At 37.1% G+C, this 288,358-nt stretch overlaps 1 long non-coding RNA gene across 1 annotated transcript; it reads left to right on the top strand.

Moving 5' to 3' along the window:
• The first annotated feature begins 60,412 nt into the window (after nucleotides 1–60,412).
• Nucleotides 60,413–239,236, top strand: LOC128081479 (uncharacterized). The gene is made up of 6 exons (XR_008207203.1): nucleotides 60,413–60,533; nucleotides 60,633–60,741; nucleotides 136,859–136,895; nucleotides 151,070–151,163; nucleotides 154,057–154,220; nucleotides 235,368–239,236. It is a non-coding gene; the product is annotated as an uncharacterized LOC128081479 (long non-coding RNA).
• Nucleotides 239,237–288,358: the final 49,122 nt, after the last annotated feature.

The following is a 288,358-nucleotide window of genomic DNA, read 5'->3' as shown; positions in this document are numbered from 1 at the left end:
TTTCTACAATTTCAGGAAATGGTCAGGTTTCAGAGCAAGGGAACTTTTTACTTAAGGACGGTTTTCCATACAGAATTGAACCGCTTCGTCCAGAACCCATTGAGCCTATTTGTTCGTACTTAAGCAGTATACTTGTGAGCATTGCACCCTGGTGTGACTGCTTTGCAGAAGAGCTGTGGAAGTATATGGAAAGAATAATTATTCCCCCCCCATCCCCCAGGCCTTAGTGTGAAACCTGCCGTGTTTCCTTAATTGGCTTTTGTAATGAGTGGGGTTAGATTTGTGAGAGATCAATATATGTTGGTGTGGGTGTATTAATGAGTACCATTTTCTGGAGCCTAGTGCTGCCAACTAAGGACCCCTTCATGTTGTATTTAATGACTTGATTTTTGCAACTGTTACTGCAGTGGTGAAGATGAGATCATAACTAGGCAGGTATCTTGCACAGATGTTAGAAGGATTAGCTTAGTGGAATGAATAATTGAATTACAGAATTAAATATGTGATAGGATTTTGTGCTTTTATGAATCCTGATAGTATGTGCAATCTGTTTTTGTTTCTTCTCTATTACTATCTATCCAGTTTTAGTGAAACTTGTGTTTATGCTCTGCCAAGTCTGGAAACTCTCCCATTGGAAAACAAGCTGTACAGGACAGTGAATTCTTGTCTTTCTACAAAAGACTTTGTAGATATGTTGAGTGAAGTGGAAAGGGTAACTTGGAAGCAATTACAGCTCTTGCACAGTTGTCACTGGTGTACTTGTTTCTGTGTGCCTGCAAGCCATGTGGAAGTTATCTGATCCTTGGATGCTGAGAAGTGGTACTAAGAGTTAGTGGCTTTGGTGTGCCAGAGTGCACAGTCTGCAGCTCTATTTGGAGTATTGACTGTTAGGCAGTGCTTTTAGCCTGTGTTGATGGAACAAGTGTATTATGTTGCTTGCCAATTAAGGAAAATTAGCTTTAAAAAATTCCTTTGTTGGATTTATCTGCCAATGTGATAAAGAAGACTTGGCATATTATGGAATAGTATTTCCTGCTTTCTGCATGTTGTAAGCAATGAAATGGAAGGATCTTAGAGTTAGGAATCAAAATGACATCTGCATAAAAACAGATTGACAACTGTAACAGTATGTTTTCTAGTGCCTGTAGACAGGGAACATGTGATGGGATGAGGAAAATGGGAAGGTGTGTGTAAGCTGTGAGGGCTTTGTGCAGGCTGCATGTTGCACTGCAGTGCCTTTAAAATGAGCGACGGGAGAAAGTAACTTATTTAAATTGCACTTGGTGCTGCTGTGTGGGAATTTATTCTCAGTAGAAATACGTGGTGTGCTTTGAAGCTACTGTTCTGACACCTGCATGTCTGTAGACCTGTGTGGACCTTGCCTTTATAAGGAATGTGTGGGTTATAGCAGCCTTGCCGCTTGTTTCCTGTAGTGCCTCCAGCAGTGTGTGCAGCAGGCTGCTGTGCGTGCTGGAACCAGGGGACTAGCTTGGTCCTTTGTGGCTATTCTGTACATAAATGGTTAGTACAGAGGAATAGGGACTGGGATATGGGAATCTCTTCTTGGAATGTAGTGGATGGGGAAAGCTGCCCTTTTCCTCTGTTGTCTTACTGAGCTTTCTTGCTTCCCCTGTGGGTTTGTTTGCTGTAGTAGCTGTGATTTGTAAAGGCAGCTGAAGCAGCAGAACAATATTGATTATCTAAATATTTGCTTATGCCTGACTGAGGGCTTGTTACATTGTAGCATTTGTGGTTTTAGCCTAACGCTTTGTTATATATTTTACCCTTATCTGTGGGAAGCAGATCCCAGTAGGCATTTACAACCAGCTAGTGACTGACACATCTAGTATGAGTGCAGGTCCAAGGAACTGCCATGGTCCTTGTTGCATATTTGAGTGTTTGTCATTTGTTTTTCTTTTGATTTGTCATAAGAAATGGTTGATCACCATGCTGGAAGTTTGTCTAGGCTTTGCTTATGTATTATGAGGATAAGGGTTGCGCTTTGCTTCTAGGCCTTCTATTACCATTAAATAGAGGCTTGTGAATGTCTGGTCAGGAAGCCCTGTGCCATGTTCCGTGTGCTGCTGGGGCTTGTGGGAGGAGAGTCTGCACTTGAGAGGTGTGAGACGTTGTCTGTGTGCTGTGGGCTCAGAAATGGGGGGCAATGCTGTTTAGGTCCTTTTGATCAGTCTTGATCTCTGGGAAGAACAACCTTCAAACTGTAAGGTGTTTATTAAATTCTTACTCTAAAAAACTTTTGCAGAAGATGAAACTGGAAAGCAGTTGTATTTGTGTTCCCAGATAACTTGGAAGGTTGGCTCAGAGGTGATAGCATTTATGATAAAGGGTTGTGCAGAAAATTAATAGGAAAGAAATGTTGTTTGAAAAAGTTATTTGAAACTAATGTCAGATTGCAGCATATATGAATAATTCTTCTTATACTGGCTCGTGGCAGTAGAATATATTTGTTCACTCAATCTGTGCTTTCTCTCAGAAAAGTGGGCACCTCTGGGCTTCTGCATTCCTAGCCTTGGTATTCTTCCATCTGATTTCATTTAATTGAAGCATGGAGCTTCTTTCAGTTTCTAGGAGGAAAGTTTGTAGAATCTGTTTTCATAACCATTGCTTTAATAAAAGGCTCAAGTTTGCAGCGGGTTGGAAGGAATTTGTGCTTTTTTTCTGTGCTACTCCCCTGTGTGTCTAAGTTTCTACTGTGTAAACAGAATATAGGGAAAATATGAGTAAGAATTAAAAATAATTATTAATTTTTAAACTAGTAGGTAAGCAGATACAGTTTGTTTCCAGTGTGTTTTGCAGAAGAGAGAATTAGTTTTCTTAAGCATTACTTTGAAACTCTTAAAGAGAATCATGGAGATATTGATTTTTCCTTCTTGATTTGCTAGCAGCTAAACTTAAGTCAGGGAATGCCTTCCCTATGTCACAGGAATTTCGTGTTCTAGATCATCCCCCACATAATTATATGTTAATAGTTATTTAATAAAAACAATGCAGATAAATAACCTGACGCAGTTGTCACTCTGTTGTGGATGTGTGCAAAGTAAGTCGCTTTTAAAAAGTAAAAGCTTTTTTTCTTTTCTGTGTGGATCTTAATGGAAATACGGATGGCAACAAAAGGCAGCCATCTTTGAAAGTAGAAAAAACAGAGTTACTTTCTATGTATGCCAGCAAAAAACAGTTTTTGCAATCCGAACTACCTTGGCTTTTAAAGTCAACGTAGTGAAAACACCTGCCTACCTATCAATAATGTGCAAAATAATTTTCAGAAAACAGCTGACGTGAACTTTCATTCTGTATTCCAGGTTGATTTTATTTTTTCCAGACTGTTTTGTTGAAGTTGTCACCTACAGGCCACGTGTCTCGGGCCTCTCTTATTGAAGTAGCTCAGTGTTCCTGTGAATTCTTTGAGGCCGTTATGTGACCTGTACAGGATCACCTGGCATGCTAAGACTTTTTCTTCAAGCTGTGTTTTTAGCATTGACATTTAGTGCAGCTCAAGTCAATGCATATCCAGCACATCTGAGTCTGAAGCTGTGAGGTCCAATCTATCTTATACTGAAATCAGTAAAAGGAGGGCAACGGTGGTGCGAGTTGGACTAAGGAGTAAAAGGTTTTTGAGGCAGAAGTCAGAAAGTAGGAACATCATGAAATGCTGGGTTCCTGCCCAGCTCTGCTGCTGGCTCTTGCCCAGAGCTGGACTGTGCCTGCCTGTCCTCTGTGCCTCTGCTTCTTTGCTTTGTTTCTGTGAACAATCGTTTCAGTGCTTTCAAATACAGCTTCTGAGAGCTCTCTCTGGCTCAAGCTCTGTGAAGTGTGTGAGCAGCAATGTTCTGTTTGTGCGTTTTGAAGGTCTGTAAAAAAAAATGATAGAACTTGTGTGCTGTTCATTGGTTTAAAAACAGTTTGTAGACATTGTAGGATTTTTACTGAAAGACAGAAGCAGACCAACCCTTGCTATCAAGTAGGTCAATAACTGAGAACATGGGAACGTTTACAAGTCAGTCTCCCTCTGCAGTTATTCCAGGTTTCTTTTCAACATCCTGCTCAACGTTTGAGGGAGGGTATTTTTAGTATTCAAAAGTATTAATTACTGAAGGTGATCCTTAATGACCTCTCCTCAGTACTCTTCGACAGAGCTCTGAGCAGGTGAATCCTTTTAGCCCTCTTTGGAATACAAAGCAGTAGAGTAAGGATTTTCAGAGCAGTCAGTAAATGTTCACGTGTAGCTTCAAAGAAAATATATCCTTGTTCTCTACTCATGGAACAGAAATGCATTGGGACCCCAATTATTTGTAATTGCTAACCCATTGGAGTTCTGTTGAGTTGATTTGGCTGTTTTGTGAGCCAGTGAATTACTGCAATTATCTGATCTGGGTACTTCCTGAGCCACAAACCATAACAGCTGTGTAACTCTGAACCACAAATGGGGGGATATTTGGCCTGCCTAATTGTCAGTTTCAGTTTCTTCTGCTTATTCTCTGAATTTTAAGTTTTTAAATCTGTGTTTCTTATATCTTGTGATCAATAAAAAATATACCTTCTCCCCTGTGTATTCAAACAGCAACTGCCTGATTCTTGTTTTTCATCCTTGAAAGTGAAAATACATTATGCTCAAGTGTGTGGGCTGAATTACTAGGCATTTGTGCAAAGCCATGCTACTATGCGAGTCTGCAGCTCCTTGAATGAAATAGAGGCGTTCTTACTGAAGCTTTATGGAGTAGCAACATAGAGGAGGAAAAAAACCATCTTGTTGAGACAATATGCATAAGCTTTGAGTAAGAGACAGTTAAGAAACATGATGAATTAACTCTTGCTAGGAAATGTTGGTCTAAATGGAGCTTAATTTGAAAAACTTTGAGACCCTTGGGATCAGAAATTCACATGCTCCATTTCTGTATTTGCATGGCCTTCTTAGCTGTTCTCCTATTCTGGTCCATAGAATGGTATATACTGAATAAAAACTGAAAGAGTTGCTCCGTTAGCTGTGGTAATTCTGTATTGCTGTATGGCTGCATATATGCCATCAGGGTTTATTCTGATTAAGAAGCCCTTGGGGAAAATTGCCAGATACTCAAAGGGAGTAAGAAAACACTTTACTGTCTGACTTCAGTTTAAATGAGTAATTTCTTCTTACCTGCTTCTAGGCTGGAATTATTTTATAACTATTAACAAACTTATAAGTTCAGTAATAATGTTTTTAACTCAGACTTCTTTCCCTCTCTGCTCTGCTGATCAGACACAATGATCATGTCCACCTTGGTTCTGTGACGGAAGGGACTTGTGTAATAATTCCTAGTTGAAAGAATGCAGAAAAGTTATTGAAACAGTAGGTACAATCATTGACACTTAGCCTGTCTGTTTCTTCTATAGAAGCTCTGTAGCTGGTGTTGAACAGCAGAAACTTCAGGCGGTCAGGTCAGTTGGCTTTGCAGTTCTTGGTTAAACTCTGAGATTTGGAGTGGTTGCAATCATCTTCATTTACAAAAATTAAAATTCTCCTTGCTTCTAGTTGGTTCTTACAGTCCATCTGATGTTACTTGGATGCAACTTCAGGTGAAACTTCGACATTTTTAACCGAAGTATACATGGTGGAATGTGTTTACTTGAATTCTGATTTAGGATTGGTTTCTGGTTGAAATGAAAGGTCAGGTGTTTTTTGCATTTTGACTTTATCTGCTTCATTTTACCTGCCTATGTATCAGATTAATTGTAATCAAAGCTCTTTGAGTCTTTTAGACAGCTTTAAAGCTCTTTGACGCATTCTAACATGTGCTTTCCTGAAGCAGTTAATCATTCTGCTCAGCCTGTGGAAGTTTTCTTGGTTCTTCCAATAGCATGAATTATGACCTACTGTCACTTAAGTTGTATTGTGTTCTGTGTTAACAGACTTGTATTGAGTCCTCTTGAGTGATGGATTGAATAGCAGCGATAACTGCTCTTGGTCATAGTTTTGGATTTTACATCTTCTTCTTTACAATGAAATAATCTGTTCTTGTGAAAAGTTTTCTATGCAAGTGAGTAGATGTACTTGCCAATATAACAACAAATATTACAGTTTGCAGGGGATGTGTTAGTATAGGTGATACCTTTTCTAGTGTATTTTTTCAGCCATTCAAGTGTGTGGAGAACTGATATTTTAGCTAGGTGCTATATGGAAGCACTGATATTGATGAGGAAATGTTAAGCTTTGCGTGGCTATCTTTCTCAATCCAAGTGAAAGGCATATGAAGTAGTCTACCCTGTAGAACAGTCATCTGAGAGCACTGTCTCCAGACGTATAATTGTCATGTGAATATTCAGTTGGAAAGTAGCTTTTCTGAGCTAGGCATTAATACCAAGCAGTGCACTTTTTGTACTCTGACTTGAGCAATGTGTAGATAGTACTAATGATAAAACCATGAAGAAGCGTTTCGGAGTGCTGTGCTCTGTCTTCAGCTGCTCACTTGAACAGCAGCTCTGTATAATTTCCAGGCATAATTGCTTTGAGATTCAGGCAGAAGGAAAATGGGGCACTGTAAGGGATTCATGGCTCACCTTTTATCTAGATATTAGGTTTTGTAAGATCTCAGAAGGAATGCTGTAAAAATCTATCATTTGGAAAGAGGGAATTAATGATAGAACTTTAATTAGATTTGAATCTTGCCACAGAAAGCTGGAAAAATATACCAATGCTGTTTCCTTCTATATTTTCAGAGCCAGATTGCATTTTAAATGGCTTTAGCCTTCATGATGTGATGTCTGTTGGGACAAATGTAAGCGTGAAATCTCTATCCTGGAACTGCTTTGTGTGGATATCAGAGGTGTTAGTAGTGCCTGCTGGCACATGGTGTTAGATCCTTCTCTGGGTTCCTAAAGGAAATTTGGGAGCCACGTTGCTTTATTCTTTTCTTGTTTCTTCTTGATAAGCTTCTTGATTGAAGCAAACAAAAATAAGTACTAGCCATGCCTTAAGGCATTAAATGCTACTGGGTTCTTCCCTAGTTCAAGTTCTGCACTCTCAACTAAATGAGGGATCTTCTGAGAGAAAGTTCTCCATGTGGGCACTTCAATTATGGGCATTACTTCTGGATCTTCTGAAAGTCAGTGACCTTAGGTATAACATCTGCAAAATAAACATTGTTCAGAAGCTTAGATCAGTCATTGTGTAGTTCTTCAAATATTATTCTAAGTGCCTAAATTACTTGTTCTGCTTTGCTCAGCCTTTTGCTTTGGGGTGAGAGCAGAACTGATGAAATAATGGGAGGCTGGGGAAAGCCTGAAAATAGCACCCATAATACTTAGTGGTACTGCAGATCGGTTGAGATAGGGTTACTGTTTATGTGGCCTAGATAAAACAAAGTAAAATGCGCTGATCGGTTCATGGTATAACTCTAGGTTAATCAAATATTGCTTTGAGATTGCAGTGGTCTGTAAGAATGTATGAAGTTACTAAACTCATTATCAACAGTTAATGAACTGCATTAACTCTACTTGCCTGCACCTTTTCTTGACCGTGCAAGGGATCTTAAAACTCAGATGTATTACTCTGCAATCTTTTGATCTTTGCCCAAATTCATGTAATCAATGTTATTCTAATCTACAGAAAATGAAGTTTTAATATGCTGGCTTCCCCTTCTCAGTACTTGGAGTAGTTAACAAATTTGAGCTGTATTTCAGAAACCATCGGGTAAGGCAAGGAGTTACTTGAACACTTCCAGTGGTTTCTGCTTAAAATTGGAATATGATGCCAAGGATTTCTTTGCTATTTGCTGCCAAATAACATTTTTGCCTTGTAGAACTTGAATGTGGTGTGAAGTCAAAATTCAAAATCAGCTTACCACTATTGTTTAGAAGCTTTCGAACTTACTTGGAAGTCTGATTTCAATGGAAACCATTACCAAAATATCACATGAAAAATGGGCGTTATTTTTCTAACTTAAAAGAAACCATCTGCAGCAGGGATTCATCTTCTGCAGTGGAATTGATAATTTGAGTTTCTGTTGTTTCTGGTGAAATTCTTGATTGGTTTTTGAAACATGAGTATGATTATGGAATAACTCTTTTTTTTATATAAATACAAAAATATACATTGGAGAGGTAGGGAGAATTGCAACTTGTTTTGTTTCATTACAGCTATCCAGGTGAGGATATTAAAACTCATCAACCAGTCATCCTGGTTGCAGGGAAGTATTGGTGTTTCCAGAGATCTGGCCATTAAAAGTAGTGTGAAATGGTGTGTGAAAACTTAAAGCCTGGGGATTCTGAATGCTTCCATGTCTGTGTCAGAGCTGCTTCTATTTGTTGCAGATGTGCTTAGGTAGGACTTGGGGTCAACATTACTGATAGACATTGCCTGGGGAGTTCTCCTGGCCCATCTGTATGGATACAGAAAGGAGCTCTAGCCTTGAAGGCCAAGTGAGGTCACTCTGGCATCTTTTCAACTGAAAACCCAAGTGAGAAGTGGGCACTGTGTAATACTGCCTTTGGCAACTGCTGCTGGCTAGCTATGTGTAGAAGCCCTTGTCTCACTTTGGGATAGAGTCATGTAGCAGCGATGTATTCCAAAGGAATGTTTTTTACCCATTTTGGAGGACAGGGGACAGAAGGCTGCAGTAACTTCACGTTCAGTTGAAATTTGTCTTCTCCTGTGTGGGAAGTACAGCACTTGGCACTTGTGCTCTTTGATCAATGAAGCGTCTCTTGTACTGACATACGGAGTTACCAGACTTCAGTGCTAAGCACAGAGGAGCTCCTACAGAAGCCAAAACTGATGGTGTGTTGTTTGTGTTGAAAAATAAGTTGGTTTCCAAAAAGACAGAATTCCTTGTGGAAGATGACTATCTTTTCAAGAACTATAATAATTATAATAATAATCATATATATATAATTATATATATATATAAAATATATAATTATATATTATATATAATTTATATTGTATTATTATATATTATATATAATAATTATGTACTGAGTTTTTAAAAAGCATGGCAGTTGAAAATGTAATTTACTTCATCAACTCTGCTCAATAGAAAATAAAAAGATCTTACAACTACTTCCCGCAGAATTACCAGGTAGTGGTTGTAGTTGTGTTGAGTGGAGAAAGACCACTGGCTTCTCTGTTTCATATTGTGAAAGGCTGTGGATGGGAAATGTGTTCAGGAGAAACTGGACGGGACATTGTCTGGATGAGGAGCTGCGAGATCTGGGTTAGTGCTTGTAGCAGTGGTAATGAGAAGGCGGTTGGACTAGATGATCTTATAGATTGTTTCCAACCTTGTGATTCTATGATTTCTATGACTTTCTGTAAGGTAAAATATTCTGGGTCCTTTACGTTCCTATGCAGCTTTCTATTTTGGTCTAGCTTCATTAAACCATGAAGGCTTTACAGTCCTTGAAATAAGAAAAAAACGTTCTGTTGTTATTGCTATTAACAATCAGAGCCAAACAATCCCAATCAGGATCTCGTCTCAAATATGAGATTCTTGCACTGAGATCATGCTTGGATTTTATTTGCCACCTTCTTTTTTCCTCAAACTTCATCTAGTCTGAACAGCCTAAGAATACCTTAAAGTGTAGCTAAAGCTCAGATAAAACGGGGCTATTTAACATCTGATGTTGAAATTGGATATTTGTTTTTGCTACATACCTCCCAACAGTACACAGTTCAAGAGCCTCTCAGCTTTTCTTAAAAAAAAAATTGTAGGCCTTATGTGCAAGCAATTTAGAAAACAGCTTCCAATACTGGGTCAAACCAGAACTGTGTTATTCAAGAATGGTCTCTTTGCCAGTTCATACATAGTTTTGATCAATGCAAAAGGAGTTCTTTAACATTTTGGGTACTCATCACAATCATATCACTCAAAAGCCCAGGAGAGTTGGGATTTCTTTGGCTTCCCTGGATATGTAGATACAAAGTGAAAATGTAAGATATACGAATGTATTTGCAGTGGAATGGCCTGCTGAGTTCTGGTTTGTTTTCAAATTGATATCTCAATTGCTTTCCTAACACTGCATTTTTCTTTGTATTTGTACGGCTACTTCATTTGCACAGCATCTGTTCCCCTCCAAAAAAAAAAAAGCCCCTCTTTCCTAAGTGGAGCATTAGGAGTGCGTTGATTAAATACCACTGAAAAATGAGCATGTGAGATGTTTTATTTTCTTTTTGAAGAGGACTGATAATTCAATTTCAGGCCAAGTTTCATTTGCTAATCAAGCTACGTATACCAGTGTTATGTGGTTTCATTCTTCATCGCATCCTCCTCCTGGACGTCGGGGAAGTTTTTTACAGAGAGTGCTGAGGTGCTGCCACAGGCTGCCCAAAGAGGCTGTGGATGCCTCGTCCCTGGAGGTGTTCAAGGCCAGATTGGATGGGGCCCTGGGCAGCCTGGTCTGGTATTAAATGGGGAGGTTGGTGGCCCTGCATGTGGCAGGGGGTTGGAGATTCATGATCCTTGAGGTTCCTTCCAATCTGAGTTGTTCTGTGATTATTTCTTCGCTTTCTGTTTAGAAAGTAGTAGTTTTTTGGAAGACACTTTACCTTAACACAAATTACCTGTCAAGCGAGAAAATCAGCCAACTGCACTTAATCTCGCTCCCCATACAGGAGTATATCATCTTGCTGCTTCTGCTGCATTCCACAGTCATAATGTTGGGAAAAATTGATTCTTTTTAATGATCGATTTTGACTGACAAAGGCAGAATGAGACAGATTTCTGGTCCTTAAATGGCAATATTAGAACCAACTGAACAGACAACTAACAGGTTGGAGAGCTTTTGGGAGAAATGTGCTGCACACTGGCACTTCTCATAGCATTAGCAGTCTGTGACTGTCGCAGAGACTCTTTAAAATCTCATTTCCATTGATAATGGTATAAGTGACATGGCTCCCCAAGGAGCTTTAGGGATTGTAGAAAGCTCAAATCTCAAGAAAATTCATTCATTCTTGGGGCATCTGAGATGGTGTTGGAAATAAGAATTGCATTGTTATACGATATCATCCTATTAATAAAGGACCATCAGTATTATGACTCTTTCCAAGTTCCCAGCAGTGTTTTTGTGAAATCTCATTGAACATTAACTTGCTAATTAGTGTGCATGCTTCGTTCTGTTGGATAATTAGAGTTTTATTTTGACCAGCTTTTCTCGAAGAGGTAGTAGTTGTCTTATACATCAAGTTTTACAATGAAATTACCAACTTAATACTTCTACTACTGAAATCCTTAAGATGTGTGGTAGCAGTTATTTGCTTTCTAAAGCTCTGAAGAACAGGTGGTAAGGCAAGTGTACAAACCTATGCCTGGTAACTACAGAAATAAGTAATTTATAATGTTACAGGAGATTTGAGAAGGAGTTAGAAGTAAGAAGACTCTTGGGACCATTGCATTCTCACAGGAATCTGCATATTAGAATGTGGTTAGGAGGAAAATTCTTGCAACTTTGCTGGCAAGTACAGCAGGAGATATAAAACTGCTTTGTCTATAGAACTTAATGCCTGACACTGTATCAGTAAGCACTTCTTTTTTAGGTTTCTCTGTCTCTTATTCAGAAGATAGCTGAGGGAGCAAAAGTTGATTGCTTAAGTAAGGCTAAAAGTATGTTTGTGTACATATGTGTTTGTGGAAGTATGCTTTTTTAAAAAAAAATCATTGTAATGAAAGCAACACTAACAATAACAGCAGGGGGAAAAGAATTATGAATGGTTGTCTTTTGGGAACTTAAGCTTTCATTTTAGTTCAGTAGAAGATAATAAAATTTTGTTCTTATGCCTAAATGCAAATTTGCAGTAATTTGGTTGAAGGCTTAGCTTCATCAGCACCATAAGTTACCCTATACGTTGCCAATTCAGCTGCTGTTTAGGTGAATTCCATTGCTCTGAAAGGAGGTACTGTGTGTTAAAAGAAGTTTTCTGGGAGAACTATTGAGCCTACAGGTAATCTTAGGGACTCAAATGGAAAATGTGGCAGTAAAAGGTATGTACGTTTTGTTATTACAAAGTTGAAATTCACTTCCCAAGCAGAGAAGTATTGCTGTGTAATTTTTCAGATTTAAGACTCTTAACAGGTAAAGAAAGTTAAGTCAGCTGCTAATGATGTTTAGGAAGTGTTTATCTTAAGCGTGCTTACAGACACAAACCAATCCCTTACAGTTTGAATTGTGTAAGGGGAAAAAGCGTTAAGGAAGTCGCTTCAAGAACTCAAGTTTTCTTGTAATTTAACGTATTGAATTCCAGGCATTTTAGGCTAATGTGATCAGGTAATAAAGGCTTGGAAGTGGCAGACAGCAGCATCTGATGTTTTTTTTCTTGAAAGCATGAATGTATGTGTAAGTAGGAAGACAACGTTAGAGGAAGATGGGAGCAAAACAGTAAAATTCGGACTAAATTGTGCTAAGGTGGATGCTGTTTAAGACACCGAAGACGCAAAGAATTCACTCTTGTAGGACTTTTAAATTGAACAACAAACCCGCTTGTGCCTTTTAAGTTTTAATAGTGATTGATGTGCTGTTAGAAAAGAAAATTAAGAAGCATAGATGCATGACATAAACTGTCAAAGCTTTATGCGAAGACTGTATCATCACATACACCTGACACAAATCTAAGTGGGCTACAAAGGTAAGCCACCTCACCATTAATTTCCCTTTCTCTTTCATACATTTTTGGTCGTACCATTATCTGTCTTTAGATTTAATTAACTTTGTCTGTTCCCATCAGATGAAAGACAGCAGAGTGGTATATATAAAATGATTTAATGTTGGTGTCTCCCATTTAAATAGTTTTTGCCATTTAAATGATCTGACAGCATAGGTGAGATGCTTGAGTTTGGAAAATTTGGTTCTGCTTGGTTGTACATAAGATGTGCAGATGCCAAAAGGGGACGTCTGCTTATATTCTTTCATCTTCTGAGTTGCATACTGAGTATAAACAGTCACAATATCCCAATGTGTTTGTTTTTTCCCCATTTAACTGCCAGCATTTGCAATGGCAATTCTATTCTCTCATCTTGCACTGCATTTTTAAGCTGCTGCTGCTGAGAAAGATGAACCTCAGACAACTGTTAATCGTGTGACATTTACCAATAGCAGCATCTTTGTTCCTTGATCAAATCTAAGCTCTGGTAATTTCTTTCTCCTTGCCTCAGGTATCTGTATCATTTCCAGAGTTATTATTTTTCATGTCTCTTCTTGTTGCCTGTTGGACAGTTGCTGTGTTGCATCCTACCTGTATAAGTATTCCTAACAGTGTTCACGGTAATATGAATAGTTCTAAGAATGTTCAGAATTTATGTTCTGTAAGTGCAAAAGAAATTATTATTCAGAGCTAGCCTTCTTCCAAAGGGGGAAAAAAAAATAAGAGAAAAACCTGATGCATCTTAAGTGAACAAATAGCTCACCTATTTGCATTGTGCAAAACAGCCCTATGGTATTGAAATTCTGTTTAGTATTCCTGCATGCTAGCATGAGAGAACAAATAAAAACCTTTTTCCTATGCAACACTGGAAAGAACTTCTCTGCTCTTTTTTCCTTTGTGTGCTTTGTGTGAATAGCTATTTAAAATTATCCTTGATCTTCAGAGCCTTGTTACAGCAACTGCCCTATGGCAGGGAGAGAGGAGGTGGATGTGAGAGCGAAATCCTCAACCAAAGTAACCAATTGTTTTCTCTGCTTCCCTTGGCTGTGTGGTCAGATCCTGCATGCTACTGATATAGAGGAATAACTTTCTCTGACTATGTGATGCTAGTTCTGTTGTTTTTTGTGTTTTGTTTATTTTTCCCTGTAAGAGGATATTCTGAAAGCACTCAAGGGAATATTTTCAGGCTTTTTTAATAGCCTGACTTGTTTCCAGGCCAGAAATATTTTCTCCATAATGATATTCGCCTGCGAAGTGGAATATTTGGATTTCTTGAAGTAATACTGTGTTAAAATGTAGTTAATGTGGGGATGTGTTGCATGCGGAATTGATGAGAGAGCTGTCAAAGACTTCATTTGAATACTGTGGAAGCTGGGAGAAGCTTGGGTGATTTTTGCCCCTACCATGTAAGTTTTTGTATGCTTAGTATAGTGTTTGCCTAGGAGTTAGTGCTGGGGGAATCTTCTCTGGCAATACTAGACAGAACACAGAAATTATTCTTGTTGCAATAGAAGAAAAAATCAAGTCTTACATAAAAATAAACGGTGTAGAGCATCCACAGTTACAGTGTTTTTTTATTTTATTAATCCACACTTTATTCTATGTAAGGATCAGGGAATGTGAATTCTCAAATCATGGCTTTATTATTGATCATGACAGGATGTTGTCGTGCACTTGAAGGAACAAGTCGATCTCATCTCAGTAAATGAGGATCAGAGCTCCTAGCTGAACAGCTTACTGATTTACTTCAGCTGAGGTAACTTACTGTTACAGCAAATGTGAGAAAATTGTGTTGTTTCTACACTGTGGTTACTCCTGCACATCTTAATAGGAATGAGTTCTTCATGCTTTCCTGATAGGATCCTGTTTCTTTTTTGCTCTCCCTCTCCCCTCCCCCACCACCATGATATGCAAGCCTATGCAAGTTAACTTTCAGGTTGGTTTGCAAGAACCAGCAGATGAAAAATCCAGTTTCTTTTTTTTTTTTTTTTTTTTTTTTAGACTGCTGCAGTAAAACAGTGGCTTAGATCCAGAAGTGACAAGTTACTTGCTGCTACCCGTACTGCAAAATCGAGCGTTAAGTCCCCTTGCTCTCAGTAGCCATCATTTTGGCAGTGCAGGGCCAGTTCCTGTTCTCTCTGCCTTCACACTAGGTGTCCTGGGCTGTGGCAGTGTGAGGTGTGGAAGATCAGTGGGTTTGCTGAGCTTTGGTTTCTTGCTCATGTTAAGTCCTCTGCTCCATCTCACCTCTGTGATCATCTCAGCTCTGAGCTTTTCAAAACCTCAAATTTTCAGTATATTAGTGAAAGCAGCACAACTGGAGCATGATCAACTGAAGGTCACTTGCGGAGAACTTCCTCAGTTAGGACATGAATAACGCCTCCCCTCCTGCCTAATGCAGGCTGATTATTTGCTGTTGCATCCCCTACGAGGCTGTTAATTCCCTGCACACCAGCCATAAGTTGCAGCTACTTCTGGCAATGCAGGCTATAAAATGCTGTGCTGCTGAGTGGCAGTGTCAGTGTAGGTGCCATTTGAACATGCCAAGAGCACACAGCTTGCTCTGAAAGCTGTGCTGCATCTCTGTGATGGAGTAGGTGCTTCTCATGGAACAGAAGGTGCTGTGGGCTGATCTGAAATCAGCAGATTGACTTAGGGGTTTTCTGAATGCTTTCTGTAAACTGAAGGTTGACACCTGGTAGCTACTTCTGGCACTGGCCCTGTGACAGGAATGTCACTTCTCAGGGAGACAAACATCTGCTGTACTACACTGGTAAATGGACACGGTTAAAAAAAAAAAAAAAAGTGGGCCCAGGTTTTTCCTTGAAACTTCACTTTGTTTCAGTTTATAAAAAAAAAAAAAAGCAAGCACAGAATACTGGCAGAAATGCAGATGTTTTGACACTGAAGTGCATGTCAGTCCAGAGATAAAGTGTGTCCTTTGCTGCCAAGTTGCTAATTATCAATGGAAAAGATTAAAGCAGAGCATGGCTTTCCCAAATGATTTTGCTCTGAATTAAAAATACATTGAATAGAAATGCTGATGTGGTAGAAAGGATGTATCAGTGCAATGCTGTAAGATTATCATGGTATTTAGATGAGTAGAATCTGGGAAATTAAGCAGAATAGTTTTAAGATAATATACTATAGTCAAGCAGTGATCTTGTAATGTCCATCACCTGTGCTGTGTCACAGAAGGCGCAATTTATTGCTACTAACTGACTCCTCTTCCTTGGAGGGTGTAGCCAAGTTTGCTCTCTGATCCTTTGGAGTAATTTGTAATTATAGCCAGGGTTACTCTGCAGTTCCAACTGTGTAGCTGAGGTCGGTTTGATCTGGAGCTAGTTAATATCACTTGGATTTCTCAGACTGCAATGCCAGAAAGCATTCATTATGAACAGAAGTTTTGGTTGAGTATGATTTTAGAAAGACATTGGCAATTTTGGGGCCTTGTTACAAATTATGCAGGTTTTTTACAAGATGTCACTGTAGAAATGCCTCAAATAGTATGAATACTTTGCTGAATATGACAGGTTGCAGTTTCTTTAACATAGCAGAAATTGGTGCATCTTGTTCCTGCCTAAACAGCCTCTTCTGTCATTTTATTTACCTCTGCTTGTTATTTCCAGCTGTGGCTCTTGATACAAGGATGAAGCTCTAAAATAAATCTAGAAGTAGAACTGTGTGTGCATTGTGTAGCTTAGGGAGACTTTTCTTTCCGCCCCAACTATAGGAGACAAGTTGAAGAAACAAACTTAGATGTTATTTCTTAAGGTAATGCACAAAGATATTCTATAAAACTATTGTGTGTTACAAGTACTGAGTGAATGAAGGTGGTACTTCTGTTAAGGTATTAACTGTTATGTAGTCTGTCTCACCCTGTGCTTGTGTCATCACAGGATGTCTCCAAGAGATTTTCTGATTAATATCAGGAAATGTGGTAAGTCTGTGTTGCTGTAGTGGTTTCCATTAACCAGAAACTTTAAAGGTTAACTAGAGATTGTTAGCTATCATGAGTTGGGTGGGACATGGGTGCATGATTGCTGTTAACTGGAGGCTGTGCTGGAAGGCTACAGATGACGTATACAAAATCTTCGGCTCGTCTGCTACATGTTCTCATATACTCTAGTGAAATAATTCCCCTTGAACTTAGAGAGTCTTCTGTTCATTCTAAGATGAAGGTTAGTCTAGTTGCAGGAAATATTTAAGTATAAGCAGAGTTAATTCATCCCAACCTACTTGTGATATCACTCATTTGTTTTTCATACTCTTGCATACTTTGTCCCCTATACTACTGAAGGCACAACTAATGTTTGCTTCCCCTGTCTTCCTAAGATATTTTGCTATTGAAAACTCCCGGCATCTAGAAGGATGAGTTGGTTAGAGGCATAGGGACTGTTGATCAGGGAATTGTGTACAAGGATCGTCCGTTATTTTTACTATTCAGTCAATAAAAAACAAGTGATGTTTCTTGCATCTTATTATTTTGCCTCTTACTCATTCCCTCTGAACATCATGTTACTTCTCAAAAGTAAAGATAATATCTCATTAATTTGAGAGATGAAGCAGTCTTATGACTTCTTCCTTTTCCTAGTTCAGGGCTTTGTGCTGTCACTAGTTTGGTCCATCTGCTTTAACATCAATAGGATGGATTTTCTGCCTACCACTATTTCATTCCATTTGTTGTGCATCTCTGACTCTGATCTGGTTTGTCTTATAATCATTTGTTTCGTGATCTCTGTTTGCTATAGCTAGCAGCAGTCACTCAATACTTTTTCACCTTATTTCTGCTTAGTCCATTTGTTTAGCAACTACGTTTGCTGCTTCATGCTGTAGATGATGGCTAGAGAAGGAAAAAAGAAAATACAGAAGAAGAATGGCAGATAACAATGCGTTCAGCAACGTAAATTTCTTGCAGCTTACTTTGGCTGCAGGAATTTCTCTTGATAATGCCGTTGTGCAGCTCATGATTATCTGTCTTTAAGAAAGGTTATGATTCAGTTGATAAGTCCATTCTTTTTCCATTGCTTTCCAAGATGGATCTTCTGAAATGCACATTTTAAGAAATGATCTTAAAGGGCTCAGCATCCCCTTTTATTTCAAGTGAAGATTCATATATTCAGGAAGTCCTCTCTTGAATGTTGTCAACAGCACTTCTTCAATTGAAAATGAGCAAGTTATCAGAATAAGTGTGGTGAAGGCTGAGATTCACTCAGGTTGACTGAGCTTTTCACCACTTTTTGATTAGCCACAAGTAGGCAGGCAGTCTATCTACCAGTATCCAGAAAAAATGGTTCAAATTCACCAAATGAAAACAGTCTGAACTTCTCCCAGAAAGTTACATTTGCATGTCATTATCACTCCTTAAGATGGCTTTATCTAAACTGGTTGAGGCATTAGCAGAAATGCATTTGAATTAGTGCTGTTTCAAGATTCTGGATTTTTAATGAGGTATCTGGATTTATTTATTGCTATTATTGTTTTTTTACTTTTGTCTATGAAGGTGAGAAATGCAGAAAATACAGTTTTCCAGAAAATCAGTCTATCATTGTAATCTAGAAATACTGGGTATTGACTTGGTTTTGCTTCAGCCCGAGTCTGAAGTTCCTTGATGCTTCTTATTTGTATTTGTACCTTCATATGTTAAACATCGTTAGCTTAGTTGAAAAATCTCACACTTGTAGTGCTTGGTTTGGAGATGACACTGGTGTACCTAATGTTTATCTTCCTTAAGCCCCAACATATGCTCAGAGCCCTGACTTAAGGTAGTAGCTCTTTGTCTTAATGATCAGAGCTAAGGTGTTTCTGTCCAGGGCTTTTCCTCCAGCTTGCTTGGTCCATGAAGCAGAAAAGTGTTCAACATTTCACTAATCCTTATGTATGTTGTGGGTACAAATGACTATTCAATCCTATGTATCTCATTGCCTGCTAGTAATCTGTAAACTCTTTCTGCAGCATTTTACTGATAAAGTATAGTGATAAAAAGATTTTCTAAGTGCGTATCTACTTGAGGTAAATATGAAAATCTCTGGTGCATTGTTCCCTTTTGGTCAATAATATCATGTGGATTTGCTGCAGGAGCACTGAGGTGGGCATGCTTGATGAGTTTGCAGCACTTACTGCAGTGTCAGTTTAGTGTAGCAGTGATAATAATGAAATGTTGAAACTATCTGTAAACCATTGTGTATCCTGCTGATTTTATGGTAGTTCTGTCTGTTGCATTATCAGAATCTTGGATATATTTTTAGCTTTTGTTTTATTGCCAAAATGTGAACAGGAAAAGCAAAACAGAAGAAATGAAAGGCAGATGCGTGTCAGAATCTCATAGAGCTATAAGAAAATAAGAGATGAAGCATGAATATGCACAAGAATTTACTGAAAATAGAAATTTTTATCATGTTATTTAAATTTTTGTGCCACAGCACATAACTTAAGGGTTATTCTACCTGTGGACTGAAGATTAATGTTCTGAGTTGAAGTGTTATAAAAAGATAAATGAAGTCTGTGGCCCAAGTTCATATAGAGAATACAATCTACTTTATATTTGCTTTTTCTTCAGTCTTCAGCAGTTGTCTGAATTGCCATTCAGACTTGCCATTCAACTGTCTTGTTTTCCAAGGCCTGTAGATGGCAATCCTGTGCTGTGATGCTGGTGAAGCAGCTTCTAGCATCCTGCAAAACTCGGAATACGAGTGTGTGGGCTGGGGAAAGGACAAGGGATGGCGGCAGAGGAAAAGATTTCCATTCTCTCTTCCCTCCCCCCCCACTTCTGTTCTTCAGCCTAAGACTGACTTCTCTCAGAATATTTCCTCACTATTTCTTAACCCCCAGGACTTAGTGCAGTGATTACCTTGTAAGGATGCAAGGTGGTGGCTGTGCAGCAGTTGCAGCACCATGTCCTTAGTGAGCTCAAGAGAGCAGAGGTGCAATGGTGATGCTCTGTCCCTCCAGCAGCTTCTCAGGACTGAGTGGAGTCTTCTCTTTATTTCATTGTAGAGCAAGGCCCTGAAGTCCAAGAAATTTGGAAACCAGTTTGGCACCATACAAGCAACTTCCTGTAGAACAGCTCTGCCAATTACTTAAATGCATGCACAAGAAGAGGGTTAGGGACAAAGTGGGCCATTTCAGTTCTTGGCTTCCATGATGCTTCATCTTGCAGCCTTGATCAGCAAGACTTAACAGTGATCCTATGGTATTTTTAAGTGCATTTTGGATAATGTAATAATAATTTCTGGGTGATGATGAGAAATTAAGTTCTGGTGATGAGTTTTTAAGGGCAGGTGCCAAAGGAGAAGGAAGACTGAACTGGTCTATATTGCATGCACAGGTTTTTTCCTTCTTATATTAGCTTATTATAAAATAGATTTTGTGAGCTTTTCTGAACCACTGAAATGATTTGAGGAATTTTCCTTTTCGATGTTAAAAGGTTATAAAAGCATTAAAATCCTAGCAAGTGATTGCTGAAGTCTATAAAGGTATCAGTGAATCTCAGATCTTGTTAATTCAGGATGTTTTTTGCCTTCCAGTCACTCAGAAGGGTGGAAGGGAACCCCTCAGGACCCCATAGTGTCTGTCTTTTTTAAAATTGGTCTCAAGAAAGATGCACATGGGCTGCATGCTGCATATTTAAGCAGAAGACTCAGAAATACATTAGGGCAAATAGGAAGAGAAAAGCCATGTCTGGGAAGTGTGGAAAAGTAACTGTTCAGTTCAGTTCAGTACACAGAATGCAATTTATGTGGCTCCAGGGAAATGGGTGGGTTCACATCTCAGGTTAAGAAAGTTTTGTCTTGAGGTAAATCATACAGTAAATTAATATCAGCCATGCTCTCTTAACAGTATCTCATTTAAAGAATTTAAAACTGGAATGGCATAAGTAGGAGTCTGACTTCCTTTTGAGATAAAATGGAGCTATAATTCTGGGGTGAAATGGGTATCTAATCATCCAATCATTCACACAATTAATCTTTAGTTGATCTGTATAGGTAAAGTGAAGGCAGTCTGATAGTGTGACCCTGCTGTGGTTTAATACCGTTTTAATAATGTGTGGCTGCAGCTCCACTCTCCCTGGCAAATGTTCTTATTGGCTTTGATGTGTGTGCTACTCTAGGGTGAGCTGGCTTAGCTGATGTATATCAAGACTTGTGGTTTTTCCATTAGAGGCAAGTTTTAGCCGATCAGCTTGGAGCTGCTTATTGCTCAGTCTCACCGATGTCACTTCCAGTCCGAGTTTTGTTAACTTGACTGTTATGAAAATGCACCCTCCTGTTTCCTCTCATGTATTACGGAATAAGTAATGATAACCTGCAGTCGCTTGTTTTCAAGTTGCAGATAATTTCCTTGAATGTGAGTATGGAAGGAACTGATGTAACAGCAAAGATCAGCAGTGTGCTGAATTGAGTCAGGAGGCTGACATTATTCTTGCTTGTGTTTTTTTTTTTTCTTTGACTAGCCATAGATTTGGGATTCAGATCTAACCCTCATCTAGCTTTTAGTCCAAGTTAAAGAGAACATCTCCACATGAGAAGAAATCCAACCCAATTTGAAAGCTCTGTGGGAGATGAAAGCAGGAGGTTTTTCTTACCCTTAGGCAGTCAGAAGTGCTGCTGACTGAGAGCTTTTCTGGAAACCATGCAATGAATTATCCCAATGCGCAGCTCAATGGAAGGGAAAAAGATCTAACAAGTCCAACCAGGTAGTTTTTCATTAAAGAGTTAGTGAGGCTTGACGTTCTTAATCTTATTGTTACTTCCGCAACAGAACTTCTACATCTGACATAAAGTACCTTTTACAAGGGGGCTCAGCAGCCAAGTCCAAATAAACCCACTAGGAAAATTGCTTTTCTCTCAGCCCAAATCTGCAATTATCTTTTGTATAAGTTTGGTTTTCCCTTCTTAAGAACTGAGGAAAAGAAAATATTGAATTGGGAAGTCAGGCTTTACTTTTTCTGCTGCAGTGCTCAATTTGTGTTATACAACATAAAACTAAAATAATTTGTAATTCAATTTTTCTTCCCGTCTGCGTTTTATTGAATAATTATTCTGCTTCTCTTATGTACTAATTCTGAGCCTTAAAAACCGTTCCTTGTAAGGATGTTTTTACTAGAAACTTAGTTCTAAATAGTTGTGTTTCATTTTTATGTACTAGTTAACTGTGATGGTGTCTGCCCAGAAGTTAAGAGGGGGTGGGACTGGAACTTGTTAGATTAAGAGAAGAGCAGATTACCAGGTTGATTGCTCAGACCATGATGATCTCTAGTCAGGATCTCACTGCCAGCTGTAGTCACTGCATGTTAATAACAGTGAATGCTGCAGTGCCATAGTAGGTCCTTCAAATGTCTTAATGCAGCTGAGCTCCTTAGGAGATGACAGGGCTTCTTTTAACCAAATCCTACCTACAAATCAGTAATAGCTCGACTCTTGGACAAATTTAAGCACCTGACAGTGATACAAAAGTATTAATGAGTTCAGTTGGCACTGTGTGAGTGAAGTAAGTTCTTAGTAGGATCTGGTCTTACAAAAGGGCATATGCAAAATAAAGCAAGAGAAAATGTTTGTTTGTTTTTTTCAAGTATAAGAGTTAATGGAAATGTGGATTATTAATTAGTTCAAAATATACTGGGTAACTTTTACACTTGGAATCTCTGTAGATCCAAGGCTATAATCTCATGTCTGTAATTGTACCTTGCCTTATTGGGGAGATGCTACGTTATTTTTATCTCTTAAGAAAAAAAAAAAGGTTTCTGTGCTTGTGGACTGCAGGGTGGTTTTCTGTGCATGTATATTACTGCAGTGTTGTTATTCTCTCTCTCGAATAAGGTAGGCTAAAAGTCAGTTTTTCTGTGATGTAGATTGCCACTAAGGGAATGCAAGCTATCATTTTTGCTCAATGCTACTACTTGTAGTGCTGTAGTGTTACTACCAGCACTAAAGAGAAGACAGAACTCTGAGCTGAGGAAGCAATGAACCTGCAAACCCTAGTCGACTAGCAGAGAAGGATAAAGGTCTGCTCTCAGCCTTTATTCTCTTCAGTAAATCCCAACTTACGCATGACAGAAGTGAGGTTATTTCCTCTGCTCATCCTCTGATGGAGAGCAAGTGCAAGAACGTACGTATCTTACCTCATCCTTGAAACATGAGCCTTCCTGAACTCACCTGGAGTGGCTCAGGATTAAAAGGTCAAATGAGGTTCAGTCTATTTGTTGTTTTTTTATAGAGAGCAGAAAGGCAGGCTGTGACAGGTGCTGGGGTAGTCATTGTCACTGCCAAGTAAGGGATGCTTGTGCACCAGGAAGTCTTGTTCTCTTTGAAGCAGTTTAAAAATGTGGACAGCTGTGAAAGAAACATTTGGAACAGTATTTTATTTCTATTTAATGTTATTCAATGTACTTGTGCTTAAAGTAGGATTTCCTTTCATTAAGGAACTTAACTTTAAGTCTGTAAGTAAATATAAGTATATACTGTAAGTATGTAAGTATATATGAAACCATACTATAATTAAATGAAGTGTAGATTCTTCAAAATATCTTGTTTCTTAGTGATCATGCATGAGCACTGCAGCTCTCAGGAAGGTACGAAGTGTCTGGCATTGTTTCAGATGGCTTTCTTTTAATTATTGCTTTTGGAAAATCAGTGGTTTTACTGAAAGCTGCTGTCAGTTTTTTTTTCTTTTTTTTTTTCCAAAGATGTTGCCTTAGATGTAGAAGCTTGTTTCTGTAGAGCTGGTCAAGCAACTTCAGATTTACTAAGCTGATTTACTTAAAAGATACAGAGACTTCTCCTGCAGCTGAGCTTCTGGCATAACTTTCCTTTGCTTTGTTGGAATTTCTAAATGCTTAATCTATTTCTAAGAACTACTTGATTGTATCTTCTGGTCATCCTGAATGTAGGATGCACAATACCACACACCTGACCTTTTACCAAGTAGAGGAGTGTTTGATCTTCAACTGGCTACTTTTGAGGGGAGGAATCAACTCTTGCTGGAATGCTAATTTAGTATGATTTGGATTTTGGATTATAGTCCTATTTGGCATGTCCCCATGGTCCTATCACTTCTGTCTTGTGAGGATGTTGGCAGTTAACTGGGAATTAATACCCCTTTATCTGCTTTTCCACCTCCTGTGTAGTTCTACTGCTTGTATGTTCTTCTATACAAACAGGAGAAGCTCCTGCAGAATTCTGTAAGTCATGTTACCCTGTTGTAGTTTTTCTGCATGGCTGTTTTTGTGCAGAATCAAATGAAATGTTGAAATTATTGCCTTGTGTGTTTGACAGCTGTGCAAACGTTAAAAACAACTAAAACTTTGTGGGACACTTTTCTGCAATAATCTGTTGCGCTATTTGTGGACAATCAAACCACTTGCTACATTGCTTTTTGCCTTTTACCGATTGATTGATTGATTGATTTACGCCTTTAACTTCACTCCTTTTAGATGTTTCTATGGAACTGTTTATAATATTTCTACCACTTTGCTGTCATTTATTTCTGTTCTCTACTTTGATTTTTGGCTAGGTTGTCACATCTTGTTTTAAGCCAAGTATCATCATTTAAATACAGACTTGAACCACAAGTGTTAAAAGCCTTGAGGTAAGAACCTGATAAATTGTAAGTTGAAGTTCAGAAGTACTCATGCTTCAGTGTGTTAAAGAAGGAAAAAAAATAGCTGAAGGCAGAAACATTACGTTTTCATAAGAACTCTTTATAGGACTAAACACCTTGTACATCATGAGTTTGGTGTGACCATGGGCAAAGTTCTGGACTGAAGTGTTAAATTGGCTCCAAAGTATTTGCTGAGGTTAGCAAACTGAAGTTCTGCATTTTTGCCTAATTGTAGATGCTTTTTATCTTCGCCATGAAGGAGCTGGTTTTCAGCTCCCTTATGGGTTTTTCTAACTCAGGATGCTTCACCCTGGCAGTGCCTTTCCTTGAGCACTTGCTGCACGGTCTTATAATGGTACCTTCTGCCAAATAGCTGATGTTTATTGTAAGGTATTGGAAGGCATGCTAAGACCTTCTATAAATAGAAATGTTTGTGGGGTGGATGATCTGGGTGCTTGTAGTAGGTAAATCTTACTCCTTATTTTGTTATCTTTGCCAAATATAGTGTATTTAATAGCAGATTGTTGGAGGGTTCAAATTGTTGCTATTGGTCAGTTGAAAGAAAAAGAAAGCATTTTACTTTTATTTCCAAGGAACTGGAAGACTATCTCCCATACTCATTATTTCTTGTAAACTATATGCAATAGGTAGTGCAATAAATGTAGGGGGTACTTTTGGGGAAAGTAAAATGGGAAATATTATCTTTTGGGAAGCCTGAGCAAAAGAGAGGGCGAGTGAAAAGCATTTTAATTGCTGGAAATTTGAAACGTTTATCTTGTACTAAACAGTGTAGGTGCACTTGCTTAGAGTTTTTAATTAACTTTAGGTCTACTGACTTTGTAATCTCCTTGATGGAAGCTGAAGATTTCTTTGTTCTTTTTTCATCCCCAATTAGACTTTTCTCACTCCTGATAACATGTAGACAATACTGTTTGCTATTTTCCTTAATATTTTTCTTTATAAATTGTCAAAATGATGTACTGCTGGGTTGCAATTAGATGCCCAGCAGTCTTCTGACCGAGTCACAAATGCAACATGGTTTGATGTGATTGAGCAAATTGTTGGGCTCTTCCCTGGAGGTGCCTGGGAACAGAAAGCAGAGACAGCCAAGCATGCACTGAAAGTGTTTTGGCACAGCTGTGCAGGTGGAACAAGTCCAACACGAGGAGCTTTTCTTCTTTTTATCTTAGGAAAGTTGTTATAATGATAAAGAAAGTCTAGTGTAAGGTTGAGAAGTAAAACATGGTTTGACTGGTTCTGTGTGTTTTAGTAGGAAACCTCTATTTAAAATGAATAAGGCTGCACTGGGTTTTGTCCTGAGTGACAGAAGATAGAATTTGTGCAGTTCTCAAGTTGTCTGAAAGCATGCAGTGAAAATTTCCCTGCTTCCTTCTTGTGTCAAGGAGTTTGTGTGACTTCTGGACTTATTTCTGTGGCAGTTAAGACGACAGCTGGAAGGATCTATTGCGACTTCTTTGTATTTGGCTATTTTAACAACATCCAGCAGTCCGCCTCCTTCTCTTTTTTTTTTTTTTTTTTTTTTTATTATTTTGATAGCCTTATATTGAAGACTGTAATCATTATCAAGATTCTGTTGATGGTGGAAAGACTACTGAAGACCAGCAAATAGTTGTTGCAAATTCTATTTGTATATTTGTAGGTGGTAGAGAAATGTTAACTGAGTTCTCAAATGACTGTTCATCCTTTAAGCCTACTGCTTTTGGGCCTACAGATGTTGATCAAATCCAAGTCTCTTGTGCCTTGTAGCACTACAGTTTTCCTATTCGTTATTTTGTCCCTCCATTGGCATCATCAAGGGTATGTGTGGACCAGGTAGCCATTAGACTTTTATTTGCAAGAAATAGCTATGTGATGCAGAGTAAATAGCATTTAATCATGGCACAACAAAAAAAACCAACAACAGAAACGAATAATTAAAGCATGGGCAGTACAATTGATAGTCCAGTACATTGCTTTTATGATGTTTACATAACTTCAGTTATACAGCTATCATAGCAAAGTTTTCCTAATTTCATTAGAGACGATACTTCATTCTCTTGTAATGTAGCTATAATGAAGTTAGACAGACGTAAAACTGCTGATTTATTAAACAGGGGCAAAATGTGTACATCAATTCAATCTGCTAAGTGGGGAAATGTTCTTTGGTGTTCAAATTCTTAACCTCTTACAATACCAAAAAAATCCATTAATATGATGGTTATATTTGAGTTCCTACCAGTTAATGTATTTTTGTCCTGTAAGAGAAGTCTTTCTCATATGTGATGTATAGTCAGTCGTGTGTGCTCATCTGAATCAGCTCAGCCTGTCTGAGAAGCTTCAGGACGTGCTGCAGAATATTCCCCCCAAGTACCTTAGAAAAAGTGGGGAAAACTTTTTGCTTTTTTCCTTTTTCTTTTGTTTTTCAAGACTTGATCACTGAGGGCCAAAAGGTGGTTTGTAACAATCTCTCTTAAAATGAACTAGCAGAGTTATCTTCATCTTGAGTTGATTCATATCAAGGTACGTGAGAATATTTATTTCTGCAAGTATGTTGGGTGCACATTTGTATAGAGCCACTACCCTGAGAACATTTCAAGTCCAGAAGAATCCAGATTTTTGATCTAGTTGTGAATTAGTACTGTAAGTTGAATCAAATATAAGAACTAGCTCAAAATTGATCAAACTTCATAGGCATTACTGTTCCCTTTTTTTCTGGCATACCTGATTCTGCTTGGAAATTTCTCTGTTTGGAAGAAGTTAAATGAATCATCAAAGACTGATTCTCAAAGAGCAAGAGAATTTTTGAAGGAAGACATGAGCACAAGCTCATTTCTCTTCACATTTATATTGAACTGAAAAGCAAGCCTTTGCTGTGAATTGCAGTTATACCACTTCATGCCCTTCCTTGGGATTCTTCAAGTAAATAAAATGCTAAATAGATACAATTTTGTCATTGGGAGCAAGTTGTTTCTTAATTCAGCTGATGGCTATAGGTTATTTTTGTGTGGTTTTGGTATCATTGTTTTGTTAGCTTTTTTTTTTTTTTTTTTTTTTAATGAAAGCAGGGCTTTCCTTAAAGACCAAATGTCCTTCTGGTTTTCCTTTTAGCTGATGAATGTCTGAGATGTCTGAGTTGGCGAATGAAATTTTGTCATAAAGCTAAATAAAAGTGGGCTGGAACAGCTAATTTTGGATGCAGTGTTGTTTTATCCTCTAAAATGAGCTGCAGTAAATGGGAATGATGGAAGTGAAGATTATTTTGTGGTCACCTGAAATGTGTTTTTCCTCTAAAATGTAGGGGACAAGAGGAATACTTAATTTTTCCCTTCTGGGAGATGAAAGAGCTTTTCAAAGGGTTTAGCTTAGATTTTCAAATGCAAATTTTCTCTTTCTGGTGGGGAAAAAAAAATATCAAAATTGAAGATCCAATCAGTCTGAAAAAAATCGCTTTGTAATGTTGAATTATTTCTTACCTGATGCTTTACTTAACATCTTGAAAAATGCTTATTTTTGCTTTGTGGAAACAACATTGGCAAGTTAGCTGCTTACTGATTGATTATTGCTGTGACGTCCCTTCTTCTCCTCAGAAGATGATCTAGTAAAAGACAAAAATTAATTATGAAGAAAACAGTTGTCAGACATGACTGGCTGGAGGTAAACGTTGCTCTTGGCTGGCAAGGAAGGTAAGTATAAAAGACACTACAAGGCATGACATGCAAGTATGCTTCAACTCTGTGTGTATGTTAGTGGTATGCTATGAATCTTCCTTAGCAGCCTTGGCTTACTTCCTTCTGTGTTGTTTTTTCTTTTGTTGTTATTGGTTTATTTGCGTGTTCTCAGGAAAGGTAGTTGACTCTGCTTGATGCGTGTCTCCCTTTGCTTAAGCAGTGATTTGGGTGGACTAAAAGTTTTTGGGGTATGTTAGCTTATGAATGGGAGTTGTGTAGGCCCTCCACCTCTGCCAGTATGAAACATCAGTCAATTATCAGGCCTGTTTCTCAGGAATGAACCACGATAGAAGATGCTGCTATGAACTGTGAGGGCTTATGTCTCATGGCATTCTAAGAAAAACTTGGGTGAACCTCTGGAAAATGAACTTGTAGGGTTTACAACATACACACTTAAACATAGCATTTTGCATATACTTTGATTATTTCTCTGGCTGTCTTTGGGACCTGTTCTCCAGTAGCTTTCCCAGTCAGGTGTTACACCTGGAAGTGTTTGACATTGGCTTTCAGACAGGCTTCTTCTTGTAGGTAGTGTTTTCTGATGTCTCATTCTGGGATCTGAGATAATTACCTGAAGACTTGATTTTAGGACTTGGTGCGACATATAGTGCTAGGTTTGCAGTAACTGCCTGCAACGTTTCTCACTCTAGTTTCATAAAACTTTATAGACTTGTAAGCTGGCTGTGAAAATACCTTCACAGTGAGCAGAGGGCAATCAGGTGACCTAAAGGTTGCCCTGTGCGCATTGAGAGGGGCTATTTGTGACCACAGATATCAAGTGGAAAGATTTAAATGGTTGTTGTCATAATATGTCTGTCTTCTCTGTGGGCATGGCTTCAGGGACAAGATACAGGGCTTTGTTCAGCAGTAGTTTAATTTTATATAAGCATTCAGTGTTAGGAAAAGTGCCATACCCAAATAAACTGTCACAAATGGGACGCTTATGTGTATGTGGGTGTTACTGAGGGTCTTCACTTTGAAGTTCTTCAGGCATAAATCTTATTAATATATTAATGGCTATTGTGTAGGCAGTGATAATATGGATGTAACGTGGGACTGGAGTCAGAGCAGAGATTTCTAGGTGATTACAAAGGGGTGCCCATAGCCAGGAATCATTTGAGGATGCTGAAGAGAACAGAGGAATGGAAGTGCTAATTTTCTCCTGCAGTTTATCCGTGTTAAAGGGGAACTTAATCAAAGTGTCATTACTTTAATGAAATTCTCATATAAAATGCAGGACACTTGATATAATTTATCTATATTAATTACTGCGCCTCTAAAAGGAAGTTGTATGACAAATTATTTGTTCTGCCTATTCATCCATTCTTTATCAGACCTTTTCCTACTATGATGCAACATAATGAGCAGAAGCAGCCTTTTCATGGTGCTGAGGGGATTAATTTGCATTGATCCCAAGCTAATAGATGAGTTATTCACCCCAGACAGCACTCAATATTTTAATAACAGTATTTTCTGTTCTGAAATTAATGGTCATTTTACAAGTAAGCAAAACAAAGTGAATTGGTTTTGTAGACTGTAGAATCTAGAGCTACTCTCAATTAAAAAGTAAAGATTTTTTGTTTGCATAACGAATGCACATAAATCTGAAGCAGCATTCTACACTTTTTAATTTATGAATAAGTAATATTCTAATGTTTCAGATTATTAATTGTTTAATTGTGCTGCAAATTCATAAAAATAAGATGCATCAGATGTGCTTCTGTATCCAGCTGGAGCAAATGAAAATAAATGCTACAGAGACAAGATGAATCAGGTTTAAATACATTAAGTTATTGCCATATCAGGGTGTGTGAATCCTGGGTAAAAGCTGTATCTTAAACTTCATTGCATGTAAATCTGCTTTAAGGAGCTGTGGGTCATAAACAGAAATAACAAAAGCTGCGTGGTTTATATCAGAGCTAACTGATAAGTTTTAATGTGGGGCTTTAGTTATGGCAACAGCGGACTGAAGCCTGCTGCTTTTCTGAATGAGAGTCAAAACATATCTAGGTTACTTATGCTTTGCCTTCTAGTTCAGATTAGTACCTAATTTGGAGATTCTTTACTCTGCAATCTGTTTTCGTTCTGATCCTGTCTAAAATCAGTGTAAATGCAGACAATACTTCTGATTTGAAACTGTGAGGTACCCAAATTCCCCAATTACGGGGATAAGGTAGGATGACTGCTGGGCTATACAGCATGCACAAGGGCTGTGTGCTGTGAGGCAGGGCACATAGCAGTGCCCTTGTGCAAGTCTGCTCTGTGGGATTGCCCCAGGCATGTGTGGCTGCTTTTGAGGACAGCAGTGGCTTAGGTGCCAGAACTGGACTCAGTTGCCTGTATGTTCTCTTTCTCTTTTTGTTTTACTCTTATGAAGATACTCAAGTTTATGTTGGCTGCAGGGCTGTAAGGGTGTACAGTGATTTACTTGTATTGTCCCTATGGAAATAGATGTGAGGGTCTTGGATTCTGCTGTCCGAGAGCTTGCTCAGAAAGCAGAGCTGGCAGAAAGGGTTGTAGAATTGTCTTAATCTTGTCAATGCAAAAAGGTTCAGTTTCCTTAGTGGGAAGTGATTAAACCATGAAAAAAAAAATTCACTTTGAGGCATACTGAGAAGCGAGCATTCACGCAATCTGCTCTGCTGGTTCATCTGTAGTTGTAGCAGAGTTGTGATAGGTATTACAGTTCTCCCACAGCTGTTACCTAAAGCTGGCACAGCTGTCTGGCACTGAAAGCCCCATCATTGTCTTTGTTAAAATATATATCATATAGATCACTGCTGGACAGAGAATTTGTTGGCAGAGATGATCTAATCCAGATGTTATGCTGCTGAGATAAGCATATTGCATAAGCAAAATAATTTAGACCTAGCTTAAGTGTCTTGAACTGTGTCTCTATGTACTTAAACCTCCACAATGCAAGAAACAGGAGGAGGGTTTGCCATGATTTTTTATATAGGCCAGATGTGTCCATCAGAACAGTCTCAATTTTTTTTTTCCACAATATAGATTTTGTTATTTAGATAACTAAGGGAAGTATTTTCAGTATTATCTCCTGAGCTGTTTCAATATTTACATAGGAATTAATTGTTTTGCAGGTTATTTTTTCTAGCATGTGCACTTTACCTGAAAAGCTTGAAGTAGTCTAAAAGATAGCTTTCAAAGTAGGAACTAGTGAGAGGAGCACAGAGCTAGTGGGATGAGCACATAAGCTCATCGGGATTTCTGTTCTTGTTCATCATGTGTTTGTGAACCTACCAGGCTTTGCCTTCTTTAGGTTTCATGAGTTCTTGTGTGTATCTGCAATACACTGGAGCGTGCTCCCAGAACAGGGAGGTCAGGGCAGCACTTCTGGGACAGGGCAGCCTGGCGTCTAATCTATAGGCATGCGGTTGGCAAAACAGGATTGTTCTTGTGTTCTGTTGAGTAAATGTATCTTTGTGAATAAGAACTATTAAGGAAACAAGTCTTTGATAATAATTTCTGTTCTTCATGTTGTGTGATTACCACCTATGCAGCCTGGAGGTAAATCCAGTGGGTTTCCTCTCTGGTTTGGTGAACAAGGAGGTAGTGAGCAGTGAACTAGCATAGGTAAACTTCACCAAGTCAGCCTGATTTCTGCTCCAGATTTACATTTGAGGATATCTGAAAGAGGTTAGATAAGCATCAGAACTTTCCTGTGCTGTTTTGGACAGTCTGAACTTAACTTGCTGGTAGCTGGAAATTGCTATCTTATTTCTCCTTTATCTGTGTGAGACTTGAATTTTTTCCATGCAATTGCCTTTGCTTGCTTTTTAATCTTGGCAGTAGCAGCTTGCTGACTGACTGTTCCGAACATGCTCTAAATAAGGCAGAGAAGGCCATCTGAAGTATACAAGTGAAAACAAAGGTCAGACTGGAGTTATTCTATATGCTAGAAGACTACGACAAGCACAAATGATTTCATCTCTGCATAACCAACCTTCCAGGCAGACATTGTTAGCAGCTGTCAGTCTCCCTAGTTATTACTGCTCACTCTTTTTTATTTATTTATTTTAACAAACATGAATTAAAGTGGACACTGCAGCATCCTGAAATCACCCTTTGGCTTACTTCAGAGACTTGAATGGAGCCAAAGATATGCAGGTGGCTCTGACAGCTGCACTCAGCAATAGTTTCTAGTTTTGTGCCCGCAGAAACTAGGTTAATCCACTGCTTCTGGCATCATGGGCTGCAAGAAGCTCTATGAATATACAATTGTGCACTGAAATGCTGTTTCATTTCCCACTGTTAGATAGTTTGTAGAATTTCCTTTCTTAGCAATTATTAATGCTAATACTTTTATTTTTGCTCTGCTCTTCACTTCAAAGCTTGAGTTTGCTGAAGTAAAATCTATTTTGAGTGTTTTTGTTTATTTTGGCGAATTGAATCAATGTGCATTTGTAAAAAATGGTTATGTAGGAACTTCCATCATTCAGCTCTATTAAAAAGAAGATAATCAGTAAAATCAATCTTCTAATTTGTCATTTTCTGATGTTTCATTTTCTTTGTTAACATTTATAAATGTCTAACACAGTTATTGTGCAGTATGTTCTTCTAGGCCTAGCTGTCTTTGGTATCTTGCTAATTTTGTTTACAAAAACAAAATAACAACAAAGAAAACAGCCTTGTTGAAATGGAAAAATCTTCTAATCCATACATTGTCATATACTTGAGAAAATGTTTTAGTTGTGTTCCTGTGAAGCTGGAAACATTTGCAGTGTGTACCACAGACTGTAAACTGCTCACATAATGGCTGGGTTTCTATTACCTGCTGTCTAGACATCAATGGGAGTTGATTGTGACTACAGACGACTTGTGCTCAATGTATATCGCAGAACTGTAGGGTTTGGAAGGGATATCTAGAGGTCATCTGGTCCAATCGCCTGATAAGCAGGCTCCTTACAGCAGGCTGCACTGGTAGGTTTCCAGGTGGGTTTTGAATATCTCCAGAGGAGTACATGCTGGAAACTTGGAAACTGAAAGTGATGAAAACTTGTATGTAATGCACTGAACAAAAGATTTGTCATCTTCATACTTCAGTGTCAAAGCTGATAATCTTACAACCTGGAAACATCAGATCCCATTCTGTGGGGCTTCTTAAAATCAACTGGGCCATCATCGTTACTTCATGTGGCTTCAACATGCTGCCTGTTCTTTTTTTTGGAGGGGCGTGAGGGGGAATTTTTTGCTAGCTTATAGTTTTCTGGAAGTGAGGTGTCCTCTTACTTATACATTATAAATCAGCATCTCATGTTGTACTGAAGGTTGCATTTATAAATGTATTAAATGACTTCATTCAAAGTAGTCAAAATACTTTTGTGAAAGTAATTCTTGTTCAGACAAAATAAACTGTAGGCATGAAAAATTTGTGGCCCAATCCTTTTTTCCTTCTGTTCCAATATCATGCCACGGTAATGGCACATTTTAGATCAAGGTAGAAGTTATCCATTGAGTGTTTTATTTATTTATAGTTGTTAGGACAGTGAGACTCATAAATCGTATCAATATATGTGCAACAGCCTTGATCTCCTTTCACTCTTTTTATTGAAGTGTTGCTTTGTACTTCTGTGAAGAAAAATGCAAAGGAAAAGTGGAATTTGCTCACTAGTAAAGTGAGTGAAGTGTTTGCTGCTTAGGTTAGGTATCTGCTAGGAGATCTGGTGAGTCTGATAAGTTTGGATTTTGTGTTAAGGGACATGGTTTAGTGAGTACTACTGGTGATAGGATGGTTGGACTGGATGATCTTGAAGGTCTTTTCTAACCTTGGTGATCCTGTGAAACGTTTGTTTTAATTCAAATTAAAATGCATGAATTAAAAAGGAAAAAAAAACTAAACCAAAAACCTTGCACATTAATGAGCTCTGATTATGCTCACTGAGAGATACGTGCGTTATTTCTATGTTGTTAACTTTCTGGCACAGTCTAAATTGCTTTAAGTTAAATCTACATGAATGGTTGACCCTCTATAGAACAAAATATTTGGTTATGATGACAAGGTAGAAGGAAATTTAAGTCAAAGATGAAGACTTAAATGGAGACAAGTTGATGAAATTCCCTTTGTATTTGGGTCACCTTTGTGGGGCCAGGTGTCATGAAGTAATTAAATCAGTTTCCATACCCTCTCATTATTAAATTGAGACCTTGGTCTGTTTGGGTTTATCCTTTTCTTTCTGCATCTATGGGCCCCTCAGGAAGAAGAAACCACTGAAAGGCAAGCAGGGGGATGGGAATTTGGTGAGGTGGAAAGAACGCTACATTTATCTGTTAATATACATATGCATGTGCTGCTGGTTTCTCTTCAAATGTGATCTGAGTGCTTTAATGATGCTTCATCTAACAAGATGTTCTCATGCTTTGTGCAATTAGAGGAAAAAAAAATGGTAACTGTATATGACTTTCAGATGCAAAACTTGAGCAATTATTTAACCATTTAGCCGTTTTCAGTCTGAGTGGCTTTGGAGACTGAATAAAAAATGGTCAGAGTAGCCTACTTGGCTTATAATACATAGAGTGCTCTGAAAGTAGTGTCTCCTATTTATTCTTTATTTCCATGGAAACTAAAAAGGAGACAAAAAGTACAGCAAACATTTTTTTAATAGAGCAAACTCTCAGCCAGAAAACACTATTTTCCAACATAGTCACTACCATTAGCTATGCATTTTTTTCCAGTCATAGACAAGAACCTTGATGCTGTGCTTGAAAAATCTGCAACAGTGGAGAGATGACATCCTGTCACTGTTGCCACAGCTGAAGCACAATGCGTACTGCCACATGGTACCCACACAGAATGTTTGGTCTCCATAAATGCTCAGCAAGTGCTGGTGCATGTCAGAGGGTGCCATTTTTTCTGCATGGAAGAATTCAGTTCCATGCTTTTTCTTCATCTGCATTTCTATATCAGACATTGATTTGTTATATTGCCCCTTCTCTGCCATCTGTCACATGGTAACTAAATGTAAGGAGGTATTAGTGGGAAGGACCCTCTACTACCATCCCACCAACATCCACCTCTGATGTTGTGGAATGACATAAAAAGTAAAAATAGGAGGCATTGCTTTTGGAACAGCCCTCACATTAAGAAATCTGTATGCTGTAAGTGTCTGATATAACAGTGACTAGCACTGCTGGATTCTTGAGCAGAGACTTAGTAACCTTATTGTTGAAATTCTGGTCACTGAGATGTGTATCTCTTTCAGTGTTTAGACACACACGTCACAATACTGTAATTAAAGGCTCATGGAAAGCTTTCTATTAGAGTTAAAACAGAGTATGTGTCAATTGTAGACATGATAGATTACTTCAGTGCAGGGTGTTGAATGGCTTTCCTCTTCTGAAGCACGGTTTAAAGCACATTGTAAAGGTTATTTAAAGTTATTTACGATTATTGTTATTTATGCTACAAAATAAAGCCTACATCTTCCTTTGGCATTTCAGGAAGGGTAAGGCATATTGAGAGTTTGTACCTGGAACTTGAATAGTAGTAGAGTAGCTAATTGTTCTGCAATGTATTTTAAAAAGTTAATTGAATACAGTTACAGAAATGTTTGTTTTGCCCTTCTCTTTTGTTTTTACTGTTGCCCTAAGGGAGTATGGGGTGATATACTTCTTCCTTTGTCTTTTTTTTTTCCCCATGGATTGGGAGTTCTAAATAACTAAAGGTGAAAGAACCTCAGTACTGCTTTAATATTTGCTGTCTTGTGACAGTACAGTCTGTACCCATGCAAAGCATCAGTCTGAGGTACAGGAATTGTGGGTGGACCACAAGTTGTGCAAGCCCTTCCTTTCTGTTCCATTACAGAGCAGATGGATGAATGAGGTGATCTATCTACCTGGTCTCCAGTAACAGCCATCATGCTGGCCTAGATTTCAAAAAGTTCCAAGCTGCTGTGACAACAGGATAGTCATTTTGTCATTGTTCTGTTGTTTTTTAATCTGCCAGGTGAAGTGATGAGGGAATGAATGTACGTAGAGTGCTTAAAGAACCTCTGTAGCAAATTGAAATATATGAAGTGAAATAAATTAAGCAACTGTTTGGTAACAGGTGTTATAATCAATGTGAACTCTTATTGCACATCTAGTGCTGTTTTCTAATATTTGAGATGGAGTACTCTTACATAAGGAAATAAGAATGCATGAGAATGTCACTGTGTTTCAGATGTCCTTAAACCATCTTTCAGATCTTTTGACTTTGCAAAGTTTCAGTATTCAAATTAAATGCCTTAAAATGTATGTTCTAACAGCTGTGTAGTACTACTTTGGCAATTCAGCCAATAGATGAATCATACGTGAAACAGTTTATTGTTTTTCTAAATAGAAAAAATAGTGCACTTAGATGTTTTCTTCAGATGTTTTCAGTCTTCTGAACAGTTCACTTAAGTACCTGTATATTATTTGTTAGAAGGACATACCTATTGGGACTAGGAGGTTTGATTTTTCTTTTGATTCTCTTCCAACTATCTTCAGCTTTTTTATATCCTGAATATATGGTGTATATATTTTTGAAATAATTATATCCAATTTGTGCTATACAAGCTGTTTTTTAGACTGATTTAAAGTATACCAAATGTATTTTGCAGAAGTATTTTTTATCTGCCATTGTGGAAATATTTTTCTCTTGATAATTAGCTTTGGGATAAATGTTCTCATGTTCTGCTGTTGTTGCCTCCATCTGTTCTTGCGTAACCAGCCCCAGTCACTGACATTGTTGTATAAAACTGTGATGTTGTATCATTATAGACTGTGAACCCATAAGAATTCAACAGAATGCTCTTTCTCATATGGTCCAGAATGCTGCTTTTATAGTAAGAGCTGTCTTGTTGCCTTATGTGTAAATGTATATATGGTGTCTGGTAGTCTGAGTTCTGGGTGTTACTGCACATGTTATCATAGAACCATTTGGGTTGGAAGGGACCTTTAAGATCATCTTGTTCCAACCCACCTGCTATAGGCAGGGACACCTCCCCCTAGACCAGGTTGCTAAACTTCCAGTCCAGCCTGGCCTTTGAATGCCCCCAGGGAAGGGGCATCCACAGCCTCTCTGGGCAACTTGTTCCAGTGTGTCACTACCATTATATACTGCACGTAACAAATACAGTACAGAGCAGAGATTTCTGTAAAGTAGAAGAGATATGAGTGTATTGTACTTATTTGCTTGCAACGCTTGTCACCCAGTTTGTTTTGGAAGCTGCGTGATGTATTGGGGGCTTTTTGGTTGTATTAAACTGATCTTTTCCTATGATGTGCAATGCTAATTGTTTGTGTAAGTTCATTTTTATAACAGGTCTGTATGTGAACAATGGTTTGCTGTTATCAAGCCTTTCTGGTTGAAGCTCTAGGAAAACATGTTTTTTACTGATTGTTCCTTTCAGAATTTTATAACATTAGCTAGTTTGAGTGTCCTGTATGTGAAAGTAATATAGAATATGAAATGTAGGAGTGCAGCTGTGTAACAGCTCTGCTGAAACTCTTGTTCTGAGAGGGAATGAATTGTTTCTTTCTAATATGTCTTATCGCGTATCCATTTATGCTGTTATTGTAATAAAAGGCTGTTAAGAACTATATGGAGATCTCAGAAGCTTTTGCTGTTTTTAACACAGAAACTAAAACAAGCAAACAGATTTTGCAACTTGCTCAGGCTGACCTTCATTTGAGCATTTCTTTTTCAGTGTTGTTCTGCTATAAAGTATTGATTGGAAAAGAATACATATTGAAGAGCAAGAGGGGAAATTGCAACTAGTTCTGCTTTGGTCCAAATCATTACACGTGAAATCTATACTAACTTGAAATAGTCATTTATTTTTATTTTTTATTTTTTTAAAAAAGTTTTCCTTGTCTTTTTCATTGCTTAGACCTCAGACTGTAAGTCAGATCAGTTGATGCAGGCTGACTCAGTGGGTTGTAGCTGATGGCACACAAACTATATTTCCCTTAAAGAACATGTGCAGTAATTATATTCAAGTGTTTCTATATTTAAATGGGGTTCCTTGAGTTTATAGCAGCTGCTGCTTTTTTTTGTAACTTTTTTGCTTTCCCCTCCTCTTGATACTTCTGACAATTTGTCAAGTCAATGAAAGTGCTGGAGTAAATTTGGTATGTTCTGTGATAAGCCATAGAGACCAAAGATATGTTTTCAAGACATGTTTTTCTAGCCAAGTGCTAGAATGAGTAAATGTAAGGGATTAGTGTGGGAGAAAGGATGTAAAATAAGTTTTTCTTCTTGAAGAAATAAAAATCAATCTTATGAACAAGTGTATAGATACCCAGTATTTATCTGGTGGAAAGATTGCTTCTTTGTGTCTAGAATGTTAGTTAGTGTAGATTTGGAATTATTCTCATTTCTAACTCGCAGAGAGTCAGGTTCTTGAAGACCTTATTTCCTGTCAGATATGTCCCAGCTCATTAGTAATAGATATAATGTATAGGAATCTTCTTATACTAAACTGTTACAGAATTAGAGCATTTTTGTTACAGTTCTCCTGTTTTGTTCCAGTAGGTGTTGATAACTGGAGATGCTTTCAAGAAATACATGTAGGAGTCAAGATACAGCAAAGCAGAACTGTGGTGTTTAAGATAGGGTTTAATGAAATGTAAATGGCTTTTATACTTCTGAGTACAAAATGTCATTTTTTGACAATGTCTGCTTTTGAACTGTAATTTTCACTTTCTGATCATTGCAGCAAAGACATGCAGTCTGTGTAAAGCCACCAGTCAGAGAAAGGGAACCTAGGATGAACCTGCCTGGTTACGAATACCGTTATTAAATAACTAATTAGCACTGCTGTCTGCACACATAACAAAGAAGGGTTGAGTGTCAGTTTTCCCTGAATAATGAGCTAAATAATGTCATGATGTTGTGACTGATCTTCCTGCTAAGTTGCAGTGTAACAAAACAAGAATTTTGCCACATGTTTTGATGTAGAGTGAAAATGTTAACGTAAAACGGAATATTGAGAGCGTTGTGCTGCGGCTCTGGTTGATTTGCAATTGAGAGGAAGTAACACTACTTTTTAACCTCTTAATTGAGATGAACTAGAGTAAAAGTGTAACACTAGTGGGTTTTATTTCATAGGTAAATGAAAAGTGCTCTATAGTTTAAAAAAAAAAATAGAGAAGAAAAGACATGAGAGTATCACACCTTTTGTTTCTCAAGGCTGATAACGTTCTGCCCTTCACTGTTGTACATTCATTTAATACTTAATGACAGTACATGAAATTGTTTCTGCTGTGTAAGCTACATATCAGCTTCTATCCCCTTTGCTGTGTAGTTGTTCTTTGAACTATTAGCACCACAAGTTGCTGTATTTGTATCTTTTGTAAATCTGATAAACCTGAAGACTGCATGGTGTTTACAGTTCAGTATTTTCAGATTTCTCTGTGCAGTTTAAGTATTTCAGTTGATTTTGTTTGGGAGATTTCTATATCATGAATGCATCAACCAATTCTGCCAAAGTACTTGAAGGTGAAAGTCTCAATTTTTAAATCTTGCAGGAGACTTAAGGTAAAAGGGCTTTAACTGAGTAGTAGCATTTTACTCATGTTGAAAAAAGAAAGAGTTGGAGGTAATGCAATGTCATCAAAAAAACAGTTTAACATTTCTCTGTAGCACTTCAGTCTTCCTTGGGAAAGAATACTAATATGCACAGAGTTCTGTGGGCAATAGTTGAGTGGTGTGTGGTTTTGGTTTTTTTTTTTAATCATGTATTTTGGGTGCATGACTAGTTTCCTACCTATGAAAGGCAAAGAACATCCTCTGTTTTATCACAGATGGAGACTGAAGAGTTTCTAAGAAAATAAGGGATTTATTGAGAAGGTGTTCTCAAATTTTCTTTTAGCATCTTTGCAAGTTTTGTAGTAATCTTTAAACTGCTGTGCTTTACCTGCTTTGAAGTGAGCTTCCTAAATGTTTGAGCTGTAAGTACCTGGGGTGACAATATGGGAAAAACTGGAGAGGAAGTGAACCAAAACCAGATATGCTTTTAGAGACAATCTGACAATGTTTCTTGCATATTGTATGCTAGCAGAGGATAACAGTAACTTTTGTAGCGGGTTATGACAAGCTTATCCTAGCTTCTGAAAGGCTAGGAGCCCACTCGGAGAGCTCTTCCTTTCCTAGAGGACCATATAAATGATTACAGAACCAATTTCTCTTTGTATCAGATTATTTGGACAGAAAATCTCTAGGTATGTTCATTTATTAAAATTATTCTCTTTTTCAGAAAATGGAAATGTTTATTTTTTACTCTGTGCATCATTGATCCATGTGCAAATGGCTTCTTGTTTTAAAATTGAAGCATTTTGTTAAGGGTTTGCATGTGTATGAGGTGCTGCGTCTCACAGAAGATGAAGTGGCTGTATGCTGTGCTGGGGCCTTGTGCACGCAGCAAGCCTACCTCACACTGCACTCTCCAAATGAACTTGAGGTAGCAAATAATTATGAACTGTTGGGAATGAGAACATTCTGTGTCAGTTACTGCATAGAGTCATTCATTCAGTTGAAGAATGACTCTCTCAGAGACTTGCATAAGTAACCCAGGTCACTAAATCCTGTTCATATTGGTACCTGAAATCCCTTCGGTTTTCCATTTTGTGTTCTTGTTTTTTGTTTTTTGTTTTTTTCTTGTAGAAGTAATCCAAGAAAGTTCACTGTGTTTTCATTTGTTATGTGGATGATTCAAAATAGCAGTGAGAATGCTATTACTCACTACAGCAATGCTGAAACACTAGATAGTATTAACTATGTTCAAGAAAAGATTGAACTCAGTTTTTATTTTGTAGTGCAACTTAAAATTGAAGATACTTTATGGGGGAAGAAGTCCTCTTGGTCTTTCTGATAATGCCCTGAGGTAAGAAAAGTCATTATGTTGAATAAGAGAACAAAAGGGAAGTGGGGAAGAGGATTATATTGTCTCAGCCTTGATCTCACAATGAAGTGGAAAAGACAGTCTTTTTTTCTACAAGCTTTTCTAGGAGTACGTGGAAATGCAGTCATTGCCATTAATATGTATGTATTCAAGTTATGCTGGGTGCAGGAATGTGCCTCAAGGTTTGCATAAAGGGTTTAGAACCTTGGCACTTCAGTCATGATGCTGAAGTTTGGGAGAAATGGCAAAGATAACAGGAAGTAGGAATTACTTTTCCCTTGTTGAGATATAACATCAATTATTAAATAACTCAATAAAAATTTCACAGTTGCTTGAAGGTACTCTAATTACAGGATTTGTTTCAGTGCACTGTCCTGTTGTGCTGGGACGAAAATTATTTTTTTTGACAGCTTGTGATTGACTGTAATAATAACACAAACATCTGAACGATAAACTGGTTCTGATGTGCAAAATAATGAACAACCAACTAATTTGATGTTATAAGAAATATGGCATCAATGGGAGTTCACTGCTTATTTCAGATTTCTACTGATTTTGAGAAGTTCTTCTGAAACTTTGCCGTGTTCATAGTTTGGACTTAATTTCTAGATTTATTTTTATCACAGCTAGTTAATGCATTAATCTTGCCATGTTTTGTATGCTAAGATGATCTTACATATATTTTGTTCCCATTTTGTTTTTATCTTTTATGGAGAACTGTTAGTACTGCTTCTTAGAGCTGGTAAAGCTGCAATAGTAACAGATCCATAGAGAGAATGGATATTGTTTGACAGAAGTCCAACTACTGATCTTGTAGACATTAGCTGGTAACTAGCAGATATAGAAGGTAGGTTTAAGAATCTAATATGAGATGAACTGCTTTGTAAATACTTGATTGTAGCTTAGTAGTCATCTGATGCATTGAAATGCTTCATTTAAAAAAAAAAAAAAGACAATCATTGCTGTATAGAAAGATGAATAAACCATTTATTAATACTTAATGTTTAGAACTGGTTAATCATACGTACAGGTTAAACCCAGTAGCCAGCTGAGCCCTACAAAGTCGCTTGCTCACTTCCTTCTCAGTGAGTTACGGAGGAGGATTGGAAGGGTAAAAGAGTGGAAGCTAGTGGTCTGAGATCAAGACAGTTTAGGCAAAGCATAATCTGTGTACGTGAGCAATGCAAACTAAAGTTCATTGAGTACTTCTCATTAGCAGGCAGATGTTCAATCATTTTCAGGAAATCAGGGTTTTATCATGTGGAATCTTTACTTGGAAAGACAAATACCACAATTCATTCTTTCTCCTAGTTTTTGTAGCTGAACATGCTGTCTCGGGATATCATTTTGGTCAGTCTGGGTCTGGTGTCCTTGCTGTTCCCATTCCTCTCAGCTGCTCGTGTACCTCATCCTGAGCTGAAGGGACAGCATGAGGAAGAGAGGCCTTGACATTCTGCAAGTGCTGGTCAGCAACAGCGAAGACATGGCTACATTCTCGGTACCGTTTGCATCATGGATCCAATACTCTGAAAAAAAAAACCTCAATTCCTGAAAAAAAAAATAAGTACAACCTTCTGCTATCCTGTTGTTCGGAAAGTAAATTTAGCTGGAGATTTGAAAGATCTCTATTTTTTTTCCCCTACTGTTTTATGTTTACATAACTTCATTATTTTGTATGAAAGCTGCAGTGTTTCAGCACTCTTGAAGTCTTTTCTAAGAGTTATGTTTCCATTCAACATACCCTTTTCACTGGCTTTAAAGCTTTGTAAGTAATGATAGGCTGTTCTTTGCCAGTTGTTGTATGTGTGCCATCAGCTACATTTCTTGAGGATTCAGTGAAAAGGAACAGAAAAGCTTGTGGTGCTGTTGTCTGTGTCTTATATAATGTACAAATGATCTCCATCACTCTGTACAACTTGTGACTTCAGTGCTGATTACAGAGAAAAAACTTGATTTGTTGTTGCCATAATTTTTTTCAAATCACTGATTTTAGTAAGTCTCACCTTAAAGGATTTTCACCTTTAAAACTCACTAGTTTTAGTGTTCCTCATCTTGTCCTTAATTACTTTTTAGACTAAAATACAGTCTTGTTCTTTTTATTTTGCAAGTCAGCCCTTTTATTAGTACTTCTGATGAGTCGGTATTGCACCAAGATATCTTACCTCAAGCAATCTCTGCTGCGTGTCTGTCTGTAAGAAAACATTATTGCTTTGAAGTCCTGAAAACTGTGTATCCAGCTTCTTTTCTTGTTATCCCTCTTTTAAAGTATTTTATGTTGAGTTTTTTCATACTTGGAAAAAAAAAAAGCCAAAACCTATGCAAGTTAAACACTAAAAAGTGAATAGGTGAATACACTGGGAATCAAGAGCTGAAGTTTGTATTCTGTGATTAAACTAGAAATAAATTAGTACAAGGGATTGTTTTAGTTCTGGCTACCTCCTTCTCTCCCTTTCCCTACTTCTTCCCCCATGCAGTAGTCACGTGTTGGCTGCTTTCAGTAGTAGTGATCTGGTGGAGTCTTTGGTGGTAGAACATGTTCTTGGCACTACTTTCAGACAAGTAATCAATATCTATCTTGCTACTAAGGAGACAAGAAGCATTCTTATTTCCCTTCTCTCCAGAAATGGCTGGTGATCAATGGTAACAGTGCGGAGTTCACAATGTGGTGAAAAAGATGGTCAGTTCTGGAAACTCCTTTCTATGACTAAAATTAAAAGTCCAAATCATTATTCTATCGTAAGTTTTCCTAACAGTGAAATGTTAATAATTTGCAATAGGGTTTTGCTCATGGAGTCTTTTAAGTTAGAGAAGGAATATGGTGTCTGATTTTTCAGAAGCCAGAGGCTTAGTATTTACTGCTTGCTTTCTCTTTTTTAGGACGCAGATTGTCACTTGGTTTGCTTGTGCTTTTATCTGTCTAAATGCGTTTTCCTGCATTTGTTACAGAGATGAATGGAGGCATTGGATCTTTGGAACTCTGCAATGATTTTTAGAATTTGAACTTAAAAGTTCAAAAAACTTGCAAAGTCATGAGGGAGGTGGGGGAATGTGACTCTTCTTACTACCTTTATAGACAACTTACTTCAACTTAGTATTCCTGCTGTGCTTTTTTTAATCTCTAAAATGATTCTTCATTAGGTACGAGCTCCCGTGGCTATGCTGATTTCTATGGTTTTTTTTAGCCATTTATTTTAAAAAAGAAAATGTTCCATCTTTTTATAGAGGACATAATGTATTTTCGCTCAGGTTTTCTGGGATGGTCAAGATGTCTTAACAATATTTGTGTTAGTATGAATGCACGCAAACACACATATTTTAATCAACTGAAGTGGGAAGGAGAAAATATTCACAAGCTTGAGCGAAAGAGGTAAATCCAGAGAGTGATGGTCAGTGGCTCTGTGCCTGGATAGAGTTCAGTGATGAGTAGTGTTCCCTGGGGAACAATTCTGGGACCAATACTGTCTAGTATCTTTATCAGTTATATTGATGGTGAGGTCGAGTGCACCCTCAGCAAGTTTGCAGATGATGCCAAGCTGTGGGGCGCAGTCAACATGCTCGAGGGATGAGATGCCATCCAGAGGGAACTAGATAGGCTTGAGCAGTGGGCCCAGCAGAATCTCATGGGGTATGAAAATACAAATACAGGGTCTTGCACCTGTGTTGAAGTAATGCCCACAAACAAGAAAAGCTGGGGAATTAAAGGATTGAGTGCAGCCCTGCTGAAAAAGACTGGGAGTACTAGAGGATGAGAAGCTAGACATGAGCCAGCAGCTTGCCCTTCCAGCCCAGAAAGCCAATTGTATCCTGGGCTGCATCAAAAGAAGTATGGCCAGCAAGTCATGGGGGGTGATTCTGCCCTTCTGCTCTGTGCTGGTGAGGCCTCACCTGGAGGTAAGGCATCCAGATGTGGAGTCCTCAGTGCAGGAAGGATGTAGATCTGTTGCAGCGTTCCAGAGAAAGGCCACAAAAAATGATCCCCGGGATGGAACACCTCTCCTGCAAGGACAGGCTGAAAGAGCTGGAGTTTTTCAGCCTGAACAAGAGAAGATTCCGAGATGACCTAATAACAGCCTTTCAGTATCTAAATGGCAGCTACAGGAAAGAAAGGATCTGTGGTGATAGGACAAGGGGAAATGGCTCCAAGCTCAAAGAGGGTAGATTTAGGTTGGAAAAAGTCTTTTGTGGTAAGGCACTGGAGACGTCATTGATGCCCCATTCCTGAAGACTTAAAAGGTGAGAATAGACCAGACTTTGAACAATCTGATCGAGCTGTGGATATCCATGTTCACTGCAGAGGAATTGGACTAGATTATCTTTGAGTCCCTTCCAATTCTGAGGATTCTATGATTTAAAAAAAAAACAAACAACAATACCCAAGTACTTGAGAGTGGGTAGACTATGCTTGTACAGACTACTTTCATGTAAAAGAATGCTAGCTGTAATTGAATTGGAATTTATTATTTATATTAAGTCTCAGCCGCACTTCAAACTGTAGGCTGAAAACATTTTCATCCTTTCTCAGGATGACAGCATGTTCTTCAATGATTCTGTAATCATGTGTTTTGTTGGGTTTTTTTCTTCCTTTTCTCTCTCTCCTGGTACTCATGTAAGAAAAAAAATCTGGTAATACAGAGCTCATTTGTTAGGGAGTCGGTTTCTCCTTCACTCTCCTCTGCTTTTGGAAATGTAGATAAAGATTTTAATGCAAATGAACCCTTCAGTGGCTCTAGGGCCAATTCAATGCAAATGAAGCACTTGCATTATCGGATGTGGAAAAATTCAACAGTGTTTTTGATGCTTTATGAATTAATGCTTTATAAATTATACATCAAAGAAAATACACGCACTCAATTTATCAAACATTGTCTGAAGTTCACTTAAGCTTCTCGTAAGCTGAGTTTACATCACAAGATAGATGTGTTTGCCTGACAACCTTACTTTCCAGACAGTCTACAGCTTACTGAAATATTACATAGCCTCCTCCCTGCCTGTGTACCAGATTTCCTCTTGTTCACAGGAAACCCAAATGCGTGGTGCTGATGGTGCATATCTGATCCGATTTCAACAGTTAGCAGGAACTCAACCAACATATACACCTGGTCTGATATTTGTACCCTAGTGTGTATAAATGCATGTAGGTGATGTCACGATGGCTGTACCTGACAGAGTACCTGGTAATGAAATAGTTACTAATGGTGTTTTTTCTGTAGTGTTCCTCCTTCTATTTTCCATCCCTTCTTTAGAGAACTTAGGGGAGCTGAATTGATGGGGAAGAATACATCATGGGGAATCATGATACAAGGTAGGTTCAGTGGAATTGTTTTTCATGGGAATCTTTTGTTTTTTTTTAAAATAGCCTTGAAACTCTTCAGGATTGGTAAGGGATATTAGGGCTCTGAAACACCTTCTTTCTGTGGCTTTGGGTGAAAAAAAGAAAGATGGAATTTTGCCTTCAACCTTCCACTTTTTCTTAGCCAATCAACCAAGACAACCAGTGTTGCACTTGATGTCAGCCTGTCCACTAAAGAAAATTGACACTTTTTGGCCCATTGTGCAAAGTATGAGATACAACAGGGAGAATTGGGAAAGTGACGAGAAGCTTGGATTGATTTGTAAACCTGTTGGTGGCCTTGGTTTTCTTATCCACAGGGAATGTAGAATCATACTGATGCTTCTTTTGTCACAATAATTATTTTTCAAATGAAGGAAATTAGCTTTTATATCCCATAATTAGCCTTCCTAGCACTCAATATAGTTCCTGGATTAGGGGAATGTGTCGATGACCCAGCTGAGATGTATGTATGTGCAGCAGTCTTTTCCAATCTGAATTATTCTGTTTCTATGAAGCAAGACTTTGACTTGTAACTCATTTGTCAAGTAAAAAACTTAATGTAAATTATCTTCCAGAAATGGGAACAGAAGGGTCTAGAATCATCTGAACTTCTTAATTTCACTGGAATTTTGAGCAGCTGGTTGCTGCTCTGCGTGCTGAGTTGCTTCTGGAATATCTTGAACCTCGTCTCAAACTCATAGCACATTTGTGTACACAGGATCATGTTTTCTTAACAACAGTCCTAATCCAACTGTGTTGATGCACCATTAGTGTTTACTCTTTAGACTGCTTCAGTTACAGCTGAGTGTAATTGAACCAAGATCCTGTACAGGAAAACATACACTTGAGAAAAGAGAGTTCAGCTACTACTTCAGAAGATAACAATAAAATACTAAAGCCTGTGTCTTCACTCAGTGAATCATAACATGTACATGTAAGTGCACTGACTGCATTTTTCATGCTTTTCTTTTAGAAGATATTCTATTCAGAAATACAGTTTGAGATCACTCTCAGATTTTCTCTTTCTAATATTCTATTTCAAGACTCTGGGAAACTACTGGAAAGCTTAGCAGTAATTTCAATCGCTTAAAAATAATAATAAGACAAAAAATAATTAGTTCTGTCATTAATTAAATGTGAATGAAAATTCCAACTATGTTAATTCACTAATGCTTGGTTTTTAAGGGTTTGTTCTAGAAATTGTGTGCTATTGACAATAACTGCTATTTTTATTTTTTCATATGGACTTGTTATGCAAGTTGTGTAATTTATGCTGGTGGAAAAGTTTCTGTTAGTCTGAAACACTTTTTTTTTACTAAAAGCAGAAGAGGAGAGAGAGGGAGCAAGGGATTAGCCTGCATATGAAAACTGAAATTAGAGAAGGAAGCTTTTACAATTCATTCTGAGATGGCTGCACTTCAGTCATTTCAGATTTGTAGTAATGTGTTTTAGCATGAGGGTGGAATTGAGTGGCTCTGCTAAGTCTCTTAGGCAGACGCAGCATCCTCAGATCTCTTGGTAGGATTTGAACAGATGAGTTGTTGCATTTTTATTTTTAACTTACTTCTTCCTTTCATACAGAGAAATGAAGAATAGCTTAGCTTTGAAGTATTTTCTTTATTTTATTTTTAACAGCAAATGTAAAAATTTAAAACTTATCATGAACTTTTGATCTGAAACTTTCTAATGAAAGTAATTTTACGTTTGGGGTGTTTTTTCTTTTTATGCTTTCTTGGCTTTTTTTTTTTTTTTTTTTTCTCTCCCCCACCCCATTTTTTTTCTAATTGTATTTTATTTTAGAATGAATTAAGTATTTAACTGAAAGGGGGAGATGGGGGGCTTTCATTTTATACCTTTCTTAACTCTTGTAACTAAAGGATGAGAAGTTCTTTTGTTTTTATCTGTCCTGGTATAGATCCTAGTAGTTGAGTTTTAGATGAGTTTGGTCTGGTTTCTGTGGCTGTTTGAATAAAAGACTGTGCATCTTAGAAGAATGGCTATAAGTGAAGGATGCTCTGAAGCAGTGCACTCTCTATCCTATTCAAGATTTTTTTTTAAGCCTAAAATAAATATTTATTAAGTTGAAGAAAACAGTAAAAGCAACTGCAATGTAGTTCTCAGTCATTTACCAGTCTTGCTGCAAAAAATATAACAGTATGACCAGAAGAAATGACACACTTCTCTTTATTACAAGAGTAGATGAGCAGTTGTTTACATTTGTTTCCAGTTTGTAAACGACATCAGTCAATTATCAGTGGCGGCTAAAGAGATTCTAAATACTGGTGTCCCTGAATACTTTGCCCCTGAACTTGGCAATTGAAATAAAGGAGTGCAGGTGCAGAATTGAAAGAAAGTTAACATGGAAAAAAGTGAAAACCCATAGTGTTTGTTTCATGCAGCCGTGTATCTGTACCTACAACATATGCGCTCCCATGTAGAAGTGTGTCTATATAGCTATAGCAGCAAACAAGTGAAGTGAAGTCGTGAGAAATAACAGTTGCCACTTTGGATATCTCATGTATCTTACACATTCAGAAGTCCACCTGAATGTCAGTGGCCTCTTAGTGGGGAAGTGAAAATATTGGTGCAGAGTAAAGCAGAGAAGCTCTTTTTGTGGTAGTAAAATAAAGATGACCTAAGGAATTTGTTGAAAATGTCCAGTGCATCTTCAGTGCATCACCTCAGTTGATAGAAGAACTTAAAATATCAAAGTAGCGTAGTGATGTATCTGGTGCACTAATTTAAATATGAAATCAGACAAAAGAAATTCCACCCTCATGCTTTACAGTCTTTGTTTATGCTAAAACAGAGTTGGCAATAGTCTGTTTCTTAACCAGTTGATAAGCAATAGATCAGAGATTTAAGCAGAATTGCCTAATGGTTTGTTAGTGTGCTCTTTCCTGGCTGCATCACTGGCTAGGATTCTGGAAGCTGGTACCAGCAGTTCTGTGCACACATGCTCTGTATCCTCTGGCAAACTGCCACATCTTTCTGAGCTTATGGTCTGTTATTAATTTCAACTCAATTCTGAGGACAGAGTCTGGTTATTGCTTGTCTATGAAGACAACGATACCATTATAGTGCTTCCTAATTCCACTTGGGGCCTAGAACAATTTAGATAGGTGTTGGTCAAACTGCAGTAGAAAGTCAGCTGTATCATAGCAAGATTTCCACCTAGCAGGGCAGTGGTTTGTGGTGATAATCATGAGATAAAAGTCTGGGTCTTGGAATCAAGACAATTCTAATCTAGCTGTACAGATTTTTATATCTGTAGTACATTTGAACCTTGTTAGGCTCCTCCTCCATCTGTCCAGACATACCACATGTTTGCCGTTCCTTCTCCTAAAACAAAGATGTGAGTACTGTTGGCATATTATGCCTGAATATTTACATAGGAGAATGTGGTTAATGGTTTGCAACAGGGAAATAAGCAATAATTAATTTCACACTATTGGGTATAAAGACAACTTGTGTAGTGAATGCAGGTCAGGACTGTCAAAAATCAGTGCCAGCCTTCACTACTGCTGTGGTTTTGAAAACCATAATGCAATCTGAGATACGTGTAAGTTTTGAGCTTGAAAAATTCTAATTCGACTTCAGATTTCCTATTCACCAGTATGCACCATGGATAGCCGTGTACAGTCGACATTTTTTCTGGATAAATTTGATTGCAGTGTGACCATATTATTTTACACAGTGTATTGTGCCTGACAAACAGATGTTGTGGACCTTGAACCAGAAGTGATATTCCATAGCTACAAAGCTTCTTTTCTCTTAGCTCATTATGTATATCCAGAGGGGGAAAAAATGCATCCATTATTTTATGGACTGCTTTCACTAGCCTTTTTTTTTTTTTTTTTTACTCTTAAGTACATTTTAAGTCCCAGTAGAGTTGTTTTTTTAATATTCTTTTTGAAGCTTGAATATATTTTCTTCTAGTCTTTTTTCTTTTTTTCTTATCCATCTGATAGTTCTCGCTTCTGTGTTTTCTGCTTTTTTGGAGCTGGAATAATTTTCAAACGTTTCCTTTACAATTTTTTGGTAATACTTAATTGTGTTTTCATTTCATAGACAAAATTAATACTGTTAAAGTAGCTTTGAATGCAGGACCTGGTATCTATCTGCTTCAGGAACAGTAGTGGCCATTGGGCCCTTGAGCACAAAAAAGAAAATCCTTAAATTAAAGTCTAGAGTCTTTTCTTTTACTTTTATGAAACTTTGGTACTGTGTAGCTGAGGAAAGCACAAGCTGTTACAGCTTTATACACATGCATATGCACTTAGACATACACACATGATGTATATTTAGAATTCTTTAATAAAACATTGGATGTAACAAACAGTTGCAATGAAAATTACATGCTCTTATAAACATTTTTATTTTAAAGAGATCTTATGCTGTGATGCTGCAGACCAGCTACAACGTAATCAGCTTGGTAATGGAAGAAAGTCATCTCTTACAATGATCCTAGAGCCCTTTGTTAATGTCAAGGATAATTTGGGCTGACTGATTTGATTGCTGCTCTTTTCCGGCAAGAGGTCTCAATAAATGAAACTGCTTGCCTGGATAATTTAGGCTTATATGATTGCCAGCAAGCTAATGATGCAAACACAGCTGAAATAAAAAATTCCACTGTATATTGGAGGCTTAAAAAAAAGAAAAAGTGTGGGGGGAGGAACTACTTAAACACCTGCTATATGAGCTCTGTCAGAACAGGGAAGAGCTATATGCCAGTATCAGGATTGAAAGTGGCTTGTGCATATTATATTGAACTATTTCAGCCAGTTGGCCTTAATGGATCACTAGAACAGTCCTTTGTGGGTTGCAGAAGATTATTGACAGGTTATCTGTTTTGTATAATCATAGAATCCTTACAGTTGGAAGGGGCATTTAAAGGTCACCTAGTCCAACTCCTCTGCATCGAAAAAGGACGCCATAGTGTCAGGTTGTCCAGCCTTGCCTTGAAAGTCTTCAGGGATGAGGCATCAATCACAACTCTGGGCAGTCCACTTCTATTGCCTTTTACTTCTTGCTTCGACTTGTTAAAATGTGCAGGTTTTAAGTTAAGGATTTCTGGGTGGAAAGACAGCATGAAGCCCCACAAATGTTTACATATAATTTTATGTTCTAATAGTGTTTTATTGTGGATTAAAGCCTCACCTTCATTAACAAGATTTAAGTATGAAGTGCAGTGATTTGCTCAAATCAGGTTTTTTTTTCTGTGATTTATTTATAAGAAGTGGTTATGAATGCATTCTTTGATTCTGTGTTGTATGCAGTTCTGACCAGGAGAAACTAGGGAGAAAGTATATCAAGAAACAGCTAAGTCTGTTCCTCAGCTACATTACTTAATCAAGAAGCATTACAGGCTTTGAGAGGTGGGTAGAAGGAACTCAAATTGTGTTGTTGTACTTAGAATGCTTTAGAGGCTCATTTGTCACTGAACTCTAAGCCAGGCTGTTCTTTACTACTTGCCTTTTTTTTCCCTTTTTTTTTGTTTTTTTTACATTTTTGCATGAGGCTGTCAGAACCTGCCAACCATAAGAAAGCTTTCCAATTACTAGGATTCAAAGCAGAATCATTTATAGCAAATTCTTTGCACAAATTATTTCAGAGCTGTCTTCTAGTGTTCTTCGCTTCTTCAGGAGCCTCTAATTGAAGACTTGTGACTTTGGGGAAGGAGTTGTCTCATTATGAACAAAAATCTTATATAATTAGGATTTAGGCCAGTGAGAGGTGTGTCATCTAGTGGCTATGTTATTAAATAATGAAGTTCTGTCTTTACCTAATTAAGTGAATATAGAGTGGTAACCTTCTGAGCTGATTAGTCCATGTCATTTATACTCTTCACTGTCATTCATTTTTATCTAACAAAGCTTCTAGTTATGTTCAAATCTTGCTTTTCCTTAGTTTTGTTATGTTGCTTGCAAGCTTCTATAAAGGCTTAATTCAATTCTTCATGGGATTTAAGGGAATAGCTTCAAAATAAACTAAAATCAGCATGCATGTGAGTGATTTATGCATGTGTGCATGGTAGATGCTGTTTAGGACTGCATAAGGTATCTCTATGTATGTGATGAGTACCGTACTGCTTATATCTTTCCACAGGGTAGAACATGTCTGCTTTTTTGGTAATGGCATGTGAGGGATTTAGGACTGAGGATTTTCTCGGAGAAAAGGAAAATTACTACTTACATCTTTATGAGTTCATAGTATTCTTAGTTCTCTTTATCTTTGACCATTAAATTAAAACGTTTCAAAGAACATAGAGCCAAAAGTCCAATCTCACAGATAAGCATCACAGTGAGAACTGTAGTAAATAAAGCATTCAGTAGTTATGCGGGTAAAGATGGTACAGTAAGTCACCATTAATCATCTGTGCAAGTTCACAAACAAATGGGTCAAGGTGATGTGGTTGATGTGGATAAGGGCGCTATTACTAAATAAAATAGGCCTGTCCAAGTGACTGGCAATTCAGTTTATTTCCTTGGAAATAAATCTTCTTAGCCACCAGAAATGGCTTTCTACTTACAAGTGTGCCACTTAAAATGTAAAGAATGATGAATTGTGATGCCAGGTATTATATGTGCTAGAGAATGTACTGCTGTTGTGTAGATGTGTGTCTGAGAAACAAGCAGAGAACTGTCAAAACTGCATGCAATACTGAAGGAGTCAAAACAAAAACTGAAGAACAAATATAGAAGGAGCTATAGGAAGATCAGGCAATAAGTTAGCAGAGAGTACTAAGTATTAGAAAGCACTCTATGACCTAGAATGTCCTACAGGGGGGTTTATTACTCATTTGAACTACAGGTACATTTTCAGCTACAAGCATATCTTCAGACATGAACTTAAGACAAATCTTTACATTTATCCTCTACAATCAGAATGTAAATCTGATGTCTGCTCTTGGTTTTCATCACAAATTTAATAGCTGCCTTGCAATCAAAATATGGCTGTGTGGCTTTTACCTTTAAAGTGCAAGCTAGAGTGTAGAGCTACATATTTTTTTTTCCAGGAATACGCTGAGTTTAGAAGTGTAATACCATCTGAAAAATGTAGATTATCAGTTGGCAACCAGAATACCCTTGAAAGAAATAATTTCTTTGAATGAACAATTTGGATGAGACAGCCTCAGTGCAATAACAAAATTGGGCCAGCTCCTACACCATTTGCTTTTCCATAGAGATTGCATGTTTAGATAGATATAAAAACATTGTGATCTGTACTGAAGAATGAATTAACCCGAGTTGCTCTCAGAAGCATGAGTATTTTTTAATTGGATCAACTAATTTAACAGAAGTTATAGTTCCTTAGAAACCTCACCTTGTTTGACACACAATTAATCTGCAGACGGCTCTGACACAAAATGCAACAGCTTAATGAGGCCATTTCCTGATTATGCTGATTAGTGGCAAGTCAAAAACTAGGGTTTCTAAGCAGCAGGCTTGAATTGGATTGTGTGTAAGCAAAACTGCATGGAGGGCAATGGAGCAAGAGCGAGACCCTCATCTTCTCCCAAATGCCTGGTTGCCTATTAGGGAAGATTGCTACCACACGATCCAAGCAAACTTAGTGAGCGCTAAGCCATTTTAAATGGACAGTGTGCTGCCAGAATTTTTGTACTGGTTAGGTGGAGACAGTCTTATGTGTATTTCATCTTTATATGTCAGCTTTACTGAAGTTTTTGATCAGTTTTTTGCAATAATTAGTCTTAGGCATCTCACAATTCCGTTTTCTCCAAAGCAGTTTGCTGGATGCTGCTTCACACCTGATTGCCTTGGAGACCTGAGGCTCATGCCGAAGCCTTCCTAGCTCCAGCCTACTTTGGCTTAAGGATGAAGCTCATGCCCTTGTCTGTCGAGGTAGCTTATTTTGAGCAAACCTGTGGAACTTGAGAAATTTTTGCTGATCTCAAAAAAGTCCTCCCATGAAATTTCCAAATTCACATCAGCTTGACCTTTACATCAGCTGTCTAGAATCAAGATCAGAGTTTACTTAAAATTGCTCTCACTGTTTTAGGACAGGTGGTGAAAATGAATTGCTGTAAGGGAAATTCTGGTGTGAGAGCATAATTACCCAACTTGGATTTTGGCCAGGACATTAGAGTTAACAGCTCCACTTCTGTGGAAAATGCTGTGGGATTTCTGAAGGCAATTTGATTTTACCTCTTATTACAAATATTGCCAGCTTTTATGGTTGTGTTACTTAAAGCTTGTTTTTGAGCCTAAAGAGTGTTTGTTGGAGAACTCAAGGCTGGGATATAGCATATTAAAAGCATGGTAGTTGCGCTATTGAAGTTCATGAATGAAGCTGATTTTTTTTGAACCTCAACTGTAATTTAAAATTTTTGTGGAGTGCTTTGTGGCTAATTGTATGTTATGGAGCAAGTTTTCAAGAATTTCAATATAGAATAATTAATTAAATTACTGTAAATTTAATGTGGAGTGGTATATGTGTATTTCAACCAAATGTATGAAATACGCATTAATATATGACAATATATATTAAACTGTTTGCTATGCTACTAACGTAGCCAACAACTTTTCCTGCAAAGTGCTTCTTGGGTGGTGTGACTGTTTTTTGAGCACACTTATTTTTATTAACTGACCTCCATATGACCCAACGTGAGTTCCCTATAGTACCATGGAACTACTGGGTAATAATACATTCAGACTTAAATATTTGTGAGCAAGGGATATTTGCCTAGCCTCAGCTTACAGCATAGAATGTTAACAAACAACTGATGCTTGAAAGGTCACAAATAAAATGATTGAATCTAGCTTTTATATTTTATTTACTATTCTGTTGGAAATATTTTTTTTCTGATTGCAGTGTTTGCTGTTTGATGGGACATACGATGATATTCCATAAACTCTCTTCTTCATTTGTAAATACTAGTGATATTTAAGCTCTCGTAATGCTTTCCATCAGTAAACACATCAGTGAGCATTTCAGTCAATACTTAACTCTGCTTCTTACTTGTGTTCTGTGTTATTTAAACTTGCTTCTGTAGACAGGTAGAATGCCATACAGATTAATCTCTTAAAACAAAATACCGAAGCCTTTTTACTGGGCATATTTTATGCTTATAAGGCAGCAGAACATCCAATTACTTTTATTCTCTGTGGCAGATCTAAGGTTGAAGAGAGTCTGCAGTGAAGAGTGGCAGTCAACAATTTTTTTTTTTTTTTTTTTAACATTTGGAGAATTAAGTTGTAGTCTTCATCTTTAGAAGTTCCAGATTTATTCTCCAATTCATAGGAGGGAGATGAGGTTCTTTTAAGATCTGTATACCTGGCGTGAGATTAAGAAACAACGGTTCATATGTTGTTCCATCCAGTTTATTACCAAACCTAATCAGGGAGACGGGGAAGGGAAGGAGGGCGATAGAAAAGATGGAAAAGAAGCAGGAGTTGCGTAAAGCGGGGAGAGTCACCAGCAGGATCCAGCAGCGTCCCGTTGCACGGCGTTTGAAGGTCCGAGGCAGACGCAGCAGAAGACGGGGAGCAGCAGCGTGGCCGCCTTGGACAGCAAGCAGGTAGACGAGGAAGTCAAGGAGCCAATTCTTGAAGCAGCAACAGCGGTCAGGCAGCAGGCTCAGGAGAGTTCGACAGTATGCAGGAATCACCTCAATCGTCAGGAATCCCTCTTGTTCTTCAGGAGGAATCTGCTGCCAGAAAACCTCCGTTCTTCTTGAGGAATCTGTTGTCAGAAACCTGTCCTCGTGGTTTCAGTTCCTCTTTTATCCTCCTTGTTCTCCTGCCTACGTGACAAGGACGGGCCTTGAGCAAGAGTCATTGAGTACCCCCTGAGATGGCCATCATCCTGAGGTAAGTCCACACAAAGGAGCACTTCACAGCTATTTAGCTGCAGCTCATCTCGCTCCTTGCCCCTGGCCTTGTCCATCTGCGTCCCCCAGACAAAAGATCTCACAACCTTTGCCCAGGACTTGCCTGCACTTGTTCATCTGTGTCCTTCAGACAAAGGATTTCACAATCCTTGCTCGGGACTTGAACAAGTCCACCTGTGTCCCCAGCCAGCTTTGGGACACAGACGTTAACAGAATAATATCTTACACGGGTATCAACTGAAATGTTAACACGAGATTGAATTTGGCAATCATAAATGTTTTTGTTTTTGTTTTCAGTTGGGGGCAGAAATGTTGATTTTGAACACAAATTTTTTATTTGTTATTTTTCAAGACTGCAATTTTATGTGACTTAAGCAAATATTAATGATGAATAATGTTCTTTTTAATTACGTTACAACTGAAATGCAACTTCTACTCTGAACATTTTGAAATCTACTAAAGCATCCAGGATAGTTTCCAAAGAGAGAAGTGTAAGAATTTGAGTGGTTGTTTTTCTCTTCATTGACCATGCAGTTCTCATTTCATCCATCAGTTGCAGTAAGACACCAAACTTCATTATGCTTCTTTGGGAAGTCTCTAGTGTCTTTTTTGAGTATTTCTGTTTCATTCCTTTCTGTTATGAGAGCAAGTCTAATACTGAATATAAATCTGACTTATTTTTCAAGTACCGAAGTAAGAGTTCACATCTTCTGGTAATGCTATGTCATTTTGGTAACCCTCAGCATATGTTTCTTTTTGACCAAAGCGGAGGAAAGCTTGATCCAGCTTTTTTTTTTTCTTTAGTCTGGTTGTTTAACCTGAAGCATATCTCGGTATGTCACAGCTAGTCATTTCTTTTACACCTGGGAAGCAAGTTGCTTTCTTAATTTACAAGTACAGTTAACATTTTAATGAGTAAAAAAGTTTCATCCCAAATTAGGAAGAAAATTTGAAAGCCTTTCTCAATTGACTGGGGGTGTGGGGGGGGAAGAAGAAAGCAAACTGGTGAAAACCATCCCTTTATCTGTGTTTGCAGTGGGTTTTGATTACATTTTAGAGAAAAATTTATCTTTCTTATGGTATTTATTTTCTGTGTTTATTTGCTGTGTGTTGATTTATATACTCAGCTGTATCTGCTACTTGAGTGGAATGTTGCAGTTAGTTAATAATTTACGTGGGTTTTTTTTTCCCTTTTTCCCTCTAATTGGATTGCAAGGGATTATTTATTGTTCCTGAGCTTTCCATCTGCATTTGACCTTCGCCTGTGAGTTGTGCTGTCAGAGAAGATATACAGGTGACCTCAGTGCTAGCTGGAACAGGGGTGCTCTACTTGTCCTAATGTGAAAATGGAAAACTTTTTACAAACAGGAAGCATACAGAAAGGGGAGAAAAAAAAAAAGTGATGCATTAACATTTCTGCTTTAGAAAGTGACTGATTAAGAGAAGAATTTATTTATTTGTGGCATTAGGGAGTTTGAAACTGAATTGTTAATTCTAAGCAGAAATCACTGAGGGGCAAACTACTCTGGTTCAGTTCTCTGATGAGTGCATTTACTCCAGAAAGGCACTGTGGCCGTTTGTCTACCGAATTGTATTGATGTATTTCTCCTCAAAGGCATTCTCTTCCTAATTTAAATTCAAATAGGTCAGTTAAGCTGAGGTTTGACATATGTCAATGCCTGAATTTTATTTTGCACAAGGTCACAAGTATTGACAACACAAAAATGAGTTGGAACCAGGAATGTCTGGAGGTTTTAGGGAGTATCACAATACCGACTTTATGTAATATTGTGTCCCAATTTGGCTTTAATTTTCTGGAGGATATGCTAACTATATGCTAACTATAAAAATGCTAACTATAAATTAATGAAGTGTTACCAGTGTTAACAGCAAAATTTACCATAAAACAGAGGAAACGAAGTTAAGATGGCTTTCCATCATTCTTAAAAGAACCTTGATAGTCAGCTATTGTGCTAGGGAGGGGCCCATGAAGTATTTTTCGTGCTCTTCCCTCAGTATTTTAATGGGAAAGTTGGGAGTGATGCAATTCCTTTACTGGGAGAAAAGAAACATACTGGGGAACTTCAAAAGAAAAAGCCAAAGACGAATCCCCTCAGCTTTCACTATTTCAATATCATGGGGAGTTTTAAAATTTTAAGCTTCGAAAAAGGATTAGGGTGTGAAGTAAAATGCACAGGAACCACATCAGCAAGTTTCTACAGGTAAAATGTGATAAAGATCAATTCTTGCCTTTTAATTATTGAGCAACAACTGTCAGACAGTGGATAAAGCCTCAATGCACTACCCAAAAACTCCTCGTTAAATTCTCCCCTTTAGTGTTGTGAGCAACATGCACGAGCACCTTGGAGGTGGAATGCACAGAAGCTTTCTGCTGATCTCTGTTTTTTTTTACAGCAGAGCTGCTGAAAACTGGTAGTAATTTAAAACTGCGGCATGGAGCATTGAATCCCTCTGTTGTTTTGGGTGATACTGATCAGCTCAGCTACCCATCAGGTTGCATAACGGTCTAGGAGAATTTTTCTTTTTTCATTTTAAAACAAAAGACTAAAAATGCTCAGTGTTTGACCTAACTGCAGAAGTAAATGGTAAAATAAGTTGGTCATATGAATGCAATAGAGGGGCTTAGAAAAATCAGTTCTGTGTGTAGTTGAATCCTTGGGCCTCTAAGATCATCTGAAGTTCCAGATGCTTGGAGAACAAAAGTGAATGTCTTGTGGAAATAGAGAGAAAACAGAGCTCATAGTTTTAAATATGTGAATCTATCAAAAAGCTGATTTGTTTTACAATTTGGCTTGTTGTGAGACCAAGCAGAGAGGTTCCTGTCATTGCTGAGTGCTGGCCCCATTTTGCTGCAGCTTACAGCCTTTTGGTAGAACTGAATCATGTGCTTATTTGGCTCAGCTGCAGGTTAAATCACTGTAATGGTCTTTGTTTTTTTTAAAGTTCAAATCTGTCATAACTCCACCTACATTCATACAATCATCCAGTAAGAACTAGTCTATATGTTGATATATAGATGCTTCCTTTGGGCAACATGTGTTCAAAATATTTAAAAAGCCTTGCAGATTTTTAGAGAATGCAGTGGTCTTGAGCTGCATCTGGTTTTAATTAAACAGCTGCACTGTCAGACTGCAAAACATTGCAACTACTTGAAAATGGACATGCATTTAAAAACAACAGCTGAATGGGTTTCTCAGTTCATACTTCAGCTTTAGAGCTGTGCTGAAGAAGGAAAGTAAACCACAACTGCAGTTAATAGACATCTAATTGCCAAGTATCTGAAATGGGCACAAAAGTGACAAAACATGTTGGTAAGATAGTAAATGATAGATGATCACTGTTACTGAAGGAGAGGCAGAGAATTTCCTCTAAAAACTCAGGCTCGAATGGAGAGAACTGCAGTGAATGTTTTAAGTAGTACTTAACGAAAGGGATGGGAAAATATTCTAAGGTTGTTAGTTAGAATTTAATAAGAATGCATTAGAATTCAGCCTTCACTTTCATCTCAATTTTTCAGTCTTTTAGCTCTAATGAGATTGCATGCTTAAATTGGTATACTGGTTCAAAAATATGCTGCTTGATTTCTTTCGTCATTAATAACAATAAGCATTAGCATAATGTTGTTAGGGTCCCTTGAAAATTCAGTTCTGTAATTTAAGTACTTTTTTTTCCTTTATTTGTTTTAACGGGAAAGAGGGTTTCGTTGTTGTTGCTTGCAAAAGGAAGAGTTTGCCAAAGTTAAGGAAGATAACAAAGCTGTCTAAAGAATTCGTGAGTATAGGTGCTCAAAAACAAATCTAGATTTTAAAAACAAAGCCAAACCAAGTAATGTTCACCCCACACAGAATCGCAGAATCGTAGGGGTTGGAAGGGACCTCCAGAGATCATCGAGTCCAACCCCCCTGCCAAAGCAGGTTCCCTATAGCAGGTCGCACAGGTAGGCATCCAGGCAGGTCTTGAACATCTCCAGAGAAGGAGACTCCACCACCTCCCTGAGCAGCCTGTTGCAGTGCTCTGTCACCTCACTGTAAAGAAGAACTGTCACATCAGTGACAATCTATCAGTAAGTTAAAGCAGGCTGGAGAAACGTTTCTGACAAGACTCCCCAGAAATACTAGGGAATAAATAATAACAAAGTTCTCAATCGAAATTTCAGCGTCTATAGAAAACCTTTAACCACTTGAAGGAAGAAAACATTTGATTTCCTTTCTGTGGTCCAAGTTGTAACTGGTAGATGTAAAAGAATACATCTGTGTTGGTGACTTTCTGTTCTGCCTTGATGTGTATTGAGCAGGTGTTGTTCATTTCCTCTAATTTACAAGAGCTAAAAGGTGATCGATTAAGCTTTAGCTGCTTGCCCATTACCTTCAGTTGTGCCCAGCTACACCGTGGCTTGTAACTGACATTGAATCACTTCAATAACAAAAAGGAAATGACCTCAAGTGATTGTTACACTGAGAATGACAGATATGCTGCAGCATGGAGGAATCTGCACGTAATGAATTCAAACTCCGTTTTGCGTCTCTCATTTTTCAAATCCAATATACTCTTCACAGTACTTTAACTAAAGTACTTCTCTGGGGTTCTGTTGCAGGATCTGCTGGCCTTCAAGATTAGTCATGCTTTGTGCTAGATGAATAAGGATGCTGGAAATTTGCTTGCATTACCATCAAGTCCCTCTTTGTTTTTAGCCACTGTTGTTGGTAAGCCTCATTTTCTTACGTTTAAGCCAGTTTGTTTTAAATGATAATATTTTAATCCATGTCTCTTTTATGTCAGCTTGAAGAATTCCAACTTTTTTCGTGTTTTGCACCATGAATGACTGCTTTATTGCACTTTTTGTGTGAATATTTGTATGTGATCAGTTTAAGACTGTAAAACTTAATCTACAAGATATCTTATCTAGAGCAGTATATATTTAATTTTAGTCAATTATACTACAGAGACTTAGACCCAGGTTTCTTATCATAGACAGCCTTTCATAGCAAACTGAGATCCTGTTCATCCTTAATAGAGAAATGGATAAATGAATGCAGAGAGGTGGTATTTCAGTCAGCCTTATCAAGGTAATATGCAGAAGCACTTAAATGCTAAAGTGAGTATTAAATTGAAAATGTTTTAAAATTTTATATTTACCTGTTGAAATCTTTACTGAGTAGACAAGGCAGTGTGAATGGCCTTCTCAAATCCTCATCTGATATGGTTATGATCTTCAGAGGATTTCAGTTGCTGTTGGTTTTAAAGGTGTGTTTTATCTAAAGTTTGAAACAGTAATTTGTGTGCCAGCTCACCGGATTTTGCATCTTACTTTGATTCCTTATGTGGAAAAGAACTTCTGTAAAAACAGTTGTTGGAACGTAGCCTAATTTTTACTCTTCTAAAGAGGGCAGTATTATAACTATCTTTGAAATTGTGGCATTGACTTCAGGAGATAGAAGGTGATGCTCTAAATTAAAAATTGCTGTATGTCTGTTAGAAGTACAACAGCATGAAACAAATGTGATAACAGAGAGTCAATGGCCCTACAAATCGAAATATGAATCAATGATGTCAAAGTAAATTGAAATCAAGGTAGGTGAGATGTGTTGTACCCAGTATCCCCAAAGCAGCGTTGTTAGGAGAGGCACCAGGCAATTAATGGTTTAGTCTCTTCTAAGCTGCGTAATCTTTGCCTGTAGAATGTCCTACTGATTCTCAGGCTTCAAGTTCAGTAAAGCGTAATACTTGATTGGGATGGAAAGCATCATAATTTCATGATGCCTTTAAACTTCAGAGAGTGTGGACAGTGTGCCATGACACTGTGTACCAAGTGAACTACTATAACGTGAAATACTGTTGAGTGATGTTAACCCTCCTTCTTGTCTGGTCACTTTTGGTGACTTTAGAAATAAATGTTTCTATTTCAAACCCTGTAACAACATCTGTGATAGTTCTAGTGCTTGCATAGCTGCAAACTGACCTAAAGGAAAAAGGTTTAACGCAGATACCAGCTCAGGGATTACATGCTCATGAAAATTCATGTGACAGTGAGGTGGGAGTGAACAGAACTACTTCTTTCAAGAAAGCAGGGAGAATATTTCCTGTTACACTAACATCAGCTTTCCTTTTTTTGAACCAGAGAATGGTAGGTGCGAGCTGAGTAGCACCTCGTTTTGAATATAAAGGATAACGTATTTGGAATGTGATACTGCCAGTAAATACTTTTGTCTTTGTTCTTACTACTTTCCTTAGGCAAATAGTTTAAGTGATTTCTTTTTCTACTTTCAGCACCCAAATCCTTTTCCTAATCACTGTGCTGAATAATTGTCCCACTTAGTACACTTTCTTTGTCTTTGTTGCTTGCTTCCAGGCAAATTATTTTGCAATTGTGTGTGCTGAAGTGCTTTTGCCATCTGTTGGAGCAATCACTTAAATGATTGAAGTTCTGTTAAAGATGCTTGTACTGTCATTTATTTTCACTGCTTCAAATTCTTGTATTATCCACAAACCTTGAAAGATTGTTCTTAATATTGGGGGTATGTATAATTTGTTGTGAGAACATCCTTGGAAAATCAATGAGCAATTTCAGTGGTTATTTTTGAGGGGTTTCAGCATTTAAAAAGTTCAGAATAGCTTAAAAGTCATTTGACTTGTTTTCTTTTTTCTTTTTCTGAGATGGAAATGGTATGAGTAATCTAAAGTGGTAGATGTTTACTGAGGAGTCTTTAATCTGACACAGCGATGGATAAAAATAAATAGTCTTTGGTTTTTCATGTAACCTGTCTATCAAGCTACTTTTCTTTATGCTTGCACTCAGTCTTACAGATGGCCAAAATTATAACAGCTAACTTAGAACTGACACAGGTTTTACGAACACTTTTTTCAAGGGTAGCTGTAAACCCGGTGGATTTATGCCTACATTATTTTCTGTATTAATACAACTATTTAATCTCTTCAAGCCTGAGAGATTGAATTGCCCATTAATAAGAGTATAGGATTTATCTATAGATTAAGTTACTTCTGTACATTGGCCTGGACTGAGAGAAGCTTCACTGTACGTTTAACTGGCCTTTAAATGTAGGTGTTCATTTTTCTTGTGATGCTGCAAAGACTACTTGCACTTCTAACATATTTGTGAAGAATGTTGGAGGAAGTCTAATGAGGAAGAGTGTAATGAGGAAGGCAGTGCTCAGTGTTCTCATTGTTAGCCTTGGCTCACTGCGAACCGACTCTTGCTGAATTTCAAGAATTCTTGACAGTCTGAATCTAAGATTAATTAGTGAAATAAAGGGCATAGCCAGTTGTTATTTAAGCCACATGGGAACTTCATAGAATGGTATTATTACTAGTGATCGAATGCTGTATTTACAGGGTACTATCATCTATATTGTTAAGTGTATGTAAATTGAAGTGTAGTTTCATACAAATATAAACCTGGAAATAATTGCATGACTAAGACATAAAGGAGTGGGATACTGTCCAGTGCTGTTTTATGCAGCTCAGTATGGAACTAAGTTCAGCAAGAGCAGCATTTCTGAAGTATGGAGGCTCAGGCATGTAACCTGCCAAAATGTAGCATACCTGTGCTAGCTCACAGCTAGCCTGTGAGCAGCCTGTAAAATACTGAAAGCACTGCCCTGCTCTCAAAGCCTATTTTGCTTTCCCTCTGGCATTGCAACTTCTGCTCTGCTAAGGAATAATTAATATTATGCGCTCTTGAAAGGGAGACAGGAGCAACTTAGCTGCTGGGAAGATTACTCTGACCTGAGGCTGGAGGAACTACCCATTGCAACACAAATTATAGAATAAGAGTTTAAAGCAAAAACCAGCAACAAAAATGTGACTGAGAAATCACATCTTGATAGTTAAACCCTGTAATTACTCTGTGCATGAAGTAGTTGTTAGTTGCAGTACACATCTATGTATATACTGTGTTTTCATGATCTAGATAGCTCTTAAGAAGAGGTGCACAGTTATCTTGATGTGGAATTGGAGCAATGCAAGGAGTTGAGATGAGGTGCATATTCAGAAAAGCTGAAGGAAGCTTTCTTGCTCCTTTGAAAAATGTATTTTTCAAGAACTGTGTTACCATATGGCTGCACTTGATCAGGATTACTAATTTTTTAAAAAATCTATAAGCCTCTGAAGCTGCAGGAAAGCCACTGATGTAATTAAAAAGAAGGTGACCTAAGTTTTATTTCTTCCATTAGTCCTCACCTGAACTTTGTGTGCGCTCACACATAGATATGTATCTCATTTAAGTTGCAGGATACATTTGTTTGGAAATATGCTTTTATAGTCATCTTGAAAAGCAAGAGATATATAGGAATTTGAATGAAACAAATACATTTATTTTTCTACAATGCAAGAAAAAGAACAGCTTGTTTCAGGAGAAGAGAGATTATATAAAAAGGAACATCTCACCACTCCTTGATTTTTCAGAAAGAAAAACATCTGATGCCCACTGTGTGCCTGCACTTGGTGTGATAGTACAGTAAGATATTTTAAGATACTGCAGGATTAAGAGAATTACATAATAGTCTGTTTCAGTAGACCTAAATTCTTGTAACTAACATTTCTAAGGGAAGAAAAGAGTTTGCGAATTTTAACTTTGTTTCACTTATTAAAAAAAAAGTTCAATTTGGCTTAGGATGTTGGGTGCAGCACTGTGCATTTTTATGCATGTAAACTTGTCTTTTTTTTTTTTTTAAATACTAATCAAGCATTTGTTGTCTTGAATCATATAAATAGGTCTGAAGAGGTTAGCTGCGACCATGCTTTAAATGCAAGAGTAGCATCTGCTAATAGTAATAACATCACCTGCTGAGAGTAGCTCTGTAGTGGCCCAGAGGTAGGATGGGTGTTGTCACTGGGACTGTAGGCTTCACTCCAGCTGCAAGGCAGAGGGAAATATGAGGCATGGGAGAACTGGACTTCATTTTATGTCTAGAACAACAGGAATTTGCACATAGTTGTCAAGGATGAAGTGATGTTATGAGACAGTATTTCTAATAACAAAGAAGGTCTCTTTATTAGCAGCTGAATAAAGGAATGATGGGTAAGTACGAAATATTGAGGTGTCTGTTATGGTAAGATTGCAAAGACTCAGCTGTCAAAGTGAAAGTCACGTGAATGTGCTGGGGAAGACTGGGCTGTGGGTAAGTGCCAGTCTGAAGCCCCCAATATTTCCAAAATAATAAGGTGACCATGAACTTCTGAAAAGAGCAGATATCTGCCCCAAGAGTAACAAACAAACAAACAAAAAAACCTTGTTTTTAAGATGGTCTTGTTTTCAGTGAAGTCTATAATTGTCTAACTGAGCATGCCTAGCTTAGAAACTGTGGTCTGTGTAAGTAAAATTGAAGGCTTTTCTTGTAACTGGCTCTTTTTTCTTTTGACAAGACGGATGCGAGCTTAGGCCTCTGGTAAAATATGCTCTTAAATTATGGCCTTTTGTTTTTATCTGCCAGTAAAGCAATTTTGTGTACCACATGGATAGAGTGGAACAAGATGCTTATTGAATGGAGTTTTAAGAAAATGTTATCTGACCCAAGCCAGTGTTTTGTGTTGAATATTGTGTTTAGGGAAATCTCTGTTGTCTCACTGGATATTCTGTTGTGGAGGAGAGCAAAATGATCTACCTCCCCCTCTTAAAACTGTGTTGAAAGCTGAACTTGAGGATCAAGGCAGTGTTTCTGGTCTGTGTGCTATTTATGAGTGCAAACCTACCGTACCAAGCTATAAATGTTACTGCCTTCCCCCCTATTGTGTTGAAACAAGACCTTATTGGAGACACGGAGTGTGATTTAGTTTAGTTCTTTCCTCTGTAATTTGGCTTTGCTTGTTGTGGGTGCTTAAGCTCTCTGGCCCTTCTGAAGGTGGGGGTTGGTGTGAAGCATAGGAGGCAGTCTGGCTGAGGACTCTGATTACTAGACTGGCCCTTTGAATTTGGCATGGACCTGAAACTGACATTATTGCAGCTTGAGGGCGTCATTTGAGGTAATTGAGCTTTGGGTATGAAGCCTGTAGAAGAAATTGTCTCCTTGTCTAGTCCACTTGTCCTCATTTGTGTGCAGCAGCATGCTGACTGCTTATTGTGCCAATGCAACTATCTTGGGGGCTGTGCTGTAAAAATAACTCCTGTACAGTCAGTCTTGCTGTGTCTCCCAGCAGGAGTGTCTGCTGGGTCACGCCAGAGCTGGAGAAACCCTTCTGCTGCCTTTGGCTGCTTCAGCAGCCGTTTCTTATTCCTTGTTGCAGAAACAGAAGAACACATGTAAGTGTTTTGTAGGGCAAGTTTAGTTGGTGTGCTTCCAGATCTGATCTTGCTATCCAGTCACAGGAAGACCACTGTGGTCTTAGTGCTGGGTGCTTATTTGTCACGCTGAAATATACTGTTGACTGAAGAGAGGCATCCAGTAAATGCAGGAGTGTGAGCCATGCTACTGGTGTTCTGTTTGGATAGGGAAAAACTGCTGTTAAGGTCTGAAGATGAGATATGTTTCTGTGACTGTTCAGTTTGTCCATTTGGAATCCAAGCCCAGATATTAGGATAGTCTGCTGTAGTTAGGTAGCATAAATACTAACTCACTTTTTGTTCAGGATAGTATTTTATTTCAGCTGTAGTCTTCATGCTTTGAACATCTTGTGCTGTGTGGTGCCAGGCATCCAAAACAGTCATTGATGTCTTTCTGGCAAGGTTCATTAAACAGCCCCGTAATTATCTTAGATCTGTCAACCTGAAAAAAAACACCCAGGAGAAGGACTGGATTATGGGACGCTCATATGAAGCCTGGATGAAATTGGGAAGAAATGTTGTGCTTATGGCCACTGTTTGCATGGAGGAAGGCCAACCCCAGATGATATCATCCCTGGTGGCAGGCCAGGATCCTTCTGCTGCCAAGACCTGCAGATAGAATGCTAGGCAGGTTGACTCAGCTGTGTCATGAGAGATTTCTGTGGGAAAGCTTTTGTGATCCTCAGAAAGTGTTCATTCTCTCTTCCCTTTTAAATATGGGAAGAGTAGGACGCAACTTGCAATGGTGTGTGGTGAAGCTGGTGATTTGTAAAGGCTCTGAAAACTAAAATACGTAGATAACGTGCACTTATCCAAATACCATTTAAAATTAATATTACAGATGGACTTATGCAGACTAGCTACTAGAAGCAGAGAGCTACTAAGTGAATTTTAGTACCTGCTAGCATTGTCATTAAACGATTAATGGGAATCTTGTTGTTCTTGAGATCCCTCAGAGAACAGCAGATAGGTTTGGCGTTGTGTGTGAAATGAGCAGAACAACCTGAATTTCCTCAAGCAGATCTTGATTGCAAACCTCCCTGGGCAGTAACTTGATGGCTTGCCTCTTGTTGCAGCAGTTCAGAACAAGACAGTGAGTTATTTAGAGTAAAGTAGGCAGTACGCATCTCTGAAGAGCACACAGCTATTTTGCCAGTCTGGTATCCAGATGTGTGGTTTTAGAAGAGTCAAAATAGAAGTATCTTGCTTGATCTGTTCTTGAATTGTTTAATTTTGGATTTGGAATAATTTTGTAAAATTAATTAGTTTTCATGGATCTTTGGTTTTGTATAGTGATGTATGCCTGTGAATAAAACTGTCTAAAGTTCCTGACAAATTCTGTCTAATAGTTATCACTATTGGAGTGGAGAAAATATGGGCAAGTATAAATTACATGATGTGTGCATAGCAGCATTAAAATCTGTGATTTCAGAAATTAAGATTTCAGAATTAAGGTGTATATTCTGTTTGAAATCTCCTGTGTATGATACATTTTCAAGCTGTTTGTGTGCTGTCTCATGCTTAAAGAGTGTAGCTGAGTAAGGGCACTAGAGAGCAGTTATTTTTTTTTCTTTCTAAAACGGTAATTAAATTGAAATTGCAATTGAATTCAATGGGAGAGAAAGCTGTCTGAATAATTCTTTAGAAGCTTGGTTTGGTGTTTTAAGATCTGCAAAGAAAAAGGGTGCAGTTGAAGTACGTTGTGCATAATTGGCTTGACTTTAAATGCTCTGTAACTCGACTTTCCAGGAAAATTTGGTCTCTCCAGTAGCATCTCCCATGAGAGTGTGAATGGAAAAAGTGATTGTGACATAACAGTGCATTTCTGTGAAATGTGGTCCAGGCTGGACTTGCAATTAGCTCTTTTCTTCTTCCTTGTCAGTCATGCCATTCTGGTACTGTAAAGGTGTACCCTCCTTGCTTGTCCTTACAGCTTCTCTATGTGGTTAAGATTACTATCTTCATTTTACATTGATCTAAGAAATGAAGAGACTGAGGAAAAAATGCAAATGTTTTACTAGCAGAGAAATGCATGGTGATTGAAGTGTGGACCAATGCTGAAGGTTCTTCACACATCCAAATTGAAGAGTCACAGCTGTATTTGGTAGCAACTCATAAGTGAACTGCTCTACTAAGCTCTCCTAAGCTCTATAGAGCTTAGGAATTGGGCATGTTTAAGCAGATAGATGTGTTTCTTTGTGAATTCCCAAAGACACAGTGTTGAGAGCTTTAGCTGATTTCTTTGTAAGGTACCTAAAGCTGCACCTGAACTCTGTAGTGGAACTCTGGAAGAGAGTTCCAACACCATGCTCTGGATAGCCCTCTGATTCGTAGGAAGACCTGTGAACACTCAAGATGAGCACAGCTTTGCTATGCTTAGCACAATCTCTTAATGCTAGAGGCGTTCTCCAAATGATTTTACAATATGAATGTTCAAATGTGCAGTAATTTTTGTATAATAATGATAAAATAAAGCATTTACGGGAACTGCCAACACAGAAGTAGCTGGACAGTTTTTCTTCATCTTCACATAATTGTAGAGTAGCTTGGGTTGGAGGGGACCATAGAGCTTATGTAGTTCTAATTCCCCTGCTGGGAATCAGGTTGTCACCCAGCAGATCATGCTGCCCAAGGCCCCATCCAACCTGGCCTTGAATACTTCCAGAGGTAGGGAATCCATAACTTCTCTGGGCAGCCTGTTCCAGAGCTTCATCACCCTTTCTATAACTAAAACACTTTCTCCTAATATTTAATCTACATGACCCCTCTTTTAGTTTAAAACCATTCTCCCTTGTCCTATCAATATCAGTCCATGCAGAAAGTTGGTTTCCCTCTTGATTTATAAGAGAACTGGAAGGCCACAGTGGAAGTTTCACAGAATCAGAGGGGTTGAAAGCATAGGGGACAGCTGCCTCCCTTGCCCTGCTGCCACCCCTCATTTGATGCAGCCTGGAATACTGTTGGCTTTGCAGGCTGCAAGTGTACATTGCTGGCTCATGTCAGGTTCTTCACATGTTAGTGGTGGCTCATTCAGGTTTTTTTTTTTTAAATAAGCTTTTCTGAGTTTATTTCTTATGTAGTCAGCATGAGAACTAGTATTGTTCTATCATGAAAAACCTTATTCCTAGATTTTTTTCTCTCTCATTTTGTTATAGGCTACTAGGTGTATGAAGGATTGACTATTATGCTGACTTATTATTTAGTCTGAAATCAGCTTCTATTAAGTAGCTTCTACTCAGCACAGGAGAAGGTAAAGTGTAATGTACCAGAACTTAATTACTATGCTGTTTTGTTGGTTGTGTATCATCGATGATTGTATATAGTAATTCTGAGACAAATTACAGAAGAGATGCATTCAGAATGCAGGAAAGGAGCAGGAAATAAAGTAGAAATGTAAGCTGAGTTCACCTATGACAGCAAAAAAGCTTTTATTCTTTTTTCTTCTCCTTAGCCTCTTAAATGTTGCCCACTGCGTTTGCTTTCAGGGACGTTCAAGGGAATCAATTAACCCTTCCTATTGCCTCACTTTTTTCTTTCTTTGTCAACAATACCACCCAGTTAAAAATGATAGTGATATCAATTTCTCTATGAAAATTACCAGACATGATTAGTTCAAGCAAGTCATAGAGCTAAACACAAAAGTCTTCTCCATTTCCTCGCAACTGATTGTATTGATTTATGAAGATGAAAAGTTCCAAGGACCTGACGATGTACTGAAAGCTATAGTAGCATATTTTCAGTTCACATGGGCAAAAATATTGTGGAGGTTTCAGGCCGAAGGTTCGTTCTTTTCATCTAGGTTAACAACAGGAGAATTATCAGAGGAAAACAAGAGATGATGACAACAAACAAACAACAAACCTGCTGGGAATTAGTATGTTTAGAGATCTGTCTCTTTTGAAAGTGATAGGAAGTGGTTGTTGTTAGAAAAATGTTTCTCCTATGTTACAGGTTAGTTTGGAAAAAATCAGATCGGTACAGTCTAAAATTATTGTTCTTGTAGAGTACTGTAGCAGCTTAGAGGTCCCACATGGATTTCTTTAAGTTTTTATAAATGTATAGAAATTGTTCCTGATGTAGAGCTTGTTTTTTTTTAAAAAAAAAAAAACAAAAAAACAAAACATTGATTTATAGCAGGAGATTGTAAATGTAAATGTTTGTGAATGACTTTGTAAGTAAGTCTTAAGGATTTCCCAGACTGTGATTTCTCCTGCGCCTCATCTTTCTTCATAAGTTCACCAGTTTCCTCAGAGCCATTTCTGTAAATGAGGATTTCCAAGCCTGATTCTTAGCATGTCTCTTGTCCTAATTCAGCTTTAACCGAATGTGGTTTGTTGGTGGTTTAATTTTAACAGAAGGCCTTTTATTCAATCCTAGTGATATTTTGCAAAGTAAATTTGCTGTCAGAGCTGGAATATAAAGAAGAAATCAGAAGTAAAATCAACTTTACCCAAAATATAAATACAGCTGGACTAATCACTTCAGTGATTGTAAGACTGTAAGTAACAGATGTAGAGCTTAATTACATAAAATACTAGTCTAACAAGATGAAAAACAGATAATGAAGCCCTTTCTAACTCAGCTGCAGAGGTCTTGTTCAGACTTCTGCCATGAATTTCTTCCTTTGATGTGGAAATGAAATGTTTCCTCCAGTTAAACACCCTATTGTTTAAAAACCCAATTGTTCTCTAAGTCAAAGCCCGGTTTATTTATTTGGGTAGTCTTTGGGAGATTGCACAGGTGTTTCTTATGCTTTTTTTATTGTTTATGTTCTCTTTACTCTGCTTACATATACTCCAACTTGAATGGATTGGAAGTTGTGTTTGCACGCTTCTCCCAGCAATTGTTTGACTATCAGGTGCACACAGGGAAAATCATCAGCAGACTTTCTCCTGTATCTCAGGAACGAATGTCTTGTTATATACAGATGGAGATAAAGGAGCTCTCTAGGAGATTAACTGTTATTCAGTCTGTGTTTTGAAAATCACAGCGGAACTTGAAATGGTGTCAACGTTTTACGGGCTGGTTCGGCCCAGTTCCGTGACTATTGGGGTGGAAGGATTTCGCAAAATTGCCTCTGGAAAAGGAAAACAGGAGACTCCAAAATAATTAAAAACAGCAGCAGCGATCTGAGGACAAACAAACTAATTTATTAAATATATCTGAATGTAAGATAACACACCATAATGCAATATAATTAGAATTGAAGCTAATAAATATAATGAGAGAGAGAGAGAGAGAATGTCTGAAAGGTGGATAGGCCTCACCATAACACAGAGGTGAGATGCACAGTCTGGTTGAGCAGCAGGGTGATGAAGAAGAGCCGATGAAGAAGAGCGGATGACAAAGAGCGCATCAGGTGACCTTGCCAGGAGTTACGTCTCCTCTCTGACTGCAAAGCCCCCTGGGGAATGTAGTTGTTCTTCTCTTCTGGACAAGTACCTGGAACTGGAACATTAACACCTTAACTCCCAGTGCCCTACATGATGTTATAACATGCAATACCGATAACCAAAAATTATAGAACCACGACAAATGGTATTTTAAGTGCTTTTATTCTTAGTGGGCTCTGAATCAAGTGCTGAAAGTAGAAATGTGGCATTCGTTCATTTAAAACTATCTTAAAGGCATGGGTTGGAGGATCTCTGAAGTACCACAAGGAGTGCATCCATTTCTTCTCTTTTCCCTATGGCTTTTGCTTCAAATTTTTCCTCAAAAGGAATATGAGAGCTATGTAGGCCATTCCAAAAGTAATGCCTCTGGTTTATTTCCATGGAAACTACAACAGATAGAAAGAGAACAAGAGCACCATTTGATGAAGAGCAAATTCTCAGCTTCAAGGTAGTCACCACCATTAGCTATGCATTTAGGACAGCCATGAAGGGTCTGCATATCACGCTTGTAGAACAAGATAAATTAAAAAATGTCTGTAGCAGTGGAGGTGACCTGCTGTTTCCCAGCTGCTGTGATGGTGCTTTCGCTAGGAAAATGTTGCCCACACAGTCCATCTTTCATTGGTCCAAACAGATGGAATGATAGGAAAAATGACATGATAAAGGAACTAATTTATTAAAAGGAACGTGAGATAATACAGAATACTTAAGAATAATAAATCAAATGAACCAAAAATGTGAGGGGAGATATAGAGAGAATCCTTATCAGCAGGCATTCACAGCTGGCCTCTGGGAAGGGCGGAGATTTCTGGCTCATCATTCAGAATTGGAAATAACGTGAAGAGTACTGGAGACTTCTGGACATTGTTCATTTCTTTTCAGAGCATCTTCGTCTCCAGGAGCTGGAACTTGCATGAGAATAGCTGAGACTGGCAGAGCTAAGACCCAGGAAGTGCAAATAGACAGGAACTCATCCAGAAGGAGCAGCTCCTCAGCACTGTGTTCCAGCACCAGGCAGCTTGTTGCATGATAGAATAAGTCCGGTTCTATAGTAGAACAGCCAAGATTGGCAGGGCTCATCATGGTCTTCTAATTTGTATGAGGCTTGATTTAACATGTTGCAACAGAAACATCCTTTTCTTTGGCTGGACTCCGAAAGTTTGAGCCTTCAACTTAGTCAGCTTCATGTTGTAGCAGTCAGAGTTGATGGTTTGTTGGAAATCCTGAGGATTATTCTTTCCCAAAAGGTAGTGCACATCACTATACCTGCTGAAGGCTGTGTTTTGAACTTTTTTCAGAAAAATTCACATTTTGCTAGTCTGTGGATTCCAGATTGTAGTGGTAACTACACATCAGGTAATTATTCTATCCAGGAAACTGTCACCTTCAGCCCTGTATTGGTTCAGTAGATCCTGACAAACTTGCATATGGTATTCTTTCAGTTCCTAAGTGAGCTTCTGTGGGACTTACCTGGTGTGAGTTTTGCAATATTTCAACATTGCCACTTTTGTTTCCAGTGCATTGAAGCTGATATTTAGCTCCATACACAGTTCCCTGGTCAAATTCACATAATCCACATAATTCCATGTGAATGGGTGACCAAGATGTTCTTCATTTTGTTGTGTAACAACTGTGCATGGCATAGCTCTCTGTAATGTGACTTGTCCTTCATGTAGCTTTTGCCACTGCTGTAGTGCCTCATTGCGCTCATATCTACTGTTTGACACTAAATATTTATGGAGACCAATGAATGTCAATCTGTGCATTTTTTTTTTTCCGTGTGAAGGAATTCTGCACCTCTACTTCATACACACTTCCATGTCAGATGCTATTTTGTCAAACTGCCTCTCTGCTGCCATATATCACATGGCAACAAAACATGACAACATATTAACAGGAAGGTTTGATCTCTACTGCTGTATCACCACCATCTGCTTCTGACCTTGTGAGCCAGCATGATAGAATAGGAGGCATTCCTTTCAGACCAGCCCTTTTATATGGGAATATGAAATGTAGCCTGTTCAACCTGGAAGTAAAAACAATGTAAATGAGGATGACAGACTGTGTTAGATTCTGAGCTCATATAATCCTAAATACTTGCAAACTGAAGCTGTTTAAAATCTAGGTGCCCTTAAAGAAGGGATATGAATTTGGGATTTTGAGTATTGATCCTAATGAGGGCATATGATGCCCTCTTTGAGACCTTCGTATTATTATTGGATAGTTAAGCATATTTGGTCTGGGAGAAGAGAAAAAAAAAAAAATAGAGGAGAATGCAGAGAAGTACATAGTTACAAATATGTATTTCGAGACACAGTGTGCCTTAGAGCAATGTGATTTCTAAATGAAAGGGACCAGGGTGGGGGACAACTGCTTCTGCTGAAAGCAGATATATGCATCTTCAAGGATAGTAAAAATTAGTGTGTAAGTTCATGTGTTATGATGATTTCATCAGCAAGCTAGTGATCGTGTTTACAAGGGAACCAAACCATAGCCTCACCAGCTGTTTTCGGGTGACTTTTTGGAACCCAGCACATTGTTTTAATTTAATATACTAGCATTATGTTAATAGCTGTTAAGAACTACTGGTAATATCTGTTCTGATGTAGCTGAAAACCATTAGTTCTTTTGGCCAAATACAGTTTTCTATTTAACTGAACAATTACATGGAATCATGTTATTCATATTAATACGTTTTTAACAACTGGTTAAAAACTGGTTTTCATTCTAGACGAATGAAAAATGTTGGTAATCTTGTATTAATCAGGATTTATCATTTGAATAAGGAATGTATATATTTAAATGTGAATAAAATATTATTTACTAGTATAGGTATGTAGTTTGTTAAATTACTTTAGTGATTTTTCTTTGCACATCAATAAAGAAGCCTTCAGTGCAGCAACATAACTAAATTGCTTTCTTGTGATTCACTACGCTGGAAGTCAGCTGTATTATTAACTCCATCTTTATTCCTGCTCACCCGCACTTGCATGAATAATTCTGAAAATATCACATTGAAATATTTTTATCCTTTTATGCTAAGAATTTGTGTTTCCATCTCAGTTCAAAATTAATTTTGCATTTTGTAAGTTAGTATAGGATTTGCTCTTTTCAACTCGTAATTCTGATAACCAAGGCTGTCTTCTACTGAAATTACTCAGAAGTGATATATGTTAAGTTCTTACAGTGTACAATTTGAGCTTCAAGTCAGAACTTCTTTCAATCAGTGTCCTTAGGTACTGTTTGCTTTTTTAATATGAGATTGTTGAATAACATTTTCAAATATGTTGCAAGATCCTATGTCTGTCTTCTACTATGAATGGCAAAGGTGAGGCTTAGAGAAGTGTTCTCTGGAGTTAATGATAGTTGGTGATAAGGTCAAATAAACCCAGAAGTTTTTTTATTCTTTTTCTCATAAATTAAACTCGATACCAGTTTAAACTGCAGCCTGCATGTAGAATTATAAATCTATATTTGAGGGAGAGAAGATGTTTATTCTATAAACTTGTAATTTGTGTAGGCTATGTGCTTCATAGCCTACAATTGGCTGACAGCCTGAATAAATGAGTGGGAAGGACAATGCACCTTCCAATTTACCAAAAGGATGAAAACACATGAATTTTTCATTGTAAGATAAAAAGCATCAGCTGTTTTTTGTTATGATTGGTTTCTGCTCTTTAAGGGAAAAAAAAATCATTATGTTAAAAAAGGTATTATTTTTCAGAGACCTTGTTTACGAGTTTATCTTGATCTAGTTAGTCTACTAAGTAAAAGGTAAAATACAGTGACATCATCTGTGTAGTTCTGCTCTGTTTGAAGTTGATTTGTTTTCCAGTATAGTCATTCTGATTGCTTTCATCCAAACTTGTTATGCACTTCATTCATTTGGTCTAAAGCAGGGCCTGATGGTTCTGTGAAATACTGGAGCAGAATAGTTGTTCAAGAGCAGCTGTGCATTTTACTTTGCAAAATGTCCATAGGGCTTACTGGAAAGAAAACATCAAGTTTTATCATAAAATCATAGTATTGGTGAGTTGGAAGGGACCTTTATAGGTCATCTGGGCCAACTCCCCTGCAGTCAACAGGGAGACCATCAGGTGCTCAGAGCCCTATCTAGCCTCACCTTGAACGTTTTTAGGGATGAGGCAGCTCTCTGGGCAACATGTGCCAGTGCTTAATTACCCTTATTTTTTAAAGCAGACAAACAAAATATCAACCTGTTTTCTTATATCCTATCTAACTCTCCCTTCTTTTAGTTTAAAACCATTTTCCCTTTTCCTATCATAACAGATTCTGCTACAGAATCTGTTGAATTATCTTTTGTACTATTTTCCTGTATAGTAGTAAATAAGATGAATTTATGTTGGAGTATTAAATTGATGGGGAAAAAAATAACATCTACACTATCCAACAACTGAATAGTGACAAGAAAACTGAAGGAGATCTTACAGCTTCTGCTTTTCTTGTGCTTTATTCTCCTTTTCTTGTGCTTTATTCTCTCTTCCTGGCTGGAAGTCGGTGCTGGAAGTGTAAAGACAGCACTTAGAGCCTTGAGCCTATGTTAAAAGGAGAGGTACCTATGAAAGGCTGTAGCAAGACTAAAACACTCCTGATTTCTCTACATGTACAAAAACATGTTGAAAACAGAAGATTTTTCAGTATCTCTGCTCATCTGAAACTTCTGTTCTTAGAAAACTGATATTGAGGTCAGTAAGAGCGTCTTATCTTTTGGAATGATGAGATAGTATCAGTATAGATGTGTATGAATAGTGCTTGCACTGTAATTTCATTAAGAGTTTGGGTCTTGTTTTCAAAAATAAAATGAATACCTGCCCTCGTAAGACCTCATCTGGAGTACTGTGCCCAGTTCTGAGCTCCCCAGTACAAAAAAGGGCCACAAAGTGGTGAAGGGCCTGGAGCATCTCCCCTATGAAGAAAGGCTGAGTGAACTGGGTCTGTTTAGCCTTGAGAAAATAAGACTGAGAGGGGACCTGATCCAGGTCTATAAAATATCTCAGGTGTGGGGGGCAGAGTGGTGAGGCCAGACTGTTTTCAGGAGTGTGTGAAGATAGGACAAGGGGAAACGGCCGGAAACTGCAGCATAGGAAGTTCTGCACAAATGTGCACAGGAACTTCTTTATGGTGAGGTGACGGAGCGCTGGAACAGGCTGCCCAGGGAGGTGGTGGAGTCTCCTTCTCTGAGGATATTCAAGAGCCACCTGGATGCCTACTTGTGTGACCTGGTGTAGGGAACCTGCTTTGGCAGGTTGGACTCGATGGTCTCTGGAGGTCCCTTCCAACCGCTACGATTCTGTGATTCTGTGAATGGTTTACTTTTGGGTACAGAATATCTCATGGGACAGAAAGAAAGTATGAAAAGCTACTACAGTGATGTCAAAATTCAGTTATAGTATTAAATGTGCAGGGGAAACATGCTGCGGAGGGTTAGCATTCTGTGTTTTTTTTGGACTTCAAACTGATAGTTTGTTCCATATGAAAATTTTAAAAAAAGTTCTGCCAACTTTTAGTAAATCATAGGCCATGAGATCATCTCACTCCACCCTTCTGTTGTGTGCCAAAAGCCCAAATTCAGCCAGATTCATGAAATGAGAGCTTTTCAGAGCTGAGATGAGAAATTTTCAGTGAGCGTTGGTTTGGTTTTGCTGGTACTTGATTTACATGGCATGAACAGTGTGGTTCTTTCAATAAGGTGAATCAGTGCTGTAACTTCCCTTACTTTAAGGAGCTCACTTTTCTAAGTACCTCATGAAGGTACATAAGTAACCCAGTTTTCGGACTTGGAAAAAGCTTTGTTGATATTTAGTCTGAAAGTTAATTTTCAGTTCTCCTGCATCCCAGTTCATGATTCTGTTATCTTATGAGAAAATTAAGAAGTAGATCACACAATTTTAACTCAACACATTTAATTTGAATATAAATAGTTTTAAGTGTGCCCTAAACTATACATAATCTTTTCTACTGAAGAAGACCAAATGTATTCGCACTGCTATTTAGTGACAGTATGTGGAGACAATCATAAAAAGGTATTATAAATCAGATTGTAAGACTTTTGGGAGATCATCTACTTCATTCTCCTGGTCAGAGTAGGGCTCACTTTTGACATGACACTGAATTCTTCTGTTCTATTTTAAATAGTGCATTGAGATATTTGATTAGTTGTCTTATGTTCATATTTTCTCACCGTGCTGCATGAATAACAGTGATTTCTGTCATAGTGGTGGAGACATTGTCATATAGTAGCAGGCAGTTTTGTGTGTCAGTCAACTCACGCTTACTACTTTACAAAGTGGGCTAAAAGCTGTTTTCCAAGTGCAAGTATTTTGTAGGGGCAGATTCTACTAACCTTTTATTGAATTATAGTTCGCTTGAAGGAGAATTTCAGATCCTTGGCCTCAAAGCATAGCTTATTGCTTAGTTTTAAAAAAAAATCTGCAGTACGATCATTTAGCATTAGCAATGTTCCCATGCCAGATTTTAAAGGCATGGCCAACAAGGCTCCCTCATGAAAAGCTGCAGGCACTTTACAACACCTATATTGTTACTGTTGTTACAAAATGCATTGTGATTTTATTTCCTATAATAAAAGTGCTGTGCTGGAGATTTGCTTGTAGCTTCCTATACTGTCATTTCCTTATGAAGTTGAAACTGTATCAGAGCAGTTCTGTTCACATCTAACATAAGCAGAGAGAGTACCTAATCTGCTGGCGTTCTCTGCAGCGTCCTCTGAAAGCGGTGGTACAACCTCCAAGTCCCTCTGGATAGTAGGATGAGCTGTACAACACATTTGGTGCTTTCTTGACTGTATTAAACTGCTTTGCCGCTAGAAAATTACATCCTTCAACAGCCTCTGATAACGGTGATCAACAGTAATTTATTTTCGCTCAGCATAACTGAAGTGATGCTTTTCCTCATAGGGAAGGAAAATGAAACAGGGAACGGTGGCTGCCCAGGGCTTTTTTCTTCATAAAAATTATTTTGACTTTATTATTCATGTTTTTTCATTATTATTTGCCCTCAGTTCTGTGTGTCATACTTCTGTCAGATTTTTGAGGAAGCTTATAAGCTTAAGAAGATGCTGGAAGAATAACAGTAGATACTAATTACTTGCCTGGTAAAGGTTGCCTCTCTTTTTTCAACTTCGAAACTTCTACTTGCTAACCTGTCAGACTGGTGGTGGTGGTGAGTGTGTGCGCGTGTGCTGACTGCATCTAATTTTATTTTTTAAGATGAACGATATGACAGTCTGTACTTGAGAAGAACGTTGCTAGGATCTGTGAGATGGAAGGACCCTTTTTCACTGACCCCGAGATTTCTTTTCAGTTGAGATCTGTGTATGGGCTTAGATTCTTTCTTGTTTCTTGGCAGCTCAGAAGCAAATCCGAGTGCTGCAATGCAGTTGACCGCTAGTAGCAAACTCCTGGTTTGCACAGCCCAGCCTGGTATGCTTCCTCAGCAGACCTTCTATGGGAGAAACTGGTTGTCATCATGGTTGGTTGTAGTCACAAACTCCATATACTGCTTAGTGCTTTTTTTTTTTGAGAGTGGGAGTTTAGGTCCTTTCCCCTCAGAGATGGCCATTTCCTTGCCTGGTGGGCAGAGGTCTGTGATATCTCTAACTGGCATTGCTTTTCAAGGAGTTCAAAGTCCTTGAGTTCAGCCATAATGGAGTAGGGCAAGTGTACTGCTATTTCCTGTTTTTGAAACCAAGTTTTTGCTTTTAAGTATATCAGCATACATATCAGTATATATAGTATAGTATAGCACTGTATGGGTATACTATTTGTATGTATTTACATTTTTTGGTTTAATATGGTGTAACTGCTGTGCAGTAACAGTCAACAGAATACTTCATGGAAGTAGACAGGATTTCCTTAGTCAGAAGTCTAATCAACGTTTACGTGAGTTCAGCATTTTCCAAATCAGATGCTATGCATAGTTAAGTTATTTAAATGTATTCCGCTTTATCGGTTTCAAGGTCACATCAAGATGTAGCCATTGCCTTTCACTTGATACCATGTAAGCGGTCAGTAGAAATCTTCTATTAGAACAAATGAATAAATAACCAAGCAAGCTTCACCAGTAGTCTTCTGAAATAATTGCAAAGTAATTCAGAGCTAAAGATGACAAGCAATTATTCTTTGTTTCAAGATAAAGTGTTTTTAGTGCATTATTTGTGCCATATCCTTATGTTGTTAATTGTGAATTTACTTTTATAAATCTCATTTGGAACAGTGACACATTTTATTCAAGGAAAAATATTCAAGTGAAACCAAATGTCACCTTGACTAAGCCTGTTCAATGCAGCATGTAAATGAAACATTCGTCTTATTCTCATTCTGACTACCAATGGTGTTTTTTTTGTCTGAAAAAGGGACAAAATTCACACTGCCTTATGACTGCAATGCTGAAAAGAGCAAAGTCACAACACTCTGCAGGATCTTTCACTCAGCTGTGGGTGTGTTTATTGAGGTCATGTCTTTCAGGGTAGGTCTGTACCATACTCTGACAAGTTCGATGTAATCTTTTCTAAAAATCCAATCACCCTCTTGAGTTACAGGGCTCTCTGCTTTCTGCTGTGTTAAAAATGTCTCCAAGTTTGGTAAATTTGACCATCTGTAAAATATCTTATGGTGTGTGGTATTCAGAGACAGATATGTTTATAGAGATTAGAAATAATAATAGTGGTAGAGACTTAGAACTATGAATCAGAAATTGAAATTGCTGTCATTGCTTACGTACTCACAAGAGATGACATACAGTGTGATGCTTTCTGGAAAATGTGCGTAAGTGTGTGCTGTGATAATTAACGATTGAAGATGTTTATTTCTTTACTGGCTCCCGTTGTATTGTGTCTGGATGCTAACTGTATGAGCTACTTACAGGATGCAACTGTGAAGTATTTAGAGAGAAAGAGAAAAGGTTTTACAATAAAGTATACAGTCTCTGCCAAAAAAAAAACAACCGTGAAGGTGAATGTTTCTCTGTCAAAAATACACGGTGTTGTAATGTGTATTTATATTCTGAACTGTAAAGAGGACTAGTGCTTACTTCATACCCACAGTGTTTGCTTTAATTTTTGATCAGCTAAGTAGTGCTGCTCAAATACTCAGTATGTAGCTACTCTTTAGTTTTATTAACATAATGTCAAGTCAAAGATCAGGACTCGGATGAATGAGATACAGAGAAAAGGGAAATTTTTTATATGTCCCAAATCTTACAATCCAAGTAAAGGAATACATCTTCTCTGCACTTCATGCTTTTTATTTTTTTGTGGAGCCTGATAAAGCCACAGCTGTTTGGTTTTTTAATGCTCAGGTTAATTCATTTAAATCTATTAATATTAATTTAAATCTCTTAATATTTTTTCTGTAGTACTCTGTGGTTGTAGTCACCTGTAAGAAAGTGATTATGACAGAGAGAGACTGAGAGGTGTCAGTGAACTGAACCAGAACGGGAAGCAATGAGCTGACAAAACTGCAGAGCTTTTCTTGTAACATCCAAAGCAGAAGGAGGTTATAAGTAGGTTGTAGTAGAAGACAGTGAAATTGCTCCTTGGGGAGGACCATCCAAAATGAGAGCAAGAAAGAGTTTGTTCAACAGCTATGTAAGAAGTGGGGTTCATATTTTGATACTAGGGCCAACCTGAATTGAGTTTATTTTTAAAGGAAAAAAATAAAAAATAAAGGAAAAATAAACTGAGAAGAAGGTCTGTGCACCTGAAGTGAGGTAGCTTGTGTTAGAGAAGAACTGCTACTGAATGACTGCTGTGACACTAAAATAGGAAAATAAGAACTAGTGAGAAAGTGCATAAGCAACTTTGGTGCAACAAAGCTTGGATTATGGTCAGAAAGTTTGGGGCAGTAATGAGAGAATTTTCAAGTGTTCTGAGAGTCAATAAATAAAAGGAAATAAAGTTTTCTGCACTTTTTAATAGAGTTCTCCAAATGCTTGAAATTAGTATCAATTTCATTCGTGCAGAAGGTCTTCAGGTGTAAAGGCAAGATGTGGCATTAAATGAAGGTTTTATTAATAGCAGGTACAGGAGTAAGAGAACTGACTTGTGAAACAGGAAAATGAACTTTCAAATTGCATTGTAGAAAGTCAGGACTGGAGCATTTTCAAAGAACCTCCCATTTTCTGTTTGTGTGCAGAAGTTTGCTTTCATATGTTGTTGTACCTGCTTATAGTAAAGCCGTGCCTCAGCCTTCTTAAGCTTTAGTAGTTCTCCAGTGGCATCAGATGGGAGATGATTAAAAAAATGCCGTGTTGCCATCCCATGGGAATATCAGATAATTAATTCTTTTCGAGGCAGAGAATATGTGTAAATGCCACCATTTTAGTACTTTACTTTCAATATAACATTTCTATCTACAGGGGATTCTATTTGTGTCTGTAACATTGCTTCTTACTGCTAAGCCATAAAAGTGCTAGATAAGGCTAATACAATTATATGCCATAGCCTGATTTAAACTGCTGTGATTTATGGAAGATATTACTGAGTTGTCATATGAATTTCTTGTGGAAGTACTATCCAAGCAGAATTGTTTTGTAATACTTTTAGCCATAGAATACTGATATTTTGCAAATAGTGTTATACAACTGAATGTAAGAATTCAATTTTTGAATGAATGTATGTATATGTTCATGAGTGCAGAAACATAATGTCCATCGGGACGTTTGCAAAATAATAGATCAAGCAACTCTAATACATTTAAAGCAGGGCAGCAGCCTACGACAGACTTTGGTGGTGCAAATTGTCATAACTTCAATGGTTTTGACTGAATTTATCCTGTCTGGATCAGTCTATTTTTCTGCATGAGCCAATATTCACAGGTAAGTATCTCATATGGCAATTTTGAGCTTGCATGTGAGTTGCTGAGAGCTTCTTTGAATTTCAAAGGTGCATAGATAGGTATGAGAAAACAAGATTTTTTTCACTCTCATCTTTACCACATTTCTGCTGAAATCAATGGTCAAGGAAACTTTGGTTTCCTTGGGTTGGTTGTCCTGTTTATTAGAGAGTCTCTTGACTTTCAATAGTGTTTTAGATGGTGCTGTTAATTTATAGCTTCTGCTCTATTCTATGACAGTTTCCTTGAATTCAGCTTGTTGGAAATTAATTTCTTTTATAGTGAGTATGTGTTTCCAACATTCGTTTTGAAAATGGGGAATTTGTAAATCTAATATGAAGTAAATCCTATAAAGAGAGCCATTAAGATGCAGAATAAGTCCCAAGCTGTTGAATTTATAAATGTTAAATACAAGAAATGTGACATTTACTGTGTTTTGATTTTAAATGTGAAAAAAAGTGAATACAGTTGTACTTGCAGCACGTTTGTAAGTGGTCAGCAGTACAACTTGTCTGATGACAGCAGCTTGTTGCTAGTTCTGGTGGGGTGGTTGTGTAGGATGGGGTTTGCAGACCACCAAGAGCTGCAGGCAGATACAGAGTGAGAAATCTCCATGAACGCAGCGCGGAAATAGCAAAACTGTGTAACAAAAGCTAGGGTGGCAGGGTGGTTTCATGCAGGTTTAGTTATCATCTGAGTAAATGCCTTGATCTGATTAAGCTTACGTGCTAGGCAGGTATTTTTTCCCTTGTGTTCTGAAATGTGACATTCAGCATAATGTAGCTCTGCCTTACAAAAATGTTCCAGCTGTACTCTTAATGTTATGTGAGTGGGGTTAAGGTGGCATGGGCCAGGTGGTAACAATGCCAGCATCAGAACTTCTCTCTTGAAGCATTCTTCATTTTGCATCTGCAAGCACCAAGATTGATTTTTGTCTGAAACACAGCTATGTGCTTGTAATACATGCACTGACCGTGTAACCGTCATCAACAAGAAGAGTGCTTCAAAACTTTAACCTCAAGTTAACTGACTGCCATGCTGCTGAGATCTATAAGGCAATCTTCAGCCAAACCTTCTCAGCACACAGGCAGTTTTTGGCTCTTGGTTTCTGCCTCTCATGTAATGTAACATTTCTGTGGGGAAACCTACAGAAGTCCTACCTGTGCTGGATGCAAAGGAAATTAACTTGTATCTCAAAAAAGTGGTTTAACATTTCTCAGTTGAAGAAAAAAAAAATGGGTGTGAAAAGTAATCTTGTTTCTGAGCATAAGAAAAAGGGCAAGTGTCTGTTATGGTACATTTTCCTGCTTAGCAAAAAGAGACTTTTAGACCAAGGACTTTGTACTTTCACACTACAGTATGTGAAATAATCTACTTACATGACGCTATTTTTTTTTGTACTTATGCTTATCATTTGTTTGCTGTCTGTTTAAATGCTTAAGTGAAAAAGCATCTGATTGGAAAATGAGGGCACATTGCCCAATAAAATTATCACGCTGTACACTTTATGATAAGTTATTCCAATACAGACAGCTTCTAAATGTAATCTTGAGTCATTTGGTGTTAAGGAGGGGAAGAATATTGTTTCTAATGAGAAGACCTTACAACCTGGCCTCTATACATGTGGGAAAGGAACACAGGAATGGAGTTTTTAAAAAAGATGACAACAGCACAAATGGCTGTAATTTATCTGCAGATATGCATAGATTAGAGGTTAGAGATTTGCAGAAGAGAAAGGCTCTTCAGCATCCCAGAAAAAAGGGTCCACTGAGCCACAGGTTATCTAAGATACTATATGGTAAGACTGAAACTCACGCTAAGTTTAACATGCCTCCTTAATTTTTATTAGTGCTTTGTGCTTATTTTCAGGATCTCACTTGTAAGATCCTATTGTTGGGTTTTCCCTAACACAAAATGAATTATGGTTTTTGTTTGCCCACTGAAAACTCACCTTTTTGTAAACCTCTCAAGTGCTCCCAGATCCTGCTTACCAAGGTTTGGCTCAGTTACTGTCCAGAATAGTTACTTATTTTAATCTTTTTTAATTTACCATAATGTCTGAAAACATGTTTAATAATGAGGGTGAACACGTTTCATTGTTTGTTTTTTAACATATAAAATATTTTAATTGCTCACTGTCTGCAAGATGAAAATACGGTGAAATTTCAGTTTTCTTTCCTAGAATAAATAGTCTGCAAATCCTTATGCAGTACTTAGTGTTTTATGTCACTGTGTTCTATAGAATTGAATTAACCTTTACCTGATATTTAAGTGTAATCATTTTCACTCTTTCTTAGTACATCATTTAATAATATGCAAATAAAATGGCTTGCTGGAAAAAGATATCACTAAGTATATTTCATATGCACTTTCTTCAGTGCATCACAGGACAATTTCAAAAGTGATTGTCACTGTATATTTGTGCTATGTACATCTTGAGTATACAGTTAAAAAATTGAGTGAAATTTCTCCACCATAGTTGCACTTTAATGCCAGGATATTTTATCATGGTTTTTTTCAACTAGTTTATTTACGAGAACTCTAAAATACTTTTAGAATCACCTTCTATCAGATGCTGGAGCTGAGAACTTGAAACTCAATTTAATATGGAATACTAGTTCTGATAACTGATGTGTTTTTTTCCTTAACCAGATTGTACTGAAAGCACTGGATATGTACTTTCTATTGCAAGGCACTATTATAGACAAGTAATTTTTATTTTGCTAAGAAGGGGTAGTAAATGATTTGGAACACGGTCAAGTTTTGCTTTTGTTTCTAATGCAAGTAGTCTAGTGTAATAAATATTTGTTTATTACCAGAAAGCAGAAATGGAAAATCAAGTAGTTTGATTCTAACTGTGACAATGAAAATTTGTCATTTAGAAGTCAGTAATGTTGCTACAGAAGTAGAATTAGATTCTCTCAGTCAGAATTGATGGAAAAGCACTCACAAGCAGCAGCAGATGCAGTAATGCTATTGGGCCATCGTACCGGATATTACAGAAATAGGCAGAATTGGGTAGATAGAGCTTTTTGCTGGATAATTCAACTGGAATTTAAACTTACGCAGCTGCTGCTTTAAACTGTTGCTTCACTCAGTGCTCTTTAAAGTTGCTGATGCTCTGGTCGTGCAATCAAGCATCTTCTTGATTGTGTATGAGAAGAGGGAAAGATAACAGAACTGTACTGAGTCATATGGGATTTATACTTTCTATGACCCAAAGATGACTTAAACCAGTTCCTTCAGTAAATGAAGGAGACTGTCAGAGCCGCTCTAAGATGTTCCTATTGGAAGATGCTGGATGGTCAGTGTCATTAAAAAAAGTTGCATTTTATTATATAGGTTTGTCCTCTCCCTTTGGAACCTTAACACCCTTTTTTTCCTGCCCTCAGATGCGTAATTAGCTGTCAACAGCACTACAGTCTAATAGCAAATTGGCTGTTATTTTCTATTTAACAAACTTCAGTGCTGACCTGCTGCTAAAATGCTCTTTAATTAGGTGCCAAAAGACATCAAGTCTTGTTATTTTCACACTCTTTTAATATTCTCACTCTGCAATAAAAAACCCTCAAACCCTGTTCTTTCTGTCTGAGGACCTCCTCACCAAGATCTGTAGTTTGAAAGAAACTTTCTTGGAGTGTGTGTCAGTGTCACATGAGCAGTAGCCAGGTTAGATCATCACTACAGTGATAGACCTGTGCTGACAGCTGACTTCAGGTTCTAATCAGAATGTTAAACAACCTCTTCTCCTTTTCCCTTCTTGGTGACTTCCTGCTGCCACATGTTGGAAGAAGACTCAAACAAAATAAAGCAAAAACACTACAAAAGAAACCGAGCAGCTTAAGCATCTGCTTAACTGTACATTTGGTTGTGTTTTGTTGTTTGTTTGTTTTCTCCATTAAGATGTACAGTATTCCTGTAGCCTTTTGCCAGCAATGTAATGTGAAGAAGCTGTTTTACTCTAAACTTGGATCAGAACCCACTCCATAGTAGCTGTGAGCTACTTTTGAAAAATGAGTAAGTGGGAGCTGCTGTAAGGCTCAGTTCTCCAGTGATGGGACGGCTCAGGGACCAAAGGAAGCTGTAAGGTGTGTTTTCTCCTTGCTTGAGCATTCTCCCTTTCACACTGAGTAGCTTCAAGTGATGTCCTTTAGAATAACATGGTCTGTCTCTTTCTGAAGAAGTCTGAATGATAAAAAACTTCTGCCCACAGAGAAAAGGAATGCTGAATGATTTTCCTATTTAACACATCTTCATGAACATTCATCAAACTGTTCATTTAGTCTGGAGCCTGAAGCAATGAGTTTGTGAATGAAGCTCCCAGCCCCTGGTGCAGAGCTCTCCCTTACCATATGCCATCATTTCCCTGAAGGGAGATGAAGATTGATACATTAAGAGCTCTTTAAAAACCCAACCATCCCTTGGAAAATTGTGGGTTTGGTCCAGAAATAGCACAGGCAGGAGAAGTAATTGAAAATTTTTGCTATTCGAGTAAGATCCTTCAGATACGCACATATAGAAATGAGTACCTGTGGCAGAGAGACGTGTGTTTGTTATTTATTCTGAAACAAGAATTTTTTCTATTAAGAACTAAAAGAAAAGCAGAAGGAGACATGGCTTATCTCTATTGTTACCTGTTCATATTTTTTCTCATCTTGATTTGTTAGTTTTCTTTTTGTACTGCTGAAGTGCTTTTTGGTGGTCTTGTAGGCAGAACAGTCACGGTAGTTTCTGTCAGTGGTAAAGATAAATTTTTAAATGACAGAAAAATGTGGTTATGTGAGAAAAGATTCAGACTTTAGCAGTTTGGCTGAAGACTGTCAGTTGTGATATGCTGGGGGTATGCATGAGTTGTTACAGAATTTGTTAAAAGATCTGGACAGATTTATTATACGATTTGAAAAAAAAGTATGGGTATTCATGGCTATGGGAGATTTAAAAAGGCACTTTTTTTTTTTTTTTCTTTTTTCAGTTTTGTAGGCCAAAAGCAGTATGTGGTACACTTGAGAGCTTTAATTTTCCCAGTATATCAACAATTAAATTATGCTGAATACTCCAGGTTAGGACAGGGAGAAAAAATTCCAAATGAAATTATCTTGCAGGTATTCTCTAAGAATTAACTTAACATCATATTCATTTTTGACCAAATAAAATCAATGAGAGACATGACTTATTTTGGACTAATTGTCAATAAGGTATTTTCTATTTTTTTACACACGTTCCCAAACACACTTCCATATCCTTCCATGTTCTTAGGGAAAGAAACTGGAAGAAGTTAGAACAAGCCCAGAGCAATGGTGTGCTAATCTCCTTGACCTATTTAGGTTTGGAATATAATTGTGCTCAGGTATTGACTGGTACAGAATCAAATTGTATGTTGACTGGCTATCCAACAATACAGTAGCGTGAAAAGAAGGTTATCCTGCACTGCTATTTCACCTGAGATTATTCTTTTTTACTTGGTTTTAGGATGTTTTTTCCTCAGATCTTCACTAAATTCATTCTAGCTATAAAAGATGAGAAATTGATTAGAGAATGGGTGGTATTGAGACATTTCTCTTGTACCATTGGCGTTGCAGTAATGGACAGAAGCACAGCTCCAATTTGTGCATTAGCAGCTGCTCTGCTAACAAAGAATACATAAGGCTAAATACATAGAATACAAAGAATACATAAGGCTAAAGCCATAGGCATGATGAATGGAAATAGATGAGCAGAAAAATTTTATAATCAGTTTATAATCAGTTATTTTTGATTTAGAGATGTATGTAGAGATTAGCAGAAATTTTCCTTCTGCAAAACTACTTTGAATGGGACTGGACGAGACCAGTCTGTTGTGCTTTGCTCTGTAGATGTATCAGCAATTCCCTTCAGATCAGCCTCTCTATGTAAAGTAATTTTCTTTATTCAACAGGATAACCTCATTCATACAGACTTGTTCTCAGTGAAGTTAATAACGATTCAAAACCTAGCTGCTGTGTGCTTTTAGAACTTCTGTCTTGATCAATTGCCCATAGCAGGAAGTTAGCAGCAGAGTAATGGAAGGAAACCGAGCTCATCTAAAATTGACCACAAACCCTCAAGACTTGGTGTATGTGGACTCGTGTGAAGTACAAATGGTCTGAAGTAACCTGAACAGATCTTTCAAGCACTATTAACTGAGCAGAAAATAGAAATTTTGGCAGTGCTAGGCAGGGGACATAACAAAATGTGTAGTAGACCTAGCAGCATGGAATTTTCAAATGGTCTTTGATTAGGAGGTTAATAGGATTTATGAACTGTACTAACTTAAACTCTTGTAACAATTTCCACTGTAATTACTGCAGACGTACCTCAAAAGCTTCAGGTGTTGATTTTGCTTGTGTGAGTATCCGAAAGTTTCCAGGCTTATCCCCACACATCTTTTGAAATTGGACATTCAGAATGAAAATTTTCAGAAGGGTTTCTCTGGAAGTTTCTGGCACTTCTAGTTTGAGTCCGTATTTCTCTCTCTTACCTGAGTACAGCTCTCCTGCTGCTGTCTGGGATTTGAAAGCTCAAGAGAAGCTGTGTTTGTACAAAACAAAACCCCCACAGAATCAGAAAAATCCCGCCCACAAACATTCAGAAGAGCTGAATAAATCTTCAGTATCCTAAGTGTGAGTCGGGATTTTAAATAGAACTTGTGCACTGCTATGCACAGGCACTTCTCTTTTATTTTCATAAGTCAGCGCATTAAATTGTATTCTCATAATTTGTGCATTAAAAATACACTAAAGTTGAATTCTACAACTTCCTCTGTGCGGTGCTGTAATAATGTGGAGCGGTTTATACTCCTGTGTAGCCATATACTCCCATGCAGCCATGGTCCTAAATAGATGAGTTCCAGGCAAAATATTTATATTCTGTCTTCTTGATGGAAATATGCAAATATTAGATAGAAGATTGCTGTGCGTAAGTTTTGTATCCACTAAAGCGTCAGACTGCATCATTTTATTAAATGCAAATAGATAAAGTAGAAAGTGCAAATTGATTTGCTTTAGTGTGCTTTGAGGGGGTGGAAGGGAAGATTGCTTAACTGATAGGGGGAAAAAAAAGCTAACTTGTATTCAGGGAAGATTCTCTATATTGATCAGCGGCTAGTTATACTGCAGAAGAAATGAGTGGTTTGATCTGGGGCCAGTAGATCAAGGCAGTCAGCCAGACCTCTAATAAATAGCATTCATAAATGGTGCTGGGTAAATGACTTTAAATCTCTGCAAATGATACCTTTCGTATCCAGGAAAATATGCTAGTACATTTTCAGCTATTGGTTGCTGCTCTTGGCTGTGATGTATACATTTGCTACAAATACTCTTTGTGTGTTTTTCCTATGTTTTCTCCATAATTCATTTGCAATCAGGATGCTTAGAACTTGAATTCTTTCTGCCAGAACATACTTCAAAGCACACAGGCAAACCAAGTGTGTAAGTCATGTTTTGTGATAGATGTGCCTTAAAATGGTGTAGTTATTCTTTATGTGGATATTATAAGAAGTTGAAACGCGATAGTAGCTTCACTGCAGTACCTCAGAAAAAATAGTGCTTGGGGAAATGTGGGAGAGGATGCTGGTGTTGTGTCACTAGAGCTCAGAGAGAAGTATTCCAGAATGTTTGTCCAAAGCCCCCTTTTCTGACCCTATGAGGTGAGCTGCAAATTCTGGAGACAGCATGGAAATGAGCTGGAAATGAACACCAGAGGAACAAGCCTTTATACTTTAGTTTTCAGTGCAAGCTGCTATAGGATTGCCTGTTCCTGAAGTGAAAAACTATCTGTTCTGCAACAGTGGTTTCCTGTAACATTCATATCTTGCTCAGGGCTAATCAGGGGAGGTTTATAAATTGGTGAAATCACTTTATAGCACATTTAGAGCTCATTTCACAGCAGCTTAAAGGGTTGCAATGATGCTAATAGCCTTCTGCATTTCTTAAGTATTCGCGATTTAAAAATGATATTACATTTGTAACACTTCAGAGTTATATTCAAAAATAACATGGTAAATCTAATCATTATATAGCCAGGGATAAAAATCCCAGCCCCATAAAGACCCATTTTCAACTTTTGTCAGTGCTGTCCAATGTTTCACATATTTGGCAGAATAGTTCATGCAAAATACATATGAGAAATATGGCGGGCCAAAATATTTGAGGCCTAAAATCCTGATCAGGGGAAGAAGAACTTTACAGATTTGTGAGTGTAGCTCATCTATTTTGCTAAGCTGATAGGTTGTAATAGATGATAGATTCTTTGGTTTCTTCAGCCACCTAAAATTTACAGCAGTTAACTGGAAGAGACTGCTGCTTACTTTGTGCCCGTGTTTAGTATAACTTATTGTAACTCTATATTGAGCTATCAAAATCATTTAGAAACGAGCAGTGCTGAATGCTATCGTGATCAAGCCACTTATAAAGCACTTATGGTGTAGGAGGAGATAAAGTTGGCTGGGATCCTTCTTCAGATAATTTAGTTGCAAATTCCTATTGGCGAAACAGAGGAAAATCTCATTTACTGATGTAAAACATTGTTATTGAATGAGTTGCAGTTGCATCTGTGAAGATATTAATGTACTTTCAAGCACTGATTGTTATCCATTGAGGCAACTGTCAAATGACACAAACTGTGAGTGTAAGTGATGACCTCAATAACAGTAGCAGTAGTGAACCAGTCCTTGCTGTTCCTGCTGTACAGGCGCAGACCAAAACCAGGAGGCTGTAAATTCAGTGATGCTACAAAAAATCACATTGAGTTTGTATTGACTGTTCTAATTATTTTTTTCCTTATTTGACCTGTCTGTGCTTAAGAGCCAGCCTTAGTTCATACTTGCTGAGTTATGCCTTTTTGTTACAGACTCGCAGTTCAAGGCCTCAGATGCATTTAGTTCTTGATAAAATAACTGTATCTGCAACATTTCCCCAAATTACCAAGTCAATCATTGCAGTTACACATTTCCTAGCTATCACAAAGTGTATAGAGGTAAGGAATGTAAGTAGGGACCCTTTTAATAACAAGATCCAATGGTGTAATGTCCAGAATATCTGTTGAGTTTTTTCAGACACCTTAAAAATTTAAGAGATGCTGATTTCTGGACTGTGATCGATTCATTTCTTCCTACCTTGTGCATACGTTTGCGCCCTTTCTCTTGATGGTAGACAATTAGCAGTTGTTTATTATATATTTTGTTTGTTCCGCACAAATGTGCGCAAGAACTTCTTTACGGTGAGGGTGACGGAGCACTGGGACAGGCTGCCCAGGGAGGTTGTGGAGTCTCCTTCTCTGGAGATGTTCAAGTCTCACCTGGATGCCTACCTGTGCAACCTGGTGTAGGGAACCTGCTTTGGCACGGGGGTTGGTCTCGATGATCTCTAGAGGTCCCTTCCAACCCTTATAATTCTATGATTCTGTGATTAAACTTTATTTCTATATCTAATTCTATATTGAAATCTTTTATATCTGGAAAACACTGAATTTTCTGCATTCCTCTGGTACTGCTTAGTCATTAATCCTTGGACACTTAGTTTGGAACTAGACAATAGGAACCACGAGTCTATCTGGGATTTAAGGTAAAAGTGGTTCTTAATGGCCACTCAGTCATGTAAGCATGGACGTAGAATGTTTGTAGTTGCATTTCTCATTTTTCAAATGTTTGACTTGATGTGGGAATTGGGGTCTGTTTGCAGCCTCAGTGGCAGTGTGCCTAATAGGGCAGTGCTGAGTTTTACTGAATAAATCTACAGAATTATACTGGGATGGCAAATAATGCAGTTCTTCATTGCTGCAGTTGTTTCAGCTGCGGTGACTATTAGGATTCCTAGTTGTATGTATGTCATGAGTTACAGGAATTGAACATCCTATCAGAGTAGTTAAGATGGAGAGTATTCAGAACTCCTTTTGTCTACATCATGACATCTCAGCTGCTTGCTACTTCAGTAGGTCCTATATAGTTAATTGTGTCATACAATTACTAAATATCCAGGAAATTCTGGTAAATTATTCTATGTACAGGACATCTGTTAATTCACTGCTTGTTTATAGTTTATTAGACTATTATATGTAAACTGCTTTGAGCAATAAATTACAAGACTAGGGCTTTTAACGTTTAGGGATATCATTAGGCATTGTATGCTGGAAGTAGATTTGACAAATACTCTTTGCTAATGGAGTATATTTAAAGGGAAATCTGCATGAATTAATTATAATTACTGTCATATTAAAGAGTATAAAAACAACTGATGTCATCACTGTTGATTCAGTGTTTTGGTATGTATGATTATAGAACTATGTTTACATAAATATTTCTTCAAGTAAATAAGCAAGCAGACTTTCCTTTGAAACTGCAACTATGGCATGACCTGAATTTTTCATCTGTTTGAGTTCGGTAGTGAAGTTTATGTATTTAAATAAGTAAAATGCACAAGAGAAAAGTTGGTATCACTGAAGGTGCTGTATGCTAAGTAGCGCCATGTGAACTCACAGGCTCAAAGCATGACAAATGCAGCCATTGCCTGTGTCTGGGAGAAGACATTCTGTGCTGCTGCTTTGGAGTTTGTCACTTGTTCTGGTCAGCAAGTGTTCAGGACAGGTATTGTCCTGCCATACATTTGTGGTAGGGGCTGGAGTAGGTGGCAGGATCTCTCTCTGTGCTTTGACAAGTGCCTGAATTATTTGGGAAGAAACAGAATAGCATTTGATGTCTGCTCTGTGTTTATCCTTTGAAATGGATGAATGATGTGGCTGTATGGAGAACTCCTAAAACCACGCTCAGAAATTCCTGGAAATGCTTGAAATCAGATGCATACAAATAGGCATTAGCAAGTATCTGGCTCTGAAAACTGCAGCATCTACTGAAGTGGGGAAAAGCTGCAACTCTCCTGTATTAACTGTTATACATGAATAGTCCCATCACAGTGCAGCAGGGAATAGTGACAGATACACAAAAACTATTACAGCCTGTCATTCATTTTCCAGTAGAATAATTCATAAACATTCATAAAAGCTTAGCTATGCTAAATGGCAAACTTCCCACCCTGCTTCCTTGAAAGCTGTAAGATCTTTTATTTTAAAATGTAAACATTTTATTATGACACTTTTTGGTTAGAAGCATGTAAATCTCTCAGCACTGAATTCAATGCATATATTTCTTGCTGAGAATGTAACTGCAAGTAAGCATCCAATTATATTCTTGATATGTGATTTACTTAGGTAAGGTAGCAGAACAGCAACAGCAACACAGAAATATTGGGTCAAAAATTATACAGAAGAGGGAATGAGAGCATAACAAAAAGGGAGCAAAGAAAGACTGAATTGCAGTGTGTTGTTTCCAGAATGTTTTGAACATTTGAGTGAATATTTCTTACATGTGAATTATACATACGCTTTGGAAAGATGCAAAGCATTATATATGATGAATGGAATACATGACTTTCTGATGGTATAAAAGATCTTGTTTTAAATTGAAAAGCAAACTATGTCACATCTAGCAGAGATTACTTTATTTCCTTTCAACTCAGGTAAGCAAGAATATTGCATTTAAAGGAAGATTTCTTTGTGTATTTTCTCACTGGAGCCTGCTGTGCAGTATTGCAAGAAGGTAATGCATTTTGGTGCAGTGAAATTGAGTTTTCCTGGGTTAGAAAATTCTCTTTACAGTAGGTTGCAACTGAAAGCAAAGCACACTGTAATTGATATAGGCAGATATCAACTGATACCCAAAGAAGCGTCTTAATAGCACTAAGGTAGAAGCTGAGACAACACTTTATTTATGTAATGATAGAAGAATCTAGCAATTGAACCCCACTTTTCATATCCAGATGTTTGTGATAACTTTCTTGTTCATTACGTAGACTTGCATATTCTCAAAAATTATATGAGGAAACACTTTCAACTTTGTGTGCTGTTTTAAGTTTCTTGGTTAATATGTTAAGGTTATGTTAATGTTATGTTAAACTGCATATGTTAATATGCAGTTTAACCCAGCACTGCATGGTCTTTCGCTCACTCTGTGCCCCCACGCTAGGTTGAAGGAGAAAACTGGGGAAAACAGCATGGAACTCCTAGTTGAGATAAAAACTATTTACTAATACAGAAAAGGAAAAGAGAAATAATAGTAATGACGATATATGTATTTACATATTTAAGAAACAAGTGATTTACAAACTGTTGCTCACTACCCACTCTCTGATGCCCAGCCAGTCTCTGAGCAGTTGCTGTCCCCATCCAACTCCCCAGTTTTATAGTTTTTGCATGATGCCATGTGGTACAGAATATCCCCTTGCTCAGTTTTGTTTGGCTGTCCTTGTTCCATCCCCTCCCAGCTCCTTGTGCCCCCTCACTGTCAAGGCAGTACAAGAAACTGAAGCATCTTTGTTTCTATGCAGTGCTACTCAGCAACAACTAAAACACCAGTGTGCTATCAACATTGTTTTTCTCCTAAAGCAAAAGCATAGCATCATACCAGACACCATGAAGAAGATCAACGCTGTCCCAGCTGTATGTAGGGCAGGAACATGGGGAGGTTTCAATGGAATGCTTAGAAAAATTGTTCTGAGAGTTGCTTTCTCAAAGCTGTTTGCATAAATGTTGTTCTTTCTCACTAAGATTGAAGCTAAAATCATATGCAAAATATAAAGATCCAGAAAATTGTGTCTTGCAAGTCTTCTTCAATACATACCATCTTGGATAGAAACACAGATTGCTTTCAGCTCCTCAGAGACATAAGAATGGTAGAACAAGCAGAAGTGAAGGATCTAAAAAGCATTTGGCTTTTGTTCAAGAATAACCATGCATCAAAGTAATTGAGTTTTCCTGTCGGTATTTTTAATAATGCTGCCAAAGGGACAGGGGAGATGCAGGAGACTTCTTAAATCTTTTGCTGCCACATTCAAATGTTTTCAGAAATATAGTGAGTTTCACCCTAAAAACCAGTTTGCTTTATTTTCTCCAGTGCAATGATTAGAATACTGATTTTAAACGTTGCTGTTCCGTCCTTTTGCTGTTCTTCAGCCTGGAAATCCATGGGCAATTTACATTGTTAACTTAGCCTACTCTATATTATATTGTAGGAAACTTTTCTGGTATTATTCTGTAATTTATGTGATATCTATTAACAGCAACCAAATTCTTTCCTAGTCTGTTCTAAACCAACCAAGGCAAATTTAATTTACTGTTATATATGATTATTTAGCTGGCCTGGATTTTACATTTGACCTCTTTGACTTACTATTAGGCTAGAAGTATAATATTAAAAATTTAAATTTAAACACTAAAATTCTATTCTGTATGGAGAAGTAGAAGTACTTCTTTTAAACCCTCTTCAGACTTTGTTCTATCTTCAGATTTGTTCTATCTTTATATTACACCTTACAGCTATATGGCATCATACTTATAAGCACATAAAATCAAATTGTTCCTTCCCCAGTCTTGTTCAACCAGCAAACTCCCAGAGTAAGGCAGAATTTGTTTCCAATTGGCCTCTAACTAATTGAGTTGTGCTGCTGCATGCTACTTCTGTTAAACAAAATAGCCCATTCTGTTCTGTATTGCAGTACAGCCTAATGTTGTATCCCTGGCAATTGTCATTGAGGGTTACTTATGGGATACTAGTTTTGAAAGTTCTTTAATCAATTTTTTTTCACTGCCTTTGCATATCTACAGAAATAAATGAGGGCATAAGTATTTTTACATGCTGCACGTTTTTTTCTTTTTGCAGTGCAGTTGTAAGAGAGGTGTTTTTCTGCTGTACTGTTAGGAACAGACTTACAGGGATGAAAAAAGCCCAATATGCCAGTGAATACTGATGAATTTAGTTTCTGATAGAGAAAGTAGTAATTATTCTACCAATAGTGAAGCATCTTAGTACTTCTTTTGTGGTTCCTGAAGAAGGAATTGAGATGTATTCATCTTTCAGACGCAGATGGCATGATATACTGAAAAGGTCATCCTTAGTAAGCAATGGAATGTGTGAAATTCTTGTATAAACTTTGATAAGTAGTACTTGATTTTACTTCTCTTAGCTTTAATGGCTCAGGCTTTGCCTTTTGCAGAGTGTTTTATTGTCGAACTATGTTAATTTTCTTTTGCTACTATGTTACGCTTATCTTCTCTTATACTATAAATAATTCCTTAATTTTTCTGTTATTATTAAGTGTTGGATAACAGTTTGGCAATGTTTTACTAAAGAATTTTTTTTCCTCCTGCGTAAGTTTTCACCCCTCAAGCTCTTTTTATTTGATAATGTTTTGCCTTACTTTTGTGTGTTCTCCTTTATTTGTAGGTATAATTTTTGATGTTAGATAGGATAAATCTACTTGTGATGATGACAAAGATGACATGCTTGCTGTACTGAGGTCTACCAAGGGAATGTTCTTACTCCTTCTAGTGGCTGGGATTTTATCTTAATTGAATAAGATCCTATGGATGTGAATCACTATTAAATTTCCCTTGATGTAATCTCTTGCCATTGTTATTTTTCTGCCAGTGTAATATTATATCATTTGGGCCTCTATAAATACACAATTCTAACTCACATTCAAAATGAAAAGCTTTTCTCCTGTTTTCAAGAATATTTCTGTTGAATGCTCTTGCTTTTTCTGATGATATTATCTCTTTTCAGTCTTGGTATTGTGGTATTTTACAGTCAATCAAAACCAAAAAATAAAAGCAAAATCAAAACATTCTGATACTTTCTGTTCTGTTTCTCTAACATCTGGAAAAGCAAATAAATCTATGGTCCATGTAGGCAAAGTAATTTCCTATCTTGAAGCAAGATGAAAGCAATGCTAGTAGATTTAAACATATATGTAACACTTTGGAGACTGCTGCCATGCTTTAACATGTGGGACAGTTTTTAAGAGACCAAAGTTCTGTTTTAAATGTGTCAGCTTTAACTTGGTCCCTTTAAATAGCCCATTAAAGTCCCCTAATAGGAAAAATTTGCAGCTTGCAGCTACTTCTGTGCATGCATAATGCAGAAAGAAATGAGATATCTCGTGTGCCCTGTGGCTCAGAGACTTCTCCTTGCAATTAATAAGCACTGAAGTAGATGACAAGAAGATTATTACACACTTTTTTTAATAGATGAAAGGTTTTGTAGACTTATGTGGATTGTCAACAAAGCTAAACATTATTCTGAAATAATGAAACTTTGGTATTTTTTTTGAGGAGGACAAATAGCTGATCTCCCCCATGCAGGACTGTATATTTGTTCTTATATCTAAGAATGCGTGCATACCTTGCTTTTTACTAGATTGCACTACTAACTGACACAGTGATTTTAATCCTCCATCACCAGGAGGACTACAGTTCAGATTTGACCAAAGCTCTTCGTTTTGTGCTCTCCAGAGGAGTTAATAACTCAAAGCAGGGAGTCTATAAGGACATAACTTCAGAGTGCAGTTCTGATATGACCAAAATGTGAATCAGCTGTTCAGTCACATTAAATGATTCTTTCTCTAATGCAATATTTGTTGTTAATGTAAGAGAAATTTAAGTAGTCATACTTCATGGAGATACAAGTTATTTTCTGTTTACGTTGTAAGCTCAATTATTCAGGAATGTAATTTGTTTTTTGATATTTTATATGTAAGGCTAAAGGTCAAATAATCGATACATAGCCTTAACTCAGGAAGTTAAGGAAGCAGTGTTATAAGGTGTGTGAGGACACTTGAAAGCTAGAAGTCTTGAGAGGTGCTTTTTCTCATTGCTATCATAATGGTGACTGGAGTAAGAAGGAAGGGGGGATGATATAGAATAGATAAAAAAGAAAGAGACGGAAAACTGAAGCAAGCATGGAAAATGAACTGGGAGAACACAGAAAGTAAAATAAGGTTTGATGCATCCTATGGGAAGGCTGGTTTGCTGCTGTGGGGTTATTTCAGTGATTGAAATAGATGTACAGGAATATATTGTGCTGTCTCTGAGGAAGGCAGTCATCTCTTCACCATGCTCAGGGCATCTGCAGTTATCTTAATTTGATCTACATTACATTGAGATGGAGTGAAATTACTTAAACACTTCCATTTGTGCTCCCTAAAATTGTTTTGTTGCATTCCATAAGTATTTTTTTTTATTATTTTTCTTCTCATTTCAAGTAGATAGGGAACTCGGTGTGAGAAATTCTTAAGCCATTCTTACTTGAGAAACATACTTTGGTCAATGTGGCAGGATTTTAGAAGTTCGGGAATGGGTGTGAAACTTTTACTGAAGCTCTAAATAACCTTTAGTAAAATATAATCTCTAGTTTTCTATTATTATTCTTTAGGACTCTGTAATGGAAGTAAGAGATTTACTTTCTTGTAATGTTTTTTCCTGTATGTCAGGAATATTCTAAGGAATATTTTTGTGCTGATGGCTTTCAATCCATTAACTGCATATTGAAGGAAGGAAGATTTAGGTTAGATATCAGGGAAAAGTTCTTTACAGAGAAAGTGGTGAGGTGCTGGCACAGGCTGCCCAGAGAGGTTGTGGATGCCCCGTCCCTGGAGGTGTTCAAGGCCAGATTGGATGGGGCCCTGGGCAGCCTGGTCTGGTATTAAATGGGGAGGTTGGTGTCTCTGCATGTGGCAGGGGGTTGGAGATTCATGATCCTTGAGGTCCCTTCCAACCTGGGCCATTCTGTGATTCTGTGAAGGCGTAAGATGAATCTAGAGCAGAGAAAGTTGGCATGTAAAGTCTGATTAAGCAAATACAAGAGGAGGAAGTTCAGCTCATTACAATTTGGTTCTCCTGCTGTTCTATAGCATCTCAGAGCTTAGTAAAAATCTTTATTACACTGGTTATTTATATGTGTGTGTGTGTATGTATGTATATGTGTGTGTGTATATGTATGTATACATGTATATATATGTGTGTGTGTGTATGTATATATATATATATAAAAGAAACTAACATATTTTTCTCTTACTGCTTGGATCCATTATTCCACCTTTTTACTTAAAGTACTGTTCCATTACAAAGAACTGACATTTACTGGAATTTTTTAACTCAAGAATGTTGTCAGTTGGATTAATTTATCTTGAGCAGCAAAATAAAAACCAATCAATACAAAAAGTTAAAATAAATGACTTATAATGGGTGTATCTGATTGTTTAAATGAAGCATAAAATATACATGATTATGCTTAGCATCATATGTAATGTACTTTAGAAAAAACACTGTAATGCAGTTTAGATAATTTAGTAAATTATAAAGCATAGCAGAATCATTACTGGCAATACTGGCCAACATTTAATCTTTTATATAGACATGTGTGTTGGTTTTTTTTTTTTTAATGACTGGGACTTGCATTTGTTGCATTGTGGTAATTGTGATGGTAGACAACATCATTTTAAAAAGTATTTTCTTTCTCATCCATCAGAGGACTTGTTCAGCTGCTGCTGAGCTCAGCTATGTTCTAAAAGAACTGTTCACTCTGAATTCTAGTGTACTAGCCTGGAGATAGTCTGAAAGTCACATGAATATTAGTATTTTGTAGGTGTTGGATGTGGATTTTTGATTGCGAAGTGCATTTCAAGAAAATCAGCTAAATCAGAGTGAAAATTAAATCTGAAAATTAGTATTCTTCAAAAAGCTTTGAAACATTTGTTCACCAGTATTTATTGAGGATATGGCTATAATTGGGGAATTTGCTCCCTAGAAGAAATACTTAATGTTTTTTAATTGAGTTTTTCCAATAATAGTATTGTACTACTGTAGGTGGCTGCAGATTAATCTTGTAGACATCTAAACTGAATTCAGTGCATAGCTTGTATCAGAAGTAGTGCAGGTAGCAGGAGCAGGGAAGCGATCGTCCCACTGTACTCAGCACTGGTGAGGCTGCACCTTGAGTACTGTCTTCACTTTTGAGTCCCTCGCTATGAGAAAGACATAAAGGCCATAGAGTGTGTCTGGAGATGGGCAATGAAGCTAGTGAGGGTCCTGGAGCACAAGTCTGTTGAGGAGTTTTTCAAAGACTCATATTAGGCATGTTAGGCTACCACTTTGCAGGCAGCTCTTGGTGGACGGCAGATTGGATATGAACTGGAAGTGTGCCCTGGTGGCCAAGAGGGTGGGATGCTGGGGTGCAATAAACAGGAATGTGGCCAGCAAGTCAAGGGAGATCTTCCCCTTCTATTCTGCCCTGGTCAGGCCTTGCCTGGGGTACTGTGTTCAGTTCTGGGCTCCCAAGTACAAAAAAGACAGGGATTTCCTGGAGAGAGTCCAGCAGAGGGCCACAAAGATGATAAAGGACCCGGAGCATCTCTCTTATGAGGAAAGGCTGGGTGACCTGGGTCTGTTCAGCACTGAGAAAAGAAGAATCAGAGGTGATCTTATTAATGTTTATAAATACCTTAAAAGTGGAAGTCAGAGGGACATGACCAACACCTATTCAGCAGTCTATGGGGACAGACAAGGGGAAACAGCCATAAACAGGAGCATAGGAAGTTCTTCACCAGTATGCAAAGGAAATTCTACACAGTGAGGGTGATGGATGCCCAGGGAGCTTGTGGATTCTCCTTCTCTGGAGATATTCAAGACTCAACTAGATTCCTACCTGTGCAACCTGCTATAGGGAGCCTGCTTTGCAGGGGGTTTGGACTCGATCTCTAGAGGTCCCTCCCAGCCCCTGCAATTCTGTGATTCTGCGATTCTTTAAGCGTGAAATACGTGAAAAAAAAACATTCCGTTTGAAATAATTTCATCTACAGATTTAATAAGGAGGAAGTGGGCGCTGATGTCATTGTTTGTTTTGAGGCTGTCTCACTGTGAGTTATTTAATTAACCTCTTCCAGTTGAACAGAAAATCTGTTTGACTTTTCTGTAGAGATGATGCTTTGTTCCATTGGCAGAGATTTCAGTTACAACAGAAGATTGAACGTATTCTACTGAATACATGAATTAACTTGAGAGCAGAGTAACAATACAATCAGGCAGTTTCTGACACCAAGTGCATAATCTAAGCACATGGACTTTGATGTGAAGGCCTTACAAGCACAGGTGAATTCCTCTAATTGCATATAAGAGACCATGATTTTATGTCAAATAAATTTGTCAGATTTGTACTGTTTGTAGATTTGGAAGACAGTGTATGTCTCAATATTATCAGTATTTAATTACTTCAGCAAGCATGATGTTTAGTGGCATTTCTGGTTAAAGTCCTAATTAGTCTTCTCTATCTAATGAGTGTATGAAGGTTTGGCTTGTGGCTTATTATCCTACTCATTATTATGAACGATAGGGCAACTGTTAAAAACCTCCAGTTTTTCACTGAGACTTAATTGTTTATGAAAAGGCCTTGCCCTAGAAATGGAAATAATGATAATTACATTTAATCTTTTCATGGTTTGTGCATTTTTTGCAGTGAAACAGATGCCTATAGGATGCTAATTACCAAGAGGGGAACTGCAGTACACTACCAGACAGGCTTATTTTGCAAGTGCAAGGTCACATTTCTGTATATCCTTGCTATCATTAATTTTCTTCTTCATGTATGTGCTTTTCATGTGCTTGACTTCATGCCAAGCACATTTAGTGCTCAGTTTTAGTAGCTTACAAAAGTTGACAGGAGGATCGCATAAAGCTGCTTGTTTAGCACTCTAATTGCATCCCCTCTTGCTGTTTTTCTTTTTTTTCCCCACTGATAGAGGTACAAAGTCTGCTCAGTACCAGGTGTGGCACAGAAGCACGTATTCAAAGTGAGCACAGAGGCATCTTTTGGGTTTACACCAGTAGGGGAGTTGGCAACATTGTGATGCTTTCCATGTACTGCCTGATAATTTCTCTGTTTGCTACTTGACTTTGCTCTCCTCATACATTCTGCCAATATATATCTTCAGTAGGAGTCTGAATGTGAATTTTATTTTGTAATTTCATGATCAGTCAATTTATTTATTGCTGAAATGGACTTAAAAAAATTAAAACTCTGTAATGGGACACAGTTGTCTTTTTGGAAAAGACTGTAGATGACTTTGTAGTTTTCTGAAATTTAAATAAAGTTTTGACTCATGATGAACACATCTTTGTGTTCTCAGAAGGAAGGATTGTGAAACGGCCACATTAAAGGCCATGGCTAAGCTGGGGAGATGTTTAGGTTTACCACATTTCTGTTTTCACTGTTTAAAAATGAATAGCGTCTGGAGCTGTCTTTTATCAGAGCTGTTGCTAATGGCAACTTTCTAGTCCATAGGCAACTAACTGTCTTGTGCTTGGAGTTCAGGGACCAGGTTGCCAGGTACAGCAAAATAGAAACCATCAGTTTGCAAAGAAAATCAGTGTTTCTATTCTGTTCCCTTATCCTGTGAGCGTCACCTCTGTTTGTGATGAAGAATTTCAAGTTTCATTGTAGTAGTATTTGAATGATAGCTGGGTACATATTAGGAAACTGATGAATAATACAGCAGAGATAGCATTTAATAACATCTCTTGTCAGCTGCCATCCCATAATTCAAATCTTGAAAAGTGATTTTTATTTTGATTTCAGTATAAATCTTTATGTCTGTCTATCTCCATTGTTGGCAAGACAAGAAGGTAACAAACGAGTGAAGAGATGTTCTGATTTAATCTTAGGTAACTGCAGGTGTCATTTTGTAAGTCTACGACACTGCTGATGGATCACTTTGCTCACTGAGTACATGTGGATAATAAAATGTAAAGCAAGAGGCCAAGAGCAGAGAACAAGAATGCACAGATAAAAACTCTGTTACCATATGCCACTGTTTTTGTTGTTAGCATTTACTTTTCTAAGCAAATACAGCATAACTCAATGAAAGGAAACTTCCTAACAATTACTCCAGATCCTCAGAAAAAAAACAGGACCTTGACAGTGCAAGAGACTTTGATTCTCCCTTACGTGAAATGCATTTGAACATATTAAATTAAATCTTGTATATATTCTACCATGTTAATATAATTTTAGCACGGATGCCATGAGGAATCCCATCATTCCCTAACAGTGATGTTCTGATCCGCTCTCTTTAGGGTAAGATTTTGCACCTTAATACTGATTACAAATGCCCTGATGTACAGATACACATATCTTCAGCATATTTTCAGCAGTTACCCCAAGCTACACAAATAGCAAGTTCATTCTTTTTACTGCTCTACTATTTAGAAACTTGGACAATGTCTTTCTTCAGTTGCTGAGCCGTAGCACAATGTGACTTTGGCCACCATAGTTACAGTTCTTGCTTTCAATAGTATTTAATAAACTGATAAAGAAAAGAGAGAATGGGAGACATGATTAGAATTTTTATTTCTCTGTAAGGCTAAGTCACAGTAAAAGGCGTGCTTTGGGGACAGCATTTTTATCCTTAACCATCAATAGGATCTGTAGTTATGTATTAAATCCCACTTTTATGAGAGGAGTGTTAGGAAGGAGAATGAATTCTTAGGGAGAGAAATATACTTAAGTATTTAAATTATGATCTTGTTTTTCTTTGTGGTTTGCTTTCATTGTCTTTTTTATACATTTAAGATGTACGCAGCTTAATTTAGCAGTTCTTTATAGCAAGGCAGGAAACTAAGGAAGATGCTGAATGGGACACAATTGTCATGGAAAAAAAACAAATGCTCTCAACAAACTGGAGCATTGCTTGGCAGTATTAAAAGGTTAAGCCAGTAGTTATAAATGTGGATACCACGTATTCAGTATTTGGATGGAAAATAAACTTTTAATTCATAGGTTTAGGGTTTTATTTGCTGTTAATTAAATAACCTTGGGTTTGTTACTGTCACTGAAAAGAAGATTTAATGGAAAAGAAAATGGTATTGTTTTTAAGCTTTAGCTACTTTAAAGCATTTTCACTGTTGATTTCTGGAGTTATATCTGAGGTTACATCGAAGCTGAATCAAATATTTATTAGCATGCTCACAGTACACCTGTGATCCTCAGCTTCTGAGAGCTACCTTAACCAGAGAAGAGAGGAAAAGTAGGTGTCATAGAAACAGACGTTGGTCCTGCTACAGTGAGATGCACGATGTTAAGGGCTGTGCAGAATTCAGCTGCTCTCCTTTTAGATGATTACAGTGGTTACATGTGCCTGCTGAAACACGTCCTTGAACTAAAAGCTGTGGAATATTCCAGTAAAAATGTTTATGAATTTATAGGAGCTTCTTTGAATGCTGATAAGTAATTTTCTGCTTCAAAATACATAAACTGAAGTAAGCATTATATGCTATTATATTTTTTCCAACTTTGTGTGAATTGGTGAAGATGGTAACATATACCTTCTATTGCAGGATTTTCACAATTAATTTCTTTTAAAAGTAATATACTTTTTATATGCACTTAATAGGGGCAACGCGGTTTATAAGGCAATGTTTTTAAATCTTAGAGTGAATTCAGATCAGTATAACCAACTCACCTTGTTCCAGTCAAAATGTGGGTGAAATCACTGGAAATACCATGTGTTCAGGAGAGGTCTAAAGGTGTTACTCAGAATACAGTCAAAGGCTATGTTTTCACAGGGGCAACATGGTGTAGGTTTTAAGGAATTATACTGAATGAAGGATATCTGTAAAGCAATATACAGAACTGCTGTGAAAGCGATGAGTGTTTCCAGGAAAGTAGACTGTATTTCTGTGTTTATTTTTATGAGCACCTTCCCTGTTAATTATGTCTTCATTTCAAACTTAACTAGCTTGCTTTCAGCCTTACTTGCAATGATTATCTACCACCCTTAGCAAGTGCCAATAATACACTGTGCAGATAGGATCAGATCTAATGTCTTTGTGGGGACAGTGCCTCGAAGAATGCTTTTCACAGCCTTTCAACTTCTCTAGTGGTTTCCAGCCATCATGTGAGAACTGCTGGTTATGAATTATGGACAAAACAGCTGAAAGCTTGTGTTCTATAAATGATACATGAAGAATTTCCTCTTCTGGAAACCAGGAATGTCACAAAAACAAATTCTAGATGTTCCAGCAATACAACAGAAACAGATACTGCTAGAGTTAGAACAATTGTACTGTAATTTTCAAAACTAAAAGAAAGCATTAATGAAAATAAATGGTCCATAAGCCTGAATGAACGATTTGATTTCCCACAGTTTTATGTTTTGCAAGCTCTCCCAAAAAGCTCAGTCTAGTCTTCCACTAGGCTCCTACCTGCTTTTCTTTGTGATTTTGTCTGGCAAACTGCAGCACATGCCATGGTTACTTTGGAGCTCTCATGATTGACTGATCGTCTTATTGCTGCCCTTTAGCTGATGAGTGAAATGAGCAGAACAGCTAAATCCTGAATTCTCCCTGCTCTCTTCTGTCAGGACACTAATTAGTTGCAGTTCTCTGTTCAGTCATTAGAGTTCACAAAATTAAAGTTAAATTTGTGAAACCTTAAGCACATTAAATTTGGTTGAAATGGTCCAGTTAATTGAAAAGCTATTGCAGGGAGAGTGAAGGCCTGACAAGTGATGGACAAACAGGGTGTGTGATGTGTGTTTTTGCTGCTTTAGTAAAGCTGGAGAAAGCTAAGAGAAAACAAAAGTGCTATTCACTCTATCACACAGTCTCTAAAATAGCATAGCCATAATGAAAATAGTTATCCTAAAATCGGATGGTGTTTGAGGTATTCAAATCTTTATATCTTCTAAGTGTACAGTTACAATTAGTTCTCTTGAGGGACTTTTTTAGAGCTCATTAAACTAGATGTTTTGTTTAGAGTAATGTTGGTAAGAAGAATAGATTTCAACAGTTTAACATTTATCTTCTCATAGTTCTGTGCCTTAAACAACAATGGTCATTTTAGAAATATAATCCATCTGGATTTCTCCTGAGTATTTTATAGCTGAATGGAACTCACTGGATTATTTTTTATTTTTTTATTTTTTTATTTTTTTTGCTAGAGATAAATTTTAAGGAGAGCCTCATAAATATAGAGCAGATTAATATTATATTTCAGTATGCTATCTAACATGTAAAATCACACACATTGCTTAGTGAATGCTTTGGGGTTTTGGTGGTACCTCAGCTGTGGCATCTTAGATTTCTCTTAGTTCGGAGCAGTCAAATCTGACTGATGAATTCTTCTGATGCACCTGAACAAATATCACTAATATCCAATGCATTAGACAGCTATTGGGTACTCCTGATTTACAAGATGTTACCTCAGAAGTTACTTTTAAAACAGTGATGTTAATCTTAGTGATGAGTGGATGTTAGTGGCTAATCACAGGCATGTGGGGGAAATAGCACAGACCTGGCTGTTGGATTTTACAGCTGGAAGTAAATGGAAAATAATACCCTACAAATCTCCCAGTAGGTAAACATAGAGAATTTCGAGACAAATATCTGGTAGGTTTGTTCTGCTTTACATTTCTGTGGTGTAAATAAGGCTGTGTTCTGCTGAAATTAGACTTAGATCAGGAGTATGTGGAAGTGAATTGGGTTCATTTAATGAAATTTTGATGATTGTACAATCCCCACATGAAGTACAGCAGGGCCTCCATGTTAGAGATTTCATGATGGTTTGTGTTTGTCTTTTGTTGTAGCATAACCAAACAAATTTTTCAACCCAGGCACTCGGGTAGAGCTTTAGTTTTTATAAATAAGTTAAGTGCTATTAATACTATAAAAAGTACTGCTTTTAAAGTTTCACTTATGCAAAAGATATTGTCAATGATGTGACATACACATAGTTACATTCTTTAAGAAATATGATCACAAGATAGTGTTCTGATATATCTAATATTTCTTGCAGATTGAAAATACAAATATTAAATATTACAGGAACATACAATGTAGGTATTTTCACTTTGATTTTTATTAAATTGCCTCAGAGAGGACCAAATATGGCATGCAATATGCAGTAGCCTAAGCACGGCTAAGCTGAATTTCTTCCTCTGCTGGAAATTGAATTGAGCAAGTGGTTGAACCAGATGACCTCTAATGGTGCAGTCAAATCTAAATTACCTTCTGATTTTAAGATTTAATGAAACTTGTTTTCTGTTATTGAAGTTTATTAGTAGAAGTAAAAGGACTCTGTGTTGTAAGAAAGGATAGCGTCCCTTGAAGTGATGAAATGGAAGTTATCTGCAGGTATACTAAGCCCTGCGCGCCAACAGGACTCGTAATAAAGGCAGTTGGGAAGACTGCCTAAGAGAGTAAAAGCTGACCTGACATTAACAAAAAACATTATTGCGTCTAAAGTTATTTTTGTAAACATCACAAAATGTGTGGACAGTTCTACAGCCAGCAGTTTTCTAATATAACCATGGAATATTGTAGGTCAGATTAAGCCAGCATTTTGGAAGCGCAACAGCCATGCGTGGCTGGGTGATGCAGTGTGAGGATTTAAGAGAACCAGTTATCCTGGCTTTTGGTCACAAATGCCAAAGGCAGTGCGTATTCAAACCGTAAAATTTTCAAAGGTCAAATATCTGCAAAAACAAAGCACTTGTCATTTGTTAAATTACTTTAGCGAGCGCAGATTAATACTGTCAGTAAAACTGAAGTGATGGTAATTGCACAATTGGAGAGTGTTTATTTTAGTGTTCAGGCTGCCAAACACCAAAGTACTTGATTTACATCATCAGCATATAGAATATTTTATGAAGTACCTAATGAAGTGCATATAAATTTTGCAAATTGTGTGTAGGGAAGTTAGGAAAGTAGAAGGCTATGTAGAATGTTGCCTAGACATTTTCAGGTAGTCATTCTGTGATAAAAAGCAGATGAACTTGAACTCATATGTAATATTGGAAGGACATAGGTGAAGATATTACCCAGGAATAGTGATGTAAGGACATTTGACTGTTTCTAGAAACATGGGGGAATTTCAAACTAAAATCAGTTCAACATTGCAAGAAGACAACTGAAGGCAGGAGAATGGAGGGCATGGATCCATCATACTGGATCCATGGAGTACTGGAGGACACTGAGCTGGGTTTCATAATCAACTGTCAACACAGCAAATATATACTTAGCATTTTTGTGTTAAGATAAATACTAACTGAATCACCAGCTTTGCACTTAACTGTTATGTATTAACTAGACTGATGATTCATCATTAACATATTTAGTGAATTGCTGATTTAATATTTTGAAGGATGTTGAATAGACAGTGCAATAATGGTGCAGTTAAGGGGAAGTGAGGGTGAAGTGACTGGTTACCTCTGGCTCAGCTTTAGGAGGCATCTCTCCATGAAGATAGCTACAGGGCAAGGACGGCATCACTGCTTACTTTAGGGCTGGTTTTGTATAGGCTGTCAGCAGGGATAATAAGCAAGTATCTCTACACAAAATGGAAGTACAGAAAGGGTACTATTCATAAAAACTCAAACAAATATAAAAGTAACTTAAAGAATAAGAATTAGGATCTGCAAAAGATGCAGGCGACCCTAGTACTTGAGAATCCTCTGCTATGGAGATGTCCATTGTTCTTTGGGCCACCTGGGTATGCCAGAAAGATTTGCTGAACCGCTACACTGTGAGCATGGACTCCAGAGACCAATGGAGTAATCTTACAGTCTTTGGTGTGGGAGAAGTCAAGGGCTGGAAGCATTTATCACAGTAGGACAAAAATTGGGCATCTAGCAAAGGAGTCTGTGATCTTTGTATATTGTGTAGGTACTACTTTACCTCATCCTTACAACTGCATTGCTGAAGCAGAACAAATAAGATGTACAATATTACATAAAAAATATGAATCTTATTTTCCCGTATCTTTATGCTATTTCCAGTTATCACTTCCTCTGTGTTTGTTTTTGTTAATCAAAGATGTTAGAGCTCATGTCATTTAGGCTTTCATCCTTTTAGATACATCACCCTTTTCTGAAATATACAAAATCAATGCTAGGTATGTGAAAAATTCATTTGTGCTAAAAGATGAATTTTTTTTTCCATCTGTTGTAATGAATATTTTAAGGTGAAATATTTTCAATGTATTTTGTGTTGCATTTGAAGTCACCTTGTATGATATAATAAAGACGAGGATGATGACCATCTCATTGTTCAGGTATCAGTGTCTATGAAAATTATTAATAAATCTTCTGTTAGCTACACAGCTGTGGTTAGCTGTGGTTACAAAACAGAGTATTTTATCTGTGACAGCATTTTCTGTTTCAATCTGAAATTGTAAGACTGCAAGCGTTTTTTAAAGTAGCCAAATACATAATACATTTTTTTCTGACTGATAAGACTCACTGCAAAAAAAAAGTAATTTGTAAATTTTTCTCCAAGCAAAAAATCATCTCATAGATAAGTTATTTTTACTTCACTTCATGAGAAAGCTTGTGTCAGGTGTTCACCATGTTTGAAAAACTTCAGTTATCTGAATATTGTGATCTTTGAGATAGATGCTTATTAATTGAGGAATAAGTCATTGAATAGGTCACTGAAGTGTAGAGAGCACAAGTCGGTTTCAAAAAACATAAAGGCTTTAAAGAAGTGTTGTTAGGTGAATGTAGTGACAATGTGTTTCCATTTGTGACCATGTATTTCTATTTGTGGAGAGACAGAAATTTTGCAAAACACTTTATGATGCCAAGAAACTCTTCAAAAACCTTTTTTTTTTTTTAATGTAATGGCTATTACTTTAATTTATTTGTAGATTTGCATGCACTTTACAAACTGGAAATTAAAATAAGTTCATTTAAGTTGATTGCATGAGTGCATTTTGAATACTGTAGGAAGCTTTATGTTGCTCTAAATTGCAGGGGTTAATATGAAACCGTTAGTCTGGCATTGGCTGTTACAAACAATAATGGTGTGGCTGTTGGTCTCATAACAGAAGAAGTACAAGTGCAGAATTGAACTGATACTGGCTTTTTATTATGAATTGCATAATGAAAAATTACTAACAATACAGGTTTCTCAGTGGTCCATTTAGTTCTTCATAATATTTTGAGCTTTGTAGTATAATTTCATTTCATGTTTTGTTGTTTTTTTTGTTTGTTTTTTTTTTTTTAAGAAGCCATCTCTGTAACACAATTTAACTTCACAAACCGTGCAAGGTAGTTGTCTGTGGACTACGCTGATTAAATTGGAAATGCAATTTCCACTTTGTTTTATCCTGTGTTTGCTTTTAAGTGTCTGTTACCTACACCTGAAATTTACTATTCCCTTCAGCTAAATCAGAAGCAAAGATATTAAATAACTTACGAAATTCTGCCTAAGTTATTTTGGTTTGTAAACCAGGAATCATTAAAGCACTTTGCAAGGATAATGTGCTACCTACGTCGTTAAAAATGAATGTATCTTATTCTACTCTGTTTTGTAGATTTTTTTCTGAAAAACAAAGTTGAGATCCAGATTCAGGGTGCTGTCTGTGGGTGATGACACTGAGGATTGAAATAAGCTTTGGAAACCCACTTAGGATTTATTGGCTGTAGAAGTGATTTTTTTAGGCTTACCTGGTGCAAAACTATAAAGGCACAGTTGTGTAAAGACATTACACTCCATGGGAGAGGGGTATTAAAGCTTTGCTGGGATAATTTACAGAGGCTTTTAGTTGGTACAACCAAATGTTGTGGAGCATTTGGTCTTAGTTCAAGGAATAACAATTTGTACTTTAAATTCTGAATATGTGCATAGATCCCAGAAAGCACCCAGCTGTAATGCAGTGATTTTGTTTGTTTGTGTCTTAAGCTGACGGGCAAAATCTATTTTTCCCTTGAGGCTGAAATAAGACTTGAACCTGTATTAGTAAAGCTTATAGAAGGTTTCATATATTCATTGAAATAGTTAGCATTTTTATGAGACTGTTATGAGAGAATTATGAGATAAAGTGATAGGCAGGCTGGAGGAGATGGTTTTGTGAAATATCTTTAGCATAAGGTTACTTTTCAATAAATATGTACATTATGGTTAGTGTATTTCTATAATAGTACTTGAAATCTGTATTTGGAACAGAAAATTACTCTGTCAAAATGACTTTAATTCATTGAAAATAAAAGGAGCACTGTATTATGTCACTGTTGTAAACCTACTGCACTATACCTTCATGTTTTATATCTGCATATCAAAACGCTAGCTAAAAGAATGTTATTTGGTGGTAGCAAAAGTTGATCATTGTGATGTGTGGTCAGGCATGGTTTCAGCCTTCCTCATTTTCAGTCAATGACACTGTTCTGTTACTAAAAGAAATAAAATAATTATGTTTTATTTTTTGGGAAAAAAAAAAAAGACACTGTCAGAACGAAAACTCTCAGGAGGACGTTTTCCTTGCAAAAATTTCATAAAATGTTAATGAATCCAGGATTGGATTCTGGCCAACACAGAAGAGCTTTCAGCATTTTAAGTCAGAACTAGATTATCAGTTATGGATTAAATTGCTTTTTCCTATTCTGATACATTGGGTATATGAAGAGCTCAAAAAAACAAAAAAAAGAAAAAAAAATCATGTGCCAAAAATATGTCCTTCTCTGTTTTAATACATAATAATTTGGAAATTGTCTGTAGATGCAAGTACCAAATCTGGATAATTGAGTGGCCGTGCAATGGAAAGACTAACACAAGACCTAAGCAATTTGGTCTCTAACAGTGGATACTCAGGTCTGATATAAACTGCCTGACTCTTGTTTTAACTTGTGCTGAAGGTCAGCTTGCTCTGTGCACCTCCTGTATCGGCACTTCACACCTGAAGCCTCGACTGCATCTGTCAGCAGAGACTGAATGGCCACTGTCTGCAGTAGGGACACTTCAGCAGAGGTCAGATGGTGTGGTTGAAAGGAAGTGCTCCAGCCTCTCAGAGTGAGATAACAGACTGAAATTCAGCCCTGAATAGTGCCAGGAGATTGAATGCAAGAATATTGTTTCTTATCTATAGGCTGAGATTCCACCTTGTATAACTTTAGACTTCTGCCTGTATCTTATATGGATTTCTTTTCAACTTCCTGAAGAGAAATCGGCACTTATAGGGGATGATTCATCAGACCAATTTTAGGTTTTTTTTTCTTTAGGAAGAGATTTAGTCACTCTATTGTATTGCTTTGAACTGGGTGAATTGACATTTTGCCCCCTAGGAAGTAAAGATATTTCAAGCTGTGTTCTTCTGTTGGAATTTTTTTTTTTGATGAATAATTTGAGTTTAAGCAACCTACTGCTCTTTTGCAGCTTGAACTAGAACTTTCAAAGTAGACTAACCATTTGAATCTCTAATGGTAGAATAGGAATATCTCGTCCTTGAGAATTTTGTAGTTATAGTCTATGAACAAAAAGCAGTACAGCTTGCCATCTTATTAAAACTCCTCTACTTCACCAGCAGACTATGAATTCTGATGGAGTAAGAAGATGATCAGAAATTACGTTGGAATTTAAGCCAAAGCATGCTACTTATTAGCAGCTAGGATAAAATTGCATGTGATCAGTTTCCTGGAATTTGTAGATCTGAAGGCTGCTGTTAGAAAACCAAAGTGGTATCTCATGCTTTTCTTTTTCCTCAGTACTGATTTTACAGGAGTAGTTACATTATCTCAAGCCTTCCTTTAAGTAGATTTGATGTCCAGAGTATTGTTGTGTGAAATAGTTTTCCACCTTTTTCATCTTTGTCATAATTATCTAACACATCTTTGCTTCTGGCAGAAATTCCTTTGAGTAATGATGAATGCTTTACTCTCAGCTTTGTATTTTGACAAAATTATGTTCTTGTTCAACAATTTGGAATGAAATCTGTCAGATAAAATTACAAAACAACTCAAACTTTTAATAGAATGCTACATGACGTTCAGATTAATTTTTGTTTTACCAATCATTGGACAATCCAAATTTTGTGTTTTGAATTCCTTAAAGCTAGGTGTTACACCACCTCTAGGGATACATTGGAGCATGTGATGTCTTTTTTACGAGGGTGGATAGTGATTGGACAAGGGGGAATGGTTTTAAACTGAGATAGGGGAGGGTTAGGTTAGATATTAGGAGGAAGTGATAAAATAAAATGTATAAAATACACTACATGAAATAATAAATAAAATGGCGTGTGAGTGATGAAAGCTCATCTGTAGTGTTCCATTTTGCTGTGGAACTGGCAGTGTGCACAGTCATGCAGCACTATGGCATCCCTCCCAGTCTGTGGTTCTGCACGCTGGAGTAAAGAGCGTCAGGGGATGCCTGTGTCTTTTCACAGCTGTGGCTTGGCACTGTGACCACCTATCCGAGTCCAAGTGCATCGCACTGGAGAAAAGAGAGCACTTCTCCATGCAGCTGCACAGGTGTGCTGTTTCTACCATATCCACTCTGTGGAGAGTTTAAGCAAACATGTACCTGAATCTTCTGGTCTGCTTTTGCAGCTGTTAACTCTAAGATATATTTTTGTCCATCCTTAACTTTTTTCCCACCTGCAAACTTATTTTCTACAGTTACCAGTTTTGGTGGAGGAGTCTTTGAGACTCGTTTCTCTGCAATATGGCAATTATGCTTATTAATTTTCTTTTGCCAACAGGAATGGTGTTGTGACTCCTTAGCATTTTGCTCTTTCTGAGCTTAATTTATTAGGAAAGAATGATCAGATGCTCATGTCTATATCACAGTAATTTCTGATTACTAGGGGCGTGAGAGCTGGAGAGGTGTTTCCTGCTGAGCAGACATGAGAGCTGAGAGGAGTTTAATTAAGCAGCAGGCGAAAACTGCGAGAGGAGAAAATATATATTGTGGCAGATAGAAAGTGAGCAAGATCAATTTGTTTGTACTGGCAGTATCACCCACAGAGTATCTGCTAACAGGGAAAAGGGCTACATTCATATTAAGCAGATCAATAAATGGAGGAACCAAGAACACGTGTGTAGCACAGAGATGAATGGCCACGTAAGAGTAAGATGTGACCTTTATCAAAATCTCAATACTCACTGAGATTGTTGTATCACTGATGGTAATTTTAGGTTGTTATAAGCCAAAGAAGCAGTAGCAGCAGAGAAACTGTGGGAAACGAATACCTTATTTATATGGAAAAATACAGAAACATTAAAAAAGGGATGTTGAGATCTTAAGTAAAGAAAATGAACAGTAACGCACTAAATTTATCTTGGAAAAATGATAATTATGCTTTTACAAAGCAAGGCAGGACTGTGAAAATTAGATACTTAAGTATCTTTTTAGATAAGGGGTAGAGTTATTGTTTTGTTGGTGGTGTTTGTTCTGGCAAAGCATACTATGAAATCCTTCATCCAGTGCAAAATTGCACTGTTTCTTTTAGGGTTTCTGGTAGCTCTAAGCAGAGTCTATTTATTCACCGGCATTAATATTAAAGATCTGAAATATGTTAAGCTATTTACGTAAGTATTTTTATTTGTATAGCTAATCAGTTAAAAATTAACCAGAAAATGCTTCTATTTGGGGAACTTACTGATCTGTTCTTTATTCATTCTCCAATAGGCAAACTCTAATGACTAATAATGGGAATCTCAAATGAGATATTTTGAGGAAAGGGAGAGAAGAATGTTTTCAGCAGTGAAACAAGCCAGTTCCTGACAGCCAGTAGATGTCATTCTCTCTCTACTTTAATACCATTTTCTTCTGTTCTCATGATATTTTTCCAAACTACAAATTGCAGATGGAGAGTGGGGGGAAGCATTTACGTTTCACTTTCTTCTGATCAGTGCACAAGTTTATATCTTTCTCTTCAGTAATGTAAGGTGTCAGAGTGTGAAATTGGAACTTCTTGATTCAACTGAGGCTTATAAGCTATTGTCTTTCAGTCATTCATCTATTAGCTCTATTTTATTTATTTGTAGAAGAGATTTGTAAGCTTTGTACTGTACATGGTTTTCCTTTTTTTTCCATGTTAGTTTTTATTCTTTGCAGCTTCAATTTTCTTTCTAAGTAGGTTTTCATGATGCTGTTCCTGTAGATCTCCTCCTACTGCTTCTCAAGATGTCGAGGCTAAGTGCAAGAAAGGGTTGTAACCCTGGGGAAACGCATGTACTTCCATGCAGAGGCATAAGAGAACTGTCTGTTCCCCACGTGGGAATAGAGGTTTATCTGTGTTTTTCCCTAAATATCCATGTTAGCTGGAACCCAGACACAGAGCCCTCCTGGCAAATACAAAGAATTTCATTTACAATAAGGATTCTGCAGTCTTGCTAAGCTAAGCAATTTGAAGTTAGTCATTTCATTTCTGTCTGCAAAAGTTTCCTCTTGTCTTGAGGATATTGTGGGCAGAAGGACAAAACACTGATTCTAAGACGAGACTGAATTGCACTACTTCTTTTAATCCTTGCAGTGCCATGTTGTGAAAGCAGGAGGAAAGCAGCTGTGAAATTAATTCTGGAGCTGGAGGACGTCCATTGCTAGAACTATCAAGACAACAGCTTTATAGATACTGAACTGTAATTTTTGCTCTTTGGCACTCACTGTTTCACCCGAACCTCTTCTATCACACATGAACCTCATGTGTTTTATTAGCCACTGAGCTGAAGCAGATGCTTTCCAAAGCGTGCTGACTTTGCTTCAGCACAGGACTCAGAATCTATGCTCCCAGAAGAGCAGTGAGCTTAGCCCTAAATGTGTCAAAGCAAAAATACCTGATTTTCTGCAGAATAGATAGCATAGACAGTGAACTTTGAGATGGAAGAGTGTTAACTGAGTTTCCAGCAGAATGTTTTAAATGATGGTGAAAGAATACATATATAAAATATATTTTAAAAAAATATAAAATCCTACAAAATCCACAGAAAGATGTGAAGCATTTCTGGCTCACGTATTCTCAGGGGTCTTAAAGTGTATATAATTTTTGAGCCTGAAATTTTAGATTAAAAGTTAAACTAGGTGGCAATCTTAGTGTGTTGCTGGGGACTTAATGCTGCTGCTTTTTCCCCTATGGCAGTCATCGCAGTGCTATCAGATTTGTTCTTGGCATGAACTCAGGGTAATACATGCAGAGAATAACAGTTATAAAGTACTGATATGGATCTGGCTGTTCCTGTTGCATTTGAAGCTCTGTGGCAACCTATTTTAGTTTCCCACATACATTAATGCCACACTAGTATCGCACCGGTTTCACACCATTATCAGAAAGATTTAAACACATCAGAGTTGCATTTCCTCTGGATCTTGCAGTTGTGATCTCAGATAATCTTTCATCGTTGTTAAATATCATTTCTAGCAAAGCAAGAATTCAGGCTGATAGGGACACTGACTGCAGTAAAACACAAGAGGTCTTGCTACCATGTGCCTTATTAGGACATTAATTATATTAATGGCAAAAAAATACTGTTACAGTTTTCCCATCACGGTAAAGTGCTAATGTTTTGCAGAAGGAAAAAGAGTAATAAATCCATAGCCAATAAGAGATACAAAAGCAAGGAAAAGAGTGACTGATAATGTTTTTATGGCTATTGACTAGCAAAATAGCTGTCTACAGGATATCATCATCTTGGTACTGTTTGCATAGCTGAGAAAATCAGTTACATAAGCAAGTAAAGTAAACAGCCTACTCAGTTCTGCCTATCTAAAGGAGAGCAAACAGATAAATGAGCTAAGTGTGATGGAGGAGTTAAAACAAACCAAGGAAAATAAAGGTAATGTTAATAGAAGGAATAAAGTGCAAATGAAAAATAAAGTGCAGGTGAAATCTATTTTGTACAGTAAGAAACAAGGAATATGCAAACAAATCACTCGCAACCTGACAAATAAATAAGAAAAATCTTAGAAAATAGAAATTGTAGCAAAGGGTCTAAAGGACAAAAGTTGTTAAAGCTCAGCTGGATGGACACGGGGTAAAGCCTTTGCTATTTTGTGTTAAACATCTGGACACCTTTTGCTGAATTTTGCGCATTTTACTCAGAGCACAAAAAATAATGAAATTGCATTTTGCCTTCTAAGCTGTGACTCACTTCACTTAAAGGTCATTGCCCAGAGTGTCTGAATGTGCCCAACAGACAGAACACCAAAGGGTGTTAGAAATCTACATGTCTGTGTCATGACAAAGGAGAATGTAAAGATCTCAGCTTCTCAAGGGGATGATAATGGGGACCTTCCAATTTACACCAGTGGAACATTATTCAGTATTCATACTGAGATATGACTTGTGACTGTGATTTGTGCTTTAGTACTTACTTTGTCTACTCTTGAACTACCCCATATTCTGTCACTGAATGGATTTTAAAAATGACTTGAGAAATACTAGGAGGCTGAGAAGAGCAAGGACAGGTATTTAAATTGCAAAGCAAAGGACAAGATCCTCCAATAAATTCCTAATTCCTCTTCTTTTCAAGTACATGAATCATGCTATGCAACACTAAGTTTGTGCACAGCCTCAGGGATAAGCGAAGGGAAGACATGAAGGTACTTTTGCTTTAATCTATCACCTAATCCCACAAAAAAGGCAGGGGAAATTGGATTCACAGAAATTGGCACAATCTGACTGTAGTGGTATCAAAGCAATCTTTATTGAAAAATGTAAGAACTAGGTGCTTAGAGAGAGGATGACTTTGCAGCTGCTTTTTCACAAAACATTGGACTTCTCAGCACAGCAGGGCCCATCCTGTGCACACTGTACCTCTTGCATTCCCCCATTCCTGTAAGGACAGTCAGGATATCGGTGTTAAAGATTTGCCTGCTCCATATACCCATGGGTCAGCTCAGTCTGTAACAGCTTAAAGGGGAAGAAAAGAAACCCTGCAGTAGGCTTCTGCAGATGTCCTGCAGAGTCTGCTGCACGTGGTTTATTTTTTTTATTATTATTATTTATTTTTATTTTTACCTCTGAGGATGAGTGGCAGGAAAGGAATGGGCTGTGGTGGGAGGGACTGCTGGCTTCTGTTAGCACTTTCTCTCTTTGAGGTTTGAATTTACACTGAAGGGAGTTCTTAGGTTTTCAGATATTCCCAATTTGTTATCTTATGTTTGTGTAGGAGTATCTGCAATAAATCTAGAAGAAAACAACCTATTAATGCCTCCCACTGTGTACTTTAATATTAAGGAAATACTGAGTTAATGCCTTTGTTTGTGCTGGAAGTATGACCCATCTTTCCCTTGTCTTTGTGGTTTGCAGATCTTTCTCTTACAAAGCTAGTAGCTTCTGAAAGCACAGAGAATTACCCTTTACTCATCTTTCTTCCCTTCTCTGGCTGTCCTGTAGACTGCTTGTGATTTTTATAGAAGATATACCTTGATATATGAGCTTCATTGTTTTATCTTTCAAAAATCCAAGCAAGTTTTTGTTCATTTTCTTCCTCCCTTTTTCCCCTCGATCTCCTCTTTTTAAAATGTGTTTGATCTGATTTGAATTGCTATGGAAAAATTAAAGCAAACAGCTAAAACATTGTTACATCAGCTGAAGATCTTGTGCTTTTTAGCATTTTTATTTGGTTAGGCAACAATGCGATATGTTCTGGTTTTCACATGAAGATTTCTTCGTATCTGTGAGCAGTGAGATTGAATCACTATTGTCTCTGTCCAGTGGATTGCTGTGAGTGCTGTTTTCCTCATTCCGGTTTACGCAGTGAAAGTCTGAACCATGCACTGTAAGAGCAACTCTCTTTTATCTGGCTGGTTTTCTATTCAGAGAAGATGCCTTTTGGAACAAGTAGTCTCTTTAGAAGATGATACTTGTTGTGCTGCTTAGCTCTGCTCTGTCTTATATAACTCTGTACCAAATCAGAATCACCAAAATAAGCAACTACTTACATTTTTTGCATTTTTCTATTTACACTTTTATTAATTATTAGTAGGTGAGGAAATATTATACATTTTTGTGTTGATTTTCTAAGCTTTTCATGACCTACTGAAATTGCAGTTTCAGTAGGCAAAAGATGTCTGTTTTGGGGGATAAATTAACTACCACTGTTTTAGAGAGATTTTAAACGCTGCAAAATGAATAATTTTGGAATACTCCTTAGATCTGCTGTCCTTCAGTTATTGGGAAAATAGGAAGAAGAAAAACTCTAGGTCCTGTTTTTTTTTCCACAATTGACCTGTTATCTATTAGCATTTTGGTTTTAGTTGTGCAGGATTTATACCTAAAATTTAAATTCAAATGAATAGGTTTTGTTTTGTCCATTTGCATGCTAGAAAGTACAGTAACTTTTTGAGGCTTTTTTCATTTATTTATTTATTTATTTATTTAAGCTAATTTCTTAATATCAGTAATCTGAAGAAATGATATCTTTTGCACGTTCAGGTAAAAATAAGTAAAGGCTAGGTGTTGATGTAAGAGTATTTTGAATTTAAGAAAATACCTGAAAAGGAAAGCAGCTACACCAGTAGCTGTTCAAAATAACTATGCTTGTAATAAGCAATAGAGAGGTCATACTTGAAATAATAAATATTCATGTAATTAGTTTATATGTAGCTACTCAGCATACAGTAATACCAATCACCATAAGTGATTGGAGTTTATTTATCAGATTCAATAATGAATGTGAGACAAAGGATATTGCCAGAAAAATATGTTCCTTGGATAACCTATGGCAGTAGTTAAGGGTGGCTCTTGAGACTGTTGGGATCATTCAGAGCTGCTTGCCAAAACCTTGCTCTTCCCTTGCCCAGTGTAATGCTCCTTGGGAAAGCACGTGTAGAGCTTCCCACCTTTCAGAAGTGTTTTGTTTCCTTTTGATATTTAAAATGTACACGACACAAAACAGTGGAATAATAATCTACTTGTACAATTTTCTTTATAGAAACAAGCCAGATAAATTAGTCACACATTTTCCCTATGAATGGTGCTGCTCCCTGAATTCTTCTCCTTCCTTTTTGGAACAATTAAGGCGTTAGTGCTAGTATTTTATCTAAGTTCCATTTTAAACTATTACTTTCTGCTTTTTAAGTTCCTTCTGAAATTTCATCAGGATTCAGCATTCATTCTCATCTCCATACCCAGCAGCTGTGTCACATGCAGCAGTGCACAGCAGCATCACAGAGTCATAGAATCATTAAGGTTGGAAAAGAGCTCTATGATCATTCAGTGAAACCGTCCACCTACCACCAATGTTTCCCTACTTAAACCATGTTCCTTGGTACCACATCTGCGCATTTCTTGAACACCTCCAGGAGCAGTGACTCAGCCATGGGCAGCCCATTGCAGTACCTGACCACTCCTTTGGAGGATTTTTTCCTAATATCCAACCTGAACCTCCCCTGGTACAACTTGAGGCCATTTTTTCTCCTTCTAGAATACCTGTCCAAGAGATCTCTCTGATTTGTAGTGATGCTGGTTGCTAGTGTAGAATGCAGCATTATTATTCACCGTGTATTCAGTTATCTTACACTGCATTACAGTAGTTTAAGCTGCAAGCTTAGCACAGCAGGCAAGGTACTATGCATGGAGGTGGACAGTCCCATGGGGCTTTCCCTGCAGTGTTGTTGTCTGAGGAAAAGCCTGATGTTCAGCACTTGGAGTGACAGGAACTTTTGCCTAAAGTAGCTAATTTGCTTATCAGCTTTGCAATGCAAAATTGCAAGCATTTTTCAAGTGGAAAAATCCTGAGCAAGGAGATTTGGTAAACATGTTCAAATATGCCTAAAAATATGGCAAAAAAATGAAATACTTTGCTTATATTCAGTCTTTCTGTCTTGGGGAGAAAAGAGAAGTGTTAGGGTACCTGCTTTAGCCGGGGGGTTGGGCTGATGATTTCTTGAGGTCCCTTCAAACCCCTGTGTGATCAATTCTGTGATTCTGTGATTCAGACTGCTGCAAGTGAACATTACCTCAGGAGTTATTACGTTGTTCTTTATGTTATGCTTGTTAAACTCTGAACTACTGACTGTGTGAAATAGGCACCTGTGAAATCTAGAACCTGGATTTTATCATCTCTTTTGATAACTGTTTTCTAGATAATTGTGTTGCCTTGTGAAAAGCTGCGTATGAGATCTTTGTTACATGTCTGCAGACAGGGATCATGATAAGGGAAGAAGGAATCAGGCCTTCAGTGCTACTATACTGCACAACCTTTGTTGTCATGTTACCTAGAAGCAGCCTAACTCTGGCAGCTGAGGACTATTTATGGTGCCTTAACAGATTAAATCCTCCAGAATCAGGAGCGTAGTGTTTCATATACATTTTGACGTCAACTTTACCTGTAAAGCACATGAGGATGAAGGTTGTGTTCCAGATGGAAAAATCACAGAATCATAGAATGGTTTGGGTTAGAAGGGGCTTTAGATATCACCTAGTTCCAACCCCTCTGCCATGGGTTGATTGCCCCCACCAGATCAGGTGGCCCAGGGTCCCATCCAGCCTGGCCTTGGGCACCTCCAGGGATTGGGCATCCACAGCTCCTCCGGGCATCTTGTGCCAGTGCCTCACCGCCCTCTGAGTAAAAGATGTCCTGTTTGAAAAAAAAGAAATAAAGAAAGAAGGAATTGGTAACAGAATTACAAAAGATTTCTTGAACTTCTCAGGCAACAGACATCCGTGCCTGTCCAATCCGTGCCACAGTTGATGCAGAGAGTAGGATAATCAGATGGCTCACTTCTGAGTGGTATGAAGGAGGAAGATACGTGATTTGTTGTGATTGCCTTCTGCCCATATGGCATTTACAAAAGCTGCCAAAGAATTTATAGTTTGGCATACTGTGGAAATGAGTAAGATCAATTAAAAATTTTTCTCTTCGGCAACCATGCACAATGTGAAATGAAATGAAATTTTTGTTTGTATTCACCTCTCTAGAGGCTGAAATACCTTTTTTTCAATTTCATCTTGTGCCACAGTGTGGGGGTATGAAGAAATTCTAGTTCCTTTTGAAAGGTAAGAGGCTGTTGATTTGGATGAAATCTTTTAGCTGTGTTTATAGAGAAATTTCCATCTGTAACTGTGTTAATTTCCAATTAGAATCAGATTATAGCTTCTCTCATTGTTTTCTGCTCTCAGAATTGTGAATGAATTTTAAATCTCCAGTAATTATTTCTTCTCATCTAGTGTTTGTTTATTTTCTTAAAACAGAGCAGAATGAGAAACCACGCAATACATCAGCATGCATATGTAATTCAAAGACCATGTGCTCCTATTTGACTAAAACTAACAAAGCATGGAACACACTAAGAAAACATGCCTTTCTTCATTGTTCTGCTGAATTTTCACTAGTATTTCAGCTAGAATCTGCTCCCTTGCCTCTGTCTCATCCTCCAGAGCTGCTACAGTAACTATTCATCCAAGTGCCCAGAAAGTCTGCCATTTGTTCATAAGATCAGATGCAATCTCCTAAGAAAGATTTTACCATTGTATTTACTTTTTTTTTTTCTTTTTCTTGAAGGATCTGTATGTTGGTACTCAATGATAGAATCCAGTTCATAGGAAAACTGATATAAATTAGTATCCTAGAATTTTGGAATGTTTTTTTATACAGAAACCTTTACAGTACTTATGGAAAAGCCAGCAAAATTTCTGCAGTGAGAGTACTATAAAATTTGATTGGATGATAATGAATAAGTCATAAATAAATATATCTAGAGAGTATTTCTGTCTCTATAACAAGTATGTAATAAAAGTCTTTGCAAAGCAGACAAAAGTAGTTTTTCAGAACAGAGAATATAGTGTAGCTGAAATTGTAGGTTCTTCATCATGTCTGTACTATGGTATTTCAAGGTTCAGGTCAGAGAAATAGGAGTGAAGAATTCGGACCTGTAAAGCAAGTAAGTGTGACTGTAAAATAAGTGTGGCTGACCTTAAGAGCTTTTGATCATCTCTAAGGTCTTTTTTAAAGCTATGCTCTGGGTGCTGGTTTACAAATCAGCACACCCTATGCACTCATCTAACTTTTCACAATATGTCTGTATACCAAGAGTTTAGAACTAAAATTAGTGGATGAAAGAAGTGCATAAGTAAATACAGATTTGACTATTTGCTAAGGAAGGTAAGATGATATCAAACGGAAAGAAGTTATTTGACCATGAATGATAAAATAGTTCAGCACTATTTCAGGGAACGTAAATTAGCTACATGTGGGCATAGCCTTATGGATATCTCTTCCAAAAGGAATTAAATAAGAATAATCTCCATTTGTAATATTTGGTTTGTTTTCAAAAGAAAACATAGAGAATACAAACACATCTACAAAAGAGAAGAAAGTACTTAAAATGTACTAGAAGAGGAAGAGAAGACATTTCATGTTTCCCGTGTCTTCAAATAAGAATATTTTTAAAGATATCTTCTAATACTTATGTTCTTCTGTTTCTCCTTCCTCGCCATTAGCAACTGTGCTAACAACTGTTAGAAACTGTGACTTCCATTCTCTACTCTGTCCAAAAACTAGAAGTCTAAAAAATAAGAGGCTATGTCCTGTCTCTTAAAAAGCACTCGGAATTTTTAGTTTGCCAGTCGAATGTGATCATTCCAAGTAATTCCCATGCCCCACAGCTGCATGAAAAAACTCCTTCCTCCTTTTCTTCTGTTGTGGATGAACTTGACTGATTACTCACCTGTACTTCTAAGCACTTTTTTGAATACTTGAACACAGAACATGCGTGTCTAAAGTGGTTAATGAATAATTGATGACTACAGAAAGATCTTGCTAGAAGAAAGAATCTGGAGAAAAGTAATAATAAAAGCATCTTGTCCTCAGCTAGGTTTAAGGCTAATATTTTGGGAGAGGATGATTGTTTACCATCGTCTCAAGAGTTCTTATCTCAAACTCAGGACACCAGCTAATACAAGTAATACTTAAGAACATTCTCTTGTAGGTGTTCGTTTTTTACAATGTATTTAGATGACTTTCTATTTAAATAATGTGTTTTGCTGGTAGTGTAGTTACAGCTGCTACTTTTTGATAATGGTGATATGCTAGTAAGAGTTAACTGCAGTGAAGTATTGAGGGGTGGAAGGAGACAAGAGATAATGGGGAACGTTCTTTTTATCATGTAGGTAGGTTTTTTTGTTTTTTGTTTGTTTGTTTTACAATACTTAAGTCCAGAAATTAAAGGTGAAAAAGAATTCTCCAGTCCTTTAAAAATTGCTGTCAAAGCTTCAAGGGATGCATGAGAAAGGAGGCTCCTCCTATTGTACGTAAAGGCTTCAAAACAGTTATTGGGATTTTGAGCTCACTGGGTAGCCATGAAGTCAGAAAAGAATGCTTTTAGTGCGGAGGAGATAAACAGTATTGAGGAAGCTATTAATATCCTGTGACTGACATGTTAAATGGGTTGTGATTCTGGCATACTTGGATATGGCAGACATTTAAGAAATAAGCATTGTCAGAGTCTAATTATTGCAAAGTGTTTACAGCTGTTGCAGTTGGAACTCAGGAAGAATTAAGTGCATTCAAGAAATGCAGTTCCTTGGAGATATGATTAGCTCACAGTCACCATCCTTATACTTGTGCTAGGAGATTTTTGTGTGTGTAAAAAGAGAAGATAGGACTGACAGATAAACACTGATTTCATCTGAGTTACAGATGTTCACAGACGGATTGACGGATTGAGTGGAAAACTGGCCAACCAATCAAAAAATGAGGTATTTTTACATAAAAAAAATTATACAGAAATATTAGCTATTTACCTGGAAAATGGGACACAGTGCCCTGCAGTGCAGTACACAGAAAAGTGCATGAGTGATTGTCTTCACTTCTTGGTTCATAAAACGCAAGAGCCTAAGCCTGTTTATGCAAACCTGTCTTTCTGCCTGCATGAATTTGATGTTGACCTCCACCTCTTTGTGCATAATACTCTTGTGTAGAAGCTTGTTATTCCTGTGTACTGCCATTTGCAAGCTCTCACTTTGGTGGTTGTTTTTTTTTTTCTTTTTTTTTTAAAGTTACAGTCTTTTAGCACATGTTAGAAGAATATTTATAGTGAGGATAGCAGTATGCTTTATAGCCTGTCAGACCCACTTATGTCCTTACAGCTGCAGCAGGAAGTCTTGGAGGTGAAGGGCCCCTCATGTGGGCATGGTCTGGGTGCTGGTATGTTTGAAACACTGATGACAAAACCTAATATACTGATTACCCCTGCGCAGTTTTTAGGAACATGTATATACTTTCCCCAGATCTATCTAGGAGAGGGAGACGTGCAGCCAAGCAAATATTGAGTACTCTGTGGAAGAGGAGAAAAAAGAAGTAGCAAGGAGAGAAAGGATTTAAGAGATGAAGGAGTAGAACTGTAACTTAGTATGCTTAAGGAGAATACTGCTGCCTTTCTGGAAGTTAGAGTACCTTCAGGTGGTAGAACAGGTTGGGTTAGGCAAAATAACCTGGGTTAGAATTCTCAGCTTTTCAAGATGTTTACTGCTGGCTGAGTAAGCCAGTCTTTCAGCCTTTAGGGCTGTTTTGGCTTGCTGCATGGTACTAATGTGCTTTAGCACCGTTAAGCACGTTAATTGTTATACTGGGTCTCTTGGAGTAGCCTATACATCCTAAAATGTTGGAGCACACAAGGAGGTAAATAAATGCTTGTGCAAATAAAAAAAGACTTTATAAATGGGATGATTTGGGATTAAATTATACACTAAGCTTCTTCCTGTTCGGCATGAATTTTAGCACTAAGCATCCCATGAAGATCCATGCACTTCAGGCTAACTCTGTGCTATGACCTATCAGATGCTTAAAGAGAGAAGTATGCACTTCATAAATTTTAAAAGAATGTAAATTATACGGGGCATATGTGTGAAAGGATTGAAATTTTTGCATATAAAACCATGATACGCCAAGCCTATCCTTACACATACCTTCCCTACCTCATCTCTCTTCTGGATTGTTAAAAGCACAAAGCCCAGCAGAAAGAGCTATCTGTCAATCTAGCTGAATACTGAAAGAAAGATACAGGGGGTTTACATTAAGACAAAGGGTTGAACTGAAGTTCGGTCAGTCCTTTGGCTATGCGTAAAGGTAAAAATAAGACTGGTATCTGGAAACAGTTTGCTAACTCAAATTCAGACCTTCTTTTGAATTTACAGAGGCAGCATCTTATTCTCAGTGCTCAGGAAATAATTCTCTCTATAACTTGTGAACATCTGCTACAGGCTTGTCATAATCTGATTTAAAAGGGACACTTGGGATTGTATGATCTCAGTAAAAGATGTACTAAACAAAAATGTTAATTGTAATCTAAAATTAGGCTATGAATCTCCCCTTTACTTTTTCCTTGTTTGATGAGGTGATGAATATACAAACACAGCACTGATACATTTCTACTGACAGCATAGTATTTTTTACACGAAGGATGTTGCTCTCCTCTCAAGGGAGCAGCTGTCACCAGAGCCTGTGTATGTGATGTAGTGCAGACATGTTACACCTTGATGCCTGGTTTACTAGCTGGTTTACAGCTTTTTGTGGCTGCCTCACACTGGTGGCTCAGCCTGTGACTGGTTGCTACTGTGCCTGAGTTTCTCTTCTCTGTGACATCTGCAATTGATGAACTCCTAGCAAAAGTTCCTATTATTAGTTCTCAGGAGCCAAGAGGTATCAAGATCTAAATGTGCAAGAGCTGACTTACTTCATTTTAGTGACCTAGATATGTTCCTAGTTTTGCTTGTAGCAGCTTTGTAGAACTTCTGTTACTTTATAAATCTGAGAGAAAGAGAAGGATTATAGTTGTCCGCTTTCTTAGCAAGGATGAAGGTAGTAAATTGCATCAAGAAGGACTAAAGCAAGACATCAGGACCTTCAGAGTAGTTAGAATTACTGAAGCTCGTGTCACACTACCATAGGGATGTTCATTTGTATGAGTGCTTGGATGTTGTCAGAGATGCTAAAAAGGAGGAAAAAAAGGCACAGGAGGCATCCAACAGAGGTGGGCACTTGGATTGCGTTTTACAAATGGGTGAACCATAAATCTCTGAGCTTCTGCTAAGCTTAAAGGAAATTTTAGAGTTTAATCACAGCAGTTTATAAAAGTTTGATTTAGGACAAGATAGTTACTGTTTGTGCTGTCCTCCAGTGAAACACACAAAGATAAATAGGGGTATTAGTTTCGGGGCAGAGCCCTTGGTTGTTTGTTACAGTATCCTTTGAACTTTGGTAGAGTGGAAGTAAAGCAGAACTGATGAATATTAATGCTTTTGGCTTCTGCTCCTCTTGCATACTGGGAGACACAGTCAGTTGGGTAACAGAAGAGGCAGCTGGAGGAAAGGAAAAATGATAAAGGCAAAGCAAGAGTAAGATCTATGCAACCGTTGTGTCCTGCCATATGTAAGTTTCCAGGAATGTATCAGCAGGTACTTACACCAACATCGCCTGCAGCTGGCACATCAGTGCAAACTGAGTCACGCAGCTCCAAACTTCAGCTGAGGTCTTTGTGAACTATTTATTTGTTGAGAACTCCCTGTGCTGTGCTGCACTAATGAATGTTTTTGCCCTATAACTCACAAATACAAGAGAGAGTAATGATTGAGCAGTGTTCATTTAATTTATTGTTGGTAGCTAGCATAATTCCCCAGAATGTTATATCATGCTACTTAGTAGGCATTTGTACAGCGCTGTATATTTAAAAGTCCTTCAGGTTACAATTTCAAAAATAAAGTATACAGCCTGAGGAGGAAAAAGGAAAAATAAGATTGACAACCAGAGTATGAGCTGAGTGGTTTATTGCTGTTGTTCTGTTGTTGTTTTTTGTTTTGTTTTGGTTTTTAATTGACATTTTCAAGGTTAGAGCCATTTTATTTTTTCAAAATGTAACTGAGTACCCAAAGGTTGTATGTCTTATGTGGAAACAGGTGTAGAAAATGGGGGGCAGGTAATTTCGGATACTGAACCTGGCAAATGATGCTCTAAGGTATGATATATATTTATAGTTAGTGGAAACATTCTGAAGGATTGTTATTTTAATTCTGAAGCTCGTCACCGTATTAGCACTAAGATACATGCTTTTCAAGAAAGAGCTTAGTACATATTTTCCTACAGATGTGACAGCTTTCCAATGATGAAACCAGATAACTGTGCTTTTATTGACATTTCCTCTCTACACAGGAACGAATAGCCTCCTCATTTTCACATTAGTATATGAAGTGTAGGCAAAAGGCTCATTGCAAAGTAATTATAACAACGTAGTATTAAAATGCTATTGTCAGTTTAATGTTTGACTGGATAGAGGCCTCAAAAACTTCATCTGCCCTAAGATTGTGATTGTCATCTTTCTCTTTGGTCTATTGATGCTTCTTCTTCATATCATTTACTACCTTCAGAATTATTCTTTCCATTGTTTTTACAGCTGATTTAGAATTTCTCTTCATAAATTTGAGACAGATGATTGACTCTAATTTTGGTTCTGTGTTCTCAGAGGTTTTTCAGATGAACCCACAGAGACATAACTCACAAACATTGCACAATTTTGACATAAGAATCACTTTAGAAATTCTCATTTCTTCTCGCTCTTCTTTTTTCCTTTCATTTTTTTGTAACCTCAGTGGTACCTTAGAAAAAATGAAGAAAACTGTAGTTTATAATCAGTGCAATTAGCACTGCCCTTGCACATACATACTTCTCAGATGACAGTTATTTTTAATAGATAGAAAAAAACATTCTGGGCACTTTACACTGATAGACCTTGTGTCATTCAGTAGCATTCAATAGCATTGCAGCAGACAAGCTCCATTTCCATTTGAAAGTCTGTGTTCTAGCGCACTAGAAATCTTTGTGGAGTCAGATTCCGCTCTCCTATTCTTATTTCCTTCTGTCCAGTTGGTTTCCCAAGATTCATCTCTGAGAAATCTTGGACTTGTTTAAGAAATATGGGGCAGACTGATAGCACATCCTTTTCTTCACTCTTCTTTTCCCTTTTCTTCTTAGTGTCCCAATACAGTTTTTATAGGCAACTGCCATTGCCCTTCTACCAGAAAATTTCAAGAACAAAAGGTTTGCTAAAACCTATATGGTAATCTGAATTGTTTCTGCTGAAACAAAATGAAATTGTTCTGGACTTGATGCAACTTTCTTGATGCTGTCACTATATATATCCCTGGGCAAACTGCTAAATAGCACAGCATCTTTTATCCTGGAGGGCCTTTTTCCTTATATCTCTTGCACATACTTTGGAAAATCTTTGTCTTCTTTCTGCAGTGTAGCCATTCCTCGAGTGCAATGAAACCTCTATTAAAAGTTAGAATACTTAAAGTTTAAAAGCTGGAAGATTGAAAATAATCTTTCAGTCAAGCAGGATCCTATAATCAAGGTTATTTAGCACAATTAAACACGCTAACAAAACTTCCAGCACCCTTTTGTTAGCCTTCAGTATTTTACATTTAAAACAGCAACCAGTTGTTATCAGCTAAGCCATTGTCTCATATGGCTAGTTTGAAATTTATACAGGGATGGGAGTCAAACAACATAATTGCCTATTGCCTTGCCGTGTTCAGAGCAATACCTTGAAGAAATACCTGACCTTAAAATTGGACTGTTTCCACCTTTCTGTGGAAGTTGGGCACAAGTATTTAGGAAAGTCCATTTTTTTAGAGTAGTGGATTGGATGGGTAGTTTTGGACTCTCTTGAGTCACCTAAGTAATTCTGAAACAAATTACTAAAGCACTAAGCCATGGTATATCAATTAATACTTGAAGAGCTGCTCAAGAAAATCCTTAATACTGAATGTTCTTTTGCTTGTTTAGTGAAAGGATAATTTTTCTTCCCTTTAATTAATTTGAATTACCACATTACTTAGAAATAATGCTAAGTATTCATTTATTTTCCTTTCTAATTTTAATTATTGCATGTACAGAAGATTTTAATAATAAAGTATTAACCTAATACGTGCTTTTTCTCTTTCTCTGCTTTCACCTTGTAAGAATGTATGTAAATATGTAAATATTTCAGGTGACAAGGGGCAGATTCTCATCATCATTACACCAGTGAAATTAACAGGTATGTCAGATTCTACTGAGATTCTTCTGAATTTTCTTTCACACAAGATTTTAGACCTTGTAGAGTTGCTTCCTTTGGAATAAAGGCATGTTGTAGAGTGCTTTGCAAAACATAATGACTTTTTGATTTAGAGTTTTGATTGTTCTAAATTAAGTATTGGAGTAAGTCCAGTAAGTTATATTCTGTCACTCATGTGACACAGTTGAGCCACGGGAAGTTTAGGTTGAATATTACAAAAAAATTCTTTACTGAAGCTGAATATTCTGAAGCATTGGAACAGGCTGCTCAGGGAAGTCACCATACTGGAGGTATTTAAAAGAACGTGTAAACGTAGTAGACTTGGCAGTGCTCAGTTGACTGTTGGACTTGACGATCTTAGAGGTTTCTTTCAGTGTAAATTACGAGGTGCTCCATGATGTTGTTTGCTGTTGTGGATGATCATCCTGATGCCTCCTGACTTCAGGGAAGTCATGCTATAGTTCTGGTCTCCTATTTGCTTCTCACCTGCCTCTCAGTACTCACACCTGGGCTGGGTGGCCAGCAAAGAAGCAACTCATGGGGTTTTGCTTTCCTCTTTATGTGGGAGCAGAGCTGTAAGGTGCATTGAAGACTCAGCCCTCATTGCAGACAGAATGTTGTTACAGACTAAATATTAAATTAAGGCCATTAGTAAAATCAGTCTGATTGGGTCAGACTTAACAAATTTAAGAAAATTTAGTCATCTCTATCACTTGCAAAATCATGTACCCACTGATAGCATTTCCAAATCTTCAGATTTTTCATTTTTAATTGGCAAAATGTAAGTTTCCTGAGGAGAATTTTAATAACAAAAAGAATAGCTAAGTGATGATGATGCACATATCCAATTCTGAGAAATTTTGAACACTGATAATGAAGTTTATTTGAACAATATCATTGTTGAATGATCAAGATGTCTGTATTGTGATATCAGATTGTTTAAAAGACCTGTTCAAGTAAGGTTCTTCATAACCACACTTTGCTTCTTGATATGTCTACAGTGTGACAGGGGTGCTTTGCTTTAGCTTCAAACTTGGATAAGTGCATGCACATCCCAGAAGGGAAGCTGGGATGATCCATCTGCTGAACTATCTCTGTCCCCTATGCTGTAATTTTTCATCTAGTTTGCAGCCACTTTGTGTTTATAGTACATTGTAATCAAAGCAATAATAATCATTTTTCTACCCTGAATCATTTTATAGCTTCTTTATCTTTGCTAAACTTCTTTTGCTTCCTTGTTCCAAGTGTAAAGCGTTTGAACTGATGGAATGGCAGGCACTTTAGGATGTTGTTACTGGAATAGAAAATGGATTGTAAAACTCAAATCATTTTTATTTTATGAGAGAGTACATGACATCTTTGGGAAGGAAGCTGCTTCTATTCAGTGTCAGTCACTGATACTTCAGCAGTGTTTTCTTTGGGGGGAAGTAAAGACAGCAACAAAAAAGGCAATGAACAGGACATGTATCTTCTGCAAGTCTGAAGTCTGCACCTGTCTATCAGAACAGGGAGAACACTGGATATATTCAACATCCTGATGGTTCTGTGTTACAGATTGTCTTGCACTGTAAGTTCCTACAGAAATGTCTTGAACCTATTCACACCATCAGTTATTTTATTAGTCAATAGGTTTACATTAATTCTGCACAAGAGGAGCAGATTCTAATGTCTGTGAGGTGGGTTTTGTGAATGATATGAGGAAGTCACAATACCAGACTTCTATTATTTGAATAATCTGTGGACTTTTAGGTATTTTCATGCTGGTGGTTTTTTGTTTGTTTGTTTGTTTCTTTGTTTTGTTTTTGTTTTTTGGGTGTAGTTTTGTTTTCCTTTTTTATTTTTTTCTTTCCCCTTACTCTAAACATATAGATAGTTTTCCCAGTTCTGGAACAGAATGACTCAGCTGGAGCTTATACTGAAACTGCACACCAGCTAAAAGCTTTTCAACATATAGGAAATGGACTGTCAGCATATGATGATGATGGAACATGCACACTAAGGGCTCTGCTTCTCATCTATACCAAAGGTAGTTTGTTCCTCTTTGCCTGCCTAATTACAGTATGCACTCACAAAACAAAACAAAACAAAACAAAGCAAAAACAAACAAACAAAAAAAAACCAACAAGAGTATCTTTTTGTTTTGGATGTAGAATATGGTGTTTGTGCAAATCAGAATTAGGCTTTGGAGGTTTGACTCAGTCCTATCTGAATACTATGGGAGGTAGAATGATCTGTTGTGAGCAGGAAAAAGCCTCAATAGCAGTAAAACCATCTCCTACATTTCATTTTAAAGCTGTTGCTTTTCATGTTGACTATGCCAAGTCTGCCTCTAGTTTTCTTGGTCTTATTTTATTTATTTTGAGTGGGTTAATTTATATAGTCAAAAGGTTTGATAATGCTATATATCAGTTTCCCTGTTCTTGAAAACATGGTATATACTTCCAATGCATGCAGAGTCTGTCCAGTTCCAGAGAACACCATGCAAAGAATTTTGATTTCCTTTTTGACAAGATTGTATTGGAAGGATGCCACAGTGTGTTTCTGCACTGTAATGCTTAAATGAGACAGATACAAAAAATAAATAATCGTTGCTATTTATAAGGAAATAAAATAGTAAAAACTGTTCAACACAACATAGCTGCTGTGAGTGCTTTTGCTCTATAAATCACCAACAGCAAATTCCTCTAAATGACAGTGAAATAGTGAAGAAGTTAAAAATGTCACATCGTTTATGTAAATCTTTCAAATGCTTGCAATTTATTAGGCACTATAAGATTTCTGATGGGATCTATAAAGAGGAAATTTTATTACGTAAGGTTGTAATGTGAAATGATGGTAAGAAAGCAGACCTTTCGACCTGCTGATTGCTTTGTGGAGAAGTGTGGGAGATACAGAAAGCAAGAAATGCTATGTGCTTATTGGATGTGTGTGCATCCTCTTGCAGACTGAACTACAGGATCTTGCTATAGATTATTTCTTCTTGCTCAGTGATCCCTGTAGTTAACTCCACAGCAGTGCAATCTCTGTAGTTCTGTTACCTGATACATTTGCAATGATGCTTTATGTATGGGCTGAGACTTTTCATTTGATCAACAAGATGCCTCTGCACAGTACCACAGTGGAACGATTTAAATTGGAAAAGACATCTGGAGGTCTGTATTCCAGCCTTTGTTCACAGTTTTTCAGACTAGATCAGGTTTCTTAGGGCCTTGTTCATTGGCATTTTGAGTCTCTCCAAGCATGAAGTGTTTACAGTGTCTTTGGAGTCTTGTTCCAGTGCTTGAATATTCTAATGGTTGATTGTTTTTTCCAGACCTGTAATCAGACTTCTGCTTGTATATATTTTTGTGGATATGCAATATAGATGTCAATAGCTTCTATAGCACTGTCAATGTCAATATCTATAGCACTGCAGCATACCTGCATGCACATCCCTGGTGCCACAGGCCTTTGTTATCAGAAAGCCATTGCAACTCTGTGGATCCCATCACTTTTTTGACCAGTGTGAGGAAGTTTGTTCTGTGACATGAACTTTGACTGTTCCTTAGCAGAAATGGGCATTCTTGTAAACCTAATATGAAAATTATTTAATGTGTCATCTCATAAAAATGAAACAGAATTCACTTAGTGTGCATTAGACCCATGGAGGCAGTGTATGCTCTGGCAGTACCTCATTTTGTAGCCTTTTTGGAAAGCACTTTTTGTGTCAGGTAAGTGTTAAGTGGCTATCGAAATTTCAGCAGTGTTATTATGCAAACTGTATTCCAAAGCCCACTGATGATTCTGGTGAAAGAGGAAAAGTGAGATCAAATCCAGTTTTGCAATCCCTGAACCCAAGCTCAATAGCAGTTAAAAAGTTATAATCACTTAGAGCCAGACTACAAGGTATGCTCCTTTCAGATATCTTTTAATTTTTTCATGTCCTGATATACATCTCGGTAGCAGTTTATATCCACTTTACCCACAAGCATATCGACTCTATCTGTTTGATTTAAGAGTTATATCCTTTCTTTAAACCTCTGGTGTAAAATGTTAAAAAAAAATCTGGTGTTTCAAGAGAGGAGTTAACATAATGCCCTTTTTCCTGTAGGTTGTGTAGGACTGGATTAATGGTGCTTGCATGTAACTAGTGAAATTACTAAATTACTGAAAATCCAAACCGGATTTCATTTCTGTGTGAATTCAAATAGAGTAGGGAATATTAAACACTAGACATGAATGGAGATGGTGATAGTAATAGCTTCTGGAGCCTGTTCTTAACAAGTTTTATTTTCAGTACTTCTTAAAAAAGTAACATTAGTCTTCAATGACTCAAAATCTCACTGTAAGAATACCATCAACCAAGTCGACCTAGATTAGAGGTTTCAAGCTATTTCAGAACAACAGAAATGCAGGTCCTTCCCCAAAGCAACTTTTCTATCACCACCACCATAGGCTGAATTGATTGGTGTTATTCTACAGGTAAAGTTCTGCAGTAAACAGGCGAACTACAGAGACTACCCTTTGTTGATTTTGCTATATAAAGCCAAACTAAAAAACTTTTGGTTTTTTTTCTGCTTAATGCAATTGAATATAACTAGTGTGAAATCCCTGGTATCTCAATTTGTTTAACTATGTTTTAAAACCATAGATATTTGGTTCTGCTGCCAGAATTTAAATGATGAAGCTTTTTAAAATAATACATTAAAGCTGAAATCCAGAAACAGAGAAAGATAAAAGATATCTGCAGAGAGGATAGGTTCTAAATATTTATTTATTTTTAATTTTGAACCATGGTAATTCCACATGCAGTTCACACTGCACTCTTCCATTTCATTAGTATTCTGGGTGGTCAGGATGTGCCAGCTAAATACAGCCATCCTACGGGATCTTGCTGTAGTCATAGCAACTGGTTTGCAATTTCAGAAACCTGCATAGTGGAGGTCTGGCATATCTGAGAGCACAAGGTAGAGTCAAGATACTCACTAATTAGTCTATGTGTTTTTTGAATGACTGTACATTCAGCAAATAGACTAAGAGAACTCTGACTATTTTTTTCGGTTTTACACAAACTATCAGTGAATTGCTGATAGTTTCAAGAGTTACAAGTCTGGCTTCCTGCAATTCCTTCCAAACACTCAGCATTAGAGGCCAGCTGGATAGCAGTAGCTATGGGTAGAATCATCAATAACTCCTGTAAGTTGTGAGAGCACTGTTAATGAGAGTTACTGTGCTGCAGTATGAGATGTGACAGTCTCTCAAGCCTGTGATAGTTGAGTAGAAGCTCACTGAAATCAATGAAAATCTTACAAAGTCATCAGAATGAGAGCTGAGTTAGGCAAAAAGAAGGATGAAATAATGAAGGTGAAGAAGGGATTTCATTATCATAGAATAATTAAGGTTGATCATCTAATCCAGCCATCCACCTCCCACCAGTATTGCCCACTAAACTATGTCCTTCAGTCCTCCAGGGACTGTGGCTCCACCACTTCCTGGGGCAATCTGTGCCAATGCCTCATCATTCTTATAACATTCTCCAAGATGTAAGTACCTAATGCCTCTGAATTTATTTGAAAGTTCCAGCTGAAATGCAGTTCATTTTCATTTCATTGTTTATGGTGAAGTCCAAAATAAACTCATAAATAAATCACTTGGATTAATTGTGTAGATTTTTTACTCAGAGATAGATCTCAAGAGCAGAAAATGAAGTAGGCATCATGAAGAAGGCAAAGTGCTACGGCCTAACAGAGACTGATAGATAAAGAATCCTGAATATCTTCACCTTCTAGTAAAAATTTAGGTGGTAAAATACTGTGACATGAATAAGAGAGACAGTGAACATATGAAATCCGTACTGATTCAGATGACAAAGCCGTAAAAATCATTGATCATACATGGAAAGATGTGTACAAAATATTCAGGATGCTGGAGATTAATTTCAGAACAGATCTGAGTTACCATTTTTAAGAAAAATTAAAAGTCAGTGTAGTCATTTCTTTCAGGTTCCAAATAATATTGACAAATATATCAAGAGATATGTAAGAGAAAATATGAGTCAAAAAGGAAGGATAACTGTTAGCTCAGTGAACTGTGGACAAATGCACAATTTTTCAAGGTTTTAAGGAAAGCATGCAATATATGTGAAATCCAGGAACATTTATTTTCGTATGAAAATCATGTATATGACAAAAAATTTCACCAAGGGAGTGTAAAACTTAAATTGTTTGCTTTTCAAAGCCAAATGTCCATTTTTTAAAACCAAATCATTGAAAAAAGTAACTATACGTATGTTAAATATATGTTACACGTACCTATATGTATGATAACAGGGGCTGTGCATGTGATGGTGGTTAACTCTTTGAGTCTAAGAGAGGTACTGTAAATTTTACTGTAGCCATGACTGAGAACTGTAGTCTACAGGAAGGACTGAAGTATGAAATGCAGTTGGAAATACACCGCCACAGAGTGGTTTGCTCACCTCCTGCTCACACTGGGAAGGGGGAGAGAACTGGGGAGAGTAATAAAGGGTTGAGATAAGAACTGTTTACTGAAACAGCGAAGAACAAGAAGTGTAATAGTAGTAATAATAGCATTTAAAGGAAGTCATTTTTAAGAAAACGAAATTTGTTTGTTTATTATACAGGATTCTGAGAAGTCCAAAGTGCCATTGCTCAAGACTTGTATGTGACTTCTTTAATTAACTCTAAGACACCCACCTTTTTTGTGAAAACACAATAAAGTGCAGGGCATTGAAATTGAAGTCATGTTTTTATTTGACTTTGATTAGATAAAGAAAGGCGTAAGGTTTGAGTTCTGCTTCAGTATGGTTATTTCAGTGCATGAGACAGGTGGTGTGTAGGTGCAGAAGGCTACACTAGCTGTTCCAATGTCTGCATGATTATTCTCCACCAGTGCATTGTAATTCTTTTAAAATTATCTGAATGAGCCTGAAAGAAGCTACAGAACTTTCCCCATTGTTCAGATTCATGAAAGTAATCTTCCTTAAAAAATAAATCTCTGTGCTTTTCTTTCTTCAGATAAGTAGTCCTTCTAATTTTTAGAGAGGTCTCCTTTTCCAGTGTGAGGTATAATGAGATGAGCAGTTTTCAGTTCTCTCTTAGAACTTTTTGAGTTATTGTATGCCTGAAACTTATGCAGTGTTGCTTTCAAACTGTCAAGGAGCAGAATTCCAGACATGAAATTGAGTCTAGTTAATACTGCACTGAAGCTAGCAAGCACTGAAAAATATGAGGGATCATGTTTATTTGTATGAATAGTGTGTCAAAATATAATCTCTGAAAACAATGTGGTGATGTGGAGGTCCAAGACATTCACAAAAATGGTCTGGAGACCTTGAGGCAATAAAGCTTTGAGTATGTGCTTAACTTAAGTATACCTCAGTGACACCTATCACTTCCTCTGTGCTCCGAAAGAGAAACAAATATTTTGTATTTATACTAAAAAATATTAACAGTGCTTAGTTTTATACAGTGTTTGATCTCTTTGATGTGCTTTGCCAGTTTTTGGTCCATCTCCTTGTTGTGTAAGGAACAATGTGACTGCTTCTTCATCCTTCTAACGTGTTTCCACAGTAGATGATTAGTTGAATTTGCACTGTGTGAATTTTATCTGTCTAATTTATGCATTAAGGTTGTTTCTGAGGATAGCAAACAAATGAGGGCAGACATTGTTGGAAGGGTCATCACCAGCCAGATGCCTTGGAATTAAATCTAAATTTTCAGTATTTTTGCATCCCAGCTGTAACTCCCCAGCACTCCTGATGACACACTTTCATGCTAGTCACTTTTCCCATGAGATGTGTCCTGGCAACCCCATTTCTCTCTCACACTTCTCTCTATGTGCATGTGTTAATGAAAATAATTAAATATGTTTATTACATGCATTTTATATGCAATTCCATATTTTAATGTTTGCATATCTATACCCATATGAATTTAATATATTTAATTACATATTACATATGTAAGGGCTGCTCTGAAGTAACACCTCCTGTTTTGTTATGTTGGCCCACGACATCTGAGGCAGATGTTGGTGGGATGGCAGTCGATGTTGAACCTTCCCACCAATTTCCATCACATGTTGTTGCTGTGCAACAGATGGCAGCAGAGGGACAGTCTGATAAAATGGTGTCTGACACAGAAGTGCGTATGAAGCAAAGGGGTTTAACTGAATTCCTACAGATAGAAAAACTAGCATCTGTTGACATTCACTGACACTTGCTGAATGTTTATGGAAACCAAACTGAAGATGTGAGTACAGTGAGAAGGTGAGAGGAGCATTTCAGTGGTGGTGAAGTGATGTGAAAGGCAAGGTGCATTCTGGATAGCCATGCCGATTTTTTGAGTGCAGCATGTAGGCTCTTGTTGCTGGCAAAAATGCAGACTAATGGTGTGACTGCCTTGAAAAACTGTGTTTTGTAGCTGCGAGTTTGCTTCAAGTACTGTTACTGCAATCTATATGTTGTACCTTCAACAGCAATAAGCAGGGGACATTACTATTGGAATGTATTTATGTATAATACAATATTATTTTTATTAGACAAAAATTTATTTTCTGAACATAATAAATGTAAAAAAAAAAACAAACACCTCTGCATGCAGTCTGGAACTTATAGATTATTATATGAACTTCTAAACAATGTTAAATTAAAGATGTAAGCACATAAAGAAAGAAAATATGCTGTGTGTTGACCTGTATTTTAAGAGTATTATGCCTGCTATTTCATTATTGCAGTTATCAAATTAAAACAAATGGAAGATCGTTTCTACCGTTTGTAACTCCCATAGATAATAGAATACTTCCAGAGGTGAGAGTCAACACATTGAATTACCATAGAAATCATTAAAAGAACCACCAAATAATGCTCTGATCTCTCAATTAGATTCATCTTTCTGAATTTCTTTTGTGATTATGCTTACTGTTGCTTATTTAGATTTTTTTGCTTTTAAGAAGTCGTAATCTAACCCTGAAATTTATCATCTTTTCACTAACAGAAATGTTTGTTCTACAACTGTTGTCTAATGAAATCTAGAGCAAAATAAGAAGAAAGTTAATTATCCACTAAAGTGAACTATCTGCTGCTAATTCAAATTGCCTCCTTTCATCAGATCCAAGGCACTCCAAAGAACAAATATTAATATTTCTAGAATAGAGGTATCTAACACAAAAGATTTGCTAATTAATTAGTCTTTTCTCTTATGTTTACATCTGAGATAATTAATGCCATGAAGAAATATTCATCTAAGATGAAGAATTTTATGAAGTACTATTTTGCACAGTGACATAAAACAAAGTGTTCTGCACTTACTTGCACGTGAAGGAATTAACAGCCATTAGGTATTAAACTACTGATTATAGGTGTATCATTCTATTACTTTGTTCTATGATTCTGAGATCATAGCAAACAAAACCTTGTTCTTTTTGCTAATTTGTTAAGATATATTCAGATTCATTTAAACATAGCATAACAAACCTTTTTCTGTAAGTCATATAATACTACCTGTCAGGAACAAAAACCTTCATTAGTTCCTTTAGCCCCCAGTGCTGCCTCCCTTTAAAGGCCAGCAAGCAAAAATCCAGTCCTACAGTCCCAGTCCTCCAAGTCTTGCTTACATTCTCTTTTCTTCTGTGTAGATTCTAGTAGATTCTCTATTCTTCTGTGTTGTTCTGTGTAATAGAATACAAACTGTCTGAGCAGAGGGAAGCTGGAACTTCAGCATATTTCCACAAGCAAGATGTGTGAAAAACGAGGCCAGAACCTTCAGAAAATCTGAACCGTTAGAGAGCTGCTTTAGTTTCAGATTAATTGCTTAAGTTCCCACTGTCAGAATTAGCTGGAGTTCAGCAGTACTCATGGTACATTCACCTTTTCCAATAATTGATTTCTGTGCAGTAAGGTGACCAATAGCATCTATATGATGAGCATAGCACCCTTACAGAGTTATATATGGCCATGACTCCTGTCTTCGGCTCCTTTTCATAGGTCGTAGCATAATTTATGTTACTGATGGTAAAAGTTGTTAATTGTGTCAGTGACCATATATTTGGAGGGCAAAAATAGCATAAATGAGGAAATACAATGTTTAAGACCAGGTGTTCAAAAGAGTAAAAAAAAAAAACTCTGCTTAAGGAAAATTTATTCTTAAAATAGTCATCTAAAAATCATAATCAATTCCAGAAAGAAATTAAGCAAAAATATACCATGCAAAATCAAACCAGGATGTTTCTCCCTGTATGTAGTATATGCCTGCATAACTTAAAGGTTTCCCATGTTGTATTATTTATTTTTACCAGAACTTTAGGAAAGATATATGCATATGCATGTATATGTACCTTTCAAAATGCTGATCATCTATATGGCAGAAAGAGAGAACATATCAAGACATATTAACTTTATTAGTTGATTTTATTTTTAAATACCTTTTTTTTTGCTAGTTGTAATGAATTACATGATATATAGATGCAAAAAATTGTACAACTCAGTAAGGAGTTACTTTGACATGGTACATTAAGAAACAAAGTGATATAATGCTTGAGCTACATAATGGAAACCGCATCATTTTTCTTCAGTATTTTTCCTTAAAGTATGAAATAAGAAATATGATCTTTCAGTATTTCCATAATTTTTATAGTTTTACAGGGGAAAAAAAAAATACTTTGAGCTACTTTGCTCAGTATTTTCGAGGAAGATGGTTCTGTGTCTCAGTTACAGTTGGAGAGGATCATTCCAGGGCTGGTCAAACTACTGCTAAGACTGCTATTGATTAGACTGCCAAACAAAATAAAATTAAATGTTTGTTTTCGTATTTGAATCTGTCCAAATCTTCTTCCAGAAAAAACTGTTTTCAAGAATCAGTTTTCTATGTATTTACTTGGTTATTATCTCATGTAGAGTAACTGCAGAATTACTTCCATAATATAGGATTCACAGGCTTTTTGGAGGATGATGCATTTGTGTCTCCCATATTACAACTGATCTAGCAATACCACAAGCTATTCCTCCCCTCATTCTTTAATAAAACCTCCCTAAGTGGTGATTACATTTTAGTGGTTTCATTAGCATCACTCAGTTTTTATGCTAGGTTTGCCTTTCCTCATCACTTAAGAAAAATCTTGCTCTTGTTGCTTTCTCAGTCCCCATATGCTGCTCCTCAACACACAGCACTTTCAATTTGCAGCAGGAAAAAGGAGCAGGAGGAGTATTATAGTATTTGAACTTAAGCTTCTAGTTCGGATTCTGTAAACTGTTTTTGAAGAATCAAAAGCAATGAGACATGTCTGTCTGCCTAAATACTGCAGATTTTATCCTGCTTGCAATGGTGTTGTTAATGGCAGTCTCCAAACTACTCTATTCAGAGCCATGTCACATTCCTAGATAAAGGGTGGAAGGGTGGAACTGGTAAATATGCTGAGAATATGGTGATCAGGGAAGAATTTTACATCACTGTAATAATAGAAGAGGCTTGTCAAACTTAAGCTATGACTTTATTTTGCCTTCTTGTCTGCCTTGAGAACACAAAGAGAAATGGCAATATTTTGGAGGTTAGATTGAAATCATGCTACTTGAGAAAGCTTGAATTAAACCTCAGAGGAGCTTCTACTTTTAAACACATTGCTGTACTTTGCAATTTGGAAAAATAAGCCTACCTCTGCACTGCAGTTAAAAAAGATAAGTAAAAATAATTTAAAAAAATCTGAATATACATAAAATAACTTCAAGATGTCAAGCCATCATCTCTGTTGGGTGAGAACTGTAAGCAGATGTTGTATGCTGGATTATGATACCTTTGTTTGTTTTTTCAAAGGTATGTAGGTGAGTGATTTCTCAGCTTTGGGATTCACCCCACCTCTGTGTAACAATATAGAAGTCAGTCCAAGGGAATTGGCTGTTCTCTGTGTATACCAATGGAGATGTTTGTTCCTTTGCAAGAGATTCACCAGATTGAGTGAAAGCAGGAAACCTCACGTGAGGTGGAAGAAACACAACATAAATACATTTTTGTGTAGGTTGTCAAGTCATTAATCAAAAAATGTGCACAAAAGTTATGTTGGTTCCAATGAAAAGGCTATTGCAAAGGCTTTCAGGTGCAGAAATTTCTTACACACCGGATTCCCAGTGGGATAACAGTTCAGGAGCTGGAGAATCTGTATGAGATGCGAATGATCATTTGTCCTCCTTTATCCTACCTTGGATAATTGTATTATTTGTTCACAAAACTTCTTTCCACTGTATTTTTGTGGTTTAGCCTTCTGCAGTGAACTCAAACTTGTTGAAACGACTGGGTGTACTTACAGAGGTCAGAACACTTGGAATATTCACATTGGAGAATGACTGAGGTTGGCAGTTTCTTTAATCCAGCTTCCCTGCTGAAAGCAAGATCAACAAAGTGGCCTGGTCCAGCCAGGTTGTGAATATCTCCATGCACAAAGATGTCATAGCCTCTCTAGGCAACCTGTTCTAGTATTTGATAATCCTTGTGGTAAAACATTTATTTCTCATGTTTAAATAGAATTCATTGTATTTCCACTTTTAATTATTTCCTCCTATGCTATCATTGGATACCATTGGATATCAGCCTTTTTTACACCATCACGTGAGGGATTTTTATACATTCGCAAGAAACCCCTGAGCCTTCTCTTCTCCATCTTCTCTAAGCTGGCCTGTCCCAGCTCTCTTAATATCTCCCTGTATATCACATGCTCCAAGTCCTTCATAATCCTATGGCCTCCCTTTTTTTTTAATGCTGGCTTTTAGAGAACTTATCTGCTAGTTACACAGACCTTTTTCATATATTTGGGAAAGCAAAGGTAGATTGAGGAAGCCTTTAGATTACAGTTTCTAGAAAGAAACTCTAATTCAGATGAATAGCAAAGAAAATGGCAAGAGAATGTTCAAAGAGAACTAGGTAGAACAATGCTGCATAGTTAGGTTAATTGGTATGGATGAGAACTCTCTCAGGTTTAAGCACTGAGTGTATCTAAATACTAAGAAAATTGTGTTAGAGTGTACATTTTTTTTATTGTGTACATAAAATAGGTACCATGGTGATGGCAAAAATGCAGAGCTAATGGTGGTAGAAAAATAGTATTTTGTAGCTGAGAAATTGCTCTGTCAAATAATGTTATTGTTCTTTTTGTGTCTTTTCACTATGCATGGAAATAAATAGGAGGCATTACTTTTGGAGTGACCTGTACTTGCTCTGTAACTCTGTAGTCTAGATTGCTCCTGTATATTGTTATACTTATTAAGATTTCAAGTTCTAACTGGGTTTTAATTGGCATAGTTCTACTAAATTCAATTGTTTCTTTGGGGTTTAGGATTAATAAATGCGCAGGTCTCCATCACGGTTGTTTTCCTTTAGCTAACTAATTATACAGAAACTTCTGTCACTTGACCAAATTGTATGGAAAGCTCAGTCCTGTAATTTTTAAGTTTTTGGAATTTCTCTACTGCTCAATGAAGATCAGACCCTTGCAGAGGGATCTTCTCTGGAACTTGGATGAATTAATCATCTAAATCCCACTGACTGTAAGTGCACAAATTTCACATTTCTGGAACCTTTCTTGAATAGTTTCTAAAAATCTGAGTGCTAAGAAAGCTGTAGTGCACCCACAGATCCCATTCGTGCTGTTTCTTTCCAGTTCTCAAATTTCACTGTTCCAAACAGGTGAGTATAAAATACATGTAGATATATGTTGGCCTGCAGGCTTGTGTATGTGTGTATTCATGTACGTCTGTGTAGACACACACATTGCCTGCATACCTAATGCCCATCTTACTGCTCCTAGACAACAAACAGGAGTTTTTCCTGTAGTTTTCAGTAAAAAGATCCTTTGTTAATGATCTATTTATAAATAGATTAGGGAAATACATCAGGCATGCAAAGAGAGCAATGTAATTACACAGGACTGTGTTATTCAGAATTCTTTTAAAAGCTATTTCTGGAGTGCTCTAGAAAATCTTGAATGGTCAGTTCCTCCAAAAGTCTGCAATAAAAACAAATCAGTGCTCATATCTTTTTACAAGTGTTGGTTATTTATGTGACCTGATAAGAACATGTTATGCAATGCAAACAGACAGAATGCATCAAAACTGGAGGCATCCTAGTGACTATCCATATGTTTTCCACCCACTTAAAGAGACTGTATATAAAAAGAAATAAGCTAAGTAAATGAATAGTGGTTATGAATAGATACACTTTCTCTAAAACAAGTTGTGCAAAATTTCTCACGGAGCAAACATAAAAAACAAATTGGCTTCACACTACATTGTACTCTACAGAACAGGATGAACTCTGCATTAAATAGAATCTGTAACTGGTTATCCAAAATTTTAAATACAGGTACTTATTAAAACTTCTTTAATGTTCAGTATTGTGGATATTGGAATGAAATGTGTATACATTCAAAATCTATTTTACGTTTACTAAATTAGATTTAAGCTCTTATTATACCATCTACTGGCAAAATTGATTGTAGCTCACTATGTGTGTGTATGTGTGTGTTTTGCTTTCATGGATAGTAAAATTTATTTAATGGAGGTAAATGAAATTTATCACTTGGAAACAGGAAGAGTAATATACTTGAACAGCATTACTGATCAGACATATATCATTGCACATTTTTGTTTTGTTCTGGTGCCAGTGTGAACTCTTTGCCAAGGGGTAGCATATGTCTGGTATTTTGGAGGTTGGCTTCTACATGGATAGGAAAGCAATATGAAACATCAGTCTGAGCACCGATTTTAATTTACTGTCTCTTGGGAGTGCAGCCTCAAAAATTGTATCCAGAAAATTTAGCTCTATGGGCATCACACAGAATGATTGAAGTGGGAAAGAACCTCTGGAGGTCCCAGGGAGAGATTCTTTATTAAACTGTATATGAGAGCACTGCAAAGTAGTAATTACAAGGCAAAGTATTTGGCGACAAATGAAAAAATTATGTGTAAAGAAATATTCAGCAGCATTATGCTGTGACACAGGGGTAACAGTAATATATTGTACAAAGAAATGTCTACAACATATGAATTTGAATGAAGGTATCATAAAGAGAAAAATCCCACACAGTTCTCACTCTCTAATGCAGTCCTTTGAGAACCAGCAGAGACTTAAGGACTGCTTAGTTCTTTTATACCGTATATTTCAGTTGTACCTTCTATCTTGGATTTTTAAGAACCATAGAACCAGAGAATCACAGAATGGTAGAACTGTAGAATAATAAGGGCATGGTTTTAAACTGAGGGGAGGTTTAGGGTAGATATTAGGAGGAAGGTTTTCACACAGAGGGGGGTGATGCACTGGCACAGGTTGCCCAAGGAAGCTGTGGATGCCTCATCCCTGGAGGCATTCAAGGCCAGGCTGGATGTGGCTCTGGGCAGCCTGGTCTGCTGGTTGATGATCTGCACACAGCAGAGGGGCTGAAACTAGATGAGCATTGTGGTCCTTTTCAATCCAGCCCATTCTATGATTCTATGATCATCTAGTTCCAGCTCCTGCTGTGGGCAGGGTTACCACCCACTCAATCAGGCTGCCCAGCATCCCTTCCAACCTGATCTTGAGAACCTCCAGGGGTGATATATTCACAGCTTCTTTGGACACCATCTGTTCAGCATGAACAATTGTCTATGTTTTTCTACACAGACAATTCAGCATACCTATAGAAATCTGTCATTTGCAGCAGATTTTAAACAGAGAATGGGGCTGACACAATTCTGAGTGTTATGAGTATGGAAATCAGTTGTAATGGGATTTTGAAAATTTCAGGGAGCATAAAAATCAAGTATGTAACCTGAAAGTGTTCCTAACATACTGAAGTTCTCTTAAGATTTAGTTCTTTTGTGGGATATATTATGGATTGACTCGTACATGTCCTGAATGTAGCACTGGTGGTGAGAACCGTCCAGTTTATAAACTCAAATACTACCACCCCTGGAAATCACTGTCAGTGAAATATTTGGATGAATGTTGATGAGGATCCCACAGAATAATACTAAACATCTGATGTTAATGCCTTAGAGAAATTGAAAGGTTTAACCCTGTTGTGATCAGTGGGATCTTCCTTTAACTTGTTCTCTGTCAGATCTCTTTCTCACTTTGAGAGGATTCTGACTCCAGCTCTGGATTATTATTCTGTGTTGCTGTTCTTCCTTTGGATGCTTATTATATGGTAGAAATTGTACGCAATAATTCTGCTCAAGTTAAGGCATTAGTTTGTGAACACATATCTTGAAATTGTGAACGATTCCCTCATAACGTGGGTCAAGAAAACAAAGAATTCTTCAAAGGACATATTTATGATATCAGTCATTGAGAATGCACTGAATTGCAAAGTCATGGTGCCTTGGAAGTCAGATTTCCCAAATTCATATTTCATAATTAGAGAACAAGACCCTTCTTCCATTATTATTATCAGACATCATTTCTAATTTCACTAGATCTTTTCATAGCACTTACATTACCTGAGGAATGCACAAAACTCACACTGGATTAGCATTGCCAACTGATTTATTAAGTTCAGCCTTTTTTATTCATAGCTTTTATCTCAGTAGGATAGTGGAGAACCAAAATAATTAGTTCATACATTCAACTTTGCCAGTAAAAACAGTACATCTGTCCCATCACAAAGAATATGTGTCAAAATGAATAAAATTTACTTAATGGGATGAAAGATAGGCAGCAGCCTGGTGTGGCCATTTCTCCTGGCCATACAAATTGGAAACTGAAATCTTGTGTGCTTGGGAACCAAAGTACATGAATTCCTTTAGAGATGGGGGTTTTGGGGATGGTTCACTGATGAAATGATTGTTGCTCCCCAGCCTTCCAGTGCAGGAGGTCTGCCTGAAGGCACAGCTGAGACCCAGGCTGACAGTGATGCTGATCTCAGTACTCTTTGCCTGGGGATTGGGATTTACAGCTGACACTCACATTATTATGTCATACTGTTATTATGTCATATTTTAGCTAGTATTGTTTATTTGTTTTTATATTTTGAAACAGATCTAAAGAAAGCTGATTGACTGGGATTAATTATTGGTTGGTGGTAGCAATGAGTGTTTCGAGGTACAGGAGGCGGCTTTCACATCCTTTTAGTTCCTCAGGCAAATCCATGCTTGTGTGCCGTACTGCCTTCTCAAGCAGTGATAGTCTGTTACTCTGTGTGCACCTGTACCAACTTCCAAGTTTATGTTAACAACTCATGAACTTCAGATTGCCTGTAATAAATTTTTGGAAATCAATCTTTGTTTAATCCCTGCAATTTCCTATCTGGTTGTTTTGGAATTTTGTTTTGTTGCACCCGTTCCCTCAAGGATGAGCAGCAACCTCTGCATCAGAAAATAAAAGCTGTCGTAGAGAACTGGTAAGAAGAAAAGCTGGGGCAGACATTTTGTGGCATGAGGTGTGGGAGCAGATGGCTCCTTCAGGGAGATTTACTTTCCTGGAATATGATGGATAATTCCAGATATGTTCAAATTAAGTCAGTGGGCAATGAGAACATCTCCTATCCATGCTACACTAGAAAAGGCTGCCTCTTTTAAGCCAGTACACTGGTTGACTTCTGATAATATATTACTCAATATTTTTTGCATATTGCAAATGTTCTCATTATTCACGTTTCTCAAGTGTAAGAAGATTCTCCATCACTGCTGCAAATGGATTGATGCTTTATTTAATTCACTACTGATTCCCATGTTATAGTCCTTCTGCCCACAATTTCTTGCCTGACCACTGAGGGATGGGCTGGCAACTACACACCTGTGCACGTACCTCTCCCAGGCCATTGGTTCAGGTGAGCTGAAATCATTGTTATGGGTGTGTTCAACAAGTCATATCACACTGTCAGTGAGTATTTTCTCCCCCTGTCCTTCTGAGGAGGGGAAGTAAGAGAACAATGTGGTAGAGTCTGGCTGCCCATCAGTTGCTAAGCCCTCACTCTCTTCTTGAAGAAGTTTGCATTAGCTGCTGAACTGTCTTGGGTCTTCTCAGTATTAATGGATAACAAATTTTTGTAAGGTATGTTACAAAAGCAGAACACAATGGGAGCAGTTAAACAGAAATTAACCTATCTGAAGAGTCTGAAAGAGTTATTGGTGGCTGCAGTCAATTCTGGGGCTGTTTAAAGCAGCATATCGTTAGCAACAATACTGTGTTAAACGGTACTGCTGACAACAGTACATAAATCTCATTCTGAGGGAGTTTGAAGCTCCTCCTTGTCTTTTGCATAAACCTGAGACATTTTTGGAATGTCCTGAAGTTGAGAAGGTGAGTAGCATAAGTGCAGCAGTGGGTGATGGATGGATAGCTATGAAGCCCACAGGCTGCAGCCCGATCTTTCAGATGCTCTGTTGTAGTGGTGGCCAAGGAAGGTGGCAGTGCCAAGTTTTCCGTAGGTGTCCATTCTATATTCATTTTACCCACCATCATAAACTGCAGCAATTGTTTCTAAGGTTGTTGTGAATCTACTTGTGAATGGCAAGCTACATAAATTTGAGTATATATATATTTAAGCTATTTTAGTAATATATATTTTTACATATTTTTCTTGTTTGTTTGTTTGTTTGCTGTTTTTTTAAATTTCTGGGGCTAAAATATACTGTGAAAATATAATCATTTCAGACTTGTAAGAAACAGTGTTGGTACTATATAAAAGGTACAGAAATATACTTGGGAGTACTGCGAAGTGTAGAGCCAAGAATGCCGAAAAAGGTAACTATTTCATACGTACCAAACACGCATTTGTGCTTGATAAGTAGATGAGTTGTTTCACGAAGTATCGCTTGTCTTTTTTACAAGTGAAATGCACGTGGGTGACAGAAGCTTCACAGGGATGATGTGAAATCCTGAAGGCTTTGAAACATTTGCTCTGAAACAGGGAATCTTGCAATTCAGAAGGGTATAGAACACAGAGTTTGTTATCCTATGTGTTTTAGGATTTTGTTAATCCTGTGTGTTAGCTAAGTGATTTCAGTGAGCTGTGTGTTGCCCAGTTTACCTGTATGACCAGGTTGCAAACCTGAGGTTAATCCTGCCTACATTGAACATCAGCTTCTAATTAGACATAGAAATGAATGGGCTGTATTTCCAGACATTCCTACACAAGGTAAATAACTCCTGTCCCTGAACAGGATGCTCTGAACATCACACTGCGTGCCTGCTTTCTCATTGTTGATCTGGCCAAACCACAGGCAAGAAAAAGGTCAAACCTTTCTTACCCTTATTTCTTACGTTGTAACTGAACTGAAAATGGAGATATTTTCAGCCTTCAATTTAGCAGATTAAAGTGGTGTTCAATAGTTTGAACTTCTGCCATCTCCTTTCTCTCTATTGTTGCTCAGTCACCCTGAAGGCTATCAGTTGTTGTAGTAGAGTTCTGGTCATAGTGTTACGACTGACATTGAAAAATTATGCAGGAAAATATTATTACTGAAATAAGCAGCGAACTTATCTTTCTGTTATCCTTTCCATAAGCAAATGCCTACTATCCCACTAATCTGTGTTTATATCAGGGAACCTGCGCTCAGTAGAAGTACAGTTTATTTACATTCCTGGCAACATCTCAGCTTTTTACAGTCTGCATGAGAAATTTCCTTTAGAGAAATTCTGAAATAAGCTGCTACTAAAATGGAGTCTAGCTTTGACTTACAAAAAGTTGCAGTATTTAAAATGCAAATTATTGAATTATAAATGTTTAGAATGTTCAGGATGAGGGAAAAGAAGTGGTCTGTGCATTAGAATTATAAAGCTGTGCAAGCATGTATTGCAAATTCTTACCTGCTTTCCTGAAGATTATATATGCATGCTCATACTTTTTCATTTCTTTGCTGGCACAAAACACCTTTGTTAGGATTTTAAGATATGATGTTATACATTTTATGTTATTGGAAAAAAATCTAGTACACGTTGATGATCAGGAAAATGAATATAAATGGTGTCACCTTTAACAAATGCTTTCTTGCATATAAAGCAATTGTTACAGGATTTATGCAATCAAGCTTTTCCAGTATAACAGTGTTTTTAACAAGATTTGAGGGTCTAAAATTGACAGTTATAATTAAAGCTCTGTGAGCTGATATACTGATATTTACTCACTTCTGTCATTAAGTCTCTCTGTCATAAAGCTGAAGATACACACTCTGAAATGTGTTCTTTTTTTCTTTCCCCAAAATCGAATATATTTGTTCCAAATAGGGATACCAGCATTCAGATCCTGTGACTGCAGTGACTGCTCAGCAAACAATAGAATGTACCCAAAAATGTTTCATCTGTCACTCTACTGAAGTGATCATTCCCATTAGCTTCTTTTTGTGTGTGTGTTTTGTTTTTCTATTATATTTATAAAGCTCTGATTAATATTCTATCAAAGCCTATTAAATTAGATTTTGATGTATATTTGGTGTCTGCTGTATCAGTGGTGGTTTTTTTTAAGCTGAAATTCTGTATTAAATAAAAAGAGAATTCAGGACAACAGCCTTCAGGGAGTTTGTTGGCTTAGGTTATGCAGAAAAGCAAAATAGCTAAAAAGAGCTGGAATATTTTGTTTAACAAATGATGACAACTATGCAGGAAATGGTGTAATATAATGTTATGTAATTCTTTACGTTCCTATGTTGCTATACCATTTGTATCACAAATTATGCCTTGCAAGTTATTCTGTCTGAAGCTTAAAGGACAGGTCGCTATAGCTCAGTGCCTTGTGTCCCACATATTTGGCTCCAGACCTTACAAATTTGGATTCAAGTAATATTAATAAAGAAGTTTGATAAGTACCTGAGATAGCATGAGGATTTAATTTTACTACTGCATTAATTTTAATACTGCACACATTTTTCTTTTTTCAGAGATCACCAAAAGACATGGAGAACCTTACCTGGACTGCATACACCTGCATTAGAGTGTAAAATGGAAGATCGCATTTTACAGGTTATCAATAAGGTACTTAGCAATTTAAGATAGAAAATGGTTTCAACTGAAAAACAAAAAACAATCAGCAGTATTTATTTTCCCTTATCCAGAGGCTCTGAGTCTTTGATATCTGAACAATAATAGTGTTTACAATTTTATTATATATTTTTAATCTAATCTTTCTATAACATTCTACCCTGCTATCTCCTTTCCTAGTTTGCAGAAACGTATTTTCTCTATTACACCTGTTTCCTTATTCAGCACAGTTAATCATTTTTCTTGTAGTCATCTAACTTCACTTGTATTAGGAATTAATGAAATATACCTCTAGGCTGTCTTCTCGCTAGCTACAACAAAAAAAGAGACCTACTTCAGCTCCTAATGAATCATTCCTTGTTTGGGGGAATGCACAGTACAGTTCACTGAAATTCCATTAAAACATTTGATATCCATTAAAACTGAAAGCACAAGTGTATTATGTTTAAATGCAGAATAAGACAGAGTGGGCATATAAAAAATGAAGGAGCACTTACAAAAATGATTGAACCTCTTTCAAAAATTCTAAGGCTTACTCTGGAAGAATTCCAAATGTTGTGACCGACCACAACCACCTCTTAATTTTCAGTACTGTGACCTGTCATAGTCATTGCACCACTGTATCAGCACTGATTCTTTTGCAAGGTTGTGTATGCTCCAAGTTCATCATTTCAATGTCTCTAACCTACTGTGCTTTTATACTGCCCAGGTTATCTTAGTGTATATTTTTAAGGTTAAAAAAAAAATATTTAAACAAGTTCCTAAAATATCAGATTTACATTTTTTTCCCATTTGCAAGCCTCAAACCAGTTACTTATATTTCTGTGCATTCATTTTTAGCTTTTCCCTTTATAATGAGTAGTGCAAATATGTAATTAGCTGAAACTCACCTGAATACACCTCGAAGACTTAAACTTGCTGTTCCATATGACGATGACTTTCTTTAAGAATTGGATACTTAGTCTTTTGCTCAAGGTGAAGTCTTTGACAAGAGAAAGGTATTAATTTAAACACTGCCATTCTATTTCCCAGTCCCTTAGAGCTGCTTAAAAAATTTTTGATGACTGTGAGAAAAGGAAAGAGAGGGAAAGAGAAGGGACAGAATGCTGATCAGTTAGGGGAAGGAAAAAAAAAAAAAAAAAAGAAAAAAAAAGAAAGATTTTTGTAAGAAAGCTGGATTTGAAAAATTTCCTTACCTGAAAATGCAAGAAAGCTTTTGTGGTTTCATTAGATTTATGTGTTTAAGCCAAAAATACCGGAGTTCTTTCTGTCTGTCCTATCAATGGCATGTGTCTCTTCTTTCTCTCAAACTTTTTTCCAGTTTCTCCTGGATTAAAAGGTACAATATAAGGTGAGTAATGGAGTATTAGATATTGGGAAGGCTCAGCATGAAGCTTGCCAGAACCCAGTAAAATGGAGAGACAGAAGACTAGATCACATTAAAATGTATGCACTAAGCAGTTGCACAGAAGGAAGTGAATTTCAATCTTCGTTTGTAATTCTGGAAAGTGGAGAGTTTACTGTAATACATTGGTGAAATACTGAGGAGTAACACCAGATGCTTTGGGGATTTCTGAGAAGAAAGCTTATGAATCATAAAAGTTGGCTGTCATTTCTTGCCAGCAGATACCTAAACGTGTACAGTATGTTTAAAGAAAAAAAAGAGAAACCTAGGAATCTTTGAGTGTGGAAAATTGGGTCATTGCTTCAGCTTGTCTAAGTCTCAGTGAGTGGCATTCCATCCCTCAGGGGTGCTGACCACACCACACCTCTTGGCATCATCTGCAAACATGCTGATGGTGCACTCAGTCCCACTGTCAATGTAATTGATGAAGATATTGAAGAACATTGGTCCTGTTATTGACCCTTGAGGTACACTGTTCATCAGTCATCTCCATCTGGACATTAGGCCATTGACCACCACTCTCTGGGTGTGAACTTGCAACCAGTTCCTCGTCCATTGATCAAACCACACATCAAATCCGTATCTTTCCAATTTGGAGACAAGTGTCAAAGCCCTTAGTGAAAACCAGATAGATGACTTCAGTGACTCTTCTCTTGTCCATTGTCCACCATAAAAGGCTGCTAGGTTGGTCAGGCAAGACTTGCCCTTCGTGAAGCAGTGTTGGTTACCCCCTATCAGCTCCTTGCCTTCCATATGCCTTAGCAGAGCTTCCAGGAGCTTCTGCTTCGTGTTCTTCCCCAGCACTGAGATGAAGCTAACAGATTGGTAGTTCTCTGGGTCTTCCTTTCCATTCTTCTAAAAATGGGTGTGATTTTTCCTTTTTTCAAGTCTCCAGGGATTTCACCTGACCACTGTGACAGTGTTATTTCCTACAATGCAGTTTGGCTGTTGTTATTTCTTCAGTTCTTAAAGGATACGTACAGTGCAATAAGTTGTATGGATCAGCAGCATATGGACAAGCAGCAGTTTCTCCCCCTGCAACTCTTGCTGTGAAAATGGAAGTATTGGGGTATCCCTGAGTCCTTCCCAGCCCTCACTTCTCTGGCACGAGGGTTGAAGAAGCCATTCTTCTCTGGCGCTTCCCTGCTTGGGGACACAGGCCACATACTTACTCCGCTGCCTTTCTTCTCTGCCAGAGGTCCAGGAAAGTCAGTGGACATACAGCGCTGTCTGTGTTACAGTGGGCAGGATGGGGTCACTGGCCATATCAAAGTTGGCAGAAGGTGGGTGGTGGTGGCAACAGGTGGGGCAGGCCTACAGCTGGAAGCAGAGGTGGGATGAGTGCAGGGGATGAGAGGGGAAGGGGGGTCACCACCTCATCTTCCTGCAGGGGCTGAGCCCTCGGCCCATCTGTAGGCTGTGAGGGAGCTGAAGGGCTTTTGCCTGCAGCTGCAAAATTGCCTCATTCGCTCTTTCTCTCAGGGTCCCTGGAGGAAAGTCTGCAGGAGAGGACCCATCACTGCTGGGCCATGGTTTGCAGAGTACTCCCTGTCAGGCAGCACTGTGACCACCATGAAGCAGGACATGCCAGGCATGAGGGAATAGGGTGACTGACAGCAAAGTACCCACATGTCTGCTGGGGAGAGGTAAGTGGGGCAGCCCAGCCCAGGGATGGGCCACATCTTCTCTTAGAGAATATTTGTCCATGCACTGCTCTTACACTGAATAATAGATGTTCAAAGTTTGTACAAGGAAAAACATTCAGGTTTAATTAATTCAGCACATGATAAAAAATATGAAATAATCTTCTGCATATTCTTTGTACTGGAGACAAGATTTGGTTGTAACATTGAAAACATAGTTTATTTAATGCAAGACCTCGATATTTTTGTGTGATGATTTAATCAAACATGCTGAAGTTGGAAATCTAAAGGTTTCAAATAATTCATTTTAATTACTTAGGCGTCATTTAATCAAAAAATCTTCCATGGTAATAATTATATTGTCGGTCCTTTTCTCACATATACTTAAATATTTCATATATTAATATCAAACTTGATTACCGTACTTACTGAGAGCTACAAGCTGCTGCATTGCAGTTGCTGAGGTAGTGCTATCTGAACGGCTCAAAATGAGCTCATTTGGGTATTGGAAGCCAGCAAAACACTGGTAACACACCTGTTTGTTTGGGTTAATATAACCTATTAAGAAGCATGATGAATTAGTCTCTGTGGAGTTTCTTGCTATCGCAGTTTGACTGCTTCTGGAACCTGAAGTAGAGCATTTTATTTTGGCTGGCAAGCTGCAATGATAATGTATCTCATAAATTCCAAGTCTGGAATAATTCCTCAAGAAATAACAGAGCTGTTTAGCTGTAAAGACAAACAGTTGTATTGAGGAACCCCTTGAGTTTTTCTAAGATTCTCAGAGAAGAGCACTGAAACAACTCAGACAGCACAGCTGAGACCATTTTCAAAGCAGAGGTAATATTTGATTTATGTCAATAACTATTTCTCTCTATCTTCGATCCCCCTCGGAGCCTTGTCTGGAGCTCTGGAGCTCAGCCTCAAGGTTCTGGGGCCTTCAGAAAGGGGTGTCAGTGTCCCTGGGAAGAGCAGACAAGAAACTGAATTCTGGTCTTGTAAAACTTGCTAAAGTTTGTAAAAATTGAGGTTATTAGAGACCTATATTAGTAGCAGGGTAAATGAATTCTTACCACAGTAATGTAGATTACTGATGTCAACAAAATAGCCTTGTATCAAAACAGGGTCCAAACAACGTGCATTCTTGTTATCAAAAGATTGCAGAAATATCTGGTGTGTTATGCTCAGTTCTGAAAGTTTCCTCAGACCCTCTCAGAACCCAACTTGCTTCACTGTACTCAGTCTCTTATTTTGACTTTTTCTGTCTGCATGTATAAAGTGGTCAACAGCCCACCTCCCACTCTGTAGGGCAGACTGAATCTGAATTTGTGAGAATTTTTCTCTAATCTTTATTCACTTCATTTTATCTAATCCTAGGCCATTCACAAGTTGTTGGAAACACAAGCCAATTTTTTACTGAGCAGTCTCCTTGGTGCCAGATGTGGTCCTTTCACCATATTGGTGTCTGGCAGCTATAATCAACTGGCATTTTGAGGGCTAAGGGAAAAATAAGGGTAAAATTCTGAGTTTATTGTTTTAAGTAGACATAGGATGCAGTATAATTTCTACCAGTCCTGGAGCTCATATCCAGTGGCTTTCATTGTACTGAACATGTTGTGGTTCTGTTTTGTTCCTCCAGGCAGTAATAGCTCAGCGTGAGATATTCTTCTTGTTTTCCTTTGTAATGTTTGGTGGCGTTTCATCCTGCAGTCTCTGTAATGGAAGGCAGATTTGACTGTTTTGGACTCCCACTGGATTTTAAATATGTTTTCATCAAGTTTGTTTATGAAGTACTTTCACAATACAATAACCTTCTTTTACAATGACTTCCTTGTTCTAGATATGTGAAAATATTTTTATGTTTTGTGTCTCTTTCCAAATCCTCAACAATATATTTTGGTCCACAACAATATATTTTCCTATCTGCACATAAAGTTAACAAGAATTTTTGTACAGCTTCCTTCTGTATACCTGCTAACTGTTTTTATGAAGCAAGGGCTTACTGCTTGGAGCAATACATATATAGTTAGGACTTACAATATGACATTATCCAATCTATTTTAAGCATTCGAAAATAAAATCTTCTATTAATATCAGAGACCATATGAATATGCATTAACATTAAATTTCAGTGCTGAACTACCTTTTTTTCAGTAACTCAATACAAAAGGTTCAGTGTTATGATTTCTCAGTTAATGGTGAAAATCAGTTTTGATCATGCTGTTACAAAAATAGTTGGCATTTAAGTAAGCAGTGAAACACTCTGTTCTCTATGATTTTTTTAGCTGAGAAAATGGACAAAAGCAACTACATTTCTTGAGTACATTGCGATATAACGTTTCCATAGAGTGACTTTCTTGACTTAGAATAGAAATAGGATAGATATTGATAGCATGAGCTCATTTAAAACTATATGTTGATCCTGAAAAAAAGAAACTTTGTTAAGAGGAATTAAGGTTGGGAGGATAAATGACTGTTTACATGGGTTGATAGTGACGGGACAAGAGAGAGTGGTTTTAAACTGAGACAGGGGAGGTTTAGGAGGAAATTTTTCACACAGAGGGGGGTGAAGCACAAGGAGGCTGTGGATGCCCCATCCTTGGAGGCATTCAAGGCCAGGCTGGATGTGGCTCTGGGCAGCCTGGTCTGGTGGTTGAGGACCCTGCACATAGCAGAAGGGTTGAAACTAGATGATCATTGTGGTCCTTTCAACCCAGCCCATTCTATGATAAAATACTAACCTTTTGGGAAAACGCTGCAGAACACCTTTGTAGCAAATGCATAATGGTCTGGCATTAACTGCTCCTTAAAAGAAACATCAGTGGCCTAAAAACCTGGAAATCTAAAGTTTAGAAAAAAAAATGCTAAAAATGTGAAATCTTGTAGGATATTGAACTACTGAAACCGAAATTAAGATTGTAAATAAGATTTTTTTGATAATGTTCAATGGATTGGAGTAGCCAGTGGTGACACTGGTAAAGAATAGTCTTGTCAGTGATCACAGCTTGCTGACTGCTTACATGCACTGGAGGTGACAGCATGGCTCCTTATGTGAGAATACCATAATTCATTCATGAAGTTGACTGACTTTATTGAAAGTGATCTGGTATTATGTTGATTCATATTCTTTTTTTTTTTCTTTTCATTTATTATGTAATTATTTAGATGCATTTAGAAATAATATTTTAATGGTAAATATCACGATGGTGGCAACATTCTCAGTAGTCTTTCAACCAAAAAAGTCAATGAGCTGTGGCACTAAGCAGAAAACGATGAAGGAAGGTTGGGAGATTGTCGTGGATGATCTCAGAAAGGTCTTACCTTCAACCTAAATGCTTCTGTGATGAATGAGATATTGAGAACAATGACTGAATAGTTTAGGGTCTGGGATTTGCTTCATAAACTTAGATGTAATGAGGAGAATTGCCATAATGACCATGTGGCTGGTGCAGAACTAGCCCTGTCCTCTGATGCCTGAGAAGCAGGGGGCTCAGCTCCTCACCTGGGACCTGTAGCAGTCTGCTGAAGCACTTGTTTCTTTCAAGGAAGTGCCCGACTCCCCTCTGTTTCCCTTTCTCTTTAATATTCTGCAATTAACCAATATTTGAACCAACACTAAATCCTCAGGAAGGGGAGTTTAGCCCACAGCCCACACTGCATCCTAGCAGCTTTACCAATTTGGTACTTGATTTCAATAAATTCTCATTTAAAATATTAGAATAAGAACATGCAGTTATTTAAAAGAGAAGGAAAAATGTACAGTAATTTTCTTGGAGAAGGTTTTTATCTTAGAGCTGTCAAGATTCATTGACGTGAGTGGAAAGATGGTGGCTCAGGTCTCCACTGAATGGAAATAGTAATAGGAGCAGCAAAACAGCTTATGCCACTCTTCTCCTGTGTGTGTTTCAAAGAAAACTGGGAAGATATGAAATAACACACACATCCTGAAATGACTGTACATCTGAGGATACTGTGTTTAGGAAAATTAAATGCTTTTCATCTCTCAGCAGTATGTATCATGGTCAGCACATCCAGAATTAATACGGGTCCAGAGAAAGCAAACATCTGAGGTCAATCAAACTGCCAATCCAATCCATGACTATCTTTTCTGTCTTTTCTGTTTGTTCTTGTTTTTTGTGTAGTTTTTGCACTGTTTGCATTCTAGTTTACATTCAGCCTCTAGAAAGAAACGTATCTTCAGCATTCAGAAAAAGGGAAGATTAAGAATACATATGCACCTAAGAGATTCATTCCTTCACCAAGAGTCCTTAATGATTCCAGTCACGTTAGGCCCCTTTTGGAGTTGTAAGGGCTGTCACTCACTCTACACCATAGCCTGGTATTTGAAAGCTTCTTGCTTGCCTCTTGACATCTCTCCCTCTGTTTGACTTGTTCAGCTTTATTTCCTTCACAGTAACATGTGGCCCCAAGGAATTCATTCTTTTCCTACCTATACTCAACTTAAGCCATTTAAGTTCTGTTTTTCTTGAAATCTGCTGGATTTTTTTTTTTTTTTTTTGTCAGCAATGAAACATTATTTTCACCTTGAGGACTTTAACTCTTAAAAGTTTTGTTACTTGTTAGTAAAAACACAGTCAGATTCTTTCTGTTTTCTCTTCAATGCCTTATTAAGTGAGAAAGTTTACTGTACAACCTTAGAATACATTAATGAAAATTAATTCTCTGTTAAAAAGTAAATTTTCCAAATTATCCTGCAGAAGCTTCCTGTATGGGGCAGTTTGTTTTATTTTACATTTCAAATTAAACTAACGAGCTTGTTCAAAACTGCCTGAAGTTGAAAATTGCACGGTGATAACTCTGTTAAAAATTAAAGTGGTAAAAACTGGGAGATTTATAAAGACTTTAAAGCCTGAAGCTTGCTAGTATGGAGAGTTCCTTTAATCTCAGTCTAGCTATTGAGTTTCTGTTTTTCTGATCCATATTTATAAATTCTAGTGCCATCATAGTCTGGTGAACATAGTGGTATTCACCAGATTGGTGATACAGATTGCAGTTATCAAGTTGTATATGATTTGTTGTGCTTACCAGGATTTATCAGGTCATAGAGGATATAAGTGAATTGCTACTCAAACATCTAGGAAGTAAATTTTTCTCAAAGCCCGTGACCAGTCTGTAACCCCTTCCGTCTGAACAAAGAGCAGCTGATGTTCCTCCTCTGATTGTGTAAGGAGAGGTAGTTTCCCAGGAGATCTCATTAGACTTGATTTATTCAGCATTAATCACGTACATTTCTTCATCAGATCTTTTGCTGAATGTAGAAATGTCAGTAATGATAGACGTAGCAAACTAGAGGAGATTTCTGCAATATTGTGCCTATCTAATTAATCTTGGTTGGTGCTCTAGAGCTGCATATCTGCTAGGGTAATAATAAGATTAAGCACTAAGTTTTCATGTAGAAAATACCCATCTAAAAATGCAGAGTCTAATGCAGTATAGTCAGACTCTGAAAATGGTATAAATATAATGTAGCTTAGCCACCATGAAAGTTATCATAGGAAAAAAATAAAACCATAAGATAATGATTTTCAGCCATCAACTCCCAATTTTTCATATGAAACAATACTCTACTTTATACAATTTTTCTATTCAAAAAGAACACCAAAGCCTTGCAAAGATGCAGACATGTATGATATGTACAGTATTCATGGGATGTTAACTAGAAGGCCCATTTGATGCAGACTGTGCTCTGCCAGGGTTGCGTAAACAACATTTTAGAAATGGTCTCTATTTCCTTACAGAGATGACGTCTGTTTCTTGGAGATTTCAGCAAGAGTTAGTTGTTAAACAAAGGCAATGGTCCTGTTGCAGTTTAAAAGCTAATGTCTCAGAAAGGATTATCTTAATGCACACTTCTTTGCTACAGGTGACAAACCACAAGATTTCATTCATGCTGTGCCCACCTAAACAAGATTTCTGACTTTCTACAGTTGGAGCGGTGGTTCTCTAGCACACAGCTGGGAAGCTACCAGAAGTGATTTGAGGCAATTAGTCTGCCCTTCTGAATGAAATATTTGAATTTCATGCTCTGGTTTCTGAACAAATCCCGACCTCTGCTTTATTTGAACTCAGTCGTGGTTCTCTAGACTTGCTCTGGAGTCCCTTGGATAGTTTCCAGAGTGTGTGCTGACTCTTAAGTGGGAAATTAGGGTTAAAAAATAAGGCTTTTCTTATTTTAAAATGAATCACAGAGATTTGAGATGAAAGAAAAGACTCTTTGATTTTTAGATTTCCCTTACAATTTTTTTCAATTCAATTGCTTACTGGTGTGTTAAAAAGGGAAAATCTGTTTTGGGGTCCACTTTTAAGATGTTCCATGAGGGCACATACAGACACTCATACACATGTAATGTGACTCCTGGCATTTAGAGGGTAAGATCACTTGGGTTGGCCAATTTCCATTCCCAGCAGAACTGCTGTGTGCAGAAGGGGAAGCAAAGGTACTTGCCTTTCATTACTCTGTCTGCATTATATAAGTGTGGTCCCTCAGCTTGAAGCTGCTCTAAATTTTATCAGCTGTGCAAGCCCTTGCACACCAAGTAACTTTTCGTTTTCCTTTTTATCTATCTGCAGTAGTTCAAGCGTGAAGTATAGAGTTCAAGCATGGTTCTGTGTCACTTGGGTATTCACTCTACAAGGCAGAGAAAATCCAATCATCCAATTTAGCCATTAAGGATGCTTTGCAGAAGTGTGACAAGAGAGCATGACCATTTTATCTTTTCAGTGAGCAAGCATGGATAATTTGTGGTTGTAGCATCCAGTACTCTCGGTATTTTAAAGTCTAAAACATATTCTAATTTTGCTTATTGCATTTCTTCATTAGACATAAGGAAGATAATCTGCTTTAACTGTTCTTCAGAATGCTTTTAAAACATTTGTAACCTTGCAAAGATACATAAAATTCTGTAGGAGCAAAAAGGGCGTGTATAGACAGAGTTCTTGCGCTCAGCTGCAAGCAAAGCAAGAAGTGAAAATAGAACAGAATGACTTTTCCTTAACCAAATATCAGTATTTCTGTGATTATCCCCTTTCCTTTCTTGCAGTTCAGCCTCAACTCACTTCTGTTCTTGACTATCAACTGACTTTCACTCTTTGAGTCTTATAGGAGGAAGGAAGATCTTTAGTGCTTTTATGCATATAAAGTGTATAGGTACTGATCTGCAAAGCAAACGATAGCTGTTTGCTTGTGGTGCACTGAAACAGCATCCCCTAGGTTTATGCTGGCAGTGCTGACAAACTATTTTGAGCTGAAATTTCTTTGCTGTGTCCATAGAACCAATTAACAAGTAATGCTTAGGGATGAAAACAGAGGGTTTTTGTCCTCCTGTGGGTCAGTAATTGTCCAAAAGAGATAAATGTGTTTTAATTTTGTGCCTGAAGCCTGTGACAATTAAATTATGGTATTAGAGGTCATTACTCCCTTACCTTGGATTAACAAATAAAAATCACCTTAGAATGGGAAGAAAAGGCTGTGTGGTTTAAATGCCTTTTAATTTCAGTTAGGTACATTTGTGTCCCTAATTAAAAAATTGCTTTCATTCAGTACCTCTGCTGGTTGACAATGATGCCTTATGGACTGCAGCTCAATAGCTTCTGTTACAGTGTGCTGGTGAGCCTGATGTTTCTTGCCAATTGGCACCATTCGATGCTTCAATAAGAGTGATTAGGGTTCAGATTTTCAAAGCTCTGTCTGCTCTGAGCTCTGATTGTTCCTCCGGGTGCTTTTGTAAGCCTGGTCTCGGTATGCAATAATGACTGCTTTCTTTCTGTACCTCCACAGGCTAAGCTAGGAAAGAAGTAGGGAGCAAAAGCAGTTGTTTTTTTTTATCAGGATTAGAGTGAACTTCTCTGGTGACACTAATGATGTTTCAGGGGAATCTTCCCCTCTCTTTACTTTAAGTCAATGCTAGTGAAGCATTGACTTGCACTGAGTGTGAAGACAGACCTTCAGGTGGTTTGCACTGTAAAGCACAATGAATATTTGTCAGAATGTATTTGACAACCCCTGTTACTGAGTTAAAGAACTGTATAGGGAGTGGCAGGCAGGTAAACAGAAGACTGTTTCCAGCTGAGAGTTAATATTATCTGAGGGTTTAGTGCTAGGAAAGACTAGAAAAATGCAGCCTTCAGAGCAACAAAAGATTGCACTTAATTCAGTGAAGTCTCAGTTCAGACATAATCTGATCTACAAGCATTCTGTCACCCTAAGAAGATAAACCACTACACAGTAATGAAGCAGAGGAGGAAAATAACTGTTTTTAATACCACAATCAGTTGTATTTTTTATATTCTAGAGCTGATAGAAACCTTAAACATGAGCACCTGCTTATGGAAGAGTTCTATCAATCTCAGTTTCGGTGTTAATCCTGAGGGGAACAAAGGCCTTTAGGAACTGTCCGGTAGATTCTAGTGACTATGTACTGGTGATGGCTAAATACATTTGAAAATAATCAAAGAAAAAAGTCCTTTAGGTGCTTTGCTAAGATATAAATTATGTTCTTGTTCAAATGGTGTTTCAAATATGCTGATGTTTCTCCTGCAGTGAGAGAATTAATAGAGAACTGTCATGGTACTTGTGATATTTGATTCTGTTACCAGATCTTTGTATGACTGTGATTCAATCTATCCCTGTCAAAAAGCCTAAGATATGAACAGGGTGTATCTACCAAGCTCTGTCAGTTGCAATCAGAACCTTTTGTAACAAACTGTTAAATGCCAATATGTTCACTCCAACAACACTGGTCATCTTTCCTATCTGACTGTGAGAAGTGCCAGCATCTTTTTCCGATTTCATACTACTGAAGGGGTTATGTTTCATGTGAAAAGAAAAATGGATGGCATTTCCTATCGGTTATTCCAGCTGTCATGATTTGGCTTTTGCTGGAAGATCATCAGTTTTGTCCAGTGTATTGATATCAGAGCATTTTCAAGGAGAATAAAATACTCTTAAGAGTAAACTAACTACAGATACAGTTTAGAGAAATGTTCTTGAGGCAACTGAGGATTGGGATATGGAAGATGAAACACTTTTTCTGTGTGTGTGTGGAAGGGTGGGAGTTCCTACCAGAAACCTGTGCAGTATTCTGCTGGTCAGCCTAGCAATTCAATTTCATGAAGACTGACTGAGTGCCAGATAGAGATACTGCAATGTACAACATCTGTGGAGCTAGCCCTGCACGCCTACAGTCAGTCACTGTTTCAGTGGTGGTGCTCCGGCTTGGAATCGGCCCTCAGTTTAAAGTGCTCATTAATTAAGAACATTTTGGGGAATGCCTGCTTCAGTGTGGCACCTCAGCTGGACAAGGAAATGCTCTCCCTTCAGCCATATCTCCTTTCCTCAGACAGAGAATGAAAAAGCGTTTGATTAAAACTGCTTTTGTTTTCTTTCTCTTTCTTCAGAGCTCAAGGTGAAAACTGCCTTTAATTACTGGACAGAACTTTTTAGATAGAAGGAGCCTGGAGCATGTGGCTGGAAGGCACCCTAGTCACTGTGTGCCTTTGCCAAGCCATTTCACAGCTTTTAAAATCTATTTCTTCTAAAAGAACATGGCAGGCATTTATTTGTCTTTGTTAGGTGTTATCATTAAATTGCTGCAAGTGGTCCCAGTGTGCATAGGCTTGCTCTCAGTGTCCAAGAACTTGCCTTCTTTTTCTTCTCTCCTGCATGTGACTTTATGTAACTTTCTGTGATAAAAAAAATCACATGCATAGCAAATGGCTCAAAGACTAGAGAGGGGAGCCTGGGGATGGCTCCAGAAGGCTACTCAGCAAATGAGAGAGGCTGGTGAGCAGTGCTTCTCAGGAAATGATCAAGTTAAAAATTAAGCAGGCAAAGAACATGTCAGCCACAAAGCCAGAGAAACAGCCAGGCTGTGTACTACAAATAATATTGAAATTCAATGAGAACACCCAGCACGCATCATTTTTCCTGCTCTAGCTATCAAGACTTCTTTCTTATTCATTTGGATTTAATAGGCACAGCCTAAAAAATATTATAGTGTAAAAACCAAGACACCTTCAGTCCCATGGCAATTAAATGTTCATTAGCAAATCTATGTATTGTCCTAATTCAGCGTTGCCATGCACAAGTAGAAGGTGAATGTATCATCTGGTTTATTATGATAGTGTTAAAAAGAAATGTCACATCCACTTTTTAAGCCATTTTTCTCCCCAGCTTTGAGTACAAAGAAAGTAGAGGCAAGAACACAAAGGAAAAGAGCAGATGGAGGCAAGTCTGTGCCCAAAATGGCAAATGAAAACACTCTTTTGCCAGCTCCAAACCTCCAAGTGCCTCTGTATGACAAGTATGAGGCCCTGGAAGTGGAAGGCCCATCTGAGGGTGGTAACAGCCCACTCTGTCCTAACATGCTAACAAAACCAAACCAGGAAATGCCTTCCCCTAACACCAAGGCTACTTCACTGAAAAAGAACAGACAGATATTGTTGTAGGTGATTACTCCCTACAGGGAACTGAACATACAGTAATCTGAGCAGACCCTCTTAAGAAGTTTGCTGTCTTCCTGGCGCATGGGTGAGGGACACCACTGGGAAGCCACCTAGCTTGGTACAGCTGACAGACTGCAACCCCTTATTGCTTTTCCATATACAGAGTGATGAAGCAGCTACGTGGAGGTCAAGGGCTATCGCAATGAATTTCAGGGCCTTGGGACAACAGCTAAAGGAATTGAATTTGCAGATCATCTTTTCTTCTCTGCCTCCTGTATTGGGTAAGAACACAGAAACAAACCAAAAGATCATATTTTTTAATACCTTCTTGTCTGGTGCTGTCACCAGAACTTTGTGTTTTTTGACAACAATTTGCCAACATGGTACTTGGTTTCTGTGTACTGGTTGGCCTTTCTCAACAATAGACAAGGAAAAGGCTGAGATACTTAACTTTTTTTTGCCTCAATCTTCCCTGTGTCAGTGCAGACATTGACATATATGAAACTGTTTGCCGCACAGCCTTCATGCATTTGGATTGGTAAGAGAGGATCAGGGAAGCAGCATCTCTCTCACTGTAAGTGAAGATCAGGTTTGTGATCACCTGAGGAACCTGAACATCTACAAGTCTATGGATCCTGTTGATATACATCCCATAGTCCTAATGGAATTGGCTGATGTTGCCTAGCCACTCCATGATGTTTGAAAATTTGTGGCTATCAGGTGAAGTTCCTGGTGACTGGAAAGAAGGTCACATCATATCCATTTTTTAAAAGGGTAAAAATGACGACCCTGGGAACTACTGACCTGTCAGTCTCACCTTTGTGGCAGGGCAGATCATGGAACAGATCCTCTTGGAAGCTATGCTAGGGCACATGCAAGGCAGGGAACTGATATGGAAATACCAGCATGGTTTCACCAAGGGGAAATCCTGCTTCCTGGTAGCCTTTTATGATGGTATCACTGTATTACTGGACAAAGGAAGAGCCACTGATGTCATCTGTCCCAACTTCAAGTCAGGCCTTTGACTGTTATCAGACAACATCTTTCTCTCCAAATTGGTAAGATGTGGATTTGATGGGTGGACTGTTTGATGGATGAAGAACTGGCTGCAGAATTGGGTTCAGGGAGTGGTCAATGGCTCAATGTTTGGATGGAGAATGGTGATAAGTGGTGTCCTCCAGAGGTCTGTACTGAGACAAGTGCTCTAACATCTTCATCAGTGGCATTGACTGTGGGGTCTAGTGCACTGTCAGCAAGTTTGCTGATGATACCGAGCTGGAGAGTGCAGTTAACACACTAGAGGGATGGGATGCCATCCAGAGAAACCTAGACAGGCTTGAGCAGTGGGCTCATGTGAACCTCGTGAGGTTCAACAAATTCAAGTGCAAGTTCTTGCACCTGGGTTGAGGCAACTCCCATTACTCATGCAAACTGGGGGACTGAGCACAGCCCTGCTGAAAAAAAATTCAGGGGTACTGGTGGATGGTAAGCTGGACATGAGCCAGCAATATGCCCTCACAGTCGAGAAAGCCAGATGTAACCTGGGCTGCACCAAAAGAAGCATGGTCAGCAGATTGAGGAACCTGCTCTGATCCTGCCCCTCTGCACTGGTGAGGCTTCACCTGGAGTACTGCATCCAATGGAGTCCTCAGTATAGGAGATACACAGACCTGTTGGGGTGCACCCAGAGGAGGGCTACAAATATGGTCCATGGAATGGAACAGTCTCCTATAAGGACAGGCTGAGAGAGCTGGGACTGTTCAGCCTGGAGAAGACTGCAAGGTGACTTGATTGCAGCCTTCAATATCTAATGGGGAACTACAGGGAAGAAGGGAACAGACTATTTTGCAGGATCTGTGGTGATAGAACAAGGGGAAATGGTTTCTGGCTCAAAGGAGGTAGATTTAGGTTATATAAGGAAAAAATCTTTTACAGCGGGGGTGGTGAGGCACTGGAACAAGTTACCTAGTGATGTGGTTGATACCCCGTCCCTGGAGACTTTCAAGGTGGGGCTAAATAAGGCCCTGGGCAGCCTGACTTAGCTGTGGTGTCTCTGTGCATTGCAGGGAACTGGGACTAGATGGCCTTCAGAGGTTCTTTCCAACCCTAAGAATTTTGTGATTCTACGAATCTATTACACTTAGCTGCAGGGCTTGAGAAGCAGTAGAAGAACAGTTGGGTGAATTTTCAAGTCAAGTCTTGCTTGCTATAGGCTCTAGGACCAAAAAACTTGGATAAAAATTCATTTATTTTATCAAGTTCATCTAGATGGTGAAATTAGTATGCAGTTGATAATGGGAAAGTTATAGGAATCATGTTAGGCATTTGTAGGAATTCCCCAGTTTGTGGAAATGCTCAGCATGCACTTTGCATGGCATTTAATTCACTTTGCTTGTAGTGCTAACTAACAATATCCAGAGGAAGGATTGACACACAGGCAGTGTCACAGTAACACTCATCTTCTTTCAGAATCATACATCATTTACCCAGTATTCACTAAAGACTGTGCCTAAAGATCCAGCCTATTGAAATGGGGTGGATGAACTTAACATGCTAAATATCCGAAGGGCCCAAACAAATGCAACTACACAGTTTTGAAATTATGCATTAATGTCAATTTTTAGCACTGCTTTCAGGTGACATTGGTTGTTAATTATGTATCCAATACAATACAAGTGGAAAGCATAACTCTACTGAAAATAATGATCTGGGTTTTTTAAGCATTTCTGTAAGGTATTTTAATATAAGCATCTGCCTTTGTTCCATTTCCAAATGGAACAGGAGATGAGCTTCAAAATATGCAGAGTTTTGTAACCTTGTTTGAAACTCTATCTGAATTTCTTATAAGTACAAAACCCAAGCCTTCCTCTTTAATGTCCAGAACATCATTTACTATCATCTTCCTTTGCAGAGCTGACAGCCAGTATTGACAGAGTAGATATTGTACATATGTAACAAATAGAATCTTTCTTCGTTTACCATCAGCCCAAGTGCTTATGAAGTGATCTGAGAAATGGCAAATCCTGTGTTTTTAATTGGGTTCCTAGTTGTGCTCAGCCTTTGATTTCCTGTCAGAATAAATGACAATGTCAGATTCCATGAAAAAATTTTCGGCTTAAATCTTGCTCTGGAAAATGTTTCGTCTTATAAGTTTATTATGAAATAGGAGTATATCAACCCAGTTTTTGGTTATTTGTGTGGTAAACAAAAACAAAGAAAGTAAAATGCTTTTCTTTTTAAAAAGTTTGCTTTTTAGAGTAGTATGGCATCAGTTGTTATATCTTTAAATACTTATCATAATAAATATTTCTTGCCTAATAATCCCTGATTGCACTTGACTTTTAGCTTTACATTTCCTGATTAGGGCAGCTTCATCAAGTCAGAAATTGGAGGCAGGAACAAAATTATCATAAGGTTAATTTCTTTAAGGGAAGGGAAGAGGTAGTGGAGGTTGGCAGATGGAAAAGAAATGAGATTCTGTGATTGTCTTCAGTGAATGCTTGTAAAAAGAGCTCTGTTTTCTTGATGCTTAATATTTCTCTGGTTGACAGAATTATGAAAAGATTCCTGTTACTTGTCTTACAATTCTGTAGGTGTCTGGACAAATTATGTTGCAGAATTCAGTTTAACTCCAGAAGGATGTTCTGAACATCAAGAAGTTTAGCCACATTTAGTAGACTTTGTTTTATACAAACTCTTCTGCGCTATACTAATACATGGTAAATACTTGTTTGATTTGCTGAAGAGTTCTATGCAGGCCTTAGAATTTGAGGGAAATTTTGAAGATTTTAGAACGCATTACATTACTTGCTATTATAATTCCTTCAAGGAAAAATTAATATAAGCAGTAAGTTTACAAGTATAACCTTTTTTGAGTAGTGAAAATTCTCTGTGTTCTTTTGTTGTCTCGGCAGGTTGTCTGAACATATCGTACAATATATGAATACAAGAAAAAATACCTTATTTCATCAGCCCCTCATATATGCTTACCTATGTATTGTTCTTGAATTAATTAAAATATTGAATTAAAATTGATTCTATGCATTATCAAATATTAGATGTTACGATACAAACTGCCAAGTAGGAGGAGTTTGTAAAATGCAAAAGGAACTCACCACCCTCATATTTTTCCCCAGACTTTCAAAACTTATTTATCACATATCTGTCTTAGCAGATTCCACATTCAGATAAACCTTGCTCATATTATGTGTCTAGGGTTATTTAAGTAAAATATAAAGGTCCATTTGCTCTTTTCCTGCAGATCTAAAATGAGTATTTGCCTTCCACTCATTTCAGAATTTTTTTTTCCTCTAGCTAGAGGGAAACTTATCCAAATAGACTAAATTTGTTTGGGGGGAGGAGAGGGGGAAGAAGAAGCACACAGCAGCATTTATTATGACACCTGAAAGTCACTAGTGCATTCTATTTTTCTGAAAGTTAATGAAACATATAATTAGAATTCTCTTTCTGATGCTTTTTGGGTTTTAAATATGTAGTGCATGCACTGTGCAAGTAGAAGAGCTAAGCAGAACTTTATCACTACCCAGAATTGGAGCAATTAGCATGCTAAGAAGCATGCATACTTTTAGGTCATTACTGTTTCAAAGTGCTTGTATCTAAAGCTGTCTTTGATGATAAACTGTGCTTTTGTTTGAGACTATTTGAACTTCAAGACAGACAACGGTGGCATTTTCATTTTCCTGCACTTCTTCCTCTCCTATTATAAGAATGAAGAAACTAGAATATTTTAAATATTTTATAAGTATACTGAATATAATTTGTCCTGCTTAATATTCTTATATTTTTATCTCACACAGCTAAGAAAATTTAATTTCTGAAACTTAGGATGTAAAATCTCCACCTAATGGAATTATTATGCCGTAAGTCTATTGTCTCCATGAATATGCAAAGGTAATGCACACAGAAAAAATAAATCCCATCTTGATGCGTCCCCTTGAATGAGATGAAAATAACAGAGAGGATCACAGAGATCTCAGTGGCCATACTAAAAGGCAGTCCTTTTGGAAACTAGAATAATTTCAGAAAAAAGGATGACAAATAAAAGCAACTGTCTTAAACACAGACAGGTTTCTTTTATGACTATTGCCATTGAAGAAAGAGTGTATATTCAAAATTGCATCTGCTCTGGCAAGGCTTTGTGGTCATACAAACACCAGAAGATGCTTAAAAAACTGCGATCAGTTGGATCACAGCAAGTAAAGGCTGAGAAGTGATTGTGCTGTCTGTTCAGGTGCTGTCAGAATGACTATAAAATAAGTTTGTCATTCCAGTAACCTACAGATGGTAGATTGAAAGAAATGTTTTCACCTGAATCCTGTCAGACTGAAATGGGAACAGAAAAGAGCAGAGGACTAGGAAGAGCTTTGAGTGTAAGTGAATAGCTGTTTTTTGTAGGTGAAAGGAGCATGTAGTTGAGGGGTTATAAAATGTTTGATGATACAACTGGTTTAGTGTGAGGTTTTTGGCACGTTTGTGTATTTTGCTCCAAAGTGATGGAACAGCAGTGTAAGAATTAAAAGGCTATATGGCTGAAATAAGTGAAAGAAATTTCCATCATGATGCCAGATGTTCCCACCATAATGGCAATGTGGCTGTTTTCAGTTGTGTGATTATAGAGGAGGAGAACCTATGCCAGGCGGTAAGAATGTAAATGTACTTAAAATGTTATTTTACTGTATTAGCAATTTTGTGTGGGGAGGTAGGCTTTTCATTTTACATCTTTGAAAGACCATTCCTTAATTTCTCTATGAAACTGGAAATTGTGATTATTTCAATGCTAACTCAAAGCAGTCTTTGTAGATATCTGCTGCTGCAGAACTGTGGCTTTTCCCCAGGAGCTTGTACGTTGTTGTTAGATCTAAGCTTCTTTAGCTATACACCCAACAGTATGCCCAGGAGTAGAGTCCCTTTATTGTTTAACTTCTGTCAGTCTCAAAGAATTTTGATTAAACTTGCAGAAGAATGCTACAGGGGAAGAGGAGAACAAACACTTGCTGTGGTAGTAGTGTCCAGGGGCATTCTTCATTCAAAGCGCACTGTAGATATGTTTAAAAAAAAAAAGAAAAAGAAAAATAGGAGTAAATTGAACTTGAGACTTGTATGATAATGCTTTTAATTTTTATTTTCTGATCAGGAAAATAATTAGATATGCAGATATTTCTGTCTGATGCTAATGTTCACTTCAATAATCTCACTTACTGGAGTAATGAAGATACAGAATACAGCTACTCAGCAAACCTGAGGCTAGGGAAGCCACTGACAATTTCTGGGTAGTTGAGAAGTTACTTTTGACCTACCTATCTGAGGAAGAATTCCTACCTGTTTATAATTTGTAAATAAGGAACACCTGATGACCACCTCATGTTGTTATAGCTCTTTTGCTGCCAGCTTAGAGGTTGTTTTTTTACACAAATTGAAAACTTGGTTATAAATTTGTTCTTTCCTCAGAAATTGCTGTTTCAAGTTCCACTGGTACCAGTCTGTAGATTCTGAATTTTGCTGTTTTTTTCTGGATGTAATACTGAGTTTCAAGTTGTCTTAAACTTACTAATGTTGAGGCATCTGACCTAGCAGATGTCTTCTGTGCTTATTCCAAACAGAATTTAAGCCAAGTTAAAAAGAAAGGAGTCAGGAAGAGCTTCCTTTATTCTTTTGCTCCTTCCCCACTCTCAGAAATGCTTTCCACACCAGAACTCTGGCTGGCTAGCCTTGGTTAACCCTAAAAATCTCCAATAAACAAATATGTTCACAAACTGATTCAGTTGCCCAAGTAAGCTATGCTGAATCCATGTGATGTGTAATGTCATCGAAAGTGTTCCTTAACATTAAAAGCACTAAATTTTCCACTTCCTGCTCACAGTTAACTTTATGGCATTTTATGTGAATTTTGAAGAAATGATCCAGTATCAACCACTTGGAAGTACCAAGCTTAGCCCCTGGGTGAGAAGAGGAAAAAGGGTACTTTGAAGTGCTTAACGGCCTCTGCGTGGGCTCCCATCAGAAAGGATGGGTTGTATAAGGATACAGCTGTTATGCTCAGTGAGTTTTTATGGACAAATTCAAACTACAGGGTTAAGATCAGATGAAGAATGTGTTTAGTCTTATCAAAATTAGTCTCTGAGGGTAAAAAAAAACAGTTATTTCCATTGATTGCCTGTCTTCATCAATCCTCAAAATACTTTTGGCTCTACTGTGGATTCTAACATCAGCATAGTTAGTTTCCCTTCCCATGAAGGGAAACTCATTGGCAGAAACCCTTAGTGCTGCTTTGATGTCTGTTACTAAGATTTTGCATCTTTCAGTTATATTTATGCAGCGTGAATCCTCCCAGTAAATCTGACTTTCCAGAGAATCAAATTGTACTTCTATGCAACAGATCCAAACTGTATCAAGGACTTTGTTTTAATGTCTCATGATCTCCGTTCAAATATAGGTACCACTGATTAAACAAAGGTAAAGAATCTGTTATGTGGTACTCGTTGCCCTTGGTCTATATATGAAATTCCTTCAGTTAATATTTTCTAACGTGAGCTAGAAAAAGATTTTACTGAGTTTGCAGGGAGGCTGTGCTCCTTGGAATGTCATTATGTTTTAGGTTAACCATTTCTCATAGCTCTGGTAGAATAACCCTCATGATTAATATATTTCCAATCACTGATCTACTTGTTTCTTTTATGTTTTCCTAGTTAAAGTGTTTTATGATCTCTAATATTTTATCCCTGTCTTTAAAGTTGTGGACCAAAAATCAATCACCTCGTTCATTTTCTAAATATATTTTGTTATGCTGGCATAGAAGCCTACGTGGCTTCTCACTTCATTATTGTTAGATTTTATTTTTTTAACTGGATATTGCTTTCAACCTCTCTGTCCTTCAACTCCTACTTCAGATGTCTCATCTAATTTTGTAGCCATCCACACAGAATGCCAACAAACACTTGGCAATTTTCAGTGGCTAAGTCCCTCATAATCCTTCCTGTGTCATCTTAAATTATTTGAGCTGCTGCTTAGCGCTGTGTCATCAGCAGTTTTGTACCTCTTTTCATTGATTCTATCAGCTAAATTGTTTCTATAGAGAGGATCAGGACACTGAATAGACTGAAGAACTGACCAGCTTAAGAGTGTTATCTAAACACTTGTCCCTAAAGAGTTACATGGAAGTTTCATAATGCCTTTGGCGCAGATTAACTGAAAATCTTAGCAGTGTTTCCAACTAAATGTTTTGAAGGACAGAAGCAACTGGAGTACCCTTCAGAAATTTACTGCTATAGTAGGGCAGTGATTAGACAACAGGGTCAATGTTGCAACATGCCTGTAATATGCAGCAAGGTGACTGCTGTCACCTCTAGATCCACGTGTCTGAACAAACTGTGCAGTGTGAACAGTATTCAATGTTGTGTTCTTCTTTTTGTTCAAAGTTTCCATGGAAAATGACTTTTTCATAAGTAATGAGAACATTTTAAATACTCACAGAAATATGTGGTATATTTTCCAACAGTGCAACTTTTGTTTGTTTGCTTGTTTTTCCAGTTTAGCTTGCACCAGTGGGTTTTCTTCCTCTTTTTTTTCTCCTTATTGTGTGCATGTATACATACATACATATATATATATATATATATATATATATATATATATATATATATATATAAGAATAGCTAGTGCAACATGGAGCACAAGTTCTGAGAGAGTACAAATTCTGTAAGAGGAAGTTTCACATAAGGGAAGACTGACACCAATACTGAAACTCCCTCACAGCTCTTCTCTCCCAGAATGAAACTCAAGAGATGTGTGAGGGTTTTAGAAATTTGACATTTCCAAAATATTTCCTTTGGTATTCGCCTGAGAAAATCTGCACAGTAAGCTGTAGGGCTGTGGGAGCTGCAGCAGCCAGCCTGATGGGCTGCCACAGAGTCTGGAACCCATCTTGCACCCTCCTTGTCAGGCAGGCTTCCACAGACCAGAACTTAATCTTTTGCTTTACAGAACTGTGATGCCACAGATGAATTTGAGGTGTAAAAATAGTACAAGGGCATCCTCTTAATATCAGATAATCTATAATAGTCTGTAGCTATTCACATTTCAGCTACTTTTTGTTTTGTTGTTTTATTTAAGACATAACTGCACTAGGAATTATCTGTGTTTGGATACCCTTCTCATCAGATGCCCTTTGAAATGCTTAGCTGTTTTGGTTAGCTGTTACCTAGTCTAAAGTAATTTACATCACCTTCTCCTCATCTCCTACTTTGAAGCATTATCCTGCAGTTCATAATCAGGACAAGAAGAATTTATTAAATGTAACAAGAGAACTAACCAACAACAAATTACATTTTCAAAGATCAGAACTACGGAGACTACATTCCATGAAATTACAATTTTATGAAGGAAAAAAATTGAAATAATGCTACATTTCTGAGGGCCTCAGCTAATTCCTGTTTTTCAAATACAGCATAAAAGCTTATTACAGCTTATAAATTTTCTGACTGCATCTATGAGAGAGCACAATTGAATGGAAAAATACTTAAATTAGTCTTTCTTGGAAGATCTTCTATTGGAAATCATTGATTTTTTTTTTTTCCAGATTCTCTGAGTTAATTGCTAGTGTTCATAGGCAAGTCTGGCTCAATAACGTGCCAATCTGTGGGGTTTTATTGTTTGTTTTGTTTTTTGTTTTGTTTTGTTTTGTTTTCCATACAAATTGTCAAACAAAGGGCAAAACTGCAATCTTTCCTCTTGCCTTTTTAGAGTGACTAGAGCATTTTCTCTTTTCCCATATCATGTTCACTCCAGTAGACTTAGGATTATAACTGGGAAGTAATAAGAATTTCCAAGACACACCATAGTTAAGCATTTCATGGTTCATTTGTACCTTGACCTTTAGTTTGCAACAGTCAATAAGGAGGCAATGATGATATCAGATCATTTTCCACTATAGGAAATTTCTTTCATACTCTAGTTTTCCCTGAATATGTTTTATTGGCTTTCTCAAGCAAACACCTTTTAACATAGGCCAAGGGAAATAACTTTCAGCTATAAAGTAGCCATACTAGTGTTAAGAATTGACTGCCCAGTTCTGAAACAGCAACAGAATAAAAAAAAGACTTCTCAGCGTTTGTATGTTCAAATTTTTAAGATGACATAATTCATTTGAAGACTTTCGATTGTTTCAAATTGAGAGTTTGTTTATTAGTATGACTAAGCTAAGATTTAGGGCTTTTGTTCTTATCATTTTTTTTCCCTCCTAAATGCTCATACAAAAGCCTAAGGCGTTTTAAAGCTGTTCTAGTTCCTCCTGTGGTTTGGGGACCGGACATCAGTAGCCAAAGGGGAGGAGTTTTCCTAATAGATAAATAAATCCATTCCAGCTTTCAGGGAAAAGTGAAGTCTTAGTATTGTTACTTAGCATCATTAGTCCAAATCCTTGTCTCTTAAACAGCTCTCAGCTGCCAGTATAGGTTTCTTCTATCGAAGAACTCCCCGGAAAAACAAAAAAGAAGTGCAAGGGACAGATTTCCTTTGAAGATTTTCCTTTGCATGTTTCTTTTGAAGTTCTTCTCATTTCTTTTTCCAGCTAATTAATTAATTAATTTGCATTTCTACTAATTCTTTCTTTTATACTCACTTTTAAGGTTGTTTTCACTGCTGGTTCAAGAGATGCCTTGCTTCTCTTTCATCCTGCTACATACAAATCAAGCATACTCTAATGCATATATATCAGGAAGATTCTTCAGACAGAATTTCTACCTGCAGTCAGTGGTTCATGTAATAGCAGTATAGTTAATGGCACTGGGTCAAAAAGGTCAAACTGTTTTTTGAGGACCCATGTACAGATAACGCATGCCTGGGTACCTCGCCCTGACCAGCCTTTCAGATGTGTCATGAACTAGATATTAGCAGGACTGTGTGTTCCATGAGACTTGTTTTCCAAGTTAATTTCCTGCATAAAACATGTGGTTTGTATGCTCCAAGAGGACACTGCGGTGCACCTCAAAGCATGCTAAGTGCAAAATCTAGAAGCGTTTGTCGTGGAATTGCATTCCTGAGCCAAATTGAAATATTAATGTGGATGTATCAGTTGATTTGGTGTTTGTGCCTCTAAGATTGTTATTTATTTTTTTTCTGGAAAAGATCAAACTTTCTGCTCACATTTCTGTTATCTGTATATTGCTTTTGTAACTGTTCAGCTTTGTCTGAACAGTTTGTCTGTAGATGATGATACTCACTGCTATTGGATATAAACATCCTGGCTCAAAATTATCCTGTTGACTCATTTTGTTTGCCAAAATTCAATTCACTGCGTACAGTCTGGTGTCTTTCTTCACTCACTGGATGGCAACACATTCAGATGTGAGATGCTGCATCAGGCGGTCTGCTTTATTTTTATTTTGTGGTCTTTGAATTTTATTCCCCCACGCCAACTTAACTCTAAAATACATACCTTAAAAAAGTACTGGTTTGTTTAAGTAGATTAAATACAGTTTTGAAAAAGTTCATGGAAGTCTGTGATGCTGTTAATTGGTGTAGGTAGGATTTAGTTAGAACCTCAGACTGTGGGTCACCTACAGTTTTCCTGTTTGAGAAGAGTTACATACTCAGTGTCTGCAGCCTTACTTGTGTCCCGATCACTTTGCTAAATATGTTCTCTTGTCCATTAAGGGTATATCCTTCAGCCTAGCTATACTAAAATAATCCCTTAACATGACTAGATAGCAAAATGACTTGACAAATTGCTTGCTTTTCCTGTATAGTATCATTTTTCTTGTTTCTTATCTTTTGGTACTATTTTGTACATCAAACTGTAGACGGCTGTCTGAAAAGTAACTGCTCTCAGTTTCTTCCAATTTTAAAAACAAGAGCAATGTCATGCAGTTTACAGGAAATCTTTCCAGTTTGTAACTACTTTGATTTGGAATTAGATAGTTTTTATGCTGAAATTAATGATCCCTCACATAGAATCCCATCATAGATACAATTGCACCTCTTCTGCAGCTGACCTGTCAGCCAAGCGTTGCTGCTGAATAATTGTCAGTTTCCAGTTGTCCTGTCTGTTTCCTATTTGTGAAATAATTTTGCAGGCCAGTGATTCACCTCCTTTTTTTTTTACTTGCTATTTATCATCTTTTCAGAAACAGTTAATCAAAAATGTTATTTCTATTCCCTGCTCTAGTATATATTTCCTTGTAGTGTTAAAACCGTACAGAGAAATGTTGATGGTGTAGCATTTATTTTATTTTATTTTATTTTATTTTATTTTATTTTATTTTATTAAAGAATTAATATCAGCTAGAGTGAACATATTTCACTCTAACTCATTACATGTTACAGACTACCCGAGTGCGCTTGCACCACATCTGGCTGTTTCTAATAGCCTACAGCCTACTGTATCAACCATCTGGACCAATAAAGAAATAAGGAATAAGGAATTTGGATTTCATTCTGCCCGTCATGCTGTGTTGTTTTTTTTTTGACACTGGCTAAGTCACTTGATTTATTGTGTTGGTTGTAATAATGTAGTGTTGTTTTAACAGAAAATAATTTAATAGAGACTAATAGGGACCTTATTGTGAGTAGATACTGCTAATATATGGGTCTATATGTTTGCTTAATTGAAGTACATAACTCACAAACTCGTATTATTAAGGCTGCATGAGTTGTCCATGTTACATTATTTACATTAATTAGCTTTTGAAATACTATTGGTAAGCTTATCTTTCTTTTCAAAATGTTTTTAGCCATACAACTTGAAATTCCTGGGGCACTGCTGCGTGTTGTTGGGTTTTTTTTGTTTTGTTTGTAGTGGACATAAGTTGAGTATGATTTTTTTTTCCTAATTATTTTTTTCTCTCCCGGAGTTTACGACTGAAACAAAGCAGTGAGTATTAATTCTTAAACCTCTGTTCTTCAGTCTCCCATGGGTGTTTCCATTCTAGGCTTCTTGGTTTTCTGAAGAATACTTTCTCAACTCTCCAAACTGTAAAGAAGTATTTGAAATGGATTACTATGGACTGTGAATATAGTTGAAGGAATTAATTAGACACGTGATCACTCTTTTAAACAGTAAATATGATTTAGGCATGTGATGGAAAATAAGGTAGATGAAAGATTTCTGGATGCTGTCCGTTGTATAAGGAGTAGAGCTCAGTGAATAAAATTTCTTTCAGTGTTTACTTGCAGTTAAAACTTTCTGTGGTATGGAGACAGTGGGCAAGAGACACCCAAATGAACAGACAGCGCTGTCATAACTACGACTGCTTCTGAACAAGCAGTTGATGTGGGAGTTTTTTCATTTATATAATGGGTCAGAATTTCCCTTTCACTTTGTAACGCAACAGCTGCGCTTGAGCTTTACATGGGCAGTAAAATAAATCTGCTATTCTTATGCTATCTTTTTTCTCAAACCCCAAAATACAAGAGATTTCAAACAAGTATTTCAAGCTAAGAAATAAGCTACAGCAAAGAAAACATTTTCTGTTTTTTTTCCTTAAACTCCAGTGGGTTATGAAAGCATATAAAATGTTTTGCTGCCTATATCTGTATGCCAAGTGCAGGCTGCCATGGATATTACAGTTGAATTATAAAAGACTGAAAAATTGAGTGCATCTTGTGGCAAGATAGCATTTACTCCACAATGCAAACAGTTATCAGTGTAGTATTTCATATTTATGATAGTATTCATTTTGTTAATGTACCCAAGCGTCCATTCTGAAATTATGGAGATAATCAATCTTAGTCTGCACTAACAGACTGATGACAAAGGATGAGGGCCAGAGACAGTAATTTTGATGCCTGCCTATCTTTTTAATCCATCTGAGATGTGAACTGGGACAAAGGTATAAAAAGAAGTGATAGGAAGAAGATGCTTCTCAGTGCTTTTAGCTGTCAAGTCTGATCCTTGCAGTGAGCTGGAGCAAAGACAGTGTTATAGGGTATGAGTAAAGTAAGCAGTTGTTGCTGCTAAGGTGACAATGCTTTGATTTGTGTTGTACTACTGTCAACTGATTCATTATTTGTTCTACGACTTTGCCAGAAGTCCTCAGATAATTATGGCATTCATGGAGGACCAAGAAAAGGATGTCCTTTTGCTAGGTTGGAGATGGAAAATTGTGTTCTCTTTCCAAAGCAGCGCTCATCCAGTGTCATGTCAGAAGATCTGAAGGGATTGGCATATTGTGTATGATGGCTTAGTGGCTGCTGAATCCTTCTCTGAATATGGATAATCTTGATGGGGAGGGAGGAAAAACTTGATTAAGCACCAGTACAGATTTACTATGCCTCTAGCAACTGTATTAACATTTTCTGTGGCTGGCAACTTAATTATTATACGAATGATTTTTTTCCCCCAGAATTAGGAAATCATTTAGATCTTGAATGGCTGTAGATAATGCTCTTTAAAATTTTAAGCTTTCACAGTTGAAATTTGGTTGCTGGAACTTACTGAAATAAGATATGGCAGAAAAGTGAGTAAATTTCTGTGAACATACATATGTTTATGGAAATTAGCAACTATTTTTGTGGTCAGTTATTGTATTCTCAAATTATTTTTCCCTCCTTAAAATATATATATATACAGAGATATCTTAAGAAAGCAGATCATTTGCTAATGGCAGTATGCTTTTAGGATTTGTAAAATACCTGTTCACGTGGAATTTTACTCACCGATAGCAACTTTTCAACACTTTATTTTTATTTGTTAATTGAAATAAAATACTTTCTAGCAAGAAAAGTAATCCTAAAAACAAAAACTAAAGTCTTCAAACTGCATATCTGAGCTTTAGGTAATTACGTTAGACATAAGAAAGCTATCTAACTTAAAGATATCTGTGGTATTTTGCCACTCTTAAGTTGCATTGGAGGTTTCTCTCCTGGCTCTTGCTTTGTCATTTTTGGAGAAGAATAGCCTGTCTCTCGAACACATGTTTAGAAAAACCTTGAGAGTGAATTTTTTTTAATATGTGTTAGTTTCTCATATTCTTGATTATTTTTGACTGGTGTTCATTTAACTATAAGAATATTCAGAAGTAACAATGCTGGAAGAGGAGGAGTATAAAACTACATTTTATACAAAGTATTTCTTTGGACTCATCTTTTGGGTTGGAAATGAGATAATTCTTTAACTTTTATTTGTCCTCTGAACAAAATAAAACTTTCAATACTTTTTTTTTTTTTTAGTATATATGTAAAACCTGATAGAATACTTCAGACTGTAGGAAAGGATTAAATGGACTCTTGCAGATGTGTCTGTAATGTCTTAAACAGGGAAATTAGAGCAAGTAGCTTACATCCTGGGACAAGAGAGGGATGCAGGGATATGGAATTGCTGTGGTCGGTACCCAGAGCATTCTACCCACTCTCTACTCCTTAACGACTCTTTATTTTATGGCACAAATGGAAAAAAAGAAGGAGTTCCTCCTCTGCGTTACTTCTTTCAAGACGGCATTTGATTTCTGCATGCATTTCCTGTTAGCTGCTAGATAACTATTGACTAAATTCTCTTGGTAGATGTTTTCCAAACTACTGTGCTATTATATAGTTCAGTCACTCTGACTGAAAAATTCTGACAGGAAAGTAATTTCATTACTATAAGCTTAGAAGAAATTAAATGAGAGATGCCAGCTTTCACTGTAATGTGTGAAATGTGCGTGTGCATATTGACTTTAGTAAGCATGAAAATTTAAACATGTCAAATGGAAGTGGCATGATTTGATGTTTGTTTAAGTGGTCTTCAATTATATTCATGTATGACACTGAGTTTGTGATAGATTGTCATACACAGTTAAACATAGAGGATTATATGCTTGTACAGGGTGAAAGGCATTTGTTAATCTTCTGTTCCATCAATGCTGTCTTGCTTTGGACGCTGGGATTATTACAGTTCTTTTTAATATCAGCAAAAACACTTTGATCTCCTCCTGCTTGTACTGTCATGCTGGCTAATTTCATTTAATTTGTGACACATTTCTTGGAGACATTTGTTGAACATTTATCTCATGTTTATAGAGCTTTCACTGACCTGCCTCATTTAGATTTAGAGGCCCCTGCTGAGAAAGGCAGTGTGACTGTTCCATTGCCAGTGTCAGAATGTTTCGGTCAAGACTCCAGGCTGCTCTCTGTACTCAACAACCATGCAAAAGGGTTACATTAAAAAAAAGAAAATCAGAAACCCAGATCATATACTGTATGCATTACACTTAACAGCTATTTCTTAAGGAGTCTGTGGTCTGGAATGATAGATCAGGAACAGCTGGCTGATATCTCCTATTTAATAGCGGCAAAGGCGAGGAATGATCAGTTTTTTTCCGACCAGTGTATAGTTTGAGGCAGCCAGCTGTGACCAGTATTTAATTGATCAGTTTATCCAAAGCATATCCTGGTGTAACACTTTATGAAATTAAATGGAATTCCACTCTGGGGAAATCAGATTGAATTTTACATACCTTACGGTATACAGATAGCATAGCATATTCGTATTCTGATTGTGTGAGAGACAGAAAATAGATGCTAACACAAGGTCATGCAGCTGCCAGCCATACCTGTAGGAGATGGTCCTTTATCAGACAATTGCTATTTTATCTTCTGACTAGGTAATGCTTTAAATGTTATCAAGTTGTTTTTTTTCTCCAAGTGAGCAAGAAAATAAATGACGAGTGAAATACAGATGTTCAAATATATATGGCTCATTAATTAGGTGTACAGTAACAGCTTTCAATGGGTCTCAAATATGCAAATAACAATTTAAATGAGGACCGTGTTTTAAAACAGTTTCCTGTTCTTTGTACGTGACAGTTTTCTGTTCTAGATCATTTAATTCAGTAATCAGATCTGCATTTCTTAAAAACTCTGTTCTTCTCACTTCTGAGCAGCATGCTTGAATTTTTTTCCATATTAATTATTTAATAAGCTCTTCTGAAAATATAACGTTGTTCTTTGACTACAAATGAATTGATCCCTATTTTATTCCAAGTTTTAATTAGAAGACACTCTGTGAATTTTGACAAGAAAATTTGGTCAGCATGTGAGCTGGTGGAAGGGAAAAAAGGGATTAAATGAAAAAGTCAGAGTAATCTCATTAATTTTCTTACTGTCTTGAAAGCTGAAACACTGACTAGATTTTAGCTGTCTGAACTGGGCCACAAAGAACCCATCCAGATTACATGAGTCAAAATGTGCTATCAAGAATAAAGGGCGCTGCATGTTTCTGAACATGACTAGAGCATTAGCCATGTCACAGGTACTCTCTGGTTCTTCTCCAAAAGGAGGAAGAAGGAAAGCAGAAGCATGCTTTACCAGGAATGCACATAGCTGGTATCTCATCGTAGCACTGATACATTATCAGTACTATCGATGCCTCTCCAATCACTGTATCCTCAACAGGATGCAATGCATCTATAACTTTGGGCATGTCTCTGTTTGGGATATGTGCACATTGCTCTGAAAGTAATGCCTCTTATGTACTTCAGTTGGAAACTGAGCTCCACTGCATGAAAACAATAGCAGATACAGAAAGCACAATAACAGTTTGATAGAGCAAATTGTCACTACAGGACACTATGTTTGAACATACTCACCACTATTAGCTGATTTGCATGGATGAGCTGTTCCGGATTCTCTTCATTAAGTGGTGTGACTGTGACAGCTGTGCATGGCTCTTCAGAATGTGGTTTGTCTTTCACATTGCTGTCACCACTGCTGAAATACACCACCCACCACCACTTTGTGCTCGCATCTACTGTTTGCTCTCTGTAAATGTTCAGCATCAAGGAATGTCTGTGCTCAATAACGCAATTCATCAAGTTCATTGCTGGCAAAAATACACAGTTAATGGTGGTATAACAAAAATTAAAAGTGTAAAAAAAAAAAGAACCAACAACAAAAACTAACAGAAAAGGCTTCCAAGGCTTGTTCTGCCCTAAGATTATTGCTTAATGAATGACAATCTCACCTCCCCTCTACAAAATAGATGAAAAACTGGGTATATAGAAACGGTTATGTACATCAATTAGTGTGTTTCCTAGACTTCATTTAGTTGTGGGACTTTGCAAGGTCAAATATTTTTTCAGGATATCAGTGTGTGAATGCATCTGTGCTGGGCTCTGTCAAGGCAGAAGTGGAACTGAGGTTGTGAGGGCTGTTTTGGGTCACTGCTAGACTGGTTTGAGAGCTTTTTAACCCTTTGTATTCAGCTGAAGTGTAGGAATTTATGCAGATTTTAGTGAGATCTGAGGAAAACATCATTAATGATATTGGTTTCTAGCAATGTGAAAATAAGACAATATTGTGAATGTGTTCCTTGTTTAGAGAATTGCCTTGAGGGGTTGGGATCCACTTCTGAATCACAGCAGAGAGAAAAGTGGCATAGCTATTTTATGGTGGGAACTTGTGATCCTGTCTAGCTGGAATAGAGTCTGAATGCTATTCGTATACTGTTATGATTTATCCAGCATAATCCAGAAAAAAATGTTCTCAAAAACTGGTCTGTGAATTGTTGAAGCTGAACTGCTAAATATGCATGCTGTTTTTCACCCAAACTAACCACAGAAACTTCATTCATCTGAACAGGAAAGCAGCAGATTTTCAGCTGTAGCTGTAATAGAGTGTGTTTCTGTGTAGGTAGCTGAGAGGTTTCTATGTGGGAAATGCCATTGCCAATTCTAGAAAAATTCATGCTCAGTACCTGTACTCTGTTCAGCCACCTCATGTCAGTGCGATATCTCTCCTGTTCACATGGGTGATAAACCCAGGTCCTGTGGAAGTACAACACAGGCTGGCCCTGGCCATGGTTGGGCAGATCTCTGCCTGCCTGCCTCAGCTTTCAATACAAATTTTCTTGACTGTCAGGTAAAACTGAAGGTGGTAGAGAAGGGAAAGTAATTGTCTGTAACCTGAGCAAGTATAACGCATGTCACTCATCACAATGTAGTGTGGAGTGCCCATGCCAGGTTGCAAAGTAACATCTCAGCAGAGCTATTCTTTACCAAACAGGTCACTTTTTAAGACATAAGCAGAACATATTATTTCAGCTGACAAAATGTGCTGTAGCATTTAATTTAACTCATAAAACTCTATGCATCAAGAGACTAGCCCTTCGTGATGGACTTTGCAAACAGAAGCAAAGCCTGAAATACCAAAGGCAAATACTGAATGACTGGGGCAGAGTTTACGAAGTGGCCTGTCATCAAGTTCAGTAATGTCAAATGTGCTTTTACTGAGTGTGCTGTGACAGTAATGTAGCAGCTGGTACAAAGTAACAGAAGCATGATCACCTTTCCCTATTTTAGCAGCCCTGCTTCCAAAGTGCTGTCCTAACGCTGATTGTAGAATCATAGTCCAATTGGAAAGGACCTGTAAGGATCATTGAGTCCAGCTCCTGGCTCCACACAGGACCACCCAAAAATCAGACCCAGGGTCTGAGAGCACTGGAGCACTGCCTTTGAACTCCAGCAGCTTGGGGCTGTGCCTACTGCCCTGGACAGCCCATTCCATACGCTCTGCCCTCTGCTGAAGAACTTCAATCTTGTCCTGATATCCAACTTGATATCACTGCCTGTATACCACAATCAACGTTTTTCCTTTCAGTGGCTTAAGATGGCTTTAATCTATACATGTCTAATAGTTTATTGCATAGAAAAGCCAATTGTTATTGTTCAGCATATGAACTTGCGCCAGAGTTAAACTAACGTTACACCGTTACTCCAAATGTGGTGTTCTGAATGCGTGCAGCTCTCGGATTTCAATTTGTACTTCAATATAGGAGTTCTGCTCTGCAGAAAAAGTACTTTATCAAGATGTGAGAAATGTTTGCTTCAAAAGAAATTACTCCAGAATTAAATTAATTATGATAAAAACTCAATTTACCATGATATAATTTGTCAGTGGCTCAGTGATTACAGCAGCAGCTCCAAAAAGGCAGGGGATGAGCTTTTGAGGAGCACTCCATGGGTGTATGAGACAGTGCCAGGGAATGGCTTTCTGCAGTGACGCTGCAAGATGGTACTTCAGCACGGAAGTGGTAGTTCTTCACTTAGATAATGCTGATAAAAAAGTGCTGTGGAAATTGTAGAAAAGTTTATTCAGTATGGACTGGACACTTTGATCTAGAACATTGCTTCTGTCTGAATTATATATAAAAATTTAACACTGTATTGCTGGGAGAAGTGAAACCCACTTCTGGAAAATTCATTAAGAATTTACAGATTTTGTTTTTAATGTGGTTTATGTCAAAACCTATATGGCAGCTGTTACCTTTAGATAAATCTGGGAAGGGTGCTGAATGTTTCCAAATCCCATGAAAGCATTGGATTCATTTTTCAATGAAGTGTTAATAGAAGAATTTCAACATATTCTAGAAGAACCATAAGCACATGTTGAATGTGTAAATATTTCTCTGATCAGAAAAACACTTCAGCAAGAACTGAGTCGTGTGCTTAAACCTGGTTGAATTAAGAAAATAGGAGAGTAGCTTTCAAGTTAAACATACACTGTAGTGTTACTCTCAGAGATAATTCTTTTCTAAATCAGGGCTATTGCTGCCATACTACAGAAGTCTTGACAAAATTACACTTACAAACAGTTCAGTTATGAGTCCAACCCATCACCTTCTGACTTGCATTTAGAGGGAAAGGCAAAAGCATTTTTTCCATCTCTCACTTTGGTAATTTGATAACTGAATCAGGAAACAAGAAGCGTGATCTCACAGGACCTATTCAGAGCATCTCTTTCAGAGAAAAATATACCTATTTGAAAGCTTACGTTTCATTTTTCATGGATGTAAATATTCCCTGAGATATGTGCAGACACTGAAGAAGAGGAATACAGTAATACTTGAAAGTAAGTTCATTGCAGTGAATGCAGAGCTCTCATGTCTGGCCACTGATTCAGTGGCAGTCTGGGTCAGCATTGACTGAGATTTTTCAGAATACTGAAGACTCTTTAATACACATTGTAAACAACTGTGTTAGTCTATTCTGAGTGGACAAATAGCCATCACAGAAGTTATCTATAGGAAGTGATTACTAGACATGCTCCATTTTCACTGCAGAGGATGAAAAATAAATAGTAATGGAAATGGAAATGTTCTTTCAGGTGGAAAGGTATTGGATAACTGGAGAGGTTACAGTTCAGGCATGAAGAACCCGAATTGTGGGATACCTTTCAGAGTGGTGCCCAGGGGCTGCAAATTCTCCCTGAAAAAGAAATTAGATGAGTTTGATGTGGGGAAGGGGACCAGCAAACATCAGCCTGAGCTCTAAGCTGATGTAGGCTTGTGCTGAATACATGAATACTTTGTATTAAAAATGCCTTGTATAAAAAAAAAAAAAAAAAAAAAAAAAAAAAAAAAAAAAAAAGCAGAATCAATGAATACAGCCAGTTTTGCTTTAGAATAAGAATAACATGAAGGGTTTATTGTTCTCTAGATAATATCACTGTATTTCTGATGTGAATGACTAAATGTTTTCTCTCCTCCTCTCTTTTTAATAGTCTGGTGGGAGAAGTAACAATATTGTGTTTTGAAGATGGGACTGATGGAAGGGGCTGCATGAAATGAGTGGTGCTTCTGGAGCCTCTTCTAGATTATGCAGTCCACAGAGTATTATGCTAGTGGCAATAGAAACCTCACTGAGGACACCTGGAACTGAAGACTCTGTAATCCTAAAAGAGTGTTTAAGGGAGAATCACTCATCACACCTGAAGAGCGAGGATTGCTTGTTCTCCTATTGGTTTTGGTACCTCCAGTGCCTTCTCTCATCTCTGCCTCAGAGGCACTGTTAATCAGGATTATCTTTTTGTGGTTCAAGCTGTGTCATTGGTTCCCAGCCTAAAGAAGCTGGAGTAGATTTTAAACTCCATTTATTTCCTTTGGGAATTTCCTAATTGCACACATGGTCCTTCTTAAAAATGACATTTATTTGCAGGGCATGCTGTTTTCTTCTGTCTGCTCACAGCCATATGTTGCAAAACAAGTAATAGAAAATGTTTTAGAGGGCCATGACTTCCCTTGGGAAAATGCCTGAAATTAGACCATGCAGAAGTGCATTTCTCCACTTGCTGTTAGCTGCTCTATGCCCCCTCAGTTTGCAAAATTACCTGGTGGATGTTTCCTGCTGACTGCCAGCACCTCATTGTTTTCTTTGCTGGAATTTTCTATTGCAAATTTTTTTACTTCTGGCCATATTTGTTGTGTTAACTCCTTGGAGTTTCTTGCAAGAGTGGCAACTTTCAAGAAGAGGAGGAAAAAATCTAGTTTACACATCACTGTCATTTTCACAGTATTGTTCTTTTAATGCTATGTTTTGTTCTGATTTGTTTTGGGTGTTTCTACAATCCTCTTGATCTGAACACAGATGTAGAGTAATGGAGAGGTTTTCTGAAACACAGGAGAGTCTTTTTTCTTGCACTACAGCTACTGCCATATCAAATAATACTAATAATTTGTCTGAATTCATTCTAATTCTTACTTAATTTTACTTCTGAATTTAAAAAGTGGTACTGGTAAAAGGCAATCATTTATATCAAGAAAATATCTTTTGAATTTTCAACTGAATATAAAATGAATTTAATTCCACTCATTTCCTTCATATAATTTTCTTCAAATTATGAGCTTATTTTTGATTATAGGGGAATAATATTTAGTAAAACCACACACGGCAATCAATCTCAAGCCATTATATGGCTGTTGGTCAGAATTTCATTAACTTAATATTTGATAATGCAAAATAATTTTTCTCTGCTTGGTTAGTTTTGCAGCCCTGCGATTGCACAACAGTGTCTGTAGTATGTTTGCAAGAGCAATTTATTGGCACATTAAATTCATTAATGAGCAATTGCAGCCTTTTCCTTGTGGAAAGAAGGTGAGAAGAAGACTACAAGGTTTTCCTCATGTCAAAAATAAAGGAAAAGTGTAATACATCAGTTACATGCTACTGAGGTGCTTGGAAAAGGTGAGATGCTTAAAAACATGCAGTTTGAATTTACTTTCAAGAACTTGCAAAATGAAGAGGTTCTTCCTCACACTCTGCATCTCTGCATTGAAGCAAAGGAAAGTAAAACAGAATCCCTTTTCAAGGGATGTGGTACTGAACAAATCTTGGCAATTATGCAGATCTTGTGGCTTTTCCTGGAGAAGCCTCAGCCACCTGTAACTCAGAGAGCCTTTGCTACCTGCTGGGGATAGCTTTCATCTCTGGGCTAAGAAATGTTCTGTGCTAGCTGTGAAATCTCTGTCAGATTTGCTTGGCTATGAACTGATAGCCAACATGACCATGCAACTGATTTGCACAGTATTCATGGGTTTCTATAACTAATGCTGTAGATTCTATCAAAAGCAAGTAGAACACCAAAGTATCTGCCAGTAAGTTTGCTGTTTGAGCACAGTCATGGAGATTTTGTGATCTGTTTCTGTGTATTTAAGCTGGCACACACCTTGGGAATGCTGCTGAGTTAATTGAAATGGTTTAGAGAAGACATGACAACTGCAGTACATTTTCCTGATTTTCACATCTGTGGTCCCTTAATACTTTCCCAACAAAGAAAGATGAGAATTCCAACTGTTACTGCTACTATCTGAGTTACAGCCCAGCAGACCTGGCTTCAGTAGGACAGGCGATATGTTAAGCATCATAGAAATATAGATTTGCAAGAAGTCCCTGCAGTGGAAAGGTTCCAGTTTCAATATATAGATAAGCAGGTATTTTTATCTACTTCTTTACATTTGCAATTCAGTAGTTTTGTTTATATTTCTCCTAGTATTAGGATATCTATCTGAAAAGCACAATTTGTGTTTCATCCTGCTTTAGTGTCATAATCTAGGCCTCAACTCTAGACTATATTTGCAAATGCTAAATATGGCCTTCAGGTGGATTCACTGAGCAAAGTGAAATACAGTATCAATTAAAAGATTCTCTGTTAAATCCCAGTTCAGAAAAGACAGGGATCTCCTAGGAGTCCAGCAGAGGACCACAAAGATGTCTGGAGCATCTCCCATATGAGGAAAGGCTGAGTAACCTGGGTCTGTTCAGCCTGAGGAAAAGAAGACTGGGAGGGGGTCTAATAAATGTTTATAAATATTTAAAGGGAGTGGGAGGCAAATGGTTGAGGACGGGCTCTTCTCAGTGGTGCATAGTGATAGGACAAGGAGTAATGGCCTGAAACTTGAACATAGGAAGTTCTATACTAACATGTGGAAGATTTTCTTTATGGGAAGGGTGATGGAGCACTGGAATAGGCTGCCCAGAGAGGTTGTGGAGTCTCCTTCTATGGAGCTATTCAAGACCTGTTTGGGAACCAACTTGTGCAACCTGTTGTAGGACAGTTGCTTTAGCAGGAGTATTGGACTCGAGCATCCACTGAGATCCCTATCAACCCCCGTTATTCTGTGATTCTGTGACTACAACCCCATCTTGTGTCTGTGCTTTCTGGCCTCCCCATCTTAAATACAAAAATAAATAACATAAAATCAGTCAAGTAATGCTTGCTTTTGGAAGAAGCCATACTTTCAATTGTGCAGCTCATACCATATGCCTGAAAGTAAAATGAACTCTAGTAAAAGTGAATAAAAGTGATACATTTCTAATGGCAATAGGCATTTGTTTTCTTGTTTTTGCCTACATTCTTCCACTCCCTCCCCTTCTCCCCCCCTTTTGTTTAATTTGGCATTTTACCATGATGTTTCTTCTCAGTGAACAAGAAAGTGTAAGACAGATACACAGACCAAATGAATGCAAACAGGAAGATTTCTCTAGTGAAAGACAATATACTTGTAATGAAACATATTTGTAAAATATGAATAGTAGATGTTTTGGCAGTGCTCCCTTTGCAGCTTAGCTGTTCAGAGATAACTTCCCAAGAAGCAGTATTACCAGCTGGCATAGCCAGATACAAAAACAACAGTTAGTTGACAGTTGGCATACTGAGCCACGTAACATGTGGCTGACTGTGCTTGCATATTTTAGTTAATGGGCATCATGTCTTAGTCTATTTTTCTTGAAGCTTTGGACTGCTAGTTCACCCAGAAAATCCCTTCTTTTCAAATGCTCCACATTTGCAGGGTGCCTTCTCAGTTGTGATTCTGCAGCGGTAACTGCATGTTTGTACGTAGCTCCCATGCTATGCAGACAAATTCCACAGCTGTAGGCTTCAGGCAGAGCAGAGCTGCACAGGAGAGAGCCTGCACTGATCCCTGTCCCAGTATCATCCCTGGAACAGCTCAGCCTTCCTTCCACCTCGCACCAACAGAGCATCTTTATAAAGCTGCTGATTTTTAAAAACAGATCACATTTAATTTCTTGATTTGTCTCTATTTTATCTAGATGTTTCTAGTTGCTTGCCTACATTCACAGTGAAGTATGTACCTCTGTATACTATTAGCAGGGTTTTGTGAACTGTTTTCAACATTGTATATATTAGTAAGGTCCTAGAATGCCTTCAGGCAAATGCACATAAACAATTTACAAGTGTAACCAATACACACACATTTTAATATAACGAGACACAGAAGATAGATGGATGTGGGTATGGAAAAGGGGCATAAAATGTTTCCAATAAAAGGTAGCAGGACAGAATAGCAAGCATAAAACTGAATCAAGAGTCAATAAATATCTGTCAAGATCCTCCTAGGTAAGAATATATTATGAAAATATTTTCTGGCTGCATTTTAATATATTAAACAAAAGATAAACATCTTTATACAGGGAGTGTAGTCCATAAAAACAAATAATGTTGAATAAGAATAATTTGAGGAACCAAAAACCATGCGTACTCTCAAAGGGTGTCTTTCTGACAGGGAACATAGGTGCAGGGATGTCAATATCAGCAATTGTACAAGTACTAAAAATAGAATAGGTGACAAACATTCAAACTTGTTGGCAAATTTTGAGGTTGTTGCTTGTTCAGTGTTGACCATAAAATACTGCATCACATTCTGTCCTATTGAATGGCTTCTGTGAAAACTAACTGACCTAGATAAATAGGCCACTATGAGGTTTCACTGCTTATCAAGTATATTTCCACTACTTTCTTGGACTGAGTTGCTACTCAAATGCAATTAAGAGCTCCTTCTTTCACAGCTGCTACAGGTGTATTCTAATTATCAAAATCTTTCCATTTCTTATATTGTATGCTGCTGTCAGAAATCACTCTTGAACATCTGTTTTTTTTTATATAAATCCAAATAAGTTCAAATAAGTCCAGTGATTCAGTGCACTTGTTGCATTGGCCATTTTGTTGTTTGTTCTTTCAGATAACATTATTGCTTACATCAGCCTTTACGGCTTTCAATAGATCAGCTCAAGCTTCTTAGCACACAAATCCTTCCTCATATTTCCATCATTTTCTATTATTAACATGGGAAAAGGAAGGGAAAGCAGGGTTGCATTGCAGAACAACACTTGTGTAAATACAGAGGTTTCTGAATAAGCACAGGATCCAGTTTTCCACAATCTGGTTAGGGATCTAGATAAATAACTCTCTTTTTGAAGCATTATGCATAATGTCTTTTCTTTCCTTTTGCTGCAATATGTCTTGATGATGAAACAGTTTTTCTCTCTAAACCAGATCCGCTCTCTGTTGCTTTTACCATGTAGAGTTATTCTGCTGTCATTTTATACCTGACAAGCTGTTTCCAGCTCCCTTGATTCAAGGTTCGTTTTCTCATTTAGATATGTCACCATAAAAAGCTGAGAATCTGTATTTTGACCTCTGACTCATGCTCAGCTATTTCCTTGACTCCGTGTCCCACTGAGTGTTGTAAAGACAGGATACTCCCCACTGTATTACAAAGGTAATCACAGCAGAATGCAGATTTAGTTGTGAGTCTCATTGTAAAACATTGGTGTGCCTCCCAGACACGTAGGGGTTTGATGGATAGTCCACCCACATATCTTTGGTAAACGTGGACCTTAGCCAAGTACTCAGATGATTGCTGAAACCGCCTTCAGGCTTTTACAGGTGTCATGGTGCTTATTTGTAGAAAACACTTTTTTGGTGTTTTTCCTGGTCTGTTCACTCAGTTGGCATCCAGGTGTGTTGGGTCAGGCACAATAAATGGATGGAGTTTTTTTACTTCTTCCTTCTGTTGTCTCATGTTTCTGCTTCCATCAAGTCACTGCTTTGTTCACAAATTTCCTATAGAAAATGAGAGATTATAAGGAGTGAAAAATGACTTTTTTTATCTTTCTATTTTGTACATCAGCCATAGTAATCGTCAAGGCACAAAATCATGCTAACAAGAGAATATGTGTGGGTAGCTTTTTGTTGTGATAACCTACCACATAGCACATCTTCTGGTGCAAAAGATTCAGAATGAAGTCTGGGGTTCAGATGGATGACAAAGGCCAGAGAGATCAAAACTGCACATTGAAACACTGCCCTTGGGCATAGGAAGGGCAGTGTTATTTACATATTGGAATCCTTGTGAATGTTGATATGAAATTGTATTAAAACAAAAATTATAGGGATGCTTTTATTTGGAAAAGCAGATTTCCAAGTAGTTAACAAGTGTTGCTATATCTAAGCCGTGAAATTTCTAACAAAAATGACCAAAGATGTTCCATGTATCCTTGTCTGACCTGGGCTTTGAATATTCTTTTCTGTAGTTTTTCTCAGTAAGAGCTGCATTTCAAAGCCAGTTAAGAAAAAATGCATCCTTAGATGCTGAAACTGCCACGTTGCTCCAGAGCTGCCTTCTTCTATAGGATTGTCTTTTTCAGTCTGAAATAAAATGAGGTGTTAAAGAGTTTTTCATAACTTCATTGAGATTTCTGCATATTGCTGAAGAATTGTTTCTCAATAGAAAACTTGTAGTCATCTCCAGAAGGTCCTGGATGTATTGGTATTCCACTGTTTATTTCTATAATGTCAGGGACAGCCTGAACTACCACTGTTTTTCGTATCTCTAAAGTGTCAGAACTTTATTGCTACCAGCTCCTTGTGATTTCTTCATTTTCACTGTTCCATGTGGCTGTATTACTTCATTTCCACCTTGATTCTGTGCTGAGTTTTTGCTATTCTGGATTTACTAGAATGATGCCAGCTCTCTTTTTCTTCGATATATTGTACAACTCAGGTTGATTGAATGACACGGTTCCTTGGGAAAGTACAAACACTGTGTTTCAACCTCATTTAAGGAAAATCTTATTTTTTTCCACATTCTTTTCAGAAACATGTTGTTCTATGAGCAGTGGTATTAAAGAAATCTGGTTTTCAAGGCCTTTGTGACCAAACCTTTGTGTCTTACAGCCGTCTTCTCTGATGCCTAAAAAAAGTTAAATCTTCTGCTTAATCTGTTAGGTATCCTAGTTTGTTAGGTATCCTAGTTTATATTTTAACTAGATGATCTGTAGATCATCTGGTGCTTAGGAAGGAGTATTTTCAGGCTTCAGCTTTTGAAAAGGGAATTGTAGCATCTCCTCCATGCTACCTGGCTAAGTGTTTAAATAAATCATGAGAAAGGTACTAGCTTTAAGATTTCCGTGATGGTAAATTCAGTTCAAAAGCAGCAAACAGGATTATGAGGTGCCATATAATAGGGAAAGGTACAGATAATATGACGGCGTGTGCCTCAATGACTTAGAGAAGAAGTTAAGAATGCTTCTTGGTGGGAGGAAAATTTCTACTGCCTGGTCTCTGTCATCGACGGAATTTATCCATACATATTACACCATTAATAAAAGCCAAAGGGGGAAAAGTAGTTAGAATATATAACAGAGGATTATTCAGTTTATAGAGCTGAGAAAAAAGGTGGAAGCATGTCTTATGTACTGAAGTGTATTGTGGGGGTGGGCTCAGTTTCTAGAGAAGTCTGTGAGCAGAAATCCTGGGAGACCAAGATATCTGGAGTCTTATAGTGCAGTGATTTTTACAGATGAGTACTTCTGAAAGTGCTTTGCAGGAAAAAAAGTATTGCTTTAAAGAGAGAAAAGTATATGAGCTATAAATAAATGTCTGCATAGAAAGGGAAGTGGGTTCATCTGGAGTCAGTTGTGGTTCTAAAGAGATCTAGATGCTCTTTTTAATCTTTAAGAACCTTTGGGAGATCTCAGAGAAGTAGCGTTTACTTTGCATTTTGTGTTGAACAGGAGGAAAAATAAGGGGAAAAAGAAAAGTGAAAGTATGCTGCACAGAAGTTTGACTAAAAAGTTAGATTTTTCTTGTGTTCTTTACCTTCAGGTAGTTTTCATTTGAAAGAAAGTGTTGTCATGTGCATTTTAAAGACAAAGAACATGAGTCAAACAGCTGCAGAGCTGGGGATAAGACAAATATGTGATTTCTTCTCTGCTATCCTGACTGTTTCTTATCACTGTCTACATAATAGTTGACTACCCTACGCTGTTAGATTTGAGAAGACAAGTTTTGTAAGGGGCACATATTCTAAATTGCTAATAGAATGTAGCTGTTGAGACTCCTAGAAAGGATTAGTTTGAAATATCAAGTACAAATTATTTGACAGTAATAGAAACCAAAGGCTTTTTTTTTTCCTAGATAAAATGCAAAATATTTCACTTAAATATTTATTGCTTCACTTTACCAAGAACAAAGTTCTGGTGATTAAACTGTCACTGGAGATGTTTTAAAGCAAGCATTGACTAAATACTCTTTTGCTTATCAGTCTCTTTCCTCATTGTCACTATTACTACCTTTAATCTATGCTATTAAAATTATATTTCAACTTTTCTTGTACTAGAAGTTTCTTTTTCCAGGAGTGGCCTTTTAGACCATTAAGTGTACTCAAGAAATGAATTAGTAATAATGCCTTCAGGAACAGGAAAAAGCCATTATTAGAACAAGAACAAGAAAGAAAAAAAGATGAATTGTTAGAAAGTAAGGGACATTTAAAAAGAGAAAACAACAGCAAAACAATTATGTTATAAGCAGAAAAGCATTTTCTTCCATGGTATCAGCTCTGTAAACCAAATAGTCTCCTCAGTGGGACATTTTTATTTCAGGTCAGTCTTAAAAATGTATGAATACACCAACTAGGTAGTTGTTCTAAATTCTCTTAAATAAAGCTTGAATAATCATTTGCTAATACATTTATAGTTCTAGAATAATTCTAGGTTTACTTGGTTTTTTAATATTTCAGATTTAATACAGCTAAACATTCATGAGAGACTGTTTATTCTTTAAATAATTCATGAGTAGTTATAAAATGTTGTTAATTGATGAAGTTGTAAGAGGAGAAAATAATTATTTAGAAGATAACTCAGCCCTAGGAGTATTGAGGTTTCCTTCTGTTGTTTTGTTTTTAAAGGGATGGTGGGTTAATGAAATGGTTGTTCCTGTGCTCACTGCAGTGTTTTTGAGTTTTCTTCTGTGGACATTCCTGAACCGAATGGAAACTACTTCCCCAAGCCTTTGTGTGTAACATTTGCTTCTGCAGAACTTAATCAGGTTGGGGAAAACTTGCACCCTTTTGGTCATTTGCCACCAACCTTTGCAGGAGGAATTTAATGAACTTCACCAGTCATTAAAATGAAATATATTGTGCACCTAGGAAGTTTTAAAAACTAAAGCTTTGAATTGCTGATTTGGTCAGTGAAGGCAACTCAGCTTACCAACAAGGTACAGAAGGGACGCACTTCTAACAAAAGTGAAAATTAATTTATTTTGTTGTGTTAATGTTCAAAGACCTTGCTACCTTGCCTTGGGAAAATCCACCACATAAGGGCCAAATATCAGCAATGCTGGGAGCAGAGTGTGAAAGATAAAGATTTGAACTGGAGTTTAGAAGGGAGCATTACTGAGATAAGCTGTTCTGCTCCTCGTGGCTACCAGGTATTGCAGCTTAAAGTCGAGCAGCATCAAACTTGCTTTAATGTCATGGTTCCTGCTTCTAGAGCCTCCCACTGATCCCAGGGACAAGGGCTTCCTTCTGCCCCTCATGGTGATTGCCTTCAATAATCTCAGTAAAACATTAATTCTCTAAGATACTTAGTGTACAGTGGAATATTCACAAACAAAAGTACTTTAGTAGATTTTCCTTCTTTGCTTTCAAAAAAAAAGTCAATGGACAAAACAATGGAAAACTCAGTGGAAAAACAACCTCAAATCAATGATATGACTGTGTGATAGCTCAGAATTGAGTGTTGCTGTCCCAGGGATAGTACACCTGAAATGTTGCTTGTGGCAGACGCTGCTAGTACTGAAACCCACTCCTGACCCTGCGAGAACCCTTCCAAGGAGATGTCCTTTCTGCCCATTCTGTCATGAAGAGTTGCATGTAGCACCTCTGAACCAGAGCCGCTTAGTCACAAGGTAAAATCAAGTATCTGAGTACAGGCTTATTAGCAGCTAAAAATAAAGGTGCTAGAAAGATGATTCACCAGTCTTTGCTAGCTATTGCTGAAAGCGCTCAATATAGAAAACTACTTGAAAAGAAAGATATGCTTGTGTGAGATTAGATGTAATTAAAAAAAAAAAAAAGGAAAAAAAAAGGAAAAAAAAAAAAGATTACTAGAATCCTTCTGAATTCATAGTAAAAAAAAGTGCAGCCTGTGAAGTAAATATAAAATCTTTTATGTTTTCATGTTTCTCATGTTTCTATGTTGGAAATCTAAAAATATGACTATATACTTTCTTTCTGAATAAACAAAGTCTGACTGCAGTTTCTCTTGGTTTCAGGATATGCTTCCAGTCTATACCCTTCTTTGTGCCATGTCACTGTCAAAACTTCATGAGGTTGCCCAGTTGCTGCTGTTCCTCTGGGTCAAATTCTGAGCCTGTCTCTGTTCTCTGGAAGGGCTTGATAATTTCTGCTGTTACTTCTCATGGCTTTCATTGCCGTTCTTTTCATGGCATCAGAAATGAGTACAAATAAAACTTACTAAGCAAATACAAGGAACTACTGCTATAGGTGCAGCTTGAAAAAGCAGTAATATAATGCTAAGGGAAACCAAGAAAGTGTCTCAAAACCATGAGTGAGACTCTCAAGAAAAACTGACTTTGCTGTACAATGATAAAATAATACAAAAATGTGGAGAATTATGTATGCTATGGTGATTTTTGTTTCTCAAACAATCTCACTTGCACACCTAAGAATTTTCTGTTTTTATGTCTGAGTTAATAAGAAACTCTGAAAGCTATTCAAGAACAGTATCACATCAGCTTTTACTTTAGGTCAATTATCATGGTAATTTGTAATAAAGCCATGTATTCCTGAGCAACTGTCAGTTTGTTATGAGCATATTAGGAGACTGTCTAGCAGCTCAGTACTAGGAGAGTCCTTCACCTCCATGCAGTTTCACACCATGCTGTCCATCCCTGTAGCTTCCCTTCCCTGTACACACCACTGTAGGAATTAATTACAGCCAATGAGTCAGTGCAGTGTACTGAGTGTTAATGATTATTAACAGTTGGAAGATAACGAGTTGACAAGGATTCTGCATTACGTGGAGAGGGATGCAGATACATACGTGATTTACATACAGATACAACAATCTCCATCTGACTTGTGGAAGGAGATCTTTGCAGAATGAAACAACTCAACCTTTTTGCTCTGCCATTGCTTTATGCATTTGTGACTGGTATGTCTCTTATTTTTGAAACTGTTTTATTGTAATTCAGTGGGTGAAACATTACCTAAAACAATAAACAGATCAGATTTAACTGGACTGCTCTATTAGATTAACCAGAAACTTTGGAGATTAACAATTGAATGTGTGAGATGGATACAGAGCTCATTTGACAAAGTGCTATGTCAGACGGAATATGCAAGTCTGAGCTACAGGAGCTCTTCAGGAATCAGTGTGGGAACTGTCTTGTAATGTTTTTACTGTATTATATTAGAGAAAGGAGGAGTAGAGTGGTCTCATGTAGATTGCAATGGCACACACCTAGCTTGGAAGGAGTCTGGCTGGGATGTTGCACAGAACGAGCTTTGCCTGACTTACATCTGCTCCAGTAGATACAAAGAAACCATTTAGGTTTCCTCATTTCATTTCATCACCAATAGAAGTTTGATCACTGTGAACAATTTCATATTAAATTAACAGACGTGATTACTAAATTCACCTTTTTTTTTTTTTTTTTTTAAAACAATTGGGCAGGAGTAGTTAGCAGAATGAAAATGATGAAAGGTTTAATGTCAATATTTTATGATACTGATTCTGGAAAAGTTTGTCAGCTTGAATAATGAATATTTTCCCTCTACGAAGAAATCACTTTGTTAAAAATATAAATATGACTCTAAAAATCTGTTCACCTCAAAAATGTCTCTAGTCTGGAGTGGGTTTTCGTTCCATGTCTTTCTATACAGCTTTGGTGATCAGGGATGCATATACAAATTTAATTGCCAGCTTTCTGGTTTTGTTTTACATCATCATATGCAAATGAAGAATTTAGTGGTTTTTAGTCACACAATAACCTCAGAGTGTTTCCTGTGTTGACGTTCTCAGACAACGCATCCAATTTTAGCACATAGCATCACAAAGAGCTTTAGAATAGCCTGTGCAGCACTGTATGTAAAATATAGCTCATGAGCTGAAAACTGAGAAATGAATTCATAGTTATTCCTGTATCTTCACCTCCTGTATTTTAGCCAATCTTATCAGACTTCAGTTTAATTTCCAGTAAGAGTTCTTTTTGTATGTGCTTGCACTTATTAATGCTTTTTTTCACATCAAAATGCTAGTCTGCCATGTCTTAATGTATCTGTTGAGGCTATTTGTATTCCTTTGAAGTACCATTTTGGATCTAACAACATTGGCCCGATCTTCTTCAGTTACTTATTTTGAAATTTAGATGTCATTTTTTCATTTGCAAGCTTTACAGAATGATTTCAGCACTGTGGAGTTCTTATTTGAGAACAGCATGTATGTAAACAGACTAGAACAGAAGCTTAAAATGTATGCATTACATGGTTTTAACCATACAATGAGTTCAAGTCAGTCATTTTCAATATTGGAAGTCAACACTTTTAGCATTTCCTTTCTTGAAAAAAAAAAAACCAAAACCTTTCCTTGCTGTACTCTTATTGACTTCTCTCATGGCTACATAAAGAATTTCAGTTTATCCTTTTCTGAATCTTAAGACTGAGATACACTGTGGATGTTAACAACACTTTTGTCAGAGACATTATTTAATATCTACTATTGGCAACTTTCACTGTAAAAGGTGGCCTGTTCTGGGTGATTATTTCAATATAGACCAAGTTTTATTTTTTTCATGAAAGTCCTTTGAAAACTGGTATGGATGTCTTTTCCTTCAGGTGACATTTAATTTATGGGAGATAATGTGGAGCCTGACAATGCAAAATGAGCTCACAGTACGTGACTGCTCAGATTCTAGGTGACTTTCATTTGCAGAAGTAATCATTCACTAACTTGTGTTGTTCATATTTTTCCCTAGATACGGAAGCTTAGTGGATAATTTTAGATGTATATGTTAATTGGATATGGAATCTACTGCTTTGAAGACCCATGGTGTTCTCTGAACACAGATCCTCATGGCTTTCTGTAACTGTTTCATAAACTCACTGTATTCTTGTCTATTGCACTGCCTTCTAATTAGTTACTGGATCACATCCCATTAAGTAAGACATAAAATGACTCACTGTTCCTCTCTTTCACCACATCAGACCCACATTTTAGTTTCATAGGGAATGAGTGACTTTGTGAAACTGGTTGCCAGTCTCTGCCTGATTGCTGCATCCCAGCCCTTGTAGAAGTCATGGCTCTACACTTCCACCCATTCAAGGACCTTTATGAGAATAGGAATTAGGCAAGTAGTGTTTACAAAATGCTCTTGATTTTCAAAATATTCTACCAGAAGGTAAAACAGAGTTACTAACAGACATTAAGCCTTTCTTCTGTTGCTTGCTCCATTACTCCCACACAGAATGACACTTTGTTCTGAAGGAGACCCCGGGCCATGCATTCTTGCAGAGCTCTGAGTCTCAGCCACAAACCTTTGGGTCTGCAGTGAAGGTGTGTGAGCAGCATGAAGGAAGAGGGTTTACGTCAGCTTGCACCTTGAGAATGTGTTACACATGCACTTGACCTCTTTTCCATTGATTTTGGGCACAGTAGCTGTGTGGCCTTAATATTATAATTTGTGATATCTGATTTATTGCCATATAACTTGAAGTGATGACATTACTCATATTAACTTATGACCTCTGTGCAGAAGACTATGACAATATGGATGTAGTAGCAATCTCAAAAAGAACACTCAGTCCTGAGCCCTGCTCTGAGAGAAAGTACCTAGCTCGTAACTTAGAAATCAGTTTAATAATCTCCAGTCTACACCAAAATATGTAATAAACTTTTCATAATGATCTTTAATGAGTATGCCCTAAGTCTTCACTCCTCCCACTGTGATTCATACCTTCCTCTGTTTTGTTCCATCTTGCTATTTTAGAACCAATTATCAATATCAGTTTGAAGTCTGATGCTGTCTCCCAAAGTGCTTTACTCCTCTCACATTGGTTTGTATAAGCTGCCTGATTTTTGTGTGCTCTTTTATGAATGTCTGCATCCAAGCGTCAGTGGGAATACTCAACAGAAATTAACTTGGGACAGACCCTATGGGACTTGAAATGTCATCCTACCTTGCTAGCAAAACATTGATAATCGTGCTTTGAATGCTCCCTTGCTTCCAGTTCAGTTTCTACATTACAGTGAGTTCTTTTAATCTCTTTTTCCCAAATACGTGTCACACTTGTTAGAGCCATCCAGTTCACATCAGATGCATATTTTACTTCCTCCTTACTTTTCTTTCCACAAGAAATTATGATTGTATTTGTGAGCATCTTTCATATCTTGCAGCTCGAGTAAGGAATCATTACTTTCCAGGGGCATTCTGTTTTCCCTTTTCAGGGCAGACATGATTTTCTGATTTTCTGTAGCCTTCTTGGCCATTCCTCATTCCATATATATCTTCTTGTGTGGTACAGAGATGTTTTTACTAGGTTCTCTGGTAGTCTATACTGAAGGCTCTGCCACACTGATAAGTTGAATATGTCTACATTTTATAAATATTCTTTAACTGGTTCTTTCAGCCTAATGTCTTGTTAAATTAGGTTGTACTTCTGGTCACAGTAAGTCTGGGGAAAAGCTGAAGTAATCAAGTCACAGGCAGTAGCAGGTAGGTGATCCCTGATCTTCTGTCTTGCTCTGCTGTGTAACATCTATACTTTCTTTTGACCTTTTCTTATAATGAATTCTAAGGCTTAGTTCTGCTACTTTCTTTCCGCTGGTACTTTTTACTTATTTTGCATCCTAAAGTTAGTGAGGCTACCATACATCTAGGTGCTGGTATTTTACATTTGTTTATAACCATGCATTTATTTTCTGTTTTTTGTACTTTGGGGGTTTTCAATGCATTGAGAGTTCCCCATTGCTGCTGTACTGGCCTAATGCATTACCTCTTTAGTACACTTCTGCCTGGGCAACTGGGCAGCTCTGACTCAAGCTCATTGATTTGATCACTGTTCCTTTATCTCAGCAATTTCTAGCAGGTTATAACTAGGACATTTGTAAAGGTGTCTGTGTTCAGGGTCTTCTTTTCTTTGCACTATCTTGTCAGCGTCCTTCAACAATTAGGCAGAAGACAGGCAATAATGAAGCGTAGAAGTGTTTTCCATTTCTGATAAGCGTTTGGGAGGTACGGCAGTAGAAGAATAAGCAGGAGAGTAAGTCTGCATGCTACATGTTGCTGACAATCTTGAAATTTCTCTTTTAAAACTGAAGTTATTTTGGTCTTTTCAGCCGCAGGATGTATCTATGAACAATGAAGTGCAGCATCTTTTACATTCTGAATCAGTGCTCTGGTGGAAAAAAAAAAAAACAAAACGGTATTCTGACTTACTTTTTCAAATGCTGACAAGATATAACACACTTCATATTTATGTGTAAAATGTGTAAAAAAAAAATGGATTAGCGCTTATTGCTACTATGTCTTAATCCACACTAGTCCTAGAATTAATGATCTGTAAGAACTTGTTGCTCCACAAATGCTCAGCCCTATCCATTTTGCCAAAAAATTGATTAAAAGAATAAATCAAGAAAACTTTCCTGCTTGATGAGGAATAACACTGTGAAGAGTATCACATCTCATCTCTGAGATTAGTGAGAGCAGTTAAGGTGTGCGCTGGGTGCCACACTGCACTGAAGTTGAAGACTTTCAGACATTTTTGTATTAAAACATTTTAGTATGAGTGTTACATAGTTGAGACAAGTTTCTGGGTCTAGGATCTGTGATAAACATGATCTTTTGTAATTCAAATTTAGTTAAACGTTTGGTAAATTCTTAAAGGCTCAGTTATTTAGCACGTCTTGTTGTTGTGACATACACTGCTGCTTTTCCTTCTCTCTCTGTGTATGGCTTATGCACAGTCAAGAACTTCTCTTACTCCTACTGGAAAATAGAAAGATAGAGGAGGGAGTTTGGTTACATATAACTACAAGGAAAAATAACAGTATAATTTCCATATCGCCAAGAGCTGCCTCCTGCAATTAGAGTTTGAATGCTTTCTGCAGTAGCTACACCTTGAGTTTTCTCAAAGCATTTTGCATACATTTTGTGACAATTTATGCATATTCCAAAACACAAAACAGCTGAACATTGACTCCTTATCATAAGAGACATTTAGGAGACAGAGATTTGTTACACAGTTTTTTTTTCTGCTATGCAGTCTATTCTGAGTTTGATGTATGAAGCATTTTAGGAAGAGAAATTATTTTTTTATGAGTTTTATTGTCTCAACAATGCCAAAAGGAGAAGAAAATTAGTCTTCCTTTTCCTAAATAAGCTGAACACATATGTCAGCAATACTAACAGGAAAATAAGTGAGTTGAAAACAACATTTATCATTTTTGCTTTGTTCACCTAAAATCCTAATTTAGAGCCTATATTACTAAAAAGATTTTTTGCAACTATTTGCCAGTCTAACATTTAAAGATGTTTTTATATAGACTAATTGAATTCAAGTTTCAAAACAGTTTTGTTAAACCTCCTCACCCCCTTTTTACTGTATTTTTAGCAAGCACAAAACATATTCTTGATTTTCTTCCGTGTGTGTATTGTTTTGGTTTGTTTAGTGTGAGTCTCTTGGAAGACTTTGAACAAATCTCTCTAGTAATTTTTGAGTACCCAAAGTGTAAAAACCTGGTTTCTTTCAGAATGTTCTTCATCCCTTTTGCTGTCATTTGCATAGATGACTCCTGAATGCTACCACTGAACCACTCACTGATTCACCATTGACTGGATAAAGCTGAGAGCACTTGTAATTGGCTGTGCACACACTGTGGATCTTGTCAAGAATGAGAGTTGCATCTGAGAATGTTTAATGCCTCTGAAATGCCAGTTTGTTAAATCTCTACTTCCCTTTTCATAAGAATAGATTGTATGCAATTTTTAATAAGGTACTGTGATGATAGTGTTTTGAGAACAATATGGTGGCTTTCTACCATCTCCTTAAGGCTCTCAGGGCATGAAGGTGATTGATAGGGGAAATATGAGAAGCCCAGGTTAGTTGGGACCACGTGAAGTGCTGTATTTTCTTTAATAAATGAGGTCTGAGGTATACATGCATTGTAGCACATGGGAAACCAGTATGGTCAGGTACAGCAGACTGTAGTTGTGACAAGCAGACTCAGATGTGCTGGAATACATCTGCAGTGCTGGTAGATCGTCCCTTAATAGCCACAGTCCTGGGATTCTTTTGAGCAGCTATCAATTTTCCTCCCTTTCTTGCAAATGCACACTCTTTACTGTAAGATGACTTAAGTGCTCAGGCTGCATTATGGCCCAGATTTGGATCTTTCTCACATTTGCGCAAATGAGTTCCAAAAGAGTAAATGGAATAATACTATGAAAATAGTTATAGAGGCAGAATCAGCACTGATCAGCTAAGGTGTATTAAAAGTTTATGGGTCAGTAATGTAAGTACGGATCAGCAGCTTTTCATTGAAGATAATGAATCTACTGTGAGTTGGACTGGCTGAAGATTTGGCCTCAGGCCACACGAAAGTTTGTTATATCCATATTCTGCCTGAAGAATTTACAGTGCTTTGAAGCTTTATACTGTGAAGGATTTTAGGTGGTTTATCACTAAGTACTTTTTCACCATGAACATCCGCAGTGGTTTTAAAGTTTGTGACTTCTTCAAGTATCTAAACTTACTTTAGTATACTCCACATTTCAGAAAAAATATTTTTACTTCTTTTAAAATATATATATATTTTCTGCTCTTTTATGAAGGTAGGAAAGTGTGAAGGAGGGGATACTTCGTTATGACAGTCTTGATGTGTGCCAAATGATCAGTATGTGGGCAAGTCAAGGCTTTAGTGGCTGCCATAGTCTGGCAGTAGTGCACAATATTCTCATCTAGCCTTGCTTTTCTTTCAGATATGTGAAATATACTGTGAAGCTCATACTGTACAAAGTTAAAGAGCCTCTAAAATCATCATTTAGTTATTAACTCTTTATTCAAGAATAAACATATGGGAAAAATCTGTTAAGCTTCTAATTTATTGATCTCATAAAATTCATAAGATTTTAAATATTACTGTACTATTCCTTGTGTGTATGTTTTAGGAAACCATAGATTGACCGAATAGTTCATTTGTGTATCTATAATCTACTGTATTTAGATGAATTATATTTAAAATGTATTTTAAAACAGAATTTGAACTATCTTTCATATTTGGCAAAACTGAATGTACCAGATTGTAACATCTCTGAACATGCCAGAAATCAATACAGTCCCTTACAGTGGAACAGTGCGAGGCTTTGAGAACTTGAGGGAGCTGTTTAACATTTGCACTCTTTAATGTAGGCTAAATGTATGTTATTTTCACTTACAGCTTGATCTACTATTCTGCTAAGTCTCTGTTGATAGTGTGAGTGGAGAGAGCAAGGCGGAAAAGGCTCAGTTCTTCTTAGTCAGGATCTGCTTATTCCTTGAGCCTCCATTGACAGCTATGAAATCCTCTGAGATAGAGGCGAATGATGGTCTGAATGCAGTATAAGGAATGATGTAGGGAAATAGGTTTCATACATCTATCCCTAGTGTTTATTAATATATTTTCTAGGGTACCATTTTCTAGAGTATTGAAGATAATTTTTAAAGACTCGAAAGGAAAGCAAATGCAAACTAAAGTATAGCAACACATGAACCACAGTAAGTATATTCAACTTACAGTATACACACTACACTGTAACAGACTACTTGATTTAGTTTCACAGGCAGTAACACATGGAATATATGCCTAATACGAAGCACTACTGATTATACCCCTGCATAGAGGTGCTATGGAGTGCTGTGCTATCACAAAAATCCCATATGCCTCTCTTTGCAAGGCCTTGTAAGTCAAATTATCCATATATCACAAGTCATAGCCATGGGGATAGATTGCCCCAAGGTAAGTCAACAGTGCTTTCCTTCAGTCAGCATCAGTCATATGGTCTTGTTAGGTGTGATGATAGACCCATCAGATGTTTGTTGCTTTTCTTTTCCACGATGACCAAATTTCTGATCACTGTCTTTATGGGATCAGCTATATGAAGTCATTTTTGAACAGATCTTTTTCCAGAGAGATTACATTGTGAGAATGAATATAGAATGTTTTCGTGGAACTCATTTTCTGTTTACTCCTCTCTTACCCAAACCTGAAAAAATGTACTCCAGGGGTCTTGCTATCAGAGAGCGGTCTATAAAGCAGAATGTTTTATGCAGGACTGTTCATAATAGCTGTAAAAATTTTACTGAAATCTTGTATGGAACCATTTTCTTGAGATAAAACCCTAGCTGGAATTTGAATCTTATCTGAAGAATTACTAGCATTCAGTTTTGAAACTAAAATGTATAATAGAGTCAGTATCAGAAAGCTATTTGCAATGAAATGTATGAAAACATATTCTACAGAGAAAGACATGGAGCAATTCCTCCTTTGTGTGAAAAGAACAGATTTCTGCCATCTTGCCTGCTAGCCATTTTTAATTGTATTCATTTCAAATAAATGAATATTAATGTCTCTACTGTAATTAATAAAGCTTGTTCCTGAACGGTTTTCCCCTTCAAATTAATTTCCACTTTCATTTAATTAATTTATAGAGATTTTACTTCATGTAAGCTAATAATGATTTCTTCCTTTTAGAGGTAAAAAAGTTCATACAATAAATGTTATTACTTTATCAAGTATAATGAGGGCACGCAGTAGCTGGAAGCTGCTTCTTTATCCATCAGCCAAGGCATAAGTAAAGTATGAGGTCTGTTATGTCATGTGCACCTAATTGCAATAATGCCTGCACTGGAGGCAAGTGTACATTTTTCTCATTGACCTTAATAACTAAAACTTGTAAATAAGTTGTAAATACTGAGATAAGAAGTACAGTCACTCTGAGTGTCAGCAGTGTAAGCTGTCCTTAATATATTCACTGTCTTCTTTGTATGTAGCGCATACCTAAAAATTACATAAGTACTTCTCTGCAACAATGTGAAATGAAATCTGAATGTGGGAATTTACAATTCCACAGAAGTCAAAGTGAATTTTTAAAACAATTTCAACCATTGATACATAAACTCTAAGTTTACGCTAATGGTGTAAATGGTGACATTTGCTTAGAAGAGCGTACTGTGAGCCTCTAAAACAAGCAACTAATACAAATGATGTCAGTAGTTAATATGAAAGTCCTTTGAAATTTCTTTGAAATTTATTTGAAATAAAATTTCTCTAGAAAAGGATTACTGAGGAAAGCAGCCTTTTCCATTTCTGTATTATGTGATTGCTCACATTTTGAAAGTATTTGCTCATCTTCCCAAAAATTATGGTCCCCATTGACTGAATCAATAGCATAAGCCTGGCAAAGGCTTAGAATTGGCAAAAGTTTAGAACTAGTTGCTCTCTGATTTAAACCTTTACAAATGATGGTTATAAATGAAGGTTTTTCCTTGGGATTTTCACTGATGTGTCTCCATCATAACAAATTGAAAATGAAAAGCAAGACCTTAATCTTAATAAGATGCAAGTTATTAAATTAGAATGTTGTGAGCAATAAAAGTATTCCTTCAAAACAAATAAAATTCAGAACAGAGAGAAGTCTATTCTGAAAGTATACTGCCCTGGGTATTTCCAAAGACATCTTTTACTTTTTCTGTGAAACTGAGATCTTTTGTAACCCAATCATGTTCTCTTTTATAGAGATTGATTCTGCCTGGAATGTATGATACGTCACATCCTATTATTAGAACTGATATTTTTCTTCTTTTTGTCTGTAAAAATGTAAAAAATAATACCTTCTCTGGTTAAACAGCTGCTCTGTAGCCATGTATTGCAAAAGATATTTTTCTACAAAGAACTATAAGGCAGTTGGAAAGGTATTTCTCCCCCTAGTTCCACTGCAATTAAAAGATGTTAAAAGGATGTTTAAAATATCTAGGCAGCTCCTATTTACAAATGCCATGGGAATGGATAACTGCCAACTTCCAAATGCTGATGAGTATTTTAGAAGGGACTCTTTTGTTGACTCAGCGGTTTGTCTATTCCCTCCAACCCCACCACTTTTTTTTATTTTTTTTTCCTTTTAAAGGATACCTTTATGTAGCTGTGGTGTGCTGCATAACTAGATGACAGAGATGATGCTGTGTGCACAGCTCAGCTCATGCAGTGGGGCTAATGACAGTGCTGTGGGGCTCATGCCAAGCAGGCAGATGCAAATTGTAATTTCCCCTGCTGCGGGCAACAGGGGAAAGCCCTGAGCACAAAGCTGGGCCCTGCAGGTCTGCAGCCCTTCTCTGCCTGCTCAGATTTGGGCTGGTGAAACCAGTTGGGGATGGGCTGTGGAACCACCCCACAAACAGAATGTATTGGCTTAGACTTGTCAGTTAAATTCAATCTTTTTTTAAAACAAAACAAATTGCCTCTTTTTATTTTTTTGTTTTTCTTATTTTTTCCGATAAGGTTTGGAGAAAGACCTTTGGAAGACAGTCCTCCTTTGCACAGCCCTTATCAGGAGGCAATACTTGGATTCGCTTCCTTCCCCTTTATCTTTATTGAGTGTAGATTGAAATCTCTTCTTCTCAGAGAATATCCTATATATTCAGCCAACTGTTACAGTTATCCTTAAGTTACTTTAGACATTATTAAAGCTGCAGAGAGTATAGTGTCATACAGATTAGGAACAACTCAGACTTGACTGATGCAGGAACCTACTTTTCTTTGCAATAATGACAGCTGAATAAATTGCTTTAGTGCTGGAAGACTCCACCATATTCTTTGTGCTTCTCTTCTCCCCTTAGTACTTCCAAATGTAGTGTAACTGTAATATTGCAAGGCTGGCCTCAAAATTGTGACAGCAAGTCTCTCAAATCAAAAGCTGTACAGTAGCTTCTATCTCACACTCTGCAGGGCTTTCCCGCATATATGGAGCTGTATGGCTTTTTTTCTGCTCCAAATCCATCGCTGCATACCGTGCTGTGCTCTGTGAATCAAGTTGAAAAAGTGATAACATGCTGCAGCTGGTGACTTGCAACTTAGCAGATATAATTCCTACTAAAGGAACATCACTAAAATTTACATTCCACCCACTCGTCTGATCCAAGGTGTGAAGTTTTTCAGACAAAGAGAAGCAACTTCAGAGATCTGCACTGTATGCTGTTGTACCTAGATGGCGCACGGCACCGGGTAGTTCAGACCTCTGCCTCTAGACTGTAATGACAGGTCTTCTCCCTGTGTTTAGAGTCCATAGCTGGACAGAGCTACTGCTGTCAGAGCAGATGCCCTAGCTATGCCAATCAAACTGGTGTGACAGGTTACATGGCAAGGATATCTAATCAAGTGCTATGTAATTTTTTGAGGAATTGGTAAACATAAAGATATAAGTGCTGATCAACATAGATGAGCCTTGAATGATTTCAGGCAGAACAAGGAGAACAGAGACAGAATTGGGAAAACATTTGAGAACCAACAACTCTGTTTCTTATCCTCCAGTCATGTCTCAAAATAGGACCTCACCTGAATTACTGTGTTCAGATGTGGAGTCCTCAGTGGAGGAGAGACATGAACCTGTTGGAGTATAGCTAGAGGAGGGCCACAAAAATGATCCAAGGGATGGAACATTTCCCCTATGAGGACAAGCTGAGAGCTGGGGCTGTGCAGCCTTAGTAAGAGAAGGTTCTGGGGAGACCTGAGAGTGGCCTGTCAGTGTCTAAAGGGGAGGTGTAAGAAATAAGGGAACAGACTCTTTAGCAGAGTCTGTTGTGACAGGACAAGGAGAAATGCTTTCAAGCTAAAAGAGGGGAGATTTAGATTGGATATAAGGAAGAAGTTTTTTTTACAGTAAGGGTGGTGAGGCAATGGAAGTAGGGTAGCCTAGAGAGGTGCTGGATGCCCCATCCTTGGAGATGTTCAAGGACAGGCTGGATGGGGCTGTAAGCAGCTGATCTAGCTGTCAATGCCCCTTTCCAGTGCTGGGAAAATCCTTCCAATTGAAACGGTTCTATGATTCTAAGACTATCAGCCTTTCCTGTGCTTTTACTATGAACTAAGGCAGCTTCCATTAGCTTGATTTAAGAGCAAAATAATGTTCAGATCAGAGGTATGAAGTGAGAACAGTTGGTGAGAGCACATCAGCACCTGAATGCAATCCTGGGTTATCGCTGGCATCAAGATGTGAATCTAAATGGAGGAACATGAAGATTTCAGAACCCTCTTTGTTTACTGATGGGGCAAGAGGAGAGGCCAAGGAAGACTGCTATACAGATTCATACTTTTATTTTCAAGATAAATAAGATGCAAGGGGCTGAGAAATCTCATGAGAATGTTAGTGCAGTTGATTCTGTGGGCTTTCATCTACTGATCAGACATGTAAGACTATTTCTGGAGGAGTGGACACATCTTTCAGAAAAAAGAAATAAGGGAGACAGAGAGCAAGAGGAGCCAAAATCAGTGATAAGCTTTTGTGAGCAGATATAGTAGGTTATCTTGATCTCACATGCTTGAGGCATGATCAAGAAAGTAATGAAAATCACTATAGAGAAAACAGTCAAAAAAGTCAGTATGGTGAGTATAAGATCAGTGCAGTAGGAAAGGGTGCTAAGCTGCAGTAATGGTACTAGCCACACCAGCTTTTGCTTAAAGAACAGAAATGGCCTATGAAACTTGCTAGCTGTCATAGTGCAGGATTTCGCTGGTTACGTTGTCACAAAGATTAAACAAAATGAACTGAGAAATCCTCCACAGTAGCATAACTCTATGTTTCTTTGTGAGGAAGAAGAGAAAGGGAGGACTGAAGGAGAGAGTGAAAAATGGTATTTCACCTTTCTGTGATTTTTGTAATACTTCCTGGCATTCCAGTGATTTATAGGAACAGCAACAATCATCAGGAGTTGGCAACAGTACAGGCAGTAAGCTGATGAAAGATGAAATTAATAGCAGCTGTATATGCTTAAGGGATCAATGATGTATTGGTGCTGTTTCTTTTTCAATGTCATATGCTGTGCTAGTGCAGGAGGCTAGATGATATCTAAAGACACTGACCTATAATCTACTCTGTTTCCTCAATGCCTTGCTAATATTTTATTGAGGGTTTGACTATACTGCAGCTTAGAACAGAACTTTGCCAACTGCAGGAGAAAGATACAAAAGACAATTTCTTGCAGTTTGTCTAGAGAAAAGGAGGCTGCTGGATTTAATCATTACTCATAATCTTCTGAAGCCAGTGGAGCTCAAAACAGCAGTGAGAGAAAATGTCAGAGATCTTGCCTTGGTAAAGGATTATTCATCACGTTATAGTGTCTGAGCCCACAGATCCAGCCCCTTCCCTTCACCCTGCTGCTACCTGCTGGAGGAAGGGACATGTACCATGACAGAGGAAAGCGCAACAGGCTCTAGACTGGGCTCTATATTAGTGCTACTTAAAACCAAATGGCGAAGCTTGCTTTGATATGTGGTGGCATGTGTTTTCAGAGTGCTTTTAGTGCAGGAGAATCCACCCATCTTGTCAAATTGGATTAATTGCTTCTGTATGGTTATTGTCTTTCTTGCCAAACAACCATTCCTGATTTTGGATACCTCTCCTGCCTGATAGGCTGCATATGCTGTCTGATTCCTTGCCCTGTTTAGTCAGCTATTCCTGCTGTCTGAACCTACACTACTCAGGCCTGTGGCTGTCAGATCCTGTTGCTTTTATAATCAATTGCTTTCTTTTCATTCTGCTTATGGTATGGCGTTTTCTGGTCCTACTGCCTGGTCTTGGGGCTCTGACATGTTGTCTAATACTGCAGCTGCTCTGCAGTTCTGCTTGCTGAGTTCTTACTGTCTCAGCCAACAGCTGCACTGCCTCCTGTGTCTAAGTTCCAGCTATCTGATCAGCTGATCTTGCCAAGAGAACCTTCCGTGGTCTAACCCTATCATCTGTCTCAGTAACTGTAGGATTAGTTCTTCTAGCACATATGTTCTGGATGTGTGATGATACATTTCATATGTCATCTAGATAATACTCTATTTTCAGATTGATTAAAATATCTGAGCATCTTCTTCTCACTCCTTTTTTGCCTTTCTCATGTTAAATTTCAGTGTGCTGTGATCGCACTTCATTTATCCATGAATTCCTGTTTCCTTGCAGATTTTTTATCAGCTGCTCTTTAGCATCTATTTTTACTTTCACAGCTTCTGTTAGTCAAAGATTTTGATGTGTGAGCTGCTATTCTTGCAGCCCCATGTCTACCACCCTCAGTTTAATCATCCCTATTGTCTGCTGCTGCCACTGCCCAATCAGCAGCAATTTCTTTTTCTTTTGTGCAGGCCTGCTCTGATCTGATCGGTGCTTTCTGTCATGTGACTGCTCCTGGTTATCATTCCTACTGGTTAATCATCACAAGCTGTTCTCTTGCTCAGTGCTGGATAATTACCTACTCTTGCTGGTTTTGGTGGTTGTTCTGCAGACAGCTTCAATTACATACTGCAATAATGAAAATGTTGGGCTTTTGTAGGATTAATATCCTGGAGTTAAATATATGAATCAGCATTGTTAGATAAAAGCTTTGCAGATTTTGCAGATAGCTGCATTTCAGTGTGCAGTAGTCAATGCAAAAGTTTTTGTCTTCTCCCTTCGATTTTTCATATTGTTTCCTTTCATATATCCTTCTGTTTATGTGGTAAATACATAGTGGTTCCTCATCAACCAAAAACGTGTTCATCTAGGCTATGGCTTTCATTTTCCAGCTCATGTTTCCTTCTATGTATAATGGCTGCTCCAAAAGTAATGCCTTCTACTTCATCATATCAGCCCACAATGTCAGAGGCAGATATTGGTGGCAGTAGAGGATGAACCTTCCCACCACACAACATTACATGTTGTTGCTGTGTGACAGATGGCAGCAGAGGGGCAGTCTGACACAATGGCATCTGCCATGGAAGTGTGTATGGAGCAAAGGTGTGGAATCAAATTCCTCTATTTGGAAAAAATGACACTTACTGAGATTCATTGACACTTGCTGAACATTTATGGAGACAAACAGTGGATGTGAGCACAGTGAGGCAGTGGGTGGTGCATTTCAGCAGTGGTGACAGTTACATGAAAGACAAACCACGTTCCAGATGGCCATGCTCAGCTGTCATACCACAAAATGAAGAGCAGCTTAATCAGCTCATCCATGCCGATCAGCTAGTGGTGGTGACTGTGTTGAAACACAGTGTTTTGTAGCTGAGAATATGCTCTATAAAACAGTGCTATTGTGTTTTTTGCATCTGTTGTGGTTTCCATGGAAATAAGTAGGCATTACTTTTGGAGTGAGCTACGCACTTACCCACCCAGCACTGCTAGACTGACTCCTTGTTCACTTCTATATTATAATGTAAAATAAGAGCTCTATACTCAACTGATATAAATAATCCTAGTTCATTGACTTCAGTGGGCCCCGATAATTAGACAGTTCCTCTGTCTGGAGGAGAAGACATGCTGTCACTGAAGAGCACTATTTCATATTGCTGGCTGAGAAAAACCAATTGATTATCTTTGCTTTCCAGACAAGGATTAAGAAATAGTTGTGGAGAACAAAAGCACAATACGAACTTACTAAGATCTTTAAAAGATATCAGATAGCAGGATGCATTTTTCACAGCCACGCAAGCACGCATGAGGTTCTTTCCAGGAATGCTATACCTTTCCTTCCTAAAAGATTCCCTCCCCACATAGCTCTTAGGAGAATGGCTGAGGTTACATTTTGTGCTTTATCTCTCAATATTTTGACTTCCTGGGTTACAATGCTGAAATATATTGGAAAGCTAAATTTGCCAACTTCTTGTTCCACATCAAAGTGGTGTGTCATAACCTGTCTCAACTTGCAGCTGCTTAGAGAAAAATTCCATCCTTGTCCTAACACAACAGAGACCTAGGCTGCAGGGAAACAGCAGTTCCAGGGCTTTGTCTTTAGTAAAATCAAAGGACTCTATTTTTCCTGTGAGACTCCATTGAGCAAATGACATCTATTTTATTTTTTCTGTTCATAGAGGCCATTTTATGAGAAAGAGCTGTTTTTGTAAAAAAGACTTTGTGTCACAGTTTTTTTATTTGTTTGTTTGCAAGTGACACAAAATCATTTTTCATCTTCAAATGGTTTTGAAATGCCTCATTGCAAAAAAGAAACCCCCTGTAAAGATTGATTGAATTCTACATTCTTAATTATTTTACAGCTCTTTGCAACAAAATTACTCTTTCTGAGGTCCATGAAGAAAAATCTGGGGATCCTATGCCTAATTGAGGAGCAGGACTGTGAGGAATGAGGAGAGAAAACTTGATTACAGCCACCAGAGTTTCATTACAGATGACCAAGATCTATAGATGATCCCATTGTTAGGAATAATAATAAAAAAAAACTTGCACTGAAGGAGGGACCAGCTGGGTCCTTGCTAGAGTTTGCTGCTAGGTTTCTTTTCCAAAGCAGGAGAATCTTTCAGCTCATGTGATGGCTTGTACTTATCTTTACTTCTCATCTTTACTCTTAATACTTCTGCTGTGGTATGTTCACTTTGCTCTGAAGCAGCCAGGTTCAGGCGGAGTAATTCACAGCTTAATATTACTGATTTTCACAAGGGAGGGCCTCTTTTTTTTTCTTTAAACTAGACCATGAATGTTTAATTGTAGAACACTTCTAGTCAGTCCGTGTTCTGCTGCCAATTGCATAAAATGTATGTGGGTCTTAAACACAGAACATTCTGGGATTTGTTTACACCTTAATCCACACTCCTATTATTCTCTAATTTTACTGTCTCTGTAGACAAAGCATTGGAAGTATTTAGTTTAATATTGAGATTAAGTTCTCTATCTGATACTTTTTTTTTTCTAGATTTGGAAAACACGTTTTTAATTATTCAGTTTTTCCCTATTCATTTGACCACATGCAAACCTCTTCAGTACTTTCTCTTCTGTCTTCCCTCTGTTTTTCACTATCTTTCTCCTACCTGTAGTTAAATCAATAAAAATATCCAACTGTCTTCATCTAAAGACTTGGTTTTTGTTCAGAACTTTAGGATTTCTCGTGTTGTGCATTAAAGTTAGTAAAATGAAATACTCTTCATCTTGGTATAAAATTATGTAATAGTTTTTTGCAATTTTTTTTTTTTAAACAGATTGAACAAAATATGAAGAAATGCCATGCTTCTGCTTACTGCCATGTCCATTAAAATAATGAATGACCTCAATCACAGGGAAATCACTGTGCAAAATACGCCTTCATCATCTAATCTTAAAAAAAAAAACAAAACAAACAAACAAAAAAAAACCCAAAACAACAAGCAAACAAAATCCTGAGCAAACCCCAGTATCATTTATAAAAAAGCACAGAAATTTTCATGTGAAATTATGGTATTTTAACCTCTCTTTGAAATTAAAAAAAATTATCAGTGTAGAGTTGGTCCCTCTTTGTTTTGAACTCTCTACTATCTGGGGGAAGAAGTACTCAGAACTTTTCTAAATCTGGTCAAATTTTCCAAGCTTTCTGAGTGAGAAGCAAGTATTGATTCCGATGATTTCCATAACAGTTTCGGAACCTGGGGAACAAGAATTAGGATTAAGAGACTCATGTTTGTTGAAATTAGCTCACTCTGAAGGGATGCAAGAATCTGAGTAAGAAGATTTGTTAGCGGAAAGTGGGATGTGGCAGCTTCCCAAAGAACCTTTCAAAACTATTTTTTATGATTGTCTTCAAATGAAGGAAACAGATTTATGAAATTTTAAAGAGCTATTTAATTTTCAGGTGCCCCCCCAAATGCTTTTCTATTTAGAAAAACCTTTCAGGTTTAAGTAATCTGAAAAATTAGAAGGATATTAAAACACATAGATTTACTTTATGTGAAATATCTTGCCACATTTGGAGAAAAATTTGAATATTCTATCTCAGAGATTCTGTAAATTCTAAAGTTTACCATAGCAGGAAATATTTCATCCTTTCCATCCACTGCAATCTTACTAGAAATAGAGTTTTCCTGGCTTCTTGTTTCTATTTTTTCAGTTCAGCAATATTTAATACTATTATTTCTATCTGTCTTTCTGTCCATATCAACACAATGCTGTGACAGTACAGATTAATGAAAAATTCTTGTAGCCTCTTTGATATAAATCAAATTTATATCAAAGATATAAATCAAAATTTTTTTCAGGTTAGTATTTCCAGTTATTGAATGTTAACTACTCACTGCAAAGAAAACCTTACAAGTATTTTGATTTTTCTTATATTTGACATTAAATCAAAGGAAGTTTGGAACAGAAAATGAAATGAATGATTGTATTCTTCCTTTCCTGCTCAGTTTGCAGATGTTAAATGTTTTCTTTATTTCACACATTATTTTACAGTTGTGATTTTTATGGCTCTTTAGGTAAAAATAAATATCTCTTAAGTAAAATTTAATGGAGTTTGATGGAGCGAAGAATGAAAGTTCAGATTATCCATCTAGAATCTGCAAAAATAAACCAGGCTCAACAGAGGGTGTAGATAAGGCTCTGAGCTGAACCGTGTGGTATCTTGAGATTAAAAACTAAATGAAGAACTGTCTTCCACAGGTTTCTTCAAACATATTAAAAAAACCTGAAATTCTAGATGGAACTACAAAGCATTTCAGATCTGACTGTGCCTTGAAGTCTCCATATCTTTCATTATCTCTTTCAGTTCTTGTTAGAGCATTTGAAAGCATGGGGAGCACTCACAAGAAGATGCTGTCTGCTAATACTGTTGATAGCCATGAACACCAAATGCATTTTTGGAAGATTTCAGAGTTTTTCACTGAACGGCGCTATATTTAATTATTATACAAACAGCATTCTGAACAAATCCACTTCTTGTTATGCCAATCTGGGATCTATTCTTTTTTCATGAGGTAAAAAAACAAACAAACTCACATAGTGAAACTCACATAATGTCATGATAGCATTTAAGCTTTCATGTTCTTTCTTGAGCCTCATCCAGAACTCTGATCTGATCATGAGGATGGCAGATTTTCCCTTCGGTTTCACTGATTTATTTGCGAGATTAATAGACCACTGCAGAGATAGCACTGCGTCTTCTAACACTAAGATATTAATCTATCAGAGGAGGAGAGTGGTATTTATCTGCTTATGAGGACATTTTGAAGCAAGCATTTACTATTACAGAAGCCATTTACTTTATAAAGTGGAATCAAATACTATTTATATTTAATAATCAATATACAGTTGAATAAGACCAGTGAGCCAAATACTGATCTCATTTATTCTATATGAATAAAGAGCAGATTAATTCAATAAAATAGTCTAGGAAAAATTGTTCTTTATGCATTTCAGAGGAAACATTTACTAGAACGTACCTTAAAATTTGTAAATCAGTTTCTGATAGGCTTACTATGTCTGTCAGGCCTAAATTTTTGCCTAATGCCTGCAGAAGTCACAATAGAAAGTAATGATGAGGATTTATTGAGCTCATTAATAATTACAAACACTTAGCAGGATAAGAAGGTGAAAAGAAATCCACAGACTTCTTTTCAGACTCTTTGTGCTAAGTTCTTATGAACAACAGGAAGAAAAAAAAGACATAAACCTACGCTTCCTTCTCTCTCATTCTTTTACTTAACTCAGCTAATTCAAAGTGAAGCTATTAATTAACACCCAGAGTACAGTCTTTAGTTACTGGATTAATTACAGAAGACTTGCTGTGGGTTTTAAATTCTCCTGGGATATTTTTAAATCTGGTGGGCAGTAGTGCTGCCATCTGTTTGGGGAGCTGATGGTTAGTTCTTACTGAAAGCATTAAAATCTTGAAAACAACATTAACTACTATCGGGGCTCATAAATAGGTTGTTTTTTAAAAGTAAAATCTGTGTATACTCTGTCCTTTGCATCTGAAACAATATTTGGTGTACCTCCCACAGTTGTGATGGGGAAACAGCTGGTCTGGGAAAGCAAAATGAACAACCTGCCTATTTAGATCACACCAAGTTTTCAGACAGCTGAATGAAAGTTACAGCGGTAGATCTTCACATTACAGAAACTTTCAACCAAACAGTCTTTCAAACAAAAGTTTTTAAGTAACACTGTTCCAGAGAAGTCACTAATTTGCATCGGATGCTGAAAAAATTGATCAGAGCTTGCCGTTGCTTTTCAACTCAGCATTCTCTGTAGCCCAAGAGGTTCTTCTGAATTCATCTCTCTGTATAAATAAGACCTGATTTTATTGGGATTACTGTTGAAGACATACTTATCAAGAATTGCCCTTAGGGGAAGAAATACCATATTGTGAACTAATTGTAGATTACTCAGTCCTCTCTTATTCTGAAATAAATGTATTTCCATTTCTTTTTAAAACCCTAGAGGATGAGGTTGTTTCCCATCTGTATTGCTGGCAGGAATCTGAAAGACTTGCAGAGATCCGAATCATTTCCATGCAGATTTGCATGTAGCATTTAATTTAACATTTTCAATCAATAGAATTGTCAAGATCTGGCTGATGGTGCCTTTAAGTACAATTAGTTCACACCATATGCTTGTTGTTTTAGGATGGGATTGTTCATCTTTCATTTCATTTACTTTTCAATGATCTGTGTGCTTCCAATTTTTTCCTCTTAAGACACATACCTGTATATTAACGTGCCACGAAGCTGTTGTTTCCTCTTTACTTCCTCCAAATTCAAATTTACTGTACATGAAAAGAAAATTCTTGTTGTTTTTGATTGTTTGTTTTGAAAAAGAAAATATTTTGAAGCTGTGAAAATTCTGAAGATAAACTGTGTTGTTTCATAGTTTATTCATCCTATTTACCAGTGCAGTGGTGTCTCTTGGTCCAAAAAAGAAATTGGTATTTCTCCCATAGAGACTGAAAAGACAAAAAAAAAAAACCCACAGTACTATTTTATAGTCTCTGAAAAGGCTGATCCTTTTTTTATCCTTTTTTTTTATGATAATGAGCAATGATGAGGAAAACTGGTCAGTTTCCTATGGTCTGAGAAAATCCAGACAGTAGACTGAAGGAGAAAGCCTTGCAGGAATTACAGACCATGACTTAACATTCTTAGCTTGGATGGAAAATGCAGTATTTCCTGAGAGAACAGAGATATCCCTAGGAATCAATAAAGGCTAAGAAAAAATGTTGAGATAAAAACATAACATTAGGTTCTCTAATTGTATGGGTTTCTAATGCCTGTTACTTATATGAAGTTTTTATGTGTAGCACACTTGAAAAAATACTTTTTATGTATTGATAAATAAGAGGAAGAAGATCATGAACTGCTTAGCACTGTAGCAGGTACTAAATCACTGTCTTAGAGATTCCACCCAATGTGGTGTTTCAGAATGAAATGTCTCTTTTCTGTATTACATTGACGTACTACTGCTCTGTATTCGTACATACTTCCCCACCCTCACCAGGGAAAGCTCTCTGAGGCTGTGTTACACCAACTGTTGTGCTCAGGGCCCACGGATGTAACTGAGAGAACTGCTGGTGAAAACAATTTGGCTGTACATGAGGAAAAGAGAAATGAATCTGGTTTTTTTCCTCTCTTTACTTTCTCACTGTTTTGGGATTAATTTCAGGCTTGACTTCAAAAGCTGAGATACCAGAAGCCTATTTTTTAGATATTGTTTGGTTAGAGTAGAAAAGTTGCTCTTGGTAATTTCCACTGGGGAGAGCTTTGTGATTTCCCCAGTATAAAATTCTACAGTGTATCAGTTATCATTCAATCTGGTCCTTATCATGTTCTGGGTAAAAAAGTAGTTCTCTGGGGTGATTTCAGCTAGTGAATATATGTGTATGTAAAGGTAAATACTGAGTGCCTAAATACTTGTTCTTTAGTGTGTTTTCTTCTAAGCTGCCAGGTGGAAGTTATTAAATGAATTATGTAGTAAGAGTCAAGCTATCAATTTGACACAGTTTAATTCAAATACTGTACAAGAATTCTTATAGCTATTTGTTACACTTGAGTATATGTTGAATACAAGAGATATCTTCTCAAGAAGACAAGTTATCCAACAAAGCTCTTTATGTATATTATTTCTGCCTCAAAAACATGAAATTTAAATGTGCATTTATAACATACATTCATTATCTATGTTCCTTAAAAGAGTTGGAATATCTTGTTCCACTGTATACATTGCTCCCATATCAGTCACCCACCACAGCACTGATTTTGAAAGATCCAAAAATACTGCTTTACTTCACTGAAACCACTGAAAAAAATACCCCACGTTGTTAAAGCGATCATTTACCTGGTTTACAAACTTCTCTTAACACACAGCTTAAGAGCTTAACAAAGCTCTTAACAGAACACACACACATCCCAATAAGGAAAACATACATTTTCCTGATGCAGCTTCATCACGATGTTTTTGGTTCGTTAAATAAAAGTGAACTCAGAGATCTAATCAATTATTTAATGCACTGTTTATTTTATTTATCACGTATCCTTCGTTATTTTTATGTTTCTTACCCTGTATTTTTGGTGACTTCCTTTCCTTTTTAGCCCTGATACACATACTGATGGACCAGGTGGGGTAACAGGAAGCAGAACTCAGATATCTTGACTTTCAGTGATTGTAGGGAAAATTCTAGTTGCGTTCTGAGGAGATTTTTGAAAGAAGTTTCTTTTTGAAACAGTACCTTGAATGTCAGGCTGGGGAATGTTAATTTCTTCCTATGGTTTTTTTTTTTAAATCAATACATAGCCATGCCACATGTTCTCTGCATTTTATTTTTTTCCAACCAATTCTACTAAATTTAAAAAACTGCATTTTTCTTCTTTTCCTTGTCTTCTCTCAGTCCATTTGCAACATGCCTGCTTTGTTGATGTTTGCTTTTGAAAATTTTCAGTTGTGTTACGCAGCAACGTTACTCACATTTCCTCAGATTTTAACTTTTCAAGTTACTGCTGCCATGTGTGAAAGTATCCTTAGATAATATCACTTTGAGCTTTCTTTTGAGAGGCTGCTAGTGTTGGAAGCATTTTATAGGATTAAATAGAAAATCAATAGGATAAACATCCCTTTAGCTAGTGTGTTTATTTTTATTTCCTGATTATATCTCTCTTTCTGAGAATTGCCTGTGGCAGAAAATGTGAAGCAGTAAGATGAGTATTCCAGCTGTACCGTAGGGATTTTTCTGGACTAAATTGTAAAATAATAAGGAAATTATTGTCCTGTTCTTACAATCTCAAAGTAGTGTTCGGAAGAGTTACTTCAGAACTCAACAACAAAATGTTGTTGGGAAGAGGATGGAATAACTTGTTCTGGATGTCATCTACAATGGATCCACCAAGGGGACAAAAACACTGATCCCTCGACTTAACAAAACAATATGCAGGTAGAATACAAAATCCAAAATTCTTGCTCACTCTTTTGTCTATATAAATTCTTTCCATGCTGTTAAGAGTAATGACATCTTAAGAACAACTACACAAAACAGTGTATGTGCATTGTATTCAGATGTAATAGTGTATGTCCCAAATAATAAGAGATTAGAATTACTGTGAAATGATGGAGCTGAATTTATGGGGAAGAAACATAAATTTTGAATTTCAGTCCTCAGTTGAGTAAGCTATGTAGAAACTACTCACCATAAGGATGTATGTGACCCCAAAGACAGGAAATATTTAATTTTGCAGTTCTGAGAAGTCAGAAGGATTGTGAAGCTAAAGGCGCACAGGGAGAGATGGATTTGAGAGTTGCTACAACTACTAATTTTTAGCTGCGTGGTAGACAAAGACAGTACTCTGTTATAATGCAAGCTTTTTCTTAGTGGCCTTCTCAAGATTAATTGAAATGTATGATTGGGAGTGTCAAAAGGTTTTTATGTTTTGACTTTTTTCTCATCATGTGCAGAATACTTATTTTTCAATTTGTCGAGCCATGAATCCATCCAGTACCTTTCTTGCTTGCAACTGCTCAATACTAGAGAAACTAAATGATTCAAAATAAATAATTTATTGGTTGCTTTATTTGTGCTGTACATAAAAAGCTTTCACACTGTTTATATTTATTCAGTGAAAAATTCTCCATGAGCCAGTCAGCCAGTGAGTTACTTACAAATTCAGTGCATCCATTATGCATGACCTTATACTCTAGCTGTTGTAATGGGTCACCTGAGTCACACTGTTCCAATTTTATTGTTTCATTTCCATGATTGGATGCCATAAACTGTATACGTTGCTTTTCCAAAAATGAGTTTTGTTTGGGGACTCGTTCTCTTATCCATACTCAGTAAATTCTGTTACTCCAACTTCAATAGTGGGCAGCTGTACCAGTGCCAGTGCCTCCACCAGGGAGTCAAGACTTATTAATTCAGGCAGAGAAATGCTCTAATAGCTAATCAGCTTTGAGCCTAAATCTGGTTCTCATCCTTCAGATAAAGCCCCATTGAGAGATGGCAAGCAAGGAATGACTTGAAAGCAATCAAATATATGTCACTAAGTCTGCTCACATCAGACACACAGCGTGTCAGAATTGGCCTTTTTATGACTTCCTGCATAAAAGGCAGTGGACAGCAGCACTGCAATGGTCAGAACCAGGCTGGATCCCAAGAATCAGCAGGACTCGCACACATTCTCACTGCAGAGGCTTAGTGACCATTCTTCATACACGGCCATGGCTTTTGTTTGAATTTGGATATTGCAAATATTTCCTTATAAGACGAAAATAATACATCGCTCTTATTTTCTTTTTGTCCCAGATTTTAATCAGGGGTGCTTGATATCATTTGCAAATGTGTCATTAATTTGAACGAACACTGGGTTGAACTAAGAGGTTTATTTAAAGTTACAGATTCCACTTTGGAAGTGTTAGTCCAGTTCATTCAATACATATATATACAGTGATTGAAGGTATGACACTTTGCTTTCTAAATGCAAATATGCTTAACTCAGAAGAATATTAAGATTTAATTTCTTTTTTTCCCAATGTGGAAACATCATAAAATTCCTAGATATAAGAAAAAAGTATACTAGAATAATTTGAATTAATTTCCTGAGGAAAAAAGAAACACTTTACTGTGTAAGAAGTAAATGATTTTTTCTTTGCTTAAAATCCGTTGGCTGCATATCCTATTTTTTTATTCTTCATGTCAAATTTTATCACTCTTCTAAAGACTGAGCTCTTCTCTATCTTCTTACATTTATCACTCAGTCCAAAGTTACAGCAGGCAACTGCTCTTGGATTTTTGCTGAGACAATGACAGAAAAGTCATTCATTTCCAAAGTTAACAACAGTGAGTTTTGCTTGATGCAGCAACTTCACCAATTGGAATTTAAAATGATTATGAATGCTTAATAAAAGCAAATGCTAAAATCCAAATCTGTGAGAGGGATATTGAAACAAAATGAAAATGTAAGAGATTTTCTGCTATTCATTTTAAATCTAGATGTTGTTAAAACAGAAATATATCCATGCTTCTGTAAGCTGTGTAACAGCTTGCAGGCTGGGTGTCCTACTTCAAGAAGGAACCTGTGCTTCCTTTAGAAATTGTTTGCTGACCTGGAGCAAATCTCCTTTATGAACTGTATATTGTTTTACTAGTCTGGACCTGAATTCAAGAGAACTTATATCTACTTCTATCTCTTCTGCGAGTCTTCAGGTTTTATTTAAATTATTGGCAACAAGGTAAACATGCACTTATACTCCACTTCCATTGACTTTTCTTTTCATGCTGATACAGGATACTGAGTTGGGTCTGATTTTGGAGAGAGTCAATACGATATTGTTGTGATAGCCTTCTGCTGCTGCAACTCATTTGTGAAAAGAACAAAATGACAACGAATTCTCTTGTAAAGGGATTTGCTGTATGTGAATAAAGGGGGTTGCAAGAGTACCATCAGCTGTTATTAATTCTTTTTTTCTTTTTTTTTTTAAGAAATTTATTTCTAGAATAAAAAGACAAATTGTGACCTATAGAAAATCTGTTTATAACACTTCAACCCTAGTCAAACTTAATCTTTCCTCATAAGTCTTCATACAACCAATTATTTTTTTTATCATGATTGTACTATTTAGTTATTTACTTTTCTTTTAAACTTGTTTTTCTAATTATATAATCCCCAAAGTGTTTTCTCCAAATCCTATTTTACATGTAGTAATCTCATTTTTCACCACGCAGTCTGTATTCCCTAAAATTATTTCTTAGCCATGGCAAATCTTGGATATGTTTCTCACAGACATCTGACAACTAGAGGAAAGTTCTTAAGTGTTGTTACCATTTATGAGAAAAGACTTTATTGTGATTTGATTAATGAAGTTTTATTCCTCTTGGAATACAACAATAATATCCCCTCTGGATGAAAGCTACTTTACTCTAAATCTATGTTAATATAGGATATATATCTCTATTAAACCTTCAGACTTCTACTTAAATAAAAAGTTTGAAATGAAACTTGTTTTAATTATGAGTGAGCCCTCCAAATTTCTGGAAGAAGTCGGCAGCACTGGCATTGTTTTGTGTAGCTGTATGCAGCAGTCTGATATTTGCCTTGAAATGAGTTTAAATTAATGACATTGCAATGACTTCAAAAGAGATACAGTGAGTGGTAGTGTTCAGAATAGACAAAGAGAATAAATGTCTCACAGGGTAAATTATATAGGCAATCCAAAGACATGCAGGATAGAATGTATTTGATGAATTAATTTTAGTTCATTTTAAAATAGATTTTATAGATAGACAATATGTATTAAATGAACAGAAATTTTCCGGTTCTTTCTGAAGGCAAGCACTGAAGGATGCATTTTCCCAAAAATTTATTGAAAATGTATTACCAAATAAGTTGAATTTACCCACAGAATTCAGTCTTTGAGGTCTTCCTTTATGAACAAGGGAGGTAAATAGCCTTCTGAATTGATATATCAATTTTTATTAGACATAGTCTTTTAGTACTTCATGTATGCTTCAGGAAGATCACACACATTTGGTTTTCCATGAGATTTGAATTATCAGTGGAAGTCATCTTCCTGAACATGATAACTAAGCTGAATAATAACAGCATCATGTAAAGATTAATACCAAAATGAAGCAATAAATCGTATGCTGATTACAATTACCTATATAGGTAAAGATATTGACTAGTTAATGCATAATTTTATATCAAATATTTTATTTTGGGAAGTGTCTCTGAAACTTATTTAGCCTTAATAGAAGTGCTGCTGCAAAGAACGAAGGCAACTCAGAACCAGTGGACAGACAACAAAGTTTCAGGCAGAGCAAGTACAGCAGAAGCATTATTTCATTCCTTTGTACATCATATGATGCGTTTTCTTTTCAGCATCTTTCCTGAAATATTTATTTGCTGTTATGTTTCTCCAGAGAACAGTCTACAGTAAATTTCAAGAATAACAAGAAGCTTTTGTTTGAAAAATCTTTTTTTCCCCTTTTCCCACTTTTCCTGTCTATAATGGCCTTGTGACCTTTATCATCTCAGTATTCTTCCTCATAAATGATGTAAATACAATACTATATTTACAGTAGATACAGCCAGATACAGATTTTGGGAGGGGTTCTCTGTTTACTCATCAGTTCAAATCGGGTTTCCTAACAGCAGCAGCTTAGTGCAGGCTGCTCGCTTAACACTTTTGCTTAACTCTTCATCTCCGGAGTGTTATATGTGACAAAAACAGATCCAGAACTAAACCAGATTGTTATTCAAGAATATCTGCATTTGCACCGTTTTCCTCCTTTATTGTGCCTGTTATTCCAATGAAAACAAATACATTAATAAATAGAAACTGGGCATGTAGGTATAGGGTATAAATTAAGAAATGCTTGTGAAAATGAATCTGGCAATGCTGTGTCCTTTGGAAGGATCTCATTTTATTAGAATATAAAAGTTATAATGCATAAAAGGCATCCTGAAGCTATATTCATTGCATTGCTTTTTATGAGGTCTAACTTGTTAAAGAGACAAATGGTGAAAGCTGGATCATATGAACAGGAGAATGGTGTTGGGTCCAAAAGTTTATATTTCAGAAAGCTATAACACAGACTGGCTTGTTTGGCTGTTTTTATGCAGAAAAAGACCATGAGGAAATTGATAAGAAGATTGCAAGCTGGAAAACCTATGAAGTAAAATGCTGCATTGATGCTTGCCTGCTCTTTATCTGGGCTTGAAACTTTAGGGTATATCTGTTTCATTAGTGTTAAACTCCTTCATGCATTTGAAGAGCAAATCAAATGCAAGGAAGATAAACTTAACATACATTGCCCTTATTTGTTATAGTTGAAATCCACACACAGTTCCACCGTGATACATTTTTAAAGCCCTATATAAATACGTTTTTGAGTGCTTTTTAACTCTGTATTCACAGAAACACTTTCTCAGCACTTTCTGGCCATGCATAAAACATTGACATGAAAACACAGCAGGATGCTCACTTATTCCTGCCAAGAAGTACCTTTGTACCACAAGGGATAAAAACAACAAACAACCAACAAAAGAAAAATTCCCCCCTTTTTTCTTTATTGTTGCCAGAATTCATTTCTGTAAAGGAAATGTTGCTCTATTAGGCTAGATGCAATCTGAGACACTGCTGGGCTGAGAATAGTTGCAACCCTTATATGAATGAGAAGTAAGCATCCTCTGTGAGAAGCATTGTTATTCATTGTAAGTGTAACCATAGATGGTTTAAGTTGAGTAGTAAACATAACAGGTACCAAGAGAAAAGCTGCTTCTACTGGAAATGTTACTCTGAATTATGGAAGTTCATGCTGATTTTACAAGATCATTAAGAATTTAGTAGAGAAACTAATTATTCTCACGAACATTCATTTGATTTTGAATTTTTTCCATAGACTTTATTTCTGGATATGCTGGCTGAAATTTTTAATTCTGAATTTGGCTTAATTAGGTAGCTGAAAAGGGTCTAAGTTGAAAAGATTCAGAGGTTTGTCATCTTTTATTAACACCCAGATAACTGAAGGTTAGTAACAAAATTTTGGGATGTAGAGAATTTAGAAACAGCTTTGAATAAGAGCAGAATAACATACATGAACAGTATGAATAACTTAAAACTTGTACAAAATAGCCATTCGCACTGACAAATGCAGTAAGTATTCACGCTGCTTTAAAAATATTTTTTGTTAATTTTTGTGTTATGTTTAGATCTTTTTTTTGCATTGCTTTTGTGAGGTTGTTTTTCTGTTTGTTTCTTTGAGGTTTTTTTGTTTGTTTTTGAACTGCTAAAAGTGTTAAAAGAGAGCACTGATGAAAGCCAGGCAGAGTGGATTCCACCATGTATGCACGTGAACAGATTCTGATGTTTCTTTAGGTTTCTAAAATTCAGGATTTCTCATTAGGATTACAATGTGAAGAAATACTAATCTGAACTCTTTGTTTTTCTGCTGAAATTCTGTATCATCACATCTAATTGAGCCTTTCATCATTGCCTACATGACATTCAAAGTATTCCTCAACACAAAAATTCCCACAGCACTGTAAATCACTATCATTATTTGATAGAAGTGAGTGAATAGTACTAGATAATTGCAAAGCATACATTTATTAGTTCTCATTATGCCTTCTCCACAAAGAGGCAGAATGCCAAATCTGAAAAAGGCCATATGATCTCAATGTTTGGTCTTCAGACATAAGAAACTCTTCATTCTTTATGGCTGTCCTCTGAAAAATAATGCATCATCATGTGAAACATGTACATCATATTTTATACCTTGGCTAGAAACATTTCCTTTTTGCATGTTTTATTCTTTCATGACTGCAAAGATTTGAATTTTAAATGTAAAGCTTTGAGGGCTAGAATTATATAGGACTTCTTTGTTATTGCATTTCTTGGTACTCAGGAAGATGTATTGAGAGTTTAGGACTGTGTATCCTATGGGACTGAACTTATTGAAGAACAGCAAGTCACTATTAGAAAATGTCTGCCAGTCCCTGAGGATCTTTTTCTATTACCTACCTCTAAATGAATGACTAATATAATGGATTAATCTTTTCACCCTTGATACATGACTAGAAGACTTTATGAACTAGCAGGAACATATTTTGATATCATTGGTGTCCTTCCCTGTCACTAATGCTGAATTTCCAAATGGGTTTTGGTACTCAACAGAATCCACAATTCTGAATTGTTAGAGGCTAAGAGTGTTATTCTGATTCCCTTTTTGCTTAACCTCCATATGTCCCCTGCATAATTCTGCCTTCTTCCAGCATCAAATCTGTGACAAGATCAAAAATGCATCTAGTCAGATAGCAAAGGTGTTCTCAACTCAAAAGTGCAACTAGAATTTTAACAAGAAAATTCAATGCAAAAATTCTGAACATGTGTATGCATAAATGAAGGTAACTTTATCAGCTTGTCTTAGGGTTTTCCATAAACTTGGATGTATTGATTTTTTTGAGACTACTGAATATTGCCTTTCGAAAACTTACCACACGAGCAGTGTATGTGGAGAGTATCTTTCAGAAAGCCCATTGTTAGGAGATAAAAGCTGCGAGGCTTTCTGAATGTATCCAACAATATTTTATTTGCATGTTATATTTGCAGTTGTAAGTTCAAGTAAAGTTCAAGTCTGAATTTTTACTTAATTGGTATGAATCTCAGTGACATAAGTATGTTCAATTAAATATATAAAATAAAAATTGATATATTTGAAATTACATAGTGAAATTATATTTGAAATTATATTTGAAATTATATTTGAAATTATGCAGTTTTAAAGTCAATATTGTGCTTTGATGAGGTTTGCTTGGTACAGATGGGCAGTTTGAGGTGGGTTGGGGGTGGCCAAATGCACTGATTTCCTCTGTGTTGTCTGTGGTGCAGGTTAGAGCAATGTGGCCTTAGTTAGAACGTTTTTAGTGTGTTCAGGTCCAGGTTAATGCTTTTGACATTCCTTATATTGAGCCAAGGCTGGTGTCAGTGCTGTGTCAGCACTGTATCTAGTGAGAGCTCTGACCACCTGCAGTGGTCAGCTAGCCAGAGCGGCTTGTTGCTAGCTCCAATTAGCACCTGGTTTGAAAGGGTAAACCATGCATTGTGACTTTTATGGATGAACAGCTGTTTCTGTTTCTTTTCTGAGAAATCAAACTGATGATGCTTTAATTACTCCACCTTATTTCTCAAAGCTGAGGAAAATACCAGGTTTATAATGAAGTCATCTCTACCCTTTTGTCACTGTAGTGTGTCCCTGGTGGGAGTCAAATACACAATAGTGAATAAGTGTCTCCACAAACAAGAATATTCTTCTCCAGTAGCTGGATTAGAACAGTGGACTGTGTGCTGTGTTACTTTTTCCATCATTAAGATACGCAGTTGTTTAAAACTAAATTATAAAGATGAGAAAATTACTTACTGCAAAAATAAATCTACTTTTTAAAGAAAATAATTGCTACTGGGACTTTTGATATTGAACAGTTTCTATGAGAATTGCCTACTTTTTAATTAATTGGCATGTAAACTGTGTTAATACCCATTAAAAGCCACAACATATGCTGCAAAACTGTCCTTCAAAGCCCCTGGATGAAATCTGAGGGGAAATAAATCAGAGGTTAGCTGAAAAGTGTGTTCTAGTCACTGAACAAACACTCTGCAATTAGAGGTTCAGATGTTGACTTTAAAAAGTCAACAAACAGGTGATTTGACATTCAGACTGTACAACAGAAACACAGATGCTGTCTTTAGAAACAAGACAAATCACAGTCTGATAGTTGCAGGGGAACATCACAGTGTTCTACGTTATTGCTCAGCGGAGATAAGCAAACTGTGAACTACATAAATTGCAAGCAGTGTAAATTAAGCTTCACAAAGAGGGAACAAAGAGAAGATCAAAAGGTATGGAAGTCTGCAAGATTAAAACAACAGAAACTGTTCTCTTTCTTTTCATAGTATCAGCTTTGCTTCATGCAGCACTGAGCAAGATCTGGGCAGTGCTTTCTGCAGAGGGTGTCTCTTTTGAAACTGTACTTTCATTATCAAATGCTGGAGGTTGTTCCTAAAATGACTTCACAGAAAATAGCAGGAGCTTTATATGTACACAAGCATACATTCCAACAGCATGAAGCTTTTTTTTTGCTTTTTTTTTTTTTTATCATAGAATCTCCCTCTATCCTTGGAAAATAAAAATCCCAACAGTAAAATTAAGAAGAGCAGAGCTTGAGAATAATACAAATTTTTCAGTCCTTTCATTTTGTTATTTTAAGATACTTTATGTGTAATTCTTGTTTCATTATCATTCATTTTATTGCAATCTGGCAGATGCTATGCTAGGTAAATGTCCCGTGTACTAGAATGAATAGCTATGCAACTGAATCTTCTTGCTAGCTGAGCACCTGCTTATGACTTCTAGACTCATAACTCTGTTCTCAGAAGGGAACGGGCACATACTGCTGTCACACAACACTTTTATTGAACATCATAACTGACTTCCATAATAGCAGATTATGATTTTGATTCAAAACTGTGGGATATGTTAGGTTGAAATTTGCTGGTTGAGTGCTTGGGTCTTGCAGAAGCAGGCTTTCCAGAGGGTAAGCACTGTTCATGAAGACTTGTCAAGGACCTGGCATGTCTGAGTGTATTTCTGTTAAAAAAAATAAGTCTTCTTTTATACGTTCCAACACCATGCAATCCTGGTAAGATGTTGAGAATCTTACAAAGAATTCTACATCCAGTTTAAGTAGAAAAACATTACAGAAAGCAGCAAATGAAGCAAATATTTTTTGCAAGTCACTGTGTCTCCTTTCAGTTTGTTTTCTGTAGATTCGTAGAACTGTCAGTAGGTAAGCTTGTGCTAGAGGACTGGAACTTTCATGAAGTAAAACTCCATGACGTGTATGAACATTGCACATTTTCAGTACAAGGTCAGAAAGCGTCATTCTGCTCAGGTCTGCAGGTATATAAAAGAAATCAATACAGACCAATTAAGGGAAGCACCTGCTTTTATTATAAACGTATTATTTTAAAAACTTGCCTGTGATCATTAGGAAGCATTATTGATCAACAGTATCTGAAAATCATCTCCTGAGATGTAATGATAAAATCTGTTATATTTAAAGAACTTAAGCAGTTTAATTAGCAGATAGGCTTCAGACTTGCTTATGTAGCATTTATCTCTGTTTAAGTGCTTAACGCCTTTAAAAATCTACACTTTAGGGTCTAACTTCAGGGATCATAGCAAATGTCTAGGAAAAAAATGCTGCTTTATGAAAAATAGAAAAGAAGAGACTGTCTGATCATTTATACCATCACTTCCCTTTAAAGGAGCAGTACCTCCTTTTACCCTTTGTGTCTTCATTTAGAAAACACTTTCATTATATAAAGGATAACAGGTTAGATAAAAAACTGCTCACTAAAGATCACAAGGTTGGAGCATGGTGTTTCTTAGAATCAGTGTGCAATCATGTGTCTGTGGACACAGGTATTATTAAACTCAGCAATAAATGTTGAGAAGGAAGATTTTTCACAGACCAAGATTCTCAGTTTCAAGAATAAGGCGACTCTTGAGGGGCCTTACCTTCTGACTTTCTACCTAGACACCCCAGACCATGTTTGACTGAAGTGATACAAGCAGCTATTTGCAGTGTGACTTGACAAAATAATGGGATCACTATGCTACTTCAGAACCTTGTCCCAGCAGACCATTACAACCAGTGAAGTGGATCAAGTGGTTACATAAGACATTAGAACTAATGGAGTGATTTTATTCGTACTAGAACAAATCCACCCTTGCATGCCCTGTGACTGACACGAAATATCTGGGTAACCTTATAGGATAAGACATTTTCTAGCCCTAAAAAATCACATCTCTCTCCTTTTCTCATGTTCTAAAAGCCAGGTAGGTTCTTGTTTCTTATGATGAATTCTGTGCTGTAGAACAGAGAAAAAGATTGTTGTTGAAATTGATTGTTCCTGTGAGCAGGGAAGACTCTTATAAAGGCAGTTTGAAAGATTTTATTTTCATTTTCCATGAATAGGCATGGGCTGGCACTCAAGACAAAATTCGGTGCATTTTTAAAGCAAGTAACAAATTGGACCTCAGCTGAATGACAAGCAGGTGGCAGAAGGACACCCACTCTAAATCCAAAATGATATGGGAAGGATGACCAATGCTGTTCTTTTCGAATCTTGCAGTCACCCACAAACTTCAGGAATGAGTTTCCATGGTTCTTTTATAAAGATTGTGACGTATTAAATCTCTGAAATCCAAAAAGTTCTTGGTGAAAGCCTTCTCTGGATCATGATGTCTCTGATGATGGAAATATACAAGTATTTAATGGGAGGGTACACTGAAATTTGAGGAAGAGTCTTCTCAAAGGATTGACAGGGATAGCACAAGAGATAATAGACACGTTGGAGAATTACAAATTGCAAGCAGATGTAACATAAGACTTTTTTTTATCATAACAGTGGTACGATATTGGAACAGGACTGACAGAAGCTGTGAGATCTCCATCCTTGGATCTTCCAAAGCTAGTCTGGACATGGCCCTGAGAATGTGCCTCGGGCAGAAGATGGGACTAAGGATCCCCAGAATCCCTTAAAACCTAGGGGGTTCAGAACTGCTGTTTCAATTCAAGTAGACACTCTGGACCACATCCTGAAGTTAGTCTGAATATTTTATTGAGTTTAGGGGGTAATGAAGAAGGAAATAGTATTGACAATGACACAAAACTTAGAATTTCTCTTGGGCCTGAATTCCAGACATTGATGTAAAATATTTATGGGGATTTGGCATGTAATGAGACGGAGTCCAGTGATTAAACCCTAAATTCCCTGACATTTGAAATTACATGAGAAAGAAGATGTACCAATTTTCCTCAGTCACCAAGAAGAGAACAGGGATTTGTGTAATATATGTATCTCCTTTGAGTTTTTTCGTTTTCTACAAGGTCAGCCATGGGGTCTTCATTTCAGACTCTGTGACTGATGCAGGCTACCATGGGTAGCAGGCAAAGAAAACCTTAGTCCTATCATGCTCAACAGTTCTTCTGCTAAAATGTACAGGGAAAAAAATGTCAAATATCAATTTCAAAGAGTAATAATCAATTTATGTGAGCAGTGAAAAATGTTTTTGCCTTTCTGGAAATCCTGCCAGAATACCCTCCTGCAGTCAGAGCTCAGGATTACGAGGTCACCATCCCATATTTTCACTCTGGAGAGATGTTTGTCACTCTGCCTCACTGAGTCATCAAAAATCACCCGTACACCTTCCAAGTCTGAAATACTAATCACTTAAAAGAACTGTAGGTCTGTGAATATTTAGAGCCTGATACTCTTTCTATTGTAAATTATTAGAATTTTTTTGTCATTGGAACTGAAATGGTTTCCTAAGAGATCATGTTCAGGCTTATGAGAGCCAGATTTTACCCTTCAAAGGCCTATTTCTCAGTCCTAGCCCTGAATCTGTGGATGCTCAGGGCAGACTGCTCTTACTGGCTATTATTGTGTCTGACACTATTCTTCTTCAGAGTATTCCCCGGGTAACATCTCACTTCTCTCAGGGGATAGTAATGATAGTAATGTCAGTGACTTTTAAAAATAGATTTTCTTATGTGGAATGTCTCTGATGCATACAAGTATTCTCTAAAGGTTAATATGAGGCATTGTCAGAGTTAAGGAAATGTAAAGTTTCTTTTTTTTCTTTTTTTTTCCTTTTTTTTTTTTTTCTTTTTTTATTATCTAGAAACCAAGATAATAATTGAACCATATTTATTTCTGAGAAAAATAGTGGATAGTTGCCATGCTGGTTTTTATGTAGGTTAAAGTGTTTACGTATGTATTGTAGGTTAATGTGTTTATGTATCTGAAAAACTACATAAGTACTTTTTTTGTGTGTGTGTGTGTGTGTGTGTGTGTGGTATTGATAAGAATTGATACTGTATTCTGTAATATTATTCACTTTTGGAGACAAACCCTCGTTTTTTATCAGGGACTTTATTGGCCTAACTCCATTACAAATGCATTGCAGAATAGGTTTCCCTTCAAGAAGAGCATGTAGATATCTGTGCAGGTAACAAATACATTACAAAAGGACATTAATCAGGTGAAATTTAAAAAAAGCATCTGCTTCTGGCCTTATTCTGGAACAGGCTGCATTGGAAATCACTCAGGCTGAAGTCTTGAGTTTGTGTGAACTTAGTGCTCTGTACATGTCTCTTTCAACATCCATCATTTAAAATCTCAGCATAAATTTAATTTCTCTTAAGGGTTTGTTGTTTTTTTTTAAGTAATGACCAATTCTTAGAGTGATTTTACTAAGTAGGACTGCTGATGAATGCACATCTTTAAAGCAGTGTCAAACATTTGAAGAGCTGGAGCTAGTCCTTTTAATCACAAGGATAACTTCTAAGATTGATATTCCTTATTTGGCAGAGTGTAATCCACTCATACAGTCAGAAGAATATTTAATTCTTAAAATCAGTGTTTTCTGCTTTGCATTCAAGTCTGTTAGTGCTGTTGATTAGATGTCAAAGCTTAGACAATTTGATCTCTAATACTCTGAATATGGCAACATCTCTAGGACAGAGTGGCATTTCAGCTTATTTCGTTATTTAGATAGGGAAAGCAGAAGAGAAATTTTAAACTTTTAAAAATAAATTTTAGCAACATTCTGAAAGTTGCAAAAGACCATTGGACCCCACACCTGCTGTGTTGACTTCTGCTGACACCTTCTGACAGAGGAAAAAGCATTTATGTTACAACAAAGAACAGAGAGTATTAAAGAATTAAAGTCAGCAAAAGTATTATTCTGAAAAGAACCACCTTCCTCTTCTTCTTATATGAAATGAAAGCAGCAAATCAGCATAGCTGAAAGTAGTAGGAAAACAAAATTGAAATGATAATCTTCCTAGAAGGTAACAAGTCTTCTCCTTGCTGCTAGGCACTGGCAAGGTTTATCAACTCAGATAGCGCACTGCCAGTTTTTTCCAGCTGAGAAGCTGTTTTGGCAATGAAATAAATTATTGTTCCAGGCTCTCTTGCAATATAGGGAGATTTCCTTCAAATTCCCAGATACAGAGACATCTTTCATTATATACAACTAAGTAGTAGTTTGGGTGTGCATTCGTGTTCAGGACTCGATGCTTTTATTCCTTTCTCAGCCAACTGGATTATTTTTGTTACGGACTGTAATAGGCTTTGTCTCTGTGTCCATGAGGTACCCAGATGGACTGAGGAGAACTGCAAGATCAGATGTAGAAATTGCTAGTAGCATTTTTCACTTTTTTTACAAGGTATTTCCTTGGTATGTTGTTAAGCCATAACACTAAGAAGGCCTCAAAGCTTCTGTCTAGTGAAATTATTTTGATTTTTGTAGCGTAGTTATGCATTTGTCAGTAATTCCTCAATCTGGAACATCTTTTCTTTTCATTTTTGGATACTGTTTGCTTTTCATCCAAGTGAAATAAGGTATTAATGTGGAAAACAGTACTTCCCAGAGATAAGTAGTGGCCTTTAAACAGCAGAGAGCAGATTAAGCAGCAACTTCTTCAAATCATTTAATACATTTCATATATGAAGATTTTGTTCCTTTATTTTATTTTATTTTATTTTGTTTTATTTTTTATTTAATTAAATGTTATTTCATTTCATATGTAAAGAGTAGGAATGTAGATTTCAAACTTGTGAATGACTGAGCACACGGACACAGATGGTTTATAACTGATTTTAGGCTGCATTTTCCATTCAGATTAGCAGATCCTAATGTTAGAATTTTCATGATGCATGAAGAGTTGTCTTCAGAAGAAAAAGTTATTTATAAAGACATCGATCTCCTTCCAATGGAAAACTGCAAATGCATTATCTCTTTTCCTTACTGGTTCCAACATGCTATGAAAAAAGACTTTGTAATACTGATAACACCAATCTGCATGTCACTGAACACCTGTGTTTTACATGGTCTATTTGAAGATTAATTGCCTGCTTTGCAGCAAAATCTTCTTGTTGAGAAAGCCTGGTTATGAACAGTGCTTTTCTAGATCATTACCCTTAATATAACTACATATATGAGATAATGATTATTGACTAACTGCATTTAAAAACTTCTATTTCCAAATAAAAGAAGAGGGAAAAAAAAAAAAAGCAAGTATTTTACATCCACTTCATGGCTTTACAGTTGACTACTGAGGAAACATCAACTCTTTAATCCATACTGGCTAGAGGTAAGGTACAAATTTTAAGATACAGTGCAGTGTAAACACAGAGACCATTAATAACTGCTGAAGAATTTACCAGAAAAAAAAAAAAAAAAAGGGGAAAAGCAGGCAAATGAATTTTATTTGTTTATTTATTTATTTATTGCAGACGCAGCATATCTGTGGTTTTTCAGTACCAAAAGTGTAAGAAGATGATGGGACTGGGATAAGAACTGAAGATACATTTGATCAGAAAAAAATTACGAAGATTTCAGAGTTTACAAAGAAAATGCAGTGCTTTTCTTGGCCCTATCGACTAAACTGTTTCCAATAAGAAGACTTCTGCAGCCACAACCAACTCCACAGCAACTGTCTGTGCATGTTCAAAAATCTTAACATGTGAGCATCTTGGCAGAAAGGAGTCTACCCGAACTCAAGGATATGTAGAGCTTTGCAAAGTAGAGCAGAATCAAATGGGAGAAGAGCATGTTACGTATTTTTGTGTGCACCTAACTGAAACTTTGGATTATGATTGTATCTAGGGCAAGCACAAGAGAAACATGGTTATCTTACCTGCTGTGTGCTGTATTACTGTGATCACCGTACTGTAAATGACCAATTTTTCTTTTCAATATTATCCCTATAGTCAGTCACAAAAAAAAAAACCAAAAAAACGTTTTGCCTTATCTTCTACTGAAAGTCATGCAATATCTATATGATTCAGCTTAAGGTAATCAGAGTATATACATTAGTGTATGCATTGGTATGTATTGTGATATATAATAAACATCTGATATAAGTAGACTGTTGGCCTCTGTATTTAATAAAGGCATGAAAATACCAAAGTTTGCTTATCTTTTTCTCAGTGTTCTGATCTAGATAATTATATAACACTGCACGTCACCAGCAGAGCACTTTATAAATGGCCAGAAGTCAGCCAAACGGACCTAGCTGAAAAATGTATGTATTTTCCCTTCCTTGTCAAAGGACAAGTTCTGTATGGGCTGTGCTTTGACTGTGTGATGGGCTGAGTTCAACCCAGCTCAAGGGTGCCTGGCTAGCTAGGGTTCCAACCCCATGCTGGATGCCACACAGAGGGCTGTAGCAGCATGACCATGGCCAGGTGCAAGGAGCCCAGCCAGCCTCTTGCTCCCTCCTCATCTCCATTGGTCTGCGACTGATTAAAATAGAGTTTGGTGGTGAGAAACAAAGATGTTCTGAAATCCAGTGTATAGTTTCTATTAAGTTTCTTAGTGTAAAATCTAACACTACTTAAACCCTTTTTGTGAGCTCTGCGGAAGTCTTGTTATGTCTAAAGTATGAAGAAAAACCTTCACCAGTTTCAGATGAAAGATTTAATTCAAGTTGGATACTTTTTAAAATGACTTTCCCTGTTTGTCTCCCTGACCCTAAGATATTTAGTCATTTATATTAAATGAACTTTTCTGTTAACTTCTGTTTCAAACCAGCACTACACTGTCAGACTGTGAATATGAAGTATTATCATCTTGGCCACTACATGATATTGCAATTAAAGTCCTCTTCAGCCGTTAGTTGCTTTTTCTGATCAAATGGGAACATGGCATTTCAGAGGCTGTTCACTCCCCAGATCACTTCCGCCATGTGCTTTCTCTAATGCTACATTAAATCAGAAGCAGAGCAGGAAAAGTTTTCCCTCTGGCCTAATTTGAAGGTTGGTCTCAGCTTCAGTGAACTTCCAGAGGCTTGGAAGAAGTTTTGGCTGAATTTGGGCCTGTCACAGAGTTATCTCTAGATCAGTCTGTGTCTGTGACGGGGACAGCAGACCCAACAGCTGGAGGAACAAAAAAAAGGTAGAAAAAAGGGAGGACCAGGGGGCTGTCAATGGTTTACAGGCTTGTTTGGCCTAGTTCTGACTAATGGGGCAGGTTCTAACAGACCCACACCCTGAGAAAGGGGAAGGAGGAAAAGGAAAATGGTAAGCAGATGAGAGATGGGCCTAAAAACAGAAGAGCGTGTTCTGTCTACTTAGGGTTTTATTAGATAAAAATTCTCTCAGTGCACATTTTGCAACAGATCTTAAATGCCTGAGAGGGATACAGAAGAGAATAAAAGCTTGAAAATGTGGAAAGGTGAGCATGCAAATCAAAAGAACTTGGGAAATAGATGCTCATAAATTCACGTCCTATACTTCACACCAGTGCTTCAGCTGTTCAGCTGTTTGTGTGTATGCACATTAGACATCTAGAATGGCACTCTCAGAAAACTAATAGAAAACTTGCCTAAAAATTTGATAGGCACACAAAGAGGAATGACTGTGAAGTCCTTAATACCTAGATAATTATCTGATTTCTCACTGAAGTATTACAAAGTGTTATTCCACACTGAACACCTAGATGGCAGCTCTTAACTTAAATACGTTGCTCAATCAAGCCTTTAGTCTACAGGTTCTTGGTGGCTCCTCTGCTTCTGTTGAGGTTCATTTGTACAAAAGAGAACATAAGATTTACAGAGTCACAAGAGGAATAAAAATTATATAGTTAGGACATTAGTTAAGGCTGCCTAAACAGAAGATGTTGTTTCCTACACTACTTTTATATAATATTTAAAATTCAATGGACAGTGTATAAAAATAGACACTTTCTTGGGGAGGAGAACTGGAAGACTCCAAAATACTCATTTTTCAAAGAAATGCCTTAAATATTTGAGCTACAGTCATGTTCCTTTGTGTGGTCAAACTCATTCAGCTTTGAATTATTTTAAAATACTTCAGTATTAATATTTCTTCTTTCACCATCATCTTCTGAATAACAGGCTATGACATTCAGATTAGAACAGTCTGTTGAATGCAACTCCAAGCACCTGAGAGAGAGGAGATATACCAAAACTGGGACTCTCCTTTTCTGTTTAAGTCTCTTGTACATGAGCTAGATATCAAACAATAAGCAGTAAGGTGTTGGAACTAGGTTATCTTTAAAGTCTCTTCCAATCCAAGCCATTCTATGACAGCACCCTGCTCAAGGCACGATGACAGGCTCATAAGAAGCATTATTGTCATAAAGGGAAGTTGAATGGTCCTACTGTGGAAAAAATGGTTTGTAGTCTCTTGTCTCATTACACTGCGGTCAGAAAAGCCATGCTTTTCTCAAGTCATTTCTCAACTTTTATTTCTAGGATACAGGCTGTTTCTTCTCTCTGAAAGAGACAGTACCAGTGAGAATGTAGCAATTTACTTAAGTGGCAAATAGTGGGTTTGATGGAGGACACAGCTGAAAGTAATGTTAATTAAGCTCAATCTCCTATTGGAGGGGGCTTTGACCAACATGGTTTAGTGCAGATGTCCTGACCTGTAGCTGGAGTGTTGGAACTAGATGATTATGAGAGCCTCTTCCAACCCATACCATTTTGTGATCATTTTATTGTATGTAAATAAATTGTCTGGGTAAGCATATCTTTTGAGGAAGAAGTTTTCTTGAAAATAAGAATAAAAGCTATTTTGATGAAGACTAGAGATTTAGCATAAGTATTTTCTTTATTAGTGAGGAAGAAAATGAAGAGTACGTGGTGAATTATTGTTATTTTGTGATTTCTTTTTGTCTGTTTTGTATGTTTTCGAAGGTATTTTTTTATTTACTTGAAAACTCACCTTGCTGGGGAGGGAGTAAGAAACTCTTCAGGAAAGTGGAGTATACAGAACCACTATAAGGAATGTGTGTAGAAAAATATGTTGCTTTTATTATCAGAGTTCTGCTATTTAGAAAAGTAAAATGTAATATATTTCTTGCTTTTGCATATAAAACATCTAGTGTGCCTTAAAATAGCTAAGGGTATACACGAGGAAAATACTCTTTCCTTATTTTACTGGAAGTCATGCTGTTTCATGTGGGACAATTGAAGAGAACTGTTGTTATTTCTATTGTCAAGATTGTAAATGTTTTTGGAATAGCAATCATAGAATCAACAGATGTGATCAGTGTTTTTCTTCTGAGTTAAATACTTCTGAACTCAACTGTGTGGAGTCTGTTTGTTTGTGTTGTGTTGGTGGTTTGGTTTTTTTTTTTTTTTTTTTTTTTTTTTTTTTTTTTTTTTTTCCCCAGTAGGGCATATATATGATTAGGTCTGATAAATTAATTTCAAATATGGTCATTCTAATTATTTTTTTCTTTTTTTTTTTTATGTGTCGTATAGCCAGATACAGCTTTTAGCCCCTCTTGGCAACCACGTTGTCTACAGCTTATGGCAGTTTTTAAGGTATGACCCAGTACAAATGTTTTACAAGTAAAAAAAAATTAAGGGTTTTTAAGGCCAGGACGGAAATAACTTGGGCAAAAGCACTTCTATCTCTTGTATGTTTCAAAACATAAAAAAGTACATCTGGCTTTGAGCTGGTCTAGTTCTTCATGGTCTATTCCATAGGGATGAGTATCAGCTTGATTATCTGAGGTATTTATGCACATCTTATGTGAAGGTTTATAAGAATATTGATAAAGCAAATATGGATTTATGTATGTTAAGGTTTATGCTGGTTATTAAAAACCACGTATATCACAAATATACTACAGTGTGCCCTATGATGTCCAAACATTAGGTTTTTAAAGGTAATCAGTAATTAGCAGGTTTGCTTCACAGGATAGATAGTAATGACCTTGTGCTTCTGGAAAACGAAACGGAAATGGGTGAGGAACATGCACAGTACAGGTGAACAACTCTGCGAACTGTTCCCTCTGTCTTCATTGTTGGGGCAGAAGGAATGTAAGGATTTTACACAATTGATCCATCTTCTCAAATTCCCTTGTTACCTTATTTTTATTTTGGATTTTGTTGCCTGGTACTGTGCGATGTTCTAGAAAATACTCTTGTTATTAATATGTTGTGCAATTAGCAAGCAACTCAGATGGTGCCACTATAAGGAAGAAAAAGTGAGAATATCTGATGCTCTCTTTCAGTAGTTCATGACCGTTTTTTTGTTTTTTTTTTGAGTACTGGTCTCAAAAATAACTGTTCTGTATTGGATTGTAGTGATGCCTAAATATAAATAAACTGGATCTTACGTAACAGTTGGTCTTGAGAAACACTGATGATAACTGTCTCAGAGTATTCATTATTGCCTCTTTGAAGTCCAAACATTGATTTCTGGCATCTTGTATTTACTTTATTTCCTTAAGCATTTTGCAAAATCTCTTAACTAATTGAAATTTCTCATGATCTTCTAGAAGGAGAAACCCAGTAGAAATACTTTTAATACAATTAAATTAACTTTACGTGTCTGGGTGACCTGGCACTTTGGAGATCATAGCCTTAAGAATCAATACCTCATTTGCTGAAACAGTTACAAAATGGGCTGTGCTATTGTGTCGATCTGCAATTAATTCTGTGGAAATGAGTAGTTCTCATCTGACATTGATGTTTAAGTGAAAATGTGTTCCTCAGTATCTATAAAAGGGTCTTGAAATGGAAGGCCATGCTTTCACTTCTGTGAAGGCCCTTACTTGGCAGTATATCAAAAACAGCACGAATGTTATATGCAAGGGGACAGAAAAATGCTAATGAGATTAAAATTAGTTCCTTGGGTAGGAATTTTTTTCTCCTTTGTTACCTTTCACCCACCCTTCTCCAATGGCCCCTCCTTTGCCAAAGTGCTAAGTGATTTGTGACTTTCTATTTGTTAAATTTGATCCATTGCAGTGTGAATTCCAAATCATTCTTAAAACAAAACCAAAACTGTTCAGCAGTTGCTAAAAGTTTCTTGCTTTGTACGCAAGCCAAATGTCACTAACTTTTTCAGAGGAGACAGACTCCTTAATATAACAAGACACTTGCTGCATGCTTCTGCATTAAGTGACATTGAATTGCTGAGATATTGGCAAACCTGTCCAGTAGACACTCAGCTTGTCTTCCTCTGCTGGTTCTAGTTCACTTAACTTATGCTGACTCTCCTCTTTTGTTTTGTCATCTGAGAATTTCCTATTCAATGAAAACCTCCTTTTGAGACTAATTAAAATCAAGCTAGAGAGATTCTTTGAAGCAAAAGCACTATAAAGAATTAAACTCTCATTAGGAATATGAGAATATTATAAATATTAAATTCCTACCTTCCTCATTTTTTTGCAATTGATCTTATAGTTGTATACTTGTGATATTTAAGAACTGATAATAGAGGTTGCTTTCTTATTCTCCATACTGCTTTTATTTGCATGTGTTATTTCATACATGTGGTGTCTGCTGTTTTTGGGAAGTTATGAGAAGTGTCTGCTGATTTTAAGTAAGAAATAAAATCTTTCTCATTTCTTGAATTAACTTATTATGCAGTAACATCTGAATTATTTTTGTGGTCAGGTTCTGGGTTCTTATTAATTTCTGTCTACTGAATGCTGCAGACTATTTGCAGGTAGGTTGAGAATAGACTGTCTAGATGTAGTAAGTAGTAGTGAGTATTTTTGTATTAAATGAGCATCTCCTAATCTTAGCCTGTTATGTACATCCTGGACATTATTTTAATATTGATTGTCATATAGGAATCTGTGACAAGAATTATCTGAAGTGACATAAGACCACGAAAGTAGACTATCTTCAGCTTTCTTGTACTGCAAAGTGCTTTAACTCCATTGTCTCAGTTCCCTGTAAGACTGAGCTAAGAAAGACATAGTTCTTGTGTAGTGTTTTCTTCAGCAAGTTGTAATCGATCAATTCAAATCTGAATTTGAATGAACAAACTCCAGAGGATTTTGTATCAGTTCTTAGTTCAACTGTTGAGCAGTTAATGTAACTTGTAGAATAAAATCGTGGTCTTCAACATTCTTAGATCCTATGGAAATTTTTGTTGTTTTCAGCTATCATTCTTTCTTGGTGCTAGTGTTAAGTATTAAAGAAACTATTATTCAAGTCCAGTATGTTCCATGTGGCTTTGAGTACACTTGGATTATGTACATCAAATACTTGTAGAGAAGGCCACCGAACAGTTCATTTTGAGTGACAATTTAAGAGTGCTTCTTGCTGTGGAGTTCAAGCTGTTGCAGTTCAGGATGGATGTGTGGGGGTGGTCATCTGGTATACTTGTAAAGGGCTGAATTACCTTGATTTATTTATGAATAATAAAAAAAATTTTTTGTTTGTTTGTTTGTCCTCCCCTCCTTCAAAGTCTACTCTCCTTCCAGATTCCTCTTCATTTTCATCAGTAAATCTGAGTTTTTTCCAGTCAGGAATGAAACTCAGATCTGCATTATTAATTCAACATGAGACAATACATCATACTCACGGCTAAAGAAAAGACATTGGAGCCTAAACACCACGTAGTAGCTTTACCCAAATCAGTGCTAATCTATCCAACAGTTCAAAAATAATCATTATTAACCATCTGATCATACGCACGCATCAGCAACTTAAGAGATGCACTGAGTCAAGTGACTTGTAATGGGACTACCCAAAACTAGTGCCTGGCTCAGCTTCAGAGTTATTGAAGAATTAAGAAACCAGATACAGGATGCACCATAGCCTACAATTCCCTTTTGCCTTTCAGAGTGGAACCTTATGGTGTTATTAGCAAAAAATTATACAGCTGATAGACAGATCGTGAGGGGCAGAGAAACATGAAATTCTTAAACACAAATAGCCTTAAAAGATGAAGCAATAGGAATAAGATGATAATTATTTATTATGATTTATTACTACCTTGGTTAATTTATTATCATTGACTTGTACAGGTAAATTTGTTTGGTGGAGGGGAAGGATGCTTATGTACATGTGGTAAGTGAAAGCTTGCACTGCTTCATGTTCCTGGTGACACTATTATTCTGCAATGCCATTGCAGGAAAACTGCACACGTGCTTCCTAGCTAGCGTGTTCTTTTCAAGGTTATGTGTGGGTGCATTTATCATTCACTGAAAGATTCATAATGGTTACATAGTTTTATTGTCAAAGTGCTGTGACTAACAATTTACTATAGAGGTGCTAGTGTTAGGATAGAAGTGGGAGGTGGGATGGCAATTCAAAAAATGCGCTGACATTATTAACATTTCCTGCATTAAATGGAGTAGGCTTCTTTCTGTAGGCTTCCTTTCATTCCACTTGGCATCAAACACTAAATATTAACCTTATCTTTCTGGAGTTTAGGACTATTGACAAATACGGTACAAATTAAATTGCAGAATGAGGCATTTCTGGCAGCAGTGGCTGGCTATTAATGTTGTGAACCTGCTCTCAGGGAGACCCTCCTGCAGGGCCATGTTATGCTCAAGGGCAGGAGATAAACCTGCCACTTCTGAAGAGCTTTTGATCACTGTGTGCAGGCTTGTGGCTTTTTGAGCACCATCTTTTTAATTTGTGTTCCTGTTCGGCTCGAGGACTCGGTGCACATTATTATTTGCTGCACCCTAATGTTGTATGAGTAACAGGCATTTTTGCAGTATCTGCCTGGGCTCTAATTTCTGTATTTTGCTTCTTTATAATAGCAAATGAGTTTTCCTGGAAGAGCAGGATTGGGATTTATTTATTTTGCTTCAAACAACAAAGATACGTTCTAACAGCAATGCAGGCATAATTAAGGTCTGAGTTAGGTCTTCAGATATCTCCTGATCTCACCCTCCTTCTGAGACACACCATTAATGAACACTTTAGGCTGTTGCCTTAGAGAAGGTGTTGACATTTAATTTTCCTGTCTTTCTTTTTTCCCTACAAGATAAAAGATGGTAGAGGAGGGCAATCACTTGTGTAGATGAGGAGGCTGAAATAGGGAAGGCTGGAGGCACGTTTTTTTTTTTCCTTTTCATTCTAACACAGAACTAAAAACAGAGTGTGGAGAAGAGAACTCTCAGCCCTGGCTGCCTGATGTGCTGCGGATGCCCCCACAGATGGCTTGCTAGGAGACCAGTGGGCAACTGTGCAGGCAGGATGCTAGCAGGGCCCTCCAGGCTGGGGGCCAAAAGAGATGCATCAACCTCCAGCTTTACTCTGTAGCCTCACAGAGATGAAAGGCAGTTTATAATGCATTTAACGCTGATAATCACAGCAATACCTCGAAAACCATGGCTACGAACTGCCGTTCACCACTGTGACAGTGTCCAGATGTATCTGCAACAGTACTGCCATGATTACTGTGCCTCACTAACATGCACGCTCATAGCAGCTGCTACAGAGGGTGAGACAGAGCTGGTTAAACCAGAAATTGCAAGGGAAAAAAATGGGTTGGGGGGCAAAGTTGGAAACCGTACATTCAAATTGTGAGGTGCAAAGCTATCATTTAATAAAAATGTCTAGGACTAGCAGAGACTTTGTTGGTATAATTAAAAGCCAAGCGAAGTAGCATATAGCTTGGCTATTGCTCACTAATTTTTAAGTTCAACTAGAGATTTAAAAAAAAAAAAACGAAAAAAAACAAAACAAAACAAAAAAAAACCACTTATTGCAGATACTGGCCAAGCTGCACCTTGGCTAAATCGATCTTGATAGATAAGCATTCTGTGTGCCCAATGTCACTCAGAGACATGGCTGTAATAGTGAGCTTCTAAACAACAATTATTCATTATATTCAAGATACAGTTTTTAAAAGTGATTGGAAAGGTTGACTTTTATAGCTTCTTTGTATTTTTGCAAAGAGAGAAGCTTGTTGTGGCTGTGAATTCAGGCAGGTCATCCATCAAGCTCACTTTGCAGGCATCATAGTTTAAACAATGCTTTGCAACGTACTGTAAGAAGATAAAGTAGAGGCAAAGAGGATGGAATCCATGACTCCTTTATCAGTTCTTCTATCACTTGTGCTGTGAATCCAATTACAAACTTCTGTAATATCAGCCTCCTGTACAGTAAGGGATCTGATTATTTCAATCGTTGACTGAGACCAAATGGTGATGCTTTGTCATGACGTTCTCACAGGATCTTGGCTGGTCAGTGATTGGAACATATGCATATAAATGAAGTCCCTCATAAGTGAGTTATAATACAAATGAAGTTCTTCCTTTACATCCTAATTCTTTTATTTCTAGAATTTTAATAGGATTTTTTCAGAATTGGTCTATTTGCTGTCCTTACTGTTTTCTTGGCTTTTTTAAATTGTGCAGTGCCTTTTTACATGTCAGGACTAATACTCATAATATGCTCCAGGCAGTTTAAATAGGTGTGTTGCAAATCTTAATGCCTGGCCTCTTTACCATCATTAAAAAATAGTACTGAATTCTCAGAATTGATTGTTCAGAGTTTCTGCGTTAAAAGTGATGTGATGAAGCAGCAATTTGTAAGTGCAAACATTGTTTCTGATATTCAAGCATATCAAATGTAGTTACCTCATTGCAGTTTTGTTATTCCCTTGATGTTATCCTCGTCCCTGTGAGCCCTATAAAAATGCAGGTTTCTTGATCATTAATTGCTGCTGAACAATGCTGTATTAACATGCACATCAGCATTACAATCCAGACTTGCTGGGGCCTTGCTGCAATGCATATAAGAGGTACACAGGGCAGTAGAGAAAAATCCTTAAAGACAAATTCAGATTTAACAGTTTCATTGTTTTGGGATTTTTTGTTTAAATTTATTGCAAACTGTTCAGTTTACCAGGCAAATATTGAATATGAATTGGAGGTCAGAGTAGACTTTCACACTAAGACTGTAGACAGGATTTTCTTTCCTGCAAATTTTCTCATCCATGCATATTAGAGAACAGACGCTTCTTCCTCTGCCAGTGGCAAAGAAATCCACTCCGCTTAATCATGTTATTATTCTGTGACTCAGCAATCGTTCTGCCATTGTATCACTGCATTCTGGTTGACATTGACTGCTTAATCCCCAGCACAAAATTTTTGCGAGGCTGGTGAGGTCAGCTTCTCCTAAATGAAAAGCTTTTCTTACAGATTTGACACTATCTGACTTGATGAGGAAAGAGAGAGAGAGAGAGCAAGGAAAGTTAATATCAGGGCTCTCAAATTCCTGGTGCCTTTCAGAGCTTCCTGTCATAACCTGTAAGTTTATGACAGTAAGTGCTGTATTCTGAAAAATAATTAATTTTGTTTTTGACATTTCTTTTGGATGGCAACGTTATTGAAGAGTCATGAGTTCATGTCACTATTTAGTTTAAAGCAAACGAAGTCGTTTCACAGAGCTGTAATCAGCTGCAACCAGGAACCTCAGTAAACAATTAAAAAAATTACAGTAAAGACTGCACTGTCTTCTGCTGCAGGATATCTCACACAGATCATCTTCAAATCAGAAGATTGAGAATACTGAACCTATGAACCTATATCCTGGCAATGTTCTGTTGTTCTTTTATGACATTTGGCTTAAGATGACAGTAGAGTACTGTCTGAAAGTATTAATATTTTAGGCAAATGTTTTGAGAGTATGTGGGGGAGACTTTTCATTAGGCATTGATACAAAAAGTGTGTGTAAAGCTGAGATTTGGTTCTGTGAAAAGTTTAAATGGAAATAAAGAATTTGCAAACAATTCACTTAGCAATTTTTGTCTAGCTCTTTTTTAATCAGATCTTTTAATCAGTTCTCACAAACAGCCATGTCTGTCAGTGTATTGCACTGCACAATGGAACAGGATGAAAGCTATCCAGGGGTTTTATCTGAAGGATAATACCTTATTATGAGTATTCTTGCTTAAGTGTGGTATTTCTCTTTAAGGTTTTCCTCTAATTGAGTTTGTGAAAAGTTTTGAGAGTTAAGTTTATGACAACAGTATAATACTAGAAACAATTGGGAAAATCAAAGCAAGTGTTAAGATAGACAAAGACATTATTACTGTCTTTCTCACCCTTGGGAAGTATAGAAAAAGTGGTTCTGGAGATGCATAGGTGTGAACTGACTAGCTAAAGAAAGGCAAAGTTTTATAAGGTGCTTATGAAATTCAGGGTTGATGTCGACAGTGAAAACTAAGCCTTAGATTCTGTTGAACAGGAAATACATGAGAAACACTGGTCTTTTCCAACCTTAATGTTTCTGTAATAGTGCCCTGGATAGGGAGAAACAATTTCTAGAACTCAGCAATGCTTTTTATACACATTCACTTACTATTGACCAAAAAAGTACAAAAACTCACTTTGGGTTAATTATTTAATTAGCTTGGAAGACACGCTGAGGCCTAAGATTTAAAAGCAATTATTCTAAGAGTAATTTCACTTAATCTAGTTCACTTTTCTTAATCACAACCAGGGAGAATTATTGATTGTAACACATTACAGATTTCCAGCTCACTTTTTTTGCTTGTACTGAAGTAGTTTCTGAAGGAGGCAGTAGTTTCTATTTTTTACACCCATTTGTTTCATTTACTTCAGCGAAGGACAGAAAGGACTTTGTAATAATCTGTATTTCCTTAATATTTATGTTCATTCGTACCAACTATTTTTCTCCTTACCTTTCTTGAAGGGTATTCCAAACTGTTAAGTTTTTTCTTGATTCATTAGAAAGCTTCTAATCTGTTCATAACCAATGTATATTCATTGATTTTTATGTAAGAGGATTTTCTTTTTTCTACTCATGCTTTCATTTTCCCTTATCAGAATTCCCTTTAAGAGCTGTACTGTCAACCTTAAGCTTTCAGTAACCAATTTAGATCCTTCTTTCCTATTTCTAAATGGTAGCAGAAATTGCAGATCGTAGTTCACGAGTGAATGGACTTGTCTATCATGCTACTGAATATCATCTTATTCCTATTGCTTCATCCTTTAAGGCTATTTGTGTTTAAGAATTTCATGTTTTCTCTGCCCCTTACGATCTGTCTATCAGCTGTATAATTTTTTGCTAATAACACCATAAGGTTCCACTCTGAAAGGCAAAAGGGAATTGTAGGCTATGGTGCATCCTGTATCTGGTTTCTTAATTCTTCAATAACTCTGAAGCTGAGCCAGGCACTAGTTTTGGGTAGTCCCATTACAAGTCACTTGACTCAGTGCATCTCTTAAGTTGCTGATGCGTGCGTATGATCAGATGGTTAATAATGATTATTTTTGAACTGTTGGATAGATTAGCACTGATTTGGGTAAAGCTACTACGTGGTGTTTAGGCTCCAATGTCTTTTCTTTAGCCGTGAGTATGATGTATTGTCTCATGTTGAATTAATAATACAGATCTGAGTTTCATTCCTGACTGGAAAAAACTCAGATTTACTGATGAAAATGAAGAGGAATCTGGAAGGAGAGTAGACCTTGAAGGAGAGGAGGACAAACAAACAAAAAAAACACCAATGGTGTCTTAAGCTTTATATACTCACCAAAACCTGATTAATTGTCCTTGATGTTAACTCATCTGCAAAGGTTTCTCTATAGTCAGTTTTAATTTTATTCTGAAGCTGTCCATGTAAGTTAGCAAATTTTCTTGAATTGTTCATCACCAGATTTCTAAATATAACTTGTGTTTAAGAGAATCACACCATTTTCTCTGGTTGCGTTTGCATACGGCCTAACTTCAGATTTCCAGATGAACTGGAAAAGATGATTTCACCATGGCAAGATTCATGTACTGGAGCATTCTGGCTATTTTTCTCCGTTTATTATCATTTTGTCTTCCTCTTCTCCTGTTCATTTTGCTGTTGTTGTAGGTTTTTTTTTTTGTTTGTTTGTTTGTTTGTTTTTTTTTTTGTTTTTAATTAGGATATTTAATTAGGATTTTAATTACACTGTCAAAAAAAAAATGTTATTTACTAAATAAATGCTTATTTTAGAAATGATTATAGTAGTCACCTTCTAGAGAGTGATGTTGCACAGGGAAGACTTTCTCCTTTAGTTGAGTGCAGTCTGTGTAATTGACTTTGAAACATGGAGGTTCTTCTTGACCTAGATTAGCTTCTGGATTAGGAAAAAAATTTCAGAAAAACTATTAAGATTCAGTGTTTCTTATATCAAGATTCAAAAATGGTATTTCAGCAGTTCATATTTGATTAGATGCGCCTAATTATTTATGTAATTTGTGAAGCCATTAAACATTTTAGTCATATAGGATTGGGTAGTAGGTGATGTTTTGTCCTTGCTAAATAACACATTCTAACTATATTTCTCTGCAAAAGTAGATTTTTGAAGAATATGCCCATAAAGTAGTTTAAATGAGGAAAGCTTCCATCTTCCTGTTGAGTAAACAAAAAATGTTGCATGAAATTTCATCTGCTTTGCAGCTGCATATGATGTCTTAACAGAAATGGGATGCTGACTCCCATTAGATGGACACATCACATACTTTGAAAAGAGCTGCTTGTAGTAGAATATATACACACTACCAAAAATTTCTGAGTTTGGAAGAGAATAAACTAAAAAAAAGAAGTAGGGAATTTTGACCTGAAGTATACCTTTTCAGAATTGTTCTAAACCAGGTTTCCTTTTGCCAAGAGTGCTCTGCAACTTGAGTGACTGTGGAGACTGATCCTTCTGTTCTCTTTCCAATTGCAGGAAAGATGTTGACTTGTGGTTCCCTCTGGGTTAATCTTCTTCTATCAGCCTTTCATTCTCTTTTCCTTGACATGACATTGTCAATACTTCTATGCTAAATGCAGCTTCAGTGCTACTCTCTGAAATGTGTTTCTGTTTCTCCAGCGCTTGCACAGGAGATGTTGTTTCACTGTATGGTCAGGCAAACAATTCTGTGTAAAAGAGGTTTCTCTGGGTTGTCAGGTACCATCAGTGCATAATGAAATTCCCTGCCATTTGAAAGCAGCAGGCCACTGAACTAGTAACTGTGAAAGAATTTTAGTGTTATGAATCACCATGAAAAAAGAAGAGCTTTTGCAAACAGATTTATTAACAGTAATCTAAAAAAAAAAAAAAAAAGTGCTATGGCATAACTAACTGTTAGGAGTTAACTATGAAACGTGAGATTTCATAAATACAAAGATCAGTCTCTATCATGTCCTTTTGTGTAGAGAGGATTTTAAAAATCAAGCTGATCATCAGTGACTATACTATTTCTATTACAACGTTGAAATAATTTGGTTTCAGTAATGCAATTGAAGTGAAAGCCAAAAACGCCCTGTGGACTCTAAGTGTTGGCTAATTGTTGATTTATAGGATTTTTGTCATTATACAGAAAAGTTAGTTTGAAACTTCAGGAAAAACTATCTCATCAATTTGAGTACCTGTTTATAATTTTATCTAAAATTTCAGATGGAGATCAGGATACATGAACACCCATGAGTCGGATATTCTTTAAAAAGGCTTTCAAACAAATCACCATTAATTTGGCATGTCAAAGCTTGCACAATGGTAGTTATTCCAAAAAAGCCCACAATCAAAATCTACAAATGCATGTAGTGATTGTAGGGAATGACTCCTGTAAGTTAGATAAATATTATTTCAAATGTATATTAGATTCGATGTTAGTAAAAACCAAAATGTAGTTTAGACAGTATGATTTTGAAGATCTTCTTTCCATGGTTTTAAAAAGTGAAGAATCTGGAAAGCAACAGAATGTTGTGCACTGTGGGTATGTTGTAGAAAAATAATGGATAATTTATGAGGTTATAGTGCAAGTGGAAGTACTGGTTCTGAATGATAAAGGAACACAAAGACTTAGGAAAATAAGTGCTTAAATTCATAATATCCGTAACATATGGGCACCTGGAACATCCATTAATTTCTTCCTGGATAGTTTGCAATTAGTGGCCAGATGGTTCTGTCTACCCCTCTGCAATCACCTTCTTAGTTCAATAATTCAGTCTGTCAAATGAATATCATTAATAAGTACTGTTGGCTAACTGCGAACAAAGGCTTCTTTACATTGCTTATGGAGCAATTTTAAACAGTCTGGAATTGTAGGAAGATTGATTTAGTTTCCACAAGCTTCTCAGAATTTCATGTGGCTCTCAAGAACGCAGTACTGTGCCTGTTGAAAGAATTGCCTTGGTTAAGGTAGAGAAGAATGACAGAAGCAACATTTCCATCTCAATCCCTTTGACTGGGTAGTAGTTACTGAAACTGAATTTAGGAGTTTGATTTGTTTGTGAATACAGAGGGGTCTTTAAGGAAAACAACAGAATGAGGTTGGCTGCATCATGAACTAGGTTTGTCTAAGAAAACTTAACAGCTCTGTTTCAAGAAGCTAGTCTGAGATCTGCTTAGGAAAGGTGTGTCATTATGTCACTTAGATGCTTTCAGTAACTTCTGTATTGAGACTGTTTGTGCCAAATAAGGCTGAAAATTGAATTCCTTGCTTAATGGTAACCCAAGACAAGGGTAGAAGAAGTGCAGTCATTTAAAACCTGAAACAATTTAGAAAGTATCTCATAGTAACTGCTAGAAAATTTGTGTAATGAATAAAATGGTGGAAATCACGGTTGGAACTCATTTGATTTAAATGATGTTTTCACTCTTTGTAATTCTTTGTTATGCTTTTCTGGCTAGTGAGCTTTCATATGAGCAAGCAATTTTCATATTCTACAGTGAAAAGTTTCTTCCTAAACCTCAGATGGGTCAGTTATCGACTGCAGGCAAAATGGGTTGGTTTTGACTGCATTGATACTTACAGTGGAAACTAAACTTTATCGCAGAGTAGCATACAGACCCTTAACAGTGACCAGTGTTTCTTTTTGTAAGGTAACCTACATCTCAGAAATACCCAGGAGCAGCTTTTTCCGTCAGTGTAAATAACCATTCAAAGAGAACTTTTGGTCTGAGAAGCAAGTAGAGGAGGGTTTGTAGTCATTCTATTGAACTGAAATTAGCTGACTCCTAGATAAGGAAAATTAACATGAGAAAGAGAGGACTGAAAGAAAATTTTTGTTCTTTTGCATTTGATAAATAGAGAGGGTGAAATAATGTCTTCTCTATTAGGAAAAAAAAAAAAAAAAAAGCCTATGGACTGCTGGGTAAAGTTTAGAAGAAATTTATATTCTGTTCTGAGTGGATATGAGGAGATAGTTATTTCCCTAGGAGGGCAGTCAAGTAGGGCTGCCTGGAGAGGTGTAACACTCTTGCATGTGTTGAGGACCAGATTAGAAAAAGCAAGGAGCAACTTCTAATCTCAGAGCCTTCCCTGCTTTGACTGTGACGTCCTGAGGTCTGTTGTAACCTATGAAAGTCAGGCTAGAAAAGATGCTTTGAACAGTAAGTGAAGCTTGCCAAAGAAAGAATATAGAATTATAGAAAGACTTAGGTTGGAAGAGATCTTAAAGATAATTCTGTTCCAACCTCCCAGCCATGGGGGAGCACACTGTGAGTTGTTTTGGCGGGTTCTTCACTGCTTGATGTTTTTTGAATGAGGGCTTTATTCTCATCTAAAATACCCAAACAAAATTATTTCAGCAAACTTATGTGGCCTATATTATAGCGATGTTCTACTAAAATGAAATTTGTATAGAAGATTGCAATGTTCTCAATTTTACAAATACCTTTAAAAGCAATGGTAAAACATTGAATTTTTATTCTAGGGTGTCTTTTCATAACTTTGATGCTTGATTTCCCAAAGGCATTTCAATCTATTTTACTGCATGGGAAAAATATGTCTTGGTCTGCTATTTATTCTGTGTGCATTTTGATTGAGATTAGGGAGCAACTCACATGGAAAATGTACAGAATTTTTACTGAAGCCTCTTGAATACAAATAATTCTCAATTGTGTTTTGCTCTTTTGTATTTAAATTTACCAGGAAGAGAAAAGAAAATGTGACTAGTAGGGTGTGAAAGTGAGGAAAGGTGCATTTCAAACTAACCAATTAAGTTGAAGGACTTAGAGCCTCTGCGTGAAGAGCACCCTGCATATTGATTAAGGATTTTAATATGTAATGGAAAACATTCCTCTCCTGAAAAGAATTCTGAAATGAACTGAAAGTCCTGGGAGCAATCCAAACTAAAAACATGTTAATGCATTGTTAACGTATTGGCCTAAATCATGCCTTTGAAAGATTTCTGGATAAAAAGTATAACCTGGATTTTAGAGAGGCTCTAAGAAATACGAGCAATGGGGAGACTGTGCAATTCCATCACTTTACTTTCATTGTCAATGTGAATGTAGCCTTCTCCCTGCCTAGGCAGATAGATAGACAGCTTTCTATGCTGCTTTACTATGCTCTGTCAAGGACTATTGTGATATTGTTGTAATGGCAGTAATAGTAATTTTGGAATGAGATAGTGGAATGATCTGACAGAATTCTTCCAGGAGAAGAATTCAGAGAAATTGGGGAAATTTTTTGAGGCTTGAGAGATTCAGAACAACTTGCTTGTGTCTCACTACACATCAAAAATAAGCTGGTTGTGAAGTGATGCTGTTTCCAAACCTGATCCCTGTATTAAAAAAAAAAATAAATTAAAAAAAATCCAAGTAATTTAGAGTGGGACTATCTGCAGTCTCACATGATCCTTGGTTTTTCAGCTGATGCCTGATGTCCCATGAAGATGAGCTGATAGCTCTGTTTAGGATTGTTCTCCAGAGGACAGAATGACTGCTGCTAACATGCTGTAACTACCACTGAAGTCTGGGCAGCCTTTAAAATAAAAGCAAAAATTGAATTTATTTTACTCCAGTGAACAATTTATTAAAGTAGTTGTATTTAGAAACTCACAGAAAGGAATAAACATATGGCTCTGTGGCAGTTTGTGGTTTTAATTTTAAGTTGTTTCCTCAGTTCCCTTTCACTACTTGATTATCAAATTAAGTTAACTATGAGTTCTGCACACAGCTCTCTTAGGCTGGGATCCAGTTCTTCCTAAAGCTCCATCTTTAATCTTGTTCTTTCTAAAATACTGACTTGAGATGAAATGTCCCTGTCATATTCCTTTTTCTCAGCTGTTTGTTTGAGTACTAGCTCCCTCAGGTTCCTGATGTTAGTCACTATTTCAGTGATATCCTGAATTCATCTCTCATCTGTTTATTTTGAGTTTTGCCTGGTACTTCTCTGCTGTCAGGGATCATCTTGGAATTCTCACCAAGGCAGGAGGATTTGGCTTAATATCTGATGAACCTATTAACAATAAAAAGTACCCCTTTGTATACATTGACTTGGATGCCATTCATGTCACAGTGGGGAACATGGCAGTTCAGGAGTATGTACAGTTTATAAAAAGGTTGCCTTCAAAACTGATTATAACAAGATGTAATTCAGCACAGTGCACGAGGATTGTTTGTTTCAAGATATTCACAAGTTCTAATCATATCAGTAGACTAGCTAATTTGAAGATGCCAGAGTATTGGGTAAAATACTTGCTAGGACTTGGGCTATAGTAGTGATAACAAATTCTTCTTGCATAATTTTAGTGGTTTTCTCACTGAAGAAAAAGAACTAGTGCTCTATCATTAAGTGAAATAGGTAATGAAACAATGGAACTTCATCACATGGTTATTATAAAGAGTAATTACTGTTTTTATATATGTAGGCATGCTTAGATTAGAAGTTCCAAAGAGCAAAATGAACATGTACTGCCTCGTGCTATTAAAGACAGTTAAAATAACACAGAAGATGGTAATGAAACAGTTGGCTGTTTGGCTATGTTGACTAAGGGATGAAAATAGCTTAAATCTGGAAGATGTCTTCAGTATCTTCTTTCCATTAGGAAACCTGATGACTTAAAGACATTTTCATATGACACCACTTCTACAGTTACCTAAAACAGGAAAGGGCAAAGCTACTGTTTATTTTGGACTGTAGAGTTGTTCATAATGAGTACTAGTATAGCTTGTCTACTGTTCTGGGAACTTGGAAAACCAGTTGATGGGCAAATAAGTCATCATAAGCTGCAGTTTAAGATGGGTGACCCAGTGTGGCAAAAGTGGAAAAAACTAATCTTGAGCACAAAAAAATAGTAAAAAAGAGATGTTTTGAAATTACAAGAATCTATCTGCATTGTCCCAGGGAAGACTAGAGTCAGGTATTGGTTCAAGTTAATCTTTCACTGGAAGACTATGCTGATATACTACCTTATTTTACTGTACTTATTACACCAAGGGTTACACCTAGGTCATAAACCTTTTGCTAAATATTAACCTCTTTCATTGCCTTTATTATGGTCTTACTCATACCCCGCTTATGAGTGTCCATTACCTCTGACCAGTTTCATTTCTTTTTGACAAATAGTGATGATATTCAGAAGGTAATTAAGGTTAAATTCTTTTATTCACCAGTAAGTCAATTTCCATTTAGAAAGTATAATATCTATTGCTACAACAAAGTAATTTATCTTTAAGGATGTAATCTGTCATTGTTAGCTTTCTGGCAACTTTAATACTACCAGCTATAAAGAATAAAATTGCTCTGATGGAAGAAACTGAACATTGCAGTATAGCAAACTTAAAAATAGGCAGGCAGGCCTCTTCGGTCTGCCAGACAGCCCAAAATAAATGCAAAATATTTAATTTTTTTTCCCCAAAGTGACTTTAGTATTATCTTCAAAAAGTAATTTGATGTAGTACTCAAAGAAGCTAAGAGAAAATGCCACTTAGATATTCTTCATCCGCTCATTACAGTCTGTGAAGAATAAATTTTGAACAAAACATCAAGAAACATTTCAAAAAAAATATTTATTAGAATTGCCTAACACTTTATCTTCTCTGGTTCAAGAATCCAAGTTCTACAACATGCATTTGGAGATGTTTCAATTGCTGTAATTTTTTTTTTTTTCCTCCTTACTGGGGGGCGAGGGGAGAGAAAGGAACCTATACCCTTCTTGGCACTGCTTCTTGGAGCTGTTGGCAATGTAACATTGCTGTTCAGTTGGATGATCTGAGTCTACTTGCTGCTGTTTAGTTTTGTCTTCTGCAGCAAGTTGGCAATACATAAAAAAGTATGCAACCAAGCAATGCTAAGTATGTTATTATTTACTGTCTGTATGTACTCTTGTGGTTATGCTTTTATCAGTAAATGTGGAAGAAGCAATGTCTTCATGTACCTGTCAGGGACAGTTTAGAATGGAACAGATTGGTTTTCGAAATACTCATTCTGAAAGATTCTAGAAAAGAATCTGTTTGCTAGAGTCTAGCTGTAACTTGGATGTGTGGAAACACAGGATTGTTAGGCAGATCTTATAATCTGCAATAAATGATTGAAATGGTATGGTTAGAAGTATTGGTTTTGCCCTTCAATTCCTAAGAAGAATTCTGTGCTCTCAAACTCATGTATAGTGTTTAGGCACAGCAGGAAAATCAAGGAAAACCACACTGGGGGTTTATGCTAATAGTAATGAAACTTTAAAGCACCACTGTTTTACTTGGAGTGTTTATTTATTAAAATAAGAAAGGGAAAGTGAGCTTTCAAAGGTCATATTCCATCCTGCTCCCCAAAAAACATGTGCCCTTTTGTGTTGTATGTTGACTTTTAAATTTGTTATTTCTCCTGGCAAATTCCATTTCCAATTCAGTTTCTATTTTGCACGGCATAAAAGATCACACATGCTATGTGGCATAATGAAGCATTATTGTAATTCTGACTTCCTATTACAGGGCTTAAAGTGAATTTAGCCAAAGCAAGCAGGCAGAAGTTATTATCATCTGATGGCTGCTAAAGGTCACAAGTGACAGGCTTATAGGCACTCCTTTCTTAAGAATATCATCCCAGTTAACAAACTGGAAATGGCTTTTTTTAGTGCTTGAAAGAAGTATAACTTTGAAGCATATAATACCTTTAGGACAAGGAACAAGACAGTTAATAGATATAGGACAGGTATGTGTGAGCTTTATGCATTTGCATAGATCAAGACGTTTAGCAAAAACTGCTTGATTCAATCTGCTCTTCCTTTGACACAGCCCCATGCCATTCCCTTGGGCCCTGATGCTGTCACACAGAGCAGAGCTCAGCGTTGTTCTCTTCCCCATTAGGAGCTGTAGGGCCACAAGCCTCCCCTCAGCTCCTCTGCTCTGGGCTGAGCAAACCCAGGGGCCTCAATCGCTCCTCCTCTGTATTGCCCTCCAGACCCTTCATTGTCCTCCAATAGTTTTATGTACTTCTTACATTGTGGTGCCTAAACCTGCATGCAGAGCATGAAGTGATGCCTCTCTTTCCCTGCATTTGTGTGTTCTGTTCATAAAATGTTTTTTGTCTCTCTGTTGTGGCCAGTCTTACCCTGAATCTATATGTCTGAGGGAGGACTCGTGTCCTCTTCTTTAACTATTTTCCCAGGATATCTCATCTGTTCACTGGGAATATTCACAAGTAAGTTTTCCTTAGGAATGAACTGCCTTGATGGAAAATGTGTAGCTTTTAATTTTTGAAGGAAAGTAATTTCTTTAATTATGTTTAAGGCACCCATTTCTTAAGGTAGAAGTGTTGTTTCTGTAAACTACCTGAGGCTAAATTTGCTAGCAGCCTGCAGGTGCTTATTCTCTTCAGAGAAGCTCCATTGTGCTGCAGCTGTAATACAAAACACTAATGTAATATTTCATTGTTATCAGATGACATTTCATTTTCGTTTTGTTTGCTAGACTTTTATTTAAAGTGTTATATTTGATGTGAGAAAAGAGGAAAGAAAGGTCCTCAGGGTTATTAAAATTCAGAACAGGGAAACAAATAACCAGAATGTAATAGAAAAGATTCCTCTCCTTCAGCCTCTAGTTCCATTCTTGTTTATACAGGAGAAGTCCATGTGGATATTATTTCTGTGGTTCTAGGGTACTAAATTTCATTTGTGCTTCAAAGCATGAGGATGGCGGTCTGGTGTGTTTTATGTTGTTGGGGAGGTAAATCTGAAATATTTTGAATTAACATGTACAGTTGTGAATAGATGTCCAAATGGTTTCTCAAGAATACTCGGTCATATTTTGGGCTGAATAAGTTTGCATGAACTCAACCAGTACCACTGTTGGAGCTGTTTTTACTTGTCTTTTCATTCTATAGCAATGATCAGTCAATTTTGTGAGCAAAGCACAATATGACATTTTCCATTTAGTTGCATCAATCTAACTTTTTTTTCCCCCAGATCTTAACTGAAAGAGCTGGATTTAATTCTAATTACGCGTTTAACCTTTGGCAGAATGAAAATGTAAAATGGGCCATGTAAAGAACGTAAGGTTAATTGCTTGTACTCTATAACCTCCTGTTTTATGGTCTCTTACATATCTAACTTAAAATGTTAAAGGGCTGGTGAACATACGTAGTTGTTCAGGCAGCAGATGGGCTGATTGAGTTCCTCTTCAGTTTGTAACGGCAATTGAGGTTACTTGGTCCTCCTGAAGCCTGCTGTTTTTCACTGATGTTTATCCCAGCAGTGATGTCTGCTCAGGCACATGTTCAAAGGAGAATGGATGCCATCTTCAAACTAAGATTTGTTTAGAGCTTGTCAATACATAACCTGATGAGGTTATGGTTGTATGTCACTATAGCCCACTGGGCATTCAGTTGCTAAGAGTTCTAGAAGTTAGCAGGCTAATTGTATTTTGATGTATGTCTTTATGAATACTCATTCACTGCACTATTATCTCCAACATATTGTCACATGGTATGACATTTCAATTGCCTAAAACATGAGAATTTTAATTAATATCCAGTGACCATGAGAGATACACAGAAAAGTAAATCTACTGTTTTCACTTGGATCAGATTTGGCTTGTCCCAAGAACTTGTGTAAGAAATCTCAGTTTGTAATAGTGAGTTGCTGTCATGTTTAAGCTGATGAGTTCTGTATCTGGCACCTCAAATGTTACGTAACTTTAAAGGAATTTTCAGCTGCATTTTTGAATCTCCTTCTTCTGCATAAATGGAAATATTGTGTTAGTTGAATCAATAGGACAAAGATCTGACAACGCCATTCAAGTATCTGCCCAGTCTAACAGCTCTCAGATTAAAAAACCAGGGCCCTTGGCAAAAAACAGCTTGTTTTTGCATGCTGGGATAAAACAATTACCACAGCCCACTTGAATATGTATCAGACGTGGCTCAGGAGAGGGTTTGTTTGTTTTTAGGACTTTATTCAGTAGAATAACAACTGAAAAAGGTTTATCCCACTGCTGAAGCTCAAAAATAAGGTATTTGGTCAAGCAAAGCTAAGCATTCAAATACATTCATACTGCCGAGACATACAGTGTTCTGTCACAGGTACCACTATAGAACATCAGTTCTGAGAAAGCCAATATCATCCAAGAACTGAACTCAGAAACTGCTAGTAATGATGTCAGATTGATGCAGGAAGATTTTACCATTAATCAATGTTAAATAACAAGCATGAAATGACATTGGCTGCAGACTGATTGTGGCATTTTATTCTATTTGTTGTAAATTATATGTGGAGCCTAGTCTAGTATGACAGATTTCTGGAGGTAACTTAGTTGGATAGTGAAAATGACATTAGGTATATAATGCTTTAGTTAGGTGAGGACTTCCTGGCAACGTAACTTGGAAATTAAAGCAAATTTAATGAAAAGTTCTTTTGTAAGGGTTCTTGTCAAAATAGAAATGATGTGAGTGTGTACTGAAGAGTTCTGCATTAGAACTAATGCTGGATAATGTATTTACTCACTTATTTTCGAGTGTAAATATGAAAATATTTAGCCATACTTATTCCTGCATTTCTGAGATGAATTTTATTAATGCCTCAACTTTGGGGGAAAAAAAATATTTCTGGAGGCATCAAAAGTAGACAGTTCTTCTACCCTACTTTCCTAGGATCTTCTGAAGAGGCTTGGAGCTATGAGAGATGAAAGTGTATTATGTGATATGGGGGGTGGGGGTGGGGGGGGGGGGAAAGGGAGAGGGAAGAAAAGAGAAAAGGAATCTACCAAAAAAAAAAAAAACCCTCAAAATCCAACAACCAAAATCCAGCTGTTACTGATGCTTAAAGTGAAGCTGAAATTATAAACTATTTTAATTATGGTATAAAAAACTGATCTTTAACTATATTTCATAAATAACAATTGAATGTCACTTTTAACTTCAAATAATGCCATGCACACCCTCCCCCACAAAAAGTGATAGTAGTTCTGCATTCTCGAAGGATTGCATTTCATGAAGGTTTAGCTGCTGAGCAGTCCAGCTAACTATGTATTTGATTTGCTCTTCATGGTCAGTGGAGTACAACTCTGGATCACCCACTAATCTATAATAAAGTGAGTATTTCTCAGAAATTAGATATCTTCCTTATTGATTAGGGAAGCAGGTTTCAGGCCTAACGTTTAAATGCAAAAAAAAAAAAAAAAAAAAAAAAGTTGAATTTCATCCCCAGCATTTTGTCCCTGATTGAGAAGTTAAACCCAGTTATTTTAATCTTTGTGTGAAATGAAGAAGCCATTGCCCAGCAAGAACTCTTAATCATGTATGATTTAACTCATCTCAGAATTCGTCATACCACTATGGCCAGGTACTCATGGGGATGAGTTAACTAAATGTTAGCTGCTCATTGTAAGAGAGGTAAGATGAGCGTTGATTTCAGAGTGCTGAAAAAGAGATGATTGTAACAGAATGTGTGGAATGAATTTGAAAACAGGAGGTTGATCAGCGTTCCTCACTGATGCAGTTGTTCAGGAAATTCAGAAAGATGGTTGAATGAATGCTTTGTAGTTTGAAGCTTAGATGGGTAAAAGCATAAACACAAACTCAGTGACCTAATAATCTTGGATGGCATTTATAAAGTTATTTGGCTAGAATATCATTCAGGCCTGTTCACCCCTTGCTGTGTTTATCATCAATACCATAATATACCAAATATACCATTATATAACCAGGTGCATATCATATTGTAAGAGGCAGTGCTTTTGCCCAGGAGTAGAAAGGATTTTGGAGTTGAACTTGTTTCATGGGGTGTCACATACTGGAGTAGATGTTAGTTTTCAAAATCAAATATGTGCTTTTTATTTAAGAGTTGACTGCCTTGGAGTGTTAGAAAGCAGATAGTGAGGCCAGGGCTGCATTTAGTGCTTGAACTGGTGTGAATATGAATAATTCTGATATCAATTGAGCAATTAGCAGATTATGAAAAGATGAGCATAGATGTTATAGTCTAAGATCAAACCATATCAGTGTCGAGATTTGGAGACCAGTGAGGTCTCTGGGTCATACTGAAAGAGTTTTGCAATGAGAGTTTGCCTTGAACTGTATGATCCTGATGCTACTTAAAAACAAAAAACAACAACAACAACAAAACCCTAACACATTAGTACTTCTTATTTTTTCCCATACTTTCTCTTTCAATTCCAAACATTACTTGATTCTTACATAACTGCCTTCTTTACTACCATGAGTTGCCATTACTGCATTGAGTGATGTTTTTTTCTCTTTAGCTTTCCTTAGCTAATATCTGTCCTGTCTCTGAAACAGTTGGCCTCAAAGTAAATGTGATCTTTTGAAAAGAGCTTGCTCACCTCCCTCCAGTCAAATCAGCACTTCTCGTCCATTTTTAAGCCCTTTCTGAAGGTGATGATACTTTGTGTCACATTTCTTATCTGAGTATTCTGTTACTTAGCTGCCAAAGGATTTACTTTTTTTTTTTTTTTTTTTTTTTTTTTTTTTAAGGGAAATAATACAAATCTGAAAGTCCCCTTGAGATTGCTGGGGCTTCCTAATTATGTTCTGTAACTGTATTGCAATTGTAAAGGTAGTTTTTACTAGATAAGTCACAGATTTTCATTAAATAATAGTTCTGGCTATCTTATTATCCCTAATAAAACAATTTAATCATAAAATATTCATGATTATAAACCTGATGCTACAACTGAAGTCATGTTAATGCTTCTATTAATAAAACCTTTGGTGGCAAGTTAGTGAGGCTTGTATTTCACTGGAATGTATCATTGTGAGATATAGACACAAAGACTTTTGCACAATGAAAAATATTTTATGCTAAAAATGTGCCAAGTTTTTTTTTCATGCTGTAACAATTTCTGTGAGGCATTAAGGGACACAGACAGTTGAATACTTTTTCTAAAGAAAATGTTATTTCCCAGGAGGAAAACTTCCCTGCATTTTAGAGGCTTAATCTTGGATTTCATTCATTCTCATTTTTAGAAAGTCTGTTTTCACCTCATGTTGGCAAATTCTATGCAATTCTGGGCCCTGATAATTACTTCCTTTTGATGGCCTGCCTGTGTCAGCAACCGTAGACATTATTATTATTATTATTTTTTTTTTTATTACACCAACCAGTACAAGGTTTTACAATTCTAGAACTTGTCAGCACTGTGGTTGTTTCCTATTATTCATTGCTCTTCAAGTCTGAGATACCACACTTCCTATGGTGATGTAGTACAGAGGGTATTTCCTCTCAGTTATTTTTCCTTGGCAAAATTCTGCTTTCCTTTTGAAGTACTTCAGAAAGATTTCTTTTATACCAAGTTATGGTATTAGATGTAGTAATGGCTTGATAGACTTCAGTACCATAGACTTATTTCCAATAACCCTTATCAAAGTGATGTGTTACTTTTCTATTTTTCAGTTCCTACTTCGCATATACTTCAGACACTTCACATATAGGTAGATAAATTCTGTACTGTCTGTACAAATAGATACTTCTATACTTTCCAGATAGAGCTGCAAAATATTATATGCAAAGTTAAATTAAATCTTGATGAAGCTAAAGGTTTGCTTGATGTCTGATGCTGAAATAAAGCAGGAATTTAATCAGATAGCTGGTAGTATGCTGACTCCTGGCCTTGTACCAAGATGCCTATGAAGGGTACTGGTATGGCTGCAGTGCCATTTGTTATATCAATTTAGAACCAGTGAAATTGACCTCAAGTCAACGAGAGCATCTAAACACACAGACTAGTTACATGTGAAGTACTCTTAAGGAAAGGCACAAAGGAACAGCACTTTTGATTGCCATGAGTGGCATCCACAACTACTACTTCCCTTTACTGAAGGCCAGGCTGTTAATATAACCATTAATTGATTTGAAAAATCAAACTGGAAGGATGAAAGACAACTGTGCTTCTGCTGGGCCATCAGTCTCGCGTTTGATTGGGGTGTGGTGTTTATGCCTTGTTTGCATTCTCAGCTATGGTAGTATTAGTGAGCAACTTGAACTGCTTCTCAGTGGGATGAACATGTCAGAAGGTGATTGACACAAAGGAATTTACATGGCCATCACCATACCGACTTCACAGTTTCACATTAAGACATACAAGAGCTAACTGATGTACAATAATTTGTAGCTTATTCATAAATATCCTTCACATCCAGTGATGAATAAAATGTGTATTTCAGAAACCCATTTACTTGAAAAAAGAGCCCAGGCATAAAGTCATGCCTTTTTTTAAAAAAAAAAAGCTGTCTGAAACACTATTGGGTGTGATTTGTCCTGATGTTGTCCATGCTTTAGCTTTCATCAGAGGAACCAGGTTATTGAACCACTACCACTTTTTCATCTGCAGGTATTGATTAGTATGCACTTATTTGGATGCTTTCCTATTATGTAACATTGAGCCTGTAATACTGAAACAACAGACTCTAATTTTAAGTGATGAGGTATCTATTGCATTTCTATCACGGGAAACGGTTTTCTGAATGTACAGTGGTTGTTGCAGTGAATCTGTGAAATTGTTATTGTGAAACATTCTAGAGGGTACTCACATGTAATGTGAGCAGTAGGAGCCTGGCTGATAACTGGCAATTAATTAGTGAAACACTTTATGTTAGCAGACACAAAGCAGATGCGTGTGTACGTGATAGAAGAAGATAGGAAATTTTACAGTTGCAATGCAAGGCTAATCTGAGCTGGCATCTAAAAATAGTGACTTTGATTTGCTTTCAAGTAGCTTTCTGAATGGTTCAAAAGGTTTTATTTGTATTGTGCTTCACGATTGGTTAGTTCTACTTGTGATACAACAAGAAAATACTAGAAGTCACACAACTGACATATGTTTTAATTTCCATAAATGTCAAGCTTACATGCCAAAGCCTTCTGTGTAACACAACAGTTTTTACCCAGGTGTGGCTACCACTTACATAAAGAATGAAGTTAAATTGTTTTTTCACTTAAGCACTGAAATAGTACTTGTTCTTTACACTCACTGGATTTTGTCAAAACTTTCTTTCAAATTAGTTTTGTTTTATTCTTTCTTTAGTAAATGATAACCAGTATTTCCTTTAAACTTGACATGCTTGAATCTCAAACTGCTGATTGCTGTTTGCATATTGTACAATCATAGAATGGCCTGGGTTGAAAAGGACCACAATGATCGTCTGCTTTCAACCCCCCTGCTATGTGCAGGGTTGCCAACCACCAGACCAGGCTGCCTAGAGCCACATCCAGTCTGGCCTTGAATGCCTCCAGGGATGGGGCATCTACAACCTCCTTGGGCAACCTGTTCCAATGTGTCACCACCTTCTGAGTGAAAAAATTCTTCCTAATATCCAACCTAAACCTTCCTTGTCTCAGCTTAAAACCATTCCCTCTTGTCCTATCACTATCCACCTTTGTAAATAGCTGCTTCCCCCCTTCTTCCCCCTCCATTTATATGCTCCCTTCAAGTAAATAGCTGCTTCCCCCCTTCTTCCCCCTCCATTTATATGCTCCCTTCAAATTCAACTGGATTCTATACTGAAGAGTCACTCCTCATAGCAGTCTGCTCTTTCTCTAAGGCTGATTTTTAAATAACAGTAGATAATATTGCTATCATCCATTTTAGAAACAATTTGGCAAGGTCATGAAACAGCACTTCATATTTTTGGCTTTTCTTCAAAGACATGGAATGTTTCTGTCTTTTCAGACAGAAGAAGAAACCATTTTTCCTTTTTCAGTCTGTTCCTCTTATTGGTGCTAGGCTTACCAGCAGTATCATGGATTGCATGCTCCCTAGTAAGGTAATGCTGTTCTTTGACTGGATGAGAAGGATTAGTGTTTAACAAGTCTCTGAACAATACCAAGTGAGAGATCACAATATAATCATTAGTTCCTTAACCTGACAGAAAATCAAAATATAGCATTGTACCAGTTTAAAGGTGAGGATATGTATGAAAGGATTCATTTCTATTAATATGAATTGCTTCAGTAGCAAAAATGCCTTAAGAGTTTGAAATGAGGGACAGATAGCATACAACTATCAGAGAATTAAGTGTGGAAAGATGTCTTCAGATTTGCCCCATGATGAACGCAAATACCAATTTAAAAAGGATGTGTAATGTAGAAGCCTTTGTCACAAAGAATCTCAATAGAAGAAGGTAAATAAGTTAAATTTCATGCCTTGTCATGTTCAATCTTGATTGATTCAGCAAGTTAAATATGCCATGCAAGTCAAGTACCAGTGGAGGTCATGGAAACAGGGATAAAAGCATGGAAAACATCAGCAGATTTCTAGAGAAGTTTTCTGTGAGGGGTAAAATAAGTGCTGAAAAGCAAATGTAACTATCAGAGCAAGTAGAGAGCTCCAAATAAACTTCATTATCTCATAAGCCTGTATGATGCATTGCACCAATCATAGGCTTAATGAAAGTGTGAGCATCTTGGAAACAATCAAGCTAATAAATAGATGTTAGAGCTTTAAGTTGCATCAAACAGCACTACAAAACTATCTGCTAGTAAGATTTAATTGATAGTCTATATTTTAAAATGTTCTTTAAGATATTATGAAAATTAAAATTAAAACCAATGTTACTCATCCCAATCATAAATGACAGTTTTTTAATAAAAAGCAAATTTCTATTCAAGGGAATAATAATTAGTGCATGTAAACAACATAATTTCTTATTCAAACTTCTCTTTGTAAAATCTGAAACAATAGCAATAACAAATTTTTGTTATAGCAGTCACAAACTTTTTGATTTGCTTTTTTGTGTGTTTAAATCATTAACATTATTTCTACTGGAGACTGGGAAGGTTAAGTTCAAGTAAGAAGCTATTACATTGTACAAGTGTTAGTCTGAAGGTAGTGCCTCTCTATTATGTTGGCCCATAATGTCAAAGGCAGATGTTGGTGGGATGGCAGCAGAATTTGAACCTTCCCACCAGTATCCACTACATGTTGTTACTGTGTGACAGATGGCAGCAGAGGGGCAGTCTGACATGGAAGTGCACATGAAGAAAAGATGTGTCATTGAATTCATCCATGCAGGAAAAACTTGCTCCTGTTGCATTCATCAATGCTTGCTGAATGTTTATGGGAATGAAAAAGCGCATGTAGCACAGTGAGGTGGAAGGTGGTGCATTGCACCAGTGATGACAGTGGGTCATCAGTATTGCAGTCTTTATCAAGCACAGCACGTGTAGGCTGTTTGTCACTGGTGAAAATGCACAGCTAATCATAGTGACCCTGTTGAAAAATAGTGTTCTGTAGCTGAGAAAGTGCACTTGAAAATACTGTTAATGTGCTCTTTGTATCGTTTGTTGTTTCTAAGGAAATAAAATAGGAGGCACTACTTTCGGAGCAACCTACATATTTGATTATCAGACGGTACTTTGAATAATCTGTAGTTTTTGTTTAAAAAAAAAAAAAGTGTCAGTATGTATGTGTAGTGCCATTCTTTCTATAGTGCACATAGACATTAACAAGAAAAATTGAAGTCCATTTGTTCATGTAAATAGTTTAACAGTGTTTTCACAGTTTTCTTCTACAGGAATTAAACTCTCTAACCTGGAAATGCCAATCAAAGAGGAAGAAGGAAAAGCTTGCTAGTACCTTGATTTCTGGCCTCTATTTCTGTGCATTAATAAAAGCTATAAATCACTACAGCGTCAAAGTGGAACCATCTTAAACACCAAAGACAATACAGAGCAATTCCCATAAATGCCTTTTATGCTTTAAATAGTACTGCAGTGATTTCTTTGGAATGAAGTCTAGCTCCATTAAATGCAAATCTTTAAGTTTTTAATGAATCTGCTATTGATTAGCCTGAAAGGATTAGCTAAACTAAACAGTGGTCTGAATGCTTGCAGGCCTCTGTTTTTCCATGTTTCTAATAAAGGTGCAGTAAAATTATTTGTCTTGCTCAGGTGATCATTAACATCTTACTCTTTTTTTTTTTTTTGCCTTCTTTACTAATATACACCATTTATTATTTTAGAAAGCTTTATCTTGCAAAAGTTAGAAATTCAGGGATTTGGCAAATTTTACCTAATTTATTAAGTGGCTAAGGAAAGTAGCTCCCTGTTTAAGAAAGATGAATTTTAATCTTTTTGGAAAAAAAAAAAAGTATATTCATGTACGTATATTCAAGTTTGTGAATATGAGATACAAGCTTTAATGACCAGCTTTAACTGACTAAACTGTGGTGACTTAGACCTGCTGAATTGCTTTAGTGCTCGATTGCTAGAAAGGAGCTAGCACTGCTTTTCATTAGTCTTTTTTTTTATTATTATTTCAGTTCAACTGGTCAGACAGAAAAGAGCATTCTTGGACTGTAAGCTGAGCAATAAAACTGTGGTTTCCTGATAACTATTAAAAATTCTTCCTCTGGAGTCTGCCATGTTGATAGTGCAGGGATGTTAGGGTAGTGTGGTTAGATCATGGTAATACTCGATGACCTTTAACGTATTTTCCAACCTGACTTATTCCATGTTGGAAACATGGCAGGAGCAGAATCAATTATAAAACTTGTCTGAAAAATGACAGATGGAAGAAATAGATAAAAATTTTTGGAGGATGAGTCAATTTTAACTTAGAAGACTAAATTCTGATTGATTCCTTTTTGTATCACTAACTGCAGAACTCAAGTAATGGTAGTTGTCACTAAACTTACAAACTAGAAATAGGAATACAATGTAATGAAAATATTTTGTGTAACTTTTATGACCTCTGCTTGAAGAATCTTTGGTTCTCGTCTGTGAAGGCAAATAATTATCGATTTGTGAATTTGTAATTTTTTCTTTTTTGAATAAAATTATTCTGGTTCTTATAATAACAAAAAAGTAATATGAATCACAGTTACTATTTAAAAAATTCCAGGAATAATCGAGCATGATTCACATAGCCGGAATATATATTCACATGAGATAAACTTTAGGTGTTATCCTGATTGAAAATGAAGCTTGTCAGCTATTTACTACAGCCAAGTGAGATGCCCATTAAAAGTGTGTTAAGTTTAGCAGTCCTTCAAAGGACTAACCACTTAGAGCAAGGGCAGCACTGAGAGTCTTTAGGAGCTTTATCTGTATATGTATTTATATGTATCCATATCAGAGACCTTGTGGAGAAATTAGCTAATTACAGCTGAGTATGAGTGAAGATTAATTTTTCTGTAAATACTTGTAACATAAAACAACAAAGCTTAATAAACACTGAGTGAAAAACTGTGGCAATGATCGGTGATCGTCGCTGGGCTCTCTCAAAGAGTGTGCTCTGTGTGATCAGAACTGCAGTCCCACTACAGCATTAAAGGAATTCAGTTTTGAAATCACTTAGTCACAAGATATAAATTACTGAAAAAAAAAATTTTCATGCCAGTGCTCACAGAATTGTGTGCTTAAAAGTCTTAGCAGTTAATGCTGTTTGATAGCAGTGACGCATTCCAGCCTTAGCATGTGATTCTCGCTGCACTATTAGCATATGCCTTCTAGCTTTACCTAATTCAAGACCATGTAATAAGCAGCTCAGGCCACTGTAACTTTGTCTTTGACATTTATCTCTTTTTTGCAGTGCATATTTCATTGCATTTACAAGCAACCGTATGTTCCCTCTATTTGTGTTCCTTTCCTCAAGGTAGCTGCCCTTTTCACCATGCTCCAGCAGTAGCTGATTACCTTGCTTTTCGTTCCCTGTTATTTCTATTGCCTGAATATTTAGGGTAATCGCCCTTCTGATGCCTGTATGTCTTCAGTGGAATAACTGTATGCCCTGTGTAGAACTGATTAAACAGTGTATTAGCAAGAAGGAAAGTGTTAAGTTTTGAATGGGAACAAAACCTGCAGAGGCAAAGTCAGTCATAAAGCAGGAGGCTAAACATCACCAGTGGGAAGCCTCTATTTTTGGATACCTCTCTCCCTCCTAGGCCTACTTGCAGAAAACCTCAGAGGTCACACAAATGCTAAGCTAGTTTATCTGAAATGAGCTGGTAGGTTGAGGTTTGCAGAGATGCCTACAGATAAAGCTGCTGTTCAACAAATCTCTTCTAAAAGCTTTGGCCCAAAATACGTTTTCTTGAAATGAAAAATGTGGATGAAAAAAGAAAAAGGTTATTTGCAGAGAAGTGCCGCAGAGCCTACAGGAATTAATGGGAGTCTTTCCAAAGACATGAGGAGATTTGCAGAACATTATACAAAACTGTATGGATTTTAAGTTCATCAGAGAAACAATTTGGAATGCAGCTTTTCCCACTCAGAATATCTAAATTAGAAGATGCCCTTTTGGCAGGGGGGCATTTGTCAGTTCCGGTGGACCTCTGAGCAGGAGGTGATAGCAACTTCTCCCCATCATTTCCTATCCTTCCTTTACAAAATGGGGAGTAGGCTTTACAAAGTGTAGATTTTAATTTCCTCTGAAGAGTTTTTGGGAACTCTAGTCATTTGTTGGCATGCAGGGCAGTAGGAAAGATATTTTCTCCTGTTTTATTTTTTTGTTAGGGGCATGGGCTATTAGTAAGTGTTGGAGGGAGAGACAGCAGGAACCTCCTGGTCAGTTAGTACTATTCTGCACAAAGAAAAAAGGCCCTCTTGCTTTAAATCCTACCATACATTTGGGAGGATTACTGTTAACTGTATAAATTGTAATTCACAAGATATCTATACTAGCAAAATATGATTTTTCTTATTATCAGTGTTTAGTGTTACAAGCTGAATGATGCTAACAGGGTTGCCTGAGATTCCAGAGGCTAAACAAAGGGAGAATGAATAACCTTGCACTAGCTATAGAAGTCATTCAAACTGCAAGATAACACAGCTGATTGAAAAGAATTTAGATTAACTAGCTACCAGCTGGGTAACAAATTAAATAAACTCATGCTGGACACACTTTGTACTTAATTTAGTACTCATAGGGCAATTCATACTTCTGTTGCAAAGCACTTTAAAATATAGAGAAAATTATTCCAGTAAGGGAGAGCTGATTACAAATAATAGAAAAAATTACTACCATTACTATAAATGACTCATATGCCAGGGAGTGTGTTCACACACCAGTGGATAAAGTGCTGAGATTACTTAGAAAAAAGCCGGGAAACACTGGACCAAATTTTCTCTTCATGAGGCAAAGCCTTGGTTGTGTTAGCAGCCACTACACTCGGACAGTTAGATAAAACTGTAGAATTGGCTGCAGAAAAGAAAGAAGCTTGAGCTGTCGTGGTTTAAGCATTACCCATGAAAGCAATTACAACAAACGGAAGCAAAAAAAAAACCAAAAAACCAAAAAACTACTACTAACGTTAGAAATGTAACATGTACCTTCATGGGGATGTTCTCGGAATTAACAACCTCCACCTAATGAATATTCACATTCAGTTAACATTTTTAAGGTGGGGGAAAAAAAGTAGGAACTCTGGAGATGCAGAATGAGTCAGTGCTAGCCAATGGGAAAAGTGGCTGATCCATCCTAGAATGAAATTGGCCATGTGTAGCAGAAATGCTGATTCATGGCTTGTAACAGTGATTGAGCACCTGGTGGGAAGGCAGGGCCAACCCAGGGATGCTCAGGTGTATGTAATGACCTCATTTAAGGGTTGGCTTTGGGCGTGATGGTATCTTGCTAGAGATCTTTGTGTGCCTGAGGTCTTCCAAAGGTAAGCAGCAGCTTTTCTTTATTTTTGTTCCTGTGGCTGTTGCGTTAGAACAAATCTTTACTTTCTATAGCCTGGGACCTTGCTGATCTACGATCTTTGCTGTGCTTTCCATCACATTACGCCATGATTCAATTGTGTGAATCACCAAGCTTCCATTTGAATTCTGGTTTTAATAGGGAAAACGGTTGCGTGAAGTTGAGCCTTTAGGCCATAGTGTGAAACCAGCTGGACTTGATGAAGTCATGCCTATTAATTTGAATGAGTGTTGAATTAGCCTCACAGTAAATAAATATAAGGACCTATAAAAAGCAAATATGAAATGTAAGCTGTCAGCCTGGTGATGTGCACACAAACATGGCAACCTAGTTTATTAATTCACTATACCTTTCCCTTGCCTATGGATCACTTAGATTCTTAGTTCTCGGATATAATGAAGTAAATAGGACACCGTGATTGATAAATGAATATTGATGAGGAAATGATTCATGGTTCTTAACAATTTATAATAAGGAGCAGAGAGGAGGGTGCCTGCATTCATAAAGATGTTATACAGAGCTGTGTGGCATGGAGTGCTTCCTGATAGTAATGCTGCTAGACAGAGAGGAGCACCAGCACCTGCTCCTGAGTGCTGCCTCCTGCTTCTACTGGGGTTCTGCTTTTTGGTTACAGTCTAATCTCCAGCTTTGAAAAAATTTCTACTAAGGAAAATAAGATAAAGGAATTGAAGATGATACTTGAATTCAAAAATAAAGGTCCTTTTCTCCTCATAGTTTGAAATGTGAGTTGTGTGGGATTCCTTTTAAAGGGGAGGACGAGTTCTCCATGTCAAATACTCCCCTGCTTAAACCAGAACACCTGATTTCTGTTCAGGTCAAGATGCTGTAACCAGTGTAAGGCAGTTAATTTTCTCAAAGAACAAGGACCAATGGGAAACTTATGAAACAAAAATTGGCAGCTATGTGGGTGTTGTTTTCTTCTTCCTAATTATATTCTGAGGGAAATGAAAATTGGATGCACTTGAGAAGTTATTTTGTAGATTTTCTCATTTATTAGAGACTTGCTAGTCTGTAAGTCAAGAATCTTTTTTAAAGAAGGATATATGTATATTTTTTCTGTGGGAACTTCTAGACGGAAGCAAAACTGTGTTTATTTCTAGACTGGTGTCTTAGGAGGAAGGGAAATGCTTAAGACAAATTTTGTAGTTGAGCTAGGAAACAAATCCAGGTTAGAACCTTAAACATATCTAAATACGGTGTAATTCCATGTTCTCTTAATCTCTTGTACCAGCTTTACTTGTTACCTTAGTCGTTCAGTTACTTACACTGAAAAGCACAAAAAAATATGATTCCAACTACGTGTCTTATATTACTTCCCCCTATTTTTGCTTTTCCTGTTAGCAGATCTTTTGTCTCACAGATTTGTCTCTATCTTGTCTGGTGTTTGGCAAGGCTGAAGTTGCTGGGAATTTTTTCTTCTTTTTTTCTCTCTTCCATCTGAATCATCTTTCTGCGTGTGCCAATTCATAGCAGATGCTGAGCAGCACTAGTATGTGAGTGATTGCATTAGTTAGACTCATTTGGGAATTTTTGGTTTCTCTTAAAAATCTTAGCTCTGCTGCTTAATGCAGATGGTAGTCCTTTGAGGAGTTGCACATCTTCTGTATATTCAAATATTACTTGAATTGTTATTGTATATAAGAATGCTCATATACAAACTGAAGTATGCTTTGCTGTATGTGTTGCTGTTCTTTGCCATAACCTGATAGAGATAAGGGTTTTTTTTCTCAATTTTTATAATTTTTTTCCCTTACCTGCTTTTAAACTGATACTGCTAATGAACCTACAGTTACAAAAGTTAAACAACTTTAAAGTAGTAAAGAAGGAAAGGGAAATACTGTAATTTGTTCCCAAATCATGAAATACCATCATTTCTATATTCCTGAATCCATGACTTATTTCTGTTCTTGACTGCTAACAGTTGAGAGGACTCCTGTAAGGAGTAGGCTGTTCCCTACCTGGCTCATAGTCTGACAGAAATGGAAGGAAGGCTGCCCCAACTTGGCCATCTATCAAACCTTTTACTTTATTGACCACAGTTAAGATAAATGTCTAATGCATACTTTGCAAGTGAAACTGGTATTGCATCCCTCTTTGGGCATTTTAAGCTCATTGTTTTGTTCTATGTGATGATGTTTTCTATTGCTTATGACAGTCATTAATGTTTTATGAAGTGCTGCATTTATTTGCTTAATGTTATTCCAAATCTGTTCTAAACAGCCCTGAATTGGGCATGCCTGACTGCCTGGAACACTGACAAATATCAGTGCTTGTGGATGGTTAACTAGGCAATGAACTATTCACCACCCCAGTGTGGAGCATACTGCATTTTCAAAAAGGAGTAAGAACGAAAGTATTTTTTTCTCATGCAATACAGAATGTAAATTAGATTTATAACTGGCAATAACAGAAACAGCTTAATTGGTGTGGCCAATGTAAGCTAAGTTTTGCTAAACTTCAACTGAGGAAAGAGTGCTCAGTTAAGAATTGCTCATTGTGTGCCTGCATACAGGTAGTCTTGTTGTATATATTAAGTAAACAGCTTCTTCACCAGTTATATAAGATCCTGTTTTACTCATACGAAAGGGTTTCTTTGTTGCTTTGTTTGACTTTTTCTCTAGTACAGCCCTAATTTGAGTCTCCCTATGAATGATGTTAACTAATGAATATTTCAGTAGTACCTTTATTTCCTGAATTGACTGAAGTACCTGATATTAAAAATAAGTACTGGACAGTATCATTTAAACTGTGTGTATGCCCTATGAGATTAAGATAGCCAAGAGCTCCCGGGCTATTCCAGTGAACTTCCTGTTTAAAGATGGTAATTCATCTAAAACAATGTACATCCACAGATGTCAGTAAGGTTAAAAAAAGAAAAAAACAAGGGGGGGAGAACAAAAAAGGGGAAAGAACAAAACAAACTTATATGCCTTGGTGTGGTTGGTATGTACTGAAGCCCTTTGTTCCAAAACCAATAGTAGAGATCAGGGCAGGTAGAGCAGTCTTGTCTGTGAGTCAGTCTCCCTACAGTATCCAGAGTATGGGCCAAAAAGCAATAGCACAGTCAGCCCAGCTTTACAGAAAGCACTAAGGCAACAAAGCCGGGGGTTTCTCAGCACCACAGACCTCTGCACTCAGTTTCATCAGCTCAGGTTCAGTACCTTGCAGATCAGAAATATTGAGTATGAACAATGTAAGTATGTTGTCTGCATCCCAAATTTGCTGACCAATCAACATGCACAACTTCAAATTACCTTGCAGGATATAATTTTTTTAAATAAAAACTTAATATGAGCATTATTTTTAGAAGCACTGTATTGACTATGCTGTAGGCAATAGGTGGAAGTATAATGACACTGTCTCAAGAAAGGATTGTTAGCATTCAGTTAGAGTCGATGGCTGCTGTTAGGATTCAGCTGGAGTAAATTACTGTCAAGAGACAGCTATGCTGCAAGCTCTTCAGCTGCTGTGTGTGTTTCAGTGTGACTGCGTATCATTGAAGAGCCTTCCAAAATCTTGCATTCAGTCTTTGAGAATAATTTATCAGAATATCAGATTACTTTTTCTGTGGGAGTGAAATAAAAAAGTGTGTGTATATATATATATCAATATCTATCTATCTCTATATAACAGGAATAAAGAAAAATCTACAGTACTTTTTCAACAGCTTGAGAAACAGTTAGGGGTCTGGATAGTTGTTTAGAATCAAACAGTTGCTTACATGTTAATTGGAGAAGGACTATGAGAGGTTAAAGACAAGATGTGGTTGCTTCCTTTAATGCTACACCACATGCACTTGGCCAGCTACAGGCAGGTTTCGTAAATCCCAAATTTTATTTAATGTTGGAACAGTAGGAGTTCACTGAAAATAACTGAAATAAAAATGAACCATTTAACTCCTTCCACAGAAGATATTTATTTCAAGAGATGCCATGAATTTAGAAAAACTACATGTCTCCAAGTTGTTCAAGGGTATTGGCACTATGGTGGTCAAATTGTAGAAAACAAATGCAAAACAAGATGTTGATAAATTAAGTTGTGCTAACGTGAGGCCAGAGAGTCACTTTGTGTTTTCTAATTTACTGAGAAAGATGGCTTTGAAAGATTTCTGTGGGCACCAAAATACAATCGCATGGCCTTTTCAGCTTTAATCATTCAGGTAGAACGCGCAGTCCTTCACAAACCAAATTCTCTGACCTCTCAAAATGTGCACCTTTGGGGTGGCTCCTAGCATGAGATTAAAAAAAAAAAAAGTCAGACAAAGGCAGTGGCTATTGAAAGTGGCAGCCTGCCGGAGGGCTTGATGGCTTTCCACCTGACTTGGTATATGCAGAAGGAGCCTGACTTCTCAGCGTCATAACCTACCAAGCAACCAGTGCCCAGCTCTTGCCTTCAGCCTGCTGCTGCTGCAGGACAGAACCATTCCCAGCACTGTAGGGCAGCAGCAGCCACTGTTTGCAGATCTTTGCAGCAGCATTGGAAACAAGGCACCACAGCTGCTGAGAGTTCCTGATCCAGGGCTGCCAGCAGGGTTTGAATTGTTAAGTCCTCAGTACTACTTACATGTGTTTTTGCAGCAATATTGCTGCCAGCTTTTAACCATTCTGAGTCTTGGTCCCTGTTTATGCAGCTCTTTGCAGGCTGTGATCAAAAGACCTCAGCTGTGTGGAGCCCTGAGAAGAACTGAAAGCAGACTTTTGGGAACATGAGTGTGCCTGAAAGAGTGCTTCAGACTTGCAGGAGGGAAGATAGGAGAGAATAATGCAGGAAGTCTTTATAAATTCAATTAAAAAGAAAATCAATGTATGATTCTATATGACAAAAATCCCTCAAATTTGATGATTTACCATTACTTTTAAGTGTGTTCATTATTCTTTTGAGCTCTGCAAGAAAAATAACTGTTAACAATTTATACAAAAATGCATCTCTCTACAGAGCTCCCTCAGCATGCTTGCTCATACTCATTTAAACTTATTTTTTTCTAAAAACAAATATTACCTACTACAGATGTTAGGCATACGGATATATTTCCTGTACTAACTTTTCCAATTCTGTCACAAGAGTGTTCTTCCTGTGGAGTAGCTTAAAATTCTTTCTCAATCTAACTTTCTAAAGCCAAGAACTACATATATAAAGGAGATGTTAATGTATCTGATTAAGTGCATACAAGAATTCTTACCTTGGCTACAAACTAGGAGGGTAGATGGATCTGGCCATCTTCTGACTGAATATGAAGGAATTTTGAAATATATACGTTCTGGAGGAACTTATACCAAGAGTGGAAGGCATATGTTCTGGTTATCTTGTGCCTGCTCAAACCAAGGTGCAGTATTTACCAGGAAAAAAGGCGAATATGCAAAATATGTTACCCACTGATGGACTTCATCAAGAAAGATGATTGCCAGTTACTCAGTTTAAATTTTAGGCCTCCAGAGAGGGGGGTAAAAAAACCAAACCTCTGTGTTATCCTCAGCCCAGTGGTTACAAAGAACCCTAACATGACTGATGTTGGCATGTTCCAGAGTAGGCTTTGGGCCCAGTAACTGATATGTTGAATATCTTTTAAGTTTAGAGCATCTGAAAGAAATTGGTTATAGCGTAGAAGTAATGATTATATGGGAGCAACACTGCTGAAACAATATCTCATAAAATCAACCAGAGGTAAAAATTCCTTTGTATCCTAAAGTGACTACATCCTACTGCTTTAATCATAGACTCTATGCATAAAGGCAGGATTGAAATACAGATCCTGATAGTTTCATGAAACTGGTCAAATTCAGAAGCAGGTGACCAAGTTTTTAGCTGGCATAGATTAGGGGAACTCCATGGAATGACTATCAGGAAATGTATTTTGTTAATACTTGCACTGTCTTAGAAAAAGGCTTTACAGGTTCACACTGAAATTCAGTTTTTTGAGGGCTGTAACGCAGTACTTACCTTGCTCCAACAGAATGCCTGGTACTTTTTTCAATGCTTTGTTGCCATTACAGTAATTTGTTCCTTGCTCTTAAGCTGGCCAACATAGCTCAGTGTCCATTAATAGCTGTTGAATAAAAATGTAAAAACCCAGCACCTGAAAGCACCTGCTACTATGAGATTTGTTCTACTTTGAAATTGCTGCTTGAGTTAATATTTCAAACAATACATTCTTGAAGAGCTCTTACAAATAAAGGGGAAATTTATTGTCATGGAAATTCTTTTAAATAGATAAATTAAAAAATGGATGACCTGTTACTCATTGCACAAAGAAATGAGTAACAAAAGATTTCTTGGTACTTAATGGTATATGCTTGGTTTTGAAACAAAGAATGAAACTATTTCATATTTGCCCAGAATTACTTATTTGCTATAACATTTCAATATATTTTAGCAAATATGAGTGCTGTGCATTTTTTATTTTGGAAATAGATTATCTTGGATTACAAAGTTAAATCACAGGCAACTCTTTCTACTGTGTAGATGCACTGAAGCAATGATGAGTTAGTGCTGACTTCACCATTTCTCCACTGTCTTTGCATAGTACGTATTTTGATGTCCTGGGTAGTTCTGGAAGTTTGTAAGTGTGTGCAGTAGATGGACAGCTGTTATTTCTAAGCTGTAACTTCTTTCCTACTGGGCAAGCTTTCATTATGTATTTCTTGTTCTCCTTTCACTCTAACCTTGACCTCTGCAACGGGCTGTGTAATTCAGGAAATTAGCAATTTAGTTTGTAGTTTATAGCTTATTTTTTTCAGAATTTCTCACACAATTGCAGGAAAATTGAATTAAGACCTTCTGAGTACCTTCTACTATATAAGAGGCTACAGATTATTTTTCAAGGGAGCACCCTGATAGTCTGTGACAGCTCTTCTCAAGTGAACAAATTTAAATCTGGACCTTTCACCTCTCTTGTCTGTATTCTCTACCAAAAAAATGCAGATGTGGATGCAGATGCAGATGGAGTGCCTTGTGGCTTAACTCCACAGCTGCAGCTTGTTGTCACTGGAGGTCCTTTGAAAAGCCAGCAATACTCTTTAAGTTTCAGTGGCTTTTTCACGAGTGTGGCTTGTCTCTTTTGAAGATGTCCAAAAGTTATAATTTTACTTCCTTTTTGTTCCTGTTTACAAATATTTCTCATTTAGTGATGCAGTGTCAGCAAAATGAACATTCAGGAGCACTGCTTCAAGTGCATCTGCGCTATATTTGCTTATCAATAGTGAATATTTGAATAAGCTAGCAAAGTAGAATAAAAGCATTAAAATAAATTTTACAGCACAAACTGATGTGTTATGTTGCCAGTATATACACAGAATGAGTTTTCATTTTAGGTAACCCTTTAAGATGAGTAATCATCTTCTTCCCTGTCTGGAGTGTTAACAATCACTGACTGTGTTCTTTGATTTTTGTTTTGTTTTTAAGAAAAAGAAAGTCTACATAAAGAAAAAAATCTGGTGGACATGAAAATCCCAATGCTCATTTTTACTGAAGATGAATAGCACGGTGTAACAGGCAAACTTTCATTGCTGTGCATCCCTTTTAAAACAAGCAATTCCTCCAGGCTATCTGCCAAAATTTGGTAATTGTAAGATCTGAGTTATTTTTTTTCTAGTCCATTTGGAATATTCTAAATACTGTATCTTAAGAGATGAAATTTGGGATTTTAAAAGGGATTTAGGGAGCAATAAGATGACTATATTAATTACTAATTTTATTATTACTACTAGGCATAATATTGAGTATTAGTAGTCACAATACTGGTAGTACAGAAGGTGAAAAGCCACTTTGGGGACCTTTCTATTTACTTTACCCATGTAACAAGCTACTATAGATGATACAGACCAAAAATATGTTCATAGCAAAAAAACCCAAACAAACAAACAAAGAAAGCTTTATAGCATTGAATGCAGTCTTATTGCTCTACCAATTTAACTTCATTGGGATTGGTGTCTCAGCAAGTGACAGTTCTAAAAAAAAATCATTAGTCGCTTAGACATAAAGAGCAGCCTGGAACAGATGTTAGCATCACCAGTAAGGAGTTGGGTTCCTAATTAAAAGATAACTGTAATTTTTACATATTTAATTTACTTTTTGTCATATCGATATATGATTTTATGTGGAAGTACTTGAAAAATTAATTCAAGTGAACTCTGCCTTGCAAATGAGTAGGAGTGCAGCTTGGAACGAGTTGTGACTCACCTAACTAGTGAAATACTGAGATACAATATTACTAGCACCAAGTACATTTGCAAATGCAGACAGTGTATAGATGAGAAAATTATGTTGATAATGCAGCAGCAAGACCCGTGTTGTTCTGCTATGAATACCATAATCTGTGAGCAACACTTATCTATGTACTCCTGGTCATTTCACGAAAGAATTTGCACTTTAAAGAAATACTGCAGGCTGGGAGTACCCAGCCGTGTGTGTGTGTGTGTGTGTGTGTGTGTGTGTGTGTGTGTGTGTGTGTGTGTGTGTGTATGCTTTATAGATAACGGGGCTACACACAGGTGGGTGCGAAAAACACTATGCATCAATATTTTCTAAAGAATCTGTCAGTTTTAAACAAATAGCCTCTTTGAATTCAAGGTGAAATGTAGTGGAAAGGACTTCAGTGCTTTTGTGAAATGCATCCTGTTTGGTAATCATCTCGGATGTGGGTTTCCTATGGGAAGCATTCCTTTAAGTCTGAAAAGAACTGCAGGCATCAAGAAAATTTTTTATAGTGACAAAGTTTGATCCATTATTGAGAAAATGAGAACTCGCCTCTGCAATCTATTGAAAATGTGCTGACTTGTGCCGACCCCAAGATTTAGTGAAAGACTTTTAAAGTAGGGAAGTTTCTCAGTTTTCTTTCTCATGTGCTTCAGAGAAAAAGTATTTCCAGGCACATTTATTTACTTCAAATGAAATGTTTGCTGCTCTTCTTAAATGAAAATTGTTTAAATTTATTCATTTTTACTCAATTAGGAAATGTTCTCATTTAACTTGCTTGCAGCATAGATGAGTATTGCAAAGTGAAGTTACGTTGCTCGTTGTGATGGCTATGGGCACCTACAAGATGTAGCTCTGAACCAACTCTGTTCCGTCTCTACTATCGCAGAACTAAGAATTATGTATATAGAAGCTAAACTAGCTAATATAATATAAGCATCAGCTTTTAAGTTGTGTTAATATATTTGTGTGACTGTAACATTTATTTGCTCATGGAAAATTAAAATAAAAATAAACTTGGTACAAATAAAAACAGAGCTTTCTGTGGCAGCTGGGGAAGAAGAGGTGCTCAATATCCTGTAGTGCCAGCAATTCTGTTAGGGAGTGAAGTTTAGGTGGTGTATGCAGTCATACAAAGAGATCCTTCAATCTTTTAAAAGGAAGTACTCTCTTTTCAACCTCATTTAATTTTTAAAGTAGTTGTTGAGTATAAAATTCTAAATATAATTTGCACAAATAATGGTCTGGGATATAACTACATGCCAGAGTTTACATGACCATGTATTAGAACATAGGCATTGTGCTGATCAAGTAGGATTCATTACTGTGAAGGTCAGCACACTTGGCAGTTGTTTCTCTGTAGTTTGAAATTTGCTATACTTGTCAAGGTTGCTCTGATTCCTGGATGGATTATAAATGGTAGCATATGGATATTCTCACAGACTATAATGCCTTACCTGTTACGTTATTCTAATATAACAAATAAAGGTGTAAAACAATTAGTAGATCAGTATCAACAAACTATTATTCTAGAGATTTCTTCCTCATCAGGCTAGGTAAGAATGAAGAATCTACTCTCATTGTAGAAAGCACTAAAAATAGAAGGATGAAAATTCATTGACTTGACATTCGACTGTCTTGTAATGTTTGTGATTGGTAGGCCCATCTGCAAGCAGGTGTTTCCCAGGCAACCACAGCTCAAACACAGCCCCAAACAGTTTGAGAGAAACAACATCACGCTAATTATCTGGCAGTAATACGTACAAATGGGAATCTGCACATCATCCTTCTTCACAGAGGGCTTGTAGGTTGTTTCTATAAACAATAGGCACCCAAATATACCAACTCTGTTGCAGCTCTCAGATACTAGTGATAGCGTAGTTTGTATACAGTGAGGTCATGAGGTGTTTTGCAATCCCATCAAAGTAATCTAGCGTAATGGAAGTACTGAATACCACATCATGTTATTCTAGTAGGCCTAGCAGTTATATTGTCTTTATTGATCCCCTAGGTACAGCACTGGGATGGTGACAGTGCTGTTTTCTGTTATGTACCTGCTGAAGAAAAACAAACAAGAGTTGCTGTTAGACTTTAATTAGAGACTAGAAATACACAGATTCTTTGTGTTTAGGAGAAAATAACTACAACCTCTAAGATTCCAAACTGAATTATCAAATGTCTTCACAAAGAAAACCTCAGAGAGGATGCCTGTTCACAGCAATCCAGAAGCAACCTTACATTAATAAGTAATCCATTAAAAAGAAAATTGGGTGAATGCTTGGATTCATTACAGTTGCTGTTACCTGGTGAAATTCATCTGCTTTCCGGCTCATTTCCTGCTTTTTATGTGATCACTCCCAGAATGGGCAAGGACAGCTTCAATGACTTAGCCATGTTATTGTTTGCGAACAATGTCTTTCAGAGGTTTTGTCCTTTGCCTCAAAGTTTGAACTCGAGTATTAATTACACAGTAGCTCTTTTCAGTAGCTCTACTCATTAGCCACAGAAACTAATGAACATTTGAGAGTGTTTGAAAGAAGGAAATGAGTTTTTGAGCACAGTTTCATAGTGAATGTCACAATCTGTAAAAAGCTTGTGTGTCTGCTTTTTTTTTTTTCATATGTATATAAGACTGATAATGATGTATGCCAGCTGTATGCCAGGAATCAGTTTCCATTAAATATAAGCATTGGCTCCTGCTCGACACAGGTTGGCTTTCTTTACTTACAAGGCTTTTTCTGCCTTATTGTATGAAAGAAAGGAACCGCGGGGTTTGAACAGTGTTATTTTTAAGAATTGTAATTCAAAAAAAGCACAAGAACCCTGGCATTTGAATTTCACCGTTCTGCTCCTCAAATACAATATTTCTTTATTTGACAGAAGAGTTTGTCTGTTCCAAGTCCTTAATATGAAGAATTTGCTTTTACTCACTGTTGTCAGAGTTTCTGTTCCGCTTATGGAACATACTGAAGTACAACTGCGAATGAAACAATCATTTGTAATGTGGATGAAAGCTGCAGCTCAGTAATGAATTTCAGAAAAAGGAAAATGGAAGAGTGCTTCTACAAGTAGAATTCAACCTCCAGTAGCTGTTAAAGTAGCAGAAATTATGTTTGTACATACTTGGAGGAAGCTATTCTTTTTCCTTGTATTCAGCAAATATTCTTTTCAATGTTCAGTAAAACAGTGATAGAGTAAAAATAGGTAAGAATGGCAAGCAAGTGGTGGTGATACTGAGATGGTATAAGACAGTCTTATAGACTGCAGTAATCAATAAAATACAGTAACTACTTTCCCAACTTTATTTTCCAAAATGGCACATGAAAGGTATGGAGTTTTGAGCACTGCAGGGCAGCTTCTGGGCTAGTCCAGTAGTAAAGGAACACACACAGGCCTCAGATTATCCTAGGCCCCTTGATATCAGGGGTATCAGGATATCAGGTATAGGATATTATTCAGTAGATTTCAAAGAAACTTTAATATAAGAAGCAATAATCCATGATAAACTTTCTGTCCTATGTTTTCTTAAGCAAGGGTCAGTAGCTAAAACTTTTAACTCTTCTGATTTGGCAGAGAGAAATGCCAGGTTAATTTACATACAAACATTTCTCTGAAGTTACTCTGTTCCATATCTTCTAATTAAGGTTTATTAAATTTTTGGATACTGCAGGCATTTTTAGGACAGTTTTACTGATGGCCCTTGAGTACCACCACTAATCTATTTAACTTTATAAACAATTTCAGAGAACATGCATTTTACAGAAATAATAATGTCAAGAAACTCTAAGAAAATTTAATATTACGTTATCTGGTTGTTTCATCTATGAGTTTTTAAGGTTTATGCTGGTTCTGCTCTACCTGCATCTTCCAGAGTTTAGAAGGTTACTGAATTAGTGTAATAGTAAATAGTGAGTGGTAAATTAATAGTCTGACAGCATCCTTTACAGCTGCATGACGTTCTAGTGCTGACAGTAGAGCCTACATGGGTTTGAGATTGAATAAAATACCATCACACTAAGAGGAAGAAAAGGCTGAAGGATGTGAAAGAATAGATTGAAAAGATATTTATTCTAATCTTGATATGGCTTTTAACATACAAACTGTCTTATGCTACTCTGCACTGCTAAAATCAGCACCTTCTAGTATCTGCTAGTACTGTTCCCATTTAAATAGGAGATTCCTGGCAGAGAAGTCTCCTTAGGCAATTTTAGTCCCATGTCATGAGTAAGAGTTTGTAGTATGACAGGGAGGGTGACTGGGGAATCAGTTTGGTTGGCTTCCCAAATACGTTGTATGTATTCTAATAACTAACAACTAAAGGCATACCAGATAGTATATAGACTAGTATTAATTACTACTTGCTAGAATCATAGGAACATATGAATTGGAAGAGACCTTTAAAGATCTAGTGCAAATCCCCTGCAATGAACAGGGCCATCTACAGCTCAGTCAGGTGCTCAGAGCTCTGTCCATTCTCACCTTGAATGTCTTCGGGGGGGGTCATCCACCATCTCTCTGGGCAACCTGTGCCAGTGCCTCACTACCCTTATTGAAAAAAAAAAAACTCTTCCTTATGTCTGGGTAGAGATGTACAGAATTCAGACAGCTGACTTAAACAGGCCTTAGGGATATTCCATAGCATATGGCATCAAGCAAAAGGAGTTTTGAAAGAGGTGGGGAGTTCATCTCGCTCACTCCTGCTGCTCAGGGGGCTAGCTGGGCAGCAGTCAGGGACTGGTAAGCAATTCTTTGTGCATCATTTGTTAAATGCATTTATACATACATGTAGTCATAAGTATTTTCCCTTTTCTCTCCCTTGGTAAATATTTTTATCTCGACTCATGTGACTGACTTTGTTTTTTCCATTTTCTCTCCTATCTTACTGGGAAGGGAGGGAGTGGGTGAATGGCTGTGTGGTGCTGAGCCACCCACCAGGTTAAACTCCCACACTGGTGTATGCTCATTAAATTTAAATGCTGTAACTCCACAGAAATGCATTTGCAATTGAAATGTAATTTGAAACAAACAGAACATTCTCACTTTAAGCAGTATTGGTTATTTATATGAAGCAGCTAATCAGAAACATTAAAAAAAGAAATGATGTTGCATAACTTTATCAATACTTATATTTTAAACATGAAATACTCTTTATGAGCTACTCCATGTGAGATTCACAGACTTGGAGTTGTTTGCTGAGGGAAGGGATTGAACATTTCAATTGATAATCACAGGCAATTTGAAGATTAAAAGAGGAAAAATAACGATCTGTACACTGGAGCAAGTACACATCAGCATTCAGGAAAATTATTAATAATTTACAAACTAAAAATTATGAAAACACATGTTTGTTCTAGCAAGATATATTTTGGATAAAGACATAGATAGTTTAAAAGGAAACTATTCTTGCTCTTGAAGGCGCTCTTCATCTGAAATGGGTAGAGATATTTCTGAGGCAATGGGAGTGAAGATGCTTAGGTCTTCATCCTGAATTGTCTGTTGCCAGTAAGTGATTTCTAGTGTGAGCATAACTACTTTCAAACTGGCAGCTACAGCTGTCTGTTGATATACTGTACCAGCCATGGTCATCTTGGAACTATGTGGGAAGATGCATGGGTGAGCTAGCAAAAAGTTATCTTTTATGATAATGAGGTGTAATAGCCTGGGAAATGCCTTTCTGTAGTATGCCTGGATTGAAAGCAAGCCAGGCACATCAAAGGAATTAAATCCCTGACAAGGGGGTTGAAAAATAGGTCTGGGCATACAGAGAAACAAGAACCTAACAAACATAGAAGGAAATGAAATTCTGATGGAAAACATCCAGAAAAATAATGCTTTGAGAATGGACACCTCTTTCTAGAATTCAGTTACTGCTTTAGTGAATGCTTTCTCTGAGAGGGGTTTTCAGAAATGTTATTTTCTGTCACCAATTCCTCCTACACAGCTGCCACTTTCTCCTTTATTTCTGTTTTTAATGAATCTCTTTGAAAATACCTTTTGAGAATTAGAGTGGCTTGTATAGTTTGTCACCTTCAGGAGAATAAAATCCTTTCATGTATGAGGAAAAGTAATAAAGGATGAAAGCTTGGAGTTTGGAAGCTGGTATCTTTCTCTTATTTGCTGTTTTAAGAGACTTCAAAAGCAGAGCTGACATAAATGGGCAAGAAAGTTGGTAAGGAGAGATCCAGAAGCAGCAACTGGCAGTTTTTGTGATGTTAGCTATAGTAAAATCATCTGAGTTTTGGCAAAGAAATTGAATTTCATGTCTTTTTTTCAGTCATGCCACAGTTGTTCTTGGTTTTGTTTTTATGGCTGTGAGAGCAAAAAGTAGGAAGTAATGCTTGAATTGAAAGTACCTAAATGAGAGAAGTGAAATGAGGGAGATTTCTAAAGTATGCCTCCGTTCTCAAAATTAAATGTAATAAAATATATATTCCATAAGACTTGGTTTCAAATCTCAGTTTTATTTAGCTGTACTAGTTCTTGGCAAATGCGCGAAAAGAGACCTTGGAAAACAAGTCAGAGAACTGACTTGCTACATTTTTTTTCAGTAGTTCTGACTTATAGAAGAAAACAAGAAAACTGTCTTTATTAATTCAATATATTTCATAGAGCTACTATTTACATCTACCTTCTCAACGATGTATATTTGTCAATGTATTTGTGCTTTTCTGTAAGGGCATGGTACTTAATTAAGGCAACATAAAGCTAAAATAATTTTCTAGAGTTATAAACTTTTTTTCTGTCTTCTCAGTGCTTCCATTCATCTCCTGTCCCCAAGGCATGTTCCTTTCTTTTTAATTTACATCCATTCCACTGTAAAGTAATAGAGGCAACTTTCCAGAAGTCTTTTAGGTGTTTTTTTTTTTTTTTTTTTTTTTTGGCATTGCTTATTAGTGATAATTTTTCCATCAAGTCTCTTTTTTCTGTCTTGCATCAGCAATCATTTTTAGCACCTGACTATTACTGGGCACTTGGCCTAAAACTTCTTCGGGTTGTTTTCAGTGACCTGAATTTCAAAACCTGAAGGCAGTTGAAGCTGTGGTGCTCAGCAGCTATGGAAAACGAAGACAAAATTAGCTAGTGTGAATATAGTCTAGTTAGGCTTTCATCTGCAAAAAGAATTTCAATTTTGTTTCCAAAAACTGCAGTGACTCGCCTTTCTTACCAAGCTCTATTTTGTAATGCGTGCAAGGCAAGGCACCAGCAGACCTGTCAATACTCTTCTGGCAGTCCAGCAACTTGTGATATTATGCCCTCTCTAATAGATTCATGCACAGTTAATTACGAAGGGCTGTTTTCCTTGACCACAGCCAGAATTCAAAGCTTTTCTCTGCTCCCAGAAGATGAGGGCTGTGAGGTTTGCTGCTTATCCATACTGCAGATGGTAGCAGTGCCAATTTCTATAGAACCAACTTACAATAACACTGATGTGGAGGATCAATCCTTTGAAATTAAAGGTTAATTAAAGATCTCACACTTTTGAATTCTACTTTTTCGAGCAACAGTGCTGATTTAGTTTCATTGAGAATTCAAATAATGCCAACTTGCCAGCAGCAACATATGCCACGTATCTCCATTATCTTTCAAAAGTCTGAGATCCAGATTCTGCAATCTGATTAAAGCTATTTTATTCACACTGTGTAGGACAACTTAGAGCAGAGGGAGATAACTGTAGAGACTTGGTTTTCATTAGCAAAACTGTAGTAATAACTATGGAGAGGGTATAGCTAGGTCTATCTTTAAGTATAATTTTTGGCTTAAAAATGGGGAAGAAAAAAGCACAATAAATTTGAGTTCAGCTGTATTTACTTAATATTTAGGAAAGAGGAGACACTGAGCAGGATACTCTCTATGATTTGATGCTGGTTTAAACAAACTTGGCTCACTGAAGCCGAGTTATCTAGCAGCAGTATAATTGTTGACTAAGTTTTCCAGAAATAAGTCACTAAAAGAAATAGCATAAACTCTCAATTCACTTTCGGGATATTGAGAGTATGGTGGCACAGCTGAGAAATCTATTTCACTCTAGAATTCTTGGGAAGATTTTGCTCTGACACAAACAGAAATCAGAGGAAGTTTCTAATCTCTAAGTTTTGGTAAAAGTCGTAACTTCAGTCTCAGTCTCAAGAGGAGTGGAGGGCATCTGTCTCTTGCTGCATTTCCACTTACCTGCTGAGATTGTACTCATTATACTGGGGAGACTCAACTGTTTACTTAAGAATTTTCATTCTTTACAACAAGACACATTAGGCTATTAACATAGCCTTCAAGAAAAAAAAAAAAGAAAAATAACAAGATGTCTTATTGTTCTGGTTTAAGGAAGCTAAAAACATTTAAAAAAAAAAAAAAGTCAGCATTCTCATGTGGAATACTGCGTCCAGATGTGGAGTCCTCAGCACAGGAGAAACTTGGACTGGTTAGAGCACATCCAGAAGAGGGCCACAAAAATGTGAAATGGAACGTATGATAAAATGTTATGCAGAGATGGTTTGTATTTAACCTAGTTTTCATGCTCCCTTTTTTCACGCAGCGTGTGCTGGCCTTAATGATATCACCCTCCTTTTCAGATTAGCAATTAATTCAGTTAGACATCTGACATGCTTTTAAAATCAATTTGACAGTATAAAAGAAGGCGTTTTTCTTCAACTATGTTCTGCTGTTTGATTCTTGAATAATTTAATGTAATCAACTGACCATCTTCATTTCTCTGTCATAATAGCTGAAAGAGACACAGTCGTGGACCAGTTAAATAATGGGGCTGCATTGTCTACAGTAACCTTTCCAGAAAAAGGAAACCTGCAGCTCATGAATATGCCTTAATATTTAGTGGGGGAAAAACAATTTTGCAAGTGTGACTTGGTTTGTGTGAATGTTGATGAAATAAAAATTTGATACGATACTAAAACTTGAGTAATCAAAGCAAGACTTTAGCAAGTGGGAATAACTTGCAAAGGTCAGATCACATAATCAGGAACAGAATTGGTCTAATGTGACTTTGGTGATCACAGTAAAAGGACTGAGTGCTTGAACAGCCTACAGGTTGAAATCCAGAGCTTGATAACTTAAATAGCCTAAATATATATATATATATATATATATATATATATATATATATATATATATATATAGGGAGAGAGAGACAGAGAGAGAGAGAGTTTAGTTTCTTAAGAGTTCAAAGCAAGAAATTACACAGAGAGAATGTGAAACTAATCAAGGAAGTTTGAGAAGTGAAATAGTGAGCAGAATGTTTCCTAATGCATGAATACACACTGAGGATATTTTAGTATGAGTTTGCTGCTAGAACAGCTGGGTATTGAAAATTAATATAGTAGTTAAGAATCATTTGTAAATTATTTTATCAATTTACATTTACTATGGAAAATAATGTCATTTAGATGCATCATTAAATCTGTAATGTAAATATAACCTAATATCTGAAAACTGTTAATGATAATAATATCTTTCTTTGGGT

Source organism: Tympanuchus pallidicinctus, unplaced genomic scaffold (assembly GCF_026119805.1).
Source record: "Tympanuchus pallidicinctus isolate F22 unplaced genomic scaffold, pur_lepc_1.0 scaffold21, whole genome shotgun sequence".
In the NCBI taxonomy this organism is placed as follows: domain Eukaryota; kingdom Metazoa; phylum Chordata; class Aves; order Galliformes; family Phasianidae; genus Tympanuchus; species Tympanuchus pallidicinctus.
The sequence above is the reverse complement of the archived record's forward strand: the minus strand, read 5'-3'. Positions and strand labels throughout refer to the sequence as shown.